The following is a 288,358-nucleotide window of genomic DNA, read 5'->3' as shown; positions in this document are numbered from 1 at the left end:
ACACATTTTTTCAAGTACACATGTAATATTCTCCAGAATAGATCACATGTTAGGCCACAAAAGAAGTCCTAATGAATTTTTACAAATTTAAATCATATCATGCATCTTTTCTAACCATAGCAGTATGTAAGTAGAAATCAAACTTAAGAAAAATATCTAGAAAGGACACAAACACATGGAGATTAAATAATAAGATACTAAACAATGAATAAATCAACCAAGAAATCTCGGTGGATATCAAGAAGAAATCTAGAAATACATGGAAACCAATGAAAATTAAAACAATAGTCTAAAGTTTCTGTAATTCAGTAAAAGCTGCTCTAAGACGTAAGTTCAGAATATCTTTGTCATTTTTTATCTTTCCTTTCCACTCAAAAAGTCCTTTTAGGATTTCTTGCAGGGCTGGTTATTGGTCATGGAATCTTTTAATAGAATTGGTAGATTACATGCTAATTTATTTTTCCTTTTTTGAGGAAGCTCCATAATGTTTTCCACAATGGCTGCACCAGGTTGCATTTCCATCCACTGTGTACAAGGGTTCTTTTTTGTCCATGTCCTTACCAATACTTGTTATTTCTATTTTTTTTCTTGACTTTGATATTCTGAAAGATGTGATATCTCATGGTGATTTTGATTTGCATTTCCCAGATGATTAGTGATATTGAGCATCTTTTCATGTATCTCTTAACCACCTATATGTTTTCTTGGGGACCATATCTATTCATATACTCTGTTCATGTTTTAATCAGATTATTTGTTTTTTTGGAGTTGAGTTATATGTTTTCTATATATTTTGGATATACTCCTATTGGATACATCATTTGCAAATACCTTCTCTCATTCAGTAGTTTGGCTTTTTGTTTTATTGATTGTTTCCTTCACTGTACAATGACTCAATGTTATATCACACTAAGAAAACAAATGAAAAAAACATATGATCATTTCAATAGATGGAGAAAAAGCATTTGAAAATGCACAACATCCATTCATGTTAAAAACTCTCAACAAGGTAGATTAAGAGGGAATATACCTTGATTTAGTAGGACTATATATTTAAAATATCCACAGCTAACATCACACTTAATAGTGAATAAACTGAAAGCTTTTCCTCAGCTTATATCTTGTTTTTTTTTTAAATACAACCCACCTATATGCTGCCTACAAGAGCTCATTTTGTGCCTAAAGACACCTACAGATTGAAAATGAAGGATGGAGAAAGATTTATCATGCAAATAGACATCAAAAGACACCCAGAGTGGCAATATTTATATCACACAACCTAGATTTTATCTTTCCCCCCAATTTTTCTTTGAATTCCAGCTAGTCAACACACAGTTCAAGATTAGTTTCTGGAATAGAATTTTAGTGATTCATCACTTAGGTACCACACCCAGTGCTCATCATAACAAATGCCCTCCTTAATACCCATCACCCATTTAGCCCATCTGCCCCACATCTCCCACACAAACTAGATTTTAAACCAAAAAATGTAACAAAAGATCAAGAAGGGCACATAGTTCAATCAAACATAATAGAAAACTCAGAAATGAGCCCACAACTATATGGTTAATTAATCTTCAAGAAGACAGGAAAGATTATTCAATGGAAAAAGGCTGTGTCTTCATCAAAGGGTGTTTTGAAAACTGGACAGCAACTTACAGAAGAATGAACTGGACCACTTTCTTACACCATACACAAAAACAAATTCAAAATGGGTTAAACAGCTAAATGTGAGACAGGAATTCATCAAAATCCAGAGGAGAGCACAGATAGCAATTTCTTTGAGAAAAGCTGTGGCAACTTCTTACTAGATATGTTTCCTGAGGCAAGGGAAAGAAAAGCAAAAATAAACTATAGGGACTTGATCAAAACAAGTAGCCTCTGCACAGTGAAGGAAACAATCAACTAAACTAAAAGGCAACATATGGAATAGGAGAAGATATTTGCAAATAATGTATCTGGTAAATGTTCAGTACCCACTATATATGAAGAACTTATAAAACTCAACACCAAAACAGACAAATAATCCAGTTACAAAATGGGAAGAAGACATGAATAGACATTTTTCCAATGAACAGATTCAGATGGCTAACAGACACGTGAAAAGATGCTCAGCATTACTCATCATCAGGGAAAGACAAATCAAAACTACAATGAGGTATCACCTCACACCAGTCAGAATGGCTAAAATTAGCAACACAGGGAACAGATGTTAGCAAGGATGCAGAGATAGGGAAATCCTCTTATACTGTTGGTGGGAATGCAAACTGGTGCAGCTAATCTGGAAAACAATATGGAGGTTCCTCAAAAAGATAAAAGTAGAAATACCCTACCAACCCAGCAATTGCACTACTAGGTATTTACCTAAAGGACACAAAAGTACTGATTTGAAGATATACATGTACTGCAGTATTTATAGCAGCATTATAAAAAAAATAATCAATTTAGGGAAAGTGCCTAAATGTCCATCTACTGATGAATGGATGAAGAAGCAGCAATATATATCACTGCGCCATCAGAAAGAGTGAAATCTTGCCATGTGAAAAGTACTCAGTGAAATATGTTAGTCAGAGAAAAACAACTACCATGTGATTTCATTCATATGTAGAATTTAAGAAACAAAACAAAAAAACACAGGGGAAAAAGAGTGCAGTAAACCAAGAAACATACTTTCAACTCTAGTGAACAAACTGATGGATACTGGAGAGGAGGTGGGTGGTGTTTGGGTTGAATAGGTGATGGGTTTAAGGAGGGCACTTGTGATGAACACTGGATATTGTATGTAAATGATGAATCACCAAATTGTGCACCTAAAACTAATATTACACTGTATGTTAACTGACTGGAATTTAAATAAAATCTTGGAAAGTAAAAGAGAAAGACAAGTACTATATGATTTCACTCCTATGTGGAATTTAAGAAACAAAAGAAAAAAACAAAGAAAAAAAGAGGCAAGCAAAACAAGACTCTTGAATATACAGAACAAATTGGCGGTTGCCAAAAGGGATGTGAGTGCAGGGATGAATGAAATAGATGAATGGGATTAAGAGTACACTTATCCTGATGAGCACTGAGTAATGTATGAAAACGTTTAATCATTATATAGTTAATGTAACACTGTATGTTCATTATGCTTGAATTAAACAATGAAAATGAAAATTCAAAATTTTAAAGATAAAGATGTTATTGCTAATTGGCAATGCATCTTGTTCCCAAGTGTTCTGATCCATGTATACAATGATATTAATGTTGTTTTCATTTCCACTAACACAAAATCCATTCTGGAATCCTTAACTGAACTCACAATATTTCTGAGGTATGTCTGTAGTAAAAACAGTGGATCAATCACTTATAAAAGAAATAAGAAGGTTAAAAGCAAAAGTAGTAAGATTAACTAAAACTATAATAATTAATTATGGGATACATAAAATAAAAAGATGTGGAATTTGACATCAAAGATATAAAGTGTATAAATCTTCTGGAAGAAAATATAGGCAATAATTACTTTGACATTTGTTGTAGCAAATTTTTCTAGATATGGCTCCTCATGCAAGGAAAATAAAAGCAGAAATAAACAATCGGAACTGCCCAAACTAAAATGCTTTTGCACAGCAAAGGAAACCATCAACAAAATAAAACGTCAACCCACGGAATGGGAAAAATATTTGCAAATGACATAGACCATAAGGGGTTAATATACAAATTATATAAAAAATTATATATCTCAACACGAAAGACAAAGTAATCCAATTACAAAATGGGTGAAGAAACTGGACATTTTCTCCAAAGAAGACTTAAAATATGGCCAACAATCTATGAAAAGCCCACAGCAAATAACATTCTCAATGGGGAAAAACTGAGAGACTTTCCCCTAAGATCAGGAACATGACAGGGATATCAACTCTCACCACTGTTATTCAACATAGTACTAGAAGTCCTAGTCTCAGCAATCAGACAACAATAACAACAACAACAACAACAACAAGGCATTTAAGTTGGAAAACGAAGTCAATATCTCCCTCTTTGCAGATGACACAATAATTTATGTAGAAAACCCAAAAGACTCCACCCCAAGATTGCTAGAACTCATACGGCAATTTAGCAATGAGGCAGGATACAAAATCAATGCCCAGAAATCAGTGGCCTTGCTATACACTAACAATGAGCCTGAAGAAAGGGCAATTACGGTATCAATCCCATTTATAATTGCATCCAAAAGCATAAGATACCTAGGAATAAACCTAACCAGGGTATAGGATTTATACCCTAAAAACTACAGAACACTTCTGAAATAAATTGAGGAAGACACAAAGAGATGGAAAAATATTCCATGCTCATGGATTGAAAGAATTAATATTGTGACAATGTCAATGTACCCAGGGCAATTTACACGTTTAATGCAATCCCTATCAAAATACCATGGACTTTATTCAGAGAGTTTGAACAAATCATCTTAAGATTTGTGTGGAATCAGAAAAGACCCCGAATAGCCAGAGGAACATTGAAAAAGAAAACCAGAGCCAGGCACATCACAATGCTGGATTTCAAGTTGTACTACAAAGTTGTGATCATGGAGACAGTGTGGTACTGGAACAAAAACAGACACAGATCAATGGAACAGAACAGAGAACCCAGAAATGGACCCTCAAGTTTATGGTCAACTAATATTCGACGAAGCAGGAAAGACTATTCAGTGGAAAAAAGGACAGGCTCTTCAATAAATGGTGATGAGAAAATTGGACAGCCACATGCAGAAGAATGAAACTAGACCATTCTCTTACACCATACACAAAGATAAACTCAAAATGGATTAAAGATCTAAATGTGAGATAAGTATTCATCAAAATCCTAGAGGAGAACACAGGCAACACCCTTTTTGAACTTGGCCACAGTAACTTCTTGCAAGATACATCTATGAAGGCAAGGGAAACAAAAGCAAAAAATAACTATTGGCACTTAAGATAAAAAGTTTCTGCGCAACAAAAGAAACAGTCCACAAAACTCAAAGACAACCTACAGAATGGGAGAAGATATTTGTAAATGACCTATCAGATAAAGGGCTAGTATCCAAGATCTATAAAGAACTTATTAAATTCAACAGCAAAGAAACAAACAATCCAATCATGAAATGGGCAAAAGACATGAACAGAAATCTCACAGAGGAGGACATAGACATGGTCAACAAGTACATGAGAAAATGCTCTGCATCACTGGCTATCAGGGAAATACAAATCAAAACCACAATGAGATACCATCTCACACCAGTGAGAATGGTGAACATTAACAAGACAGGAAACAACAAATGTTGGAGAGGACGTGTAGAAACAGGAACCCTCTTGCACTGTTGGTGGGAATGTGAACTGGTACAGCCACTCTGGAAAACAGTGTGGAGGTTCCTGAAAGAGTTAAAAATAGAGCTACCCTATGACCCATCAATTGCACTACTGGGGATTTACCCCAAAGATACAGATGCAGTGAAAAGCTGAGACACCTGCACCCCAATGTTTATAGCAGCAATGTGCACAATAGCCAAACTGTGGAAGGAGCCTCAGTGTCCATGGAAAGATGATGGATAAATAAGTTGTGTTATATGTATAAAATGGGATATTACTCAGCCATTAGATATGACAAATATCCACCATTTGCTTCAACGTGGATAGAACTGGAGGGTAGTATGCTGAGTGAAGTGAGTCAGTCAGAGAAGGACAAACATTATGTGGTCTCATTCATTTGGGGAATATAAAAAATAGTGAAAGGGAATAAAGGGGAAAGGAGAGAAAATGACTTGGAAATATCAGAGAGGGTGACAGAACATGAGAGACACCTAAATCTGGGAAAGGATCAGGGGGTGGTGGAAGGGGAAGTGGGCGCGGGGTTGGGGTGACTGGGTGACAGGCACTGAGGGGGCACTTGACGGGATGAGCATTGGGTGTTTTGCTATATGTTGGCATATCGAACTGCAATAAAAAATATATACCAAAAAAATTCAAGAAAGTAAACACACACACAGAAAAGAATCAATTCTAATTTGATTGTGTATTTACATATGAAAGGTGTCACAATAAAAGTCCTTAAAACAAAAAAAAACATGAAAATCAATGTCATCCACCATATCAACTGACTAAAAGAGAATTGCTATGTGATAAGATTAATCAATGCAGGAAAAGTATTTGATGAAATCCAACACACTTTTATGATATAAATTCTCAGAAGACTAGGCATATTGGGGAATGTCCTCAATTTTCTAAAGAACACCTGCAAAATATTTACAGTTAACATATTTAATAGTGAAAGACTGACTTCTTTTCCCTAGGGCTGGAAACAAGAAAATGATATCCACCCTCAGCACTCTTATTCATCATAATATAGAAAAAAATAATAAAAATACATATTGGAATTAAAGGTAAGTCTTTATTTGCAAATAATATGATTTCTACAAAGAAAATATCAAATAATATATCAAAATAATTTTCTAAAACTAATTATTGAGTTCAGCAATGTCATAAATTAAACATATAAAATCTATTGTATTTCTATTCAGTACCAATAAACATCTGGATATTGAAATTAATAATACAATAGTGTGTAAAATCACTATGTAAAAAACCCACAAAACACTTAGGTGTGTATCTACTCATCCCAAAGTACAGGACTTTGTCGCTTACTACACAATGCTGATGAAAGAAATCAAAGAATACAAATCTAGTGACATATCATGTTGATGGACTGCAAGAATCATTATGCTAAACAAGTCAATTTTGCTCAAATTGCTGTATTCATTAATGTAATTCCTGTAAAAATTTCAGCAAGATTTTTATAGGCATAGACAAGCTTATTATAAAGTTCAAGTGGAAAAGTATATGCCTTAGAATAGCCAAAACCAACTGGTTGGGTAAGTGGTATGCAAATATTTGTTAAAATTGAAAATACGCAAGCTTTCAAACCATGAGTCTTGCATTTGGAAATGTATCATGTAAAACACTAGTACTTAGGAATATATGTAAGAATATTTATTACTGTATTGTTTATAATGGCAAAGTTTGAAAACAATTTATCATTAGAGAATTGAATCAATTGTATGTTATCCATACTATAAACTATTATACATATATTCAAACATATTTTTTTAAATAGAGAAAGGAGTAATATCTCTAGCAAAAGTATAGGGATCAACCTTTAATAGAAACAGGGGCATGTCATCCATTATAAAAGAAAGGTAGACAAAATATATAGGTAAAGATATCAGTAAGTTGATCATTTTGGTGGAGGAAAGACAATGAAATTTCCTTTTAGTTGCAAATATTTTCTAAATGACAAATGAGATGCAGTCATGAGCTTGCTGTGTGAGAGGGGATTGGGGGGATAGTGGAGGTTTAGGGAAGGAAAAGGAATTTTAGCAAGTAGCAAAGAAAACAGAGTGGGACAACATGTTAAGGTTACTGGACAGTGTTATCTTCCAACCTGAGATTTTTAGTTCTTCAATATAAATGAGACTGATCATTAGGGATGTGTACATTTCTCCACTCACAATAGTAATATCTGAGAAATTGTGAGTTCATTACGACATATATGTCTATGTGTGTGTGCATGTTCATCTGTTTGTATCTATTTATATGTTTATCTGTGTTTCTTTTACACATTTAAATCAATGGATAATTACCACCTAAAATCATTGCAAAGACTAACTTATATTCCAAATGAAGCACTATCCTGGGAAAACTCCTACTATGCATAAATATTCCCTTTATGATATATTGCCAGAATCCCACAGACATGGTTAAGAACTCCCTTTCTCATACCTCAACAGTATCTTGTAATTAACCCTATTTACCCCTTTGAAAATATAAAATGTGTCTTAAAAATCTTCATCCCTATGACTTATCAGGATCTGGAACATGTTGGAACCCAGTATATGTTTGTTGTTTGTGGGTAAATGGTTTATACATCCATGTACTCATCAAAATTATAAAAACAGAATGCCAAAAACTAAGCTTGCTCTACAATGTCCACCAAACACCAATCTATTCCCACCTGAAAGGCAGTTGGGTCACATTTGTTATTAGGAAGAATTGTTCCCTAGAAGATTGTTGTAAATATGAAATCTTTGGCTGAAGATTAGAGTGATTCTTAGCACAAATACAACAGTCATCTAACCTACCTCAGCTCTACATGTAGGAAGGATTCAGTGTCGTATCCTGAGTCTTTGTTCATTCTCTCAACCTATACTCTGCTCCTGGGTGATTTTTCCTAGATTGATGGTTTTAAATGCAATCTGGAGAAGAACCCTCTTGCACTGCTGGTCAGAATTGAAACTGGTGCAGGCACTCTGGAAAACAGTATAGAGGTCTCTCAAAAAATTAAAAATAAAACTACTCTGTGATCCAGCAATTACACTGGTAGATATTTACCGAAAGGATACAAAAATACATATTTGAAGGGGTACATGCACCCCAATGTTATAGCAGCATTATCAACAATAGACAAACTCTGGAGAAAGCCCAAATGCCCACCAACTGATGAATTGATATAGAAGCAGTGGCATATGTATATTTATATCTATTTATATTTATATAAATGTTATTAACCCATCAAAAAATGAAATCTTTCCATTTGCAACAACATGGATAGAGCTAGAGTTGAATTCAGCAATGTCACAGCATAGCATTATGCTAAGTGAAATAAGTCAGAGAAAGACAAATACAATACAATCTCACTCATATGTGGAATTTATGAAAGAAAACAGATGGAGATATGGGAAGGGTGGAAAAAGGAGAGAAAAAACCATAAGAGACTCTTCACAATAAAGAACAAACTGGGGATTGATGGAGGGAGGTGGGTGGAGATGGCCTAAATCAGTGATGGGCATTAAAGAAGGCATTTGTTGTGATGAGCTGTGATATAAGCTGTGATGAGCTGTTACATACACCCAGTTGTATGCAAGTGATGAATCACTGAATTCTATTCCAGAAACCAATATTGAACTGTATATTAACTAACTAAAGTTTAAGTTTAAAACAAGGCAATCTCGAGTCCAGGCTTCTCTAGTCACAGGCCCAAAAGCCTATTTGACCTTATTGTTTGAATGAATAATAAGCCACTTAAAAAAAGACATGGCCAAAAAAAAAAAACCTCTTGATTTCCTCTAAGAAAACCTATTCCTTTTCTAATCTTCACCATCCCATGAAAATATATTCCTATGTGTCCAATTGCTTAATCCAGAAGTTCACTCTAAATTTCCCCCAAATTTTTATATCCCCACACATAACACATCATCAAATCTTTACAAATATTCATAATTCATATTGAAAATCTACAAGTTTCACTTATACGTGGATTTTAAGAAATGAAACAGATGGACATACGGGGGAAGAAAAGAGAGAGGGAAACCATAAAAAAGACTTTTAATAGAGAACAAATTGAGGGTTGCCAAAGGTGAGATGGGTGGAGGATGTGTTAAATGAGCGATGGGGATTAAGGAGGGTATTCATTGTGATGAGCACTGGGTGTTGTATGTAAGTGTTGAATCACTAAATTCTACACCTGAGACTAATCTTACACTGTATATTAACTAACTGGAATTTAAATGAAGAAAAGAAAAAAAAAGAAAAGTTAAAAAAAATCAACAACTATGACTTTCCCCTGAATGATAAGAAAGTCAGATCCAGAGTTGAAAGAGTAGTTTATTTATTTATTTTTAATATTTTTCTTTATTTATTTATGATAGCCACACACAGAGAGAGAGAGTCAGAGACACAGGCAGAGGGAGAAGCAGGTTCCATGCACCAGGAGCCCTATGTGGGATTCGATCCGGGGCACCAGGATCACGTCCTGGGCCAAAGGCAGGCGCCAAAACACTGCGCCACCCAGGGATCCCGAAACAGTAGTTTATTTAAACTGGTCATGTATTGAACTACTCTTTCAACTCTGGATCTGATTAAAAGTGCCGTTTTCAACAACAAAAAAAATTACAAGACATGCAAAAGAAGGGTGACTCATATACAAGAAAAAAATGTAGTCAGTGGAAACTGACTCAGTGGGGATGCAGATGTTAGATACAGCAAAGACTTCAAAGAACTTGGAGGAGGAGGGGCAAGATGGCAGAAGAGTAGGGTCCCCAAATCACCTGTCCCCACCAAATTACCTAGATAACCTTCAAATCATCCTGAAAATCTACGAATTTGGCCTGAGATTTAAAGAGAGAACAGGTGGAATGCTACAGTGAGAAGAGTTCCTGCTTCTATCAAGGTAGGAAGATGGGGAAAAAGAAAAAAAGAAACAAAAGGCCCAGGGGAGGGCCCCACGAAAAACCGGGCTGAGGCCGGGGCGAGTGTCCCCAGGACAGGAGAGCTCCATCCCGGAGAAGCAGGAGCTGCACCAATCTTCCCGGGCGGAAAGGCGCCCGCAGGGAGTTAGAGCAGGACCCAGGAGGGCGGGGATGCCCTCGGGCTCCCGGGGACACCAACAGACACCTGCACCCCCGGGAGAGTGCACCAAGCTCCCTAAGGGGCTGCAGTGCGCAAAAGGCTGGACCGGGAGCAGCTCGGCTGGACCTGGGAGCAGTTCCGAGGGGCTTGGGTGGAGGCTCCGTACGGAGGGGGATGCGTGGCCCCGGTTGCAGCTCGTAGGGGCTTAGGTGGCTCCGCGGAGAGGGGGCTGCGCAGCTGGGAGCGGGAATCCAACAGCGCAGGCCCAGGAGCACAGGGCGCCGGGGACACAGCCCAAGATCCGACCACCCCCTGAGACAGGCAGAGGCCAGGAGGGCCCAGGACAGCAAGGACGCCCCTGCCCCGAGCTGAGCAGATCAGCACCCCGCCCCCGGAGCATCCAGGCCCCTGTAGACAGAGAGCTCCTTAGTTACTGAGGGAGCTGAATCCAGGGCTCCAGAGCTGGCCTCCGCCACTGTGGTAGTTCCTCCTAGGGCCTCACGGGGTAAACAACCTCCACTGAGCCCTGCACCAGGCAGGGGGCAGAGCAGCTCCCCCAAGTGCTAACACCTGAAAATCAGCACAACAGGCCCCTACCCCAGAAGACCAACTAGGCGGACAAGTTCCAGGGGAACTGAAGGGACTTAAAGTATACAGAATCAGAAGATACTCCCCTGTGTTTTTTTGTTTGTTTGTTTTTTGCTTTTTGATTTCTGTTTGCTTCCCCCACCCTTTTTTTCCTTTCTTTCTTTTTCTTCTCTTTTTTTTCCTTTTTTTCTTCCTTTGTTCTTTTTTCTTTTTCTCTTTTCTTTCCTTCTTTCTCTCCTCTTTTTCTCCTTTTCCCAATACAACTTGTTTTTGGCCACTCTGCACTGAGCGAAATGACTAGAAGGGAAACCTCACCTCAAAAGAAAGAATCAGAAACAGTCCTCTCTCCCACAGAGTTACAAAATCTGGATTACAATTCAACGTCAGAAAGCCAATTCAGAAGCACAATTATAAAGCTACTGGTGGCTCTAGAAAAAAGCATAAAGGATTCAAGAGACTTCATGACTGCAGAATTTAGATCTAATCAGGCAGAAATTAAAAATCAATGGAATGAGATGCAATCCAAACTAGAAGTCTTAACGACAAGGGTTAATGAGGTGGAAGAACGAGTGAGTGACATAGAAGACAAGTTAATGGCAAAGAGGGAAACTGAGGAAAAAAGAGACAAACAATTAAAAGACCATGAGGATAGATTAAGGGAAATAAACGACAGCCTGAGGAAGAAAAACCTACGTTTAATTGGGGTTCCCGAGGGCACAGAAAGGGACAGAGGTCCAGAATATGTATTTGAACAAATCCTAGCTGAAAACTTTCCTAATCTTGGAAGGGAAACAGGCATTCAGATCCAGGAAATAGAGAGATCCCCCCCTAAAATCAATAAAAACCGTTCAACACCTCGACATCTAATAGTGAAGCTTGCAAATTCCAAAGATAAAGAGAAGATCCTTAAAGCAGCAAAAGACAAGAAATCCCTGACTTTTATGGGGAGGAGTATTAGGGTAACAGCAGATCTCACTACAGAGACCTGGCAAGCCAGAAAGGGCTGGCAGGATATATTCAGGGTCCTAAATGAGAAAAACATGCAACCAAGAATACTTTATCCAGCAAGGCTCTCATTCAGAATGGAAGGAGAGATAAAGAGCTTTCAAGACAGGCAGGAACTGAAAGAATATGTGACCTCCAAACCAGCACTGAAAGAAATTTTAAGGGGGACTCTTAAAATTCCCCTTTAAGAAGAATTCCAGTGGAACAATCCACATAAACAAGGACTGAATAGATATCATGATGACACTAAACTCATGTCTTTCAATAGTAACTCTGAACGTGAATGGGCTTAATGACCCCATCAAAAGGCACAGGGTGCCAAACTGGATAAAAAAAGCAGGACCCATCTATTTGCTGTCTACAAAGAGACTCATTTTAGTCAGAAGGACACCTACAACCTGAAAATAAAAGGTTGGAGAAGCATTTACCATTCAAATGGTCCTCAAAAGAAAGCAGGGGTAGCCATCCTTATATCAGATTAACTAAAATTTACCCCAAAGACTGTAGTGAGAGATGAAGAGGGACACTATATCATACTTAAAGGATCTATCCAAGAAGAGGACTTAACAATCATCAATATATATGCCCCAAATGTAGGAGCTTCCAAATATATCAATCAATTAATAACCAAAATTAAGACACACTTAGATAATAATACACTTTACACTTGGTGAATTCAATCTAGTGCTTTCTACGCTCGATATGTCTTCTAAACACATCATCTCCAAAGAAACGAGAGCTTTAAAGGATACACTGGACCAGATGGATTTCACAGATATCTATAGAACTTTACATCCAAACTCAACTGAATACACATTCTTCTCAAGTGCACATGGAACTTTCGCCAGAATAGACCACATACTGGGTCACAAATCGGGTCTGAACCGATACCAAAAGATGGGGATCGTCCCCTGCATATTCTCAGACCATAATGCCTTGATATTAGAACTAAATCACAACAAGAAGTTTGGAAGGAACTCAAACACATGGAGGTTAAGGACCATCCTTCTAAAAGATGAAAGGGTCAATCAGGAAATTAAGGAAGAATTAAAAAGTTTCATGGAAACTAATGAGAATGAAGATACAATCATTCACAATCTTTGGGATGCAGCAAAAGCAGTCCTGAGGGGGAAATACATCGCAATACAAGCATCCATTCAAAAACTGGAAAGAACTCAAATACAGAAGGTAACCTTACACATAAAGAAGCTAGAGAAAGAAACAGCAAATAGATCCTACAACCAGCAGAAGAAGAGAGTTAATAAAGATTCGAGCAGAACTCAACGAAATCGAGACCAGAAGAACTGTAGAACAGATCAACAAAACCAGGAGTTGCTTCTTTGAAAGAATTAATAAGATAGATAAACCATTAGTGAGCCTTATTAACAAGAAGAGAGAGAAGACTCAAATTAATAAAATCATGAATGAGAAAGGAGAGATCACTACCAACACCAAGGAAATACAAACGATTTTAAAAACATATTATGAACAGCTATACGCCAATAAATTAGGCAATCTAGAAGAAATGGACACATTCCTGGAAAGCCACAAACTACCAAAACTGGAACACGAAGAAATAGAAAACCTGAACAGGCCAATAACCAGGGAGGAAATTGAAGCAGTCATCAAAAACCTCCCAAGACACAAGAGTCCAGGGCCAGATGGCTTCCCAGGGGAATTCTATCAAATGTTTAAAGAAGAAACCATACCTATTCTACTAAAGCTGTTTGGAAAGATAGAAAGAGATGGAGTACTTCCAAATTCGTTCTATGAGGCCAGCATCACCTTAATTCCAAAACCAGACAAAGACCCCACCAAAAAGGAGAATTACAGACCAATATCCCTGATGAACATGATGAAAAAATTCTCAACAAGATACTAGCCAATAGGATCCAACAACACATTAAGAAAATTATTCACCATGACCAAGTCGGATTTATCCCCGGGACACAAGGCTGGTTCAACACTTGTAAAACAATCAATGTGATTCATCATATCAGCAAGAGAAAAACCAAGAACCATATGATCCTCTCATTAGATGCAGAGAAAGCATTTGACAAAATACAGTATCCATTCATGATCAAAACTCTTCAGAGTGTAGGGAGAGAGGGAACATTCCTCAACATCTTAAAAGCCATCTACGAAAAGCCCACAGCAAATATCATTCTCAATGGGGAAGCACTGAGAGCCTTTCTCCTAAGATCAGGAACAAGACAGGGATGTCCACTCTCATCACTGCTATTCAACATAGTACTGGAAGTCCTAGCCTCAGCAATCAGACAACAAAAAGACATTAAAGGCATTCAAATTGGCAAAGAAGAAGTCAAACTCTCCCTCTTCGCCGATGACATGATACTCTACATAGAAAACCCAAAAGCCTCCACCCCAAGATTACTAGAACTCATACAGCAATTTGGTAGCGTGGCAGAATACAAAATCAATTCCCAGAAATCAGTGGCATTTCTCTACACTAACAATGAGACTGAAGAAATAGAAAAAAAGGAGTCAATCCCATTGACAATTGCACCCAAAAGCATAAGATACCTAGGAATAAACCTAACCAAAGAGGTAAAGGATCTATACCCTAAAAACTATAGAACACTTCTGAAAGAAATTGAGGAAGACACAAAGAGATGGAAAAATATTCCATGCTCATGGATTGAAAGAATTAATATTGTGAAAATGTCAATGCTACCCAGGGCAATTTACACGTTTAATGCAATCCCTATCAAAATACCATGGACTTTCTTCAGAGAGTTAGAACAAATTATTTTAAGATTTGTGTGGAATCAGAAAAGACCCCGAGTAGCCAGGGGAATTTTAAAAAAGAAAACCATATCTGGGGGCATCACAATGCCAGATTTCAGGTTGTACTACAAAGCTGTGGTCATTAAGACAGTGTGGTACTGGCACAAAAACAGACACATAGATCAATGAAACAGAATAGAGAACCCAGAAGTGGACCCTGAACTTTATGGTCAACTAATATTCGATAAAGGAGGAAAGACGATCCACTGGAAGAAAGACAGTCTCTTCAGTAAATGGTGCTGGGAAAATTGGACATCCACATGCAGAAGAATGAAACTAGACCACTCTCTTGCACCATACACAAAGATAAACTCAAAATGGATGAAAGATCTAAATGTGAGACAAGATTCCATCAAAATCCTAGAGGAGAACACAGGCAACACCCTTTTTGAACTTGGCCACAGTAACTTCTTGCAAGATACATCCACGAAAGCAAAAGAAACAAAAGCAAAAATGAACTATTGGGACTTCATCAAGATAAGAAGCTTTTGCACAGCAAAGGATACAGTCAACAAAACTCAAAGACAACCTACAGAATGGGAGAAGATATTTGCAAATAACATATCAGATAAAGGGCTAGTTTCCAAAATCTATAAAGAACTTCTTAAACTCAACAGCAAAGAAACAAACAATCCAATCATGAAATGGGCAAAAGACATGAAGAGAAATCTCACAGAGGAAGACATAGACATGGCCAACATGCACATGAGAAAATGCTCTGCATCACTTCCCATCAGGGAAATACAAATCAAAACCACAATGAGATACCACCTCACACCAGTGTGAATGGGGAAAATTAACAAGGCAGGAAACCACAAATGTTGGAGAGGATGCGGAGAAAAGGGAACCCTCTTGCACTGTTGGTGGGAATGTGAACTGGTGCAGCCACTCTGGAAAACTGTGTGGAGGTTCCTCAAAGAATTAAAAATAGACCTGCCCTAGGACCCAGCAATTGCACTGATAGGGATTTACCCCAAAGATTCAGATGCAATGAAATGCCGGGACACCTGCACCCCGATGTTTCTAGCAGCCATGTCCACAATAGCCAAACTGTTGAAGGAGCCTCGGTGTCCATCGAAAGATGAATGGATAAAGAAGATGTGGTTTATGTATACAATGGAATATACTCAGCCATTAGAAACGACAAATACCCACCATTTGCTTCAACGTGGATGGAACTGGAGGGCATTATGCTGAGTGAAGTAAGTCAATCGGAGAAGGACAAACAGTGTATGTTCTCATTCATTTGGGGAATATGAATAATTGTGAAAGGGAATATAAGGGAAGGGAGAAGAAATGTGTGGGAAATATCAGAAAGGGAGACAGAACATAAAGACTCCTAACTCTGGGAAACGAACTAGGGGTGGTGTAAGGGGAGGAGGGCGGGTTGTGGGGGTGAATGGGTGACGGGCACTGAAGGGGACACTTGACGGGATGAGCACTGGGTGTTATTCTGTATGTTGGTAAATTGAACACCAATAAAATTTAATTTTAAAAAAAGGAAACTTCAACACGTCACTTAAATCAATGGATAGATAATCCAGATAGCATATCGATAAGGAAAGAGTGGCTTTGAATGAAGATGATGGACTTAACAAGGTATATAGATTATATATATATATATATATATGTATATATATATATATAGAGAGAGTATACATATATATACTCAATATATAGCCTTAAAAATAGAAAAGTTAGAGACTTAAAAATAGAAAAGATCAATCAATAGAGACTTAAAAATTAGAAAAGATCAATACACTAAACCAAGAGCTGGCTCTTTGGAAGAAAAATTGAATGAAGTTGATAAAATTTTAGCCACAGTTATCAAGACAAAAAGAGAAGATTTGGGAAGATAAAATCAGTAATGAAAGAAAAATTACAACTGATACCAGAGGTATATAAAGAATTATAAGAACATAGTAAAAAAATAATATGCCAGTAAATTTGGCAACCTAGAAGAACTGGATACATTTCAAGAAATATGCAATCTTCCAAATTGAATCAAGAAGAAATAAAAATCAAACAGACTGTTTAGGAGACATCAAATTGAATTGGTAATCAAAAAACTCTCCCCCCAAAAAATGTCCAGGATCAAATGGCTTCAAAAGTTAATTATACCAAATGCATGGAGTTAATATCTACTCTTCTCAAAAAAAGAAGAAAAGAAAGGAATGCTTTCAAAATCTATTCTATGAGGCCTGCATTACCATGACACTAAAGTCAGACAGACATTACAAAGAAAAGAAAACTGCAGATCAATATTCCTGATGAACATAGATGCAAGAAATTTCAACAAATATTAGCAAACTGAATTCAAACATACATTAGAAGGATAATTCAACATGATCAAGTGGGATTTATTGCAATAATATATATGCAAATTAATCATTGTGATAAACCACATTAACAAAATTTAGGGTAAATATACATATGGTTATTTCAAAAGATGTAGAAAAAGTATTTGGCAAAATTAAACATCTATTCTTGATAAAGTCTCTCAACAAAATGAGTATAGAAGAAACATACTTCACCATAATAAAAGTCATATATGACAAACCCACAGCTAACATAATTGTGGAAAGCCAGGGATGCCTGGGTGGCTCAGCAGTTGAGCGCATCTGCCTTCAGCTCAGGGCATGATTCTGGAGTATCGTGATGGAACCCCACATCGGGATCCCTACATGGGGGCCTGCTTCTCCCTCTGCCTATATCTCTGCCCCTCTCTTTCTGTGTCTCTAATGAATAAATAAATACAATCTTTTAAGAAATAATGACAAGTTGGGACGCCTGGGTGGCTCAGTGGTTGAGCATCTGGCTTTGGCTCAGGGTGTGGTCCCAAAGTCTCAGGATCGAGTCCCACACCCGACTTCTTGCAGGGAGCCTGCTTCTCCCTCTGCCTATGTCTCTGCATCTGTCTCTCATGAATAAATGAATAAAATCTTAAAAAAATAGTGAAAAGCCAAAATTTTTCTTTAAGATCAAGAACATGACAAAGGTGTCCATTCTCAGCACTTTTATTCAACATAGTACTGAAAGTCCTAGCCATAGCAATCATACAAGAAAAAGAAGTGAGACAAATCCAACTTGGCAAGGCAGAAGTAAAACATTTACTATTTGAAGATGACATGGTACTATAAATAGAAAACTCTAAAGACGCTAACAAATAAATGTATTAGAACTAATAAATGAGATCAGTAAAGTTTCAAGATACAAAAATCAATGTACAGAAATCTGTTTCACTTCTACACACTACCAATGAAATAGCAGAAAGTGAAATTAATAAAAAAGAATCCCATCTATAAGTGTATCAAAAAGAGTGAAATATCTAGGAATATATTTAACCAAAGATGTAAAAGACCTATACTTGAAAAACTATAGAATAATGATGAAAGAGATTAAAGGCAACACAAATATTGGAAGATATATGATTCTCATGGATTATAATAAGCATATTGTTAAAATGTCCATATCACCCAAATAATCTCCAGATTAAATGCAATCCATATCAAAACTGTAATAGAATTTTTTAAAGAACCAATACAAAAAGTCCTAAAACTGATATGGAACCACAGAAAACTGTGAAAAGCCAAAGCAACCTTGAGAAAGAAGAACAAAGATGGAAATATCAAAACAATATATATCAAACTATACTACAAAACTGTAATAATCAAAACAGTATGATACTGGCACAAAAAGAGATATATAGGTCAATGGAAGAAAATTGAAAGCCCAGAAATATACCAACTCTTATACGGACAATTAATCTGTGACAAAAGAGGCAAGAATATACATTTGGTAAAAGTCTCTTTAACAAATGGTTCTAGGAAAACTGGGCAGCTATGTGCACTAGAATAAAACTGAACTTCACCCTAACACCATACACAAAATCAAACTTAAAATGGATTAAAGACTTAAATATGAGACCTGAAACCATAAAACTTCCAGAAGAAAACATAGGCAGTAACCTCTTTGATATCAACTTTAGCAACACTTTTCTAGATATGTCTTCTAAGGCAAGAGAAACAAAAGCAAAAATAAATTATTGGAACCACATCAGAATAAAAAAGCACAGCAAAGGAAACAATCAACAAAGAAAAGGTAACCTACTGAATGGGAGAAGATGTTTTCAAATGACATATCCAATAAAGGGTTAATATCTAAAATGGGTACAACTCAACACCAAAACAAATAATCTGATTAAAAATGCACAGAGGACATGAACAGACATTTTGCCAAAGACATACAGGTAGACAAAATACATGGAAATATGCTTGACATCACTAATTGTCATGGAAATGAAAATCAAAACTATAATAAATGCAAAATAAAAACCACAATAAGGAAACACCATATGATCCAGTAATTCTACTACTGGGTATTTACCCAAAGAAAATAAATAATAATAATTTAGGAAAATATATGCATCCTTATATTTATTGCATCATTATGTACAATACCCAAGATATGGAAGTAATCCAAGTGCCCATTGATGGATAATGGAAAAAGATTATATGTATATATCTTGCCATTTATGACAATGAGTGGACATAGAGGGCATTATGTTAAGTAAGACTGAGAAAAAATAACATATGATTTTACTTATATGTATAATCTAAAAAGAAACAAAACTCTTAACTACAGAAAACAAACCAGTAGTTGCCAGGGGAAAGGTGAGTGGAGAGATGGGTAAAATAGATAAAGGGGATTAAGAGATATAGTCTTACAGTTATGGAATAAATAAGTCACAGAGATGAAAAGTGCAGCATAGGAAATATAGTCAATAATACTGTAATAACATTGTTCAGTGAGAACATCACTTGCCATCAGGGAAATACAAATCAAACCCACAATGAGATACCACTTTTTCACTAGTGAGAATGTCTAAAATTAACAAGACAGGAAACAACAAATGTTGGTGAGGATGTGGAGAAAGGGGAATGCTCTTCTACTGTTGGTGGGAATGTAAGCTGGTGCAGCCACTCTGGAAAATAGTGTGGAGGTTTCTCAAGAAGTTAAAAATAGAGCTACCCTATGACTCAGCAATTGCACTACTGGGTTTTTACCTCAAAGATAAAGACATAGTGAAATGACAGGACTCCTGCACCCAATGTTCATAGCAGCAATGTCCACTATAGCCAAACTGTGGAAGGAGCCATGATATCCTTTGACAGATGCATGGATAAAGAAGATTTGGTATATACCATCAGAAAGGATGAATACTTACCATTTACATTGACGTGGATGGAACTGGAGGGTATTATACTGAGTGAATAAGTCAATCAGAGAAAGACAGTATCATATGGTTTCAGTCATGTGGAATATAAGACACATTGCAAAGGACCATAAGGGAAAGGAAAACTGAGTGGGGAAAAAATAGAGAGGAAGACAAACCAGGAGAGACTCCTAACTCTGGGAAACAAACAAAGGGTTGCAGAAGGGAAGGTGGGTGGGGGGATGGGGTAGCTGGGTGATGGGTAATGAGGAGGGAACTTGATTAGATGAGCACTGGATGTTATACTATATGTTGGCAAATTGAATTTAAATAAAATATTTTTTTAAAAAATCATTGTATGGTGGAGATAGAGACTGCACTTATCATAGTGAGCATTGAGTAATGTATAGAATTGTTGAACCAATTTGTTGTACACTTGAAACTCATATAACTTTGTACATAATTTATACTTCAATAAAAATGATGTATGCACCCCTATGTATATTGCTGCTTTATTTACAATAGCCAAGATATAGGAGTAATTTAAGTGCTCATTGATAGATTAATGGTTAAACAAGATGTATATGTACACTATGGAATATTACTCATCCACAAAAAAAGAATGTCATTATTTATGACAACATGGATGGACCTAGAAGGTATTTTGCTAAGTAGAATAAGTCAGAAAGAGAAAGACAAATACCATATGATGTTACTGATATGTGGAATCTAAAAAACTAAACAAGCAAACAAATAAAAACAACAACAAAGAAGAACATACTCATAAATATAGAGAATGAACTACTGGTTGCCAGAGGGAATCGGTGTGGAGTAAATGCAAAATAGGTAAATGTAATTAAGAGGTATCAACTCCCACTTTTAGAGTAAATCAAGGGGCATCTGGGTGGCTCAATCGGTTAAGCATCCAACTCTTGATTTCGGCTGGGGGGCGTCATGATCTCAGGGTCATGAGATTGAGCTTTATGTTGGGCTCAGTGCTCAACAGGTAGTCTCTTCTCTCTCTCTCTCTCTCTCTCTCTCTCTCTCTCTCTCTCTCTCTCTCCCTCCTTCTCCCTCTGTTCCTCTCTTCACTCATACACTCTCTGTCTCAAATAAATAAAAAATATATTTTTTAAAGATTTTGTTTATTCATGAGAGACACACAGAGAGAGGCAGAGACATAGGCAGAGGGAGAAGCAGGGTCCCCTCAGAGAACTAAGTGTGGGACTCAATCCCAAGACACTGGATTCACGCCCTGACCTGAAGGCAGACGCTTAACCACTGAGCCACCCAGATATCCCCCAAAAATATTTTAAAATAATAAGTAAGTTATAAAAATGAAGAGTAAGTATAGGAATATAGTCAATAATATTTATAAAATAATATATGGTGACAGATGGTACTTAGAGTGTGCATTTCATAATGTATTTAATTGTTAAATCATTATGTTGTACACCTGAAACTCATAAAATATGTCAATCATACTTCAATTAAAAAGAAAACAAAGAAAACTGAAATCATATCAACCATCTTTTCTAACCACAATGGTATGAAACTAAAAATAATTTATAGGAAAGAAGACTAGGAAAAACACAAGTACGTAATTTCATTTTTTCAACTAACATCTTTTAAACATTTTTTGTATTCATTTTAGTTACTTATAGTGTATTATTACTTTCAGGGGTACAATTTAGTGATTCATCAGTTGCATATAACACCCAGTGCTCACTTCATCAAGTGCCCTCCTTAATGTCATCATCCAATTACCATTTCCCCCCATCCAAGACCCCCCCTCCAATAACCCTCAGTTTGTTTCCTATAGTTAAGAGTCTCTTATAGTTTGCCTCCCTCTCTGTTTTTATCTTATTTTTTCTTCCCCTATGTTCATCTGTTTTGTTTCTTAAATTCCACATATGAGTGAAATCATATGGCATTTGTCTTTCTCTGACATGTTTCACTTAGCATAATTCCCTCTAGTCCCATCCATGTTTTTGGAATTGGCAAGATTTAATTATTTTGATGGCTGAGTAATATTCCGCTCTCTATATATATACCACTTCTTCTTTATTCACTCATCTACCAATGAACATCTGGCCCTTTCTATATTTTGGTTATGTGGACATTGCTGCTATAAACATTGGGGTGCATGTGCCCATTCCAATTGCTATGTTTGTATCTATTAGATAAATACCTAGTAAGTAGTGCAATTGCCAGGTCATAGACTGCTTCTATTTTTAACTTTTTGAGGAAGCTTCATACTGTTTTCCAGAGTGGCTGCACTCCCACTCTGGTTTGCATTCCCACCAACAGTGGAAGAGGGTTCCCCTTTCTCCGCATCCTCACCAACATCTATTGTTCCCTGGGTTGTTAATTTTAGCCATTCTGACTGGAGAGAGGTAATATCTCATTGTGGTTTTAATTTGTGTTTTCCTGATGCCAAGTGATGTTGAGCATTTTTTCATGTGTCTGTTGGCCACTTATATGTCTTCTTTGGAGAAATGTCTGTTTGTGTCTTCTACCCATTTCTTGACCGGATTTTTTCTTTTTCTTTTTTCAATTGTGCATTTTATTTTATTTTTATTTTTTTATCTTTAATTTTTTTATTATTATTTTTTTAAAGAACATAAAGACTCTTAACTCTGGGAAATGGATTTTTTCTTTTATGGGTGTTGAGTTTGATAAATTCTTTATAGATTTTGGATGCTAGCCTTTTATCTGATGAGTGACTTGCTAATATCTTTTCCCATTCTGTAGGTTGCCTTTTAGTTTTGTTGACTGTTTCCTTTGTTGTGCAAAAGCTTTTTATCTTGATGAAGCCCCAATAGTTCATTTTTTGTTTTGTTTCCCTTGCATTTTTTTAAAGATTTTATTTATTTATTCATGAGAAACACAGAGAGAGGGAGATGGAGACATAGACAGAGGGAGAAGCAGGCTCCATGCAGAGAGCCTGATGCAGGACTCGATCTTGGGACTTCAGGATCATGCCCTGAGAGTAAGGCAACTGATCAACCGCTGAGCCACCCAGGCATCCCACTGTCTCCTTTGCATTTGAAGACATGTCTAGAAAGAGGATGCTGCAGGTGAGGTCAAAAACTTTGCTGTTTGTGTTCTCCTCTAGGATTTTCATGGATTCCTGTCTCACATTTAGGTCTTTCATCCATTTTGAATTTATTTTTGTGTATGGTGTAAGAAAGGGTACAGTTCATTCTTTTGTGTGTGACTGTCCAATTTTCCTGACACCATTTGTTGAAGTGATTGTCTTTTTTCCATTGGATATTATTTCCTTCTTTGTCAAAGATTTGACCATAGATTTGAGGGTCCATTTCTGGGTTCCCTTTATGTTCCGTTGATATATGTGTCTGTTTTGGTGCCAGTGCCATACTGTCCTGATTATCACAGCTTTATAATACGGTTTCAAGTCAGGGATTGTGATGCATCCAGCTTTGGTTTTCTTTTTCAACATTTCTTTGGCTATTTGGGGGCTTTTCTGATTTTATACAAATTTTAGGAATTTTTTTCTAGCTCTGTGGAAAGTGCTGGTGGTATTTTGACAGAGATCATATTAAAAGTGTAAATTGGCTTGGATGGTATAGACATTTTAACAATGTTTACTCTTCCACTCCATGAGCATGAAATTCTTTTATATTTCTTTGTGTCCTATTCGATTTCTTTCATAAATGCTCTATAGTTTTCAGCATACAGGTCTTTCAGCTCTTTAGTTAGGTTTATTACGAGTTATCTTATTGTTTTTGTTATAATTGCAAGTGTGATAAATGCCTTGATTTCTTTTTCTGCTGCTTCATTATTGGTGCATAGAAATGCAACTGATTTCTGCCCATTGATTTTATATCCAGCAACTTTGCTGAATTCATGTATTAGTTCTAGTAATTTTTTGTGGAGCCCTTTAGGTTTTCTACACAGAGTAAAAGATAAAGAATCTTAAAAGAAGCAAGAAAGATGCACAAAGATATCTAAAAGGGAAAGCCTATAAGACTTGTCAGCTGCTTTTTTCAGCAGAAACTTTGCAAACCAGAAGAGACTGGGATGATATATTCAAAGTGCTGAAAGGAAGAACCTAATAGCAAGAATACTCTACCCAGCAAGATTATATTTCAGATTTGAAGGAGAAATAAGAAGTTTCACAATAAAGATAGTTTATCACCACTGAACTATCTTTACAAGATATGTTAAAGCGACTTTTTTAAGTGGAAAAGAAATGGCCATAATTTGATAGAAGAAAAATATGAATGAAAAGATGTAAAATATGATAACATATTCTTAAAACATGGAGAAGGGAGTATAAAAGCAAGAGAAGGAGAAAAAGAAAAAAGAAGAAATTTTCTGTTTTTTCTTTTCCTTTAGAATGTGTTTGAACTTAAATGCCCATCAAATTAATAGAGGCCGCTATTTATTTAGGATGTTATATAGGAACCTCATCATAACCACAAACCCAAAATCTATGATAGATACACACAAAAAAGAGAAAGAAAGGCAAACAAAATACTACAGATATTCATCAAACACAGAGAAACAAAGGAAGAATAAAGGAACTAAGAAGTAGAAAAACAACCAGAAAAGAAATTTTTTAAAGTGGCAATGAGTACATACCTATCGATAATTACTTTAAATGTGAATGTCCTCAATGTTCCAATCAAAAGACATAGAGTGGTGTAATGAATAAAAGAATAAGATCCATCTATATATTGACTACAAGGGACTCATCTAAGACCTAAAGACACATACAGATTGAAAGTGAAAGGATGGAAAAATATTAACCTTGCAATGGAAGTGGAAAAAAAAGCCATCGTAGCAATACTTATATCAGAAAATTCAACTTTAAAACAAAGATTAACAAGAGATAAAGAATGGCATTACATAGTGATAAAAGTATCAATACAATAAGTGGATACAACATTTGTATATATCTAGGTACCCAACACTGAAACAAGCACCTAAATACATAAAACAAATGTTAGTTAGACATAAAAAGAGAAATTAATGTTAATACAATAATAGTATTGGATTTTGATACTACATTTATATCAATGGATAAATTGTCCAGACATAAAATCAATAAGGAAACAATGTCACTGAATGACATATTGGACTAGATGGACATAATGGATATGAAAATACTCCATCCAAAAAGTCCGGAATACACATTCTTTACAAGTGCACATGGAACATTCCCCAGAATATTTTGAAAAATATTTATTTATTTATTTATTTATTTTTATTTATTTTTTATTTATTTATTTTAATGTGAGAGAGAGCATGAGCAGGGGGAGGAACAGAGGAAAGGGTTAGGGAGAGGAAAAGAACTTTGAGCTAACTCTGCACTAGTACAGAGCCCAATGTGGGGCTCAGTCTCCTGACCCTGAGATTAGGACCTGAGCTGAAACCAAGAGTTGGACACTTAACCAACTGAGCTACCCAGTCACACCCATTCTCCAGAATGGATCACATAATTTAGCACAATAGAAGCTTCAATAGATTTAAGGAAACTTAAATGATTCTTTGCCAATCACAATGGTATAAAACTAGAAAAAAAATCACAAGGAAAAAACTCCCACAAACACATGGAGACTAAACATCATGACACTAAACAACAAATGGGTCAATGCATCAATTAAAGAAGGAATTAAAAATATATGTGGAGAGAAATTAAAAATAAAACACAGTGGTCCAAAATCTCTGGGACGCAGCAAAAGTAGTTGCAAGAGGGAATTATATAATGATATGGGCTTACCATAAAAAAAAAAAACAAGAAAAACCTCAAATAAACAATCTGACTTGACTAGAAAAAGAACAAACAAAGCTGACGGTGAGTAGAAGAAAGGAAATAATAAAGATCACGGCAGAAATAAATGATGTTAACTCTGAAAAAGAAAAGTCAACCATGAGTTGGTTCTCATGAAAAAATAGACAAATCCTTATCCAAACACATGAAGGAGAGAAAGGATCCAAATAAATAAAATAAGAAACGAGGGAGGAGAAGTAACAAATGACACCACAAAAGTACAAAGGAATATAAGAGAATACTGTGAGAAATTATATTCCAATAAACTGGATAACTTATAAGAAGTGGATAAATCCCTAGAAACAATTTCTGAAGACTACACCAGGAAAATATAGAAAATATGAACAGATCTATCACAAGAAATGAAATTGGATTGGTAATGAAAAACCTACTAAAAATAAAAGTCTGGGACCAGATGGAGTCACACGTGAATTTTACCAGACATTTAAAGAAGAGGTAATATCTATTATCATCAAACTATTCAAAAAATTAGAAGAGGAAGAAATGTTTCCAATACATTCTGCTACTTCAGCACTACTTTCCTATGAAAACCAAAGACTTCATATAAAAAGAAAACTACAAATCAGTAACACTGATGAATACAAATGTAATAATTGTCAAAAAATATTATCAAACCATATGCAACAATGCATTGAAACATCATTCACCATGATCAGGTGGAGTTTATTCCCAGGATACAAGGATGATTCAATATTTGCAAATCAATGTGATACACCACAGTAACAAAACAAAGGATAAAAATCATATGGTGTTCTCAACAGATGCAAAAAAGCACTTGACAAAATACAGCATCCATTCATGATAAAAAAAAAGTCTCAACAAAGTAGATTTATAGGAAACATACCTCAACATAATAAATACCATATATAAAAAACACACAGAAAACATCATACTCGATGGGGAAAAAAATCAGAGCTTTTCTTCTACAGTAAAGAATAAGACAAGGATGTCCACTCTTTACTACTTTTAATCAACATAGTACTGGAAGTTCTAGCCACAGCAATCAGACAAGAAGAAGGAATAAAAGGTTTCCACACTGGTAAGGAAGTACTGAAACTTTCACCATTGGCAGATGACATGATACTCTTAATATAGAAACCCTAAAGACTCCACCAAAAAACTGTAAAAGTAATAAATGCATTCAGTAAGGTCACAGGATATAAAATCAATGCACAGAAGTCCACTGCATTTCTATGCACTAATAACAAAGCAACAGAAAGAGAAATTAAGAAAGCAATCCCCAAAAAAATAAAAAAATAAAAGAAAGCAATCCCATTTACAATTATAGCTAAAATAATAAAATATCTAGTAATAAACTTAAGGTGCTGAAATATCTGTACTCTGAAAACTATAAAACATTGATGAAAGGAATTGAGGTGACACAAATAAATGGAAAGATATTCCATGCCCCCACCAAAAGAAAGATATTCCATGTTCATGGATTGGCAATAAAATATTTTTTAAATGTCCATACTACCCAAATCAATCTACAAATTTAATTCAATCCCTATCAAAATACCAACATTTTTCACAAAACTAGAACAAAGTATCCTAAAATTTGTATGGAACCATAAAAGACCAAGAATAGCCAAAACAATCTTGAAGAAGAAAAACAAATCCTACCAAGCTGTAGTAATCAAAACAGTATAGTACTTGCACAAATATAGACAAATAGAACAATAGAACAGAATAGAAAGCCCCAAAACATACCCACAATTCTTTTTTTTAGAATGACATAGATTTTTTTTTCATTTTTTAAATAGTAAATTTATTTTTATTGGTGTTCAATTTGCCAACATACAGAATAACACCCAGTGCTCACCCTGTCAAGTGCCCCCCTCAGTGCCCGTCACCCATTCACCCCCACCGCCCACCCTCCTCCCCTTCTACCACCCTAGTTTGTTTCCTAGAGTTAGGAGTCTTTATGTTTTGTCTCCCTTTCTGATATTTCCTACCCATTTCTTCTCCCTTCCCTTCTATTCCCTTTCACTATTATTTATATTCCCCAAATGAATGAGAACATATAATGTTTGTCCTTCTCCGATTGACTTATTTCACTCAGCATAATACCCTCCAGTTCCATCCTTGTTGAAGCAAATGGTGGGTATTTGTCGTTTCTAATGGCTGAGTAATATTCCATTGTATACATAAACCACATCTTCTTTATCCATTCATCTTTCAATGGACACCGAGGCTCCTTCCACAGTTTGGCTATTGTGGACATTGCTGCTATAAACATCGCATACCCACAATTCTATTGTCAATTAATCTTTGACAAAAGAGGCAAGAATATATAAAGGGATAAAACAGTCTCTTCGGGATCCCTGGGTGGCGCAGCGGTTTGGCGCCTGCCTTTGGCCCAGGGCGCGATCCTGGAGACCCAGGATCGAATCCCACGTCAGGCTTCCGGTGCATGGAGCCTGCTTCTCCCTCTGCCTGTGTCTCTGCCTCTCTCTCTCTCTCTCTGTGACTATCATGAATAAATAAATAAAAAAAAACAAAAAAAAGTCTCTTCAATAAATGGTTCTGGAAAAACAGGACAGGTATATGAAAAAGAAAGGAACTGGATCACTTCCTTATACAATACACAAAAATAAAGCCAAAATGGATTAAAGATCTAAAGATTAGATCTGAAACCATAAAAATCCTAGAAGAGAGCACAGGCAGTAATTTCTCTGACATTGGGAGTAGCAACATTTTCCTCAATATGTCTCCTGAGGCAAGGGAAATAAAAGCAAAAATAAACCATTGGGACTATAGCAAAATGAAAAGCTTCTGCACAGCAAAGGAAGCAATCAACAAAACTAAAAGACAACCTACTGAACAAGAGGAGATATTTGCAAAAGACATATCTGATAAAGGGCTTTTTTTTTATAAAAGGTTATTATCCAAAATATATAAAGAGGGCAGCCCGGATGGCTCAGCAGTTTCACGCTGCCTTCAGCCCAGGGTGTGATTCTGGAGACCCGGAATCAAGTCCCACATCAGGCTCCCTCCGTGGAGCCTGCTTCTCTCCCTGCCTGTGTCTCTGCCTCTCTCTCTCTCTCTCTGTTTCTCATGAATAAATAAATAAAATCTTAATATATATATATTGAACATGAATATATATATATTTATAAAGAACTTCTATTACTCAATCCCCCCAAAAAAACAAATAATCCAATTTAAAAGTGGGCAGAATCCCTATCAAAATACAACGGACTGTCTTCAGAGAGTTGGAACAAATCATCTTAAGACTTGTGTGGAATCAGAAAAGACCCCAAAGAGCCAGGGGAATATTGAAAAATAAAACCAGAGCCTGGGGCATCACAATGCCAGATTTCATGTTGTACTACAAGGCTGTGATCATCAAGACAGTGTGGTACTGGCACAAAAACAGACACATAGATCAATAGAACAGAATAGAGAACCCAGAAATGGGCCCTCAACTCTATGGTCAACTAATATTTGACGTAGCTAGAAAGACTATCCACTGGAAAATGAACAGTCTCTTCAATTAGTGGTGCTCGGGAAATTGGGCAGCCACGTGCAGAAGAATGAAACTAGACCATTCTCTTACACAGTACACATAGATAAACTCAGAATGGATGAAAGATCTAAATGTGAGACAAGATTCCATCAAAACCCTAGAGGAGCACACAGGCAACACCCTTTTTGAACTTAACCACAGCAGCTTCTTGCAAGATACATCTATGAAGGCAAGGGAAACAAAAGCAAAAATGAACTATTGGGACTTCATCAATATAAAAAGCTTCTGCACAGCATAAGAAACAGTCAACAAAACTCAAAGTCAACCTACAAAATGGGAGAAGATATTTGCAAATGACCTATCAGATAAAGGGCTAGTATCCAAGATCTATAAAGAACTTATTAAACTCAACAGCAAAGAAACAAACAATCCAATCATGAGATGGGCAAAAGACAAGAACAGAAATTTCACAGAGGAAGACATAGTCATGACCAAGAAGCACATGAGAAAATGCTCTGCATCACTGGCTATCAGGGAAATACAAATCAAAAGCACAATGAGATACCACCTCACACCAGTGAGAATGGGGAAAATTAACAAGACAGGAAAGAACACATGTTGGAAAGGATGCAGAGAAATGGGAACCCTCTGCACTGTTGGTGGAAATGTGAACTGGTACAGCCACTCTGGAAAACTGTGTGGAGGTTCCTCAGAGAGTTAAAAATAGAACTGCCCCACGACCCAGCAACTGCGCGGCTGGGGATTTACCCCAAAGATACAGATGCAGTGAAAAGCCAAGACACCTGCACCCGAATGTTTATAGCAGCAATGTCCTCAATAGCCAAACTGTGGAAGGAGCCTCGGTGTCCATCAAAAGATGAATGGATAAAGATGTGGTCTCTATAAACAATGGAATATTACTCAGCCATTAGAAACAATGAATACCCACCATTTGCTTCAACGTGGATGGAACTGGAGGGTATTATGCTGAGTGAAGTAAGTCAATCGGAGAAGGACAAACATTATATGGTTTCACTCTTATGGGGAATATAAAGAACAGTGAAAGGGATTATAGGGAAAAGGAGAGTGAATGAGTGGGAAAAATTAGAGAGAATAACAAAACATGAAAGACCCCTAACTCTGGGAAACGAACAAGGGGTAGTGGAAGGGGCGGTAGGCGGGGAGATGGGGTGACTGGGTGCCAGGCTCTGAAGGGGACACTTGATGGGATGAGCACTGGGTGTTAGGCTATATGTTTGCAAATCAAACTCCAAAAAAATAATTTTTAAATTTTTATTTATTTATGATAGTCACAGAGGAGAGAGAGAGGCAGAGACACAGGCAGAGGGAGAAGCAGGCTCCATGCACCGGGAGCCCGACGTGGGATTCGATGCCGGGTTTCCAGTATCGCGCCCTGGGCCAAAGGCAGGCGCCAAACCGCTGCACCACCCAGGGATCCCCGAAAAAAAAAGATTTAAAAAAAATAAAAATAAACAAAAATTTAAAAAATAAATGAAAAAATAAAAACAAAAAAATAAAATAAAAGTGGGCAGAGGATATACATACATTTCTCTAGACATCCAGATGGCTAACACACACATGAAAAGATTCTCATCATCAGTTACTATCCGGAAATGCAAATCAAAACTACAATGAGATATATTACATTTGTCAGAATGGCTAAAATAAAAAACTCAAGGAGCAGGTGTTGGCAAAGATGTGGAGAAAAAAGAACACTCATACACTGTTGGTGGGACTGCAAACTGGTGTGGCCACTATGGAAAACAGTATGGAATTTCCTCAAAAAGTTAAAAGTAGAATTACCTCATGATGTAGCAATAGCACTACTAGCTATTTATCTAAAGAATACAAGAACACTAATTTAAAGGGCTACATGTACCCCTATGTTTATAGCAGCATTATTTACAATAGCCAAATTTTATTATTTACTATAGCCAAAAAGCTATGTTTATAGCAGCATTATTTACAATAGCCAAATTTACAATAGCCAGATTACAATAGCTGAATATTATTCAGGTATAAAAAGGAATGAAATTGCTATTTGCAAACATATGGATGGAGCTAGAGGGTATTATGCTAAGCAAAATAAGTCAGTCAGAGAAAGACAAATACCATATAATTTTACTCATATGTGGAACTTGAGAAACAAAACAAATGAGGAAAGGGAAAAAACAAAAGATAGAGACAAATGAAGAAACAGACTCTTAACTACAGAGAACAAATTGATGCTTACCAGGGGGTGGGGGATAGGGGAATGGGGTTTAAGGAGTGCACTTGTTATTATTAACACCAGGTGATGTATAGAATTGTGGAATCACTATACTGTATACCTGATACTAATATAACACTGTATGATAACTAACGAATTAAAATAAAAATAAACACAAGAAACAACAAATGCTGAGGATGTGGAGAAAAAGGAATTTGTGCACTAATGGTGGGAATGCAAACTACTGTATACACTGTTTAAAACAGTTTGGAGGTTCCTCAAAAAGTTAAAAAAAATAGGTTCCTATGATCCAGTAATTGCACTACTGAGTACCCAATGAATACAAGACACTAATTCAAAAGGATATATATATTCCTTTATTTTTTGCAGCTTTATTTATAATAGCCAAATTATTGAAGCATTCCAATTGTCTATCAATAGATGAATGGATAAAGAAGATGTGGCACACACACACACACAATGGATTGTTACTCAGCCATAAAAAGAATGAAATCTTGCCATTTGCAACGATATGTTGGAGGTAGAGAGTATAATGCTAAACAAAAAAAGTCAGTCAGAAAAAGGCAAATACCCTATGATTTCACTCATATGTGGAATTTAAGATATTCATAGTTTTAAATTGCAAAAAGGATGTCAGAAAGCATCACTAGAAGCCCAAAATGGTGAGTATGGCTTCATCTTTTTCATTCACACTTAGAGTGCAAAATATACCATATATCATATTCACAGTCACAACTCCTTAATTTTCCATTTAGCAAGAACTAGAACTATTTCAGAGACCAGTAGACTATAAATGACTGAGACGAAATGCTGAGACACCTGCACCCTGATGTTTATAGCAGCAATGTCCACAATAGCCAAACTGTGGAAGAAGCCTTGGTGTCCATCAAAAGATGAATGTATAAAGAAGATGTGGTATATGTATACAATGGAATATTACTCAGCCATTAGAAACGACAAATACCCACCATTTGCTTCAACGTGGATGGAACTGGAGGGTATTGTGCTGAGTGAAATAAGTCAATCAGAAAAGGACAAACATTATATGGTCTCATTCATTTGGAGAATATAAAAATTAGTGAAAGGGAATAAAGGGAAAGGAGAGAAAATGAGTGAAAATATCAGTGAGAGACACCTAACTCTAGGAAATGAACAAGGGGTAGTGGAAAGGGAGGTGGGTGCGGGGTTCGGGTGACTGGGTAATGGGCACGGAGGGGGGCACTTGATGGGATGAGCACTGGGTGTTATACTAAATGTTGGCAAATTGAACTCCAATAAAAGAATTTAAAAAATAATAAATAAAACTGAGACCAGGAATGTAGCACTGTGTAACCTGGGAGTAGACTTCATGAATGGATTCTGGTGGATAAAAACGAAGATGGAAACCCAGGTAGGGAACAATTTGTGAAGGACTTGAAATCTGTGGAATTAGATTAGGATGTTATTTCAGAAGTAAAATGCTACCATTTGATGTTTTTTTGTTACTAGATGGAGGGTTAATAGAAGTTTCAACTCATGACAAAAATGTGAGCTGGGTTTCAGAAAAATATATATCTTTTTTTGTGACTGGGAATAAAAATCCTCTTTGAATCTACACCTTGGTAGCACCTGTCTAGACAAAGAACATGGAGTTCTTTTTTTAAAAACTAAATTTGTTTTTTATTGGTGTTCAATTTACCAACATACAGAATAACACCCAGTGCTCATCCCATCAAGTGCCCCCCTCAGTGCCCATCACCCATTCACCCCCACCCCCCACCCTCCTCCCCTTCCACCAACCCTAGTTCGTTTCCCAGAGTTAGGAGTCTTTAAGAACATGGAGTTCTTGTGGGGAAATGGAAAGACCACACTGAGGGATGCCACCAGATCTGATCTCAGTTACACCTTTTTTGCAGCTCAAAGTTGGTGCTGCTTTCCATATGATTCCTCTGAGATAACCAGCACACAAACCATACACTTCTCTCTTGTAAAGCATGCATATTCATTTGTATAAACATTGTTCTCTGTAGTCCAGTTTGGCAAGATCCAGGATCCCGAACTGCCTGCTTTGCTACTGTAAGAGAGCACCCCCTATCCTCCTCCCCTTTCACCACCCCTACTTTGTTTCCCAGAGTTAGGAGTCTTTATGTTCTGTCTCCCTTTCTGATATTTCCCACACATTTCTTCTCTCTTCCCTTCTATTCCCTTTCACTATTATTTATATTCCCCAAACGAATGAGAACATATAATGTTTGTCCTTCTCTGATTGACTTATTTCACTCAGCATAATACCCTCCAGTTCCATGCACGTTGAAGCAAATGGTGGGTATTTGTCATTTCTAATGGCTGAGTAATACTCCATTGTATACATAAACCACATCTTCTTTATCCATTCATCTTTCGATGGACACCGAGGCTCCTTCCACAGTTTGACTGTTGTGGACATTGCTGCTAGAAACATCGGGGTGCAGGTGTCCCAGCGTTTCATTGCATGCATATGGCAATCTTATGTAAATTTTTTCTCCTTCCCCAATATTTAACCACGTATCTTGATGTGAGAGCTAGGATTTAGCCCAATTATTTTGGTAGCACTCCCTAAAAATAAAACAGCTGATCTTTCTTCCTGGTCAGAGTGCTTGGATTATGCTTCCGCAAACACATAACCAACCTCTAAATAACCAGGCCCTATTCTGGTTCTGCCATTCCCATTTTGTGGGGTCCCAACCAATTCTGTTATGCTGCTAAATTAGAAAACAGGAAATCCAATCATTCCTGGCTTACCATCTGCATCCTCATTTCCCACCCACCCTGGTACACTTTGGTTTTAGCCACTTTGGGTAACCAGATGTAATGCAACTTATGTTGTACTTTCACATCTCTGGGACTTTTCTGATGCTGATCCTTCAGCCTGGAATTCCCTTATAGATCCCTTCCATTCAATTCCTCCTTGAGGCATGTGCCCCCATTCCAAGATTTCTCAAATTAAGCTGTAATTCATGGCTTGCTCCTTCTGAGTGTATACTATATGTTAATTGACCCTACATTACAGCAACTATTTCCATCTACTTTATAGGTCATTTTTAATGAACAGGGTTAAACAAACTCTTTGAATGGCAGATGGTGTCATAGAGAGTACTTATGCTTGAGACTCTGACAGAACTGGGTTCAAATCCTGTTCTCTTCCATTTATTGCTCCCTGGTTTTGAACAAGTAAATCCACTTCTCTGACCCAGTTCCCTCATCCGCAAAATGAAGACCATTAAGAGTAGCCACGTCATATCTAGCATTAAATGTTTTAATATGGGACAAATGGAAGTACCAGAAACTTCCTGGTACATAGTAAATGCTTCATAACGGTAGGCTCTCATTATTATCACCACTGTTTGAACTTACCTCAGAATGTAAACTCTACAGAAAAAAGATTGTCCTCTGATGTGACCCTAGTACCCAGCACTGTGCCTGGCATGAAGTACGTACTCAAGAAATGTCTGTTGAGTTTGTGGATAAATTAATGAATCCATAAAACAATTCTCATTCTTAGCATCCTCCTTTTCTTCTTTGACTCTTCTACTATCTATTAACGTGGTGCTTCATACCTCACAGAAAAACTATTAAGTAGAGGGTCACTGAACATTCCCCATCCCTTGTTCATTTTGCTTTACCTCCACTTGTTGCTCCCTTTCTTGAATTCTCTGCTCTAACAAGTTTGAATTCAGCAGTGACCACTACAGCCTAGCCTTCCTGACGGAGGTAGTACGCAGGAGTGGGGGGGGGGGGGGTAGCGGGGCGTGGCCACAGTGTCGCAGAACCAGACTGCGCTTGCGTAGGCTGCGACAACGCGGAGCACCGAGAGGCCAGTGGTCATTGCTCGCTGGGTGTGTGTGTGGAAATATCACTTCTCTCACCAGCTCTCACTCCGGATCCCGGGTCTCTGGTTTAGGATTTGCCGGAGGCGCCGACATTCCTACCATCCTCTCTCTGACAGGTTGCTGAACTCCCGGTTCCTGCTCCTGACTCCTGGAACCATGTCTCTGGTAAGCCAGAATGCGCGCCGCGGCAGCGCAGAGACCACTGCAGATTACAGCGACGGCCAGGGTGAGATGCAGGCTAGTAACGCCTCCGGGTCCCCGACCTCCATGCTAGTTCCCCAGGCCCTCCAGGGCCCTCATGCGCCAATCAACCCTCAGGGTGCTAGCGCTTTCCAGGCTGCGCAGGACCCGAATGACCTCGAGGTCCTAATCGAAGAGCAGTCCCAACGTTTGGGGGCGCTCAGGGTCCAGGACCCTCTAGAAGACAGGTCTATTGCTTTGGTGAATTTCATGCGAATGAAAAGCCAAACAGAAGGTTCCATCCAGCAGGCTGAGATGCTGGAGTTCCTCAGAGAATACTCAGATCAGTTCCCTGAGATCCTCAGACGAGCCTCAGCCCACCTGGATCAGGTGTTTGGGTTGAACCTGAGGGTTCTTGATCCCCAGGCTGACATTTATAACCTAATCAGCAAACAGGGTTTCCAGACCTCTGATCAGTTAGCAGAATCCCTGGATGTGCCAAAGGCAGGTCTCCTGGCCTTGGTCTTAGGCCACATCCTCCTGAATGGTAACCGGGCAAGAGAAGCATCCATTTGGGACCTGCTGTTAAAGGTTGATTTGTTGGGTGATCCTCAGAGGATCAACAACCTTTTTGCGAACACAAGAAACCTGCTCATTACTGACTTTGTGCGCATGCGGTTCTTGGAGTACTGGCCAGTGTATGGCACCAATCCCCTTGAATTTGAGTTCTTGTGGGGCTCTAGAGCCCATAGGGAAATTACAAAGATGGAAGCCCTGAAATTTGTGGCAGAGGCCCATGATGAAGAACCCTGGAGCTGGCCAGAAGAATATAACAAGGCCCTGGAAGCTGACAAAGCCAAAGAAAGAAGACAGGCTGCTGGCTTGGAATTCTGGTCAGAGGACACTATGAATGATAAGGCCAATGATTTGGTCCAATTGGCCATTAATGTCACTGAGGAGTTGCTACCTATACATCAGGATGAGCTAGTGGCTCACACTGGCAAAGAATTTGAAGAAGTGTTCCCAAATATCCTCAGTCGAGCTACTCTAATCCTTGATCTGTTCTATGGATTCTCTCTGATTGAAGTTGATACCAGTGAGCACATCTACCTCCTTGTCCAGCAACCAGAATCAGAAGAAGAGCAAATGATGCTAGACAGCCTGGGGAGACCCACTCAAGAATATGTGATGCCAATTTTGGGTTTGATCTTCCTGATGGGAAACCGTGTCAAAGAGGCCAACATCTGGAACATGCTTCGAAGATTTGGTGTGGATGTAGGGAGAAAGCATGCCATCACCTGCAAGCTTATGAGACAGCGATACTTGGAATGCAGGCCACTCTCCTACTCTAATCCGGTTGAATATGAGCTTCTTTGGGGTCCAAGAGCTCACCTTGAAACTACCAAAATGAAAGCCTTGGAGTATATGGCCAGGCTCTATAGAAAGCGACCACAGGACTGGCCTGAGCAATATAGGGAGGCTGTTGAAGATGAGGAGTCCAGAGCCAGATCTGAGGCAACTGCCATGTTCTTCTTCAGCCCCATGTGAAGTCTGGGGAAATGTATCACTTTAGTTGTGTGGCATCAGTTAAAGGGGCCCTGGGGAAATGGGCACTGGGGCTCCAAATAAGAAGTCAGTCAGGCCTGGGGTGGAAAGTACACATTGTGCTTGATATTTGTGTTCTATTACTAATAGTATTTCCTTTCTTATAATATATCTTTGAATTAGGTTCATGATCAATGTTTATAAATGAAATTGCTCATTTGTGATCCCCGTCTTATTTTACTATAAAAGCTCAGATAACTGTGTAAAATGCATTGGTGATATTTACATCTTTCTATGATATGGAAGAGAATATAAAGTTGTTTTTAACTGTTTGAAATAATTAGTAAAATGGTTTGAAATAATTCGTAAAATGGTAATTAGCAAATGTTAAGTAACAATAGTAACAACACACACAACAAAAACAAACACAAAATCACTTATCTGTGGATGCCTTCTTTGTGTCTACTCTTGTGTAAGGAAAAAAGGCTGGTATTCACCTGTTTGCTTTGCTGTTCCAAAATGTTGTGAAAAATAAAAGTATAATGAATTAGATCCCATGCTTAAGCACTCTTTTTTATTCAACAAACATTTATTAAGCATCTGCTATGCTCCGTGCTGGGAATATAAAGGTGAAGAAGACCCAGCTGAACCCAGGGCTTAAGGGGGAGGGTCCATGGAAGTAAACCAAAAATTGTTTCATTGCTGTGGCAAGATGGTATAATGAGGATAAACTCAAGAGTTCTAGGAGAGGCCACAGGAGTAATTTCCAACTAAACTGAAGGTGCTGGGAGGGGATGGTGGAGAAGACAATGGGGCACAAGAAAGGCTAGGGGAGGGGCAGGGTGGTGTCAAGCAAAAGATTAGTAGGGGAGTGGCAGAGGAGGTGGTAGGGGATAATGAGGTGGTATGGAGGGCTCAGGACAAGTTGTCCTATAGTGACTTCTATTCTACCACCTGAGGTTGGGGTGGGGGAGGGAGGGATTGTTTATGAAGTCAGGGGCAGTATGTAAAACACCTTTTAGAGGATTCACAAAGACAATGTTCAGTTCAAGGGGAAGTGGGAGAGGGAAGCCTGGGGCAGAGATAAGGAAGACCCATATTCTCCCGAGTGGGTCTTGGGAATCAACAATGGTTCTCCCGAAGGCAGCTGGTCTTGGCTCTTGGGTCAGACAGAACAATCTACCTGGAGCTCTGTCCAGCAACCTTGGCCAGTGGAATTTATTTCTACACCTAAGCTGTTAAGGTGAGTGAGTATTTTGGCTCTCTTCATCCTGATGCTTTTTTGCAGCTTCTAACCCTCCTCACAGCTCTCCCTAAGTTTTCCCTAGAAAGCCTGCAAATAACAATTTCTATAAGGGAGTCCTGGCTCAGTAGTGGATGTTATATGGAAAGTCATCTATGACGGCAGGGGTGGGGGAGGTGCCTATGCATGGTGTAGATTTTATGTTTCCTCACCCCCCCCCGCACCCATAAGACTTCTGTCCTTTCATCCGTTTAATCAATAAGGGCTACCCTCAACTGCCACCTCCTAACAAATGAGAAAAGATGCTCCTCACATTTTCGTCAGTCTCAGGAAGAGAATGACACGACCATTTTGCCGGGGGAGGGGACAAGAAGGGAAATACACCGTTTTGGTCCCAAATACCGCAGCCTGCAGAAGTCAAATTAGAGCTGCCCGCTTGGGGAAGCCACTGCGCACGCGCACTCCGCGGTTGCCTGGGAGATACAACCCCCACCTTGTCTCCGCGATCTCCCTATCACAGCAATCCGGGGAAAACTGAACACTAAGGGCAGGATTTCCAGTCATGAGAAAATGAGTAACTAGAGAGCTAGAGCTAAAGGGGTTCTGGAAAATGGGATGGGGGTTGGAGTTATGAGGCAGGAGAGCTTCTAACTCAAAGGACGGACCTTGAAGTAGGGTCCTGCCTACATGCTGAGATCTCATTCTTTAGCCTCCTTGGATCCTTAATCTGTGCACGCTTGTGAGGCAGGGGAGGAGGGGCAAACAGATTAAGATGCCAAATTTTCCTTGCTCTCATTTTTTGGGGGGGGGGAGGGGTTGGTGCAGTATCTGGATCCTCAAGAACATCAGTTGTTCTGCGGGTACCAATAGAGAGAAACCTGCCAAGGGGTGGGTGTAGCATCTAGACCAACAATAGTGTAAAACTGCCAACTTCTTTAATACTAAATTTGTTCTAGGTACTGTGCTGGGTTCTTCACCTCCTTTAGCTCTAATCTTTCCAGCAGTTCTCTAAGAAGCATTTTAATAGCCTTATTTGGCACTGTAGGAAACTGAGGCCCACACAGCCAGTCACCGAAGGCTGGTGTTGGAGTCTAAGGCTGCCTGTGACTATGGTTCACACTCTTTCCAGTATACTACATCGCAGGCCCCTTCCAGCTTGTGCTCTGTTTTCACTCTAACTTATTGAATCTCGAGAAATACAAGGAAAGGCTGCATGACATGATGGGAGAGGCAAGATGATAGCCCTCTGGAGGCCAATGAAAGTACTGCTGAAATTTTCCAGGCTCTTCCTAGTTCCATCACTCAGGCTCCACTAGAGCTGTCTAGGTGTAGAAAGTGCGTTTTTGTCCAATCTCCTTACTCTGTCCTATGAGTCTTCCCCAATTTGCCCTCTTCCTGCAAGCTTCGAGCCTTATATGCTGGCTTTCACCCAGAGAAAGTAAAACATCACCATTTCTGGACCTCCAGAAATGTTTGGCAATGTATTTTGTGATCCTGAAAGAACACTGGCCTGATAGAGATCATGCTTTGCCAAAGGGAGCTCAGGATGCAAAAACAGAAGTGGGAGATAGCCCCTCTGTCACAGATGCCACATGTAGTTTCCTAGAAGTGACAAAGATGAGACTTGCATGGGGCACATGCCTGTGGTAAGGGAAAGGTTGTAGTCTCTCTGTGGCTACAGCCATTCCTTGGAAGGCTAGGGGAGATCTGGGTACTCTGCTTTCTACACACACCAAATTAAAATTAGCACCCCCTAGGAGAAACAGTGATGGAAGTGGGTGTCTAGTAAATAAGACTTACAAAAGATGCTGCATGAATTAATTCAATGTACAATCACCAATAGGCCTTTAAACACTGAACCAAATATTTTTCTTATCTGTGTGAATTTAGAAAAATGATAAAGTCTCAGTTCATTTGTAGACTCTTTGGGCTATCAATACCACAAGTATTGAATTTTGGCCAAGTTAGGGCTTGCAAAATGGGTGTTAGTTAGATATGAGCTCATAACCCTATATATACAATGCCATTTGGATTCCCCTTTGATCCTTCCTGGAAAGAAAATGTTGAGAATACATTCACTTTCAGTTGCTGAGACCCAGGAGTGTCCTCTTCTGGAGAAGATGGGTGGTTAGGGAAGACTTTTCCTGCCTTTTTCCCATCAGTTTCTCACTGAGCACACTCAATGAGCATTATAATTCAAGGAAAAGCTGAGCTGGACTGGCACATGTGGTCTTCAAGGCAGTTCTCCCAGCCCTAGGATTGCTGCTCCTAGGCCCTCCAATACCAACAATCTAGACCAGCCTGTAAGTACCCTTTGGGTTCAGACAAGGACCTCACAGTTGTCTTCTACCTTTCTAGTGGGGATTTCCAGACAGTGAGATTTCTCATTTTACATACTTTCTTTTTCCCCTCAATGAGTACTTGGCAATGCCCTAAGGAATTCTCTGCAGACAGGGTTTGAGGCTAGTTGTAAAGAAAGCTGGAAAAGAATGATCAGATTGGGCTCTGGCTCACTCAGACATTCCTGTTGTAGGCCTCATAGGAATACAATAAGCATATGATAAGTAGGGGGCAGTAGGTCAGAATGATTATGAACTCTGGATCTGGACAATGTTGGCTCTCACTTCCTGGTGACCTTGGGTAAGGTACTCAACATCCCTATCTAAACTACCTAAAACTATTTTCAAGAAATTGATAGAAAAGCCCAGAGTCATACACTATTCGATGATGTCAGAGAACTATATAACCTAGGCCAATTGTATGTTAGTCTAGTAATATTTCAATTCTTTACACTGCTTTTAAGATTACTTGTCAACACCTTGGTAGCTGAGTTCAAATGAATACAGATTTCTTAGAATTACTAGTATTTGGGGTTTTCCTAACAATTATTTCAGGTGAATATTAACTCCAGGTTGTTATGAATCATAAAGTTTGGCTGCATTAATAACATATTTTTTGCAAACACCCATCCACAAGACACTTTTCTAGGGGCTTCTGCATGGTCTCTTTAAGCAGGTCTCAAAGACTATTAGGAATAGACTATTAGGCTTCACATATCATTCAGGAGGATGCTTAGGTGGCTCAGTTGTTGAGTGTCTGCCTTTGGCTCAGGGCATGATCCCGGTTCTGGGATCGAGTCCCACATCCGGCTCCCTACAGGGAGCCTGCTTCTCCCTCTACCTGTGTCTCTGCCTCTCTCTCTCTCTGTCTCTCATGAATACATATCATTCAGGGAGTCCTAAACAATGAGGACTTCTCTGATAAAGGTCAGGGTTAGGAAGGGAGTTGGGAGCTCAAGCCTAATGTCTGAGCAAACTTATTTCTTATTTGAGTATTTGATACACAATGTTACATTAGTTTCAGATATGCAACTTAGTGACTTGACAAGCGTATACATTATGCTATGTTCACAAGTGTAGCTACCATCTGTTATGTTAAATCCCTATTACAATATCATTGACCGTATTCCTTAGATTGTGACTTTTACTCCCATGACATACTCATTCCAAAACTGGAGGCCCGTATCTCTCTCCCTTCACCCATTTTGTCCAATCCCTTACTCCTTTTCCTTCTAGCAACCATCAGTTTGTTCTCTATATTTATAGGTGTGATTCTTTTGTTTATTCATTTTTTTGAGATTCCACTGGTGAATATATAATTGTTAATTATATATTGTTATATATAAAATATACACAATACATAAGTTTATATTTATATAAAAACATATTTATATATAATATACTATATAATATAAAATATATAATATATAAAATTATAAATATATAATATTAATAATATTATATGTATATAACATTTCTTTATACCTTCATTTATTGATGGATGCTTAGGTTGCTTCCATATCTTGGCTCTTGTAAACAATGCTGCAATAAATATAGGAGTGATATGTCTTTTTGAATTAGTATTTTTGTTTTCTTTGGGTAAATACCCAGTAGTGAAATTATTAGATCATACAGTATTTCTATTTTTAATCTTTTGACAAGCCTCCATATTGTTTTTCTCAGTGGCTATACTAATTTACATTTCTATCAACAGTGCACAAAGGTTCCTTTTCCTCCATATCCTCACCAACACCTATTTCTTGTCATTTTGATCTTACTTTGATTTTAGCCATTCTTATTTTTGTAAGGTGATATATAATTACACATATGTTGAGCAACTTTTAAAGTGTCTGTTGGCCATCTGTCTTCTTTGGAAAAATGTCTATTCAGTTTCTCTGCCCATTCTTTAATCAGATCATTTGTTTTTTTAGGTGTCGAGTTGATAAGTTCTTTATATATTTTGGATATTAAACCCTTATTGGATAAATCATTTGTAAGTATCTTCTCCCATTCAGTAGTTTGTCTTTTTGTTTTGTTGATGGTTCCTGTCACTGTGAACATTTTTAAAAATAATCCAAATAGTTTATTTCTGCTTTTGTTTCTCTTGCCTTAGGAGACATATCTAGAAAAATGTTTCTATGGCCAATGTCAGAGAAATTATTGCCTATGCTGTCTTCTAGGATTTTTATGGTTTCAGAGTCTCATGCTTAGGTCTTTAATTCATTTTGAGTTAATTTTTGTGTATGGTGTTAGAAAGCAGTCCAGTTTCATTCTTTAACAGGTAGCTGTCCAGTTTTCCCAGTACCATTCATTGAAGAGACTATCTTTTCCCCCATTTTATTTTCTTGCCTCCTTTGTCATAGATTAATTGACTATATAATCATGGGTTTATTTCTTGAGACTCTATTCTGTTCTATTGAGTTATATGTCTGGTTTTGTGCCAGTTACCATACTGTTTTGATTACTACAGATTTGTAGTATATCTTGAAATCTGGAATTGTGATACCTCTACTTTGTTCTTTCGCAGGATTACTATTTAGGGTCTTCTGTGGTTCCATACAAATTTTAGGATTATTTGTTACAATTTTTGTGAAAATGCTGTTGGTATTTTGATAGGAATTGCATTGAATCATAGATTGCTTTGGGTAATGTGGACATTTTAACGATATTAATTCTTCCAACCCATGAGCACGGAATATCTTTCCATTTGTTTGAGTCATCTTTATTTCATAGGTCTTTTATAGTGTTCAGAGTACAGGTCTTTCTCCTCTTTGGTTAAGTTTATTCTTAAGTATTTCATTCTTTTGTGGTGAAATTTTAAATGGTATTGTTTCAAAAAAAAAAAAAAAAAAACCTCTTGTGAGTGACCTTATTTCATACTGCCTTTCTCCTTAGAGCATTTGGTTTGGCATGGGCTGGCCAGGGTAGGGTCTCTGTCCTCTAAACATCCACTTTTCTCAAAATATAGGATGGAGAAAGGGAAAACACAAGAATGGTCATTACTTCTGAAGCTGTCCTCTGTTCTCAAGCCTTAACTTGCTTGGGCCACAGCTGAGAGAAACTTCCCTGCCAGGTGACAACAGAGTGCCTTGGGATGGCCTCAGTGTTGTTTGGTCTTCTTCTGCAAGACAAAGAGGACTGCTATTCTGGAAGATGTTCATTATTCCTGACAGTGAGGGAGACCACTGAGATCTAGCTGTAGAGAAATACTTGTACACAGGACTACTCTCCTTTATCTGGATTGGGGGATAGGAGGAGTGCAAGGCCTAGGATGGAAGAAGTGAGGAGAGGGAGCTTTGGCACAACTACTAACCTTTTATATCATGTCTCCTCATACAATAATGGGCATGGGCATGCTCATAGTTCCTAACAGGGAAGAAGAACAGTAGTCAGACATGCTGAGTGAACAGAAGTCAAAGGCCAGCATTGACAGGGAACAAACTGACCCTTAAGATCAGTGGCAGCACCCAAGCCTCTTGTTTGCATGGCCTTCACTGCCAAACTTACCCACAAGGAGTAAGACCTAGTTCAGCCCAAACCAAAGGCTGTCCTGGCCTCTGAGATTCATCTATGCTGAGGGAGCCTTTGGAAATCAGGCTTGTTAAAGGGCCACTTGCCCAGTTAAGTTTTTTTTTTCATTTTTAAAAGATTTTATTTATTTATTTATTTATTTATTTATTTATTTATTTATTTGAGAAAGAGATGGAGAAAGAGCGCACAAGTGGGGGGTGGGGGAGGGCAAAGGGAAAAGAAGAAGCAGACTTCCTACTGAGCAGGTAGACTGACATGGGGCCCGATCCCAGACCCTGAGATCCTGACCTGAGTGAAAGGGAAAGGCTTAACCAGCTGAGCTACCCAGGCACCCTTGCCTAGTTCAGTTTAATAAGCAGTTGCTGAACACCTGCTATATGCTGGCCACATCATAGTAGACACTAGGGCACAGAGATGAATTAAATGTGGTCCCTACCATATCTGTGTTCTAATTCTCTATTCAGCTAATATTATTCCAATGCATAACTTTTTAATTTCTTGAATTTATAATTGTTTCTTTTTCAAATATACCTTACTTTTTCTAAATAAGGACATTGTTCTTTTCTTATGGATTCCAGTCTTTTTCATCTCTTTAAACATTTTAATCAGTCTTATTTTAAAATTCTTAAGTATCTGCCAATTTTTTTAATAAATTAATTTTTATTGGTGTTTGATTTACCTATACAGAATAACACCCAGTGCTCATCCCGTCAAGTGTCCCCCTCAGTGCCCGTCACGCATTCACCATCACCCCCTGCCCTCCACCCCCTCCACCACCCCTAGTTCATTTCCCAGAGTTAGAAGTCTTTATGTTCTGTCTCCCTGATATTTCCCACACATTTCTTCTCCCTTCCCTTATATTCCCTTTCACTATTATTCATCTTCCCCAAATGAATGAGAACATACACTGTTTGTCCTTCTCCGATTGACTTACTTCACTCAGCATAATACCCTCCAGTTCCATCCACGTTGAAGCAAATGGTGGGTATTTGTCGTTTCTAATGGCTGAGTAATATTCCATTGTATACATAAACCACATCTTCTTTATCCATTCATCTTTCGATGGACACCGAGGTTCCTTCCACAGTTTGGCTATTGAGGACATGGCTGCTAGAAACATCGGGGTGCAGGTGTCCCGGCATTTCATTGCATCTGAATCTTTGGGGTAAATCCCTATCAGTGCAATTGCTGGGTCCTAGGGCAGGTCTATTTTTAATTCTTTGAGGAACCTCCACACAGTTTTCCAGAGTGGCTGCAGCAGTTCACATTCCGACCAACAGTGGAAGAGGGTTCCCTTTTCTCCGCATCCTCTCCAACATTTGTGGTTTCCTGCCTTGTTAATTTTCCCCATTCTCACTGGTGTGAGGTGGTATCTCATTGTGGTTTGGATTTGTATTTCCCTGATGGCAAGTGATGCAGAGCATTTTCTCATGTGCATGTTGGCCATGTCTATGTCTTCCTCTGTGAGATTTCTCTTCATGTCTTTTGCCCATTTCATGATTGGATTGTTTGTTTCTTTGCTGTGGAGTTTAATAAGTTCTTTATAGATTTTCGAAACTAGCCCCTTATCTGATATGTTATTTGCAAATATCTTCTCCCATTCTGTACGTTGTCTTTGAGTTTTGTTGACTGTATCCTTTGCTGTGCAAAAGCTTCTTATCTTGATGAAGTCCCAATAGTTCATTTTTGCTTTTGTTTCTTTTGCTTTCGTGGATGTATCTTGCAAGAAGTTACTGTGGCCAAGTTCAAAAAGGGTGTTGCCTGTGTTCTCCTCTAGGATTTTGATGGAATCTTGTCTCACATTTAGATCTTTCATCCATTTTGAGTTTATCTTTGTGTATGGTGCAAGAGAGTGGTCTAGTTTCATTCTTCTGCATGTGGATGTCCAATTTTCCCAGCACCATTTATTGAAGAGACTGTTTCTTCCAATGGATCGTCTTTCCTCCTTTATCGAATATTAGTTGACCATAAAGTTCAGGGTCCACTTCTGGGTTCTCTATTCTGTTCCATTGATCTATGTGTCTGTTTTTGTGCCAGTACCACACTGTCTTGATGACCACAGCTTTGTAGTACAACCTGAAATCTGGCATTGTGATGCCCCCAGATATGGTTTTCTTTTTTAAAATTCCCTTGGCTATTCGGGGTCTTTTCTGATTCCACACAAATCTTAAAATAATTTGTTCTAAGTCTCTGAAGAAAGTCCATGGTATTTTGATAGGGATTGCATTAAACATGTAAATTGCCCTGGGTAACATTGACATTTTCACAATATTAATTCTGCCAATCCATGAGCATGGAATATTTTTCCATCTCTTTGTGTCTTCCTCAATTTCTTTCAGAAGTGTTCTATAGTTTTTAGAGTATAGATCCTTTACCTCTTTGGTTAGGTTTATTCCTAGGTATCTTATGCTTTTGGGTGCAATTGTAAATGGGATTGACTCCTTAATTTCTCTTTCTTCAGTCTCATTGTTAGTGTATAGGAATGCCATTGATTTCTGGGCATTGATTTTGTATACTGCCACGCTACCAAATTGCTGTATGAGTTCTAGCACTCTTGGGGTGGAGGCTTTTGGGTTTTCTATGTACAGTATCATGTCATCGGCGAAGAGGGAGAGTTTGACTTCTTCTTTGCCAGTTTGAATGCCTTTAATGTCTTTTTGATGTCTGATTGCTGAGGCTAGGACTTCCAATACTATGTTGAATAGCAGTGGTGAGAGTGGACATCCCTGTCTTGTTCCTGATCTTAGGGGAAACGCTCCCAGTGCTTCCCCATTGAGAATGATATTTGCTGTGGGCTTTTCGTAGATGGCTTTTAAGATGTCGAGGAAAGTTCCCTCTATCCCTACACTCTGAAGAGTTTTGATCAGGAATGGATGCTGTATTTTGTTAAATGCTTTCTCTGCATGTAATGAGAGGATCATATGGTTCTTGGTTTTTCTCTTGCTGATATGATGAATCACATTGATTGTTTTACGAGTGTTGAACCAGTCTTGTGCCCCGGGGATAAATCCGACTTGGTCATGGTGAATAATTTTCTTAATGTGTTGTTGGATCCTATTGGCTAGTATCTTGTTGAGAATTTTTGCATCCATGTTCATCAGGGATATTGGTCTGTAATTCTCCTTTTTGGTGCGGTCTTTGTCTGGTTTAGGAATTAAGGTGATGCTGGCCTCATAGAATGAATTTGGAAGTACTCCATCTCTTTCTATCTTTCCAAACAGCTTTAGTAGAATAGGTATGATTTCTTCTTTAAACGTTTGATAGAATTCCCCTGGGAAGCCATCTGGCCCTGGACTCTTGTGTCTTGGGAGGTTTTTGATGACTTCTTCAATTTCCTCCCTGGTTATTGGCCTGTTCAGGTTTTCTATTTCTTCCTGTTCCAGTTTTGGTAGTTTGTGGCTTTTCAGAAATGCGTCCATTTCTTCTAGATTGCCTAATTTATTGGCGTATAGCTGTTCATAATATGTTTTTAAAATCGTTTGTATTTCCTTGGTGTTGGTAGTGATCTCTCCTTTCTCATTCATGATTTTATTAATTTGAGTCTTCTCTCTTTCCTTTTTAATAAGGTTGGCTAATGGTTTACCTATCTTATTAATTCTTTCAAAGAACCAACTCCTGGTTCTATTGATCTGTTCCACAGTTCTTCTGGTCTCAATTTCGTTGAGTTCTGCTCGAATTTTAATTAACTCTCTTCTTCTGCTGGGCGTCGGGACGATTTGCTGCTTCTTCTCTAGCTCCTTTATGTGTAAGGTTAGCTTTTGTATTTGAGTTCTTTCCAGTTTTTGAATGGATGCTTGTATTGCGATGTATTTCCCCCTCAGGACTGCTTTTGCTGCATCCCAAAGATTTTGAACAGTTGTATCTTCATTCTCATTAGTTTCCATGAATCTTTTTAATTCTTCCTTAATTTCCTGGTTGACCCTTTTATCTTTTAGGAGGATGGTCCTTAACCTCCACGTGTTTGAGGTCCTTCCAAACTTCTTCTTGTGATTGAGTTCTAATTTCAAGGCGTTATGGTCTGAGAATATGCAGGGGACGATCCCAATCTTTTGGTATCGGTTCAGACCTGATTTGTGACCCAGTATGTGGTCTATTCTGGAGAAAGTTCCATGTGCACTTGAGAAGAATGTGTATTCAGTTGAGTTTGGATGTAAAGTTCTGTAGATATCTGTGAAATCTATCTGGTCCAGTGTATCATTTAAAGCTCTCGTTTCTTTGGAGATGTTGTGCTTAGAAGACCTATCGAGGGTAGAAAGCGCTAGATTGAAGTCACCAAATATAAGTGTATTATTATCTAAGTATTTCTTCACTTTGGTTAATAATTCGTTTAAGTATTTGTCTGCCTATTTTTTTTTGTTAATTCTGCCATTTGTTAGGTCTGCTCAGTATCTAATTAATGATGGTGGGTTTTCATGTGTGCTTTATAACTTATGTCTGTGTTTTAATCTTTAGTAGGCATTACCTCCTGAGAGACTCATGTTGTCTCTGCCTCCAATCTCTCCCTCTTGGGGAGAAAGAATGAAGTTACATGCAGTCTGGTGCAATTGTTCCACTGCAGTTTTTCAAGCACAGACACAGTGTGTTTCTGAGGTTGGAGGTTCTCTGAATCTCCTCTTACGAGAATACCTCATGCTCCATGGAAGCCCTCTCCTGTACACATATCTTTAAGATATTTACCCAAATCTTTGCTGCCTTTTATGATTCATTGCTCTTATAGTTTACTCCTCTTATAAATTTTTAGTGTCATATCAATAGGATTTTGGAAAGAAAGGGAAAAGAGGAATGTAATATCACATCTTGACCAGAACACATCATTTACTTCAGTAGGTAAAAGTTGAAGTCAACTTAAAATCTCATAGTATATACTTTAGTTTCACCTATTAATAGAATTAGTGTCCTTCCTTCCAGTTGAAAAGCGTAAAATATTTGGGAATGATGGAGTATTAAAGAGTAAGAAATGATATTCAATATGTATTATTAACTACAAAAAGCAAGTGATGAAATATTAAATAGAGTCAATATTGTCTTGTTAAGTGTATGTGCAAATATTGGAAACATATTTTTTTAAATTATGAATAGTGATGTGGTAGACAAAATAACAGTCCCTCAAAGATATCATTACATGGGTAATGATCCCTGAAACTAGTGACTTAGTTACTTTACATGGCAAAAGGGACTTTTCAGATATGATTCAACTAAGGATGTTGAGATAGGGGAAATTAGAGATTATCCTGGATAATGTAATCAAAATAGTCTTTATAAAAAGGGAGCAGGAGAATCAGGATTAGTGGTAGGGGATGTGACAAAAGAAGCAAGAGATTAAAGTGATGTGAGGAAGGGGTCATGAACCAAGAAATGCAGACAGCCTCTGCAAACTGAAAAACGTAAGGAAATAGATTCTCCCCTCGGAGACTTGGGAGAAATTAGCCTTGTTGAGACCTTGACTTTAGTCCAGTGAGACTAATGTTGGATTTCTGACCTTCAGAATTATAAAATAATAATACTACCAAGTTTGTAGTAATGTGTTACAGTAAACAAATTTAGAGTAATTTAAGCTTCTACTTTGGTTGAAAAAAAATAACATTCAAATAAATAAGATAAAATGTTTAAAGCAGCTGAATCTGTCAATAACAGTAAGACTCTGGCTGTCAGCTTATGACCAGAGAAAATAAAAGTACTGTAATATCCATGGTAGGAGAATGCAAAAGGAAAAAGAATGCATTTATTTACATGTCTCCTAGAAATATAAATTAGTAGTGGGTTATACAGGGCTACATTAAATACTACACATTTTAAAGAAATGATTACATTCCATTTATAATAATGAATTTTGAGAAATTGTTTTTGGATGTGAACTTGCATTTGGCTTGGAGGATTATTCCAGACTTACTTAAATGAGGAAAAATGCCAACGAAAACAACTAAAAACACCAACTAAATCTTCAATAACATTTGATTGGTAAGGGAGGTAAAAGTCTGTCTATGTAATAGAATGGCATACAGACAGTAGAAATGATAATGAACAGTAATAGTAACAAGTCAGTTACTTTAGGAGACAATATTAGCAGTATAACTTAATTTCTATGAAATTAAAAAGGACTATTTGTCTGGCCATATTATAATTTTATTCATCTTTTGTTAGTAGTTTTGCAGGCGCTATTTTTGCATATATTATAATACCACTTCCTTACTTTTCCACGGTGAAATTATATTTGTTTTAATAAATTGAAGAAAACACCAAAGGCATACTGTGATGACCTCTTTCTTTTGAAAAGTGAAAAAATAATTTTAATTCTTGAATGCAAATTGAGTTGAGAAAAGGTCTTATGCTGTGGGTAGGAGCATAGATACAAACAGCTCCTTTATGGAGAGTCTTTTGGCAGCAAACTAACACTTTTGAAGGTTTTCTCAGGAAATAATCCAGCAGATAAATATAGATTTGGCTATATGGAGTCCATAGAGGTATTTTTTTTATTGGAGTTCAATTTGCCAACATATAGCATAACACCCAGTGCTCATTCCATCAAGTGCCCCCCTCAGTGCCCATCACCCATTCACCCCCACCCCCCACCCACCTCCCTTTCCACCACTCCTTGTTTGTTTCCCAGAGTTAGGAGTCTCTCATGTTCTGTCTCCCTTTCTGATATTTCCCACTCATTTTTCTCCTTTCCCCTTTATTCCCTTTCACTATTTTTATATTCCCCATATGAATGAGACCATATAATGATTGTCCTTCTTCGATTGACTTATTTCACTCAGCATAATACCCTCCAGTTCCGAAGCAAATGGTGGGTATTTGTCGTTTCTAATGGCTGAGTAATATTCCATTGTATACATATACCACATCTTCTTTATCCATTCATCTTTCGATGGACAACGAGGCTCCTTCCACTGAAAGAATATGTGACCATGAAGCCAGCTCTGCAAGAAATACTAAGGGCGATTCTGTAATAGAGAAAGTCCAGGGGAACAATCCACAAAACAGGGACTGAATAGATATCACGATGACACCAAATTCATATCTTTCAATAGTAACTCTGAACATGAATGGGCTTAGTGACCCCATCAAAAGGCGCAGGGTTTCAGCCTGGATAAAAAAGCAAGACCCATCTATTTGCTGTCTACAAGAGACTCATTTTAGACATAAGGACACCTACAGCCTGAAAATGAAAGGTTGGAGAACCATTTACCATTCAAATGGCCCTCAAAAGAAAGCAGGGGTAGCCATCCTTATATCAGATAAACTAAAGTTTATCCCGAAGACAGTAGTAAGAGATGAAGAGGGACACTATATCATACTTAAAGGATCTATCCAACAAGAGGACTTAACAATCATCAATATTTATGCCCCGAATGTGGGAGCTGCCAAGTATATCAATCAATTAATAACCAAAGTTAAGACATACTTAGATAATAATACACTTATACTTGGTGACTTCAATTTAGTGCTTTCTATAACTCGATAGGTTTTCTAAGCACATCTCCAAAGAAACGAGAGCTTTAAATGATACACAGGACTAGATGGATTTCACAGATATTTACAGAACTTTACATCTAAACGCAACTGAATACACATTCTCAAGTGCACATGGAACTTTCTCCAGAATAGACCACATACTGGGTCACAAATCAGGCCTTAACGGATACAAAAAGATTGGGATTGTCCCCTGCATATTTTCAGACCATAATGCTTTGAAATTAGAACTAAATCACAAGAAGAAGTTTGGAAGGACCTCAAACACGTGGAGGTTAAAGACCATCCTGCTAAAAGATGAAAGGGTTAACCAGGAAATTAGGGAAGAATTAAAAAGATTCATGGAAACTAATGAGAATGAAGATACAACCATTCAAAATCTTTGCGATACAGCAAAAGCAGTCCTGAGGAGGAAATACATCGCAATACAAGCATCCATCCAAAAACTGGAAAGAACTCAAATACAAAAGCTAACCTTGCGCCTAAAGGAGCTGGAGAAAAAACAGCAGATAGATCCTACACCCAGCAGAAGAAGAGAGTTAATAAAGGTTCGAGCAGAACTCAATGAAATAAGAGACCAGAAGAACTGTGGAACAGATCAACAAAACCAGGAGCTGGTTCTTTGAAAGAATTAATAAGATAGATAAACCATTAGCCAACCTTATTAAAAAGAAGAGAGAAAAGACTCAAATTGATAAAAATCATGAATGAGAAAGGAGAGATCACCACCAACACCAAGGAAATACAAATGATTTAAAAAACATATTATGGAGTCCATAAAAGTATTGATTGAACAGGCTAAAACTTGAACGAACAAGGGGTGGTAGAAAGGGAGGTGGGCGGGGAGTGGGGGTAACTGGGTGCCGGGCACTGAGGGGGGCACTTGACGGGATGAGCACTGGGTGTTATGCTATATGTTGGCAAATTGAACTCCAATAAAAAGAATAAAAAAATAAAAACAAAAAAAAAACAAAACAAAAATTAATTACAGAAAATGGGATTTTTTTTCATTAAATTGAATGGAATTCTGCCTCTGACCAGGAAGAAACAGAAAAAATGTTTCAAGGTATATAAATACTGAATATGTACAATTTTATGAAAAAAGTAAATATTTGGTAAGATTATATTTTTGTAAAAATAGGCATATAAACATTAAATTTATACAATGAAATTTATACAATGAAATAGAATGCTCTCAAATTAAGCTTTGTTCATATCTATGTGTTACATGGGATTCTGGTTATTTTTATATCTTCTTATCATAGTTTATTATTTATGTACAACGAAATACTGTTCTTGTGTAACAATAGTTTTTAAAGCCTGAACAATAAGAACCAAATAGTTTTGGTAAATTAAGTGAATACAAGCCCAATGAAATTAAAGATTCACACTGGAGGCATTCATTTGGGCATTGTATCATGGGACCCTCTATTAGAGCAACTTCAATGAAAGCCATATGGCAACATTTCATTCAAAGCTCTGAAATACACAGGGCCTTAAATGCCACTTAATTTTGTGAAATCTTTGTCTCATGATTAATTTTGGCTATCAGCACAGATTTAAATGTGATGTTCTATTTACCACCACTTATTTAAATTGACAATCGGAGTGACACTGAATACTCAACAAAAATGGAAAGTGTTGGGAAGCCTAGGTGGCTCAGCAGTTGAGCAACTGCCTTTGGCTCAGGGTGTAATCCTGGAGTCCTGGGACCAAGTCCCATATCGGGCTTCCTGCATGAAGCCTGCTTCTCCCTCTATGTCTCTGCCTCCCTCTCTCTATGTCTCTTGTGAATAAATAAATAAAATCTTTTTTAAAAATGGAAAGGGTTGAGAAAGTAGGATTTGTTCATGGGAGTTTAAGGTTTTACAAACATTGCAAATGATGTCCTAGGAGAATATTTGAAAATCTGGGAAATTGCAAAATGTAGTTTTTAAACATTGTGTTTTGAAATAATTACCAATTCCCAGGAAGTCACAAAGGTAGTAGAGAGATATTCTGTGTACTCTTTACCCAATATTTTCCCATGATACTGCTATATACTACAATATCAAAACCAAGAAACTGACATTTAATGTATGTGATGTGTATAGTTCTATATCATTTTTACACATGTAACCACCACCACACACAAGATATATAACTATTCCATCCCAACAAATATTTTCTTATTGCCTTTATAATCACACCCACACTTGACCCCATACACACTCCTGCCATTCCTTACCCCCTAACAGCCACTGATTTGTTTTCCATCTCTATAATTTTGTCATCTCAAGAATGTTATATAATTGGAATCATATAGCAGGTAACTTTTTCAGATTGGCTTTTTAAACTTAAAATAATACCCTTGAGATCTATCCAAGTTGGGGCATGTATTAATAGGTTTTCCCTTTTTACTGCTGTATAGTATTCCATGGTGTGAATGTACCACAGTTTGTTTAATCATTCACCTATTAGGGTACCTTTGGGTTGTTTACAGGATTTCACTATTACAAATCAAGCTGATTTGAAAAAAAAAAACAGGAAAATTCCCTTGATAGTTAATTTTCTTAGAGTTTTTATCATGAATGGCTTTTGAATTTTGTCAAATATTTTTTTCTGCATTTGATCATAGAGTTTCCTCTTTATCCTGTTAATATGGTGGATTCCAGGGTGGCTAGGGAGCTCAGTTAAGCATCTGCCTTTAGCTCAGGTCATGATCTCAAGGTCCTGGGATCCAGCTTTGAGCTGAGCTCCCTGCTCAGCAAGGAGTCTGCTTCTTCCTCTCCCTCTGCCACTCTCTCCCCACCACTCGTGCACTCTCTCTCATATTCTCTCTCTCTCTCAAATAAATAAAATATTTTTAAAAAGATATTTATTCATGAGAGACCCATAGAGAAGAGAGAAGGCAGAGACATAGGCAGAGAGAGAAGCAGGCTCCAAGCAGAAAACCTGATGTGGGACTTGATCCCAGAACTCCAGGATCACTCCCTAAGCCAAAGGTAGACGCGCAACTGCTGAGCCACCCAGGCATCTAAAATAAAATCTTTTTAAAAATATGGTGGATTACACTGATTGATTTTCAAATATTGAACCAGCCTTACATCTATGGGATAAATTCCGCTTAGTCATGGTGTACAATATTTTTTTGCGTGTATATACAGCTTAATTCTATTTTCCAATATATTGTTAAAAATTTTGCATCTAAATTTATAAGTGATATTGGTGTGTTATATTCTCTTTTTGTAATTTGTATGTTTGTGATTAGGTGCCATGGCAATACTGACTTTGTTAGAAAGAACTGGGAAGTGGTCCCTCATATTTTTTGGAAGAGATTGTATAAAATTGGTGTAAATTCCTATTCAAATATTTGGAAAAATTCTCCAGTGTTGCATGGAGATTTTGTGGAGGAGGATCTTTTCAACAACAAATTCAACTACTTTAATACTATATGGGCGATTCAACATACCTACCTCTTATTGGATGAGTTGTAATAGTTTCTGCATTTTGTTTTTCCTAAGCGGTAAAATTTGTGTATATTGATTTGATCATGTTGCTCCTTTGTTACCTTTTGACCTCTGCAGGGTGTGTAATGATATTCCTCATTCTGTTCTTGATATTAGTCATTTGTATTTCCTGTCTTTTTTATTATTATTCATTAGTCTTGCTAGAGTTCTGTCAAATTTATTTGTTTTCTCAAAGAACCAACTATTTTTATTTTTTAATTGGATTTCAATTTGCCAATATATAGTATAATACCCAGTGTTCATCGGTCAAGTGCCTCCCTCATTGCCCATCATGCAGTCACCCTGTCACCCAGCAAACCTCGCCTTCCACTACCCCTTGTTCCTTTCCCAAGTTAGGAGTCTCTCATATTCTGTCAACCTCTCTTGATAATTCCCACTCATTTTTTCTCCTTTCCCCTATTATCCCTTTCACTACGTTTTCTATTTCCCAAATGAATGAAACCATATAATGTTTGCCCTTTTCCGACTGACTGACTTCACCCAGCATCATATGCTCCAGTTCTATCCACGTTGAAGCAAATGGTGGGTGTTTGTTGTTTCTAATGGTTGAGTAATATTCCATTGTATACATATACCACATCTTCTTTATCCATTCATCTTTTGATGGACAACGAGGCTACTTCCACAGTTTGGCTATTGTGGACATTACTGCTAAAAACTTTGGAGGTGCAGGTGTCCTTCCGTTTCACTGCATCTATATCTTTGGGGTACATCCCCAGCAGTGCAATTGCTGGGTCATAGGGTAGTTCTATTTTTAATTTTTTGAGGAACCTCCACAGTTTTCCAGAGCGGCTGTATCAGTTCACATTCCCACGAACACTGCAAGAGGATTCCCCTTTTCCAATCCTCTCCAATATTTGTTGTTTTCTGTCTTGTTTCTTTTCACCATTCTCACTACTGTGAGTTGCAAACTCTTTTTTATGAGATTTTATTTATTTAATTAGTCATGAGAGAAACACACAGAGGGAGAGAGACAGGAGCAGAGACACAGGCAGAGGGAGAAGCAGGCTCCATGCAGGGAGCCCGATGCAGGACTTGATCCCTGTACTCCAGGATTATATACCCTGAACCAAAGTCAGGCGCTAAACACTGAGCCACCCAGGGATCCCCTTTGTTTTGTGAGGTGGTATCTCATTGTGGTTTTGATTTTTATTTCCCTGATGGCAAGTGATGCGGAGCATTTTATCATGTGCCTGTTGGCCATGTCTATGTCTTCTTTGGTGAAATTTCTGTTCATACCTTCTGCCTATTTCATGACTGGATTGTTTGTTATTTGGGTGTTGAGTTTCATAAATTTCTTATAGATCTTGAATACTAGCCCTTTATCTGATATGTCATTTGCAAGTATCTTCTCCCATTCTGTAGGTTGTCTTTTAGTTTTGTTGACTGTTTCTTTTGTTGTGCAAAAGCTTTTTATCTTAAGTGCCAATAGTTCATTTTTGCTTTTGTTTCCCTTGCCTTCATAGACGTATCTTGCAAGAAGCTGCTGTGGCCAAGTTCAAAAAGGGTGTTGCCTGTGATCTCCTCTAGGATTCTGAGGGATTCTTGTCTCACATTTAGATCTTTCAACCATTTTGAGTTTATCTTTGTGTATGGTGTAAGAGAATGGTCAAATTTCATTCTTCTGCATGTGGATGTCCAATGTTCCCAGCACCATTTATTGAAGAGACTTTCGCTTTTCCAGTGGATAATCTTTCCTGCTTTGTTGAATATTAGTTGACTGTAGAGTTGAGAGCCCATTTCTGGGTTCTCTATTCTGTTCCATTGATTTATGTGTCTGTTTTTGTGCCAGTACCACACTGTCTTGATGATCACAGCTTTGTAGTACAACTTGAAATCTGGCTTTGTGATGCCCCCGGCTCTGGTTTTATTTTTCAATATTCCCCTGGCTATTTGGGGTCTTTTCTGATTCCCCACAAATCTTAAGAATACATGATCCAACTCTCTGAAGGAAGTCCATGGTATTTTGATAGGGATTGCACTGAATGTGTAAATTGCCCTGTGTAGCATTGACATTTTCAGAATATTGATTCTTCCGATCCATGAGCATGGAATATTTCCCCATCTCTGTGTCTTCCTGAATTTCTTTCAGAAGTGTTCTGTCGTTTTTAGGGTATAGATTCTTAACCTCTTTCATTAGGTTTATTCCTAGGTATTTAATGCTTATGGATAAAATTGTCAATGGGATTGACTCCATTTCTTTTTCTTCAGACTCATTGCTAGTGTATACAAATGCCACTGATTTCTGGGCATTGAATTTGTATCCTGCCACACTGTCAAATTGCTCTATGACTTCTAGCAATTGTGGGTTAGAGTCTTTTGGGTTTCCTATGTACAGTATCATGTCATCTGTGAAGAGGGAGGGTTTGACTTCTTCTTTGCCACTTTGAATGCCTTTTATTTCTTTTTGTTGTCTGATTGTCTAGTACTATGTTGAATAGCAGTGGGGAGAGTGGACATCCCTGTCATGTTCCTGATCTTAGCGGTAAGGCTCCAAGTGTTTCCCAATGAGAATGATATTTGCTGTGGGCTTTTCGTAGATGGCTTTTAAGATGCTGAGGAATGTTCCCTCTATCTCTACATTCTGAAGAGTTTTGATCAGGAATGGATGCTGTATTTTGTCAAATGCTTTCTCTGCATCAATTGAGAGAATCATATGGTTCTTGTGTTTTCTCTTGTTGATATGACCAATCACATTGATTGCTTTATGAGTGTCAAACCAGCCTTGCATCCGGGGGATAAATCCTGCTTGGTCATAGTGAATAATCTTCTTAATATACTGTTGGATCCTATTGGCTAGTATCTTGTTGAGAATTTTTGCATCTGTGTTCATCAGGCATATTGGTCTACAATTCTCCTTTTTGGTGGGGTCTTTGTCTGGTTTTGGAATTAAGGTGATGCTGGCCTCATAGAACGAGTTTGGAAGTATTCCATCTCTTTCTATCTTTCCGAACAGCTTTAGTAGAATAGGTACGGTTTCTTATTTAAACGTTTGATAGAATTCCCCTGGGAAGCCATCTGGCCCTGGATTTTCTGTGTTGGGAGGTTTTTGATGACTGCTTCAATATTCTCCCCGGTTATTGGCCTCTTCAGGTTTTCTATTTCTTCCTGTTCCAGTTTTGGTAGTTTGTGGTTTTCCAGAAATATGTCCATTTCTTCTAGATTGCCTAATTTATTGCCATATGCCTGCTTATAACATGTATTTAAAATTGTTTGTATTTCCTTGGTATTGGTGGTGATATCTCCTTTCTCATTCATGATTTTATTAATTAGAATCTTTCTTCTTGTTAATAAGGCTGGCTAATGGTTTATCTATCTTATTCATTCTTTCAAAGAACCAACTCCTGGTTTTGTTGATCTGTTGTACAGTTCTGGTCTCTATTTCATTGAGTTCTGCTTGAACCTTTATTAACTCTCTTCTGCTTGGTGTAGGTTTTATTTGCTGTTTTATCACCAGTTCCTTTAGATGCAAGGTTAGCTTGTGTATTTGAGTATTTTCCAATTTTTTTGGCATGCTTGTGTTGTGATATATTTCCCTTTTAGGACTACTTTTGCAGCATCCCAAAGATTGTGAACAGTTGTAAAGACTGTGAACAGTTGTATCTTCATTCTCATTAGTTTCCATGAATCTTTTTAATTTTTCTCTAATTTCCTGGTTGACCCTTTCATCTTTCAGCAGGATACTCTTTAACCACCGCATGTTTGAGTTTCTTTCAAAGTTCTTGTAATTGAGTTCAAGTTTCAAAGCATTATGGTCTGAAAATATGCAGGGAACAATCCCAATCTTTCAGTATCAGTTAAGACCTGATTTGTGACCCAGTATGCTGTCTATTCTGGAGAAAGTCCATGTGCATTTGAGAAGAATGTATATTTGGTTGTGTTTGGATGCAAAATTCTGTGTATATCTCTGAAATCCATCTGGTCCACTCTATCATTTAAAGCTCTTGTTTCTTTGGAGATGTTGTGCTTAGAATATCTGTCACTTGCAGAAAGCACCATGTTGAAGTCTCCTAATATTAGTGTATTATTATCTAAGTATGCCCTACTTTTGGTTATTAAATGATTGATATACTTGGCAGCTCCCACATTTGGCGCATAAATATTCATGATTGTTAGGTCCTCTTACTGGATAGACACCCTAAGTATGATATAATGTCCTTCTTCATGTCTTACTACAGTATTTGGGATAAACTTTCATTTATCTGATATGAGGATGGCTACCCCAGCTTTCTTTTAAGGACCATTTGAATCGTAGAGGATTCTCCAAACTTTTATTATCAGGCTGTAGGTGTCCTTAGATCTACAATGAGTCTTTGTAGACAGCAAAAAGATGGGTCTTGCTTTTTTTATCCAGTGTGAAACCCTGCATGTTTTGATGGGATCATGAAGCCCATTCATGTTCAGAGTTACTATTGAAAGATATGAATTTAGTGTCATCATAATACCTATTCAGTCCCTGTTTTTGTGGATTGTTTCTTTGGGTGTCCTCTTTCTTTTATAGAGTCCCCCTTAATATTTCTTGCAGAGCTGGTTTGGTGGTCACATATTCTTTCAGTTTCTGCCTATATTGGAAGCTCTTTATCTCTCCTTCTATCCTGATGAGAGCCTTGCTGGATAATGTATTCTTGGCTGCATGTTCTTCTCATTTGGGACCCTGAATATATCCTGCCAGCCCTTTCTGGCCTGCCAGGTCTCTGTGGAGAGGTCTGCTGTTAATCTAATATTTCTCTCCATATAAATTAGGAATCGCTTGTCTCTTGCTGCTTTAAGGATTTTCTCTTTATCTTTGGAATTTGCATGTTTTGCTATTAATATCAAGGTTTTGAACGTTTTTTATTGTTTTTTTTTGGGGGGGACCTCTCTATCTCCTCGATATGAATGCCTGTTTCCCTCCCCATATTAGAGAAGTTCTCAGCTATGATTTAAATACATTTCTGTCCCTCTGTCCCTCTTGGCACTCTCTGGAACCCCAATTGTACATAGATTTTTCCTTCTGAGGCTATCATTTATTTCCCTTAACCGTTCCTCAGGGTCTTTTACTAGTTTTTATTTCTCTCAGGTTCCTTCCTTGCCATCAACTTGTCTTCTGTGTCACTCACTCTTTCTTCTACCTCATTAACACTTGTCATTAGGACCTCCAGTTTGGATTGCATCTCATTTAATTGATTTTTAATTTTGGCCTAACTAGATCTAAATTCTGCAGTCATGACGTCTCTTGAATCCTTTATGCTTTTTTCCAGAGCCACCAATAGCTTTACCATTGTGTTTCTGAATTGGATTTCTGACTTCGAATTTTAATCCAAATTCTGTATCTCTGTGGCAGTGAGTACTGTTTCTGAATCTTTCTTTTGTGGGGAGTTCTTTCTAGTTATTTTGCTTAGTGGAGACTGGCTGTCTGAGCAGGCTGAGTCAAGAATATCAACCATGACCTAAGTAAATTTCACCCTAGATGATTCTGCCAAGGTCAGAGACCAGAGATTGAAAACAAAATCAGAATGAAATAAAACAAAAGGACCACTAAAGTGAAAAAGAAATTTTAAAATAAAGTAGTAAAAGATAAAAGGCCAAGAATCTCAAAGAAGAAGAGAAAAAAAGAAGAAAGCAAAATGAAAATAAAAGTAGAAGAAAAAAAGGGGGGACTGGGAGATGGTTGTGGTGACGAAGTTGTAGTGGAGGGAGAATGTAATCTACCTGAGGGGTTCTAGAGGGTGATCCTCTTGGTTCTGCATATTTTAATTTCTGTATGTTAGAAGATGCTCAGTCCCAAATGTATATAAACCAGAAATATTTGTAGAACTCCCCAACCTTGGGATCCCTGGGTGGTGCAGCGGTTTGGCGCCTGTCTTTGGCCCGGGGCGCGATCCTGGAGACCCGGGATCAAATCCCACATCGGGCTCCCGGTGCATGGAGCCTGCTTCTCCCTCTGCCTGTGTCTCTGCCTCTCTCTCTCTCTCTCTGTGACTATCATAAATTAAAAAAAAAAAAGAACTCCCCAACCTTGACCAGCAAAACATAAATGAGATAAAAGAGGGGGGCAGAATGGGAATGAGAAATGTCACAGAATGAAGCAGCACAGTATTCCACTTGGTTCTGGGTGCATTCTGGTCATGTGTTAGAAGGTATTAACTTCTGCCATTGTAGAACAAAATGAGAAAACGAAAAACACAAAACAAAACAAAACAAAAAACCCCCATATCTTTTATATCTCCCAAAATTAAGTTGAGTATGTTGAAGGGAATCTAGAAGTGGAAAATATATCTAGGACCTGTAATTGTAGAAATATGAAAGTCACAAAGGAAGAATCTTAAAAATGAAGAGGTGGTAAAATATCATAGTTAACGTGAGAAAAGAAAAAAAAATGGAAATTTACAGTCTGATATAAAAACGAGTTGTACTGTTAAAAGAAAGAAAAAAACAGGTGGGGTACCCTCTGCTTTTATATACTGCAAATCCCTCGACTTCCCCTAGAGCGTTCCAGCAGGGCTTGGTCAAGAACTTGCTCTTCATCTGTCCTTCCAGATGGTGGTAATGGGGAGGGGCCTGCTGTGCTGATTCTCAGGTGTGTGTTCCTGGGGGAGATGCCCATCCCCTGCCAGGTGTGGGGCTCAGTGGGAGTTGTTTACCCCATGAGGCCTCTGTTCCCTAGTGGCCCCACCTCTCCCAGGCACGTGGTGACCTAGGAGGAACAACAACACTGGTGGAGGCCAGGTCTCTAGCTCTGGAGTCAGTTCCCTGTAGTAACTAACCCAGTCTCCCAGTCTGCACTGGCCTAGATGCTCCCAGGGTGGCAGGGGGTGTGGGGGCGCTGATCTGCACAGCCTGGGAGAGTCTGGCAGCAGGAGAGTCTTCGCTGTCCTGTGCCCTTCCCACCTCCGCCTGTCCGTGGGGGAGCGCAGGATCCTTGGACTGTGTCTGCTTGGCGCCCTGGGATCCGAGGCCTGTGCTGTTGGAATCGTGCTCCCAGGGTCATGGCTCTCGAAGGCAGCAGGGTGCAGACACCTCTGTCTGGAGCCGCCTGCCTGACCCACTGGCTTCTCCCGGATATCCCGCCGGGTGCGTGCTCCAGCCCTTTACCAGGATCGGCCTGGGGTATGAGGTGCGCTTTCTCCCTGGCGCACTTCCTCTGTTAGTGATCCCGGGAGACTGGAGGCTTCACTGCCCCTCCTGCGCTTCTGCCCTATATCCCTGCTAAGTGCTTTTCTGTCTAGGAAGAAACCAGTGCGGATTTTTTGAAGTTCCTGCTTCTTGTGGGCTGGGCTTTCCTGCCCTGAAGGCTCTCGCTGACAGGCCTTAGCCCGGCTCCTCCAGGGGGCCCTCGCCCACTTGATTCTTTTTTATTTTATCCATCTTCCTACCTTGTTAGAAGCAAAAACCTTTCTCTTTGTAGCATTCCAGCCATTCTCTCTTTAAATCTCAGGTCAAATTCGTAGGTTTGCAGGATGGTTTTAAAGTTATCTAGGTAAGTTAGTGTGGCCAGGTGCGTTGAGGACTCCTACTCCGCATCTTTGCAACCAATCCAGTATTGTATTAAATAAAAGTGGTGAGAGTGTATGTCCTTGTATTATTCCTGATCTTAGATTAAAAGCTGTCAGGTTTTCATCATTTGAGTATGATGTTAGCTGTGGGTTTCTCATATATGACATTTATTATTTTATTTATTATTTTTATTTTTAAGATTTTACTTATTTATTTATTCATGAGAGACACACAGAAAGAGGGGCAGAGACATAGGCAGAGAGAGAAGCAGGCTCCATGAAGGGAGCCCGATGTGGGACTCAATCCGGGGACTCCAGGATCAGGCCCTAGGCGGAAGGGAGGTGCTCAACTGCTGAGTCACCCAGGAGTCCCTGACATTTATTATTTTAATGTAGGTTACCTCTAAACTCACTTTGTTGACAGTTTTTTAAATCATGAATGGATGTTGAATTTTGTCAAATGCTTTTTTGCATCTATTGGATGATCATATTTTTTTATTTTTCATTTTGTTGATATGATGCTAATTGATTGCATCCGTCATATAAAACCCACTTAATCCTGGTCAATGTTTCTTTTAATATGTTGTTGAACTCAGTTTGCTAATATTTTTGAGGGTTTTTCACTTATGTTCATGAAGGATATCACCCAGTAGTTTTCTTTTTTTTGTAGTGTCTTTGTTTAATTTTGGTATTGAGGTAATGCTAGCCTTGAAAAATGAATTTGGAAGTTTTACTTCCTCCTCTATTTTTTGAATAACTGAGAAGAATGAATGTTTACTTTCAACTATTTTTTTTTGCCCAAAGACAAACACAAGGACATAATCTGCTTTTTTTTTTTTTAAATTGAAGTTCAATTTGCCGACATATAGTATAACACCCAGTGCTCATCAAATATTTGATAGAATTTACTTGTGAAACCATTTGGTCTGGAGGTTTTTTTTTTTTTTTTTTGGTGAGAGCTTGATTGCTGATTCAATTTCATTACTAGTAATTGGTATGTTCAAATTTTCTGTTTCTTCCTAATTCAGTTGGAGTTTGATTCACTGTTTAGAACTGAGAGGTATTAAAGAATCAGAATTTTCAGGATAGCCAATCAGTGACTATTAGGGATGGCATTGGGATATGCTTTTTAAGATTTATTTATTTATTTGAGAGAGAGAGCATATGCACAAATGCATGAGCACGGGGAGGGGCAGATGGAGAGGGAGAGAGAGTATCTCCAGCTAACTCACTACTGACCATGGAGCCCAAAGTAGGGCTCGATCTCATGACCCTGAGATCATGACCTGAGCCAAAATCAAGAGTCAGATGTTCAATGGATGAGCCATACAGGTGCCGTTCTCTGTTTTTTTTTTTTTTTTAAACATTCTCTGTTCTATGTTGCTTCTGGGGTGAAGTGACATAGTCATAGAAGTGGGTAATTTCTACCTGGAGGGCAGAAAAGGAGAGTCCCAGGAAACCAGAAAGTACTAGGAAGATCACAGAGTACTTAGTTCTTGGGAAAGTGCCCCCATAAAGCTGTTTATGAACTTTTCAGATCACCTCCAACTTTCAGATGCTTAGATTTGATGATTTTATAATTAGTCTACCAAAGACATTGAGAATTTTGCTGATAGACTTCTGTCCAGGTCCCAGACTAACCACTAGGTGGTTAATGAAACAAATCCTAATAGCGCTTCAAAGGTTTAGAAAGCTGAACTGACAGTGGAACTATACCCCACAGAGGGGAGGTTGAAACCTGCAACTTGACCAAACCAAACTGACTACTTGCTAAAACAAAAATGTTAATATTGTTTATAAGATTTAACAAATCCAAAGTGTCACAACATAACACTCAGAGTAAAAATCTAATTACTTTGACATAAAAAGAACCACAGATATTTAAACTTTCATGGGAAAAGACAAACAGCTAACAACAAAGGGATGACACATATTTTGGAAATTTGTGACAAAGACATAAAGAATTTTCATGAAAATCATTTGAGAATTATAAGCATATTTGAAAAAAGTTAAATGTAGAAAGTATCAGTAAATATATAGAAATGATAATGAAAACCCAAACAGAAATGCTAGAATAAAAAAATACAATACTCTTATTAAAAACTCCCTGGAAAGACTGAATAGCAGAACTGAGATAGCAAACTTGAAGTTAAATCAATAGAAATTATTCAATCTGAAAAACAGCATAAACAGGCTGAAGAAAACAATGCCTCAAGACCTATGTGACAATGACAAAAGATCTCACATACCTATCACTGGAGTTTCATGAAAGAGGAGAGCATGACTGAAAGATTAAAGATATAATGGCACCAAAGATTTAAAGTTCCTCAAAAGGCATAAGCTTTTTATCAAAGATCAATGAACCCTAAAGAGGATAAACCCAAAAAACCCCCACACTTCCAGACATGTCACAATCAACCTGTTAAAAACTAAAGACAAAAAAAGAAATCTTGGAACAGTTAGAAAAAATGTTTTACCTCAGGTAAATAATGATTCAAATGACTGTAGATTTCTAATCACAAACCATAGAGGCCAGAAGGAAGGGGCTTACATTTTTCAACTGCTGAAAGAAAAGAAATTTCAGTCTAGAATCCTATAGACAGTGAAAATATCCTTTAGGAATAAAGAGGAAATAAAGACATTTTCAGAAGGACACTAAGAAAACTCATACACAGTAGAAAAGCATTTAAAAATCGGCAAACAGTGGGGGAGGGGCAAGATGGCGGAAGAGTAGGGTCCCCAAGTCACCTGTCCCCAACAAATTACCTAGATAACCTTCAAATCATCCTGAAAATCTACGAATTCGGCCTGAGATTTAAAGAGAGAACAGCTGGAATGCTACAGTGAGAAGAGTTCACGCTTCTATCAAGGTAGGAAGACGGGGAAAAAGAAATAAAGAAACAAAAGGCTTCCAAGGGGGAGGGGCCCCGCGAGGAGCCAGGCTAAGGCCTGGGTGAGTGTCCCCAGGACAGGAGAGCCCCGTCCCGGAGAAGCAGGAGCTGCACCAACCTTCCCGGGCGGAAAGGCACTTGCAGGAAGTTAGAGCAGGACCCCAGGAGGGGCGGGGATGCCCTCAGGCTCCCTGGGACACTAACAGAGCACCTGTGCCCCGGGGAGAGTGTGCCGAGCTCCCTAAAGGGCTGCAGCGCATGCCCAGCTGGGCCCAGGAGCAGCTCCGAGGGGCTCAGGCGGAGGTTCCGTGGAGAGGGGGCTGCGCGACCAGGAGCGCAAATCCAACAGCACAGGCCCAGGAGCACAGGGCACTGGGGACATAGCCCAGGATCCGGCCTCCCCCGGGGAAAGGCAGAGGCCAGGAGGGCACAGGAGAGCAAGGATGCTCCTGCCCCAAGCTGAGCAGATCAGCGGCCCCGCCCGCGGAGCATCCAGGCCCCTGTGCAGACTGAGAGCTCTGTAGTTACTGCAGGAGCTGAATCCAGGGCTCCAGAGCTGGCCGCCGCCACTGTGGTTGTTCCTCCTGGGGCCTCACAGAGTAAGCAAGCCCAAATGAGACTCACAGTGGCCTCACCGGATAAACAGGATAAACATCACTCACTGAGCCCTGCACCAGGCAGGGGGCAGAGCAGCTCCCCAAGTGCTAACACCTGAAAATCAGCACAGCAGGCCCCTCCCCCAGAAGACCACCTAGACGGACAAGTTCCAGGGGAAGTCAAGGGACTTAAAGTATACAGAATCAGAAGACACTCCCCCGTGTTTTTTTTTCCTTTTTGATTTCTGTTTGCTTCCCCCTCCCTTTTTTTTCCTTTCTTTCTTTTTCTTTCTCTTTTTCTTCTCTTTTTTCCTTCCTTTTTTCTTTTTTCTTTTTCTCTTTTCTTTCCTTCTTTCTCTCTCTTTTTCTCCTTTTCCCAATACAACTTGTTTTTGGGCACTCTGCACTGAGCAAAATGACTAGAAGGAAAACCTCACCTCAAAAGAAAGAATCAGAAACAGTCCTCTCTCCCACAGAGTTACAAAATCTGGATTACAATTCAATGTCAGAAATCCAATTCAGAAGCACTATTATACAGCTACTGGTGGCTCTAGAAAAAAGCATAAAGGACTCAAGAGACTCCATGACTGCAGAATTTACATCCATGAAGGCAAAAGAAACAAAAGCAAAAATGAACTACTGGGACTTCATCAAGATAAGAAGCTTTTGCACAGCAAAGGATACAGTCAACAAAACTAAAAGTCAACCTACATAATGGGAGAAGATATTTAAAATGACATATCAGATAAAGGGCTAGTTTCCAAAATCTATAAAGAACTTCTTAAACTCAACACCAAAGAAACAAACAATCCAATCATGAAATGGGCAAAAGACATGAAGAGAAATCTCACAGAGGAAGACATAGACATGGCCAACATGCACATGAGAAAATGCTCTGCATCACTTGCCATCAGGGAAATACAAATCCAAACCACAATGAGATACCACCTCACACCAGTGAGAATGGGGAAAATTAACAAGGCAGGAAACCACAAATGTTGGAGAGGATGCGGAGAAAAGGGAACCCTCTTCCACTGTTGGTGGGAATGTGAACTGGTGCAGCCACTCTGGAAAACTGTGTGGAGGTTCCTCACAGAGTTAAAAATAGACCTGCCCTACGACCCAGCAATTGCACTGTTGGGGATTTACCCCAAAGATTCAGATGCAATGAAACGCCGGGACACCTGCACCCCAATGTTTATAGCAGCAATGTCCTCAATAGCCAAACTGTGGAAGGAGCCTCGGTGTCCATCGAAAGATGAATGGATAAAGAAGATGTGGTTTATGTATACAATGGAATATTACTCAGCCATTAGAAATGACAAATACCCACCATTTGCTTCAATGTGGATGGAACTGGAGGGTATTATGCTGAGTGAAGTAAGTCAATCGGAGAAGGACAAACAGTGTATGTTCTCATTCATTTGGGGAATATAAATAATAGTGAAAGGGAATATAAGGGAAGGGAGAAGAAATGTGTGGGAAATATCAGAAAGGGAGACAGAACATAAAGACTTCTAACTCTGGGAAATGAACTAGGGGTGTTTGAAGGGGAGGAGGGCGGGGGGTAGGGGTGAATGTGTGACGGGCACTGAGGGGGGCACTTGACGGGATGAGCACTGGGTGTTATTCTGTATGTTGGCAAATTGAACAGCAATAAAAAAATAATTTTTTTAAAAAAAAAGCAAAACCACAATGAGATACCACCGCACACCAGTGAGAATGGGGAAAATTAACAAGGCAGGAAACCACAAATGTTGGAAAGGATGTAGAGAAAGGGAACCCTCCTGCACTGTTGGTGGGAATGTGAACTGGTGCAGCCACTCTGGAAAACTGTGTGGAGGTTCCTCACAGAGTTAAAAATAGACCTGCCCTACGACCCAGCAATTGCACTGCTGGGTATTTACCCCAAAGATACAGATGCAGTGAAACGCCAGGACACCTGCACCCTGATGTTTATAGCAGAAATGTCCACAATAGCCAACCTGTGGAAGGAGCCTCGGTGTCCATCGAAAGATGAATGGATAAAGAAGATGTGGTTTATGTATACAATGGAATATTACTCAGCCATTAGAAACGACAAATACCCACCATTTGCTTCAACGTGGATGGAACTGGAGGGTATTATGCTGAGTGAAGTAAGTCAATCGGAGAAGGACAAACAGTGTATGTATGTTCTCATTCATTCATTTGGGGAATATAAACAATAGTTAAAGGGAATATAGAGGAAGGGAGAAGAAATGAGTGGGAAATATCAGAAAGGGAGACAGAACATAAAGATTCCTAACTCTGGGAAACGAACCAGGGGTGGTGTAAGGGGAGGAGGGCGGGAGTTGGGGGGGAATGGGTGACGGGCACTGAGGGGGGCACTTGACGGGATGAGCCCTGGGTGTTATTCTGTATGTTGGTAAATTGAACACCAATAAAAAATAAATTTATTATTAAAAATATATAAATAAATAAAAATTGGCAAACAGTGGGGAACCTAAGATGGTCACATAGTAGGAGAGCTGTAGTCTCATAATGTCTCTCAAACACAACTAGATAACTTTCAAATCATTCTGAATATGCAAGAAATCAACCTGAGAACTGACAGAACAAACTCCACAACTAGACAGTGAGAAGAGGCTATATTGAAGAAGGTAGGAAGTGCAGAGATGTGGTTTGGGGAAGAAATGGATCATGATTGCTGTGGATGGGAGAGAGTCCTGGTCATGGAGAAAGGCTACAGAAAGGAGCACACAGGATAATGCTCAAGGTGAACATCTTCCCAGAGCCATTGGCTGGGAAAATAAGGGGCTTATTTTCAAGAGTTTTTTTGCAACCAGCAGTCTTAAGGACTGGGATTTTAAAGTTATGAGGGCTTAGCTGGTATAGAGCTCTGAGGGTCCTGCTCTACTTCTAGAAAGAAGGCTGGGAAACAACCCCGAGACAGACAGCACAATCTGAGAAACATCTGGGAAACATAGGGGGAGATTATTCACTCTTCTTAGAGAATGTCCTTGAGAGATAGACTTCATGGAGATTCTCTCCAGGACAAAGGAGCTGGTAGGTACCATCTCTCTCTTCTATCCCTTAGCATAAATGATGCAGAGACACCTCCCAACAGAAGCTCAGCCCCAGTAATGGTTACCTAGCCTGCTTGATCTGGATCCATTGCCCCTGCTTTGGCATGACTGCCCTTAGTCAAGTCTCCCTGAGTCCCAGCAAAGAAACAACCTCTCCAAGAGGAACAGTGCGGGCCCCTATTCAACGTCCCTTAAACCTGGAGTTCTGAAACTCAGCAGATTTGGCTGAGATAGACCTCTGAGGGTGCTGTCCTGCTTCTGGAGAGAAGGTAGGCAAGCAGCCTGGAAGCAGACAGCATGAAGGCAGCCATCTAGGGGGTTCCCAGGGCACACAGTGGGGAGGGGAGCTGTTGACTCTTATTAGGGTGCTTCCCTGAAAGCAGCAAGCACAGAGACCCCTTTCCAGGGCCAAAGATGCTGGCTGGTGCCATTTCTTTCCCCCAACCCTCTATATAAACACAGAACTACCTTCTGTACCACAGCACTGACACTGGCTGCATAACTTGCTCACAACAAGTCCCACACACTTGTGCTCTGCCAGTACTACCCTTCCTGTTCAGGTATGCCTTAGTCCCAGTGTGGTGGGCCCCTTTCCCAGAAGACCAGCAGAAACCTCTGCCTAAACACATCTCATAGTCACAGACTTCTGCATGGCCTCAGTTCTAGTGGAAGTAGCATCAGGTCTCATTTAACAAGCAGACCAGAGCACATCTAGTTAAAGCTTGCCACACTATGGCCAAGGACCAAACACTGCCCATTGTAGGCTAGAAGAACCTCTGCAGATGACTGGCCTGAGGAGCAGAGCAGCCAAAAATAGCAGCAGAGTGCGCACAGCACACACCAGAGACAGTCCCTGAAACACTAGGCCCTGTGGTTTATAAAGCCACTACTTTATAAAGCCATTATTACCAGAAGCAGGAAATATAACAGGCTTTTCTAACACAGAGAAGACAGAGACTTAGATAAAATGCCAAGACAAAGGAATCCATCCTAAATGAAACAATAAGATAAGGCCATGGCCAGAGATCTAAGTGAAACAAATATAAGTAACATGTCTGATGGAGAAGTTAAAACAACAATCATAAGTATACTCGTTAAGCTTGAGAAAAGAATGGAAGACTTCAGAAGGCCCTTACTGCAGAGGTAAGAGTTTAAAAAATTAGTCAGAAATGAAAAATGCAATAACTGAGAATTGCAATAGACTTGATGCAATGAATATAAGGATGGAAGAAGCAAAGGAACAAATATGTGATATAGAAGATAAAATACTGGAAAATAATAAAGCTGAACAAAAGAGAGAAAGAATAATTATGGAACAGAAGAATAGAGTTGGGGAACTCAGTGACTTCATCAAATGTAATAACATTCATATTATAGGAATTTCAGAAGAAGAGAGGATAAAAAGAGGCAAAAAAGTTATTTGAGGAAATAATTGCTGAAAATTTCCCTAATCTGAGGAAGGAAACAGACATCCAAAACAAGAAGACACAAAGAACTTCCATCAAAATCAACAAAAGCAGGCGATTTTTGTCATGTGTGGTTCCTCCTTTAAAAAGACACATTTTCTCCAGTCGGCAGAACTAAAAGACAACCTGTAGAATGGGCAAAGATATTTGCAAATGTCTTGACAGATAAAGGGCTAGTATCAAAAATCTATAAATAACTTATCAAATTCAACACCTAAAAACAAACAATTCATACATATATAATGTGCAGAAGATATGAATGGACATTTCTCCAAGGAAGACACACAAATGGCCAACAGGCACATGAAAAAATGCTCAACATTTTTTCAGCATCAGGGAAATACAAATCAAAACCACAATGAGATACCACCTCACACCAGTTAGAATGGCTAAAATTAACAACTCAGGAAACAACAGACATTGGCGAGGATATGGAAAAGGGGAAACATCTTACACTGTTGGTGGGAATGCAAACTGGTGCAGCCACTCTGGAAAATAGTATAGAGATTCCTCAAAAAGTTAAAAATAGAGCTACCCTATGACCCAGCAATTGCACTACCAGGTATTTACCCAAAGGATACAAACATAGTGATTCAAAGGGGCACATGCACCCTGGTGTTTATAGCAGCAATGTCCACCATAGCCAAAATATGGAAAAAGCCCAGATGTCCATCAACAGGTGAGTGGATAAAGAAGAGGGAGATTATATATATATGGAATATTGTTCAGCCACCAAAAATCATGAAATCTTGCCATTTGCAATGAATGGATGAAACTAGAGTGAATCACGCTAAGCAAAATAAGTAAGTCAAAGAAAGACAAATATGATTTCACTCATATGTGGAATTTAAGAAACAAAACAGATGAATATATGGGAAGGGAAGAAAAAATAAGATTAAATCAGAGAGGGAGACAAACCATGAGATTCTTAACTATAGAAAACAAACTGAAGGTTGCTGGAGGGGAGGTGGGTGAGGGCATGGAGTAACTGGGTGATGGGCATTAAGGACAGCACTTGATGGAATGAGCACTGGGTGTTACGTGCAACTGATGAATGACTTAATTCTACCACTGAAACTAATAATATAGTATATGTTAATTAAATGGAATTTAAATTTAAGAAAATTTTAAAGATGCTCCCTTAACCTCTTCCCCCATGTGAACCCCTCTTCCTATAGGCTCAGGTTTGACTACCCTCCCTGGGCCTTTTCTTTTCTTTTTTTTTTTCTGTAGATGAAGCAGATTCTCCATTAGGTGAGTCTGCAGGACAATTTCTTGCATGCCTTCTTTGGGAACAAACATATGGAATTCTTCAGATGTAATTTCTAGTTCATTCCCCTTGGATTCCTTTTCCCCGTCTTCCTATACTGCTGTGCAGGGGTTCCAGCAAAAGACATGTTTCTGAACATTATGAAAATTATGACATTAAGGCTCAAAACAAAACTATGAGGTGTGTAGTAACATTATTTCCAATTTATAGACAAGGATTTTATGGCACAAAGTGGGCATGTATCATACCAACGTCACCTACATTGGAGACAAAATTCTAATCCAGGCTGTTCAGCTCCAAAAACAACTGCATTATACAAGTGAAATGGAGAAATACTGTGTTTTTATATAGACTCAAAGGGATTGGAAATATCTAATTCTGTGCATGACAGCCAACTGATAATGAGGGATTTTATGAGCAAATTGTTAAACTGTTAGTAGCTTGAAATTGGTCATAGTGAGCATATTCACACCACAAAAATCAGCAAATACTACATGTAAGAACCTTTTTTTCCCCCTGAAGTTCCAGTTTACTAACACACCACTGCTGAGATGTGATCTTGAGGAAAGACAAGGACTAGACAGTCCCATGGAAACTTCAGGAGGCTTAAATTTGTAATCCCATTTCATAGGCTTTGCTTCTGTTGCCTTGGGAGAGATTAAATCCAAGCCTGTTTTGGGAAGGGCAATCTGAAGATATTCATAGACTAAAACACAATACTTAGCAAAGGAAATCAATGCCTCACATCTTTTGCACACTTGTCAGATATTTCCCTTCCACACATGTTATTAATCTCTATAATGTAGTGATTTCAACTTTGCTTTAAAATGTCTTTAGTATTTAAAATATTTTAAAATAGATTTATATCTGAAATAAAGATACTTAACATTTTCATATATATTTACTATTTGTGGTGCTCTTTTAAGTTTCTGCAGATATAGACTTCTATCTGATAATATTTCCCTTTATCTTAAAGAATTTCTTTGAGCATTTGTTTTAATCAGACTTGCTGGAGACAAAAATATCTCTCAATTTTCATATCTGAAAATACTTTTACTTTCCCTATTTTTGAAGTATTTTGTTTCACTTGGAATTCTAAGTTAACAAAATTTTGCTATCAACAATTTAAATATGTAAGTCCACTGTGTTCCATGTTCCATGGATTCTGCTGTAAAATCAGTGTAAACTTATCATTGTTCCCCTATATTTAAGGTATTTTTTTCCTATGGCTGCTATTTAGACTTAATTTTCAGGAATTTGACTATAATGTGTCTCTATGTTGGATCTTTTAACATATTTATTAAAACGGTATTTTCAAATTGGTCTTATAATTCCATAATTTGGACCATCTCTTGTCTGGGTATATTGATTGTTTACTTGTTTGGTTGTAAGTTACATTTGTTTGATTCTTCATATATTCAGTATTTTAAAAATGCATGTTAGGTATTTATGTAAAATGTAAGTAAAGAAATAAAAATATACTTTCACAAAAAGGCATGGCCCTTCTGTCAAGACACAGTATGAGAGGCTGGATCAACTTAATTTGTATTTTAGCTGAACCTGTACTTTTGGGAGCAACATATGGATAAAGAATATTTAAGAAACAATCTCAAGTAAGTTGATCTAACTAACATTTATAGAGCACTCCACTATACAATGCAGATTATACTTATTTTCAAGTACGTGTGGACCATTCACCAATACTGACCATATGCTAGGCATAGAATATATCTAATATATATTTAAAAGTATTTAAGACTTACAGTGTTTGTTTTCAGATAGTAATGGAATTAAATTAGAAATCAGTGGTAACGAGATACCTATACAATTCATAAATATTTAGGAATTTAGTAATATACACTGAAATCAGAAAGGGTCAAGGATGAAATGCCAAGGGAAATAAAATATTTCTCACTGAATGATAATGAAAACACAACTTATCAAAATCTGATGCCACTATAATAGCTCTTAGAGGAAAAATTATAGCTATCATGCCTATATTGGGAAAGGAGAAATGTTTAAAATCAATGAACTAAACCACAGTAACTTCTTGCAAGATACATCCATGAAGGTAAGAGAAACAAAGGCAAAAATGAACTATTGGGACTTCATCAAGATAAGAAGCTTTTGCACAGCAAAAGAAACAGTCAACAAAACTAAAGACAACCTACAGAATGGGAGAAGATATTTGTAAATGACCTATCAGATAAAGGGCTACTATCCAAGATCTATAAAGAACTTATCAAACTCAACAGCAAAGAAACAAACAATCCAATCAGGAAATGGGCAAAAGACATGAACAGAAATCTCACATAGGAAGACATAGACAAGGCCAACAAGGACATGAGAAAATGCTCCCCATCACTGGCCATCAGAGAAATACAAATCCAAACCACAGTGAGATACCACCTCACACCAGTGAGAATGGTGAACATTACCAAGGCAGGAAACAACAAATATTGGAGAGGATGTGGAGAAAGGGGAACCCTCTTGCAGTGTTGGTGGGAATGTGAACTGGTACAGCCATTCTGGAAAACTGTGTGGAGGTTCCTCACAGAGTTAAAATAGATCTGCCCTACGACCCAGCAATTGCACTGCTGGGGATTTACCCCAAAGATACGGATGCAGTGAAACGCCGGGACACCTGCACCCGGATGTTTATAGCAGCAATGTCCACAATAGCCAAACTGTGGAAGGAGCCTCGGTGTCCATCGAAAGATGAATGGATAAAGAAGATGTGGTCTATGTATACAATGGAATATTACTCAGCCATTAGAAATGACAAATACCCACCAATTGCTTTGACGTGGATGGAACTGGAGGGTATTATGCTGAGTGAAATAAGTCAATCAGAGAAGGACAAACACTATATGGTTTCATTCATTTGGGTAATATAAAAAATAGTGAAAGGGAATAAAGGGGAAAGGAGAGAAAATGAGTGGGAAATATCAGAGAGGGAGACAGAACATTCCCTCCTAACTCTGGGAAACGAACAAGGGGTGGTGGAAAGGGAGGTGAGCGTGGGGTGAGGGTGACTGGGTGACAGGCACTGAGGGGGCACTTGATGGGATGAGCACTGGGTGTTATGCTATATGTTGGCAAATTGAACTCCAATAAAAATAAATTAAAAAATAAAATAAAATCAATGAACTAGGCTTCCACCGTAAGAAGGTGGAAAAAAGAACAAATTTGTAGAATGAAAACTTAAGAGTGGAAATCACTTAAATTGAAAATAAACATTACAAAAAAATCAACAAACTCATTGAAGTAGAGAAAGTTGTCCTGATCAGGCTGTTTTTTACCTATCACAGCAACCATTAGGGCCTGAAATTTTATCTTTTTTCTTTATTTTATTCAGCAAGATTCCGTATTAGGCTGTGAGCCTATCAGCCAGCTTCTGAAACGTTAATATATATTTCAGAGGATAGCCTAGTCACACAGAATTGTCTAGTAAGCAAGGTTCAAAAACTTTTCTGGAATTGGGCTCTAGCTGCAGTAGAGGAAGGCGTAGTTCCTACAAAGAAACATAAAGAGTAACAGGCATTGAATTTTTCTTCATGTTTTCTTTTTTCTGAATTCTTTTTATTGATGGCTCCAGCATCCACCCAGGTACCTTCTTTTGCACAGGATTAAACTCCACCTCCTCAAAACTAAAACATCAGTCAAGTTCTATAAAACTCCTATCAAATAAGTAACCCTCTACTTGGCTGACCACTGTCTGATTTTACTGCTTTAATTAGACCATGCCTTTGTCATTTCCTGATGTAGAATGTCCCTATGCTTTCTGCATAAAATCCCAAACCCTCAAAAAATAATTCCAAGCTTTTAGGCCACTAATGGCTTCCTGACAAACACTGATCTATCCAAATTACCAACACTGAGGCTGCTTATTTTTCAGTTCTCTCTGAAGAACACATGATCTTCACTCCAACTTTAACACTCTCACCTCCATTTGCTTAGTATTTTTTCTTCACCCTTTAGATTTCACTTTAGATTTAATTTTCTCCAAAAAGCCTTCTTTGAATACATAAATCCATCAGATAAGTTGCCCTTTTTATGTGCTCCTACTACACCTTGTTCCATTAAAACAATATATGAATTTAGTTAGGTAGGCTACCTACCTTCTCAGTGTCTCATTGTTTTTGTAGATTCCGTGGGAATTTCTATATAAATAATGTCATCTGTTATATGATTTATATTTGCCTTTCTAATATTTTTATATTTTACTCCATTTTATTGCTCATTATATTGGTAGGACCTAGGATCCTAGGATACAAAAAAGAATAGAGAAGATACTTCTGCATTATCCTAGTTTTAGGGGAAAGATGTTCAAGTTTTCACCATGTTAGGTTTGACATTAGCTAATATCATAAATAACCCTTATTGGGTTGAGAACATTTCCTTTTACTTCCAATTTGCTGAGAGTTTTTGTTATGAATGGATACCAAATGTTGTCAGATATTTAATATGCATCAGTTGAGATAATCATAAGGTTTTCACTTTTAGTTTCTTAATACGGTGAATTATATTATTTATCTAATGTTAAACCAATCTTGAAATTCAGGGATAAACTCCGCCTAGTCAAGAAGTAATTTCCTTTTTATATATTTCTGGATAGGACTTATTAGTATTTATCAATGATTTTAGTACCTATATTATTGGGGTATAATGATGAGTACTTTTTATTGGTAACATTTTTGGTATTAGGTTGGTGCTGATCTTATAGAACAAATTAGGGAGGATTATTCTTGGAAAAATTCAAGCAGAATTTTATTTCTTCCTTAAATGTTTGATAGAAATCAGCAGCAAGGGCATCTCTGTTTTTTTTTTTTTCTGGGAAACTTACTGTTCATTAATTTTATTTTCTTTAGATGTAGGGCTTTTCAGATTATTTACTGAGTAAGCCTTGATAGTATAAGTCTTTCAGATAATTTTTCTATTTCATCTAAGTTATATAATATATTGATATAAAGTTGTTAATAATCCCTTATTATCTTTCTAATATCACCATTCTATATAGTGATGTCTCATTCTTCATTCCCATTATTGGTAACTTGTGTCTTCATCTTTTTTTTTTGTCAGTCTGTTTAGATGCTTATCAATTTTAGTGGCAATTACAATAATCTGTGTTTAGCATTAAAGGGTTTCTCTCAATGTCTCAGGTTTTTAATCTGTGAAATGGGGATGACAACAATACTATATCATATGTTTGTGAGGAGTATGAGAAAATCCATGTAAAGCACTTAGAACAGTTCCTGGCACCCTATGTAACACTTAGTAAATATTATTTAATGTTATTAGAATGTGTAAGTTACTATGTATTAAAAATGCTTTTGACTGTCTCTCTCCACAAGTTAATGTCTTTGAAATGAGAAACTGTCTTTCTTATATTCAATGACAGCATCTAACACAAAGCTTTGTGGAATTATGAATGAAATAAATATATAAATAAGAAAATAATACACTCCTCTCTTGTAGACCACCCTACATTCTCATACTCCATGTATCAGTCTTCCCAAACCACTGAATATGTAATGACAATCCGTGCCCATGCTCTCTACTCCAGCTTTCTCCTCATGGTGTCTCCAACATATGGGATGATCTTCCCCAGATTTCCCCAGAGTTTATTGTCTGGACTACTTCTCACTCTCCCTGAAGACATAACATGCCCTTCTAGTTCATAATAGACAGGACCCAGAGCACATGCAATCTAGGGGCCTGAAAGCCTGACAGAGAAATGTGTGATGGATGCAGGTGGTGGTCCAATAAATAACTGTAGACCACTGAGTCTAGAATGAAGGAGCAAGCCTCAAGAAGAAAAAAAAATACCTAATTTATACTCCTTAGGGGCCTTACCACAGAAGTTCTAGCCCATACAAAAGGAATTGTGCTGTGGACACAGACTAGGAAGTTTATAGATAATGGGGGAAATCTGAAAGAAGCTTTCAGGGAAAAAGATGAGAGAAGTAATCAGAAAAAGCAGAGAGCAGTGAAACTCCTTTAAAGTCCTTTAATTCCTTCATAAATACTTAAAGCTAGAGGAACAAAGATGGCAGTATAGTAGGAGAACCCTAAGCTCGTCTTGTCCCTCAAACACAACCAAATAACTATTAAATCATTCTGAATACTCCAGAAATCAACCTGAAAACTGACAGAACAAACACCACAACTAAAGGGAGAGAAGGAGCCACCTCAAAGAAGTAGGAAGGGAAGAAACTGCTTGGGGGAGACTCAATCATGCAGAAATAAGAACCAGCAACTTGGAGACAAGTCATTTGAAATTAGTGTGTTAAGAGAAAAATAATGACAACAAAAGAATGGAAAAGAGTGAAGAAAGCCCATAGGCCCTATATGACAATACAAGCATACAAATATTATATGCATTATAAGAATCAAAGAAAGAGAAAAGAAAAAGAAAAGGGCAAAAAAGCTTATTTAAAGAAATAATGGCTGAATGGTTCCCAAGTTTTGGGATGGATAGATATCCACATTCATGAAGCTCCAATATCCCATAATGAGATCAAACCAAAGGAGATTATCTCAAGTTATATTATAATCAAATTGTAAAAAGTCTAAGATCAACACAGAATTTTGAAGCAGCAAGAGAAAAGCAACTTGTCACATAAAAGGGATCCCCCATAAGGCTACCAGCAGAAACCTTATAGGACAGGAAGAAGTGGGATGCTATGTTCAGAGTGCTTAAGGAAAAAAGTGTCAACCAGAAATACTATATCCAGAAAAGCTGATGCTTAGAAATAGAGAGATAAATATATTCTCAGACAAATTAGAGCTGAGGAAGGTCATTACTACTAGACTAGCCTTATGAGAAATGCTAAAGGGAATTCTTCAAGTTGAAATGAAAGAAAGCTAAGAAATAATAGGAAACATATGAAAGCATAAAGGTAAATATATAGTAAAATTCAGAATACTCTAATACTGTAGTAGTGGTATGTAAATCATTAAACTCTAGGAAAATGTTAAAAGACAAAAGTATTACAAATTTGCTATAGGGGTGCCTGGGTAGCTCAGTTGGTTAAGTGCCTGACTTTTGATTTCAGCTCAGATCATGATCTCAGGGTCATGGGATTGAGGATCTCATCAAACTCCACGCTCAGTGGGAAGTCTGCTGGAGATTCTCTCTCTCCCTCTGTCCCTCCCCCAACTCATGTTTCTTCTCTCTAAAATAAATAAATAAGTAAATAAATAAATAAATAAATCTTTAAAAAATAACTATTGCTACTATAATTTGTTAATTGATAAACAATATAAAATGTTGTGAAGTGTGATATCAATAGTTTAAAATGTGGGAGAGGAATAAAACTATTAAGTTTCTTCAAGCGGTTGAAGTTCTTATTAGCTTAAAACAGAAATGTTATAATTATGTTTATGTAAGCTTCATTGTAACCACAAAATAACCTCTAGTACATACACAAATGATAAAGATTAAAAAATCAAAGCATACTGTTAGAAAAAATAAGAAATCAAAAAAGAAGACAGCAAGAGAAGGAAAAAGGAGCAAAGAAACTTAAAAATACAGTCAGAAAACAACGAACAAATTGACAATAGTAAATCTTAATCTATCAATAATTATTTTAAATACAAATCCAAAGACAGAGAATGGGTAAATGGATTGTAAAAAGTTCAAATAATATGCTGCCTCCAAGAGATTTACATTAGCTGTAAGGGCATGAGACAAAGCAGGGATGGGGCTCAAGACCCCTACTGCAGAAATTCACAGAAAAAAATTACAACCCAGTTCTCTAGCCCAACTTGTAGGTGATGCTTGATATCAAGAAGCCAGAAACCAAAAGCTCCAAACAAGCACCATGGCCCAGCTTACAACTAGTTTTGCTCCTACAAAAACTAGATCAGACCAGCCTGAGCAATAGCAGACTCCAGCACTGACCTTTCATCAACTTTTCTCTGATTATAATGCTAAAAATCATGCCTAGGGGTAGAGATTTAACATGCTCATTAGATATGCAATGTATAACAAAATATGATCTTTAAGTGTGTAAGGGATGATAAGTCCCTGCCTCTACATATTTAAATGTCATCCTTTTTTCCCACCTAAGCCTCTTTAAAACTCTCCCTACCTCTCCTCAGAGAGTCAGCCTGAGAACACTTTCCTTTGTGCTATCTCCCTTGTGCTGGAGCATAAGCCTCAGTAGCCTTGTCTGGAATTCCTGTTAGGCCTTGTCACTTTCTATTGCTTAGAGAGCCCAAGGGCCCAGTTCAGTAACAGGCAGACATTTGCTGAAAGTGAAGGGATGAAAAAAGTTATTCCATACAAATAGTAACCTAAAGATAGCAGAAGTGACTGTACTTGTATTAGGCAAAATGAGTTTTCACTCAAAATGTGCCACAATAAACAAAGAAGGTCACTATACAGTGATAAAGGAGTCAATTCATCAAAGGATATAACAATTGTAAATATAAATGCAGTACATACTGAAGCACTTAAATATATAAAAGTCATATTAACAGAAATGAAGGGAGAAATAGACAGTAATTCAATGACAGTAGGGCACTTTAATACTTCATCTCAGGGAACTAAACAAACCTAGACCAAAGTTAGAAGAAGGAAGGAAATAATGAAGATTAGAACAGATATAAATTACTAGAAACTGAATAAACAATAGAAAAGATCAACAAAACTAAGAATTGATTTTTGAAAAGATAAAGCAAAATTGACAAATTTTTAGCTACTTAATAAATAAAATTGTAAATGAAAGAGGAGATATTGCAACTGATACCAAGAAATAAAAATGATCATAAGAGATTACTATGAACAATTATATGCCAACACACTGGATGAACGAAAAGAAATGGATACATTCCTAGAAATATACAACTGACCAAGACTGAATCATGAAGAAACAGAATCTGAACAAACCATTAATGAGTAAGGATTCTGACTTAGTAATCAGTAATCAGTAATATGCCAACAAAGAAAAGTCAGGGCCAGGTGCCTCACTGGTAGATTCTAACAAGCATTTAAAAAGATCTAATTTCAACTGTTTTTCAAACTCTTCTCCAAAAACTGAACAAGAGAGAACACCTCCCACTCATTTTACAAGGCCAACATTACATTACCCTAAACCAAGGCCAAAGGAGGACACTGAAAGAAAAGAAATCTTCAGGCCAATATCCCTGATGAATTTGGATGCAAAAGTCCTTAGCAAAATACTAGCAAACCAAATTCAACAGCATATAAAAAGGATCATATACTACAATCAAGTAAGATTTATTCTTGGGATGCAAGGATGGTTCAATGTATGCAACTAATAAATGTGATACTAGGCATTAACAGAATAAAGAATAAAAATCCTATGACCATCTCAATAGACGTGGAATATACATTTGACAAAATTCAACATCTTTCATGACAAAAACTTTCAACAAATAAGGTATAGCAACAAGTCCTTCAACATAATAAAGGCCATATATGATAAGGCCACAACTAACATCATACTCAATGATAAAAATCTGAAAGCTTCTCCTTTAAGAAACAAAACAAAGATGCGTACTTTCACCACTTCTATGTAAAATAGTACTTAAAGTCCTAGCCAGAGCAACTAAGCAAGGAAATAAAAAGGCATCCAAATCATAAAGTAAAATTGTTGTTTGCAGATTACACAGTCTTTCTAGGGAAAACTAGATACACTACCAAAAACCTATTGGAACAAATTAATGAATGTAATGAATTTGCAGGATACAAAAGAAGCATCCAAAAATCGGTTGCATCTCTATACGCCAATAATAAACTATTTGAAAGGGAAGTTAAGAAAACAATCTCATTTATAATTGCTTCAGAAAGAAAAATACTTAGAAATAAATTGAACAGGAGAAATGAAAAACTGAAAGCTATAGAATATTGGTGAAATAAATTGGACAAGACACAAATAAATGATAAGATATCCAGTGGTCATGAATTGTGAGACTTACTATTGTTAAAATGTCCATACTACTCAAAGTGATCTATAGATTAGATGCAATCGCTATCAAAATTCAAGTGGTATTTTTCATAAAAATAGAAAAAATTATAAAATTCACATGAAACCACAAAAGACTGAATAGCCAAAGGAATCTTGGGCAAGGAGAACAAATTGGAAGCATCATACATCCTGGTTTTAAATTCTATTACAGAGCTCTTGTAATCAAAACAGTATGGTACTACCATAAAAACAGATACATAGTCCAATGGAACAGAATAGAGAATCCAGAAATAAACTCACACATATGCAGTCTACTAATATTTGACAAGGGATCTAAGAATACACAATGGAGAAAGGATAGTCTCTTTAATAAATCGCACTGGGAAATCTAGATATCCACATACAAAAGAATAAATTTGGAACCTATCCTACAGCACTTACAAAAATCAAATCAAAATGGATTAAAGATTTAAATGTATAATCTTAAACTGTAAAACTTAGAGAAGAAAGCATAGGGAAAATGTTCCCAGACATTGGTCTTGGTGATGATTTTCTGGATATGACACCAAAAGCAAATGTAACAAAAGCAAAAATAAACGTGGAATTTTATTCAACTAAAAATCTCTGCATAACAAAGGAAACAATCAAGAAAATGAAGCATCAACCCCCAGAATGGAAGAAAAAATACTTACAAATCATCTACCTCAAAAGGGGTTAGGCTCCAAAATATGTAAGGAACTTACACAATTAATTCAATAGCAAAAAATAGTTAAAAAATAGACAAGTGATCTAAATAGTCATTTTTTCCAAGAAAGACATGCAAATGGCCAATGGACATACTAAATGGTGCTCAACATCAAGGAAATCAATCATCAAGGAAATGTAAATTAAAACTACAGTGAGATATCATCTCATGTATGTTTCAATAGCTAATATTTAAAAAACCTAACAAGTGTTTCATTTATCTATCCCCTCCCAGCAACCACCAGTTTGTTCTCTATATTTATGAGACTATTTCTCTTTTTGTTATTGTTTGTTCTTTTGTTTTGTTTTTTAGATTCCGCATGTAAGTGAAATCATATGGTATTTGTCTTTCTATCTGACATTCCAATATTGTAATAATTTTATATGGTGACAGATGGTAACTGAAATTATCATGATGAGTACTTCATAATTTAAATAATTATCAAATCACTATGTTGTACATGCAAAATTAATAATATATGCCAACCATACTTCAATTACAAATAATGTTTTTTTTTAATTTAAAAACAGATAAATGTTGGCAAGGATGTGGAGAAAAGGGAATACTTGTGCACTGTTGTGGGAATGCAAATTAGTAGAACCATTATGGAGAACAGTATGGAGGTTGCTCAAAAAATTAACAATAGAACTAGCATGTGATCCGTCAATCACACTTTTGAGTATATATCCAAAGGAAAGGAAGTTTGAATTTCAAAGAGATATCTACGTTCGTACGTTCATCGTCATCTTACTGACAGTCTTCAATATATAGAGGCTACCTAGTGTTCATCGATGGATGAATGGATACAAAAATATAATGGGATATTTTTCAACCATGTAAATAAAAAATACTGCCATTTGCAAAAACATAGATGTACCTGTAGTACATTATACTAAGTGAAATAAGCCAGGCACAGAAAACATACTACACAATTTCACTTATATGTGGAATAAAAAAGGTGAATTTATAGAAGCAGAGAGTAGAAAGGTGGTTCCTGCTGGGGTCAGAGAGAAAGAATAACGAAATGCTGGTGAAAGGGTACAGACTTAGTATCATAAGATGAATAAGACATGGGGATTAATGTACATGACTATAATTAATAATACTGTATTGTATACTTGAAATTTACTAAGGGTATAGATTTTAAGTGTTTCTAGTACACACACACACACACACACACACACACAATGATAAATACAATGACATATCATCCTACATCTCTAAGAATGGCAACCAGCAAGAAGACAAGAGATAAGTGTTAGAAAGGATGTTAAGAAAAGGGAATATTTATGCACTGTTGGTAGTACTGTAAATTGGTTCAGCCATTAGGAAGAACAGTATAGAGGTTCTTCAAAAAATTAAAAATTACCATATACTCAGGAAATATCCCCTCGGGCAGCCCGGTGGCTCAGGGGTTTAGCGCCGCCTTCAGCCTAGGGTGTGATTCTGGAGACCAGGAATCGAGTCCCACGTCAGGCTCCCTAGATGGAGCCTGCTTCTCCCTCTGCTTGTGTCTCTGCCTCTCTCTCTCTCTCTCTCTCTGTCTCTCATAAATAAATAAATAAATAAATAAATAAATAAATAAATAAATAAATGAATAAATCTTTTAAAAAAAGAAATCCCCCTTACTTATATAAAGGAAATCAAAAGAGGTCACCAAAAGACATGTGCACACCCAAATTTATTGCAGCATTATTCAAAATAGCCAAGGTATGAAAACAACTTAAGTGTTAACAGATGCATGGATAAATGGATAAAGAAGTAAATAAGACTGGATTTTATATGTATATATATTTTACGTATGTATGTATATATATAGAGAGATAGATACAGATAGATATATACATGTACGTTTATATGAAACATTATCGAATCATGAGACAAAAGTCCTGCCATTTGTAACAAAATGGATGGAGCTTGAGGACATTATGCTAAATGAGATAAATCACACAGAAAGACAAATACTGTGTACTATCTCTTATATGTGGAATCTAAAAGAACAGAAATCATAAAAGCAGAGAATAAAATGGTAGCTACCAGAGATTGGGAGTAGGGGATGAGAGAGATGTTTAAGCATACATATTTGCAATTGATAACAAGTCTTAGAAACCTAATATACAATACAGTCATTAGAGAGGACAAAGATATATTATAAATATTAAACTTGCAAAGAGACTAGATTGTAAATGTTCCCACCACTAGAAGAATGATAACTATATGATAGGATAGAGGTATTAGCAATGGCAAACAAGTTGCAATAGCAATGTATCAAATCAATATGTTATACACCTTAGGAGTAGAGGAATATGGTGGTGGAGAAGGAGAATCCTAGTCTTGCCTCACCCTACAAAAAGAACTGGATAACTGTCAAATCATTCTAAATTCCCAAGAAGTCAACTTGAAGACTGAAAGAACAAACGATACAACTAAAGGGAGAGAAGAGGTCATATCAAAGAAGGTGGTTTAGGAAATATAGAGACATACTTTGGGGGAGAAATGAGTAATAGGTGCTCTTGAGGGGAGGTAGCTTTGATCACAGAGTAGGGCAAGAGAGAGGAGTACACAGGGCAATGCACAAGGAGAACATTTCCATAAAAGCCAATGTCTTGGAAAAGGAGAGCAGTTGAATTTGATGAGTTCTTACAAGCAGCAGGGCTTCAAGTTTGGAATTTTAAAGGTCAGCAGATTTGGCCAGGGTAGAGCCCTGAGGGAACTGTCCTGCTCCAGGAGAAAAGGTAGGCAAACACCTGGGGGCAGACAGCACAGAAACAGTGATTTGAAGAGCACCTAGTACAATCCCGGGTGGGTGGGGAGAGATTATTCACTCTTCTTGGAGTGCTTCATTGGGAGGCAGCATCCATAGAGATCTCTGGGAAGAAACAAACTGGCTGGTGCCATTTCCCTCCCCCATCCCTCAGCATAACACAGATCCACATGCAGGAAGCAAACCAGTGCCAACACTGACTGCCTAACTAGCTTACACCAAGACCCACCCTGCTGTGCTCCGGCTAGAATGCCCTTCCCAGTCCCATTGGGACTGAGGCTAGAATGCTGGCCTCAGTCCCAATGCAATAGGCATCTCCCCCAGAGGACAGCACAAACTCCTGACCCCACCACACATCCTGACCAGAGAGTTCTGCAGGGCCTCAGTCCTCATGGAAGTGGTGTCAGGTCTCATTTCACAAGCAGGCCAGAGTACCCCTAGTTAAAACCCACAACAATCAGGCTCGGGACCAAACACTACACACAGCAAGCAAGAAGAGCCTCCACAGATGACTGGCCTGAAGGATAGTGTAGACAAAAGACGATAGCACAGTGCAAACAGTACACATCAGAGACACTCCCCGAAACATCAGGCCCCAGACACTACATGACCTCTTCATAAGGCCATTACTTTCAGGAGCAGGAGACATAATTGGCTTTTCTAACACAAAGAAGGCAGAGACTTAGACAAAATGCCAAGACAGAGGAATTTATCTCAAAATAAAGAACAAGATAAGGCTATGGCCAGAGATGTAAGCAAAACAGATATAAGTAACATGTCTGATGGAGAATTTAAAGCAACAATCATAAGGATACTCACTGGTCTTCAGAAAAAAAGAAGAAGACATCAGTGAGACCCTTACCACAGAAATAAAAGAGTTAAAAAAAGAATCAGTCAGAGATGAAAACTGCAATAAGGGATCCCTGGGTGGCGCAGCGGTTTAGCGCCTGCCTTTGGCCCAGGGCGCGATCCTGGAGACCCGGGATCGAATCCCACGTCGGGCTCCCGGTGCATGGAGCCTGCTTCTCCATCTGCCTTTGTCTCTGCCTCTCTCTCTCTCTCTGTGACTATCATAAATAAATAAAAATTTAAAAAAAACATTAAAAAAAACTGCAATAAATGAGATTGGAAACTCATGCAATGAACAGCAGGCTGGGACAAGCTGAGGAATGAATTAGTGACCTAGAAGACAAAATAATGGAAAATAATAATGCTTAACAAAACAGAGAAAAAAGAATTATGCAACATGAGAATAGACCTAGCGAACTAAGTGACTCCATCAAATGTAATAACAGTTGCATTATAGGAGTCCCAGAAGAAGAAAAGAGAGAAAAGGGGGCAGAAAATTCATTTGAAGAACTAATAGTTGAAAGCTTCCCTAATCTGGGGAAGAAAACAGACGCGCATTCAGGAGACACAGAGAACTCCCATCAAAATCAACAAATGCAGGCCAACACTAAGGCATATTATAATTACATTTGCAAAATATAGTGATAAAGAAAACATCTTAAAAGCAGCAAGACACAAGAAGTCCTTAATTTACAAGGGGAGACCCAAAAGGCTAGCTGGAGATTTCTCAACAGAAACTTGGCAAGTCAGAAGGGAGTGGGACGATATATTCAAAGTGCCAAATGGAAAAAATCTGCGGCCAAGAATACTCTATCCATCAAGAGGAGAGATAAAGAGTTTCCCAGACAAACAAAAACTAAAGGAGTCTGTGACCACTAAACCAGCCCTGCAAGAAATATATTTTTTTAAAGATTTACATATTTATTCATGAGAGACACACACAGAGAGAGGCAGAGACAGGCAGAGGGAGAAGCACTCTTGCAAGGAGCCTGATGTGGGACTAGATCCCAGATCCTGGGATCACGCCCTGAGCTGAAGGCAGATGCTCAATCGCTGAGCCACCCAGGCATCCCCCTGCAAGAAATACTAACAGCGTCTCTTTGAGGGCCAAGGAGAGACCAAAAGTGACAAAGACAAGAAAGGATCAGAGAAGAGTCTCCAGAAATTATGGCAAAACAAGTAATGACATGGAAATAAGTACATATTTACTAATAATTACTTTACATGTAAATAGATCAAACACTCCAATCAAAAGACATAGGGTGTCAGAATGGATAAAAAGCAAGACCCACCTATATGCTGACTACAAAAGACTCACTATAGACTTTAAGACACCTGCAGATTGAAGGGTGGGAGGAGAAACATTTATCACACAGAAGATTGTCAAAAGAAAGCCAGAAGCAGTATTATATTGGACAAATTAGACTGTAAATCAAAGACTGTAAAAAAGAGACAAAAAGGGCACCATATATTCATAAAAGGAAAATCCAAGAAGATATAAAAATTATAAATATTTATATATTCCACATGGAAGTGCCCAAATATATAAAACTTTTAATAACAAACATAAAGGAATTCATTCATAATAATATGATAATAGTAGGGGGAATATAACACCCCACTTAGATTAACATACAGATTATCTACACAGAAAATTGAGAAGAAATAAATGGCTTTCAATGGCACCGTGGGCTGGATGGACTTAACAAATATGTTCAGAACACTCCACACTAAAATGGGAGAATACTCATTCTTTCAAATGCACATGGAACATGCTCCAAAATAGGTCACATATTAGGTCACAAAACAGGCCTCAACAAATACAATAAGATTGAAGTCATATATGCATCTTATCTGACCACAACACCATGAAACTAGATGTCAAACACAAGAAAAAAATGTGGAAAGATCACAAATACATGGAGGTTAAACAACATGCTACTAAAGATGGGTGGGTAAACCAGGAAATAAAGAAGAAACAACAACAACAACAACAACAAAATACATGGAAACAAATGAAAATGAAAGCACAGCTGTCCAAACTTTTGGGATTCAGCAAAAGCAATCCTAAGAGGGAAATATATAGCAATGCAGGCCTAATTCAAGAAGTAAGAAAAATCTCAAATAAACAAACTAAATTTTAACCTAAAGGAGCCAGAAAAAGGATGAAAAACAAAGCTTAAAGCCAGTGGAAGGAAATAATGCTTAGAGTAGAAGTAAAAAATACAGAAACTAAACAAAACAACAATAACAAAAAAATACAACAGATCAGTGAATCCAGGTGCTGATTCTTTGAAATTAATAAAACTGATAAACCTCGGGATGCCTGGATGGCTCAGTGGTTGAGCGGCTGCCTTTGGCTCAGGGTGTGAGATCCCAGGTCTAGTCCCATATCAGGGTCCCTGTGGGGAGCCTGCTTCTCCCTCTGCCTATACGTCTCTCTCTGAGTGTCTCTCATGAATAAAAAAATAAAAAAACTTTAAAAAAACCTGATAAACCTCTAGTCAGATTTATCAAAAAGAAGACAGGACCCAAATGAATAAAATAACAAATGAGAAAGGAGAAAGAACACCTAACACCACAGAGATACAAACTATTATAAAAGAATATTATCAAAATCCATATGCCAACTAACTGGAAAAGATGAAAGAAATAGATAAATTCCTAGAAACATATAAACTACCAAAACTAAAGAAATAGTAAACAGGAAGAAATAGAAAACTTGAACAGACTGATAATTAGCAAACAATTCAGTAATCACAAAACTCCCTAGAAACAAAAGGGCAACACAAGATGGCTTTACTGGCAAATTCTACCAAACATTTAAAGAAGAGTTAATACGTATTCTTCTTCTCAAACTAATTAAAAAAAAATAGAAAAGTAAGGAAAAGATTTCTTTCTATGAGGCCAGCGTTGCTCTAATACCAAAACCAATGGAGACATCACTAAACAAAAAAACTACAGGCCAATATCCCTGATGAACATGAATGCAAACATTCTCAATAAAATATTAGCAGACTGAATCCAACAAAGCATTTAAAAAATCATTCACCATGATCAAGTGGGATTTGTTCCTGGGGTACAAGGGTGGCTCAATACTTGCAAATCGTAATATACCACATCAATAAAAGAAAGGACAATAACCACATGATTATTTTATGGATGCATCAAAAGCATTTTCTAAAATACAACATCCATTCATGATAAAAGCACTCAACAATGTAGGTTTAGAGGGAATATATCTCAACATACTAACGACCATCTATGAAAAACTCACAGCTAACATCATACTCAGTGGAGAAAAACTGAGAGCTTTTCCTCTACAATCAGGAAGAATACAGGGATGTGTACTCTCACCACTGTTACTTAACAGTACTGGAAGTCCCAGCACAGCAATCAGACATCAGAAAGAAATTTTAAAAAACATCCAAATCAGCAAAGAAGAAGTCAAACATTCAGTATTTGCATTAGATATGATACTCCATCCTGAAAACCCAAGAGTCCAACAATAAACTGGTAGAATTGATACAAGAATTCCGTAAAGTCACATGGTACCAAATCAACGTACAGAAATCTGTTTCATTTCTCTACAGCAATAATGAAGCAGCAGAGAGAGAAAATAAGGAATCAATCCCATTTACAATTACACCCAAAATAGTAAGATACCCAGGATTAAACCTAACCAAGAGGTGAAACACCTGTACTCTGAAAACTAGAAAACACTGATGAAAGAAACTGAAGATGACATAAAGAAATGGAAAGACATTCTATGTTCATGGATCAGAAGAACAAATATGTTAAAATGTCTATATTACCCAAACACATCTATACATTTAATGAAATCCCTATCAAAATACCACTAGCATTTTTCACAGAGCTAGAAAAAAACAATCCTAAAATTTGTATGGAATCACAAAAGACCTGAAACAGTGAAAGCAATTTTGAAGAAGAAAAAACTGGAGGTATCACTATTCCAAACTTGAAGTTATATTACAAAGCTGTACTAATCAAAATAGTATTGTACTGGCACAAAAGTAGACACATAGAACTATAAAACAGAAAACCCAGAAATATACCCACAACTATATGGTCAGCTAATTTTCAACAAAGCAGGGAAGAATATCCGTTAGATAAAAAACAGTCTCTTTAACAAAGGGTGTTTGGAAAACGGAACAACAACATGCAAAAGAATGAAATTGGACCATACTTGCTTACATTACACCAAAAGATAAATTCAAAATGCATTAAAGATCTAAATGTAAGGGGCAGTCTGGGTGGCTCAGCGGCTTAGCGCTGCCTTCAGCCCAGGGCGTGATCCTGGAGACCCGGGATCAAGTCCCACATCGGGCTACCTGCATGGAGCCTGCTTCTCCCTCTGCCTGTGTCTCTGCCTCTCTCTCTCTCTCTGTCTTTCATAAATAAATAAATAAAATATTTAAGAAAAGACCTAAATGTAGGACCTGAAACCACAAAAATCCTACAAGAGAACATAGGCAGTAACTTTTTTAACATTGTCTGTAGCAACTTCTTTCTAGATATATCTCCTGAGGGAAGGGAAGACAAAGCAAAAATAAACTATTGGGACTTATAAAAATAAAAAGTTTCCACACAGCGAAGAAAACAATCAACAAAACTAAAAGGCAACCTACAGAATGGTAGAAGACATTTGTGATGGCATGTGTGAATAAAGGGTTGGCATCCCAAATATATAAAGAACTTATGTAGCACCCAAAAAATGAATAATCCAATTAAAAATGGGCAGAAGACATAGATTTTTTTTCCAAAAAAAAGACATCCAGATGGCCAACAGACACATGAAAAGATGTTCAACACCACTTATTATAAGGAAAATGCAAGTCAAAACTACAGTGAGCTATCACCTCACGCCTGTCAGAATGGCTAAAATCAACAACACAAGAAATAACAGGTGTTTGTGAAGATGTAGAGAAAGGCTAATCCTCTTGTGCTATTGATGGGAATGCAAACTGGTATAGGCACTCTGGAAAATATTAGCACATCTTCAAAAAGTTAAAAATAGAAATACCCTAAGATCTAGCAATTACACTAGTAGTTGTTTACTAAAATAATACAAAAATACTAAGTGAGAGACATACACCCCAATGCTTTTAGCAGCATCATCCATAATAGCTAAATTATGGACACAGCCCACGTGTCCATCAACTGACGAATGAATAAAGATGTGGTGTGTGTGTGTGTGTGTGTGTGTATGTATATATATATATATACACACAATAATCTGTGTATATGTGTATATATGCATATACGTATGTGCATATACGTATATACACAATGGAATATTATTCAGCTATAAAAAATGAAATCTTGCCATTTGCAATGACATGGATGGAGCTAGAGAGTATCATGCAAGGGGAAATGAGTCCATCAGAAATTGACGCCTACTGTATGGTTTCACTCGTATGTGGAATTTAAGAAACAAAACAGAAGAGCAAAGGAAATAAAGAGAGAGAGACAGAGAGGCAAACTACAAAACAGACTCTTAACTAGAGAGAACAAACTTATGGTTACCAGAATGGAGTTGGGAGGGTGGACCGGTTAAATAGGTGATGGAGATTAAGGAGTGTACTGGTTGTGACGAACATCTGGTGTTGTATGGAGGTGCCGAATCACTATATCCGTTCACCTGAAACTAATATTACACTATATGTTAACTAACTGAAATGTAAATAAAAACTTTAAAAAATGTACAACTTAAATTTACACAATGTTGTATGTAAAATATATCTCTTGTAAAAATATCAAAAAATGGTAACTATGTGATAATAGTGCATCAATTAGCTTGATTGTCATAATTGTTTCCCAATGTATATACACCTACCAAATGATCACATTATACACCTTAAATATATACAATTTTTATCTGTCAATTATACCACAATAAACATCGGGAAAAATAATATTTAAATATAGATGTCTGAACCATAGGACTCAAATAATTAATTGGGCTATTAAAATAAATATTGCAACTGAAAGGAGTCTGTGTTTCACTACATCATTAATTTAGTAATAACCATGAAGTTAATCTGAAAAAAACAAGAAAGCTCTTATCACTTCAGGAAATTACTGCATATATAACCATAAATAAAGAATAGAGCACAACCCTGTTGAAATCCTTGTTCCCAATACAGAATGTAAATAAATAAATAAATAAATAAAAATAAAATATGGGTCTCAGCAAAAGCACAAATTTCTGCATGTCATAGACCTTTATAAATCATTAAACAGTGAGTTTTAAATCCATAAATGTCAAAATCTTACTATACTTCCATTATTATACTTGTGTCATTGAACATCTAACCCCTGATGAGGACATGAGCTTCATGGGGATAGGCCTCTTGTTTCTTCATCCTTTTTATACCAAAGTTGACCTACACAAAGCAACCATCCCAAAAACATTTGTTGAATTAAATTGCTTCCTAATTGGTCTGCTTCCAGGCCATCCTCCTCTCCCAAATCCTGCCAGTTCTTTTACAAAAATACATCTCTGCTAATGTCATTCCATTGTCCCAAACCTTTAATGGCTGTTCATAGTAATCTGTTTTAAAGGATTATGTCCACATACCCTGGCAGGGCATTTAAGGACCTTCACACTGTTCTCTCAGTCTATATATTCCCAGCCTCTCCTTTTCACACACCCTCTCAAGCCATATTAGTTGTTCCTTGAACGCTTTTGGATTTTTGTGACTCTATGCCTTTCCAAACGCTGTTTCCTCTGAATGATCCTTTCCCTGTAGTCTGCCTAGCAAACATTTACTATTAAATAAATCTCAGTTTAAATTTTACTACCTTTGTTATCTGTCCATGACTTCTCACAGAATTCACGTCCCCTTCATTTGTCTTTCTCAGCCAATAGGTTTATTCTGAAAGTGAACGAAGCTAAACTTGGGGTAAGGGAAGAGAGAAGGAAGGAGGAAACGCCTGTGAATGAACTTACCTAAGCAGTGATTGCAGCACTATGCGTTAAAGCATATTTTTCAAGCAGCAGTGGGAGGATAGGGTTGGGTAACCTTTTAGTCTTAAGAGGCTCGGGCTGTCATCTTTCGCACAGCGTGTTCGTGTGCTCTCGTGTTTATGTTGAGTGGGGAAACAGAGAGACAAAAAACAGAAAGAGAGATCAGAAAAGAGATGGGGGAAACGCAGTGCGGTAAAAGCACAATAGGCGGACCCAAATTTCTTCTGCTTCACCGTTTGCACGGGTTCAGCTCTGCATCTAGGGCTGTAGCATGGAGGTGGAAGGAGAGGAAAGGGGAGGGACTGCACTCCCTCTGAGTGTGCCCAGCCTCGGCTGCCGGGCGGATCACCTTCCGCTCCAACTGGGCCAGTTCCTCCCCGCCATGATTCATGCTTACTGTGCCGGGCCGAGCTCACTCTGCCCTGCAGCCTTACAGGTGGTTTTGGCTTGGTGAGACAGTTCCCGCCAGGCTAGGCAGTGGAGCGCCGCACAGCGCGCCTTCTGGCCTCCCAGCTGCCTGCCAGGCAGTTCCGACCCAGCGCCAGCAGGCCTGCTCGGTCGATCTTCGATCCAAAGATGCGGCGGGGCTGGAAGATGTCTCTGGCCGGGGGGCTGCGGTGCTGCCGCCGACTACTTTCCTGGGTGCCAGTGCTCGTTATTGTCCTCGTTGTGCTTTGGTCCTACTATGCCTACGTCTTTGAACTCTGCCTGGGTAAGTGGAGCTGGTCACCTAAGATGGGGATATTATGCTCCAGCGTAATTGTCTGTCCTACCCTTCACATTGGTGTCCCTCTCCCCCGCGTTTTTAGTCCTCACACTGCAGGGTTTGTTTTGTTTTCTTTCTTTGTTGGTTTGCTTGTGGGGAGGGGGTTGTTCGTTTGTTCTTAGCTCTCAGGCGACCTCCGCATCTCCAACCTCTGTCTTCTCACATATTTCTTCACAATCTTCCAGTGAGGGTCCCACAGTGTCGCCATCACTTCCCACTGAGAGTTTTTTACATTATTCCCTGGCCTTATCCACAAGAATCTCCTGGCTCTTTCCACCAGAACCCCCTTTTCTCATACAGGACAAGCTCTTGTGCCTGGTGTTCTCGTTCTGGGGGCTCCCACCCTACAGAATTGAGGAAACAACACACCCTGTATCGCTAAACTGCTTACACTGTGAATCCCATCGATGCATCCAACTAGGAGCCCCACATTTTTGCATTCCCTCCTACTAAAGAATCCCAAAATATGTCCTGTACTGTCTTACTGGTTCTCATTTTTCCAATACTGGAATTCATCCTTTTTCCATGATCCTCTCAACTGGCTGAAGTGCTTCATATCTTCTCCAACTTAGGATCCCACGGTATGTCTTGCTTTACCCCACTGAGTCACCCCTTTTCACAAAGTGAAAATGGGCCCTTTATTCTCTTTCCCTGTGGGCTTTACGATTTTGCCATCTTCTCCAATGGAATGAGAGTCCTACAATACATCTTGTCCTGTCCCCTCACATTACAGACCCTGATTTTATCATACTGGGGTTCCCTTTAGTCTTCTAGTTTCCTGCTTTGAGGATCATTCACTCCTTTCCATTAGGGTCCCCACATTATTTTCTCACATCTCATACTAGGCACCCTGCTTTTATCACAACATGGTCATACTTTGTCCACTGTCTTCTCACATTAGTGTACTCTTTACCCTCCCATAAGAGTTTGCAGAATCTCTCATATCCCTCCAGTACCACTACTTTTCTAATGATACTCCCCTCTTGTTATCTTTTTGAAAACTACTCCCACCTTCTTTCCATCTCTCTATTATTGTTAACCACACATTTTACCATCCTGTTTCTCTAGGTTTCTATTATTAGTATTATTTTATCTTACTTCCCTCTAGGGTTGTCCTTGTCCTCTGTCTTCTCAAACTAGGAAAACACCATCCTTTTCTACTGGGATTTCTAATATTTCCTTCCCAGTCCCATAGGAGCCTCATTTTTTTAAAGATTTTATTTATTTATTCATGAGAGACACAGAGACAGAGAGAGAGAGAGAGGCAGAGACATAGGCAGAGGGAGAAGCAGGCTCCCTGAGGGGATCCCGATGCAGGACTCGATCCCAGGACCCTAGGATCACACCCTGAGCCAAAGGCAGACGCTCAACTGCTGAGCCACCCAGGCGTCCCAGGAACCTCATTTCTTGTCCCATTTCATCACACCACCCCTTCTATAAATCTAGAGTCTCCTCTTATACCCTGTCCTGTCACATTATGGAGCATTCCATCCCCCCCTTATCTGTAAAATGGTTCCCACAATATTTTTTATGCTTCCAAACTCAGAATTCCACAGTATTTCCTGACACAAACTTCAACATCCTATCTTTTATGTTCCTCAATTGTATTACCCCAGTCACCTATCCTTATCACTAATGGTTTTATAGTGTTCTTGTAAATTCACAATGGAGTTTTCATATTATATCCTGTCTCCTCACAACAGATCTTCTGTTTTTATCACAGTGAAAACTCCCCTTGCCTCTGTCCTCTCACATTGAAGAATTTCAAACTCTTCTCAAAGGAGATTCACTAATAGTTATTGTCACTTCAGTATTAGAAATTACACTTCTTTTATTTATTCGTGAGACACACACACACACAGAGAGAGAGAGAGAGAGAGGCAGAGACATAGGTAGAGGGAGAAGCAAGCTCCATGCAGGGAGCCTGTTGTGGGACTCGATCCTGGGACTTCAGGATCACACCCTGAGCCGAAGGCAGATGCTTAACTGCTGAGCCACCCAGGCGTCCTGAGAAATTCTACTTCTAGAACCTTTTAAACTTTTGTCCTGCAATGATCCCCATTAATTCAGTATAAAGTTCCAGCATATTTCCAGTCCCCTTACATTAGGACTCTTATTTGTCCCATTGGTGATCCACGCACTCCCAAGTCCTTCCACGATAACTTTATTTCTTTATACTGGGTTCTTACCATCTTAAAAATTACAGTTCAGGTGCCGTTTTCTCCAACCCCAGGAGCTGACCCTTCTTACTACTTAGGAAGTTACTACTAAGGAAGTTCTTACAACTTCCTTCCTTATATATTTGACACAGCAATAGTTTATTCCAATTAGGTGGACATTAAGTAGGGAGCCAGGAGATGGCTTTGTTTTCCAATATAGAAATTTCTTCTAATTAACTATGCATGAGAGTTTGAATTATCCACGTCTCCTTAGATTTATTATGGAAAATGTAGAGAGATGTTATAAATAAATTCATTAGTTGCCTTTATAGATGCAAATTTAGGCTGTATTTCTTTTTATCTCAACCTTTATTTCAACCTTTACCTCAACAATATACCTCAGCTTTATCGATGAATATTATGTGGACTATGCAATGATTAGAAAATTTTATTATTCTCAGACTTCACCACTTTTCCCTTTTGAATGACTGATTAAAGGATTAAAAGGTCACCTCCATTATTATACTATGGATTTTGCTTCTTAGGATCAATGCCATCTTGTAAACACTACTAAGCATATTTTACAATTTTGCAGTACTGACTTATGTGAGCTTTGTCAAGCATTCAATTGAAAACTTAATAATGATAATGCCTAACACTTACATAGTGCTTAATTTGTTCTAGGCCATGTTCTAAGTACTGCAGATATATTAGTTCTCCCTATATTAAATCACTTAATCCTCACAATAACCATATAAAATAGGTACCCATTTTACAGATGTGCAAACTGAGGGATGGATCAAGTTAGAATTAGTGAAAATAATCAAAGGAAGCTTAGAGGTTTTTTTTTTTAATTTTCAGAGCACTTGCTATATGCCAGGCACTGTTTTAAGTGGCACACACACATATACACCCACATAAACATAATCCTCATAACAACCTTATAAGGTACATGTCCATTTTAAAGACAAGAAACAGGCAAAGACAGATGAAGAAGGTTGCCTAGGGTCATAGAGCTAGTAAATGGCCTACCTTGGATGCCAACCTAGGCAGTATGGTTCCATAGTCCATGCTTTAGCCACCACAATGTTGAAACTCTCTGCCTTCTATCAGCCAATAAAGAAGTAAAATCTAGTGAATAACAGGCCAAATGCAGCCTGCAGATGTATTTTATTTGGCTTGCGCAGTGTTTTCATTTTGTATCAGTTGCCATTATTTAAAAGCTGGGAGAGTAAGGTAGCCTTGACTTCCAATTCTGGCTCTGCCTTCATTCTGTCACCTTCGTTTTACAATCCTCTGAAACGTTGCTTTCAGAGGTTAAATCACATTTTCCCAAGTCACTTGTTTAGTAAATATTAGAGAATTGAGCATCGAGGCTGCCTGAAATGAAAACAACACAACCAAATGAACAGATTCAAATTTTAATATGACTCAAAAGGTAATATTAAGGACCTAACTTCTTTCTAGAAATAAACCTGGTATCTTTATATGTAATTTCATGTTAGAACTGAAGCTAAAAATGATATTGTTGTCTTATAATTCTGTCTGATAAAGCTTGAATTCTGCCACTTACTGACTAGGAGATCTGGGGCAAGTTACCTAATCTTTATCAACCAGGGTTGCCTAACATGGTGCCTTGCTTATATGGTTGTTCACTCATACCACAAATACTTGCTTAGCACCTACTATATGCCAGTTAGAACATTGTTGTTGTGAGATAATATAAAGCATATGTATGTCTTTTTTGGAAAAATGTCTATTTATATCTTTTGCCTATTTTTAACTGAATTATTTGTTTTCTGGGTGTTAAGTTTTATAAGTTCTATACATTTTGGGTACTAATCCATTATCAGATAGGTCATTTGCAACTGTCTTTACCCTTTCTGTAGGGTGTCTTTTACATTTGTTGACTTTACTTTGCGGTGCAGAAGCTTTTTATCTTGATAAAGTCCCAATAGTTTGTTTTTACTTTTGTTTCCCTTGCCTTCATAGCTGTGTCTTGCAAGAAGTTGCTATGGCCTAGTTCAAAGAGGTTATTGCCTGTCATCTCTTCTAGGATTTTGATAGAGTCTTATCTCACGCTTAGATCTTTCAACCATTTTGAGTTTATCTCTGTGTATGGTGTAACAGAATGGTCCAGTTTCATTCTTCTGTATGTGGATGTCCAATTTTCTCAACACAATTTGTTGAAGAAACTGTCTTTTTTCCCCAGTGGATATTCTTTCCTGCTTTGTTGAAGATGAGTTGACCATAGAGTTGAGGGTCCATTTCTGGGTTCTCTATTCTGTTCCATTGATCTATGTGTTTTTGTGCTAGTACCATACTGTCTTGAAGATCACAGCTTTGTTTTAGAGCTTGAGGTCAGGCATCGTGATGCATCCAGCTTTAGTTTTCGTTGTCAACATTCCTCTGGCTATTCCAGGTTTTATCTTGTTCCAAACAAATCTTAGGATTATTTGTTCCAACTCTGTGAAGAAAGTCCATGGTATTTTGATAAAGATTGCATTGAATGTGTAAATTACTCTGGGTAGCAAGACATTTTCACAATATTTATTTTTCCAATTCTAGAGGATGGAATGTTTTTCCATCCCTTAGTGTCTTCCTCAATTTCTTTCATAAGTATTCTGTAGGATTTAGAGCACAGATACTTTACCTCTTGGGTTAGGTTTATTTCTAGGTATCTTATGGAATTGGGTCCAATTGTAAAATGGATTGATTCCTTAATTTCTCTTTCTTTGGTCTCATTGTTAGTGTATAGAAATGCCACTGATTTCTGGGCTCTGATTTTGTATCCTGCCACACTGCCAAATTGCTGTATGAGTTCGAGCAATCTTGGGGTGGAGTTTTTTTTGTGTTTTCCGAATACAGTATCATGTCATCCTTGAAGAGGCAGAGTTTGACTTCTTCTTTGCCAATTTGAATGCCTTTTATTTCTTTTTGTTGCCTGATTGCTGAGGCTAGGACATCTAAAACTATGTTGAATAGCAGTGGTGAGAGTGGACATCCCTATTGTGTTCCTGATTTTAGGGGAAAGGCTCTTAGTTTTTCCTCATTGAGGATGATATTTGCTGTGGGCTTTTTTCATAGATGGCTTTTAAGATGCTGAGGAATGTTCCCTCTATCCCTACACTCTGAAGTGTTTTGATCAGGAATGGACGCTGTATTTTGTCAAATGCTTTCTCTGCATCTATTGAGAGGATTAAATGGTTCTTGTTTTTTCTCTTGTTGATATGATCTATCACGTTGATTGCTTTATGAATGTTGAACCAGCCTTGCATCCCAGGAATAAATCCTTCTTGGTCATGATGAATAATCTTCTTAATGTACTGCTGGATCCTATTGGCTAGTATCTTGTTGAGAATTTTTGCATGTGTGTTCATCAGGGATATTGGTCTATAATTCTCCTTTTTGGTGGTTTCTCTCTATGGTTTTGGGATCAGGGTGATTCTGACCTCATAGAACAAGATTGGAAGTACTCCTTCCATTTCTCTTCTTTGAAACAGTTTTAGTAGAATAGGTATTATTACTTCTTTAAGTGTTTCTTAGAATTCCCCTGGAAAGCCATCTGGCCCTGGGCTTTTGTTTCTTGGGAGGTTTTTTATGACTGCTTCAATTTCCTCACTGGTTATCGGCCTCTTCAAGTTTTCTATTTCTTCTTGTTTCAGTTTGGGTAATTTGTAGGTTTCTGGAAATGCATCCATTTCTTCTAGATTGCCTAATCTGTTGGCATATCATTGCTCATAATGTTTTTTAAATCATTTGTATTTCCTTCGTATTGGTTCTGATCTCTCCTCTTTCATTCATGATTTTATTAATTTGAGTCTTGTTTCTTTTTAATAAGTCTGGCTAACGGTTTACCTATTTTAGTAATCCTTTCAAAGAGTCATCTCCTGGTTTCTTTGATTTGTTCTACAGTTCTTCTGGTCTCTGTTTCATTGAGTTCTGCTCTAATCATTATTATCTCTCTTCTTCTGCTTGGTTTAGGCTTCTTTGTTTGTCTTTCTCCAGTTCCTTTAGGTATAAGGTTAGCCTGTGTATTTCAGATTTTTTCCAATTTTTTGAGGGAGGCTTATATTGAGATATATTTCCCTCTTAGGACCATTTTACTGTATCCCAAGGATTTTGAGCAGTTGTACTTTCATTTTCATTAGTTTTGATAAACCTTTTTAATTCTTCTCTAATATCCTGGTTGACCCATTCATCTTTTAGTAAGATGCTCTTTAACCTCCATGTGTTTGAGTTCCTTCCAAATTTTTTGTGATTGAGTTTGAGTTTCAAAGCATTGTGGTCTAAATATGCAAGAAATAATTTAAATCTTTTGGTATTGATTGAGACCTGATTGTGACCCAGTATGTGGTCTCTTCTGGAGAGAGTTCCATGTGCACTTGAGAAGAACATGTATTCAGTTGCAGTAGAATGGAATGTTCTGTATATATCTGTAAAATTCATCTGATCCACAGTGTCAATCAAGACCCTTGTTTATTTGGTGATCTTCTGCTTAGAAGATCTGTCCTTTGCTGAGAGTGGAGTTTTGAAATCTATTATTAATGTATTAATATCTATGTGTCTCTTTACTTTGGTTATTTTTTTAAAGAGTTTGTTTATTCATGAGCGACATAGAGAGAGAGAGAGAAGCAAAGACATAGACAGAGGGAGAAGCAGGCTCCATGCAGGGACTCCGACGTGGGACTCGATCCCGGGACTCCAGGATCATGGCCTGGGCCGAGGGCAGGCACTAAACCACTGAGCCACCCAAGGATCCCTACTTTGGTTATTAATTGATTGATATAATTGGCTGCTCTGACATTTGGGGCATAAATATTCATAATTGTTAGGTTTTCTTCTTGGATAGACTAAGTATGATGAAGTGTCCCTCTTAATCCCTTAGTACAGTCATTGTTTTAAATTCTAATTTTTCTGATATGAGGATTGCTACTCCAGCTTTCTTTGAAGGACAAGTTGCATGTTAAATGGTTTTCCACCCCCTCATTTTCAGGCTGAAGGTGTCCTTAGGTCTAACATGAGTCCCTTGGGCAGCCCAGGTGTCTCAGCAGTTTAGCACTGCCTTTGCCCAGGGCCTGATCCTGGAGACCCAGGATCAAGTCCCATGTCAGGCTCCCTGCATGGAGCCTGCTTCTCCCTCAGCCTGTGTCTCTGCCTCTCTCTCTCTCTCATAAATAAATAAATAAAATCTAAAATAAAATAAATAAATAAAATAAATTAATAAAATAATAAAAAATAAAATAAAAATAAAATAAAATAAAAAATAAAAAATAAAATAAAATAAAAAAAATAAAAAAATAAGTCTCTTGTAGACAGCATATAGATGGGTCTTGCTTTTTTTTTATCCAGTCTGAAGCCCTGTGTCTTTTGATGGGATCATTTAGCCCATTCATGTTCAGGATAAATATTAAAAGGTGTGAATTTAATGTCATAGTATAACCTACAGAGTCCCTGTTTCTGCAGATTATTTCTTTGGGCTCCCTTTTTTGCTTACAGGGTCCCCCTTATTATTCCTTGCAGAGCTGGTTTGGTGGTTACATAGTCTTTCAGTTTCTGCCTATCCTGGAAGCTCTTTATCTCTCCTATTCTGAATGACAGCCTGGCATAATAATATATCCTTGGCTGCATGTTTTTCTCGTTTAGTACCCTAAATATATCATGCCAGCCCTTTCTGGCCTGGCAGGTCTCTGTGGAGAGGTCTGCAGTTAATCTGATATTTCTCCCCATATAAGTTAAGAATCTCTTGCCTTGAGCTGCTTTTAGGTTTTGTTCTTTATCTTTGAGATTCGCAAGCTCCATTATTATATGTTGGGGTGTTGATTGATTTTTGTTGATTTTGCGGGGGGGGGTTTCCTCCTGGATCTGAGTGCCTGTTTCCTTCCCCAGAGTAAGGAACGTCTCGGCTATGATTTGTTTAAATATACTTTTTGGTTCTTCTCTCTCTCTCAGTCTTTCTCTCTCTCTCTCCCTCTCTCCACCCTCTGGAATCCCAAAAAGATCAACATTATTCTTTCTCAAACCTTCACTTTTTTCCCGGAGCCTCTCCTCATGGGCTCTTAATTGTTTTTCTCTTTTTTCCCTCAGCTTCCTCCCTTTCCAACTTTTCTTTTATGTGACTCTCTCTTGTGCCTCATTTCACCTATCTGTTAGAGCATCCGGTTTAGACTGCATCTCAGTTAATGTATTTTAATTTAGCTCTCAATTCTGCAGTAAGAGCATCTCTAGAGTGTTTTATGCTTTTTTTAAGAGCCACCAGTAATTCTATAGTTGTACTCCTGAATTGTACCTCTGACATGTTACTTAAATCCACATCCATTAGATCTGTGGCAGAGAATATTACCTCTGGTTCTTTCTTATGTGGTGATTTCTTCCTTCTAGTCATTTTGTGCAGTGCAGAATGCCTGTATGAGCAAGCAGAGTAAAAAATACCATCCACTGGGGGGATCCCTGTGTGTTTCAGTGCTTTAGCGCCTGCCTTCAGTCCAGGGCATGATCCTGGAGTCCCAAGATCGAGTCCCACATTGGGCTCCCTGCATGGAGCCTGCCTCTCCCTCTGCCTGTGTCTCTGCCTCTCTCTCTTTGTCTCTCATAAATAAATAAAATCTTTAAAAAATACCATCCACCACCTAAGTAAAATATACCCAAGACAATTCCAAATAGGTCAGGGACCAGAAAATAAAAAGAAAAGAAAAAAAAGACCACAAAAGTGAAAAACAAATGAAAAAAAATAGTAGAAATTTTTAAAAAGACTGGGAGGATGTGGTGGGGGAGAGATAATATAGTCCTACAGAGTGGATCAAGACGGTGGTCCTCTTGGTTCTGAGTGTATTTTGGTCTTATGTTAGAAGGTGCTAAATCTCTAATTTACATAAACAGAAAAACTTATAGAGAGAAACAACAGCAGCAACAAAAACAAGAAGTCAAAAGAAGGGGGCAGCATGGGAAGGAAGAGAAAATATCATCTCAAAGAGTGGACTAACACGGTGCTCCACTTGGTTCTGAGTTTATTTTGGTCCGTGTGTTAGAATATACTAAATTGCAAAATTATAAAACAAAACAAGACCAAAAAAATCCCATAACGTTTATCTACAAAAATTAAATTGAATATATTGAAAGAAGTGAAAAATGTAGAATATATCAATGAGATGTAATTGTAAATATATGAAAGTCAAAAAGGAAAAAAGTTTAAAAAGGAAGAGTTGATAAAATAGTTAAGACAGGAATAAAGAAATAATATTGCAAAATTTTAACCTGAAAGATAAACGTATCATAAGGAAAAAAACCTTGAGTTCTAGAGACTATTTTCCCTCAGTCCTGGAGCTTTCCAGTGCTGCTTAGTCAGTAACCTAGCTTTCCCCTGCTTTTCCAGCTGATCTTCTGGTGGAAGGGCCCGCTGAGCTGATTCTCAGGTGTTTGTGCCTGGGCGGAAATGCCCCATTCCTTGCCAGGTGGTTTGGCTCAGTTGGAACTGTTTGTCCTGTGAGGTCTTTGTTCCCTAGAGTCCATACCTCTCCATGGTGAAAGGAGAAAAAAAGTTTTCGTGGTCATATCTGTAGCCCCAGAACTTAGAGCTCTGAGCAGGTACCAAAATCCAGTCTTTTGTGCACACTGGCACAGATCCTCCTATGGGCAGGAATGGGGGCACTAGTTCCTACAAATTGAAGGGGGCCAGGTGGTGGGAAAGCTTTTGACATCTTGTGAGCTCCCCAGCTCCGCCTCTCCTGGAAGAAATGGAAGATAGTCTGCTCTGTCTGCCACCAGAACCTGGGGCGGAGAGTGTTCTGCTGCTAGACTGTGGAGCAGGTCCACCTCTCCCAGATGCCCGGAGGGTTGCTGCATTCCAGTTCTTTACTGAGACCTACGACAACATGGGTCCCATGATACCATCATTGTTGGCAGTTTATGGCACAAGGTGAGCTTTCTCCCGGGCACCCATATTCTTACTGTATCTCTAGGCATATTGAGACTTCACTGCCCCTCCTGCAATTCTGCCCTATTTCACTACTGAGGATTTTTCAAGCAGGGAAGACTCTCTCAGGAACAGATTTCTAAAGGTCTCGATTGTGTGTGGTACCACTTTCCTGTAGCAGCTTACAAAGGCTCCCCGCCTCTGCTGTTTATCTTCCGATATAACCCCCCCCCGTTTCTCTTCCCTGCACTCCTACCTTGTAACAAGCGAACACTTTTCTCTCTGTAGTATTCCAGCTGTTCTCTCTTAACTTCTCAGGTTGAATTCTTAGGTGTTCAGGATGGTTTGAAAGTTATCTAGGTAAATTTTCAGGACCAGATGAAACGAGGAGCCCTACTCTTCTGCAATCTTGCTGCCTCCTCTAATTTCCTTATATTTTAAATGTTATTGTTTTCATTGTTATTCATTTCTAGTTTAATTCCTTTGTATCAGAAAAGAAGCTTTGAATGATTTCAAACTTCTAAATTTATTTAGATTTGTTTTTTAGTCTAATATGGTGTATAATGTATAATGTTCCATGTATATTTGAGAAGAACGTATTGAGTTCTTGAGTTAATTTTGTTATTGAGTTTAGTGTTCTACATATGTCTGTTAGATGAATTGTTTTATAGTGTTGTTCATGTCCTCTGTTTTCTTTTTGTTCTAATTAAAAAAATTTTTTATTGGAGTTCAATTTGCCAACATATACCATAACACGCAGTGCTCATCCCGCAAAGTGCCCCCCTCAGTGCCCATCACCCAGTCGCCCCAACCCCCAGCCCACCTCCCCTTCCACTACCCCTTGTTCATTTCCCAGAGTCAGGTGTCCCATGTTTTGTCACCCTCAATGATATTTTCACTCCTTTACCTTTATCCCCTTTCACAAATTTTTATATTCCCCAAATGAATGAGACCATATAATATTTGTCCTTTTCCGATTGACTTATTTCACTCAGCATAATACCCCCCACCTCCCTCCACATCGAAGCAAATGGTGGGTATTTGTTGTCTCTAATGGCTGAGTAATATTCCATTGCATACATAGACCACATCTTCTTTACCTTTCGATGGACACAGAGGCTCCTTCCACAGTTTGGCTATTGTGCGCATTGCTGCTATAAACATTGGTGTGCAGGTGTCCCGGAGTTTCACTGCATCTGTATCTTTGGGGTAAATACCCAGCAGTGCAGTTGATGGGTAGTAGGGCAGTTCTATTTTTAACTCTCTGAAGAACCTCCACACAGTTTTCCAGAGTGGCTGCACCAGTTCACATTCCCACCAACACTGCAAGAGGGTTCCCCTTTCTCCACATCCTCTCCAACATTTGTTGTTTCCTGCCTTGTTAATGTTCCCCATTCTCACTGGTGTGAGGTGGTATCTCATTGTGATTTTGATTTGTATTTCCCTGATGGCTAGTGATGCAGAGCATTTTCTCATGTGCTTTTTGGCCATGTATATGTATTCCTCTGTGAAATTTCTGTTCATGTCTTCTGCCCATTTCATGATTGGATTGTTTCTTTCTTTGCTGTTGAGTTTAATAAGTTCTTTATACATCTTGGATACTAGCCCTTTATCTGATAGGTTATTTGCAAATATCTTCTCCCATTCTGTAGGTTGCCAAAAACAAGTTGTACTGGTAAAAGGAAAAAAAGAGAGAAAGAAAGGGGGGGAACAAACAGAAAACAAAAAACAAGGGGGAGTGTCCTCTGATTCTATGTACTGTAAATCCCTTGACTTCCCCTGGAACTTTCTAGCAGTGCTTGGTCAATAACTTGCTTTTCTCCTGTCCTTCCAGCTGGTCTTCTGGCGGAGGGGCCAGCTGTGCTGATTCTCAGGTGTGTGCACCTGGGGGAACTGCCCAGCCCCCTGCAAGGTGCATGGCTCAGTGGGAGCTGTTTATCCTGTGATGCCCCTGCTCAATCCCAGTTACCAGGTGACACCAGGAGGAACAACAGTGGCGGCGGCCAGCTGTCCAGCTCTGGAGTCAGCCCCACAGTAACTACTGCAGCTCCCAGTATGCAGAGTTCTGCATGCTCTGGGGGTGGGCGGGGCACCAATCTGCACAGCTCGGGGCTGCACCAGGGCAGGAGCATCCTTACTGCCCTGTGTCCTCCTGTCCCCCACAATTCCCTGGGGGAGTGCCAGATCTTGGTTTGTGTCCCCCAGCACCCTTGGCTCCAGGGCCTGCACTTCTGGAATCACGCTGCCAGGGCCATGCAGGCCCTCCACGGTGATCTGCCACCTGAGCTGCTCCTGGGGCCCTGCCCAGCGTGTGTTCCAGCCTTTTCCGGAGCTCGGCCCGTAGTGAGTGGCGCGCTCTACCCCGGGGTGCAGTTCCTCTGTTAGTGCCCCTGGGAGCCTGAGGGCATCCCTGCCCCTCCTGGAATCCTGCCAGCGGATTTCCGTCCAAGATGATTGGTAAAGTTTCTGCTTCTCTGGGCCTGTGCTTTCCTGTCCTGGGGGCACTCACCTGAACTTAGCCCCACCCCCTTGGATGCTTTCTTATTTCTTTATTTATTTTATTTTATTTCTTTATTTTTATTTTTTTTCCATCTTCCTACCTAGATAGAAGTGGGAACTCTTCGCACTGTAGCATTCCAGCTGTTTTCTCTTTAAATCTCAGGCCAAATTCGTACGTTTTCAGGATAATTTGAAAGTTATCTAGGTAAGTTGGTGGGTACAGGTGACTTGGGGACCCTACTCTTCTGCCATCTTGCCCCGCCTCCTGTCCTCTGTTTTCCTATTGATCATCTGCCCTAGTTTTTCTGTAGTCTCAACCTAACACTTTTTTCAAGTTTTTACTTAAATTCCAGTTAGTTAACATGCAGTGCAACATTAGTTTCAAGTGCACAGTATAGTGATGCAACACTTCTGAATGATACCAAGTGCTCATCATAACAAATGTGCTCCTTAATCTCCATCATCTGTTTCAGTCATCCCCCCCTCCACCTTCCCTCATCTATAATTTGTTCTCTATAGTTAAGTCTGTTTCTTGGTTAGTCTCTTTTATTTCCCCATGTTCATTATTTTGTTTCTTAAATTCCACATATAAATGAAATCATCTGATAGTTCATCTTTCTCCGACTAATGTATTTCCTTCTCTTTTTTTGTATATTTTTATTGGAGTTCGGTTTGCCAACATATTGTATAAAAGCCATGCTCATCCCGTCAAGTGCTCTCCTCAGTGCCTGTCACCCAGTCACCACTTCCCCCTGCCCACATCCCCTTCCACAACCCCTTGTTAGTTTCCCAGAGTTAGGAGTCTCTCATGTTCTGTCACCCTCTCTGATAATTCCCACTCATTTTCTCTCCTTTCCCCTCTAATCCCTTTCAATTTTTTTAATATTCTCTATATAAATGAAATCATATAATGTTTGTCCTTCTCCGATTGACTTACTTTACTCGCCATAATACCCTCCAATTCTATCCACATTCAAGCAAACAGTGGGTACTTGTTATTTCTAATAGCTGATTAATATTCCATTGTATATGTAGACCACATCTTCTTTATTCATGCATCTTTTGATGGACACCGAGGCTCTTTCCACAGTTTGGGTATTGTGGACATTGCTGCTATAAACATTGCAGCGCAGGTGTCTCAGCTTTTCACTGTATCTGTATCTTTGGGGTAAAACCACAGTAATGCAATTGCTGGGTCGTAGTGCAGTTCTTTTTTTTTAACTCTTTGAGGAACCTCCACACAGTTTTCCAGAGTGGCTGTACCAGTTCACATTCCCACCAACATTGCAAGAGGGTTCCTCTTTACCCACATCCTCTCCAATATTGTTTCCTGTCTTGTTAATTTTTCCCATTCCCGCTGGTGTGAGGTGATATCTCACTGTGGTTTTGATTTGTATTTCCTGGTATGCAAGTGATGTGGAGCATTTTCTCATGTGCTTTTTGACCATGACTATGTCTTCCTCTGTGAAATTTCTGTTCATATCGTCTGCCCATTTCAGGATTGGATTGTTTGTTTCATTGCCTTTGAGTTTAATAACTTCTTTATAGATCTTGGATAGTAGCCCTTTATCTGATATGTCATTTGCAAATATCTTCTCCTATTCTGTAGGTTGTCCTTTAGTTTTGTTGACTGTTTCTTTTGCTGTGCAGAAGCTTTTTATCTTGATTAAGTCCCAGTAGCTCATTTTTTTCTTTTGTTTTCCTTGCCTTCATAGATGTATCTTGCAATAAGTTGCTGTGGCCAAGTTCAAAAAGGGTGTTGCCTGGGTTCTCCTCTATGATTTTGAAGGATTCTTGTCTCACATTTAGATCTTTCATCCAATTTGAGTTTATCTTTGTGTATGGTGTAAGAGAATGGTCTAGTTTCATTGTTCTGCACGGGGCTGTTCAATTTTCCCAGCACCATTTTTTGAAGAGACTGTCCTTTTTCCAGTGGATAGTCTTTCCTGGTTTGTGGAATAATAGTTGACCATAAAGTTGAGGGTCCGTTTCTGGATTCTCTCTTCTGTTCCATTGATCCATGTGTCTGTTTTCGTGCTAGTACCGCACTGTATTGATGATCTCAGCTTTGTAGTACAACTTGAAATCCAGCCTTGTGATGCCCCCAGCTCTGGTTTTCTTTTTCAACGTTCCTCTGGCTATTCGGAGTCTTTTCTGATTCCACACAAGTCTTAAGATGATTTGTTCCAACTCTCTGAAGAAAGTCCATGGTACTTTGACAGGGATTGCATTGAACGTGTATATTGCCCAGGGGAGCATAGACATTTTCAGAATATTAATTCATCCAATCCATGAGCATGGAATACTTTTCCCATCTCTTTGTGTCTTCTTCAATTTCTTTCAGAAGTGTTCTGTAGTTTTTAGGGTATAGATACTTTACCTCTTTGGTTAGTTTATTCCTCGGCATCTTATGCTTCTGAGTGTAATTGTAAATGGGGTTGACTTCTTAATTTCTCTTTCTTCAGACTCATTTTTAGTGTATAGAAATGCCACTGATTTCTGGGCATTGGTTTTGTATCCTGCCACAGTGCCGCATGGCTTTATGAGTTCTAGCAATCTTGGGGTGGAGGCTTTTGGGTTTTCTATGTACAGTATCATGTCATCTGCCAGGAGGGAGAGTTTGACTTCTTCTTTGCCCATTTGAATGATTTTTATTTCTTTTTGTTTTCTGGTTGGTGAGGCTAGGACTTCTAGTACTATGTTGAATAGGAGTCGTGAGAGTGGACTTCCCTGTCATGTTCTTGTTCTTAGGGGAAAGGCTCTTAGTTTTTCCTCATTGAGGATGATATTTGCTGTGAGCTTTTCGTAGATGGATTTTAAGATGCTGAAGAATGTTCCCTCTATCCCTTCACTATCAAGAGTTTTCATTAGTAATGAATGCTGTATTTGTCAAATGATTTCTCTGAATCTATTGAGAGGATCATATGGTTTGCGGTTTTTCTCTTGTTGATATGATCTACAACGTTGATTGTTTCATGAGTGTTGAAGCAACATTGCATCCCGGGGATAAATCCTTCTTGGTCATGATGTATAATCTACTCAATGTACTATTGGATCCTATTGGCTAGTGTCTTGTTGAGAATTGTTGCATCTGTTTTCATCAGGATATTGGTCTATAATTCTCCTTTTTCTTGCGGTCTTTGTCTGGTTTTGGAATTAATGTGATGCTGGCCTCATAGAACAAGTTTGGAAGTATTCTGTCTCTTTCTATCTTTTTAAACAGTTTTAGTAGAATAGGTATGGTTTCTCCTTTAAACGTTTGATAGAATTCCCCTGGGAAGCCATCTGGCCCTGGACTTTGGTGTCTTGGGAGGTTTTTGATGGCTGCTTCAATTTCCTCCCTGGTTATTGGCTGTTCAGGTTTTCTATTTCTTCCTGCTCCAGTTTTGGTTGTTCTGCTCGAATCTTTGTTAACTCTCTTCTTTTGCTTATTGTAGTTTTTATTTGCTGTTCTTTGTGAGTTCCTTTAAATGTGAGGGTAATTTGTGTAGTTGAGTTTTTTCAATTTTTTGCAGGATTTTCAATTTTTTGCAGGATGTTAAGCTAACATTTAAATACCATCTATAGTTCCCTTCTATTCTATTAATGTTAGGTTCTTATATTTGGGGTTGTCTGTGGTTCATTTTGTGCATTTTTATAATTTTACATATTCTTTATGAGTTATTCCCTTTAGCAATTAATATCATTTGCTGCCTCTTATATTAATTTTTACATTTTTATTTAAATTCCTGTTATTTAACATATAATGTAGTATTAGTTTTAGTTGTACAATACAGTGATTCAGCACTTGCATACAACACCCAATGCTCATTACTCATGCACTCCTCATCCCAATCACCTATTTAACCCATCCTTCCACAGACACCCTTCACCTCCAGTAACTGTTAGTTTCTTCACTATAGTTAAGAGACTGTTTCTTGTTTTGTCTCTCGCTTTTATTCTTCTTTGCTCTTTGGGTGTTTTTCTTAAGTTCCACATATGAATGAAATCTTATGGTATTTCTCTTTCTCTGACTTATTTTGTATTGTGTTAATACTCTCTAGCTCAATCTATGTTATTTATAATGACAAGATTTCATTCTTTTTTATGGTTGATTAATATTTCTTTATATATATACTCATATATATATCATATATATATATATATATATATATATATATATATATCTCACATCTCCTTTATTCATTCATAAGTTGCTGGACCATCAGGATGTTTTTATAATTTTTCTATTGTAGATAATGCTGCTGTAAGCATCAATGTATATATCTCCCTTTGAATTAGTTTTTTTTTGTATTTTTGGTGTACTTAGTAGTGCAATTGTTGGCTCTTTGGGTCGTACTATTTTAACTTTTTTATTAAACCCCCTACTGCTCTCCAGAGTGGCTGTAACAGTTTGCATTCCCACCAGCAGTACAAGAGGGTTCACCTTTCTCCACATCCTTGCCATAACCTGTTGTGTAAGATGATATCTCATTGTGTTTTGATTTGCATTTTCCTGATGTTCAGTGATGTAGAGCTCTTTTCATGTGTCTGTTGGCCATCTGGATGTCTTCTTTGGAAAAATGTCTATTTGTGTCCTCCACCCATTTTTAAATGGGATAATTCAGTTTTCAGTGTTGAGTTTTATACATTTTTTTAATATATTTTGGATACTAACCCTTTGTCAGATATGTTATTTGCAAATATCTTCTCCTATACCTTCGATTGCCTTTTAGTTTGTGGATTGTTACTTTGCTATGCAGAAGTGTTTTATTTTGATGAAGTCCCAATAGTTTATTTTTGCCTTTGTTTCCCTTGCCTCAGGAGACATATCTAGAAAGAAACTTCTATGGCTAATGTTGAAGAGATTACTGCCTGTGTTCCCCTCTAGGATTTTGATTATTTCAACTCTTACATTAGATCTGTAATTCATTTTTAAAAGATTTACTTATTTATTTTAGAGAAGAGAGAGCAGCATGGAAGAGTAGAGAAAGAGAGAGTCTTAAGCAGACTCTATACTGAGCAAGTAATCTGACACAGGGCTTGATCTCATGGCCCTGTGATCATGACCTGGGGCCAAACCAGGAGTCAGATGCTTAACTGACTGCCACCCATGTGTTCCAATCTTTAATGCATTTTGAATTTTTTTTGTATATGGTGTGAGAAAGTGGTCCAGTTTCATTCTTTTGTATGTTTCTGTCCAGTTTTTCCCAACACCATTTGTTGAAAATACTTTCTTTTTCCCATTGGATATCTCTTCCTGCTTGGTCAAAGATTAACTGACCATGGATATGTGGATTCATTCCAGGTATTTTATTCTGTTCCATTGATCTATGTGTCTGTTTTTGTTAGTACCATACTTTTCTGATGACTGCAGCCTTGTTATATAACTTGAAATACAGAACTGTTATGCTTCCAGTTCTCGTTTCCTTTCTCAAGGTTGCTATGTCTATTCAGACTCTTTTGTGGTTCTCTACAAATTTTGAAATTATTTTTTCTGTCTGTGAAAAATGTCCTTGTTATTTTAATTGGGATTTCATTGAATGTGTTGATTGTTTTGGGTAGTATAGACATTTTAACAATATTTGTTCTTCCAATCTATGAAAATGGAATATCTTTCCATTTCTTTGTGTCACTTCAATTTTTTAATCAGTGTTTTCTAGCTTTCAGAGTACAGGTTTTTACCTCTTTCAATAGATTTATTCCCTATGTCTCATGATTTTTGATGCAATTATAAATGGGATTGATTCCTTCGTTTCTCTTTCTGCTGCTTCATTATTATTGCATAGAAATGAAATACATTTCTGTATGTTGATTTTGTATCCTGTAACTTTACTGTTTTCGTGTATCAGTTCTAGCAATTTTCTCATGGAGTCTTTTGGGTTTTCTATATAGGGTATATCATCTTAAAATAGTGAAAGTTTGACTGTTTCCTTGCTGCTTTGTATGCCTTTTCTTGTTGTTGTTTGATTTCTGTGGGTAGGACTTCCACTACTCTGTTAAATAGTAGTGGTGAGAATCCAAATCCCTGTCTTCTGCTTGACTGTGAAAGAAATGAGCCCAGGTATTCCCCATTGAGGAATTAGCTGTGTGTTTTTCATATATGGCCTTTATTATGTTGAGGTATGTTCCCGGTAAACCTAGTTTTGTTGGTATTTTTTTTTTATCATAAATGGATGTTGTACTTTGTCATAAGCTCTTTCTATGTCTATTGAAATGATCTTCCGGTTCTTATCCTTTCTTTTATTAACATGGTGTATCACACTGATTTGTGAATATTGAACCACTCTTGCAGCCCAGGAATAAATGCCACTTGATCATGGTTAATGACTGTTTTAATGTACTCTTGGATTTGATTTTTGCTAGAATTTTTGCATACATGTTCATCAGTGATTTTGTCCTGTAGCCCACTTTTTCAATGTAGTCTTTATCTGGTTTTGGTATAAGGGTAATTTACCTGCCCTTATGGGATGAGTTTGAAAGTATTCCTTCCTTTTCTATTTTTTTGAAATAGTGTGAGAAAAATAGATATTACCTCTTCTTTAAATATTTGGTAGAATTCCCCTGGAAGCCATCTGGCACTGGAGTTTTGTTTGTTGGGAATTTTATGATTTCTATTTTTTTGCTAGTTGTCAGTCTGTTCAAGTTTTCTGTTTCCTCCTGTTTCAGTTTTGATAGTTTATATATTTCTAGGAATTTACCCATTTCTTCCAGGTTGCCCAATTTTGTTGGGGTTTGGTTTTTCATAATATTCTCTTATAACAGTTTGTATTTATGTGGTGTTGGTTGTTCTTTCTCTTCTTTCACTTGTGATTTTATTCATTTGGGTCCTTTCTCTTTTGTTTTTCATAAGTCTCGCTAGAGGTTTATCAATTTTATTAATTTTTTTCAAAGAACCAGCTCCTTATTTCATTCATCTATTCTACTTTTTTTTTAGTTTCTGTATCATTTATTTCCATTATAATCATTACTATGTCCTTCCTTCTGCTGGATTTTGACTTTTATCTCCTTTAGGTAAAAAGTTAAGTTGTTGATTTGAGGTTTTTTGTGCTTTTTGAGGTAGGCCTGTATTGCCATATACTTCCGTCTTAAAACCACTTTTTTGCATCCCAAATTTTTTGATTGTTGTGTTTTTATTTTCATTTGTTTGCATGAACTTTTTAATTCCTTCTTTGATTTCCTGGTTTATGCATTCATTATTTAGTAGCTTGTTCTTTAACCTCCATGTACTGGTGGTCTTCCAGTTTTTCTTGTGACTGACTTCTAGTTTCATAGTGTTGTAATAATCATAAATGATTTAAATCGTTGTTTTACTTGACACATTATTTGTGATCCAGGATGTGATTTATACTGGAGAATATCCCGTGTAAATTTTATTTATTTATTTATTTTTTTATAATGGAATATGAGATATAGTGTTTATTTTCTTTAATTAATTTTTATTGGTGTTCAATTTACCAACATACAGAATACCACCCAGTGCTCATCCCGTCAAGTGTCCCCCTCCGTGCCCGTCACCCATTCACCCCCAACCCCCGCCCTCCTCCCCTTCCACCACCCCTAGTTCATTTCCCAGAGTTAGAAGTCTTTATGTTCTGTGTCCCTTTCTGATATCTCCCACACATTTCTTCTCCCTTCCCTTATATTCCCCTTCACTATTATTCATATTCCCCAAATGAGTGAGAACATACACTGTTTGTCCTTCTCCGATTGACTTACTTCACTCAGCATAATACCCTCCAGTTCCATCCACGTTGAAGCAAATGGTGGGTATTTGTCGTTTCTAATGGCTGAGTAATATTCCATTGTATACATAAACCACATCTTCTTTATCCATTCATCTTTCGATGGGCACCGAGGCTCCTTCCACAGTTTGGCTATTGTGGACATGGCTGCTAGAAACATCGGGGTGCAGGTGCCCCGGCGTTTCATTGCATCTGAATCTTCGGGGTAAATCCCTAACAGTGCAATTGCTGGGTCGTAGGGCAGGTCTATTTTTAATTCTTTGAGGAACCTCCACACAGTTTTCCAGAGTGGCTGCACCAGTTCACATTCCCACCAACAGTGTAAGAGGGTTCCCTTTTCTCCGCATCCTCTCCAACATTTGTTGTTTCCTGCCTTATTAATTTTCCCCATTCTCACTGGTGTGAGGTGGTATCTCATTGTGGTTTTGATTTGTATTTCCCTGATGGCAAGTGATGCAGAGCATTTTCTCATGTGCATGTTGGCCATGTCTATGTCTTCCTCTGTGAGATTTCTGTTCATGTCTTTTGCCCATTTCATGATTGGATTGTTTGTTTCTTTGGTGTTGAGTTTAATAAGTTCTTTATAGATTTTGGAAACTAGCCCTTTATCTGATATGTTATTTGCAAATATCTTCTCCCATTCTGTAGGTTGTCTTTGAGTTTTGTTGACTGTATCCTTTGCTGTGCAAAAGCTTCTTATCTTGATGAAGTCCCAATAGTTCATTTTTGCTTTTGTTTCTTTTGTTTTCGTGGATGTATCTTGCAAGAAGTTACTGTGGCCAAGTTCAAAAAGGGTGTTGCCTGTGTTCTCCTCTAGGATTTTGATGGAGTCTTGTCTCACATTTAAATCTTTCATCCATTTTGAGTTTATCTTTGTGTATGGTGCAAGAGAGTGGTCTAGTTTCATTCTTCTGCATGTGGATGACCAATTTTCCCAGCACCATTTATTGAAGAGACTGTCTTTCTTCCAGTGGATCGTCTTTCCTCCTTTGTCGAATATTAGTTGACCATAAAGTTCAGGGTCCATTTCTGGATTCTCTATTCTGTTCCATTGGTCTATGTGTCTGTTTTTGTGCCAGTACCACACTGTCTTGATTACCACAGCTTTGTAGTACAACCTGAAATCTGGCATTGTGATGCCCCCAGATATGGTTTTCTTTTTTAAAATTCCCCTGGCTATTCAGGGTCTTTTCTGATTCCACACAAATCTTAAAATAATTTGTTCTAATTCTCTGAAGAAAGTCCATGGTATTTTGATAGGGATTGCATTAAACGTGTAAATTGCCCTGGGTAACATTGACATTTTCACAATATTAATTCTTCCAATCCATGAGCATGGAATATTTTTCCATCTCTTTGTGTCTTCCTCAATTTCTTTCAGAAGTGCTCTATGGTTTTTAGGGTATAGATCCTTTACCTCTTTGGTTAGGTTTATTCCTAGGTATCTTATGCTTTTGGGTGCAATTGTAAATGGGATTGACTCCTTAATTTCTCTTTCTTCAGTCTCATTGTTAGTGTATAGAAATGCCATTGATTTCTGGGCATTGATTTTGTATCCTGCCACGCTACCAAATTGCTGTGTGAGTTCTAGCAATCTTGGGGTGGAGGCTTTTGGGTTTTCTATGCACAGTATCATGTCATCGGCAAAGAGGGAGAGTTTGACTTCTTCTTTGCCAATTTGAATGCCTTTAATGTCTTTTTGTTGTCTGATTGCTGAGGCTAGGACTTCCAATACTATGCTGAATAGCAGTGGTGAGAGTGGACATCCCTGTCTTGTTCCTGATCTTAGGGGAAAGGCTCCCAGTGCTTCCCCATTGAGAATGATATTTGCTGTGGGCTTTTCGTAGATGGCTTTTAAGATGTCGAGGAAAGTTCCCTCTATCCCTACACTCTGAAGAGTTTTGATCAGGAATGGATGCTGTATTTTGTCAAATGCTTTCTCTGCATCTAATGAGAGGATCATATGGTTCTTGGTTTTTCTCTTGCTGATATGATGAATCACATTGATTGTTTTACGAGTGTTGAACCAGCCTTGTGTCCCGGGGATAAATCCGACTTGGTCATGGTGAATAATTTTCTTAATGTACTGTTGGATCCTATTGGCTAGTATCTTGTTGAGAATTTTTGCATCCATGTTCATCAGGGATATTGGTCTGTAATTCTCCTTTTTGGTGGGGTCTTTGTCTGGTTTTGGAATTAAGGTGATGCTGGCCTCATAGAATGAATTTGGAAGTACTCCATCTCTTTCTATCTTTCCAAACAGCTTTAGTAGAATAGGTATGATTTCTTCTTTAAACGTTTGATAGAATTCCCCTGGGAAGCCATCTGGCCCTGGACTCTTGTGTCTTGGGAGGTTTTTGATGACTTCTTCAATTTCCTCCCTGGTTATTGGCCTGTTCAGGTTTTCTATTTCTTCCTGTTCCAGTTTTGGTAGTTTGTGGCTTTTCAGGAATGCATCCATTTCTTCTAGATTGCCTAATTTATTGGCGTAGAGCTGTTCATAATATGTTTTTAAAATCGTTTGTATTTCCTTGGTGTTGGTAGTGATCTCTCCTTTCTCATTCATGATTTTATTAATTTGAGTCTTCTCTCTCTTCTTTTTAATAAGGTTGGCTAATGGTTTATCTATCTTATTAATTCTTTCAAAGAACCAACTCCTGGTTCTATTGATCTGTTCCACAGTTCTTCTGGTCTCGATTTCGTTGAGTTCTGCTCGAATTTTAATTAACTCTCTTCTTCTGCTGGGCGTCGGGTCGATTTGCTGCTTCTTCTCTAGCTCCTTTATGTGTAAGGTTAGCTTTTGTATTTGAGTTCTTTCCAGTTTTTGAATGGATGCTCGTATTGAGATGTATTTCCCCCTCAGGACTGCTTTTGCTGCATCCCAAAGATTTTGAACAGTTGTATCTTCATTCTCATTAGTTTCCATGAATCTTTTTAATTCTTCCTTAATTTCCTGGTTGACCCTTTTATCTTTTAGCAGGATGGTCCTTAACCTGCACGTGTATGAGGTCCTTCCAATCTTATTGTTGTGATTTAGTTCTAATTTCAAGGCGTTATGGTCTGAGAATATGCAGGGGACGATCCCAATCTTTTGGTTTCGGTTCAGACCCGATTTGTGACCCAGTATGTGGTCTATTCTGGAGAAAGTTCCATGTGCACTTGAGAAGAATGTGTATTCAGTTGAGTTTGGATGTAAAGTTCTGTAGATATCTGTGAAATCTATCTGGTCCAGTGTATCATTTAAAGCTCTCATTTCTTTGGAGATGTTGTGCTTAGAAGACCTATCGAGGGTAGAAAGAGCTAGATTGAAGTCACCAAGTATAAGTGTATTATTATCTAAGTATTTCTTCACTTTGGTTAATAATTCGTTTAAGTATTTGGCAGCTCCCACATTCGGGGCATATATATTGAGGATTGTTAAGTCCTCTTGCTGGATAGATCCTTCAAGTATGATATAGTGTCCCTCTTCGTCTCTCACTACTGTCTTCGGGGTAAATTTTAGTTTATCTGATATAAGGATGGCTACCCCTGCTTTCTTTTGAGAACCGTTTGAGTGGTAAATGGTTCTCCAACCTTTTATTTTCAGGTTGTAGGTGTCCTGTCTAAAATGAGTCTCTTGTAGACAGCAAATAGATGGGTCCTGCTTTTTTATCCAGTCTGAAACCCTGAGCCTTTTGATGGGGTCATTAAGCCCGTTCACGTTCAGAGTTACTATTGACAGATATGAGTTTAGTGTCATCATGATATCTATTTAGTCCTTGTTTTTGTGGATTGTTCCACTGAACTTCTTCTTAAAGGGGAATTTTAAGAGTCCCCCTTAAAATTTCTTGCAGAGCTGGTTTGGAGGTCACGTATTCTTTCAGTTCCTGCCTGTCTTGGAAGCTCTTTATCTCTCCTTCCATTTTGAATGAGAGCCTTGTTGGATAAAGTATTCTTGGTTGCATGTTCTTCTCATTTAGGACCCTGAATATATCCTGCCAGCCCTTTCTGGCCTGCCATGTCTCTGTGGAGAGGTCTGCTGTTACCCTAATATTCCTCCCCATGAAAGTCAGGGACTTCTTGTCTCTTGCTGCTTTAAGGATCTTCTCTTTATCTTTGGAATTTGCAAGCTTCACTATTAAATGTCGAGGTGTTGAACGGTTTTTATTGATTTTAGGGGGGGATTTCTCTATTTCCTGGATCTGAATGCCTGTTTCCCTTCCCAGATTGGGAAAGTTTTCAGCTAGGATTTGTTCAAATACATATTCTGGCCCTCTGGCCCTTTCGGCACCCTCGGGAACCCCAATTAAACGTAGGTTTTTCTTCCTCAGGCTGTCATTTATTTCCCTTAATCTGTCTTCATGGTCCTTTAATTGTCTGTCTCTTATTTCCTCAGTTTCCCTATTTGTCATCAACTTGTCTTCTATGTCACTCACTCGTTCTTCCACCTCGTTAACCCTCGTCGTTAGGACTTGTAGTTTGGATTGCATCTCATTCAATTGATTTTTAATTTCTGACTGATTGGATCTAAATTCTGCAGTCATGAAGTCTCGTGAGTCCTTAATGCTTTTTTCTAGAGCCACCAGTAGCTGTATAATAGTGCTTCTGAATTGGCTTTCTGACATTGAATTGTAATCCAGGTTTTATAACTCTGTGGGAGAGAGGACTGTTTCTGATTCTTTCTTTTGAGGTGAGGTTTTCCTTCTCGTCATTTTGCTCAGTGCAGAGTGGCCAAAAACAAGTTGTATTGGGAAAAGGAGAAAAGAGAGAGAAGGAAAGAAAAGAGAAAAAGAAAAAAGAAAAAGAAGAAAAAAAAAGAAAAAAGAGAAGAAAAAGAGAAAGAAAGGTGAAAAAAAGGGGGGGTGAGGGAAGCAATCAGAAATCAAAAAGAAAAGAAAAAAAAACACGCCGGAGTATCTTCTGAATCTGTAGACTTTAAGTCCCTTGACTTCCCCTGGAACTGGTCCGTCTAGCTGGTCTTCTTGGAAGGGGCCTGTTGTGCTGATTTTCAGGTGTTAGCTCTTGGGGGAGCTGCTCTGCCCCTGCCTTGTGCAGGGCTCAGTGGGGGTTGTTTACCCAGTGAGGCCCCAGGAGGAACAGCTGCAGTTGCTATGGTAGCTCTGGAAGCCTGGATTCAGCCTCCGCAGGAACTCTGGGGCTCTCCGTCTGCAGGGCCTGGAGGCTCGGGGGCGGGGCCGCTGTTCTGCTCAGCTCGGGGCAGGAGTGTCCTTGCTGTCCTGGGCCCTCCCGGCCTCTGCCTGTCCCGGGGGAGGCCGGATCCTGGGCTGTGTCCCGGCGCCCTGTGCTCCGGGGCTTGCGCTGTTGGATTTGCGCTCCCGCCCCGCAGCTCCCTCCGTGGAGCCGCTCCCGAGTCCCTCCGAGCTGCTCCGGGCCCCGCCGTGTGCGCTGCAGCCCTTAGGGAGCTCCGCGCACTCTCCTGTGCGAGCAGGTGTCTGTTAGTGTCCCAGGGAGCCCGAGGGCATCCCCGCCCTCCTGGGGTCCTGCTCCAATTCCCTGAGAGCCCCTTTCCGCCCAGGAAGGTTGGTGCAGCTCCTGCTTCTCCGGGACGGGGCTCTCCTGTCCTGGGGACACTCACCCCTGCCTCAGCCCGGCTCCTCGTGGGGCCCCGGCTCCTCGCGGGGCTCCTCCCCCTCGGAGTCCTTTTGTTTCTTTATTTCTTTTTCCCCGTCTTCCTACCTTGATAGAAGCGCAAACTCTTCTCACTGTAGCATTCCAGCTGTTCTCTCTTTAAATCTCAGGCCGAATTCGTAGATTTTCAGGATGATTTGAAGGTTATTTAGGTAATTTGTTGGGGACAGGTGATTTGGGGACCCTACTCTTCCGCCATCTTGCCCTCCTCCCCGTGTAAATTTTAAAATAATGTGTATTTTACTAGATAAAATGTTGTGAATATATCAGTTAAGCCCATCTGTGTCATTCACAGTCATTGTTTCCTTGTTGATTTTCTGTTAAATTATCTTTCCATTGATGTATATGATTTGTTAAAGTCCCCTACTATTATTGTATTATCATCAATGAGTGTCTTTATGTTTGTTACTAATTGTTTTATATATTTAGGTGCTTCCATATTGGGTGCATAAATATTCCTCCCGGTTAGATTTTTTTTTAAGATTTTATTTATTTATTCATGAGAGATACAGAGAGAGAGGCAGAGACATAGGTAGAGAGAGAAGCAGTCTCCCTGTGGGGATTCTGACATGGGATATGATCCTAGGACCCCAGGATTAAAACCTGATCCAAAGGCAGAGGCCCAACCACTTAGACACCCAGTTGCCCCATGGTTAGATATTCTTGTTAGATTGTCCCCTTTACTTTGATATAGTACTCTTTCCTTTTTTTAAGATTTTATTTATTTATTAATGAGAGACACACAGAGAGAAAGAGAGAGATGCAGAGACACAGGCAGAGGGAGATCAGGCCCTTGGCTCAAGGTGGCACTAAACCCCTGAGCCACCTGGGCTGCCTACCCTTTCCTTTTTTGCCACTAGATGAAACACAGGGCTTTCTTATTCCCATTACGAAGGCATTACAGTCTTTGTAGGATGAGTAAGGATATTCTGATGGTGGGGAGGAGCCCCTACTTACCTGCAATGATGGTTCTGCAGGACCATAATACCTGAGTACCCAAGTAGAAACATTTTGGAGATGCAGCAGTCCTTGCTGACTTACTTGGAATTCTTGCCCTTGCTGCTCTTGAGAACTTTGGTCAACATCTCCTTGACATTTTCCACAACCATGTTGCAGGGCTTGTCCCCCGCTTTCACATTCACCAGGACCTTCTTCTTGTGCCAATTCATGAGCACATGGACAATATTCTTCACTATTGCATGAACACAGAGAGTGAACCTGTGTTAAATTCTTCTTCCTTGCACTTCTTGTACCTCCATGGTCATCTCAAGTCTTGGGGTTTTTGAGGAAGTTCATGGTGTAGAGGCTGTGCCTCCAAATCAGAGCTGACTGTTGCTTCTTCCTCTGCCTTCTGGTCTCCTGTTATAGTTTTTGTTTAAAGTGTAGTTTTTCCAATATGAGTATTGCTACTCACTTTCTTTTGACATCCATTTGCATAATAAATATTTCTCCATCCCCTCATTTTCTATCTGCAAGTGAGTAAATGAGTCTCTTGTAGGCACTGTATAGATGGGTCTTATATTTTATCCATTCTGACATCTTATGTCTTTTTAAAATATATTTATTTTACAGATAGAGAGAGGGAGTAGTGTTCAGGGGTAGAGAGAGAGAGAGAGGAGAGAGAATCCCAAGCAGACTCTGCACTAAGCATAGAGCCCGACATAGAACTTGATCTCATGACCCAGATCATGACACAAACTGAAACCAAGAGTCAGACACTCAACTGACTTTACCACCCATATACTACCCCTTGTCTTGATTGGAGTGTTTGGTGTTCTTCCATGAAAATAATTATTCATAAATATGTATTTGTTTCCATGTCATTACTTGTTTTGCCATAATTTCTAGAGACTCTTCTCAGATCCTTTCTTGTCTTTGTCACTTTTGGTCTCTCCTTGGCCCACAAAGAGACGCTGTTAGTATTTCTTGCAGGGGGATGCCTGGGTGGCTCAGCGATTGAGCATCTGCCTTCAGCTCAGGGCGTGATCCCAGGATCTGGGATCTAGTCCCACATCAGGCTCCTTGCAAGAGTGCTTCTCCCTCTGCCTGTCTCTGCCTCTCTCTGTGTGTGTCTCTCATGAATAAATATGTAAATCTTTAAAAAAATATATTTCTTGCAGGGCTGGTTTAGTGGTCACAGACTCCTTTAGTTTTTGTTTGTCTGGGAAACTCTTTATCTCTCCTCTTGATGGATAGAGTATTCTTGGCCGCAGATTTTTTCCATTTGGCACTTTGAATATATCGTCCCACTCCCTTCTGACTTGCCAAGTTTCTGTTGAGAAATCTCCAGCTAGCCTTTTGGGTCTCCCCTTGTAAATTAAGGACTTCTTGTGTCTTGCTGCTTTTAAGATGTTTTCTTTATCACTATATTTTGCAAATGTAATTATAATATGCCTTAGTGTTGGCCTGCATTTGTTGATTTTGATGGGAGTTCTCTGTGTCTCCTGAATGCGCGTCTGTTTTCTTCCCCAGATTAGGGAAGCTTTCAACTATTAGTTCTTCAAATGAATTTTCTGCCCCCTTTTCTCTCTTTTCTTCTTCTGGGACTCCTATAATGCAACTGTTATTACATTTGATGGAGTCACTTAGTTCGCTAGGTCTATTCTCATGTTGCATAATTCTTTTTTCTCTGTTTTGTTAAGCATTATTATTTTCCATTATTTTGTCTTCTAGGTCACTAATTCATTCCTCAGCTTGTCCCAGCCTGCTGTTCATTGCATGAGGCCTGTTTCCAATCTCATTTATTGCAGTTTTCATCTCTGACTGATTCTTTTTTTAACTCTTTTATTTCTGTGGTAAGGGTCTCACTGATGTCTTCTTCTTCTTTTTTTCTGAAGACCAGTGAGTATCCTTATGATTGTTGCTTTAAATTCTCCATCAGACATGTTACTTATATCTGTTTTGCTTACATCTCTGGCCATAGCCTTATCTTGTTCTTTATTTTGAGATAAATTCCTCTGTCTTGGCATTTTGTCTAAGTCTCTGCCTTCTTTGTGTTAGAAAAGCCAATTATGTCTCCTGCTTCTGAAAGTAATGGCCTTATGAAGAGGTCATGTAGTGTCTGGGGCCTGATGTTTCGGGGAGTGTCTCTGATGTGTACTGTTTGCACTGTGCTATCGTCTTTTGTCTACACTATCCTTCAGGCCAGTCATCTGTGGAGGCTCTTCTTGCTTGCTGTGTGTAGTGTTTGGTCCCGAGCCTGATTGTTGTGGGTTTTAACTAGGGGTACTCTGGCCTGCTTGTGAAATGAGACCTGACACCACTTCCATGAGGACTGAGGCCCTGCAGAACTCTCTGGTCAGGATGTGTGGTGGGGTCAGGAGTTTGTGCTGTCCTCTGGGGGAGATGCCTATTGCATTGGGACTGAGGCCAGCATTCTAGCCTCAGTCCCAATGGGACTGGGAAGGGCATTCTAGCCGGAGCACAGCAGGGTGGGTCTTGGTGTAAGCTAGTTAGGCAGTCAGTGTTGGCACTGGTTTGCTTCCTGCATGTGGATCTGTGTTATGCTGAGGGATGGGGGAGGGAAATGGCACCAGCCAGTTTGTTTCTTCCCAGAGATCTCTATGGATGCTGCCTCCCAATGAAGCACTCCAAGAAGAGTGAATAATCTCTCCCCACCCACCCGGGATTGTACTAGGTGCTCTTCAAATCACTGTTTCTGTGCTGTCTGCCCCCAGGTGTTTGCCTACCTTTTCTCCTGGAGCAGGACAGTTCCCTCAGGGCTCTACCCTGGCCAAATCTGCTGACCTTTAAAATTCCAAACTTGAAGCCCTGCTGCTTGTAAGAACTCATCAAATTCAACTGCTCTCCTTTTCCAAGACATTGGCTTTTATGGAAATGTTCTCCTTGTGCATTGCCCTGTGTGCTCTTCTTTCTCTCTCATCCTTTTCCACAACCACATCTCTATTCCCTCTGCAATATCTGCAGTTCCTTTCTCTTCTACATCACGTGTCCATATGTCCCACCTTCACTTTGGTCTCTTCTCTCCCTTTAGTTGTATAGTTTGTTCTTTCAGTCTTCAGTTTGGTTTCTGGTATGTTTAGGATGATTTGATAGTTACCTAGTTTTCTTCCTCTGATGAGACAGCCTAGAGCCATCTTATTCCACTGCCATCTTCCCTTTCTCCTCCATCTTTTATATCAATCTTTAATTTAAAATCTATTTGTCTGTTATTAGTATAGTGACCCTAGGTCTTTTTTGGTTGTTATTTACATGGATGTCTTTGAAAAACTGTCTTCCAAATTATCTTCATCATTTTGCGTTCCTACCAGCAATGAAAGAGATTTCTTGTTTCTCCACATCCTCGTCTGCATTTGGTGTTATTATTTTAGAGTTTTGCCTTTCTAATATATATGTAGTAATGGCTTATTGTTTTACTTCATTGTTATTATTTTTTCATCCTTTTTTTTTAATTGATTCTTTCTACTGCACTCATTTTAATTTATGTAATTTCATTTTCTATATTTTTTTAGTTTTTTTCATAGTGCCCAACCCTGGTAATATAATTAATATTTTAAGTTTATGATACTTAGGTTCAAATAATTATTTTGAATCAATATCAATTTAGTATAACAGTATACAAAACTCGACTCCTTTTTAGCTCCAGTCTCCACTTTATGTTGGTAACTTTCCCATATTGCATCTTCATACATTGTGTGCCTGTTAATATACATTTATCCTTATTGTCTTATGGATTTATCTTTTAAATCATATACCACATAAAACTATAAAGCAAAAATGCAATATTTATGGCTTTACATTTATATTTACCAGTAGTCTTGATTTCTTTTAATGAATTGAGTTATAATTAGCACCCTTTGGTTTTTTCCTGGACAACTCCATTATTTCTTAAAGGACACTTCTACCAATGATGAACTCCATCATATTTTGTTTAACTGTAACTGCCTTATTTTATCCTTCATTTTTTGAAGGTTATTCTTGGGGCAGCCCAGGTCGCTCAGCAGTTTAGCGCCGCGTTCAGTCCAGGGCGTGATCCTGGAGACTGGGGATCGAGACCTGTGTCAGGCTCCCTGCATGGAGCCTGTTTCTCCCTCTACCTGTGTCTCTGCCTTTCTCTCTCTCTCTCTGTCTCTCATGAATAAATAAATAATCTAAAAAAGAAGGTTATTCTTGTTAGATATCAAATTCTTGACTGACAGATATTTTTCTTTTTTCTTTCAACAGTTTAAATATCACATCTCACTGCTTTGTGCCCTCCATGGTTTCCATGGGGAAGTCATATGTGTTTTTTTTTGTTTTTTTTTTGTTTTTTTTTGGAAGTCATATGTTAATCTCATTACTTTTGTATGTGAAGTTGCTTATCCTTTCCTGCTTTCAAGATATTTTCTTTGGTATTGGTTTTGTCAGTTTGATTATAATGTGTCTGATTGTGTATATCCTTTAGTTTATCATATGTGGAGTTTATTGAACTTCCTGGATGTTTAGATTCATGTCTTTTACCAAATTTGTGGAGTTTTGTGTCATTATTTCTTCAAATATTTTTTGCTCCCCCCTTTTTTGCTCTCTTTCTAAACTCCCTTTATGCATATGATAGTATATTTGACAGTGTGCCACAAGTCTCATATGCTTTGTTCATTTTTCTTTCACTTTTTTTTTTATCATTTTGCTCTTCAGACTGGGTAATTTAAGTCAACCTGTCTTCGTATTTACTGATTCTTTCTTCTGCCTGCTCAAATCTGCTGTTGGATCCCTCTAGTAAATTTTTCATTTCATGATTGTCCTGTTCATCTCCAGGATCTCTATTTGGTTGCTTTCTCTATATTGTATCTCTTCACTTATATATTTTATTTTTATTCTTCTGATCTCTTTTGTTAATCTCTTCCTTCCTATGCTTTTTATTCTGTTAATTGCCAGTCTCAAGTGTTGTCCTTTGCCTGCATTCAATACCTGTGCCTATAAATATTTTCAGCAAAGGCGACTCAGGAAGGTGCCTCAGACCTGGGAATGCTCTGAGTCAAATAAAAGCCAGGGAAGGCTTTGTGTTACTTTTTGAAGTAGCTGTCAGACCATCAACACTCACAACTACAATTCTTTGTGAGTAAGGTCTGTATTGCTGCTACTTCTGGCATTTATAAACCTGCACCAGTCTATTCTCACAGCCTCTCCTGTTCTTGGATATGAAGAATGGTAAGCAGGAAATTTAAAATGCCACAGCATTCTCTTTTTTTTTAATAAATTAATTTTTATTGGTGTTCAGTTTACCAACATACAGAATAACACCCAGTGCTCATCCCATCAAGTGTCCCCCTCAGTACCCGTCACCCATTCACCCCCACCCCCCGCCCTCCTCCCCCTCCACCACCCCTAGTTCATTTCCCAGAGTTAGAAGTCTTTATGCTCGCCACAGCATTCTCTTACCAAAAAGTAAAAGCTTCTTTATTCACTAACTTTCCCTCTTGATTATTATACATTTTTTATTAAATAATAGAATTCTGCAAAAGTTGATTCTAACAATTATCACTTCATTTATAACTTTTTGGGAAAAGACAAAACCCAGGAATTCCCTACTCTGTTATTTTGGTGATTAACAGTGTCCATTTTGAGATTTAAAAAGGTCCAGGAAATAATTCTACTCAGAAACAAGAAATCCTTCAAAAATATTCAGAAGAAATTAACACTAATAAGAAAAAAATAACCCACACACAGAAGGAATATTTTCTGGAAACCAAGTTTCTGAATAAGCAAAAGTTACCCATTTAAGTCTATGTGAATGCCTATGTGAATCATGGTATTCTCATATCTAAAATAGTTGTGTAAGTCATCAATATGCAAAACAGTTAAATGTATCACATCTGACTACTAAGATATCAAACCAAACATCAAAAATAACTCCAGTAGTTCTTATACCTGGCTGATAATCAGAATCATCTACTGGGTTTTTTTAATTATGAATTCCTGTACCTTCACCTAGAAATTTTTTATATGAGGGAGGTCCTATAATCAGTTTTTATCAGTTCCCTCGGTGGGTATTGAAATCATCAGGTTTGAAAATGGCTGCCGAAAAAGTAAAAGAATGCCTAGTATGAGTAACTTTTTCAAAGGAGTAAATGAAATCTCGTGTGGTTAGTTTGCTCTCAGGAAGCAGAACATAATGAGAAATGTATCTAGGTTCTCCATTTTGAATTCTATTCCCTCTCCTAACCTAAAGTCTAAGACACATCTAATGGAAAAAGTAGGTATCAAATATACTCATCTTGACATTGAATACATTACTTTAAAACCATGTGAAACTTTAGGATCACTATAATAAACAATATTTTACTTTATTTATTTTTAAACAATAAATAATGTTGTTTAAAATAATACCAAATTAGATAGTAAAGCTCAAATGGACTTGTATTCCAATGAATGACAACCACTAGCCACATGTGGCTATTAAACACTTTATATATGGCATCTCAATTGAGATGTGCTGAAGCATATTGTACAGACCAGCTTTCAAAAATTTCATACAAAAAGAAGAATGTAAGTATTAATAATTTTATGTGCATAACATGATGAAATGATGATGTTTTTATTATATTGGACTAAGTAAAATATTAAAGTTAACTTCCCTTTGTATTTTTTAAATTCTTGAAATGTTCTTACTAGAAAAATAAATTACATGGCTTGCATTATATTTTTATTGGACATCACTGTTGTAGAATTTCTTCCATGTCCTTTCTAGTACATTTGTTGACCATCTCCAACTTGCCTCAAATTAGGGTTATTCTAACATTCCCGTTCTGGCAACCCTACAGTATGCATCTACTTAGAGAAATTTTGTGAGATATGCTTTGATTTTAACACTAATTGTGTGTGATGAAAAGCCCTTGCATGCACTCCACATTTCCATACCTTTTCTCCACACCTAGTTTTAAGAATCAGTAATTAGAAGAAAGAAAAAAGGAGAAACAGTGCAAAAATCTATTTGATGATAACTCCAAGTACTTAACATCCCAGTAGTGAGCTAAAATTTGAAGGAACAAAGCAGATGTATTACACATATCAGCACATCACTATACAATCATACCTGGTAAGTTACTCGTAGAATGACTAAGTGTACATTTACATATCCAAGAGATTTCTTGATAAAAGATCAATTTGGTAAAAGTTTACAATGACACCTGTAGCATTTTCATTTTATTTATTATTTTAAAACAGCTTTATTAAAGTATAAATTAGTATAAAATCCACCCATTGCAGGTATTTATGATTTTCATAAATATATGGAACTCTGCAACCATCACCTGGTATAGTTATAAAAATTTTCTGTCACCCCAAAAAGTTTCTTCATGCCCATTTGCAGCACCTCACTTTTACCTCCAGCCCTCAGCAGCCACTGATCTGCTTTCTTTTTCTAAAACTTACCTTTTCTAGACATTCATACAAACAAAATTGTACAATATATACAGTGTTTTCTATCTGACTTCTTCACTGTGCATGAAATTTTTGAGTTTCATCTGTGTTCTAGCATTCTATTAGAATTCTTCAAAGAAACAGAACTAATAGGATATATAGAGATTTATAGAAAGGGATTTAGCTTATGAGGGCTTAGTTTAGGTGATTACTGAAGTTAAGACCCATGATCTGCCTTCTTCAAGCTGGAGGCCCAGAAAAGCCAATGGTGTAGTTCCAGCACAAATCTGAAGGCGTGAGAACTGGGGGAACCAATGGTATAAATTTTAATCCAAGTCCAAAGGCCTGAGAACCAAGAATGCCAACGTCTGAATACAAGAGAAGATAGATGTTTTAAGTCAATCAGACAACAAATTTGCCTTTTCTCCACATTTTTGTTCTATTCAGACCCTCAAAGAATTGAATGATGCTCATGTCAAATTGGTGAGGGTGATCCTTACTGTTTACTGCTTTAAATGCTAATCTCTTCCAGAAATATCCTCACTGACACACCCAGAAATAATATTTTACTGGCTATCTGGGCGTTCCTTAGCCTAGTCAAGTTGACACATAAAATTAAACAGCACAAGTAATAACATTTTCATTTTAAATATGACAGACTAAATAAATAAATAAATAAATAAATAAATAAATAAATAAATACCGACATATTCTTAGTCTCTTCCTTTAATAGTGAGAAGGGCAATATTACAAAGATCACTAAAGGGCAGGCAGAACTACTAAGATAAGTGCTCCCAATGTTTTATAATAAAGGCACTTCTTTTTTTCTTCAGAAATGTGTAACTTCCAACAGGGAATTTTGCAAGAATATATTTTTCCCCTCAGGCTTATTTCATCCTTATGGATTTTAGGAATATAAGGAACTTTAACAGTCAAATGCCTAACTAATGTGGAAGTGTCCTCTGCAACATTTCCAAATGTGTGTAATGGGAAACTCAGTCCTTTCCAATGCTGCCAATCCATCATCATAGTCATCATCATCATCATCAAAATCATCACTTTTTCTTATAGTGAGCTAAAATGTGTTGACCTGCAGCTTTTACCCATTAATTCTGTTTCTATCCACATTTCTTGAGTCATATAAACCAATCCCCTTTACACCATGACAGACATAAGATTACTTAAAGACAGCTGTTTTCCCCCAGAGACTTCACTCGTTTCCACTCATTTTTCTGTGCACACATTGTCTCAGTCTGATATCTTCAAAGCACTGAATGATTGCCTTCCCTCACCCACAAGTATTACAGCAAGTGGTCAAGCAAATGGTAGTGCAGACCTCCACTTTTTGCTTACCAGTGATTATTCAGCCACAGAGGCAGAAAGAGATATACCAAACATCAATTTATCAGCCAGTCTTTATTAAGATTGGTCTCTAAGCAACTCTACTCTCTCTCACTCCATTTTAATGAGAAGTTATTAACCCAATTCAGAGCCTAGTTCAACTGATTCGGTCATGCAACATGTATGTGCAAAATCATGAATCCTAGGTTGATCCACCAAGGCTTCTTGTTTCCATTTCCATTTGTATTGTCAAAGGAGAGTATATGCCTCTTTCAATCATTCTTAACCAGAATTTTTTAACTGGAAATGAAAAAAAAGAATATCCATCTCCAGGCAGGTGTATTATAAATAAGAGGACATTACCTGGTCAGATTTTTGCACAAATAACATAGAATAGCTTTAACAAAGTTCATTCAAATGATGATTAAAAGGATAAACTTTTAAGACTCTACAAAAACAGACATGGAAATGAAGACAAATACAAAGTATAACTGATGAATGACCTGAGGAAATAGCCCCTAGAATATAGTATCATTCTCTGTTAGGATTTTTCTATGTTTTTCTGACATTAAGTATTTATCATTGTGTCTGAAAACCATGTATTTTTTAAATTATTTTTTTTCTTTTCTAAAGAGAGAGAACACATGCAAGTGGGGGGGAGGGGCAGAGGAAGAGAGAGACACTCTCAAGTAGGCTCTACACCCAGCATGGAACTCGATGCAGAACTGGATTCCACAACACTGAGATCATGACCTGAGCTGAAATCAAGAATCAGATGCTTAACCGACTGAGCCACCCAAGCGAACCTGAAAACCATCTTAATTCAATAGTTTCTCAAGATTGAAAGGCATGCCTTATAGTTTCACTTTGCATTAACACCTAATATAAATGTACACAGATGGTGGTGACTAAAGATAGGTAGGCCTCACTGTTCAAATATCATTCTGGCAAAAATTATGTATATATCACATAAGGCAGCAAAGAATGATTGGGAAAGGTAGACACAGTACATGAAAAAAGCCTTGGAGGCTAGAATCTAGTCCCAGCTCTACAAGTGACTTACTCTATGACCTTGAGCAAATCATTTGGTACTACTCTAGTTCTTTTTTTCCCAGTTATAAAATGAGACAGATAAACCAGATAATTACTAAAGTTTCTTACAGTTGTGATATTATACAAAATCATAGTTCAAATATAATAAGAAGTATTAATATTCATTATATACTTGCCTTGTGCTAGACACGATGTTAAACAGCAGTTACATGCATTAACTTGTTTGAATCTCAAGTAACCTTGGGAGGTAAGTAAGTTAGGGAAGTAAGGAACCTGCCTAAGGTCACAAAATAGTGCAACTGGGTTTTTAAAAACCAGGCAGTTTGACTTCAGAGCTATCATGCAACCTCCACTCTAAATTAACTCTAAATATATAAGAGAAACTTGATATTTAAAGATCTTTCCAGTGAATTCTTCGAGAAAATGAATAGTCATCTCCTAATTGATTGGCTTTTAAGCTCCTAGATAGCTCAACAGTTTTGATTTGGTGGGATTTTTAAAAAATCTAGTTATATATGTATTTGATAAATGAGTAGAATTTCTTAGGTTTAAGATGAAGAAGGAGCAAAGGATGTATTTAATCACCCATGCCTTCCCTCATCTTAGCAGGCTGGTTGTTTCCTAAAGTATTATTCCATTGAATAAATTGCTCAAAAATTTTGGATTAATTTGGAGTATCTGGGTGGTGTAGTGATTAAGTGTCTGACTCTTGGTTTCGGCTCAGGTCCTAATCTCAAGGTTAAGAGATCGAGCCCCACATCAGGCTCTGCACTCAGCACAAAGTCTGCTTAAGACTCACTCTCCATCTGTTCTCTCTCTCTCTCTCTCTAATAAGTAAATAAATGAATAAATCTTTAAAAAGGGAAATGAAAATGTTTTAAAATATCACTAATTTTTAACTTTCTCTTTCTTTTTACAGTAACTGTTTTGAGCCCAGCAGAAAAAGGTAAGATAGTATTGTAAATTGTATTGGTCAGAATTGTATCCTTCTTTCTATCTAAAAGTCAATTACATAAAAGCCTATAAATTGAGCAACTTTCCCAGGAATACTGAATTAAATGGAAAGTTTAGGATGGTATTTTTCAGGAAGCATACCCAGAGCTTATCCAGAGATACAGCAGAACATATCAGTGGCCCCTTTGGCTGTAGCACAGGAATTGTAAGTTACCAGAATTTATGATAGAGAAAGGCAGAAGTAACCATGCTATTGGCCATAGTGATCCCAGGCTCTTGCTTCATTACTGTTGTCCTAGGTACCTTGTCTTCCTGCACAATTCATTCCTTCTTCAAGGTATGGAGTAAGGGTACCATGAGGAAATTTAAAGGGATAAGTCCTTCACCATCACAGTTGCAATATATTTACATATTCTTCTTCACTCTTCACCCCCATCTGGCTTAATCTTCAATTTATACTACCACTGTAAAGAGATTAAGTAATTTTCCACTAAAAATGTGTAAGCTAAAGATGAGTCTTAACAAACATTTAACTTCACATTATTTTTTCAGACATAATCGTAAGTATTTATGTAGCCACTTTATATAGCCACTTTTTATTCTCACTTCATGGGATTAACAATTGTAATTAATTAATTATATAATATTTATATTACACATTTTATTAATTTTTTTATTTTAATGCCAATATACTTGACAGAGTAGTAGTATATTGGTTTCAGGTATACAATATAGTGATTCACAATTACTCAATGCTCATCATGATAAGTGTACTCGCTACTCCCCTGACCTATTTCATCCATCTGCCAAACTAACTACCCACTGGTAATCACCAATTAGTTCTCTATAGTTAGGAATCTATTTTTTTGGTTTGCCTATCTTCTTCTTTTTTTCCTGTGCTTGTTTTGTTTCTTGTTTCTTTCTTTCCTTGTTTTGTTTCTTAAATTCTACCTATGAATGAAATCATAGGGTATTTATCCTTCTCTGACCAACTTATTTCACTTAGCATTATACTCTCTACCTCTATCCATTTTGTTTGCAAATGGCAAGATTTCATTCTTTTCTGGGGCTGAATAATATTTGATTGTATATATTTACCACATCTTCATCCATCAATGCACACATAGTCTGCTTCCAATTTTGACTATTATAAATAATGCTGCAGTAAATATATGGGGACATGTATCTCTTCAATTACTGTTTTTGTATTTTTGGGGTGATCACTCAGAAGTACAATCAATGCATCATAGAGTAGTTCTATTTTTAAGTTTTTGAAGAACCCCCATAATATTTTCACAGTAGCTGCGCAAGTTTGCATTCCCACCAACACTGCAAGAGAGTCCCCCTTTCTCCACACCCATACCAACACTTGTTGTTTCTTGTATTTTTTGTTTTAGCCATTTTATAGATGTGAGGTGATATCTCATTGTGATTTTCATTTACATTTCCCTGATGATAAGAGATAATGAGTATCTTTTCTTTTTTTTTCTTTTTTTTTATAAATTAATTTTTATTGGTGTTCAATTTACCAAAATACAGAATAACACCCAGTGCTCATCCCGTCAAGTGTCCCCCTCAGTGCCCGTCACCCATTCACCCCCACCCCCCGCCCTCCTCCCCCTCCACCACCCCTAGTTCATTTCCCAGAGTTAGAAGTCTTTATGTTCTGTCTCCCTTTCTGATATTTCCCACACATTTCTTCTCCCTTCCCTTATATTCCCTTTCACTATTATTCATATTCCCCAAATGAATGAGAACATACACTGTTTGTCCTTCTCCGATTGACTTACTTCACTCAGCATAATACCCTCCAGTTCCATCCACGTTGAAGCAAATGGTGGGTATTTGTCGTTTCTAATGGCTGAGTAATATTCCATTGTATACATAAACCACATCTTCTTTATCCATTCATCTTTCGATGGACACCGAGGCTCCTTCCACAGTTTGGCTATTGTGGACATGGCTGCTAGAAACATCGGGGTGCAGGTGTCCCGGCGTTTCATTGCATCTGAATCTTTGGGGTAAATCCCTAACAGTGCAATTGCTGGGTCGTAGGGCAGGTCTATTTTTAATTCTTTTCATGTGTCTTTTGACCATGAGGATGTCTTTGGAGAAATGCCTGTGTATGCCTTCTGCCCATTTTTAATTGGATTATTTGTTTTAGGAGTTTTGAGCATTTAGGAGTATAAGTTCTTCACATATTTTAGATACTAATCCTTTATTGGATATGTCATTTGCAAATACCTTTTCCCATTCCTTAGGCTGCATTTTAGTTTTATTGATTGCTTCCTTTGAAGTACAGTAGCTTTTTATTTTTGCTAGAGTCCCCATAGTTTATTTCTCCTTTTATTTCCATTGCTTCAGGAGCTGTACCTAAAAATAGTAGATGTTATGGCTGACATCAGAGAGATTACTGCCTGTGTTCTCCTCTAGGCTTTATGGTTTCAGGTCTCACATTTCAATCTTCCATCCATTTTGAATTTACTTTTTTTGTGTTTGGTGTAAGAAAGTAGTGTAGTTTTATTCTTTTACATGTCACCGTCCAGGTTTCCCAACACCATTTGTTAAAGAGTCTGTCTTTTTCCTATTGGATATCTTTTCCTGCTTTGTTGAAGATCAATTGAACATATATTTGTGGGTTCATATCTGGGTTTTCTATTCTGTTCTTTTGATATATGTGTCTATCTTTGTGTCAGTACCATACTGCTTTGATCATTATCGCTTTGTAATATAACTTTAAGCCCAGAATTGTGATGCCTCCAGCTTTGCTTTTCTTTTTTAAGATTGCTTTGGCTATTTGAGGTCTTTTGTGGTTCCATACAAATTTTAGGATGGTTTGTTCTAGCTCTGTGAAAAATAATGGTGGTATTTTGGTAAGGATAACACTGAATGTGTAGATAGCTTTGGTTAGTATAGAAATTTTAATATTTGTTCTTCTAATCCATGAGCATGGAGTATCTTTCCATTTCTTTGTATCCTCTTCAAATTCTTTCATCAGTGTTTTCTAGTTTTCAGAGTACAGGTATTGTACCTCTTTGGTTAGGTTTATTCCTAGTTATCTTCGTATTTTGGTTGCAGTTGTAAGTGGAATTGTTTTCTGAATTTGTCTTTCTGCTCCTCCATTATTGCTGTATAGAAATACAATAGATTTCTCTATGTTGGTTTTGCTATCCTGCAACTTTACTGAATTCACATATCAGCTCTAGCAGTTTTTTGGTGGAGTCTTCTGGGTTTCCTTTTAAAAAAAAGATTTTATTTATTCATGAGAGACACACAGAGGGAAAGAGAGGCAGAGACACAGGCAGAGAGAGAAGCAGGCTCCATGCAGGGAGCCTGATGTGGGACTCAATCCCAGGACCCCAGGATCATGCCCTGGGCCGAAGGCAGGCGCTTAACTGCTTAGCCACCCAGGTGTCCCCTGGGTTTCCTATATAGCATGCAGATACTGAATCTGCAAATAGTCATCTGCAAAGAGTGAAAGATTTTCTTCTCCCTTGCCAATTTGGATGTGTTTCAATTCTTTTCATTTTCTGCTGTAGCTACACCTTACATTACTATGTTAAATAACAGTGGTGAGAGTGGACATTCCTGTTCCTGATCATAGAGAAAAAGTTCTCAGGTTTTCCCCATTGAGGATGATATTAGTTTTTGGTTTTATGATGTTGAGGGATGTTTTCTCTTAACCTAATTTGTTGAGATTTTTTTTTATCATGAATGGATGTTGTACCTTGTCAAATGCATTACCCTAATACCAAAACTAGATAAGGTATCTATAGTGCAGTAAAAGACCTGCAGTTGTCTTTTACTTTTCAATCTATAACTCCCTTATTCGCTCAGTTGAGCTCCTTAATGAGAAATTTGATATTCAATTGCTGTTTTATCTAGTGGCCAAAATTCTCTATCTTCATTTTTATATATTGTCAGTGAACTCAATCACACCAGTGTGGTGTCATTTGTAAACTCAACTCAGTTCAGAGCCTTCCTAGTAGCATCAATCCAGTTGCTGGGATTTTAGCTCTTTAGATTATGTTGCACATGTATGATTTCTTTTTCTTTTATCACCTATTTGACCAATTCTCCCCTCATACCTCCTCTCTAGTAACCATCAATTTGTTCTCTATAGTTATTAAGAGACTGTTTCTTGGTTTATCTCTCTCTTCTTTTTGACCACTCTTTCCTGCTTTTTTGAAGATTAATTGACTGTATAATTGTGGATTTAATTCTGGGCTTTCTATTCTGTTCTGTTGATCTATGTGTCTATTTTTGTGCCAGTACCATGATGATTACTACAGCTTTGTAATATAACTCGAAGTCTGGAATTGTGATACCTCCAGTTTTGTTTTTCAAGATTATTTTGTCTGTTCAGGGACTTTTGTGGTCATAATGTTTGATTGTTTGTTTAAGTTTTTATTTAAATTCCAGCAAGTTAACATACAGTGTAATATTAGTTTCAGATGTAGAATTTAGTGATTCTTCATTTATATACAAGAACCAGTGCTCATCTCAACAAGTGCCCACCTTAATACTCATGTATTTAGGTTATTTAGGGTTAAACACCTGTTTAACCCATCCCCCTGCCCACCACCCTCCAGCAACTCTCAGTTCGTTTTCTATAGTTAAGAGTCTGTCTCATGCTTTGTCTTTCTCTTTTTCCCCATGCTCATCTGTTTTGTTTTTTAAATTCCACATATGAATGAAATCATGTGGTGTTTATCTTTCTCTGGCTGACTTATTTGCTTAGCATAATACATTCTAACTCCACTATATCATTGCAAATGGCAACATTTCATTCTTTTTGATGGCTGAGTGATAGTTCATTGTAGGTATATACCACAACTTCTTTATCCATTTGGACCACTTTCTTCCACCACACACACATACACACACACACGAAACTCAAAATGGGTGAAAACCTAAATGTGAGACAGAAAACTATCAAAATCCTACAGAACGTAGGCAGCAACCTTTTTGACATTGGTCATTGCATCTAGATACAACTCCAAAAGCAAGGGAAACAAAAGCAAAAATGAACTATTAGAACTTCATCAAGATGAAAAGCTTCTGCACAGTGAAGGAAACAATCAACAGAACCAAAAGACAACCCTTGGAATAGGAGAAGATATTTGCAAATGACATACATGATAAAGGGTTAGTATCCAAAATCTATAAAGAACTTATCAAACTCAACACACAAAGAATAAATAATCCAGTTAAGAAATGAGCAGAAGACATAAATAGACATTTCTCCAAAGAAGACATACAGATGGCTGACAGACACATGAAAAGAAGCTCAACATCACTCATCATAAGGAAAATACAGTGCATGATTTTTAAGCTCCTTTGACACTAGAATTCTGATTCCAAGCACTTTTTTCCTGATGGCTCTCAGATTTATCAATATAATAAAGAATAAGATTAGATTTTGCTTCTTGGTTCTGCAGTGGGGCATAATGAGACAGAGCACGGGATTTAGGGACAGAAGGTCTGAGTTGGAGTTACAGCTCTATCATTTACTAGCTCTGTGGTCTTTGGTAAGTAACTCAACTTCTCTGAACCTCAATTTCTATAAAAGGAGATGAGTTTAGTGATGTGTTACAGATTTGTTTTAAGCTAGCAAGCATGAAATTATATGGGAGTAAAAGTATATAAGAGTAAACTGCTTTGTAAATGTTAAGTATGAACAAACTCAGTTATAACATTTTTTATGTCAGGGTTCTCAAAGACAGTGGGATTAATAAGCTGAAAGTAGATTTTATTGTAACCAGAAGTTTAAAATTTAGACTTACAAAGAACTTCTAAAGACTATCATTGGTTTCTAGGCAATGCCTTGAAATTTATTTTTCAGAAAGTATTAGACACCTAAGTATCTGGGATGAATTGGTAAGCCTTGCCTAGAAGTTGACCAATATGCCTAATGAATATCAGTAGTCCCTTATTACCCAATGAATTTGTAGGTTGTTTCAAATAAATTCAAAATGGGTGAATTTTGCACACATTGAAGTAAATACAATATGACATATTACTGCTAGTAGGTACATTATTTGGCAATGGCAAATAATATATTACTGCCAAATAAATGAAGACCTCAAATCACATAACCTTTTATTCAGTTTCTATAGCTTAAGAAAACCATAATCAAACATACCGTAAAAGTTTTTCCATATCTTTTCTGCTTAATGGTTCTTTTACTGGGTTGAAAAGCTCCCTCTAAAATTTATAACCACCAAAACCAATAAATGTTACTTTATTTAAAAATATGGTCCTTAGGGACACCTGGGTGACTTAGTGGCTCAGTGTCTGCATTCAGCTCAGGGCATGATTCCAGGGTCCTGGGATCGAGTTGCACATTGGGATTCCCACATGGAGCCTACTTCTCCCTCTGCCTATGTCTCTGCCTTTCTCATGAATAAATAAATAAAATCTTTAAAGATGATAGATAGAGATACATATAGATAGATAGATAGATATAGATATAGATATAGATATAGATAAATAAGTCAGTCCTTGGGCACCTGGATGGTTCAGTTGGTTAAGTGTCTGCCTTTGGCTCAGGTCATGATCCTAGAGTTCTGGGATCAAGCCTCATATGGGGCTCCATGCACAGTGGAGAGTCTGCTTCTCCCTCTCCCCCTACTTGTGCTCTCTCTCTTTTACTTGTTCACTCTCTCTCTCAAATAAATAAATAAAATATTTTCTTAAAAATGGTCCTTGCAATAAAGATGTATACACACACAGTGGAATACATTGTGTGTGTGTATGTGTGTTTGTGTGTTTGTATATACACATAGTGGAATATTACTCAGCCATCAAAAAGAATAAAATCTTGCCATTTGCAAGGTTGTAGATAGAACTAGAAGGTATTATGCTTTGTGAAATAAGTCAGTTACAGAAAGACAAATGCCATATGATTTCACTCATATGTGTAATCAAGAAACAAAACAGATGAACATAGGGTAAGTGAAAGAAAAATAAAATAAGATGAAAACTGAGAGGGAGACAAACCATAAAGGACACTGAACTCTAGGAAACAAACTGAGGGTTGCAGGATGGGAGGTGTGTGTGGGGAAGGGTAATTGGGTGATGGGCATTAAAGAGGGCACTTGATGTAATGAGCAGTGGGTGTTATATGCAACTGATGAATCACCAAATTCTACCTTTGAAACTAATAAAATTTAAAAAATATGGTCCTTACAGATGTAATCAAGTTGAGATCATACTGCCCTGGGGTAGGCCCTATGACAGATGTACTTATAAAGGAAGGGAAATTTAGATACACAGAGAGAGAGATGGTCATGCAAAGACAAAATAAGAATGAATTATGTTGCCACAAACCAAAAAACACCAAGTATTGCCAAGGAACACCAGAAGCTAGGATGAGGCAAGGAAGGATTTTCTCCTAGAAACTTAGAGAATATGTATGACCTTGCCTAAACCTTAATTTCAGACTTCTAGTCTCCAGAACTATGAGAGAATAAATTCTGTTCTTTAAGCGACCCAGTTTGTGGAACTTCTTATGACAAACCTGAGGAATTAACACAATTACTGATTAATCCCAATCTCTAACGCACTAAGAGCATTGTAACAGTAGCAAATAAGCACAGACTTTGGTGTCAGATATACCCAGGATCAAATCTTGCCTTTCCACTTAATATATATATTACCTTTGGACTAAATTTCACTTTCTTCATCTGTAAGATTGTTATAAAAGTAGCTATCTTAAATCATGTGTAGAGCATTAAATAAGATGATATATGTAAGTCTCATGGCATAGTGCCTAGCATATGATAAGCACAAAATAAATAGTAGTAGATACTATTATTGTTATTGTTATTAACATTAATTGGAAAGGACCTAAAAGATCTTTTTTCTAAGAAGCATAATATATTTTAGGACTATAATTATTTATATACATATATATTTTATTTATAAAAATATTTTTATATTTATTATATTTATAATATATATTTGTCAAATATATAAGGATATATATTTTAGGGCTATACCTTTGTAAATATATATATATATTTATATATATATATAAATATAAACATAATATATTGTCAAAAGCCATGCACTCCTATCTTGTAAGTAGAACAAATGAGTTCAAAAGAAGTAACATATGTTGATCTAGTCATGTTGATTCTAGTGCACAGAAAGAACTAAAGCCCAGATTATCTGAACCATAGTCCAGAATATTATATAGTATATCATCCTTGATTCTACAAGATTCACAAATTCTTTTTTTAACAGGAGTCCAAATCTTTTTCCATAGATCATACTAGAAACAAATCCCATAATAATAATTTTGTTTTCATAAGACTCTTTTCCATAGATGATCTTATTCAGCATCATAGTATCTGTCTGTATTTTGAAGATCTTGATAGGAAGATCTGGGATGCACTTGATGTTAGAAATTTAGTAGGGTCCAAGGATAAGTGAAATAGGGGATGAATTTAGGAAAGAGATAGGCATAATCTGTCAGAAAATCCACATGTAATCAGACTAATGTATTGACCAGTTGGTTATCTTCAAAAAGGGCCATTAATCATTTTAAGTAAAAGTTTCACGCATCTTTTGAGAATTCATTTGCATACTAGTTTCATACTAAATTCTCTGGTTTCCCTTTTAAAGTTAGATATAGTTGTAGCTATTTACCTTTTTAGAAATAGATGTGATTCCTAAATACTTGAACTTCTGTGGGCTGACCTGTGTTCCCCCAACATTCATATGTTGAACTCCTAACCCCCAGTATTTCAGACTGTGACTGTATTTGGAGATAGGGTGTTTTAAAGAGGTAATTAATTTAAAATGAGGTCACTAGTGTGAGCCCTAATCATTATGACTGGTGTCCTTATAAAGAGAGGATATTAGGACACAAACGCATACGGAATGAAGACATATGAGGACACAGGAAGATGGCCATCTACAAACCAAGAAGAAAAGCCTCAGAAGAAACCAACCCTGCTAATACTTTAATATTGACTTCTAGCCTCAAGAACTGTGAGAAAGTAAATTTCTGCTGTTTAAGTCATTCAGTCTGTGGTACTTTGTTATTGCAATCTTAGCAATTAATATAAGAACTTATTTAGGTTTCCATTTGAAAACCCAGGGACGCCTGGGTGGCTCAGTGGTTAAACGCCTGTCTTCTGCTTAGGGCATGATCCTGGAGTCCCAGGATTGAGCTCCACATCGGGCTCCCTCTATGGAGCCTGCTTCTCCCTCTGCCTGTGTCTCTGCCTCTCTCTCTGTGTCTCTCATGAATAAATAAATAAAAAATTTTTAAAAATGAAAACCCAGAGCATGGAAGTATTCACTTTTTGTCTACTTGATTATATTAATCTTGATTTATTGGTCATATATTAGACACCAGGAAATTGAAAATGTACTGGGAGGGAAAAGTTTGGGCCACAGTATGATCTTTTATATTCACATTCATACTGCATAGGAAATCCTCAGCTAGGCTTTGAGCAGTTAGCTCAGTGTTCTTAATAATAGACTATTTTATACTTATTATTGTAAAATTACTATATAATGTGGATTTGGGGGACCAAATGAAGCTCTCTTTAGAGGACAACCCATTTCTAAAAGAATATTATATTGTGGCATCTGGGTGGCTCAGTCAGTTAAGCATCTGACTTTGGCTCAGGTTCTGAGATCAAGTTCAGTCCTCAGATCATGCCTGTCTTTAGACTCCCTGCTCAGTGAGGAGTCTGCTCCTCCCTCTCCTTCTCCCTCTGCCTCTCCCCAACTCATGCTCGCTTGCTCTCTTTCTCTCTAATAAATAAATAAAATATTTTTTAAAAGATGCATTCCATTGGATGTATCAAATATATTTTTAAATAATAATAATAAATAAAAGAATATTATATCAATTTCAATATAATCATAATAATAATTGTTAATAATATAATAATAATATTATATTAACAAAAGTAATGCTCATTGAAAATTTAAATAATACAAAGATATGAGATAAAAAATTAAAGCCTTCCTCATGCTGCCTCTTCCCCATCACTATTTACAGATAACTACTATATTTAGTTTGATTTGTAGCCTAGATCTTTTGCTCTATCTTTAATACAAACATATGAGTACAGATGTGTATATTTATATAGATTTGGGTTTTTTAAAAACTGGATGATACTGTGCATATTATTCTATTGCTTACTTATCTCAATAATATATATATTTTTCCATGTTAGCATATAAAAATGTATTTCATTTTTTAATGATCTCAGGGTATTAAATAGTATGCATATACCATGATTTATTTAACCTTACCCAATGATAAAATTAAAAAATAAACTTTATTATTTTTCTTAATTATGAGAAATAAAACCACACAAAATGTAAGTAGTATAGAAATGTATAAAGTAGAAAGTCTTTTGTAATTATTGCAGAGGTTAAGGATAGAGCAAGATTCATTGATGTTTCACTCCTGAGACATAAAGACACATACAAACTAAAGTGGAGAGATAGAAAAATATTTACCATGCAATTGGAAGTGAAGAACAAAGCCTGGATAGCAATACTTTTATCATGCAAAATAGACTGTAAAACAAAGACTATATAACAAGAGACAAAGAAGGGCATTACCTAATGATAAAGGGGACAATCCAACAAGAGTATATAGCAATTATAAATATTTATACATCCAACATTGGAGCACCTAATTACATAAAGCAAATATTTTCATACATAAAGAGAGAAATATATAATAGGAGACTTTAACACCCCACTTACATCAATGGATAGATCATCCAGACAGAAATTCAATAAGGAAACAGTGTTATTGAATGACACATTAGGCCAGATGGACATAACAGATATATGAAGAACATTCCATCCAGAAGCAACAGAATGCACATTGTTTCAAGTGCACATGGAACATTTTCCAGAATAGATCACATGTTATGCCAAAACCCAAGTCTTGGTAAATTTAATAAAATTGAAATCATACAATGCATTTTTTCCAACCACTGCAGTATAAAAAATTAGAAATTAGTCACAAGAAAAAACTGGAAAAACCACAAACACATGAAAGCTAAATGACATTGTACTAAGCAACCAATGGATCAATGAAGAAATCAAAATAAAAAACACAAAAATATGGAGACACATAAAACTGATAACACAATGGTCCAAAATCTTTGAGACACTGTAAAAACAATTATAAAGAAGGAAATATATAGCGACAGAGGCCTACCTCATGAAACAAGGAAAAGCTCAAATAAAAATCTAACCATATACCTAAAGGAATTAGAAAAAAGAAGAACAAAGCGCAAAGCTAGTAGAATGAAGGAAATAATAAAGATTAGAGCAGAAATAAATAAAACAGAAAAACCAATAGAAAAGATCAATGAAATCAAGACTGGTTCTTTGAAAAGATAAACCAATTAATAAACTATTAGCCAGACACCCCAAGAAAAGGAGAAAGGACCAAAATAAATAAAATCAGAAATGAAAGAGGAAAAGACAACTGACACCACATAAGTATAAAGGATTATAAGAGAATATTATGAAAAATTATGTGTCAACAAAGTGGACAATCTAGAAGAAATGAATAAATTCCTAAAACATACAGTCTTCCAAAACTGAATTAGAAAGAAACAGAAAATCTCAACAGATCAATTACTAGTAACAAAATTGAATTGGTAATCAAAAAACTACCAAAAATTAAAAGTACAGGATCAGGTCAATTCACAGGTGAATTCTACCAAACATTTAAAGAAGAATTAATATTTATTCTCCTCAAACTTTTCCAAAAAATAGAAGAGGAAGGAAAACTTTCAAATACATTCTATGAGATCAGCATTACCCTGATATTAAAACCAAAGATACCACAAAAACAAAACTGTAGGCCAATATACCTGATAAACATAGATGCAAAATTCCTCAACAAAATATTATCAAACTGCATTCAGCAATACATTGACCAGAAAATACATTAACAGATCATTCACCATTGTCAAGTTGAATCTATTCTGGGGACATAAGGATGGTTCATTATTTGCAAATCAATCATTGTGATGCATTACATCAACAAAAGGGTACAAATCATATGATAATCCCAACAGATGCAGAAAATGCATTTGACAATATCAACATCCGTTCATAATGGAAAGTCTCAACAAAGTGGACTAAGAGGGAACATACCTCAACATAGTGAAGGCTATATATGAAATACCCACAGCTAACATCATACTCAATGGTGAAAAATTGAGAGCTTTTCATCTAAAATCAGGAACTAAATAAAGATGTCCACTCTTGCCACTTGTATTCAACATAGTACTGGAAGTCCTAGCCACGGCAATCTGGCAAAAAAAAAAAAAATAGATATAAGAAGGATCCATATTGGCAAGGTAGAAGTTAAATTGGCATTATTTGCAGATGACATGATACAATATATAGAAAACCCTAAAGACTCCACCAAGAACTACCAGAAATAATAAGTGAATTCAATAAAGTCACAGGATACAAAATTAATACCAAGAAATTGATAGCATTTCTGTGCACTAACAAAGTGGCAGAGAAATATAATAATTCCATTTACAATTGCACCTAAAAAATACCAATAAAAAACTTAACCAAGAAGGTGAGAGTCCTATACTCTGAAAACTATAAAACATTGATGAAAGAAATTGAAAATGATACAAACAACTGGAAAAATATTTCATGCTCATGGATTGGAAAAATTAATATTGTTAAAATGTCTATACTACCCAAAGGAATTTACAGATTCAATGTCTTCTTTATCAAAAAATACCAACAGCATTTTTCACAGAACGAGAACAAATAATCCTGAAGTTTGCATGGAACCACAAAAGACCCTCAAACACCAAGAACAATCTTGACAAAGAAGAGCAAAGCTGGAAGTATCAGAATTCCAGATTTCAAGTACTCCAATGTTTAAGATATGCTACACAGCTATAGTAATCAAAACAGTATGGTACTGGCACAAAAATAGACAACAGGAATGAATAGACAATGGTACTGACACAAAAATAGATCAGCCGAATTGAAGAGACCCCAGAAACAAACCCAAAATCATATGGTCAGTTAATTTATGAGAAAAAAAGCGAGAATATACAGTAAGGAAAAGACAGTCTTCATTAAATGGTGCTGGGAAAACTGGACAGCTACATGCAAAAGAATAAAACTGGACTACTTTTTTTACACCATAAACAAAAATAAACTCAAATTGGATTTAAGAACTAAATATGATACCTGAAACTGTAGAATTCCTAAAAAAGAACACAGGCAGCAATTTCTCTGGCATCATTCTTAGTAACATGTTTCTAGGTATGTATCCCAAAGCAAGGGAAATGAAAGCAAAAATATACTATTGGGACTATATCAATATAAAAAAGCTTTTGCACAGTGAAGGAAACCATCAACAAAACAAAAAGGCAACCTACTGAATGAGAGAGGATATTTTCAAATGATATATCTAATAAGGGGTTAATATCCAAAAGAGCTTAAATATATCAACATCAGAAAATGTTTTGGAATGTCAATCCAATTTAAAAATGAGCAGAGGATCTGAATAGACATTTTTCCAAAGAAAACATACAGATGGCTCACAGACATGAAAAGATGCTCAACATCACTCATCATCAGAGAAATGTAAATCAAAAATGCAAGGTATCACCTTAAGTCTGTCAGAATGGCTAAAATCAAAACCACAAGACATAACAAGTGTTGGCAAGGATATGGAGAAAAAAGAACACTCATGAACTGTTTGTGGGAATGTAAATTGTTATAGCCACTGTGGAAAACAGTATGGAGGTTTTTCTTTAAAAAAAAACAGATAATTTTACTAATTGGTATGGAAGCAATCTAAGTGTCCATCAATTTACAAATGGATAATAAAAATACTATGTGTATACACAATGGAAAATTATGCAGCCATAAGGAAAGAATGAGATCTTGCTATTTGCTGCCACATGGAGCACCCACAGAGTATTATGCTAAGTGAAATAAATCAGACTGTGAAAGACAAATACCATATGATTTCACTCATATGTGGAATCTAAATACAAATTAATAAACAAAAAAGAAGACATAAATACAGAGAACAAACTGATGGTTGCTGGAGGGAAGGGGGTTCAGGGATAGGCAAAATGGGTGAAGGGGAGTGGGAAGACTTTCAGATGGAATGAATAAATCACAGGGATAAAAAGTAAAGCATAGGGAATATAGTAAATGATAAATAGCACTGTATAGGGACAAATTGTAGCTACACATTTGGTGAGCATATCATGATGTATAGAGAAGTTGAATCACTCTGTTGTATACATGAAAGTAATGTGTATATATGCTAAAATGAAAAAAAAATAAAAATCCAGTGGTGTTTATTGTGTACTTGGTAAAAAATTTTAAAAAGGAATTTTGCTCCTATACATTGTGACAAGTCTCTTTTGATATAGAAATGTACTTGCTTTTATCCCTCCCAATGGCCTGAGCTAGAACTTACATGCTCCTGTGTACTTACTTCCCAATATGACTCCTGCCAACACCCACTTGTATCAGTTTACTGCTTGGCGGGGGCATTTATGGAGCCAAAATAATGAAATCTATATGACTGACGAAAGATCAGCCAAAGTTCAGCCAATGCTAGGTTTCAGCATCATGATTCTGCTTCCTACCCTAGCTGCATACCATTTGGCATTGCTTTCTATCATACAGACTGGAATTCCCAACACATCTAAATATGGCTATGAGAAAAATAAAAATGTTAGGTTGGGAAGTCAGAATTAATAGCCATCTATTATGCTAAATGTTAGAAAATCTAAAATGAAAAGACATCAAAGAAAAAGGACCATTTTTGTTTATTTGTTTCGAAGTTGTTAGACTCAATTTTTTTTATTATTACCAATTAATAGATGAAGGGACTGGAGACTAAATGATAAATAAGGTTAGAGAATAATAAATACTATTTCAGGGGTGCCTGAGTGGCTCAGTCAGTTAAGCATCTAATTCTTGACTTTGGCTCAGGTCATCATCTCAGGTTTGTGGGACTGAGCCCAGTTTTGGGCTCCATGCCCAATGTGGAGTCTGCTTGAGATTTTCCTTTTCCCTCTGCCCTCCCCCATGCACTGCTCACACAGGCTCTCTCTCTAAAATAAATAAAATCTTTTAAAAAATACTATTACAAGTCCACTTACTCTGTGACAACTACTGCTCTAATATACCTTGGATGTATTGATTCATTTAATTCTCATTACAGCCCTATGAAGTATTACCATATACTCATTTATGCATGAAAAAAAACTGAGTATAGAACTGTATTAGTTTTCTAGGACTGTCATAACAAATTATGACAAACATAGGGGTGTAAAACAACTAAAATTCATTTGCAAATGTTTCTAGAGGGCAGAAGTGTAAAATTATGTTATCTACAGGCCATGCTCCCTCCAGAGGCTTAAGGGAAGATACCAAATCTTATCTCTTCCAGCTTCCAGTGACTGCCTTTGTTCCTTGGCTTGTGGCTGCATCACATCACCCCAGAAAACACCCATTTTTAGATCTCTTTGGGTTTTTTGTCATGTTTATCAAGATACTATTTACATACAATAACAATCACTCTTTATAAATATACAGATTGATAAATTTTGACAAATGTATACAGTGATGTAAACCCCACCACTATTAAGATACAGAATATTTACATTATCCTAAAAACATTCCCTCCTCCTCATTTACAAGCAGTCTTCTCACTTCCCACCTTGGCAACCAATTATCTGCTTTCTCTCCATATGGTTTTATCTTTCTCAGAATGTCCTGTAAATTGAATTATAGCCTTTTGTATCTGGCTTCTTTCACTTAGTAATATGCATTTAAGATTCATCCATGTCAGTGCATATATGAGTAGTTTGATTCTTTTTACTGCTAAGTAGTTTGCTATATTATTGATGTACCCCAACTTGCTTATTTATTCACAAGTAAATGAGCATTTAAGCTGTTTCCAGTTTGGGGCTATTGTGAATCAAGCTGATAAGAATATCCATGTACAGGCCTTTGTGGAAATGTATGTTTTTAATTCTCTTGGGTATATACCTGGCAGTGGATAGCTGGGCTATATGGTAATTGTATGTTTAACTTTATAAGGAACTGCTAAACTGTTTTGCAAAGCAGTTCTACCATTTTGCATCCCCATCAGTTATATATGAGAGTTCCAGTCATTCTATATCCTCACTGTCACTTGGTGTTGTCAGGGATTTTAAACCATTTTATTGTGTCTGATGTGGTAACTCCTTGTAGTTTTACTTTGCACTTAGGTAATGATTAATAATAAGCGCCTTTTCATGTGCTTGTTTGCCATCTCTGTATCTTCTTTTTTGAAGTGTCTCAGTCTTCTGCCTATTTTTATTGAGTCTTTGTCTTCTTATTGAGTTGTACGAAATCTTTAAATATCTAGATGCAATTCTTTCTGTTTTTAAGCAAATATGATTCCTTTCCAGGGAGCAAAATTATAATCAATGGGAGAGAATTACAAGGAGGCATGTTTCTGCCTAATACAAAGAAAACTTGTCTAACAAGCAGAGTTGTGTAACAATAGAATGGGCTGTTCCAGGAGTTGATAAGTTTCCCATAAGTTCAGGTATTCAAACAAAAGCTGGCCAATTATTAGCAATAGTGCAAAGCAGTTTTAGACATTTATACATCATGGAGACTGTTGGTCCAAATGGCATCTAAAGACATTTCCAAATCTAAAATTTTATATTAAAATAAGTCAACATTATACTAATGAGGTAGAGAATTAATTAATTGCATCAAAAAGGGAAATATATTCCGAGGGAACCAAGCTGGGGTTGAGATGACTCCAGCCACTTTCCCAGCCAGTGAAAAATTGGCTTACAAATACTTAGCTACTATGTAGAAAGTAGAGATTCCCTGTTCTGCTTTGGTGTCCAATGTTGAGTATCCCTGACAACATGGAGGCATTGGGCTATACTTAATCCAAATGATACACATAGTATAGTGGCATCTTAACTATCCACTTTATTTTTTTTTACTAAATTAATTTTTATTGGTGTTCAATTTACCAAAATAAAGAATAACACCCAGTGCTCATCCCGTCAAGTGCCCCCCTCAGTGCCCGTCACCCATTCACCCCCACCCCCCGCCCTCCTCCCCTTCACCACCCCTAGTTCGTTTCCCAGAGTTAGGAGTCTTCACATGTTCTGACTCCCTTTCTGATATTTCCCACACATTTCTTCTCCCTTCCCTTATATTCCCTTTCACTATTATTTATATTCCCCAAATGAATGAGAACATACACTGTTTGTCCTTCTCCGATTGACTTACTTCACTCAGCATAATACCCTCCAGTTCCATCCACGTTGAAGCAAATGGTGGGTATTTGTCGTTTCTAATGGCTGAGTAATATTCCATTGTATACATAAACCACATCTTCTTTATCCATTCATCTTTCGATGGACACCGAGGCTCCTTCCACAGTTTGGCTATTGTGGACATGGCTGCTAGAAACATCGGGGTGCAGGTGTCCCGGCGTTTCATTGCATCTGAATCTTTGGGATAAATCCCCAACAGTGCAATTGCTGGGTCATAGGGCAGGTCTACTTTTAACTCTTTGAGGAACCTCCACACAGTTTTCCAGAGTGGCTGCACCAGTTCACATTCCCACCAACAGTGGAAGAGGGTTCCCTTTTCTCCGCATCCTCTCCAACATTTGTGGTTTCCTGCCTTGTTAATGTTCCCCATTCACACTGGTGTGAGGTGGTATCTCATTGTGGTTTGGATTTGTATTTCCCTGATGGCAAGTGATGCAGAGCATTTTCTCATGTGCATGTTGGCCATGTCTATGCCTTCCTCTGTGAGATTTCTCTTCATGTCTTTTGCCCATTTCATGATTGGATTGTTTGTTTCTTTGGTGTTGAGTTTAAGAAGTTCTTTTTTTTAATTTTTATTTATTTATGATAGTCACAGAGAGATAGAGAGAGAGAGGCAGAGACACAGGCAAAGGGAGAAGCAGGCTCCATGCACCGGGAGCCCGACATGGGATTCGATCCCGGGTCTCCAGGATCGCGCCCTGGGCCAAAGGCAGGCGCCAAACCGCTGCGCCACCCAGGGATCCCAAGAAGTTCTTTATAGATCTTGGAAACTAGCTCTTTATCTGATATGTCATTTGCAAATATCTTCTCCCATTCTGTAGGTTGACTTTTAGTTCTGTTGACTGTATCCTTTGCTGTGCAAAAGTTTCTTATCTTGATGAAGTCCCAATAGTTCATTTTTGCTTTTGTTTCTTTTGCTTTCGTGGATGTATCTTGCAAGAAGTTACTGTGGCCAAATTCAAAAAGGGTGTTGCATGCGTTCTCCTCTAGGATTTTGATGGAATCTTGTCTGACATTTGGATATTTCATCCATTTTGAGTTTATTTTGTGTATGGTGAAAGAAAGTGGTCTAGTTTCATTCTTCTGCAGGTGGATGTCCAATTTGCCCAGCACCATTTATTGAAGAGACTGTCTTTCTTCCAATGGATAGTCCTTCCTCCTTTATCGAATATTAGTTGACCATAAAGTTCAGGGTCCACTACTGGGTTCTCTATTCTGTTCCATTGATCTATGTGTCTGTTCTGGTGCCAGTACCACACTGTCTTGATGACCACAGCTTTGTAGTACAACCTGAAATCTGACATTGTGATGCCCCCAGATATGGTTTTCTTTTTTAAAATTCCCCTGGCTATTCATGGTCTTTTCTGATTCCACACAAATCTTAAAATAATTTGTTCTAACTCTCTGAAGAAAGTCCATGGTATTTTGATAGGGATTGCATTAAACGTGTAAATTGCCCTGGGTAACATTGACATTTTCACAATATTAATTCTGCCAATCCATGAGCATGGAATATTTTTCCATCTCTTTGTGTCTTCCTCAATTTCTTTCAGAAGTGCTCTATAGTTTTTAGGGTATAGACCCTTTACCTCTTTGGTTAGGTTTATTCCTAGGTATCTTATGCTTTTGGGTGCAATTGTCAATGGGATTGACTCCTTAATTTCTTTTTCATCAGTCTCATTGTTAGTGTATAGAAATGCCATTGATTTCTGGGCATTGATTTTGTATCCTGCCACGCTACCAAATTGCTGAGGTCTAGCAATCTTTGGGTGGAGGCTTTTGGGTTTTCTATGTAGAGTATCATGTCATTGGCGAAGAGGGAGAGTTTGACTTCTTCTTTGCCAATTTGAATGCCTTTAATGTCTTTTTGTTGTCTGATTGCTGAGGCTAGGACTTCCAGTACTATGTTGAATAGCAGTGGTGAGAGTGGACATCCCTGTCTTGTTCCTGATCTTAGGGGAAAGGCTCCCAGTGCTTCCCCATTGAGAGTTATATTTGCTGTGGGCTTCTCGTAGATGGCTTTTAAGATGTCGAGGAATGTTCCTTCTATCGCTACACTCTGAAGAGTTTTGATCAGGAATGAATGCTGTATTTTGTCAAATGCTTTCTCTGCATCTAATGAGAGGATCATATGGTTCTTGGTTTTTCTCTTGCTGATATGATGAATCACATTGATTGTTTTACGAGTGTTGAACCAGCCTTGTGTCCCGGGGATAAATCCTACTTGGTCATGGTGAATAATTTTCTTAATGTACTGTTGGATCCTATTGGCTAGTATCTTGTATGAGATAGTGTCCCTCTTCATCTCTCACTACAGTCTTCGGGGTAAGTTTTAGTTTATCTGATATAAGGATGGCTACCCGTGCTTTCTTCTGAGGACCATTTGAGTGGTAAATGGTTCTCCAACATTTTATTTTCAGGCTGTAGGTGTCCTTCTGTCTAAAATGAGTCTCTTGTAGACAGCAAATAGATGGGTCCTGCTTTTTTATCCAGTCTGAAACCCTGAGCCTTTTGATGGGGTCATTAAGCCTGTTCACGTTCAGAGTTACTATTGAAAGATATGAGTTTAGTGTCATCATGATATCTGTTCAGTCCTTGTTTTTGTGGATTGTTCCACTGAACTTCTTCTTAAAGGGGAATTTTAAGAGTCCACCTTAAAATTTCTTGCAGACCTGGTTTGGAGGTCACATATTCTTTCAGTTCCTGCCTGTCTTGAAATCTCTTTATCTCTCCTTCTATTTTGAATGAGAGCCTTGGTGGATAAGGTATTCTTGGTTGCATGTTCTTCTCATTTAGGACCCTGAATATATCCTGCCAGCCCTTTCTGGCCTGCCAGGTCTCTGTGGAGAGGTCTGCTGTTTCCCTAATATTCCTCCCCATGAAAGTCAGGGATTTCTTGTCTCTTGCTGCTTTAAGGATCTTCTGTTTATCTTTGGAATTTGCAAGCTTCACTATTAGATGTCAAGGTGTTGAACGGTTTTTATTGATTTTAGGGGGGGGATCTCTCTATTTCCTGGATCTGGATGCCTGTTTCCCTTCCCAGATTAGGAGAATTTTCACTATGATTTGTTCAAATACATATTCTGGCCCTCTGGCCCTTTCAGCGCCCTCGGGAACCCCAATTAAACGTAGGTTTTTCTTCCTCAGGCTGTCGTTTATTTCCCTTAATCTATCCTCATGGTCTTTTAATTGTTTGTCTTTTTTTCCCTCAGTTTCCGTCTTTGCCATCAACTTGTCTTCTATGTCACTCACTCGTTCTTCCACCTCGTTAACCCTCGTCGTTAGGACTTCTAGTTTGGATTGCATCTCATTCAATTGATTTTTAATTTCTGCCTGATTGGATCTAAATTCTGCAGTCATGAAGTCTCGTGAGTCCTTAATGCTTTTTTCTAGAGCACCAGTAGCTGTATAATAGTGCTTCTGAATTGGCTTTCTGATTTTGAATTGTAATCCAGATTTTGTAACTCTGTGGGAGAGAGGGCTGTTTCTGATTCTTTCTTTTGAGGTGAGGTTTTCCTTCTAGTCATTTTGCTCAGTGCAGAGTGGCCAAAAACAATTTGTAGTGGGAAAAGGAGAAAAAGCGAAAGAAGGAAAGAAAAGAGAAAAAGAAAAAAGGAAGAAAAAAAAGAAAAAAGAAGAAAAAGAGAAAGAGAAAGAAAAAAAGGGGAAAAAAGGTGGGGGAAGCAAACAGAAATCAAAAAGAAAAAAAAGAAAAGAAAAAACCACAGGGGAGTATCTTCTGATTCTGTATACTTTTTTTTTTTTAATGATTCTGTATACTTTAAGTCCCTTGACTTCCCCTGGAACTTGTCCGTGCAGCTGGTCTTCTGGGGGAGGGGCCTGTTGTGCTGATTTTCAGGTGTTAGCACTTGGGGGAGCTGCTCTGCCCCCTGCCTGGTGCAGGGCTCAGTGGGGGTTGTTTACTCCGTGAAGCCCCAGGAGGGACAACCCCAGTGGCGGCGGCCAGCCCTGGAGCCCTGGATTCAGCCCCGGCAGTAAGTACAGAGCTCTCAGTCTGCAGGGCCTGGAGGCTCCGGGTGGGGCCGCTGATCTGCTCAGCTGGGGGCAGGAGCGTCCTTGCTGTCCTGGACCCTCCTGGCCTCTGCCTGTCCCGGGAGGAAGTTGCATCCTGGGCTGTGTCCCGGCGCCCTGTGCTCCCGGGCCTGAACTGTTGGATTCGCGCTTCTGGCGGTGCAGCCGCCTCCGCGGAGCCACCACCCGAGCCCCTCCGAGCTGCTCCCGGAGCCGCGCAGCCCCCTCCGCAGAGCCTCTTCCTCTGCCGGAGCCGCCTCAGAGCTGCTCCCGGCCGCGCAGCCCCCTCTGCGCGGAGCCGCCGCCCGAGCCCTTCCAAGCTGTTCCTGGAGCCACGCAGCCCTGTCCGCACAGAGCCTCTTCCTCTACCAGAGCCGCCTCCGAGCTGCTTCTGGCCGCGCAGCCCCCTCCGTGCAGAGCCGCCGCCCGAGCCCCTCCGAGCTGCTCCGGGTGCAGCCGTGCGCGCTGCAGTCTTTTAGGGTGCTCGGCCGCGGGGTATGGCACACTCTCCTGGGCGCGCAGGTGTCTGTTAGTGTCCCAGGGAGCCCGAGGGCATCCCCACCCTCCTGGGTTCCTGCTCTAACTCCCTGCGGGCGCCTTTCCGCCCGGGAAGGTTGGTGCAGCTCCTGCTTCTCCGGGACGGAGCTTTCCTGTCCTGGGGTCACTGGCCCCGGCCTTAGCCCAGCACCTCGCGGGGCCCCTCCCCCTTGGATGCCTTTTGTTTCTTTATTTCTTTTTCCCCGTCTTGCTACCTTGATAGAAGCGCGAACTCTTCTCCTGTAGCATTCCAGCTGGTCTCTCTTTAAATCTCAGGCCGAATTCGTAGATTTTCAGGATGATTTGAAGGTTATCTAGGTAATTTGGTGGGGACAGGTGATTTGGGGACCCTTCTCTTCTGCCATCTTGCCCCTCCCTCAACTATCCATTTTAAATCAGGAAAGTAACCAAAGGTTATTCCCCACGTGATGCTGCCCTGTGTACTTATTTATTTCCACAAACAATGAATCAATGAAATATTAAGTAAACATTATCAAAAAGAACACTGAAAACAAACCACTTTTCTTCTTTTGAACAAAGCCATAATGTGTCTATCCCTGAAGTCTGTAGTTTTTACCACCATATCTCAGAAAACAAATCACTAAGACTTAAGAGGAAGGAAAGGAGAGAAAGAAAACTGATGTCAATTAAGTTGTAAGAGAATGTGATATACTTTCACATTTAAGTCAATTCGTTCTCACAGCCTTGTCACGCAAAGTGGTAAGGTGGTTTTTGTGTGTGTGTGTGTGTACATATATCATGAGATCAGCAAAGTTAACCCAGCTTCTCAAGGATACATGGTTATTACTTTGCAGATCTAGAATTCAAACCCAAATCATCAGATTCCAAATCCATTGTATTTTGCTTGGCATTTCAATGCTCAAAACAGACCAAAAAGAAAGACCTCTTCAGCATGGCAAAATAAGCTGAGAGGGGCTATAATCCAAGTTTATAAAGAGATGTAGGCTATATATTTTGTTAGCTTTGTGTTGTTTTCCAAATTACATATACTGGGACTAGAAAGCTCTTTGAAAATGAAAAAAAAATAACTGAATTTAAGACAATTCAAATGAAGCCCTGCTTTGCACAGAGGCTGGCAAACCTATGAGACTCATTACCCCCAGAATTGGTATAGACTGAAGATAATCGGCTTCATAAAAGATTTATATTAAACTGATAGATGGTAGATTCCTAATGGATAATTAAGGGAATATAGGATATTTGAGAGACAACCCTAACTTTTAAAGTTGTTATCAATAAGGAAAACCGTGCTCTTTTAAAATATGATGTCATATATTGGTACTAGAATCTGATACCACCATCAGAGAGACTCCTAAGGAGTAGCCGGCTAAACCTTGAAAACAACTCTTGGGGATGCCTGGTGGCTCAGTGGTTAAGCATCTGCCTTCAGCTCAGGGCATGGTCCCAGAGTCCTGGGATCGAGTCCCACATCAGGCTCCCCTTGAGGAGCCTGCTTCTCCCTCTGCCTATGTCTCTGCCTCTCTGTGTGTGTCTCTCATGAATAAATATATAAATAAAATCTTTTAAAAAAGGAAAAAGAAAACAACTCTTGGGGTGCCTGGGTGGCTCATTCAGTTGAGCATCTGGCTCTTGGTTTTGGCTTGGGTCATGATCTTAGGGTAATGGGATGGAGCCCTACAATTGCACTCAGCACAAAGTCTCTTGAGATTTTCTCTCTACACTCCCTCTGCCGCTCCCCCTGCTCGTGCTCACTTTCCCTCCCTCTCTCTCAAATAAATAAATACAATGTTTTAAAAAAAGATAAACAACTCTTAATAAAACCTTTATTCTCCAAGGGCAGGGGGTACCTAAATAATGGAATCAACTCTTGGACAGTTCTTGTGTTCTCATGAATTATCCTTAGGTCTTTGGCTATAATCTATGGGCCTCTAACTCCATTCTCTCCAAATACTCCAAATAGCTCAGAGAGAAGGTTTAGCTCTTTGTTCACATTTTTAAGGCAATGTAAGTAAATTATGGCAGTGAACTCAAATATTAGAGTCAAAAGCTCATTGATAGATGTCTCCTACTCAAAGAGAGAGGTGACTGGGGGACAGATTTCCCCCTGGTAATAATCTGGAGATTTCTATTTTGGGCCAAAATGGGGGTTTGAGTGAGAATTCTTTCAATTGCTAAAGCTACAACTGCTGTTCCAATTTGAATCATGGTATGTAGTTGAAAGGTACACCCTTCTCCCCATTACCAAACTCAAAAGCTTTTAGTTACCAATTGATGCAGAAGGTATTACAGAAAATAGTATCCGGCACCCCGGGTGGCTCAGCGGTTTAGCGCTGCCTTTAGTCCAGGACGTGATCCCGTAGACCTGGGATTGAGTCCCACATTGGGCTGCCTGCATGGAGCCTGCTTCTCCCTCTGCCTGTGTCTCTGCCTCTCTCTCTCTCTCTCTCTCTCTCTCTCTCTCTCTCTCTCTTTCTCTCTCTGTCTCTCATGAATAAATAAAATATTTTTAAAAAAAGAAAATAGTATCTTTTTTATTGAAACATAATTTTCTTTTTTAAATTTAAATTCAATTTGCCAAATATAGTATAACACACAGTGCTCATCACATCACATGCCCTCCTTAATGTTCATCACTCAATTACCCCATCTCTCCAACCACCTCCCCTTCAGTAACCCCCAGTTTGTTTCCAAGGGTTGAGTCTCTCATGGTTTGTCTAATAGCTTTTATTTTTTTATGTTTTTAATAAATTTATTTTTTATTGGTGTTCAATTTGTCAATATACAGAATAACACCCAGTGCTCATCCCGTCAAGTCCCCACCTCAGTGCCCGCCACCCAGTCACCCCCACCCCCTGCCCACCTCGCCTTCCACCACCCCTAGCTCGATTCCCAGAGTTAGGAGTCTTTCATGTTCTGTCTCCCTTTCTGATATCTAATAGCTTTTAAAGAAAAGAGGTATGTTGGATAATTGCCACAATAACAGCCTTAGCATTTACTTGTCTAAATATATATAGTAAAACTTCATTATATTGCTATTTTCCCCATTTTGGTGCTCATCTTGCTGCATTTAGAGCAGCTTATCTGCTGCATTCATTCTTATTCACACTAGAAAGTGTGTGCATGGGCATGCACACACACAAAATCACTCATTTCCCATTAGTCCCTGGGAGCAACAGTTAGAAAGGCACCCTGCTATTGAAAGATGTTGCTAATAATAACTTTATGCTACTTCCACCATGTACTTTCAGATTCTATAATTTTTATCAAGGTGTTTATGAATTATTATGTCAAGAAAAAAGTTCAAGTAGCTTTCTCATTTCAGAAGCTATTTCCATAATGGGATATTGACATTGCAACACGGTGACTAAATTCAGAAAAACTGCATGTTTAGGTGGATTTTTCTTTGGCAGTTGGTCATGTTCCTTATGGCTGAGCTTTTCTCTTGAAAACCTTTGGACAAGTGGAAGAAAAAAAAAACATTTGAAAGGTTTTTGGCTTTTATGTAGTAATCACAGCTCCAGCAGCTTCTGACACCCCATCACTGTGATCACTACCAGATAAACAAAAGACTGCTGTGCCTGTTTGCTTTAAAAAGGTGTTTCCCCGTTTCATTTCAATGTCAATGAATAGTGGCGTTTAGGAATACTGTTCACAAGCTCTTATTTTTCTAGTGATATGGAATCTCAATAGAGCATCACACTTAAAAAACTCATTGTCCGTGCAGTTTATAAGGATAATTATTCTAGGTACTAAATAGTTAATATAAAGAAAAATGTTTCTGATTTTTTAAGGCAGAAAAAGAATGAACTTTCACACATTTGGAACCATACCTTAGGAACATTGAATATATAGGGAGAAACATAAAATGGAGAATCCTAGGTCCCATCCATAATATAATAATACTCACTCAGGATGAAATGAGGCAGAGATGTGGAAATTTCCTGCCGGGAATGTTGGAGACAAGTTTCCCTTGGGATGGTAGACTGAACAACCAAATAACCCCTAAAGCCCCACTTTCCATGGTTTATCTGTCTCAGAATCACTTGGGGGAGTTGCTAGAGTCTTGGACTCCATCTCTGACTACTGATTCACAATCCTTGGTATAGAGTTTGGGAATCTGCATTATAATAACCTCCCACGGTGATTTTGATGCACACTGAAATTTGGGAACCACTGCTCCAAAGAAAAGAGCTTTGGACTGAGAATGAGGAAGCCTGGATTCTGGTTCCATTGCTTCCATAACTTTGCTAGGTAACCTTAATCAAATCACATACCCTACCTGTGTCTCAATTAGCTAGTTCTCTATAAAATGAGGAGGTGGAACTAGATGATTTCTATGTTCTCTAAGATTTTTTTTCTTTTAAAATTGAAATACAAAAAATGGGGATCCCTGGGTGGCACAGCGGTTTGGCGCCTGCCTTTGGCCCAGGGCGTGATCCTGGAGACCTGGGATCAAATCCCACGTCGGGCTCCCGGTGCATGGAGCCTGCTTCTCCCTCTGCCTGTGTCTCTGCCTCTCTCTCTCTCTCTCCCTGTGTGACTATCATAAATAAATAAAAAATTAAAAAAACTGAAATACAAAAAATAAATAAAACTGAAATACAATTAACATATAATTTTATATTAGTTGCAGGTGTATATCCTTTAAAATTCTTATAAAATCTATAGTGTAGTTCATATTCTGCCAATCCAGTGATAGACTTTGACTTAGTTATTTAAACTCATTGTCCTTCATTTTCTATTAAAAAAATGTGCTCATAACTTCTGTGAAACATTGGGATACAGGAATGAGAGTCAGCTCTTTTAAATTTTATGATTAAACCAGTTGTTAATTTGTAAAATCATCTGGAAAAAATTTATTTTTTATTACTGTTCTGATTTTATTTTATTTTGTATATTTTTTATTGGAGTTCGATTTGCCAACATAAACATAACACCCAGTGCTCATCCCACCAAGTGCCCCCTCAGTGCCCGTCACCCAGTCACCCCATCCCCCTGCCCACCTCCCCTTCCACTATCCCTTGTCCATTTCCCAGAGTTAGGAGTGTCTCATGTTCTGTCACCCTCACTGATATTTCCCACTCATTTTCTCTCCTTTCCCCTTTAATCCCTTTCATACAGAGAATATAAAAAATAGTGGAAAAATTTTAAATCCGACACTTCCCATCTCAATCATTGCAATAAAAAATAAATAACCTTAGAACACTACCAAGTATGAGTGTAGTTTTCAACATGCAGGGGAGCCAGACTGCAGAAATTTATTACCTTTGAAGTACCCAATAAAGTTATTTTCTACTAATTTCTTTGTAACCAAAAATTCCACAATTCCATTCCATACTGAAGGACAGGATTTAGCATATATCCCTTTTAACTTAGACATGTAATAAAGTAGACATCTTCCATATATAAACTTCATAAAATCAAAGAAAACCATATCAAAACATAACACATAAAGAAATATTTTATTTTAGGGATCCCTGGGTGGCGCAGCAGTTTGGCGCTTGCCTTTGGCCCAGGGCGCGATCCTGGAGACCCGGGATCGAATCCCACGTCGGGCTCCCGGTGCATGGAGCCTGCTTCTCCCTCTGCCTATGTCTCTGCCTCTCTCTCTGTGTGACTATCATAAAATAATTAAAAATTTAAAAAAAAGAAATAATTTATTTTAAAATCAATTAAATAACGTATAGTATATTACTAATTTCAGAGGTAGAGTTTAGTGCTTTATCAGTTGCATATAACACCCAATGCTCATTACAAGTGCCCTTGTTAATGCCCATCACCCAGTTACCCCATTCCCCCAAACACCTCCCTCCAACAACCCTCCATTTGTTTCCTACAATTAAGAGTCTCTTAAAGAAACAGTTTTAAAGTATTCTAAGATCAAAAATTTGAATAACACTTCACAAGGGCTAGGCTGTAGAGAAAGTCACTATTATTCACTGGTGATGAGAATATAAACTAAGGGGAAAAAGGAAAAAAATAAACTAAGGAAAAATATTTTAAGTTTTTTAAAAAGGTTTTATTTGTTTATTTGACAGAGAGAGAGAGAGAACACAAGCAGGGAGAACAGGTAGAGCAGTAGAGGGAGAGGGAGAAGCAGGTTCTCCACTGAGCAGGGAGCCCAATGCAGGGATTTATTCCAGGACCCTGGGATCATAACTTGAGCCAAAGGCAGACACTTAACTGACTGAGCCACCCAGGCACCTCAATATTTTAAGTTTTTATTTCAATTCCAATTAGTTAACATACAGTGTGATATTATTTTTGGGTGTACAATATAGTGATTCAACACTTCCACACAACACCTGGTGCTCACCAAAACATAGGTACACCTTAATCCCCATCATCTATTGACCCACCCACCCACTCACCTCCCCTCTAGTAGCCATCAGGTTGTTTTTTATAGTTAAAAGTCTGTTTCTTGATTTGCCTCTCTCTTTTTTCTCCCTTTGCTTATTTATTTCTTTTTAATTTTAATTTAATTTTTAATTTAAATTCAAGTTAGCTAACATATACTATATTATTAGTATCAGGGGTAGAAATTAGTGATTCATCCGTTGCATTATAGCACCCAGTGCTCATTACATTAAGTGCCCTTCTTAATGCCCATCTCCCAATTACCCCATCCTCCCACCCATCTCTCCTCCAGCAACCCTCAGTTTGTTTCCTATAGTTAAGAGTCTCTTATGATTTGCCTCCCTCTCTGATTTTCTTCTTTTATTTTTTCTTCCCTTCCCCTATGTTCATCTGTTTGTTTAAATTCCACATGAGTGAAATCATATAGTATTTGTCTCTGACATTTCATTTAGCATAATACCCTCCAGTTCTTTCCATGTTGTTGCAAATGGTAAGATTTCATTCTTTTTGATGGCTGAATAATATTTCATTAAATATACATACCACTTCTTTATCCATTCATCAATTGATGAACACTAGAACGGCTTACATAATTTGGCTATTATGAATAATGATTCCATAAACATAGGGATTTATATGTTCCTTTAAATTAGTGTTTTTGTATTCTGTGAGTAAATGCCCAGTAATATAAATCCTGGGTCATAGAACAGTTCTGTTTTAAATTTGAGGATCCTCCAAACTATTTTCCACAGAGGCTGCAACAGTTTGCATTCACACTAACAGTGCAAGAGGATTTCCCTTTCTCCACATCTTCACCAACACCTATTATTTCTTGTGTTGTTAATTTTAGCCATTCTGACATATGTGAGGTGATATCTCATTATGTCTTTGATTTGCATTTCCTTGATGATAAGTGATATTGACCATCTTTTCATGTGTCTGTTGGCCATCTGAATGTCTTCTTTGGAAAAAATGTCTATTCCTATCCTCTACCCATTTTCTAATTGGACTAATCTTTTTTGTGTGTGTGTGTGTGTTGAGTTTTATAAGTTCTTTATATATTTTGTTTTTTTGTGTTTTTTTTAATTTAAATTCAATTTGCCAACATATAACATCCAGTATCTTTATGTATTTTGGATACTAACCCCTATTAATACATCATTGACAAATATCTTCTCCCCTTCTATAGGTTGCCTTTTAGTTTTGGTGCTTCCTTCACTGTGCAGAGCTTTTGATTTTGATGAAGTCCCAATAGTTTATTTTTGCTTTTGTTTCCCTTGCCTCAGAAGACATATCTAGAAAGAAGTTACTGTGGCCAGTGTCAAAGAGGTTATTGCCTATATTCTCTTCTAGGATTTTTATAGTTTCAGATGTGCATTGAGGTCTTTAATCCATTTTTTATTCTATTTTTGTGTGTAGTATAAGAACATGGTCCATTTTCATTCTTTTGCATGACGGTCTCCAGTATTCCCAGCACCATTGGTTGAAGAGACTATCTTTTCCTCATTAGACATTCTATTCTGCTTTGTTGAAGATTAATTGACTATATATTTATGGGTTCATTTATGAGTTTTCTATTCTGCTTCACGGATCTATGTGTCTATTTTTGTGTCAGTATCATATTGTTTTGATCACTATAGCTTTCCAATATAACTTGAAGTCAAATTGTGATGCCTCCAGCTTTGCTTTTCTTTGTCAAGGTTGCTTTGGCTATTCTGGGTCTTTTGTGGTTCTATACAAATTTTAGGATGGTTTGGTCCAGCTCTGTGAAAAATGCTGTGGTATTTTGGTATAGATTGCATTAAATATATAGATTGTTTTGGATAGTATACATATTTGAACAATATTTTTTCTTCCAATCCATGAGCATGGAATATCTTTCCATTTCTTTGTGTCCTCTTCAGTTTCTTTCATCAGCATTTTATAGTTTTTCAAGAACAGGTCTTCCACCTCTTTGGTTAGGTTTATTCTTAGGTATCTTATGGTTTTTGGTGCAATTGTAAATGAGAATGATTCCTTAATTTCTCTCTCTGCTGCTTCATTATTGGTGTGTGGAAATGCAACAGATTTGTGTAGGATAATTTTGTATCCTGTTACTTTACTAAAATTAAAATTACGATTGCCATCGTAAGCCATTGTTTCCTTCTTTATTTTCTGTTTAGATGATCTGTCCATTGGTGTAACTGGGAGGTTAAATCCACTACTATTTTTGCATTATTATCAACTAGCTCCTTTATGTTTGTTATTGTTTTATGCATTTGGGTGCTCCCATATGGGGACATAAATATTTACAGTTGTTAGATCTTGTTGGATTGTCCCCTTTATTGGGATATAGTGCCCTTTTTTGTCTCTTTTCCCAGTCTGTTTTATTTTTTTTGTAAAATTTTATTTATTTATTTATTCATGAGAGACTCAGAGAGAGAGGCAAACACATAGGCAGAGGGAGAAACAGGCCCAATGTGGGACTCGATCCCAGGACTCCAGGATCAAGCCCTGAGCCAAAGGCAGATGCGCAACTGCTAAGCCACCCAGGCATCCCTCCAGTCTGTTTTATTCTTTTAAGATTTAATTTTTTTATTCATGAGAGACTAAAAGAGAGAGAGGCAGAGACACAGGCAGAGGCAGGAGCAGACTCTATGCAGGAAGCTCAATGTGGGACTTGATCCCGGGACTCCAGGATCACACCCTGGGCCGAAGGCAGGCATTAAACCACTGAGCTACCCAGGCGTCCCCTTCCAGTCTGTTTTAAAGTCTGGTTTGTCTGATATACTATTTCTACTGGCTTTCTTTTGACATACAGTTGCATGATAAATGTTTCTCCATCCCTCACTTTCAATCTGCAGGTGTCTTCAGGTCCACAATGAGTCTCTTTGCAACATATAGATAGATGGGTCTTGTTTTTTCATCCACTCTGACACCCTATGTCTTTTTTATTCAGCATTTAGTTCATTTATAAAGTAATTATTGGTAGATATATATTTAGTTCCATTTTATTAGCTGTTTTGTCACTGATTCTGGTAATTTCTCGGTCCTTTCTTGTCTTTGTCCCTTTTGTTTTCTTCTTTGACCTCAAAGAGTCCCCTTTAATATTTCTTGCAGGGCAGATTTGATGTGAAAAATTCCTTTAGTTTTTCTTTGTCTGTGAAACTCTTTATCTCTCCTTCTATTCTGAATGATAACTGTGCTGTATAGAATATTCTTGGTTGCAGACTTTTCCCATTTGGCACTTTGAACATATCATCCCATTCTTTTCTGGCTTACCAAGTTTCTGTTGAGAAGTCTCCAGCTGGCCTTATGGGTCTTCCCGTGTCAGTTAAGGACTTTTTTTTTGTCTTGTTGCTTTTAAGATTTTTTTTCTTTAGTGCTATATTTTGCAAATATACACTGGCCTGCTTTTATTGATTTTGATGGGAGTTCTCAATGCCACCTGAATCTGAATATCTATTTCTTCTCCAGATTTGGGAAGATTTCAGCCATTATTTTCTCAAGTACACTTTCTGCCCCCTTTTCTCTCTCTTCTTCTTTGACTCCTATAATGTGAATGTTATTATGTTTGATGGAGTCACTGAATTCCCTGTCTATTCTCATTTTGCATAAGTTTCTCTGTCCTTTGTTCAGCTTCATTATTTCCATTATTTTGTTCTATGCTGCTAATTCATTCCTCTATTTCTTCTAGCCTGCTGCTCATTGCATCAAGCCTGTTTCCAACCTTATTTATTGCACTCTTCATTTTTATTGATTCTTTTTTAACTCTGAGATCTCTGTAGTAAGGATCTCACTGACGTCTTCTATTCCTTTCTCAAGCCCAGTGAGTATCCTTATGATCGTTACTTTAAGTTCTCCATCAGGCATGTTACTTATGTTTTACCTACATCTCTGGCCATGGCCTTTTATTGTTCTTTCATTTAGGATACAGTCATCTGTCTTGGAGTCTCTGCCTTCTTCTCTGTGTTAGAAAAATAAGTTATGTCTCCTGGTCCTAAAAGTAATGGCCTTATAAATAATAGTTCATGTATTACAAAGGGCCTGACACTTCAGGGAATGTCTCTGGTGTGTGCTGCTTGTTTTCTGCTGTTGTATTTTGCCTGCACTTCCTTCAAGCCAGTCTGTAGATACTCTCTGCCTGCTGTGTGCAGTGTTTGGCTCCTGGTCTGAATGTGGCGAGTTTTAACTAGATGTGTTCTTGTCTGCTTATGAAATGAAACCTGACACATCTTCTGCCAGGACTGAAGTCCTGCAGAACTCTCTGGTCAGGACATGTGGCATGGTCAGGAATTTGTTCTGGTCTTTTGGGGAGGGGCCCACTCTGTTGGGACTAAGGCAAACATGACTGATAAAGGCAGTCCCACCAGAGTGCAAGGGTGAGGGGCTTGGTGTAAGAACGTTAGGCAGCCAGTGTCGATTTTGCACTGCTTCCTGTATGTGGCTTTGTGTTTATGCTAAGGGGAGGAGGAGGGAAATGGCACCATCCAGCTCCTTTGTTCCTGGGGAGGAGTCTCCATGAACCCTGACGAGCAAATAATCTCCCCCTTGTGTATCCCAGGTGTTCTTCAGATCATTGTTTCCATGCTGTCTAATCCTGGTTTGTTTGCCTGCCTTCTCTCCAAAAGCAGCAGTTGTCCTTCAGGTTCTATCCTAGCCAAGCCCACTGACCTTTAAAGCTCCAGGCTCTAAGCCTTGCTGGTTGCATGAACTCACAAAATTCAGCCTCTCTCATTTTCCAAGCTAATGGCTTTGGGGAAACCTTCTCCATGTGCATCCCCCATGTGCTTTTCTCTCTCTTCTCTCTCTCTCTCTCTCTCTCTCTCTCTCTCTCTTTCTCTCTCTCTCTCTCTCTCTCTCTCTCTCTCTCTCTCTCTCTCTCTCTCCCCCCCATCCATCCCTCCCTCTCTCCCTTCTCCATGACCACATTTCTCTCCCCTCCACAGTACCCACAATCCCTTTTCCCCTAAACCATGTATCTGTACTTCCTACCTTCTTTGACATGGCTTCTTCTCTCCCTTTAGTTGTGTAGTTTGTTCTGTCAGTCTTCTTGCCTATTTCTGGGCATTTATGATGATTTAATAGTTGTGTTCATGAATTGAAATGAGCTTAGGGTCCTCCACTCAACTGCGATCTTCTCTCTTCCCCAAATGAATTTTTACTATAAAGATAAACAGACTTCCAATATGTGGGATGATATACATGGAACTTCAATATCCTTATTCTGCCATGACCTGAAACCACCAGGGAGATGACAGTGTAACAGACCCTTATAGGTACCTTACTTGATCTGTGAAAGGAGTGTTGGAGCAGGTGATGTCCAGGGTCCCTTCCAACAACAGTCTTACTATCTGTACCACTCCAGCACTGATCACAGGACTTGGCAAACCACAATTCAGTGAGTGGCCATATGGAACTTCTGGTGCCCATCCATGGAGCATGGAGGATGCATGGGAGGATGCATGGTAGAGCAGCAGCAGGAAGGAGGCAGCGGACTGGCATGTGGGAGGTCAGTAGGTTCAGTGTGAGCAAGATCCCCATGCTCCCCTCATGTGAGTGTTCCCCTCATGGTTCTGCCCTGCAATGCTTGGGCATGCCTGTCCTGAATACTACCTGAGTGGCCCTGTCCCAAATATCACCTGAGTGGCCTTATGGAACCTTATGGTTACTCTACACCAAAAAATAAACAAACAAACAAAACTTTTTTTAATGGCAATTTGACATTATCTACCAAAAGGCTTATGTTTGGGCCTAGCAATCCCACTTTAAGGAATTGACCCTATAGATTTAGTACATGTGCTAATGACATATTTACAAAGTTTTTTTTTACAGCATTCTTTGTTTTAGCAAGAAAAGAGGGAGAAACAAAATTTTCATCAGAAACACTTTGGTTAAATTAGGCCACATTGATGCAGTGAAAACACATGCAGCTTTTTTTAAAGGATTTTATTTATTCATTCATGAGAAACAGAGAGAGAGAGAGAGAGAGAGAGGCAGAGACACAGGCAGAGGGAGAAGCAGGCTCCATGCTGGGAGCCTGACGTGGGACTCGATTCCAGGTCTCCAGGATCACACCCTGGGCTGAAGGCAGCACTAAACCATTAAGCCACCCGGGCTGCCCCCCATGCATTATTTTTAAAGGAGAATGAGGAAACTTACTCTTTGCAAGTTATACTAAATAGAACGATCTCCAACTTACAGAAAATGAAATTTGTACAAAACTGTGTATATAATACTACTGTTTGTGTGAAAAAAGTTTCAGCGCTTTTATATGTATAAAATCTACAAGTGTACAGAATAAAGTCATGAAACTGAGATTTGTTGCTTCCAGGAAGGAAATTTGGTGGCTGAGGGACAGGGATGGAAAGGAAACTTTTACTGTATGCTATTTTATGCCTTCAATTTTTGAATGTTGTGAATGTATTATCTTTCAAAAGAAATACATTGAAAAAAATTTTAAATATGACAAAAATTCCATATTTGTATTGTGTTCATATATTTATATAAAGAGATAAAAATCAGAAGGTTTGGGATGATATATACCAAACAGCAAACAGGTATTAATGCCTTTAGGAGGAGGAAGTGGGAGGCTCGATGTATATGTGTGGTAGGTTTTACTTTTTACTTTAAATTTCTTGAATTTAAAAATGAGATTTCATAATTACACAAATTAGGCACTTAAAAAAGGACTTGCACCATAAAATTAGGAACATTGGACCAAGAGAGTACAGGTTTTTCAATTCAGCCATATATGTATAAAGTGCTCAGCCCTATTAACTTGTCCTTGAGTTATCATTCCCTTGGGTCTTTCTGATGGACTGAGATAATAACACCTCGCCATACAAGGACTTACAATGAAATAGTGAAATGACCATCAGTCTTATAATGGCCTCTGTAGAATAGTGAAACTTTTGATATCAAAAGTGCTATAAAAAGAGTATAAAAAGATAAGCTATGGACCAACTTCTACAACTATTGCAATGATACAACTCACAATTCGAAAGTATATAATCTGAAGATACTGTCATGTTTTATTAGTTTAACAAAGTTGAAAGTATCTGGTCTGTACATAATGACCTTAACCATGTTGATGCTGCAAGTGAAAGTTCATTGTCATCTTTATACTAAGTTTATTGGTATTTTTAATGTAAAATTAGGACTGCAGATTATTCCTCCACCAGTCTTAGTCCAGGAATGAAGCTCTAACCAGATGCAGTTATGCAGTCATGTGGAACCTTGCTTTCTAGTGCTGGAAAAGATGTCTCTCATTACTGGCTTCAATAAATATGAGTCCAGACTGCTCACAAAAAATAAATATGTAGTCTTTGAGGCTACTGAAAAGATCTTGCAGTTTATAGACAGTAATACTGTGTTTAAGACCAGATTACATTAGATAATAGGTGTATCACTTTGGATAGTCAACTTCTCCTGATGGTTAACCAACTTTCCCTATCCTATTACCTATCTCACAAAGTTATTGAAACAATAAAAATATATAATATCATGAAATCACGTTGTAAACTCTATAGTGTTGTGCAAATATTATCATTATCATCTTTTAGCAACTAAAATGGCAGAGATAATAAGTGGCTATGGGAGCTTCCCTCACATTGTTTTAAAAAAACATTTCCCCTTTATTTTTATAATCACATGGCAACTTTAAAAACATGCAACTTCCAGAAGGTCTCACTGAAAATTTAGCACTGTAACTTTTTCTATCACTGCATGGGAAAAAAGGTAAGAATTAACATTTTATAATAATACTAGAAAATACTTGGTAATAGGAAAACAAAACCAAAATTTGTTGTTTAGTGTTATGTCTTTCTGAACCCCTAGATATAAACAAAAATGATAGTATAAACAATGAATTTTTTCTCTTAAATTTCAGTTATCTACCTCATATTCTACCATGCCATCTTTGTGTTCTTTACCTGGACCTACTGGAAGTCCATATTTACACTCCCACAACAGCCAAATCAGAAGGTAAGAATACTGGTTGCTTCCTAAAGGCTAAAAAACAGGAAGGCAGAAATGCAAAAAAGCAAATAACTTTCATTTACAGGAGAGATTAGGGTAATCTTTAAGAAGGACTCTTAATGATAAAGGTAAATTAAGGGTAGGATACTCTATTGCAAATTCACTGGCCATACATACTTGAAGACTAAGAAACCACTATTTTAATTAGTGATATAATTATTTTTAAAAAATTTTACTTCAATTCAATTTAGTTAACAGATACTGTATTATTATTTTCAGGAGTACAATTTAGTGATTCATCACCCAGTAGCACATATCACCCAGTGCTCATCCCATCAAGTTCCCTTCTTAATACCAAGTACCCAGTTTATACCATCTCCCCACCCACCTCCCCCCCCAGCAACCCTCAGTTTGTTTCCTATAGTTAAGAGTCTCTTATGGTTTCTCTCCTTCTCTATTTTTATCTTCTTTTAATTTCTTCTCCCTTCCCCTCTGTTCAGCAGTTTTGTTTCTTGAATTCCACATATGAGTGAAATCATATTGTATGTGTCTTTTTCTGACTGATTTTGTTTAGCATAGTACCCTCTAGTTCCATCCACATCATTGCAAATGGTAAGATTTCATTCTTTTTGTAGGCTGAGTAATAGTCATATATATACCACATCGTCTTTATCCATTCATCTGTCAGTGGATATCTGGGCTTTTTCCATATTTTGACTACTGAAGACACTGCTGCTATAAACACTGGGGTGCATGTACCTCTTCAAATCAGTGCTTTTGTATGCTGTGGATAAATATCTAGCAGTATAATTGCTGGATTGTAGGATAGTTCTATTTTTAACTTTCTTTCTTTTTTTTTTTTTTGTTTTGTTTTGTTTGTTCCTCTTTTTCTAGTTTCTTTAGATGGAAAGTTGGTCCCTTGAGATTTTTCTTGCTTCTTGGTCTTTCCAGATTTTTTTTCTTGTTGACTTTTGGTTTCATAGCGTTATTGTCAGAAAAGATGAGCAGTGTAACTTTGATCTTTTTGAATTTGTTGATACTTGTTTTGTGGCCTAATATGTAATCTGTTCCGGAGAATGTTCAATGTGCACTTGGAAAGAATGTGTATTTTGCTGTTTGGTTTTTTTTTTTTTTTTTTTTTGCTGTTTTAGGATGGATTGCTCTGAACATATATCTGTTGAATCTCTCTGGTCTAGTGTGTCATTCAAAGACACTGTTTTCTTGTTGATTTTCTGTTTGGATGATCTGTGATCAATATCAGTGGGGTGTGAAAATCCCCTACAATTACTATCTATTACTTCCTTTATGTTTATTATTGGCTACTTTAAGTATTGAATGCTCCCTTGTTGGGTGTATAAATATTTACAATTGTTATATCTTATTGGATTCTCCCCTTGATTATTATATAATATTCTTCTTTGTCTCTTGTTACAGTCCTTATTTTAAAGTCTTTTTTTCTGATATAAGTATTGCTATCCTGGCTTTCTTTTCACATCCATTTGCCTGATAAATGCTTATCCATCCCCTCAATTTGTATCTGCATGTGTCTTTAAGTCTGAGATGAGTCTCTTATAGGCAGCATATAGATAGGTCTTTTTTTTAGATAGGTCTTTTTTTTATTTTAATTTATGATAGTCACAGAGACAGAGAGGCAGAGACACAGGCAGAGGGAGAAGCAGGCTCCATGCATCGGGAGCCCGATGTGGGATTCGATCCCGGGTCTCCAGGATCGCGCCCTGTGCCAAATGCAGGCGCCAAACCGCTGCGCCACCCAGGGATCCCCTAGATAGGTCTTTTTTAATCCATTTTGTCACCCTATGTCTTTTGATTGGATCATTTAGTCCATTTACATTCAAAGTAATTATTGATAGGTATGTATTTATTATAACCATTCTGTTACTTGTTTTATCATTTTTGTAGTTTTTTTCTGTATCCCTTTCTTACCTTGCTCTTTTCTCTTATGATTAGTTGGCTTTCTTTAGTGATAAACCTTGATTCCTTTCTCTCTATCTTTTGCATATCTATTACTGTTTTTTTAATTTTTGGTTACTATTTGGATTATATATAAGATCTTCTGTATATGGTGGTCTATACTAATTTGATGGTTGGTTAAATTTGAACCCATTCTTGACTTCTCTCCTCCTCACTTTTTAAGTATATGGTGTCACACTTTACATTCTTTTATTTTGGGAGTCCCTTTACTGATTTTTACACATATACTTACTTTTACTACTTTTGTGCTTCCTACTTTCCTTACTCTTGCTTGTGGTCTTTCCTTTCCACTCAAAGACTCACCTTTAAAATTTCTTGCAGGACTGATTTAGTCTTTATGAATTCTTTGAACTTTTGTTTGAGCAAACACTATCTCTTTATATTATGAATGATAGCCTTGCTGAATAGAGTATTCTTGGCTGCAAAATTTTCCCATTCAGCACTTGAATGTATCATGCCGCTCTCTTCTTGCCTGCAGGTTTCTGTTGAAAAATCAGCTGATAGCCTTATGAAGGTTCCCTTTTATGTAACTGTCTTCTGTTCTCTTGTAGCTTTTAAAATTCTGTTTCTCACTACTTTTTTTGCCATCTTATCTTGATGTGAACCTCCTTGGGTTGATTTTATTGTGGGATCTCTCTACCTCCTGAATCTGGATTTCTGTTTTCTTCCTCAAATTCAGGAAATTTTAGGCTATTACTGCCTCAAATAAATTTTCTTGAGTTGATCTTGATGTGAACCTCCTTGGGTTGATTTTATTGTGGGATCTCTCTACCTCCTGAATCTGGATTTCTGTTTTCTTCCTCAAATTCAGGAAATTTTAGGCTATTACTGCCTCAAATAAATTTTCTTCCCCTTTTCTCTCTTCTTCTGGGATCCATATGGGATCAAATGTTATTATACTTTATAGCACCACTGAGCTCCTTAAGTCTATTCTTGTTTTGCACATTTTTTCCTCTCGCCTACTTCAGCTTGATTACTTTATATTACTCTCTCCTCCAGATCACTGACTCATTCTTCTGCCTCATCCAGTCTACTATATATTCCATCTAATATATTTTAAATTTCATGTATTGTATTCTTCATCTCTGGTTCTTTTATGTGTGCTCTGTATCTTTCATAAGGGTCTCACTGATGTCTTCCACTCTTCTCAAGCCCAATGAGTATAATCATTTCTTTAAACTATCAGGCAAAAAAAAACTATCAGGCAAATTACTTATCTGTGTTTCACTTTGGTCTCTTACTGTAATTCTGTTATTTTTTTTGGGACATACTCCTCTGTATCCTCATTTGCCTTACTCTCTGTATCTGTTTCTCTGTGTTAGGAAAGACAGATCTGTCCCCTGCACTTGAAAGTAATAGCCTTAAGGAGAAGAGTCCTATAGTGCCCTACTGTGCACTATCCCCTGTTCAGAACCTGGCACTTCAGGGATGTCTCCTATGTGTAATTCACACACTCTGCCACTGTGACTAAGCTACCTTTTCCCCTCAGTCCTGTCATCCCTATTGGTTCTTTGCCTTTTGTCAGTAGCTCTTTCTCCCTGTGGTGCAGGGCAATATGAGGATGCCTTGAGCTTAAGTTAAGTCAGAACAGGCATTTGCCAGAGATGCAATAGCATGTAACTTCTGGGTGCTTTCCCCATGTTGTCCCTGAGAAGCCTTCACTGGTGGGCAAAGCCTGAAGTCAGACCAATAGTCTGCTTCTAGCCATCTGCTGAGACCTTAGTCCAAGTGGTGTTTGTGGTTATCTTTCCCTCTCTCCTAAGGCACACACTTTGGTGTGCTGCTAGCCATTATAGGAGCTGCTTGCACACTACCAGACCTGTGGCATCATCCTGTATGGGCTTTGGCCAAAAGCATATTGAAGAGTGCACATCTACTGGAGCACCATGGGGGAAGGAGGTATTGGTTGGTGTCACTGTGTTGACAGCAAACTTTGTGTGCCTGTGGTCCTCTGTGGGAGGGGCCCTGCAGTGACAGACTGAGATGGGGTATCTGGAGCAGTGAACTGGCAGAAGCAATGCATGGAGGATTTAAGTGGCACTGCTAGCAATTTACATAGCAAGTCCAACTCTAGTGCTGGGGAAAGAAATGGCATCTAGCTCCTTTGTTTCTGGAGTTGTTTGTTAGTTCTGTCCCTCCAGGACATGCTCTGAGATTAATAAATAACTCCCTCCCATATGTCCCAGGCACCTTTCAAACTGCTGCTTCTATACTGTATCTTCTCAGGCTGTTTATTGCGCTGTTTATTTAAGGGTAGGTACTCAGTTTCTTCTTGTCCACCAGCTCTTCCAGAGCTGAACCTGCTGATTTTTAAAAATTTCAGGTTTTAAGTCCTGAAGTTATAAGAGTTCATGAAATTTGGCCCCTCTGGTTTTTAAAGGCAAATGATATGCGGGTTTTGTATTCTCTGTGCAAACTTCCTAGTGTGGGGTTTGTTTCACTCCCCTTTTCATGCTTAAGCCTTCCTTCTCTCCCGCAGACAGTCTCAGGAGCCCCTTTAGTTCCTGACTGTGTCTCCACCCTTCCTACCCTATTTGACATGGCCTCTTCTCTGCATTTAGTTGTGGAGTTTATTCTGCCAGTCTTCAGGTCATTTTCCAGGTTATTACACTGATGTGAGTGTTATCTAGTTTATCTGCGGGAAGAAGTGAGCCTAGGGTCCTCCCACTCTGCCATCTTCCCTGAAAGCCCCTTTATCATCTATTTTTTATGCTATCTATAAGCAACTCCCTTTATAACCAAAGGTAAATAGACTGAAAGTGAAAGGATGGAAAAAGTTATTCCAAGCAAGTAGTAATTTTAAAAGACCAAGGGTAGGTATACAATATCACATGAAAAAGGGCTTTAAGCCAAAAAATATTACAAGATACAAAGAAAAAAAGACCATATTAGTGATGTCAGAAATATGGCAAAGTAGAAAAGACAGCCTTTTTCTTACCACAAAAACAAACAGACAGACAGTATGTTTGAATGAAAACAACACTGGTAGAGCTCAAGAGTCTAATTAAGAACATGCAACCACACAATAAAATAAAAAAAGGAGAATAATCTCACAGAAGGATTACTGGGGAAAGCAGCATGGCTGGGACATCTGGAAAAGACTAAGAACAAAGAAAATGGGCAAAGGTTATCAGTATCAGCCATGTGGCAGGTAACAATAAAGTTCCCAGTGTCCTGCTCAATGGAGGAACCTTGCAGTTTTTACCTCTGAGGACCTCAACACTCCCAAGGCAGCCACAAATTCCCACTTCTTTTATAGCAGAGCACTCCATAATGTTTGTTGTGTGGGACCGACCCCAGCAGCCTGCTCTGCAGATGATACTGGCAGCTTTTGCAACTGAAGTAACCAACAGCTATCACCACCACAGATTCCCTATAGAGTGAGACACTGCTGAGAACTTCATATGAAACAACCACTGTTGTGCCACACCATACCAGGTCTGCCATCCCCCTCCCTGCCAAACCTGTGCTTGCCCTAGATCCTAGAGCCATGGCCACTTCATGTGCACCTGCACAACAGACCCCAGCTTCACAACCACTGAATGCACACTCATGCTCCAGACCCTGACTCAATGGCCATTCTTCATGCACCAGCACCTCCAAAACCAGAGCCACCAACACTGCAGGGTATCCCATATCCTAGACTCTGAGACACTATCATTTCATACACACCTGTACTCTGGACCCTGGTTCCATGGCCACTCCTCAAGTACTCACAGGAATTGCAGCACTGCTGCAGCGGGTACACCAGCCCTCTAGAACTCAGGTCCACAGCTGCTCCACAAGTGCTGAAACTTAGGACACCCAAGCTACTGCCATAGCAGGCTCATCCATGCATCTCACAAGCCACTCCCTGGACCCTTGCTTTGTAACTGCTCTGTGAGTTCTTTCACAAAGGGTGATGGGGTCATTTCAACAGCAGGAGTACCTGTGCCTCAGATCTCAGAGCCTCTGTAGCTTTGTGCAAGCCTGTGCTCTGCTCCCCAGCTCCATGGCTGTTCTGCAAGGACCTTACCTCACACACCATTACCAACACTACAGTAGGGGTTCTTGTACCCCAAGCACTAATACTACCACTACCCCAGACCCCAGAGCAACCCTAGGGGCTTCATGCATGCCTCCACCCCAGATTCTGGCTCCATTGCTACTCCATGGGCACCCATGCATAAAACATCATTGACATAGCCATTGTAAGTGTGCTCACAGGCTGAATCCAGGGACTGGAAAGATCCTCTCAGCCATGACTTCCACCATGGGAGGAAAAGAGACCAGGAGGCCCCAAGCGCCTTCACCACTGAAGACCCCAACAGCCCTCACTGCCACTGCAGACACCTGTGGGCTTGACCACCAAACACCCCTTTAATGTATTCTGATTCTGATGACAGGTAACAGAGGTGCACAGGGACCATGCTACTGCATCTACTCTGGAGCTAGAACTGCCTCATCCCACCCATCAAGCACCCTTGCACCAATCTACAGGTGATGGTCTTTCTTCACTGAAACCAGTCCATATAGTCTGGAAAAGATGACAGCTCCATCAAATATGCACATAAAAGCTCAAGGAAAAATGACACCATTCAAGGAACAATATTCCAATAACTACCTGCAAAGAAATAGATACCTATTAAAAAAACTACCTCAAAATAATTGTTTTAAGGAAGCTCAGTAAACAGTAAGAGAACACAGATAAATAGCTTAACAAAATCAAGAGTACAATATATAAACAAAACAAGAAGTTAAACAAAAATAAACCATAAAAAAGAACCAAATAAAAAAAAAAGAACCAAATAGAAATTCTGGAGCTAAAGAACACAAGGAAATGAAAAACAATAGAGACAATATTGACAGCATTCTTAATCAAGCAGAAGAAAGAATCTACAAACACAAAGACAGGTCCTTTGAAATTACCCAGTTAAGGGAACTGAAAGAAAAACAAATGAAATAGTAAAGACAGCTCATGGAACCTGTAAGACACTATCAGGCATAAGAATATATGCATTATGGGAATAAAAGAAGGAGAAGAAAGGGGAAGAAAGCTTATTTAAAAAAATAATGGTTGAAAACTTCCCAAATTTGATGAGACATATGGACATTCAGATATATGAAGGCCAAAAGTCCCCAAATAGGTTAAACCAAAAGAAGAATTCACCAAGACACATTATTTTTTTAGAGAGGAGACAGAGCATGCACAAGTTAGGGAGAGAGGGGTAGAGGGAGAGAGAGAATCATAAGTAGGATCCATGCCCAGCACAGAGCCCAACATGGGGTTCATCTCACAACCCTGAGTTCATGACCTAAGCTGAAATCAAGACTTGGATGCTTAACTGACTAAGCCACCCAGGTGCCCCCACCAAGACACGTTATAATCAAACTTTAAAAAATCAAAGACAGGGTGCCTAGGTGGCTCAGTTTGTTAAGCATCTGCCTTCACCTTGGGTCATGATCCCAAGGTCCTGAGATTGAGCCCCACATCTTGCTCTCCCTCTGCCTCCTGCTCCCCCTGCTTGTGCTCTCTGCCTATCAAATACATACATATCTTTAAAAATCAAAGACAAAGAATTCTGAAAGCAGCAAGAGAAAATAGGTTAGTTATTTTCATGGGAACCCCTATAAAGCTATCAGTGGATGTCTCAGCAGAAACCTTGTATATCAAGACTTTGTAGGATGATATATTTAAACTCCTGGTAGAAAAAGAAAAAATGATGGACCAAGATTGCTTTACTTAGCAAAGCCATCCTTTAGAAATGAAGGAGAGATACTTTGCCATCGAGCAAAACCTGACAGAGTCCATCACCAGGAGAACTGTCTTACAAAAAAAGTGTTGAAGGGGGCTCCCTGGGTGGCGCAGCGGTTTACCGCCTGCCTTTGGCCCAGGGCGCGATCCTGGAGACCTGGGATCGAATCCCACGTCGGGATTCCGGTGCATGGAGCCTGCTTCTCCCTCTGCCTGTGTCTCTGCCTCTCTCTCTCTCTCTCTGTGACTATCATAAGTAAATAAAAATTTTAAAAAAAAGTGTTGAAGGGAGTTCTTCAAGCTAAAATGGAAATATTCTGATTAGTAATATGGACACATATGAAAGTAAATAAAAATCATGGGTAATGGTTACTATATAACCACTTAAAATACTACAATACTGTAATGGTAGTGAGTAAATCACTTTTAACTCTAATATAAAGGTTAAAAGACAAATCATTAAAATAGCCATAAAAATATAAAATAACCATAGCTAAAATAATTATTAATGAATATACCATGAAAAGGTGTAAATTGTGAAATCAAAACCATAAAATACCGAGGGGAAGAGATAGGGTGACATTTTTGTATGTATCCAAAGTTGCCTTCTGACTAGCTTCAGATAGAATAATACAAATGTGTTTAATGAAAGGTCAATGGTAACCACGAATTAAAAAATGAACTCAAGGGACACCTGGGTGGCTCAGTTGGTTAAGTGTCTTCCTACAGCTCAGGCCATTATCCCAGGGTTTTGGGATTGAGCCTTCACTGGGCTTCCTGCTCAGCAAGGAACCTGTTCTCCCTCTCCCTCTGCTGTTGCCCCTGCTTATGCGTGCACTCTCTTTCTGTGTCAAACAAATAAATAAAATCTTCAAAAATATAAAAATAAATTCAAGCAGATACACAAAAGATAAAGAAATAAAAGCACACCACTACACAAAACATCAAATCACAAAAGAAAATAGCAAGGAGAAAAAGAAACAAAGAAACTACAAAACAGCCAGGAAACAATTAACAAAATGGTATAGTACATCCTTACCTATCAGTCATATAACTGTGAATAGATTAAATTCTCCAACCAACAGGCATCGAGTGGATGAATGGATTTTAAAACAAAACACAACTACATGCTGCATGTAAGACAATCACTTCAGATTTATGGATACACATAGGCTGAAAGCAAAGGAATACTAAAAGATATTCCATGCAAATAAAAATCAAAAGCAATTAAGGGTGCTATACTATAGCAGACAAAAGAGACTTTAAGTCAAAAACTGTAACAGGAGAGGAGGGGCAACGTGGCGGAAGAGTAGGGGCCCCAAATCACCTGTCCCCAACAAATTCCCTAGATAACCTTCAAATCATCCTGAAAATCTACGAATTCGGCCTGAGATTTAAAGAGAGAACAGCTGGAATGCTACAGTGAGAAGAGTTCGCGCTTCTATCAAGGTAGGAAGACGGAAAAAGAAATAAAGAAACAAAAGGCCTCCGAGGGGGAGGGGCCCAGCGAGGAGCCGGGCTGAGGCCGGGGCGAGTGTCCCCAGGACAGGAGAGCCCCGTCCCGGAGAAGCAGGAGCTGCACCAACATTCCCGGGGGGGAAAGGGGCTCGCAGGGAGTTGGAACAGGACCCAGGAGGGCGAGGATGCCCTCGGATTCCCTGGGACACTAACAGACACCTGCGCGCGCAGGAGAATGCGCCGAACTCCCTAAGGGCTGCAGCGCGCACGGCGGGACCCAGAGCAGCTCGGAGGGGCTCGGGCGGCGGCTCCGCGGAGGGGGCTGCGCGGCCCGGAGCGCAAATCCAACAGCGCAGGCCGGGAGCACAGGGCGCCGGGACACAGCCCAGGATCCGGCCTCCCCCTGGGACAGGCAGAGGCCGGGAGGGCCCAGGACAGCAAGGACGATCCTGCCCCGAGCTGAGCAGATCAGCGGCCCCGCCCCGGAGCCTCCAGGCCCTGCAGACGGAGAGCCCCGTAGTTCCTGCGGAGGCTGAATCCAGGCTTCCAGAGTTGCCATAGCCAACTGCGGCTGTTCCTCCTGGGGCCTCACGGGGTAAACAACCCCCGCTGAGCCCTGCAGCAGGCAGGGGCAGAGCAGCTCCCCCAAGTGCTAACACCTGAAAATCAGCACAGCAGGCCCCTCCCCCAGAAGACCAGCTGGACGGACCAGTTCCAGGGGAAGTCAAGGGACTTAAAGTCTACAGATTCAGAAGATACTCACCCGTGTTTTTTTGTTTTTTTCTTTTTTCTTTTCTTTTTGATTTCTGATTGCTTCCCCCCCTTTTTTCACCTTTCTTTCTTTTTCTCTTTTTCTTCTTTTTTCCTTTTTTTTCTTTTTCTTTTTTCTCTTTGTCTTTTCTTCCCTTCTCTCTCTCTCTCTCCTTTTCCCAATACAACTTGTTTTTAGCCACTCTGCACTGAGCAAAATGACTACAAGGAAAACCTCACGTCAAAAGAAAGAATCAGAAACAGCCCTCTCTCCCACAGAGTTACAAAATCTGGATTACAATTCAATGTCAGAAAGCCAATTCAGAAGCACTATTATACAGCTACTGGTGGCTCTAGAAAAAAGCATTAAGGACTCACGAGACTTCATGACAGCAGAATTTAGATTCATTCAGGCAGAAATTAAAAATCAATTGAATGAGATCCAATCCAAACTAGAAGTCCTAACGACGAAGGTTAACGAGGTGGAAGAACGAGTGAGTGACATAGAAGACAAGTTGATGGCAAAGACGGAAACTGAGGAAAAAAGAGACAAACAATTAAAAGACCATGAGGATAGATTAAGGGAAATAAACGACAGCCTGAGGAAGAAAAACCTACGTTTAATTGGGGTTCCCGAGGGCGCCGAAAGGGACAGAGGGCCAGAATATGTATTTGAACAAATCCTAGCTGAAAACTTTCCTAGTCTGGGAAGGGAAACAGGCATTCAGATGCAGGAAATAGAGAGATCCCCCCTAAAATCAATAAAAAACCGTTCAACACCTCGACATCTAATAGTGAAGTTTGCAAATTCCAAAGATGAAGAGAAGATCCTTAAAGCAGCAAGAGACAAGAAGTCCCTGACTTTCATGGGGAGGAATATTAGGGTAACAGCAGACCTCTCCACAGAGACGTGGCAGGCCAGAAAGGGCTGGCAGGATGTATTCAGGGTCCTAAATGAGAAGAACATGCAACCAAGAATACTTTATCCAGCAAGGCTCTCATTCAGAATGGAAGGAGAGATAAAGAGCTTCCAAGACAGGCAGGAACTGAAAGAATATGTGACCTCCAAACCAGGTCTGCAAGAAATTTTAAGGGGGACTCTTAAAACTCCCCTTTAAGAAGAAGTTCAGTGGAACAATCCACAAAAACAAGGACTAAATAGATATCATGATGACACTAAACTCATATCTGTCAATAGTAACTCTGAACGTGAATGGGCTTAATGACCCCATCAAAAGGCGCAGGGTTTCAGACTGGATAAAAAAGCAGGACCCATCTATTTGCTGTCTACAAGAGACTCATATTAGACACAAGGACATCTACGGCCTGAAAATAAAAGGTTGGAGAACAATTTACCATTCAAATGGTCCTCAAAAGAAAGCAGGGGTAGCCATCCTTATATCAGATAAACTAAAACTTACCCCGAAGACTGTAGTGAGAGACGAAGAGGGACACTATATCATACTTAAAGGATCTATGCAGCAAGAGGAATTAACAATCCTCAATATATATGCCCCGAATGTGGGAGCTGCCAAATACTTAAACCAATTAATAGCCAAAGTGAAGAAATACTTAGATAATAATGCACTTATACTTGGTGACTTCAATCTAGCTCTTTCTACCCTCGATAGGTCTTCTAAGCACAACATCTCCAAAGAAATGAGAGCTTTAAAGGATACACTGGACCAGATAGATTTCACAGATATCTACAGAACTTTACATCCAAACTCAACTGAATACACATTCTTCTCAAGTGCACATGGAACTTTCTCCAAAATAGACCACATACTGGGTCACAAATTGGGTCTGAACCTATACCAAAAGATTGGGATCTTCCCCTGCATATTCTCAGATCATAACGCCTTGAAATTAGACCTCAATCACAAGAAGAAGTTTGGAAGGACCTCATACACGTGCAGGTTAAGGACCATCCTGCTAAAAGATAAAAGGGTCAACCAGGAAATTAAGGAAGAATTAAAAAGATTCATGGAAACTAATGAGAATGAAGATACAACTATTCAAAATCTTTGGAATGCAGCAAAAGCAGTCCTGAGGGGGAAATACATCTCAATACAAGCATCCATTCAAAAACTGGAAAGAACTCAAATACAAAAGCTAACCTTACACATAAAGGAGCTAGAGAAGAAGCAGCAAATCGACCCGACGCCCAGCAGAAGAAGAGAGTTAATTAAAATTCGAGCAGAACTCAACGAAATTGAGACCAGAAGAACTGTGGAACAGATCAATAGAACCGGGAGCTGGTTCTTTGAAAGAATTAATAAGATAGATAAACAAGTAGCCAACCTTATTAAAAAGAAGAGAGAGAAGACTCAAATTAATAAAATCATGAATGAGAAAGGAGAGATCACTACCAACACCAAGGAAATACAAACGATTTTAAAAACATATTATGAAAAGCTCTACGCCAATAAATTAGGCAATCTAGAAGAAATGGACGCATTCCTGGAAAGCCACAAACTACCAAAACTGGAGCAGGAAGAAATAGAAAACCTGAACAGGCCAATAACCAGGGAGGAAATTGAAGAAGTCATCAAAAACCTCCCAAGACACAACAGTCCAGGGCCAGATGGCTTCCCAGGGGAATTCTATCAAACGTTTAAAGAAGAAATCATACCTATTCTACTAAAGCTGTTTGGAAAGATAGAAAGAGATGGAGTACTTCCAAATTCATTCTATGAGGCCAGCATCACCTTAATTCCAAAACCAGACAAAGACCCCACCAAAAAGGAGAATTACAGACCAATATCCCTGATGAACATGGATGCAAAAATTCTCAACAAGATACTAGCCAATAGGATCCAACAGTACATTAAGAAAATTATTCACCATGACCAAGTAGGATTTATCCCCGGGACACTAGGCTGGTCCAACACTCATAAAACAATCAATGTGTGATTCATCATATCAGCAAGAGAAAAACCAAGAACCATATGATCCTCTCATTAGATGCAGAGAAAGCATTTGACAAAATACAGCATCCATTCCTGATCAAAACTCTTCAGAGTGTAGGGATACAGGGAACTTTCCTCGACATCTTAAAAGCCATCTACGAAAAGCCCACAGCAAATATCATTCTCAATGGGGACGCACTGGGAGCGTTTCCCCTAAGATCAGGAACAAGACAGGGATGTCCACTCTCACCACTGCTATTCAACATAGTATTGGTAGTCCTAGCCTCAGCAATCAGACAACTAAAAGACATTAAAGGCATTCAAATTGGCAAAGAAGAAGTCAAACTCTCCCTCTTTGCCGATGACATGATACTGTACATAGAAAACCCAAAAGCCTCCACCCCAAGATTGCTAGAACTCATACAGCAATTTGGTAGCGTGGCAGGATACAAAATCAATGCCCAGAAATCAATGGCATTCCTATACACTAACAATGAGACTGAAGAAAGAGAAATTAAGGAGTCAATCCCATTGACAATTGCACCCAAAAGCATAAGATACCTAGGAATAAACCTAACCAAAGAGGTAAAGGATGTATACCCTAAAAACCATAGAACACTTCTGAAAGAAATTGAGGAAGACACAAAGAGATGGAAAAATATTCCATGCTCATGGATTGGCAGAATTAATATTGTGAAAATGTCAATGTTACCCACGGCAATTTACACGTTTAATGCAATCCCTATCAAAATACCATGGACTTTCTTCAGAGAGTTAGAACAAATTATTTTAAGATTTGTGTGGAATCAGAAAAGACCCCGAATAGCCAGGGGAATTTTAAAAAAGAAAACCACATCTGGGGGCATCACAATGCCAGATTTCAGGTTGTACTACAAAGCTGTGGTCATCAAGACAGTGTGGTACTGGCACAAAAACAGATGCATAGATCAATGGAACAGAATAGAGAACCCAGAAGTGGACCCTGAACTTTATGGTCAACTAATATTCGATAAAGGAGGAAAGACTGTCCACTGGAAGAAAGACAGTCTCTTCAATAAATGGTGCTGGGAAAATTGGACATCCACATGCAGAAGAATGAAACTAGACCACTCTCTTACACCATACACAAAGATAAACTCAAAATGGATGAAAGATCTAAATGTGAGACAAGATTCCATCAAAATCCTAGAGGAGAACACAGGCTACCCCCTTTTTGAACTTGGCCACAGTAACTTCTTGCAAGATACATCCACGAAGGCAAAAGAAACAAAGGCAAAAATGAACTATTGGGACTTCATCAAGATAGGAAGCTTTTGCACAGCAAAGGATACAGTCAACAAAACTCAAAGACAACCTACAGAATGGGAGAAGATATTTGCAAATAACATATCAGATAAAGGGCTAGTTTCCAAAATCTATAAAGAACTTATTAAACTCAACAGCAAAGAAACAAACAATCCAATCATGAAATGGGCAAAAGGCATGAAGAGAAATCTCACAGAGGAAGACATAGACATGGCCAACATGCACATGAGAAAATGCTCTGCATCACTTGCCATCAGGGAAATACAAATCAAAACCACAATGAGATACCACCTCACACCAGTGAGAATGGGGAAAATTAACAAGGCAGGAAACCACAAATGTTGGAGAGGATGCGGAGAAAAGGGAACCCTCTTCCACTGTTGTTGGGAATGTGAACTGGTGCAGCCACTCTGGAAAACTGTGTGGAGTTTCCTCAAAGAGTTAAAAATATACCTGCCCTACGACCTAGCAATTGCGCTGTTAGGGATTTACCCCAAAGATTCAGATGCAATGAAACGCCGGGACACCTGCACCCTGATGTTTCTAGCAGCAATGCCCACAATAGCCAAACTGTGGAAGGAGCCTCGGTGTCCATCGAAAGATGAATGGATAAAGAAGATGTGGTTTATGTATACAATGGAATATTACTCAGCCATTAGAAACGACAAATACCCACCATTTGCTTCAACGTTGATGGAACTGGAGGGTATTATGCTGAGTGAAGTAAGTCAATCGGAGAAGGACAAACAGTGTATGTTCTCATTCATTTGGGGAATATGAATAATAGTGAAAGGGAATATAAGGGAAAGGAGAAGTAATGTGTGGGAAATATCAGAAAGGGAGACAGAACATAAAGACTTCTAACTCTGGGAAATGAACTAGGGGTGGTGGAGGGGGAGGAGGGCGGGGGGTGGGGGTGAATGGGTGATGGGCACTGAGGGGGACACTTGACGGGATGAGCACTGGGTGTTATTCTGTATGTTGTTAAATTGAACACCAATAAAAATTAATTTATTAAAAAAAAACTGTGACAGGAGAGAAAGAAGATAATTATATAATGATACAGGGTTAAATTCATCAGAAGGGTATAAAATTGTAAATATATATGTACCCAACACTGGAGCATCTAAACATACAAAGATTGGCATAACCAAGGTGAGAAATTGACAGCAATACAGTAATAGGGGACCTCAGCACCCCATTTTTATCAATGCATAGATCATCCAGACAGAAAATTAATAAGGAAAAAGCAAATTTGTATAACACTATAAACCAAATGGACCAAAAAATATATACAAAACTTTCTACTAGCAACAGAATAATATGTTTTTTCCTCTTCACACACAGAACATTATCTAGACTAGATTATCTACTTGACAAAAAAACAAATACTAAATTTAAGAAAATTGAAATCATATTAAGGATAATTTCTGATCATAACTTCATGAAACTAGAAATCAATAACAGGATGAAAACTGGAAAATTTATATGTATCGGGAGAAGACAGTACATTTCACAACTCATTTTACAAGGATGGCATTATCATGATAACAAAGCCAGTCAAAGCCATTACAAGAAAAGAAAACTACAGGCCAATATCCTTGGTGAACATAGATGTAAAATCCTTAACAAAATACGAGGAAACCAAGTTCAACAGCATATTAAAAAGATCATTCATCATGGCCAAGTGGGATTCATACTCAGGATACAAGGATGGTTTGACATATATAAATCAATAAATGTGATACACCATATTTACAAAATGAAGGATAAAAATCATATGATGGTCTCAATAGATACAGAAAAAGCCTTTGACCAATTTTAACATCATTTCATTATTTAAAAAAAAAAAACTCGGGAAGCTGAGAAGATGGCGGAGGAATAGAGGTCCTCAACTCACCTGGCCCCACCAACTTACCTAGATTACTTTCAAACCATCCTGAAAACCTACAAATTCGACCTGAGATTTAAAGAGAGAACAGCTGGAACACTACAGAGAGAAGGGTTTTCACTTCTAACAAGGTAGGAGGGTGGAAAAAAAATTTTTTTAAAGTCAAGTGGGGCAGCGGCCTCGTGAGGAGCCGGGCTAAAGCCCAGCGGCCAAAGCTTCCGGACAGGAAAGCCTAGTTCCAGAGAAGCAGGAACTTTAAAAAATCCCCACTGGATTCTTCCAGGATGGAAAGGTGCTTAGCAGGGAAATTAAGCCGAATAGCAGGAGGGGCAGTGGAGCCTTCGGTTTCCCAGAGTCACTAATACAGGAAGTGCACCCAAGGGGAGAGAGCGCTACAGACTGTGGGCCAAACTCGGTAAAGGGCTGGAGCGCGCACCCGGCGGGACCTCGGGAGGAGCCCGTCAGTCAGGCTGGGACTCCGGGTGGAGGGGGCTGTGCCCTGCTGCCTTCAGGAGCTGTGCCTCCGAAGCACGATTCCAGCAGCACAGGCCTGGGATTCCAGCACGCCCTGTGGACACAGCCAACGATCTTGCACTCCCCCGGGAAAGGTGGAGGCGGGGAGGGCACAGGACAGCAAGGACTCTCCTGCGCTGGGCGCCCCCAAGCTGTGAAGATCACCACACCTGCAACGTCCTGGGAGCATCTAAGCAGGTGCAGACTGAGAGACTGGTAGTTACTGCCGGGAGCTGACTCCAAAGCTGGAGACCTGGCCACTGCCATTGTTGTTGTTCCCCCTTGTTTCACTGTGTGCCTGGGAGGAGCGGAGACACCAGGGGACAGACACCTCATGGGGTAAACAGCTCCCACTGAGCCCAGCACCAGGCAGGGGGTGGAGCATCTCCCCCAACTGCACACGCATGAGAATCAGCACAGCAGGCCCCTCCCCCAGAAGACCAGCTGGAAGAACAGGGGAAGAGCAAGTTCTTGACCAAGCAGCACTAGAAAGCTCCAGAGGAAGTCGAGAGATTTACAATATATACAACCAGAGGGTACCCCTCCTATTTTTTTCCTTTTCTTCTTTTTTCCAGTAAAACTCATTTTTATATCGCACTGTAAATTTCCAACTTTTTTTTCCCTTTTCCTACCTTAACTACGATATTTTACCACCTCTTCATTTTTAAGATTCTTCCTTTGTGACTTTCATATTTCTACAATTACAGGTCCTAGATATATTTTCCACTTCTAGATTCCCTTCACCATACTCAATGTAATTTTGGGAGATATACAAGATATGGGTTTTTTGTTTTCTCTGCCTCATTTTGTTATACAATGGTGGAAGTTAATACCTTCTAAAACATAACCGCATGCACCCAGAACCAACTGGTATATGGTGCTCGTTCATTCTGTGAAATTCATCATTCCCATTCTGCTCCACTCTTTTACCTAGGTTTTGGTGGTCAATGTTGGGGCCTTCTATAAGTATTTCTGGTTTATATAAACTCAGGACAGAGCATCTTCTAACATCTTCTAACGTACAGAACTTAATATACTCAGAAACAAGGGGATCACCCTCTAGAACCCCTCAGGTAAACTACATTCTCCCTCCACTACAACTTCCTCACCACCACCGTCTCCCAGCTCCCCCTTTTTCTTTTCTTTTCCCTTTTTCTTTCTCTTCTTTTTTGGGATTCTTGGCCTTTTATTTTATAACACCTTGTTTTAAAATATGTTTTTCACTTTAGAGATCCTTTTGTTTTATAACATTCTTTGTTTTCAATTTCTGGTCTCTGACCTCATCAGAATCATCTAGGGTGAAATTTACTTAGGCCATGATTGATGTTCTTGACTCAGTCTGCTTATACAGCCAATCTGCACTGAGCAAAATGACTAGAAAGAAGAACTATCCACAAAAGAAAGAATCAGAAACCATACTCTCTCCCACAGAGTTACAGAATTTGGATTACAACTCGATGTCAGAAACCCAAATCAGAAGCACAATTATAAAGCTACTTGTAGCTCTGGAAAAAATCATAAAGGATTCAAAAGACTTCATGACTGCAGAATTTAGATCTAATCAGGCCAAACTTAAAAATCAATTAAATAAGATGCAATCCAAACTGGAGGTCCTAACAACGAGGGTTAATGAGGTAGGAGAACCAGTGAGTGACACAGAAGACAAGTTGATGGCAAGGAAGGAAGCTGAGGAAAAAAGAGAAAAACAATTAAAACACCGTGAAGGAAGATTAAGGGAAATAAATGATAGCCTCAGAAGGAAAAAACTAGGTATAATTGGGGTTCCAGAGAGCGCCAAGAAGTCCAGAGGGCCAGAAAGCATATATGAACAAATCATAAGTGATAATTTCCCTAACTGGTGGAAGAAAACAGGCATTCAGATCCAGAGGATAGAGAGATCCCCCCGAATCAATAAAAACCCTTCAACAGGTTGACATTTAATAGTGAAACTTGCAAATTCCAAAGATAAAATCTTTAAAGCAGCAAGAGACAATTGATCCCTAACTTCAATGGGGAGAAATGTTAGATGAACAGCAGACCTCTCCACAGCGACCTGGCAGGCCAGAAAGAGCTGGCAGGATATATTCAGGGTCCTAAGTGAGAAGAACCTGCAGCCAAGAATACTTTATCCAGAAAGGCTCTCATTCAGAATAGAAGGAGACATAAAGAGCTTCCAAGATAGGCAGAAACTGAAAGAATATGTGACCACCAAACCAACTCTGCAAGAAATATTAAGGGGGACTCTGTAAAAGAAATAGGAAGCCCAAAGAAATAATCCACAAAAACAGGGACTGAATAGGTATCATGATGACACTAAATTCATATATTTCAATAGTAACTCTGAATGTGAATGCACTCACTAAATTCATATATTTCAATAGTAACTCTGAATGTGAATGCACTAAATGATCCCATAAAAAGATGCAGGGTTTCAGACTGCATAAAAAAGCAAGACCCATCTATTTGCTGTCTACAAGAGACGCATTTTAGACCTAAGGACACCGCCAGCCTGAAAATGAAAGGTTGGAAAACCATTTACAATTCAAATGGCCCGGGATCCCTGGGTGGTGCAGCGGTTTGGTGCCTGCCTTTGGCCCAGGGCACGATCCTGGAGACCCGGGATCGAATCCCACATCGGGCTCCCGGTGCGTGGAGCCTGCTTCTCCCTCTGCCTGTGTCTCTGCCTCTCTCTCTCTCTCTGTGTGACTATCATAAATAAATTAAAAAATATTTAAAAAAAAAACAATTCAAATGGCCCTCAAGAGAAAGCTTGGGTAGCAATCCTCATATCAAATAAAGTATATCCCAAAGACTGTAGTAAGACATGAAGAGGGACACTGTATTGTACTTAAAGGATCTGTCCAACAAGTGGACCTAACAATCGTGAATATTTATGCCCGGAATGCGGGAGCTGCCAAGTATATCAATCAATTAATAACCAAAGTAAAGACACTTAGATAATAATACATGTATAGTAGGAGACTTCAACACGGTATTTTCTGCAAATGACAGATATTCCAAGCACAACATCTACAAGGAAACAAGAGCTTTCAAGGATATACTGGACCAGATGGATTTCAGAGATATATACAGAACTTTGCATCGGAACGCAACTGAATACACATTCTTCTCAAGTGCACATGGAACTTTCTCCAGAATAGATCACATACTGGGTCACAAATCAGGTCTCACTGATACCAAAAGACTGGGATTCTCCCTTGCATATTTTCAGACCAAAATGCTTTGAGCCTTGAACTCAATCACAATAAGAAATTTGAAAGAAACTCAAAAACGTGGTTAAAGAGCATCCTGCTAAAAGATGAAAGGTTCAACCAGGAAATTAGAGAAGAATTAAAAAGATTCATGGAAACTAATGACAATGAAAATACAACTGTTCAAAATCTTTGGGATACAGCAAAAGCAGTCCTAAGAGGGAAATATATCTCAATACAAGCATCCATCAAAAAATTGGAAAAAACTCAAATACACAAGCTAATCTTGCACCTAAAGGAACTGGAGAAAGAACAGCAAATAAAACCTACACCAAGCAGAAGAGAGTTAATAAAGATTTGAACAGAAATCAATGAAATAGATTCCAGAGGAACTGTAGAACAGATCAACAAAACCAGGAGTTTGGTTCTTTGAAAGAATTAATAAGATAGATAAACTATTAGCCAGCCTTATAAAAACAAAAGAGAAAAGACTCAATAAAATCACGAATGAGAAGGAGTGATCACCACCAATACCAAGGAAATACAAATGATTTTAGAAATGTATTATGAGCAGTTATATACCAATAAAGTAGGCAATCTAGAAGAAATGGATGCATTTCTGGAAAACCACAAACTACCAAAAGTGGAACAGGAAGAAAAAGAAAACCTGAACAGGCCAAAAACCAGGGAGAAAATTGAAGCAGTCATCAAAAACCTCCCAAGACACAGAAGTCCAAGGCCAGATGGCTTCCCAGGGGAATTCTATCAAACATTAAAGAAGAAACCATACCTATTTTACTAAAGCTGTTTGGAAAGATAGAGACAGAATACTTCCAAACTCGTTCTATGAGGCCAGCATCACCTTAATTCCAAAACCAAAGACCGCAAGAAAAAGGAGAATTATAGACCAATATCCTGATGAACACAGATACAAAAATTCTCAACAAGACACTAGCCAATAGGATCCAAAAGTACATTGAGTATATTATTCATCATGACCAAGAGGGATTTATCCCAGGGATGCAAGGTTGGTTCAACACTCATGAAACAATCAATGTGATAGATCATATCAGCAAGAGAAAACACAAGAACCATATGATCCTCTCAATAGATGCAGAAAAGGCATTTGACAAAATCAGCATCCATTCCTGATCAAAACTCTTCAGAGTGTAGGGATAGAGGGAACATTCATCAGAATCTTAAAATCCATCTGGGAAAAGCCCACAGCAAATATCATCCTCAATGGGGAAAAACGAAGAGCCTTTCCCCTAAGAACAGGAACATGACAGGGAAGTCCACTCTCACGACTCCTATTCAACATAGTACTAGAAGTCCTAGCCTCACCAACCAGAAAACAAAAAGAAATAAAAGGCATTCCAATTGGCAAAGAAGAAGTCAAACTCTCCCTCCTCCCAGATGACATGATACTGTACATAGAAAACCTAAAAGACTCCACCCCATGATTGATAGAACTCATAAAGCCATGCAGCACTGTGGCAGGATACAAAACCAATGCCCAGAAATCAGTGGCATTTCTATACACTAACAATGAGATTGAAGAAAGAGAAACTAAAGAGTTAATCCTATTTATAATTACACTCAAAAGCATAAGATGCCGAGGAATAATCCTAACCAAAGAGGTAAAGGGTCTATACCCTAAAAACTACAGAACACTTCTGAAACAAATTGAAGAAGACACAAAGAGATGGGGAAATATTCCATGCTCATGGATTAGAAGAATTAATATTCTGAAAATGTCTATGCTCCCCTGGGCAATATACACGTTCAATGCAATCCCTGTCAAAGTACCATGGACTTTCTTCAGAGAGTTGGAACAAATCATCTTAAGATTTGTGTGGAATCAGAAAAGACCCCAAATGGCCAGGGGAATATTGAAAAGAAAACCAGAGCTGGGGGCATCACCAGGCCGGATTTCAAGTTGTACTACAAAGCCCTGATCATCAAGACAGTGTGTACTGCCAAAAAAAAAAAAAAAAACAAAACAACAACAACAACAAAAAAAACCAAAACCAAAAACAAAAAAAAAAAGAGAGACACATAGATCAAAGGAACAGAACAAATAACCCAGAAGTGGGCTCTCAACTCTGGTCAACAAATATTCGACAAAGCAGGAAAGACTATCCACTGGGAAAAGGACAGTCTCTTCAATAAATGGTGCAGGAAAATTGGACAGCTACATGCAGAAGAATGAAACTAGACCATTTCCTTACAGCATACACAAAGATAAACTCAGAATGATGAAAGATAGAAATGTGGGACACGAATCCATCAAATTCCTAGGCAACACAAGAGAACAGAGGCAACACCCTTTTTGAACTTGGCCACAGCAACTTCTTGCAAGATACATCTATGAAGACAAGGGAAACAAAGCAAAACTGAACATTGGACTTAAATCAAGATAAAAATCTTTTGCACAGCAAAAGAAAGTGTCAAGAAAACTAAAAGACTACCTACAGAATGGGAGAAGATAATTGCAAATGATATATCAGATAAAGGGCTAGTATCCAAGATCTATAATTAACTGATTAAACTCAACAGCAAAGAAACAAACAATCCAATCACGAAATGGGCGAAAGACATGAACAGGAATTTCACCAAAGAAGACATAGACATGGCCAACAAGCACATGAGAAAATGCTCCGCATCACTGGCCATCAGGGAAATACAAATCAAAACCACATTGAGATACCACCTCACACCGGTACGAATGGCGAAAATTAACAAGACAGGAAACCACAAATGTTGGAGAGTATGTGGAGAAATGGGAACCCTCTTGCATTGTTGGTGGGAATGTGAACTGCTGCAGCCACTCTAGAAAGCTGTGTGGAGGTTCCTCAAAGAGTTAAAAATAGAGATACCCTTTGACCCAGCAATTGCACTGCTGGAGATTTACCCCCAAGATACAAATGCAGTGAAAAGCTGAGACACCTGCACCCCAATGTTTATAGCAGCAATGTGCACAATATCCAAACTGTGGAAGGAGCTTCGGTGTCCATTGAAAGATGAATGGATAAAGAAGATATGGTCTATATATACAATGGAATATTACTCAGCCATTAGAAACAATAAATACCCATCATTTGCTTCAACGTGTATAGAACTGGAGGGTATTTGCTTAGTGAAATAAGTCAATTGGAGAAGGAGAAACATATGGTTTCATTCATTTGGAGAATATAAAAAAGAGGGATTAAAGGGGAAAGGAGATAAAATGAGTGGGAAATATCAGAGAGTGTGACAGAACATGAAAGACTCCTAACTCTGGGAAACGAACAAGGGGTAGCGGAAAGGGAGGTGGGCAGGTGGATGGGGTGACTGGGTGATGGGCACTGAGTGGGGCACTTCACCAGATGAGCACTGGGTGTTATACTATATGTTGGCAAATCGAACTCCAATTTAAAAATATACAAAAATAAACTCTCATCAAATTAAAGGGAACATACCTCAACAGCATAAGGCCATATATGATAAAACCACAGCTAATATCATATTCAACCATGAAAATCTGAAAACTTTTTCTCTAAGATCAGGAACAAGACAAGCATGCCCACTCTTGCCACTTCTATTCAACATAGTACTGAAAGTGCTAGGTAGAGCAATTAGGAAAGAGAAAGAAATAAAGGCACACAAATCAAAAAGGGAACGGTTTTTTGTTTTTAGATGACATGATCTTACTTATGGAAAACGCTAAAAAATACACAAGAAAAACCTTTTAAATTTTTTTTTATTTATGACAGGCACACAGTGAGAGAGAGGCAGAGACACAGGCAGAGGGAGAAGCAGGCTCCATGCACCGGGAGCCCGATGTGGGATTCGATCCCGGGTCTCCAGGATCGCGCCCTGGGCCAAAGGCAGGCGGTAAACCGCTGCGCCACCCAGGGATCCCCAGAAAAACCTTTTAGAATTAATAAATAAATTCAATAATGTTGCAAGGAAAAGAGAAAAGGACATAGATCAGTTGTATTTCTATACCATAAATACAAACTATCCAAAAAAAAGTTAAAACAATTGCATTACAATAGCATCAGAAAGGATAAAATACTTAGGAATAAATTTAACCAAAGTTTTGACGGGACTATACAAGATAAACTACAAACAATGATGAAAGAAATTGAATAAGGCAATTAAATGGAAAGATTTCTTATGTTCATGAATTGGAAGAATTAACATTGTAAAAAAGTCCACACACCCACAGCTATCTACAGATTCAGAGCAATACCTCTCAAGATTCCAATGCCATTTTTTACAGAAATATGAAAAACAATCCTAAAATTCATTTGAAATCATTAGAGATCCTAAATAATTAAGGCAATTTTGAACAAGAAAAATAAAGCTGGAGGCGCTACACTTCCTGATTTCAAATTACATTATAAATTTATAGCAATCAAAACAGTATCATACGGTCATAAAAAGAGACACATAGACCACTAGGAGAGAGCTCAAAATAAGCCTATGCATATGCAATTAATCTTTAACAAAGTTGCCTAGAATACCCAATCGGAAAATGATAATCTCTTTAATAAATGTGCTGGGAAACTTGGATATTCACATGCAAAAGAAAAATTGGATCTTTATCTCAGAAAAATTCATTTAAAATGAATTAATGACTTGGGCAGCCCAGATGGCTTAGTGGTTTAGCCCTGCCTTCAGCCCAGGGTGTGATCCTGGAGACCCGGGATTGAGTCCCATGTTGGCTCCCTGCGTGGAGCCTGTGTCTCCCTCTGCCTGTGTCTGTACCTCTGTGTGTGTGTGTGTGTGTGTGTGTGTTCCATGAATAAATAAATAAAATCTTTAAAAAATAAAATAAGATGAATTAATGACTTAAACAAAACACCTTAAACCATAATAATCCTAAAAAAAGAAAGAGGAAAATTCTTTGACAATGGTCTTAGTGTAATATTTTGGATTTGACACCAAAGCTACACATTACAAAGGCAAAAATAAACAAGTTGGACTACATCAAACTAAAAAGTTTCTGCATAGCAAAAGTAACAACAAATACAATAGTAAGGCAATCTATGGAATGGGAGGAAATATTTGTAACTATTTGATAAGCAGTTATTATATAAAATATATGTGTAACTCATACAACTCAATAACAGTAGTAGTTACTGTTAATAATAATAATAGTAATAGCCTTATTAAGAATGGTCAAAGACCTATATAGATGTTTTTAAGAAGAATGTACAAATGGCACACAGGTACATGAAAAGGTACCCAACCTCACTAATCATCAGAAAAATGTAAACCAAAACCAAATCCTCACAACTATCAGGATTGCTATTATCAAAAAGTCTAGGCATAAACAAGTGTTGGTGAGGATGTGGAAGAAAGGGAATCCTTTTTCACTGTTTGACAGAATGTAAATTGCTACCGCCGTTATGGGAAACAATATCAAAGTTCCTCAGAAATTAGCAATAGAACGGTGTAACATATGATCAAACAATCCCACTTCTAGTTATATATCCAAAAGATATGAAAACAGGTTGCTGAAGAGACATATGCACTCCCATGTTTAATGCAGCATTGTTTACAGTCATAAATATATAGAAACAACCTATTTGTTCATCAACAGATGAGTGTATAGAGAAAATATGGGATATATGTTTAATTGAATATTATTCAGTCTTTAAAAATAAAGAAATCCTTCCATTTGCAACAACATGGATATACCTGGAGGACATTATGCTAAGTGAAATAAGCCAGACACAGACAACTAATGCATTATCTCACTTATATGTGAATCTTTAAAAAAAAAAAAAAAGGTCAAACTCATTGTAATAAAGCAGAATGGTGGTTATCAGGAACTTGGAGGTGGGGCTTAGGGGAAATATTGGCAAAAATATACAAAATTATAGCTATAAAATGAATGTTATGGAGACCTAATGTATAGAATGGCAACTATAATTAATAATTAGTAATATTGTATAATTAAAGTACTAAGAGAATAATTTCAAGTGTTGTACCACAACAAAAATCTTAACTCTGTGAGGTGACAGATGTTCATCAGCTTGATGTGGTAAGCATTTCATAATTTATATGTATATTAAAACATCACATGACATACCTTAAATATATCCAATTTTTATCCACCAGCCATATCTCAATAAAGCTGGAAAAAATAAAATGAATAAAATATTTAACTCAAAGAAAAAGAGAGGTGGACATTACATACTGATAAGATAGTCAATTCAGCAAGAACATGCAGCAGTTATAAACATAGAGTGTGACCCAAAATACAGGAAGTAAAAACACCCAGAATTGAAGAAAAAAATATACAGTTCTACAATAATTGGAGATTTCAATAACCCATTTCCAATAATGGATAAAACACCTAGATAGAAGACCAATAAGGAAATGGAGGATTTCATAACACTGTAAACCAACTAGATGTAACACACATGTATAGAATACTCCACCCCAAAATAGAACATACACTCTTCTCATGAGCAAACAGGACATCCTCCAGTATAGACCCTACGTTAGGATGCAAAACAAGTCTCAATAAATTTAAAGATAGTGATCATATAAAGGATTTTCTCTGACTTTAGTGGAGTGAAACTAGAAATCAATAACTTAAGGAAAACTATAAATTTACAAATTTGTGAAATTAACTAAAAAATCATAAGGGAAATTTAAAAAATACTTTGAGGTTCAATGAGAAACAACATACCAAAAATTTTAGGATGCAATAAAGCGGGGTTCAGAGGAAAATTTATATCTATAAATACTTATATTATAAAAGGAGTAATATGTCAATTCAATATTCTTTACACCTTAAAGAATCAGAAAATGAAGAGCAATCTAACCCCAAAGTTAGCAGCAGTAAATAGTGAGGAATGGAGCAGAGATAAAACCAAATATAGAATAGAAAACAATAGAAATAGTAAAAACAAAATTAGGAATTTGAGACGATTGACAAAATTAAGAAACTTTTAGCTAGACTGAACAAAGAGAGATAGGACACAAACTACTAATATCAGAAATTAAAGTGGGACATTACTACAGACCTAACAGAAACAAAGAATAATAATAGTACGAGGGATTGTGCACCAACAAATTAGAAACCTAGATGAAATGGAAAAACTCCTAGAAATACACAAACTACCAAAACTGACTCAAGAAGAAAATATTTTTTAAACTTGTATATACATAAAATATGTAAAGAGATTAATCAAAAAATAATCAACAAAGAAAAGCTCAGGACCAGATGGTTTCACAGGTAAATTCAATCAGAAGAATTAACATGAGTCCTTCTTAGAATCTTCCTAAAAGAGAGACAGACAGACAGGCAGGCAGACAGACAGAAAGAGAAGTGAGGAACACTTTCTCTAACCAATCCAAGTAGGCAAGAAAAAAAAAATAAAGGCATCCAAATTGGACAGAAAAAAGGTAACATTACCTCTGTTCACAGATAGTATGGTCTTACATGTAGAAAACTCTAAAGATTCCCCAAAAAAACCTATTGGAAGTGATAAATTAACTCAGCAAAATTGCAGGATACAAAATCAACACACAACAATTAGTTACATTTCTATATACTAACAATGAATAATAAGAAAACAGTTACATTTACAATATTATGAAAAAGAAAAATACTTAGTAATAAACTTCATCAAGGAGGTGAAAATCTTCTACACTGAAAGCTATAAAAACTGTTGCTAAAAACAACTAGATACAAATAAATGGAAATACAGCTCATGTTCATGGATTAGAAAAGTTAATATTAAGAATGTCATTACTATCCAAAGTAGTCTACAGATTTGATGCAAGCTCTATCAAAAGCACAATGATTTTTTTTGCATAAATAGAAAATTCCATCTTAAAATTCATATGAAATCTTAAGGGACCCCCAAATAGCCAAAATAATATTGAAAAAGAACAAAGTTGTAGGTGTCACTTACTTGTTTCTAACCTTACTACAAATAATCATTTGATTACATTTGATTACTACAGTAATCAAAACAGGATGTTACAGACACAAAGGCTAATGGAATAGAAGAGCCTACTAATAAATTCTTACATATATGGCAGATGATTTTTGAAAAGGATGTCAAGACCATTCAATGGAGAAAATATGGTCTTTTCGACAAATGGTAGTGGCAAAATTGGACATGCACATGCAAAATAATGAAGTTGGACTCAGACCTTACAACATATAAAAAAATTAGCTCAAATGGATTAAGTACCTACACCTAAAAAGCTATGAAACCTTTAGAAAAAAAACATGGGTGGGTTGCCTGGGTGGCTCAGTTGGTTTAGCATCTGCCTTCAACACAGGTCATGGTCCCAAGGACCCTGGGATGGAGCCCTGAGTTGGGCTCCCTGCTCAAGGGGGCATCTGCTTCTCCCTCTCCCTCTGCTCCCACCCCATTCATGCCCTCTCTCATGTGTGCTCTCTCATAAATAAATAAATAAATAAATAATCTTTAGAAAAAAACATAGGGAATAAGTTTCATGACATTGGAGCTGGAAATGATTTCTTGGATATAACATCAAAAGCAGAGGAAACAAAAGTAAAAGTAAATTGGGCTACATTAAAGTTTAAACTTCTGGACATTAAAAAACACAACCAACAGGGTGAAAAGACAACCTATGGAATGGGAGAAAATGTTCACAAATTATATACTCAATAAATGTCGTTTATCCAGAATATTTAAAGATTCTTCCCACTCAACAACAAAAAGACAACCCAACTAATAAATGGGCAAATGATTTGACTAGACATTTCTCTGAAGAATCTATGTGAATGGCCAACAAACACATGAAAAGATGACTGACATCATTAGTCAATAAAGAAATGTAAACTGATTACAAGAAATACCACTTCACATCCACTAAGAAGTCCAAAATGTACGTACATACAGAAAAGAGAGAAAAGGAAGGAAGGAATGGAACAGCTGTTAATGTGGATGTGAGAAACTCTGAATACTCATACATTGCTATTGTGAATGTAAAATGGTACAGCTGGTATAGAAAACAATTTTTCAGTTTCTTACAAAGCTAAACATAAAGTTGTCTTGTGACCTAGCAACTCTATTACTAGGTATATGCTCAAGTTGAAAACGTGTTCAAAAGTTATACACAGGGATCTCTGGGTGGTGCAGCGGTTTGGCGCCTGCCTTTGGCCCAGGGCGCGATCCTGGAGACCCAGGATCGAATCCCACATCGGGCTCCCAGTGCATGGAGCCTGCTTGTCCCTCTGCCTGTGTCTCTGCCTCTCTCTCCCTCTCTCTCTCTCCCTCTCTCTCTCTCTCTGTGACTATCATAAATAAATAAAAACTTTTTAAAAAGTTATATACAATTGTCCATAGGGCACTATTACCTATAGCCAAAAGATGCAATATCCATCAACAGATGAATGGATAAACCAAGGATGGTATGTCCATAAATGGAGTATTATCCAGCCAATAACAAAAAGTGCATCACTGATACATGCCACAGACAGCATGGATGAACCTTGAAAACATTATGCTAATTGAAAAACACCAGACACTAAAGACCACATATTTTTTGATACCATTTGTATGCAATATCCAGAAAGGAAAGAAACCTAATGAGGTGGAAAGTAGATTAATGGTTGCCAGAATCTGGGGATGAGGGAAGTAAGAAATTACTGCTTAATACATATGGGGTGTCCTTTTCGAGGTGATGAAAATATTCTGGAACTAGATAGTAGTGATGGCTGCCCAACACTGTGAATGTACTAAATACCACTGAATTGTACGCTATGAAATGTATACTTTAAAATGAAATTTTAGGGCACCTAGGTGGCTCAGTCATTTGAGCATCTGCCTTCAGCTCAGGTCATGATTCCAGGGTTCTGGAATGGAGCCCTACATTGGGGGGGGGGAGCAGTCCCTGCTCAGCAGGAAGTATGCTTCTCCCTCTACCCTTCCTGCCTGCTTGTGATCTCTCTTTCTTTCATGCTTTATCTCAAATAAATAAATAAATAAAAATCTTAAAAAAATAAAATGGAATTTTATGTTATGTGGATTTTATCTCAGTATAAATAACTGTCTCCTTCACACTATTTAGAAAGCTTGTAGGCCAACAGAAAGGCTGAATGGTTGGGAGTTTTGTAGGACTAAACTGGGTGGAATGATAGTAAGATTTAAATAAGAATTGCAAATTTCTAACACCTAAGACTACATCTTCATCATTTTTAATTGGTAAAAAAAAAAGGTGAGTCTTTGGGGCCTATTTCATAGCCATGATATTTATTTCCCTAATACCAAATACATCCCAATCTATCACCAATTGCCCACCCAAAATGTGTTTACTGGTTAATTGCATTCTAATCCTCAAAATGACATGTTTAGTACCAGATAGGGCATCCAGAGATGACATCTTATTCCAATCCAAAGCTTACTTGTTGAATAACCACAAGGTTTTCATCATATACTAGCAGTAACAACTCTGCCTCTGCTTTTCAAGCAGGTGCAGTATGCCACACAAAAGTTATATTCCCAAGGTCAGCCCCCAAATTAAAGTGCTTCCCCAATTTTTATTTATCAAAATAAAAAATAATTGTTTAGGGGCACCTAGGTGGCTCAGTGGTTGAGCCTTGGCTCAACCTTGCCTTTGGCTCAGGTGGTGATCCCAGGGTCCTGGGATTGAATCCCATATTGGGCTCCCTGCAGGGAGCCTGCTTCTCCCTCTGCCTATGTCTCTGCCTCTCTCTCTCTGACTCTCATGAATAAATAAATAAAATCTTCAAAATAATAATTGTTTAAACTTTATACTACTAACTAGAATAGTTAAATCTAAAATTCTAGTATCAAATCTTTTAAATGATTTAAGAAATTGGACTTGTAAAAGAAACTTTTAATTACTCATTATCCAGTACTTTTATATCAATCTTATAAAGTAGGTATTATTTCCTCTATTTCACAGAGGAAGAAACTTGGGTTAAGAGTGTCTGGTTTTTCAAAGTGGTTTTTTTAACTATTAAGTGGAAGAGATGAGGTTTAAATCCCAAAAATCTGATCACAGACCTTTCTCTTTTTCACCTCTGCCTACCTTTTGGCCCAGAGAGAAGAAAGTTTTCAAGTCTATGTTACTCTGGAAAATTGTTGGCATATCTTTTGCAAGATTAGCAAAGTGTGGTGCCAATGTTGGCAATAAGCTTCGTATCAGACTAAAAATTTCTGAAATAGTGAGACTACCCAAATTTCTACTCATTTGCAAAATTAGAATATACTGTCACAAGCAGTCTCATCCATCTTCCCTAAGAGTGCAACCTCTGAAAAATAAGTACAACTTAATAACAATCATCGTTAATCATCAACAGGGCCTGGCAGCAAAACATCACACATCTGTATATAACATCATATTATGGTATAATGGAGTAGAAAAGGCACAAATCTTGGAGCCCAGTGAACTGGGTTTGGAGCTTAGTTTTGCTACATACTAGTTAAGTGAGTATAACCATGGACAAAGTACTTAATCTTGCTAAATTTTCTTTTCTTTATTTATAAAACAATACTACCTATCACATGGACTTATGAAAATTAATATAAAAGCCAGATTACAATAATTAAGATAATTATGCCAAGAAAGTTATGAGCCAAATTGGTACCTGGACTCCAAGGCTAAATAACAAATATTTTCATCTAAATAGTTATTGTTTAAATGTTAAAATGTTTTTAACATATTCTGCAAACCTTGGAAAATAAAGTCTGGCCTCTCACTTCTGGTTCTAGTTCCACTTGTCCTATTCAGACAAGGAACGCTATGAAAATGAAGAGAGACCTGAGGTCCAGAAGCAGATGCTCGTCGATATGGCCAAAAAGCTACCGGTTTACACAAGAACTGGGAGTGGAGGTCAGTTCATCCAAAGTCACCTAGAGAAGCAGCAAGTCCTTTTGAGACTAGCAAGGATCTGAAAAAGTCTAAGTCATATATATCCACAGGCTCATCTGTATACTTAGCACTGGAGTCTACCACTAACATTTTACTATGTTACTTTATCACATATCTGTCTACAAACCCATTCCTCTATCCATCATCCATAAAGTCATCTTATTTATTCATACATTTCAAATTAAGCAGCAGATATCAGTACACATCTACCTTAATATTTTATCATTCTTTTCAGGGTGAAATTTGCATACAAAGACATATACAAATCTTAAGCGTGCCATTCAGTATTTTGACAAATGTACACATCTGTGTTACCAAAACTTCTATAAATATTACCACACTCCCAGAAAGGTCTCTCATGCTCCTTCCCAGTCAATCCCATCAACTACCACCAAGACAACTACTATTCTGATAGTTTTCCATCATAGATTAGTTTTACCTGCTCTAGAATTTTATATAATTGTAATCATACAGTATGTACTATTGTATATGGCTTCTTTTACTTAGCATGATATTTTTTGGGATTCATTCACATTGCTGTGTATTTTACTCCTTTTATTGCTAAGTAATATTTCATTGTGTGAATATAGCATAGTTTGTTTATCCATTCACCAGCTGATGCACATTTGGTGTTTCCAGTGCTTAGCTATCATGAGTAAATTTGCTATTAATATTCTTGTGCAAGTATTTGTGCAGAGATATGTCATCTTTCTTGGGTAAATATCCACTATGGAGTTTGACTATTAGTTTAAATCGATATTACTAGCTGAACCAATTCTCCGCCTTTCGAAATTTGAAAATCAAACCTCTTTTGACAAGTCATTATAATGCTTCTAATAAGGAAGATTGTGTCTCGAGGCTTTGAGAATTATACTGTTAGACATTTATGTTCATCTGTTTGTCATTTATTTATTCAGTAATCATTTGTTAAGATCCAATGTGGCAATTGGGGGAATTTTAATATGGTCTGGGTATTAGTTATTAGGGACTTTTTATTAATTTTGTTAAAGCATTGATGTCATGGTGGTCATGATTTTTTAATAGTCTTCATACATACTGAAATATGGTGAAAAGTAGACATGAAATATTTTCATGTAATTTCTCACAGTAGTAATTTCTTACAGTAGTAAACAGAATGATATGATAGAACAGATTGGTTACAAACTAAAGATATATGGGATGAATTGGACCCGAGATAAATTTTGTTTGATCTCTAAAGTATCTTTTAAAACTTTGCATTTGTTACTGATTTTTAACAATTAGAATATTTCCACATGAAATTCTATATTTCTGGCTTCTCTTGAAAATTCGGACTATGGCAGCATTCAATCTGCATTTTCACATGGCAAAAGTTTAGTTAGCTAAAGCTGAGTAGGATCCACTCTCTTTAAATAAGGCCTACATTCTCAAGTTCTCTCACAGTCTCCAACTGGCTGCTTCACTCATTTCTCATTATTCTCTGGACCCTTGAATCATTTGTTTGCAGCCCTATGATATAGAGAAGGATCCTATGAGGAAATATCATTTGATTTGAGACCTGAATAATAAAAAGTAACTAGCAGGAAGTAAAGAGCAGAGGGACTAACATCCCAGGCAGAAGGAACTGCAAGTACAATAGTCCCTTATACCGGAACAAGCTTGCAGTATTAGAATAGACAGATAGCCATGGAACTGGAGGATAAAAACTGGAGAGTGATACCAATTAAAACTGAAGAGAAAAGCAGAGGCCAGGTGATGCAGACCTTGGTAAGGAATTTGGATTTTAATCTAATGGCATTAGAAGTCCATTGAAGGTTTTAAGTAAAAATGATATAATCTGATTTACATTTTAACAGATCATCTGGCTATTCTGTAGAGAACATATTATGCGGAACATGAATGAAAGCAGAGTAAATAATAAGGCATCTATTGCAGCCATCCAAATGAGAGATAATGGTGGCTTAAACTGGGCAATGGCATTACTGTATCTTTAAAAACATCTGAATGAATTAAGCATGAATGTCCTTCTCCCTTTTTCCTTGACTCATCTATAACCATACTTTTGTCATCCTCCCCATTGCTAGACATAAACACAAACTGCTGAATTAGTGGTCCATTATGCTGAATCAGTTATGTGTGCTTAATATACACTTCAGATGAATTATTATGTTAGCTCAAAATATACATATTTTAGTTGTTTCACTTAATAATAATTACATTAAACAGTCATACTCATCAATGAACAGAGAAAAAATGAGAAGAAAAAGAAAATGCCTTTCATCTAAGGGAAATAAAGAAAAAAGGAAGGAGAGAAGGAAGAGGGAGAAATGTTATATATATATTATATGTATGAAATATATATATGTGCATACTGAAATATAGTGAAAAGTAGACAGAATGATATGATGGAACAGAGATTGGTTATAAACCAAAGGTATATGGTATGAATTGGAGACTTACAGAGTGAAGAGAACCCTGAATCAACTAAGGAATCAGGAAAACCATAGTGGTCACTGTCCTGCCGTTTACTTGCTATGTGATCTTGTGAAGTCACTTGATATGGCTCAAGTCTTTACTTCCTTTATTTGTGAAATGGTCAATTGAATTGATTATTTTCATATAGGAAAGTTGGAGTAAACAGAATTTAAATTATTTTCCCATAATTTTCCCAATTGTCAAGCAGTTGACAGTATAGTTTGTTTTATAATGCCAAATCTTATTATCAGATATCCAGATATGAAAACTTTCCCCTTTACCTTCATCCCCTAAAAGATGCCATCAAGACTAATCTAACAGGAGAAAAAAATACATACCACAATTCTCTTCTGTGAAATGCCTTTTTCTTGGTAATTTGAGATGACTTTGACTACTTGTAATCAGTGTATAACAAGTCATCCAGATAGGCTAACAAGATACATAGTGTCATACTGAGCCCTAACCAATGCTAACCATTTTATTTCTCCTATAGCTGTTAGATTCTGTGACAGGTGCCATTTGATCAAGCCGGATCGCTGCCACCACTGCTCTGTCTGTGCCATGTAAGTGACATCCATATTTCCCCTGGGCTGAACTTGGACAACAAAGTGATTGATCCTACCATGTGACCATGCCTAGATAAGAGCATTTCTTTTCAATCATAATGAGCACATGCCATACACCCTCTTGGAATGATGGTGATTCAAAGTATTCTAAAGATAGGAAAGGGATATAAAACCCCATTTTAAAAATAAATATTCAAGATACCCGAGTGGTTCAGTCAGTTGAGGATTTAAATCTTGATTTCAGCTCAGGTCATGATCTCAGGGTCCTGGGATGGAGCCAAACATCAGATTCCATGCTCAGAGGGGAGTCTACTTCTCCCCCCTTCCTTCTCCATTCCCTCTGCTTGTGTTCTCTCTTTCATATTCTCTCTTTCTCAAATAAATAAAGAAAATCTTTAAAAATAATAAAGTAATTAAAATAAAACTTTATTTTAGAAGTTTTAGATTTATAGAATTATTGTGATGATAGTTCTCATATGTTCTACATCCAGTTTCCCCTATTGTCAACATGTTGCATTAATATGATACATTTGTTACAGTTAATGAACCAACATCAATTCATTATTTTTAATTGAAGCCGATACTCTATTTAGATTTCCTCAGTTTTATTTAGTATTCTTTATCTTTTCCAAGATCCCATTCAGGATATCATATTACATTTCGTTGGCATGTCTTCTTAGGCTCTTTTAGCTCTGACAGTTTCTCAGACTTTACTTGTTTTTGATAACCATGACAGTTTTTAGGATTTTAGGACTAATGATCAGCTATTTTGTAGAATATCCCTCAGTTGGGATTTGTCTGACATTTTTCTCATGATTATACTTGGGTACTATGTTTTGGGTAGGAAGAGCTTAGAGGTAAAGTACCATTATTGTATCAATAGCACATACTATGAACATGACTTATCACTCCAATATTAACGTTGATCATCTAGCTGAGGTAGTGTTTGTCAGACTTCTGTAATGTAAATTTACTGTTCCTCCTCTGCTTCCTTTACTCTTTGGAAGGAAGTCACTATGTATAGCCCAAACTAAAGGAATGGAGGAAGCTATACTCCCCCTCCTTGAAGGCAGAGTATCTACATAAATTGTTTGGAATTCTTCTGCATGGGAGTTTATCTCTTCTCCTTTGTTTGCTTGTTTATTTGTTGATTATTCATATAACTATATAGGCATGGATATTCCTTTATACTGTGGGTTATACCTCAATATCACTTTATTTTCTTACTCGAATTACTCTAGCTTTGTAAAGTCACATCTTTATGTTAATAAATATAATCATCATGTTCTTCTTGGGTGTGTGTTCCACCCATATTTCTCTTACTCTTGATTCAGACGGATCTGTCAAAAGTTCAGAAATACCCAATGTGAAACAAATCACCAGAATAGTGATTAGTAGATTTTCTTGTTTTTTTTAAAGGTTTTATTATTATTTGAGAGAAAGAGAGCCAGAGAGAAAGAGCACAAGCAGAGGAGGAGCAGAGGGCAAGGCAGAAGAAGACTCCTGACTGAGCAGGGAGCCCAATGCAGGGCTCGATCCCAGGACTCCAGGATCATGACCTGAGCCGAAGGCAGACACTTGACTGACTGAGCCACCCAGGTGCCCATAATTAGCAAAATTTTATTGTGTACACACAAAAAAGACAGTTTGCAAACCAGGAGCACTCAAACCAAAGCATAAAATGAGGCTTGAGGTATATTGATATAAAATAGCTTATATAGTGAGAAAACAAGGGCTTTTTATTCTTCACAGTGATTAGTTAGAATATTTAGAATTTTCTTAAATGATAGAAACTTGGTCAGTGATTATATAAACCTTGGAAAACAGTTTAAATTTTACTAATGATTTCCAGAGTCATAAGCAAGAAATGACCCAGGTCAAGTCAGTCTTACAAAGTAAGCTAAATTAAGCTTTGTTTGTATGACTAAACTGGTTTTGTATGCTTGGGAAATTTTCAAAGGTGTTCTCCATTTGTTTTTTTTATTTTAAAAGATTGTAGCTATGTGTTGTTTTCTGTACTTTTATTAATCTGTATATTGAGCAAAATGGGGGAGATATCTTGACTTCTAGGCATGTAACTTGCTGCCAGCATAATCCTGTAAAGTGTTGTGATTGGCTTATCCTAGAAATAACTGAAGACAAAATAGTTTTGCAGTAGCTCATAGTGGAAATCTAGGAATGCGTGTGCTGGTACCATGTAAAAATACTGAGATTTGAGTTCAGTTATGAAGTGTTACTTCATTTCCGTAGCTCCACTTACCACATTGTATTTTGTTTATTTTGTAGGTGTGTATTAAAAATGGACCATCACTGCCCTTGGTATGTCCTTCTGATTCATTTCTTTACTCTGAAAGGGTCAAAATTGCTCAAAATACCTACCTTCCTAAGCATAGTTGTAATGTGTGTGTTTCTACAACTATAAATCACTGGGTTTTGTATGTACATGGGGGACAGGGGAGGCATAACATTTTAAAGCAAAAATAAATATACCACCAAAGGTATGGTAGTGAATTCTTGGGCTCTCAAACTTAGCTGGGTGTAGTAATGAAATCAAGCACAAATAGTTTTCTTCTTTGACATTATAAAATTCAGTTCTATTTTTAGTTGTCTTGATGCTTGAAATATTCTAGATTGTTAATTTCAGGAATTCTTCTCCAAATTCCATAGGTCTGACTTAGGGAATCCATCTGAAACCATGTAACTACAAAGAGAACATGCCACACTATACTAAGTATAGCTGTTGAAATTGTAATAGATTTTCAGCATCCAAGATTCAGGTTTCCTTGGGTGGGTCAGAAACCAGTCCAGAACTATTAAGTAGGCCAGGTGTCTCTATGCCTGTAAATGAAAGGAAAAACAAGTGAGACATGAACTTGTTCTTCCAATCTGTTCCTATTAAGGGACTTCTATTTCTTTTGAGTTTCTACACAACACATAATGAAGTAGCAGGAGTAACATACTTCATTGCTTTGTTCACTTATGTATCAGTGTGTTTTCAATCAATGGATCTTGATTTCAAATTAGTTTTCCTTTTTTTTCTTTTTTTAGGGTTAATAATTGCATTGGATTTTCCAACTACAAATTCTTTCTTCAGTTCTTAGCTTATTCTGTTCTCTACTGCCTGTATATTGCTACAACAGTCTTCAACTATTTCATCAAATACTGGAGAGTAAGTCATCACCAGAACAAATACATACCTACTCCAATCTGTGATATTTTTCAACTTTTTTTTTTTACATTTTGAAATAGCTAATACTAAAGTAACCAGAAAGGAAGGCACCAAAAACAAATTTCCCATATTGACTATTCTGAGATTTAGGAATTTGTTATTTAAGGATTCCACTTAAACAAATTTATGTCATACATGAGAATCTTGTTAAGACCCTTAAGAACCTAGTCTCTTGACTCTTAGTGATTCTTTATAATGTACTTATCTAGTCAAGTTTAAAAATCCACTTCTTTCCAATTATAGATTTCTAAAATGTTGAAAGTAATTTTGAATCTCTAGTTTCCTAAGAAAAATGCTAGCAAAAGACTTTCTCATTTCCTGTTCAAAAGAGAAATGCAAATTTTCTACTGAACACAAAGATTAATTGACTCATCTTCGCATATGACCAAAATGAAATGAGTCTTATTGAACTTTGTATGACAAACACTGGGTTGAGAATTAGGAAACCTAAGTTCTAATGCTGGCTCTGTTACCTGCTTCACTGACTCACTGCCAAGATCAGATAAAACATATGTTAAAAGTATTTTACCTTTCAACATACGATTTTGATGATTATAGTGAAATCTAAAAAATAATTTCATATTTCTTCTACTTGAAGATTTCAACTATACCCTATTTCCAAAAGAGTTGAAGGCAGATTTTTACTTTACATATGTGTATGGAGTCTGGCAGCAGTATAGTAATTTTTTTATTTCATACAAATGGACTTCAGAAGATATCCCTTCCCACAATTCCAGTACAGTAGTTAAAATATCATAATCTTCCATGATGAGGGTTCCAAACTGAAAATAAGTGGCAAAAGACAGATATGGGCAGAGCTATTAGTTATTACTGTAGGAATTATATAAGAGCCCATATAACAGGAATATCTCACCTCAGGTGAAAAGGTAAAGCAGCAGGGAAAGAATGTGAATCCTGTGACCAAAATAAAGATTATAATAAACTGGAGAACAAAGAAGAAAGACAGGCAGTGAGAACCTAAATACCTGAGAGTAGTTAAATTATTTAGTGCTTTTATCCCTACTAGTGTAGAAAATACAGTATAGAAAATTATAGTGATGTGCTTTCCATTCCCCCAACTTGCTTAATTGATTCAGATATTTAATAACTTTAAGAATCAGGAATTATATAATGTATACCAAAATATCAACTCAGAGATACAAAAGTATAAGCAGAAATAAAATTTTCTCTTAAATTTTCCCCAAATACAAAATGTTTCATTATCTTCCATCTCTTCTATGACTCCTTTCCACATCACAGGATCTCTTATCTATTGCTCAGGTTTTTATGACCTGTTTGGCATCCCATTCACATACTGAGCTACTACCTGAATATAAAGAAAATCTATTACATCCAATTCAACAGGGAAAGTGTCAGCCTTGGTCTTCACTACAGATCTTACTTGGTCTTCACTACAGACCTTACTTGGTCTTCAATACATAGGCTGCTGCTATTTAAGAACTCTTTATGGAGTAAACAATGTTGCATTTTACACATTTTGCCTTGGCCCTCTAAGTCAGTCAAAGCATCAACTACCACAATGCTATCCAGGTTCTGTATGCACTTTTTATTATTGAAAGATTATATTTGGATATGAATTAATTACTAGAAATATGCCAGTATTCACAAGCACAAGAATATAGCCTCGTACTTTTTCTATACCCTCATTTTTTCTCTACAATAGACTAGCTCATGCCTGACAGATGGGACATAAGAAAACCTATCTTGGCTTGCCTTCATAATGAAAAGGACATTGACTATTCAGAGAAGTGCTTCTTTGCAGTCTCTCTAACCTGAAAGCACTTTGGGGTGGTTTAGAGAAGGCTTTCTCAGTTTAAATTGAGTCTCACCTTAAAATAAAAAGTAAATACTGCCATGTATTTTAAAAACCATGTGTCAAGGAGACTAGTGGTTCTCCTAAGAACAGCAACCCCCATTTACCATTTTCAAAGTACTTTCATATCTATTATCTCATCTTCTCACCATAGCCTTATAAAGTACACAGAACAGGAGGAATTGTTAGTCTCATTTAAAAATTATAAAGTTGAGGCCCACTGGAAGCTGTCTGACCCTAAACCCAGAGATCTTAAACACTATGCCATACCCTATTGCTATTATGGTCCTGCTATGGAAAAGCTATAGCTCCTTTGAAATAAAGAATTCAGAAAACTATCATCAAAGAATGTTTTTTCTCTATATATTAGCTTAAAGAGTAGCATCTTCGATAGGAAATTTATCTTTGCCTTATTAAAAAAAGTAGTAATATACCCCTTCCGCACTGGGGCATGAATCTCCCCACAGACACTGTGAATTATTTTAGAGCCAAAATAGTAGTATTATTCTACCAAATTCCCCTGAACTGTTTCTGGTGATTATTGCTTTGAGTAATTTAGCTTAGTTATCTCCTGGGAAGGTAATTTTGAACATAGGGCTGTCAACCTCTTCTAACAAGAAAGGACTTTATCAAGGGATATCCTTTGGCATATAAAAGATAGTTCTGCAAGAGTAATTAAGGGAGGAAAAGACTTCCAGCTTAACTACCCAGAGTGTGAACTTTCTATCAGTCCCTCTTGCCCAGACATTTCCTATTGCCCACTTAAACATGAAAAGTAAGAAGTAAAATAAATGTAAGCTTTAAAAGCTTTAACAAACATACTCAAAGAGTAGAGATTATGAAAGCAAAAACCTAGTTGGGCTAAAACCACTACAAAACAATGTATAAAATATTTCCTATAAACTCAGAACAAAACAAACATAAACTAATCAAATTCAGTTTGGGTGCTTAGGCCAAGATTTTGTGGAGGGATCATTTCAGAAAGGAGCTTCAGATAAAGGTTTCTGAAGGTTGAAGTCCCTGAGGTAACTATTTCCTGGGGCGCTCTGCCCCCATGCAAACTTTACCCAGACCACCCCTCAGCTGAAAACATCTGACTGACTGATTTCCCTTTATCTTCATCCTTCAAACATATATACTCTGAAAGATCCCCAATATTTCCTTACATCAAAATAAATAAAAATCTTCTTAAAAAAGAAATCTGTGCTATTTGAATTTTCCAAGTGTTTTCAAGTCTTAATTTTTTCCTTCCAAATTGAAGTAGAACAAGATACTAATGTTAAGGTCCACTTCAATCAAGAATCACTTTTAATTTTATTACTCAAGAGTATTTGGAAATACTTTAATACAATTCATTATGCCAAAACAATTATCAGCACAGGAAAGGGGGAAATAAAAAAACTTCTCTCAACTGCTTACTCCAGAATTGAAATTGTTTTCTAATGTTCTCTTCAGAAGATAAAATGTTACACATTGTGCATGCTGTTTTAAGGCTGCATGTAAAAAAGAAAGCTGATTCCACATGGAAAATAAGATGTCCCAGATAATTATAAAAGTCTTTAGCTACCTACTTTTACAATTGCCTGTCAAATCCTGCTTGAATTTACTGTCCAATGAGCTATTTTTCACAGGATGTGATATACCAGGACATTCTACTTCAACTATAAAAAACAACCACACAAAATTTTCAGTAGCTTTAACGTCAGGTTATAACTTATAGGTAGAGCATTTTAAAAATCTACCTGTGTGTTTTAACTTCCTACATGTATCATTGTGATGTTTTCAACACATATATGTCCAAGGAATAATGATATATAAAGTATTTCAGAAAAACCAACTTGAGACAGGAGGATGAACCATATGACCTCAAGATCACCTTTGGCCAGTGATTCATAATTTGCAAACTAAATGGAGTAGCTTTAAGAGGTCACATACCAATTATGGCCTGAATATACCCTTTTTACACTACCCTTTTCTAATTGCTGCAGTATATACTCGATTTTACACTGAACTTAATCAGGGATCCATTTTAGGCTTTGTAGGCTGAAAATATATCCATAATGAGGTATGGTCATCAACAGAACTGTTTTTTAAAACTTCTATAAAATTTATATTTTAATTATAGCTATACATTTTATACATGTGAGAAAAATGATAACATATAGAAAAACTAGCCAATCCTTATCACTTTATTTCCTTATCCTTTCCTTATCCTTATCCTTTGTTTCTATTTGTTTATTATTTCTTTTCTAGGGGGAATTGCCCAGTGTCCGCTCAAAGTTCCATGTTCTTTTCCTCCTCTTTGTGGCCTGCATGTTTTTTGTCAGCCTTGTGATTCTCTTTGGTTACCATTGTTGGCTTGTCAGCAGAAACAAAACCACCTTAGGTAAGAATGGCTGTTAAGACTAGGGAAAAACACATTAATGTATATCATAGTGACCTATGGATTATTCCCAAGGAAGAGAAAAAGTTCCAGTGAAGCATTTTATTTGTAGTGACATTCCTTTGCCTCCAAACTGAGACAGGTATAAACGCATTTAACCAAACTGGGAGAGCCATAGTGAATGAAGAAAGCATTATTGAATGAAACCTCACACAAAACCAAAATGGACCATTGCTCTTTATAGCTCACATTGGATAATAGGTCCCCAAACTTATGGCTTGAAAAATTTCTTAATGTGTTCACATGAGGAAGTGAAGGTAAAAATCACTACAGAAGGGAATATCAGAAGGTGGAGGTGAAGGTTAATAAAGATAGAAGAATTGAAATTATTGAGGGCATCCAAAGACAGAGTGCTGAGAATCTAAACCAACAAATCATTGGATATCTACAATCATCAAATACCTGTGGAGGGCCTGGGAGCATGATAAATACACTGAATAAGCAAGTTTCTAGAAAATGAGTACAAGTGAACATTTTTTCTGTTACTCTATACTCCAGGCTATTATTTGGAGAATTATATTTCTGATTAATTCAAGTGCAACAATTTTATTTCATATTTCACTATAGATGTATATTTCACTATAGTATACAAATAAATGCATAAGGAATGAGGAGAAAGTGTCCAAGTGTTGAATGTTTAGCTAAGATAGATTGAGGAAAGTTTAGTACAAAAGCCACTATACATTTGGAACACATTTACTTATAATGCTAATATCTAAAAAAGTATTTACACTCCTTTTCTAAACCAAATATCTGTAGTACTTAGTTGCTAGGGTGGTAGATCACCACATTTGGCTTAGACATAACTGCAAAGTAGAGAAGCACGAAAAACTTCACAATAATGGAATCTGAAAACAAAGAAAAAAATGGGAAATGGCCAGATGCAGCTGGCCCAACAGTGAAAGTGTTTGCTTAATGGGATAAATATGTGCCTAAAAATAAGGTGTACTCAGATGGTCCAATTCCTCAGCCTTTGGGGTGATTATAGTTCATCTGTTGACATTTTTTTCTGGAGTAAAACTCTATTTCTTACATTGCAGGTTTCAGTGCAAACATCTTCATTTCTGAAATGTTTCAAAACCACATCAATGTCATAACCATCTCTTCATCATTACTTTAGTCTCAACTCTAAAGATCGAGACCATTTGGCTGCTATTGCCACTTACATTCAAATAAAGCACTGTTAAATTTGTTCTTTTACTCCTTACATGCAGCACAAAATATAATTCCCTCATGGCTGCTTAATTATTTCTGCCACTATGTGCTTCTTCTGCCTTTAAAAAAAGAGTACCAATTCTTTGCATTAATAACAAAATTACTTTATATTAAGTGATTAGACTGTTTTTTACTAAGTAACAATATCTAAGGATGAGAAGCCTATGCTACCACAACAAAAATATACTATAACATCAAGTCACATTCATGGAGAACTATAAAATCATGATAGTCCTGAAATTTGTTCCTTTTCCCTCTTTTCTTCAACTCCCCTATTCTGCCCTAGAGGCCTTCTGTACTCCAGTGTTTACAAGTGGCCCAGAGAAAAATGGGTTCAACCTTGGCTTCATCAAAAATATCCAGCAGGTGTTTGGAGATAACAAGAAGTTCTGGTTAATACCTATTGGTTCCAGGTAGGTAATTATTACCACTGAAAGACGTTGATGCCAGACCATGACTTGAAGTAGCAAATTCAATTTTAATTGTTTGTAACAAGTAACAGTCCAATGAAAAACTCTATTTCCCAAGTTTTTTTATTTCTAGGTTAATAAAGACAAATTAGACATGAGGGTATGATAAATGGACATTCTCATGCTTTATGGCAATGTAAACTGGTACCACTCTTTTACAAATGAATTTGGTAATATGTATCAAAAATTGTAAGAATCCGCATGTCCATTGTTTAGAATTCCACTTCTAAAAATCTATCCTAAAGACAAACTAGGCACAGAAATGTGCATTACAAGATAATTGCCCCCAGAATCTGCACTCCTAGAGATACCTCACTCTGGCTGTTTTGCACAGTTCCCAATAACCTTTCTGCCATTCAAGCCAAATAACAGAGCATCCAGACATTAATATCTATCACCAATTCATAGCAACTTATCTCCAATATATCAGTGATTATTTTTGTTGAAAACAATCTGAATCTGCTAATTTTTGTTGAAAATTTAGAACCAAAGCAATAAAATAATTGTATATAAATTAAGATGATCATCAGTAAATAATATTTATGAAGCCTACCATGTGTGCATATTACCATAATGGGCACTATGGGAAACAAGTTAAAGAGTTGCTTACAAACCAGAACAGTTGACACTGATGCAGATATAGACACTGAGAGCAATACAGCAACTAAATGATGCTATTGTAAAATCTTATTCCACCATGGCTTTAGTGAATAAGCTAAATGGTTTAAATCTTTCTAAGAACCCCCTCCTATTTCTAAGAGGGCTATTACCTTCATAAAAAGTCTATGTCCGCTGCAAGAGCTCACTGCCTTCCTTTACCCAACAGCCCTGGTGATGGACACTCCTTCCCTATGAGGTCTATGAATGAGTCACAGAACCCACTGCTAGCAAATGAAGAGCCTTGGGAAGACAATGAAGATGAAAACCGAGGTAAGAAGGCTCAAAAGGAAGTCTGCTCTCCACCCAGCAGAGCAAGCACTAATAAAGACCATGTTAATACAACCGATGTAGTGTAGTGAGAAAATAGTGTCCAGAAAGATTATATAATCATGTCAACCTCCTAAGTGCCCTTTGAATAGAGAAGGGCAAGTATGGCCAGATTTGTGTAGCAAATATCGGTGGCTTAGGTTGGATTAGATGGCAACTTGGAAGGTTGCTTACGAAATTTGTGATACCATGATTTATAATTAGTCAGATAAGTCAGGACACATAATAAACTACTGTTTATATTTGTAAATAATCCAGCCAGTTGGCCATTCATGGTGCTTTGTTTGAGTTAATTTAATCAGTGGGCAGTAGCTCACCTTTCTCTACCCTAATTTATTAATGTTGGTTAAATTTTCTTTAAAATCCCATTCCCATTCTCTTTTAAAATGGTTTAAATACACAAAGAAATATAGTATGTGTAGGCAAGCCTACACCTGCATGTAGTCTACTTTTCTAAAAGGCAGAGCAGCAAAGGAAAAATGAGGAAGCAGAACTTTGTCCTTCCACCGTTCTCCCACTAGATTTTTGGATTATAATGAGATTTGTGGTGTGTGCGTGTGTGTGTGTGAAAAGGTGAAAGTTAAGTTCTCATGTCACATACCCCTACCATCACCTGTTCTTTGTCTCCACGTGACGTTATGCTTACAAGTGTGCCTCCACCATTTGTTTATGTTTCTAATACCAGGCATCAGAGTGTAATTTTTACCAACTGATCCCAATAATACAATAGCTGATAAAAATTTTGAGTGAGAAATTGTAGTGCTTGTCAAAAACTACCTAGAGTGAATAAGGCTGATGAGGACATTAAAAAAAGCATTGAGATGAGGAACACAGATGGGAAACATAGCTTTATAAATGTTTACCCAGTTAGATTATCTAGGCCTAGCATTTCTATTTGGAAGTCCAGTTTTAGAGTAAGATGGGTTGTTAGGACTAAGCAAGATAAAACCTTCCAAAATTCAGTTACAAAGGGAAAGAGTTCTTGCCCAGGTGACTGAGCACCTCCCTATTGACTCCTGCTGACCCTTTATTGAAAAACTGTATTTTGACCTACTTTCCATCAGCTATCACTCTTTCAATTTTTTTCTTTTTCAAGTTTTTATTTAAATTCTGATTAGTTAATATACAGTGTAATATTAATTTCAGGTATAAAATTTAGTGATTTAACACTTAATAAAACTCAGGGCGCTACCACAACATGTGTGCACCTTAATCTCCATCACCTAATTAACCCATCCCCAAACACCTCCCCTCTGATAACCATCAGTTTGTTCCCAGATAGTGAAAAGTTGATTTCTTGGTTTTCTTCTCTTTTTCCCCATGTTTGTTTTGTTTCTTAAATTCTACATATAAGGAAAATCATATGGTATCTGTCTTTCTCTGACTTATTTCATTTAGTATAGTACTGTCTAGCTCCATCCATGTCCTTGCAAATGGCAAGATTTCATTCCTTTATATGGCTATTATTCCATTGTATATACATACCACATCTTCTTTATCCAATCATCAGTCAATGGGCATTGGGGCTCTTTCCATAATTTGACTCCTGTAGATAATGCTGCTATAAACATCAGGGTGTATTTATCCCTTCAAATTAGTATTTTTAAATCCTTTGGGTTATTACCTAGTAGTGCAATTGCTGGACTGTAGGGTAGTTCTATTCTTAATTTTTTGAGGAACGTCCATACTGTTTTCCAGAGTGGGTGCACCAGTTTGCATTCTCACCAACAGTATAAAAGAGTTCCATTCTCTACATCCTCACGAACATCTGTTGTTTCCTGTGTTGTTCATTTTGGCCATTCTGACAGGTATGAGGTGATAATCTCATGTAGTCTTGATTTTTATTTCCCTAATGGTCAGTGATGTTGGGAATCTTTTCCTATGTCTGTTAGCCATCTTTTTTTTTAATTATTTTTTATTTATGATAGTCACACAGAGAGAGAGAGAGGCAGAGACACAGGCAGAGGGAGAAGCAGGCTCCATGCACCGGAAGCCCGACGTGGGATTCGATCCCGGGTCTCCAGGATCGCGCCCTGGCCAAAGGCAGGCGCCAAACCGCTGCGCCACCCAGGGATCCCCCATCTGTCTTTTTGAAAAAATGTCTATGCATGTCTTCTGCCCATTTATTTTATTTTTTTATTTTTATTTTTTATTGGTGTTCAATTTGCCAACATACAGAATAACACCCAGTGCTCATCCCATCAAGTGCCCCCCTCAGTGCCCGTGACCATTTCTTAACTGGATTATTTGTTCTTTGGGTGTTGAGTTTGATAAGTTCTTCATATATTTTAGATACTAACCCTTTATCAAGTATATTGTTTGCAAATATATTTTCCATCTCATAGATTGCCTTTTAATTTTGAGGATTGTTCCCTTCAATGTGCAGAAGTATTTTATTTTGATAAAGTCCTAATAGCTGATTTTTGCTTTTGTTTCCCTTCCCTCAGGAGACATATCTAGAAAGAAGTTGCTTCAGCTGATGTCAAAGAGGTTACTGCCTATGTTCTCCTCTAGGATTTTAATGGTTTCCTGTCTCACATTTAGGTCATTAATCCATTTTGAATTTATTTTTGTGTATGGTGTAAGAAAGTGATCCACTTTCATTCTTTTGCATGTTGCTGTCCCATTTTTCCAACACTCTTTGTTGAAGAGACTATCTTTCCCATTGGATATTCTTTCCTGCTTTGTCGAAGATTAGTTGACTATATAGTTATAGGTTCATTTCTGGATTTTCTATTCTGTTCCATTGATCTATGTGTCTATTTTTAAAAGATTTAATTTATTCATTCACAAGAGACAGAGAGAGAGCAGAGACACAGGCAGAGAGAGAGAAGTAGGCTCCTCACAGGGACCCGATGTGGGACTTGATCCTGGACTCTGGGATCACACCCTGGGCCAAGGACAGACACTCAACCGCTGAGACAACCAGGCATCCCTATGTGTCTATTTTTTGTGCCAGTAATATACTATTTTGATCACTACACCTTTGTAATGTAACTTGAAGTCCAGAATTATGATGCTTCCTGCTTTTCTTTGCTTTTTCAGTTTTGTGTTGGCTATTCAGTGTCTTTTGTGATTCCATACAAATTGTAGGATTGCTTCTTCTAGCTCTGTGAAAACTGCTGCTGGTGTAATTTTGCATTAAATGTGTAGATTGCTTTGCATAATAGAGACAATTTAACAATATTTGTTTTTCCAATCCATAATCATGGAATGTTTTTCCATTTCTTTGTGTCATCTTCAATTTCTTTCATCAGTGTTTCCTAGTTTTCAGAGTACAGGTCTTTCATCTCTTTGGATAGATTTATTCCTAGGTATCTTATGGATTTTGGTATAATTATAAATGAGATCAATTCCTTGATTTCTCTTTCTGCAGCTTCATTATTAATGTATGGAAATGCAACAGATTTCTCTACATTGATTTTGTATCCTGTGACTTTATGGAATTTGTGTATCAGTCCTAGAAATTTTTTGGTGGAGTTTCTCAGATTTTCTGTAGAGTAGCATTTCTTTTCATTTCTGTGGTATTTGTTTGTTATTTCTCCTCTCTCACTTGTGGTTTTATCTACTTGAGTCCTTCCTCTTCTTTTTGATAAGTCTAGGTAAGCGTTAATCAATTTTATTAATTATTTCAAAGAACCAAATCCTAGTTTCATTGATCTGTTCTATTGTTTTTTTAGTTTCTATATCATTTATTCTTTTTTTAAAGATTTTATTTATTTACTCATGTGAGACTCACAGAGAGAGTGAGGCAGAGACATAGGCAGAGGGAGAAGCAAGCTAACTGTGGGGAGCCTGTAGGCTCCCTCAATCCCAGGGCTGTAGGATCATGCCCTGAGCCAAAGGCAGACACTAACTGCTGAGCCACCGCTCTAATCTTTATCATTTCCCTTCTGCTGGCTTTAGGTTTCATTTGTTGTTATTTTTCTAGGTCCTTTAGGTGTAAGGTTAATTTATTGCTTTGAGATTTTTCTTGCTTCTTAAGGCAGGCCTGTATTGCTATATAGTTCCCTTTTAGGACCACTTTTGTTTCATCCCAAAGGTCTTGTTTCATTTATTATGTTGAGATATAGTCCCTCTAAGTCTACATTTTTGAAGGTTTTTTTTAACATGAACGGATGTTGTGCTTTTTTAAAAAAAAGATTTTATTTATTTATTCATGAGAGAGAAAGAGAGAGGCAGAGATACAGGCAGAGGGAGAAGCAGTCTCCATGCAGGGAGCCTGATGTGAGACTCGATCCCGGGACTCCAGGATCACGCCCTGGGCTGAAGGCAGGCACTAAACCACCGAGCCACCCAGGGATTCCCAATGTTGTGCTTTTTAAAGTGCCTTTTCTGCATCTTTTGAAATGATCATATGGTTTTTATCCTTTCTTTTATTAATGTGATGTGTCATGTTGATTGGTTTTCCAATAATGAACCAACCTTGCAGCTCAGTAGTAAATTCCACTTAAATGATTCTTTTAATATACTGTTGGTTCTGATTTCCTAGTATTTTATTGAGAATTTTTGCATCCATGTTCATCAGGGATATCAGCCTTTAGTTCTCTTTTTTTAGTGAAGTCTTTCTCTGGTGTGGGTATCAGGGTAATACAACTCCATGTATTTGTGGTCTTTCCAAATTTTTTCTTGTGATTGACTTCAAGTTTCATACTGTTGTGGTCAGAAAAGAAAGATGCATGGTGTTATCTCAATCTTTTTGTATTTGTTGAGGCCTCATTTGTGATATAATATGTGATCTATTCTGGAGAATTCCCATGTGCACTTTAAAGATTGATTGATTGATTGATTGATTGATTATGAGAGAAAGTGAGTACAGGGGTGAGGGAAGGCCAGAGGGAGTGTAGAGAGAGAATCTCAAGCAGACTCCTCACTGAGCACAAAGCCTAATGCGGGGCTTGATCTCATGACTCTGAGATAATGACCTGAGCTAAAATCAAGAGTTGGACACTTGACTGAATGAGCTACCCATGTGCCCCTCTCCCATGTGCACTTTAAAAGAATGTGCATTCCACTGCTTTAAGATGGAATGTTATGAATATACCTGGTCCAGTGTCATTCAAAACCATTGCTTCTTGGTTGATTTTCTACTTAGATGATCTGTCCATTGCTGTAGGTCCATTGCTATAACCTGTCCATTGCTGTAAGTTGCTGCAACATCAGTTAGTTCCTTTATGTTTGTTATCAAAATTTTTAGACATTTGAGTGGTCCCGTGTTGGGTGTATAAATATTTACAGTTGTTGTATGTTCTTATTAAACTGTCCCATTTGCCCTTTTTCATCTCTTGTTACAGTCTTTGTTTTAAAGTCTACTTTGTTTGATATAAGTATTGCTACTCTGGCTTTCTTTGACATCCATTTGCAAGATGCTTGTTTTTCCATCCCCTCACTTTCAATCTGCAAGTGTCTTTGGGTCTAAAATGAGTCTCTGGTGGGAAGAATATAGATGGATCTAGGTTTTTTTATTTATTCTGACACCATAACTTTTGATTGGAACACTTAATCCATTTACATTCAGGGTAAGTATTGACAGTTATGTATTTAGTGTCATTTTATTACTTACTTTGTCATTGTTTCTGGAGATTTTCTCTGTTCCTTTCTTGTCTTTGTCACTTTTGTTCTTTTCTTTCCACACAAGGAGTCCCCTTTTGTATTTCTTACAGGGCTGTTTTAGTGATCACAGATTCCTTTGGTTTTCTTTGTCTGGTAAGCTCTTTAGTTTCCCTTCTATTTTGAATGATAGGCTTACTGGATAGAGTATTCTTGGTGGCAGGTTTTTCCTCTACAGCATGTTGTGTATATATATCATGCCACTCTCTTCTGGCTTGCCAAATTTCTGTTGAGAAATTTCCAGCTATCTAATTTTCTTTTGTAAGTTAGGCACTTATTTTGTCTTGTTGCTTTTAAGAATTTTTTTTCTTCATCACTATATTTTGCAATTTTAATGACAGGATTTGTTGGTGATGGCCTGCTTTTGTTGATTTTGATGGAAGTTCTCTGTGCCTCCTGGATCTTGGTATCATTTTCCTTCCCCAAATCAGGGAAGTTTTCAGCTAATATTTGCTAAAAAAAATTTTTCTGCTCACTTTTCTCTCTTGTTCTTCTGGGATTCCTATAATATGACTGTTACTATATTTGGTGGAGTCACTTAGTTCCCTAAGTCTATTCTCATGTTGCATAAGACTTCTTTCTCTCTTTTTTCCAGCTTCATTATTTCCCATTGTTGTATCTTCCTAATCACTTAATCATTCCTCTGCTTCTTCATTCCATGTGTCCATTGCATCAAGTATGTTTCGAATTTTAATTATTTCGTTCTTCATTTCGTACTGATTGTTTTTTAACTCTTTTATTTCTGCATTAAGGGCCTCTCGAAGTCCTCCATTCTTTTCTCAAGCTTGGTGTCTATCTTTATTATTGTTGCTTTAAATTTTCCACCAGGCATGTTACACTTATCTGTGTTGCTTAGATCTCTGTTAATGACCTTATTTCTTATATTCTTTATTTTAGGATGAATTTTTCCATCTTTGCATTTTGCTAAATCTCTGTCTTCTTCTCTGTGTTAGAAAAGCTATCATTCTTTATCCTGAGAGTAATGGCTTTATGAAGAAGAGGCCTTGTACTTAGTGCTCAGGGCCTGGCACTTCAGAGAGTGTCTAGTGTATGCTGGGTGCACTCTGTTGTTATGTTTTGGCTGCTCTATCCTTCAAGCCAGTCATCTGCAGAGTTTCTTCTTGCCTGTGGTGGGCAGTGTTTGGTTCTTGGCTAGAATGTGGTGAATTTTAAGTAGGTATGCTCTGCTCTGCTTGTAAAATGAGGCCTGATCCTACTTTCACTGGAACTGAAGCCCTACAGAACTCTCTTGTTGGAAGACATGCTGTCGGTAAGGACTTCCACTGGTGTTCTGGAGAAAAGGCCCACCATATTGGGACTAAGGCCAATGTGACCAAGTAGGTCAGTACTGCTTGAGCACAGGTAATGGAACTTGGAATAAGCCGGTTAGGCAGCTAGTGTTGGTGCTGTGCTGTTTACCATACGTGGCTCTGTGTTCATGCTAAGGGGCAGGGAAGGGAAATGGTGCCCACAGGTTCCTTTGTCCTGGAGAGGCATATGTGTGAATCTACCTCTCAGGGATGCTCCAAGAAGAGTGAACAATGTCCCCCTGTGTGCCTGAGGCATTCTTCAGATCACTATTTCCATACCATCTGCCTTCTCTCCAGGAGCAGGGCAGTGCCCTGAAGCCTCTATCCATCCAAGCCTGCCAACCTTTAAAACTCCAGTCTCTAAACTTTCTCTCCAGGAGCAGGGGAGTGCCCTGAAGCCTCTATACATCCAAGCCTGCCAACCTTTAGAACTCCAGTCTCTAAACCTTGTTGGTTGCAAGAACTCACAAATACTAGCCCCTCTCATTTTCCTAGCCAATGGCTTTAGGGAAGTGTTCTCTTTGTGCATTCCTGTGTGCTTGTCTCTCTCACCTTTTTCCATGACCACTGCTCCCTCCCCTCTGCAGCAGCCATGATCCATTTTTCCCCCAAACTACATTTCTGTACTTCCTTCCTTCCTTATGTGGCTTTTTCTCTCCCTTTAGTTGTGCAGTTTGTTTCTTCAGTTTTTGGGTTCATTTGTGGGGTATTTAAAATGATTTCATAGCTATCTAATTATGTTCCAAGAACAAGACCAGCTTAGGGTCCTCCTACTATGCCACTGTTTTAGCTCCAGCTATCACTCTTTCTGAGCCAACTTTTAGTTATAGCAGTTACAAGTGATAAGAATTTTAGTTTAGTTTTGTTTTTTAAAGCAAGCTCTAATAAAAATCAGAGAAATATAGGGTGTTAATAACCTGCTTTGAAATATTTCCACAATGGAAAAAGCTATTCACATCTGAGTCTTGTATTGGTAAGGAAAATACTTTAACTATAAATGTAGCACTACATTATAAAAAGGGTTTTATTTTAAGTCAAACACATTTACTGACACCTCACTGCCTACTAAATAAAATCTAAGATCATTGGGGCAAATTATCTTAGCCAGATTTTCCTCCTTGACATTATCTCCCATCTTTATGGGCCTCAAGCTGCCCTTTTCAGCACCTCCACTTCCTCTTGGGATTTTTCTACCTCAATTCTCACAGTGATTATCACAATGGGCCACTAAGAATAGTCTTCCTCCATCAAAGGTATGGAAGCAGCAGATTCTATTCAAAAAGATAATTACTAGGGCACCTGGGTGTCTCAATTGGTTAAGCATCTGCCTTCGGCTCAGGTCTTGATCCCAGGGTCCTGGGATTGAGTCCTGCATCAGGCTCCCTGCTCCACGGGGAGCTTGCTTTTCCTCTGTCTCTTTCTCCTTCTCTTTCTCTCTGTCTCTCAAGAATAAATAAATAAAATCTTTAGAAAAAAACTGAAACCTAAGGAAAATGTAAGATGGAATGAAAACAGTCAAGTTTTGGGGCACCTGGATGGCTCAGTCAGTTAAGCATCTGCCTTTGGCTCGGGTCATGATCCCAGTGTTCTGGATTGAGCCCTGACTTGGGCTCTCTGCTCAGTGTTATGTCTCTCTCTCATAAATAAATAAATAAATAAATAAATAAATAAATAAATAAATAAATAAAATCTTTAAAAAATAAAAAGAAAATAGTTAAGTTTCTGAAATTGAGGTTTTTGCATTAACAGATCTAATAAATAGAGATGAGCTTTCACTGACAAATAACTATATTTTAGCCCCAGGTAAGCTGGTAAACGTTATAGATACATTACTTAGTTTCTTAGCGTCATCGGAACTTGCAGGTACCATGTCTTGTTGTTTTTCTGGATAAACTAAATTGTCAGACCCAAAGTTTGAGACATTCTAAAAAGTTCAACAGTATGACATTCAGAATACCACCAATTTCTTGGATTGGAGCACATGCAATTAAGAATTCTGCTATCTGGGGATCCCTGGGTGGCTCAGTGGTTTAGCACCTGCCTTTGGCCCAGGGCATGATCCTGGAGTCCCAGGATCGAGTCCCACATCGGGCTCCCTGCATGGAGCCTGCTTCTCCCTCTGCCTATGTCTCTGCCTCTCTGTGTGTGTCTCTCATGAATAAATAAATAAAATCTTAAAAAAAATTCTTCTGTTTATATCTGAAAAAGCAAGAATTATAATTCATAAGGTAATTATTAGCTCCTGTGAATAAATGCTCATAAAAATTAACTGATATCAACTATCTTTTATATAAAAATTTCAGGTATCTGTAAATTTTTCATGGCCTCTCTTCATTTATAAATACCATTAGATAATACCAATTCATAATCATATGTCTTTACTAGTTGTTCCTTTCTCTTCAATATGCAGTTTTTCTTAAATGATATGCCTGGTCTCTGTTTTCATTTTGCTTGCCTCCAGAATCTCTACAACCTAGTGATATGGTTCTGTTGGTCTGCCTAGGGACAGGATAGAGGAGTAAAGGAATAACTACTTTCCAGTAGCTGGCCCAGGACCTCTCAAGAGTTGATGATGATGATGATTAAAGTATAATTGACATACAATATTATATTAGTTTCAAGTGTACAAAATATTAATTTGACAAGTCTATATATTACTCAATGCTCACCACAATACGTAAAGTCACCATAGCACATTATTACAGTACTATTGACTATATTCCTTATGATTTACTTTTTATCTTCGTAATTATTTATTTTATAATTGAAAGTCTGAAACTCTTAATCTCCTCTACCTATTTTGTTCATTCTCCCACCCACTACCTTCTGGCAACCACCAGTTTACTCTCTGTATTTAGGAGTCTGAATTTTTTGTCTTGTTTTTTAGATTCCATCATGTAAGGAAAATTGTATGATATTTGTCTTTCCCTGTATGATTTATTTTATTTAGCATAATACTCTGTAGGTCTATCCATATTGTCATTTATTTTTTTGTGTGGCTGAATTATATATATATATATATGTGTATATATATATATACACACATATATATATATAGTCACATGTTCTGTATTCATTTATCAATGGATAGTTAGGTTGTCCATATTTTGGCTATTGTAAATAATGCTGCAATAAACATAGGATTGTATATATCTTTTCAAATAATTGTTTTTGTTTTCTTTAGATAAATACCGAGTAGTAGAATTACTAGATCATATGATATCTCTATTTAAAAATGTTTAAAAAAAAAAAGGGATCCCTGGGTGGCGCAGCGGTTTGGCGCCTGCCTTTGGCCCAGGGCGCGATCCTGGAGACCTGGGATCGAATCCCACGTCGGGCTCCCGGTGCATGGAGCCTGCTTCTCCCTCTGCCTGTGTCTCTGCCTCTCTCTCTCTCTCTCTCTCTGTGACTATCATAAATAAATAAAAATTAAAAAAATAAATAAAAAATAAAGATAAAAATGTTTGAGGGGAGGAGGGGCAAGATGGCGGAAGAGTAGGGTCTCCAAATCACCTGTCCCCACCAAATTACCTAGATAACCTTCAAATCATCCTGAAAACCTACGAATTCGGCCTGAGATTTAAAGAGAGAACAGCTGGAATGCTACAGTGAGAGGAGTTCACGCTTCTATCAAGGTAGGAAGACGGGAAAAGAAATAAACAAAAGGCCTCCAAGGGGGAGGGGCCCCGCGAGGAGCCAGGCTAAGGCCGGGGCGAGTGTCCCCAGGACAGGAGAGCTCCATCCAGGAGTAGCAGAAGCTTCACCAACCTTTCCGGGTGGAAAGGCGCCCGCAGGGAGTTAGAGCAGGACCCCAGGAGGGCGGTGATGCCCTCCGGCTCCCTGGGACAGTAACAGAGCAACCGCACCCCACAGGAAGAGTGCGCTGAGCTCCCTGAAGGGCTGCAGTGCCCGCGGCTGGACCCGGGAGCAGCTGGGGGGGGGTGTCGGGCAGAGGAAGAGGCTAAGCGCGGAGCTGGCTGCACGGCTCCGGGAACAACTCGGAAGGGCTCGGGCGGCAGCTCGGTGGAGGGGGCTGTGCGGCCAGGAGCGCGAATCCAACAGTGCAGGCCCCGGAGCACAGGGCGCCGGGACACAGCCCAGGATCCGGCCTCCCCTCGGACAGGCAGAGGCTGGGAGGGCCCAGGACGGCAAGGATGCTCCCGCCCCGAGCTGAGCAGATCAGCGGCCCCGCCCCGGAGCATGCAGGCCCCTGCAGGCTGAGAGCTACGTAGTGACTGCCGGAGCTGAATCCAGGGCTCCAGAGCTGGCCTCCGCCACTGGGGTTGTTCCTCCTGGGGCCTCAGGGGGTAAACAACCCCCACTGAGCCCTGCAGCAGGCAGGGGGCAGAGCAGCTCCCCCAAGTGCTAACACCTGAAAATCAGCACAGCAGGCCCCTCCCCCAGAAGACCAGCTACACAGACAAGTTCCAGGGGAAGTCAAGGGACTTAAAGTATACAGAAACGGAAGATACTCCCCTGTGTTTTTTTTGTTTTTGTTTTGTTTTCTTTTGTTTTGCCTTTTGATTTGTTTGCTTCCCCCACCCCTTTTTTTCCTTTCTTTCTTTTACTTTTTCTTTTTCTTCTCTTTTTTATTTTTTCTTCCGTTTTTCTTTTTTCTTTTTCTCTTTTCTTTCCTTCTTTCTCTCCTCTCATTTTCTCCTTTTCCCAATACAACTTGTTTTTGGCCACTCTGCACTGAGCAAAATGACTAGAAGGAAAACCTCACCTCAAAAGAAACCATCAGAAACAGTCCTCTCTCCCACAGAGTTACAAAATCTGGATTACAATTCAATGTCAGAAAGCCAATTCAGAAGCACTATTATACAGCTACTGGTGGCTCTAGAAAAAAGCATAAAGGACTCAAGAGACTTCATGACTGCAGAATTTAGATTCATTCAGGCAGAAATTAAAAATCAATTGAATGAGATGCAATCCAAACTAGAAGTCCTAACGACGAGGGTTAACGAGGTGGAAGAACGAGTGAGTGACATAGAAGACAAGTTGATGGCAAAGACGGAAACTGAGGAAAAAAGAGACAAACAATTAAAAGACCATGAAGATAGATTAAGGGAAATAAACGACACCATGAAGAAGAAAAACCTACGTTTAATTGGTGTGCCCGAGGGCGCTGAAAGGGACAGAGGGCCAGAATATGTATTTGAACAAATCACAGCTGAAAACTTTCCTAGTCTGGGAAGGGAAACAGGCATTCAGATCCAGGAAATAGAGAGATTCCCCCCCTAAAATCAATAAAAACCGTTCAACACCTCGACATTGAATAGTGAAGCTTGCAAATTCCAAAGATAAAGAGAAGATCCTTAAAGCAACAAGAGACAAGAAATCCCTGACTTTTATGGGGAGGAGTATTAGGGTAACAGCAGACCTCTCCACAGAGACCTGGCAGGCCAGAAAGACTGGCAGGATATATTCAGGGTCCTAAATGAGAAAAAAACATGCAACCAAGAATACTTTATCCAGCAAGGCTCTCATTCAGAATGGAAGGAGAGATAAAGAGCTTCCAAGACAGGCAGGAACTGAAAGAATATGTGACCTCCAAACCAGCTCTGCAAGAAATTTTAAGGGGGACTCTTAAAATTTCCCTTTAAGAAGTTCAGTGGAACAATCCACAAAAACAAGGACTGAATAGATATCATGATGACACAATGACCCCATCAAAAGGCGCAGGGTTTCAGAATGGATAAAAAAGCAGGACCCATCTATTTGCTGTCTACAAGAGACTCATTTTAGACAGAAGGACACCTACAGCTTGAAAATAAAAGGTTGGAGAACCATTTACCACTCAAATGGTCCTCAAAAGAAAGCAGGGGTAGCCATCCTTATATCAGATAAACTAAAATTTACCCCGAAGACTGTAGTGAAAGATGAAGAGGGACACTATATCATACTTAAAGGATCTATCCAACAAGAGGACTTAACAATCCTCAATATATATGCCCCGAATGTGGGAGCTGCCAAGTGTATCAATCAATTAATAACCAAAGTGAAGAAATACTTAGATAATAATACACTTATACTTGGTGACTTCAATCTAGCTCTTTCTACCCTCGATAGGTCTTCTAAGCACAACATCTCCAAAGAAACGAGAGCTTTAAATGATACACAGGACTAGATGGATTTCACAGATATTTATAAAACTTTACATCCAAACTCAACTGAATACACATTCTTCTCAAGTGCACATGGAACTTTCTCCAGAATAGACCACATACTGGGTCACAAATCGGGTCTGAACTGATATCAAAAGACTGGGATCGTCCCCTGCATATTCTCAGACCATAACGCCTTGAAATTAGAACTAAATCACAACAAGAAGATTGGAAGGACCTCAAACACATGGAGGTTAAGGACCATCATGCTAAAAGATGAAAGGGTCAACCAGGAAATTAAGGAAGAATTAAAAAGATTCATGGAAACTAATGAGAATGAAGATAAAACCGTTCAAAATCTTTGGGATGCCACAAAAGCAGTCCTAAGGGGGAAATACATCACAATACAAGCATCCATTCAAAAACTGGAAAGAACTCAAATACAAAAGCTAACCTTGCACCTAAAGGAGCTAGAGAAAAAATAGCAGATAGATCCTACACCCAGCAGAAGAAGAGAGTTAATAAAGATTCGAGCAGAACTCAATGAAATCGAGACCAGAAGAACTGTGGAACAGATCAACAAAACCAGTTGTTGGTTCTTTGAAAGAATTAATAAGATAGATAAACCATTAGCCAGCCTTATTAAAAAGAAGAGAGAGAAGACTCAAATTAATAAAATCATGAATGAGAAAGGAGAGATCACTACCAACACCAAGGAAATACAAACGATTTTAATAACATATTATGAACAGCTATATGCCAATAAATAAGGCAATCTAGAAGAAATGCATGCATTCCTGGAAAGCCACAAAATACCAAAACTGGAATAGGAAGAAATAGAAAACCTGAAGAGGCCAATAACCAGGGAGGAAATTGAAGCAGTCATCAAAAACCTCCCAAGATACAAAAGTCCAGGGCCAGATGGCTTCCAAGGGGAATTTTATCAAACGTTTAAAGAAGAAACCATACCTATTCTACTAAAGCTGTTTGGAAAGATAGAAAGAGATGGAGTACTTCCAAATTCGTTCTATGAGGCCAGCATCACCTTAATTCCAAAACCAGACAAAGACCCCACCAAAAAGGAGAATTACAGACCAATATCCCTGATGAATATGGATGCAAAAATTCTCAACAAGATACTAGCCAATAGAATCCAACAGTACATTAAGAAAATTATTCACCATGCCAAGCAGAATTTATCCCAGGGACACAAGGCTGGTTCAACACTCGTAAAACAATCAATGTGATTCATCATATCAGCAAGAGAAAAACCAAGAACCACATGATCCTCTCATTAGATGCAGAGAAAGCATTTGACAAAATACAGCATCCATTCCTGATCAAAACTCTTCAGAGTGTAGGGATAGAGGGAACATTCTTCAACATCTTAAAAGCCATCTACGAAAAGCCCACAGCAAATATCATTCTCAATGGGGAAGCACTGGGAGCCTTTCTCCTAAGATCAGGAACAAGACATGGATGTCCACTCTCACCACTGCTATTCAACATAGTACTGGATGTCCTAGCCTCAGCAATCAGACAACAAAAAGACATTAAAGGCATTCAAATTGGCAAAGAAGAAGTCAAACTCTCCCTCTTCGCCGATGACATGATACTCTACATAGAAAACCCAAAAGCCTCCACCCCAAGATTGCTAGAACTCATACAGCAATTTGGTAGCGTGGTAGGATACAAAATCAATGCCCAGAAATCAATGGCATTTCTATACACTAACAATGAGACTGAAGAAAGAGAAATTAAGGAATCAATCCCATTTACAATTGCACCGAAAAGCATAAGATACCTAGGAATAAACCTAACCAAAGAGGTAAAGGATCTATACCCTGAATACTATAGAACACTTCTGAAAGAAATTGAGGAAGACACAAAGAGATGGAAAAATTTCCATGCTCATGGATTGGCAGAATTATTATTGTGAAAATGTCAATGTTACCCAGGGTAATTTACATGTTTAATGCAATCCCTATCAAAATACCATGGACTTTCTTCAGAGACTTAGAACAAATTATTTTAAGATTTGTGTGGAATCAGAAAAGACCCCGAATAGCCAGGGGAATTTTAAAAAAGAAAACCATAGCTGGGGGCATCACAATGCCAGATTTCAGGTTGTACTACAAAGCTGTGGTAATCAAGACAGTGTGTTACTGGCACAAAAACAGACACATAGATCAATGGAACAGAATAGAGAACCCATAAGTGGGTCCTCAACTTTATGGTCAACTAATGTTCGATAAAGGAGGAAAGACTATCCATTGGAAGAAAGACAGTCTCTTCAGTAAATGGTGCTGGGAAAATTGGACATCCACATGCAGAAGAATGAAACTAGACCACTCTCTTACACCATACACAAAGATAAACTCAAAATGGAGGAAAGATCTAAATGTGAGACAAGATTCCATCAAAATCCTAGAGGAGAACATAGGCAACACCCTTTTTGAACTCAGCCACAGTAACTTCTTGCAAGATACATCCATGAAAGCAAAAGAAACAAAAGCAAAATTAACTATTGGGACTTCATCAAGTTAAGAAGCCTTTGCACAGCAAAGAAGCCAACAGCAAAGTTTTGTTTAGTTGTCAACAAAACTAAAAGACAACCTACAGAATGGGAGAAGATATTTGCAAATAACATATCAGATAAAGGGTTAGTTTCCAAGATCTATAAATAACTTATTAAACTCAACAGCAAAGAAACAAACAATCCAATCATGAAATGGGCAAAAGACATGAAGAGAAATCTCATAGAAGAAGACATAGACATGGCCTACATGCACATGAGAAAATGCTCTGCATCACTTGCCATCAGGGAAATACAAATCAAAACCACAATGAGATACCACCTCACACCAGTGAGAATGGTGAAAATTAACAAGGCAGGAAACCACAAATGTTGGAGAGGATGCAGAGAAAAGGGAACCCTCTTACACTGTTGGTGGGAATGTGAACTGGTGCAGCCACTCTGGAAAACTGTGTGGAGGTTCCTCAAAGAGTTAAAAAGAGACTGCCCTACGACCCAGCAATTGCACTGTTGTGGATTTACCCCACAGATGCAGATGCAATGAAATGCCAGGACACCCGCACCCCGATGTTTCTAGCAGCAATGTCCACAGTAGCCAAACTGTGGAATGAGCCTCGGTGTACATCGAAAGATGCATGGATAAAGAAGATGTGGTTTATGTATACAATGGAATATTACTCAGCCATTAGAAACGACAAATACCATTTGCTTCAACGTGGATGGAGGAGGGTATTATGCTGAGTGAAGTAAGTCAATCGGAGAAAGACAAACAGTGTATGTTCTCATTCATTTGGGGAATATGAATAATAGTGAAAGGGAATATAAGGGAAGGGAGAATAAATGTGCAAGAAATATCAGAAAGGGAGACAGAACATAAAGACTTCTAACTCTGGAAAATGAACTAGGGGTGGTGGATGTGGAGAAGGGCGGGGGGTGGGGGTGAATGGGTGACGGGCACTGGGGGGGGCACTTGACGGGATGAGCACTGGGTGTTATTCTGTATGTTGCTAAATTGAACGGCAATAAAAAATATATTTTTTAAGAAAATAAAATAAAATAAAAATGTTTGAGGGGGCAGCCCCGGTGGCTCATCGGTTTAGCACTGCCTTCAGTCCAGGGCGTGATCCGCGAGCCTCGGGATCGAGTCCCCGGTCGGGCTTCCTCTGCCTGTGTCTCTGCCTCTTTCTCTCTCTGTGTCTCTCATGGATAAATAAATAAAATATTTTTTAATTTAAAAAAATAATAAAAAATAAAAATGTTTGAGGAACCCCCATAATATTTTCCAAGTGGTTGTGCCAATTTATATTCCCAACAACAGTGCATGAGGGTTCCCTTTTCTCCACATCCTTGCCAGACTTGTTATTTTTTGTCCTTTAATACTAGCCACCCTAAAAGATTTAAGGTGATATATCATTGTGGTTTTTATTGAGTATCTTTTCATATATTCGTTGGTCATTTGTTTATCTTCTTCAGAAAAATACTTATTCGGGTCCTATGCCCATTTTTCAATCAGATTGTTTGTGGGATTTTTTTGGTGTTCACCTATATGTTTTTAACCTATTTTTTAATATTAACCCCTTATAAGATATCATTTGCAAATATTTACTATCATTTAGTAGGCTGCCTTTTTGTTTTGTTGATAGTTTCCTTTGCTATGCAAAAATCTTTCATTTTGATGTAGTCCAAATACTTTACTTTTACTTTTGTTCGCATTGCCTGTCTACATTTTCTTTTAGGATTTTTGTATTGCAGGTCACACAGTTCGGATTTTAATCCATTTTGAGTTTACTTTTGTGTATGGTGTAAGAAAGTGGTCCAGTTTCATTCTTTTGCATATAATTGTCTAGTTTGCACAACACCATTAGTTGAAAAGATTGTCTTTTTCCCATTGCATATTCTTGCCTCCTTTGTCATAGATTAATCGATCATATGTGTGTGGACTTATTTCTGGGGCCTCTATCCCGTTCAACTGATCTGTTTCTGTTTTTATCCAGTACCATACTGTTTTACTACAACTTTGTAGTATATCTTGAAATCTGAGGTGGTGATACCACAAGCTTTGTTCTGTCTCTAGATTATTTTGGCCATTCAGGGTCCTTTTTAGCTCCATACAAATTTTAGGATTATTTCTTCTAGTTCTAGTTCTATTACATGTTGATAGGCACTGCATTGAATCTATAGATTGCTTTGAATAGTATGGACATTTTAACAATGTTAATCCCTCCAATCCATAAGCATTGTATATATTTCCATTTGTTTATGTTATCTTCAGTTTCTTTCACTGATGTCTTAGAGTTTTCAGGTATACAACCAACTTTCTTGGTTAAATTCATTCCTATCCATTGTATTCTTTTTGATGCAATTTTAAATGGGATTGTTTTCTTAATTTCTCTTTCTGCTACTTTGTTATTAGTGTATAGAAATGCAACAGATGTCTGTATGTTAATTTTGTATCCTGTGACCTTACTGAATTTATTTATCAGTTCTAATTTTTTGGTGGAATCTTTAAGGATTTCTATATGAAGTATCATGTCAACTGTAAATAGTGACCATTTAACTTCTCCCTTACCAATTTGGATGCCTTTTATTCAATTTTTTTGTCTGATTGTTGCAGCTAGGGCTCCCCATACTATATTGATTATAAGTGGTTAAGAGTGGATATCTTTGTCTTGTTCCTGATCTTAGAGGAAACATTTTTAGTCTTTCACCATTGAGTATGATGTTAGTTGTGGGTTTCTCATATATCACCCATATGTTGAGGTATGTTTCCTCTGAACTCACTGTGTTGAGAGATTTTCATCATGAAAGTATGTTGTCTTTGCTTTCTCTCTATTGAGATGATCATATACTTTTTAATCTTACTTTTGCTAATGTGATATATCATATTAATTGATTTGCCAATATCAAACCACCCTTGCACCCCTGGAATGAATCCCACTTGATCATAGTGAATGATCCTTTAAAGTATTGATGAATTCAGTTTGCTAATATTTTGTGAAGATTTTGCATCAGTGTTCATCAGAAATATTGGCATGTAGTTTTCTTCCTATTCTCTCTCTCTCTCTCTCTCTCTCTCTCTCTCTCTCTCTCTCTCTTATAGTGTCTTCAGTTTTGGTATCAGGGTTACATTGGCCTCATAGAATATATATATGGAAGCTTTCCTTCCTTTTCCATTTTTTTGGAATAGTTTGAGAAGAGGTATTAACTCTTCCTTAAATATTTGGTTGAATTCACCTGTGAAGCCATCCAGTCCTAGACTTTAATTTACTGGTAATTTTTTGACTACTGATTCAATTTCATTACTAGTAATTGGTCTTTTCAGATTTTCTATTTCTTATTCAGTTTTAGAGGATTGTATGTTGCCAGTAATTTATCTAATTTCTTCTAGTTGTCCAATTTGTTGGCATATAATTTTTCATAATATTCTCATATAATTGTTTATATTTCTATGGTGTTGGTTGTTATCTCTCCTCCTTCATTTCAGATTTTATTTATTTGAGTCCTCTTTTTTTCTTAATGGTTCTGGCTAAGGGTTTATCAATTTTATTTATCTATCAAGAACTAGTTCTTGATTTCATTGATCTTTTCTATTGTTTTATAGTCTCTGTTCTTTCTTTCTGATACCTTTAGCTATATAATTAGGTTGTTTATTTGAAGTTTTTCTTTTTCTTTTCTTTTTTTTCTTTTTCTTTCTTTTTTTTTTTTTGAGGTAGAGGTGTATTGCTATAATCTTCCCTCAAAGAACTGCTTAGTGTCCCAAGGATTTTGAACTATTGCATTTTCATTTGTCTCCATGTATTCTCTATTTTTGTGGTTGTTGTTGATTCAGTGCTTGTGTAGTAACATGTTTCTTAGCCCCCGTGTGGTTTTGTTCTTTCTAATTTTTTCTTGTAATTGATTTCTAGTTTCATTGTTTTGTTTGAAAAAGATGATTTACATGATTTCAAGCTTCTTAAATATATTGAGGAATGTTTTGTGGCCTAACAAGCAATCTACCTTGGAGAATGTTTCATGCATACTTTAGAAGAATGTGTATTCTGCTGTTTTTAGATGGAGTGCTCTGTATATATCAGTTAGGTCCATTTGGTCTAATGTGTCATTCAAAGCTACTATTTCCTTGTTGATTTTCTGTCTGGATGATCTATCCAGTCATGTAAGTGGGGAGCTAGAGTCCCCTACATTTATTTTATTACTGTCAATTTCTACCTTATGTCTATTAATATTTTCTTTATGCAGTACTTCTAGTTGGGTCTATAAATATTTATAATTATTATATCTCTTGTTAGATTGATCCTTTTATCATTATGTAGTGTACTTCTTTTTCTTTTTTTTTACTTTAGTTGACACACAAAGTTACATTAGTTTCAGATGTACAACTTAGTGATTTTCAAGTTTATATTTTATACTATGTTCATCACAAGTATAGCTATCATTTGCCCTGTTACATCACTATTACAATATCATTACGGTATTCTTTATGCTGCACATTTTATTCCCATGACTTATTCATTCCATAACTCGGAGCTTTTATCTCTCTCTCCCTTTCACCCATTTTGCCCATCCCCTCACTTCCTTCCCTTCTGGCAATCATCAGTTCTTCTTTGTATTTAGAGTCGGATTCTACTTTGTTTGTTTATCCTTTTTTTTTTTACAGATTCCACTTACGAATAGAATCATATGGTATTTGTCTTTCTCAGTCTGACTTATCTCACTTAGCATAGTACCCTCTAGGTCCCCCCATGTTTTTTCAAATGATACAGTCTCATCCTTTTGTGGCTGTGTAATATTCCACTTTGTATATTTAGGTTGCTTCCATATCTTGACTATTGTAAAGAATGTTACAATAAACATAGAAGTTCATATATCTTTTTGAATTAGTATTTTCATTTGGGGGGGTCAATACCCAGTAGTGTAATTATTGGATCATATGGTAGTTCTACTTTTAATTTTTTGAGGAAACTCCATACTGTTTTCCACAGTGGCTATCCCAATTTACATTCCCACCAATGGTGCATGCGGGTTCCTTATTATCCACATCCACACCAATACTTGTTATTTATTGTCATTTTGATTTTAGTCATTCTAACTAGTGTAAGGGAGATATGTCAGTGTAGTTTTGATTTATATTTCCCTGATGATTGTGATGTTGAATATCTTTCCATGCTCCTGTTAGCCACCTGTACGTCTTCTTTGGAAAAATGTCTATTCAGGTCCTCTCTCCATTTTTTATCGGTTTTTTTATTGTTGAGTTCTTTATGTATTTTGAATATTAACCCCTAATTGGATATATGACTTGCAAATATCTTTTCCCACTCAGTTGGTTGCCTTTTTGTTTTGATGATGATTCTTTAGCTGTGCAGAACCTTTTAGTTTGTGTAGTCCCATTTGATTATTTTGCTTTTTGTTTCCCTTGCATTTGGCATCAATATACAAACACATCAGTGACACTGATGTCAAAGACCTTACTACCTATGTTTTTTTCTACAAATTTAAAGTTTTCAGGTCTTATGTTCAAGTCTTAAATCTATTTTGTGTTGTTTTTTGTGTATGGTGTAAGGTAGTGGTCTAATTTCATTTCTTTGCATGTGCCTGTGTGGTTTTCCCAGCACCACTTATTGAGGAGACTATTCTCTCTCCATTGTGCATACTTATTTCCTTTGTAATATATTAATTGCCTATAAGTGTGTGGGTCTGGGCTCTCAATTCTCTTCCATTGATCTGTGTGTATTTTTAAAAAGAGTTTATTTAATTATTTATTTATTTATGAGAGAGAAAGAGAGAGAGAGGCAGAGACACAGACAGAGGGAGAAGCAGGCTTCATGCAGGGAGCCTGACATGGGACCCGATCTTGGGTCTCCAGGATCAGGCCCTGGGCTCAAGGCAGCGCTAAACCGCTGAGCCACCCGGGCTGCCCTGTGTGTGTGTTTTTATGCGAATACCAGAATGCTTTGCTTACCATAGCTTTGTGGTATAGTTTTTAACCAGGGAACAAATCGAACTTCAATAAAAACAAAACCAAAATAACCAGGGAGCTTGATACTTCCACCTTTATTCTTTCTCAAGATTACCTTGGTTATTCGGGATCTTTTGTAATTTCATGAAAATTTTAAAAACATTTTTCTATTTCTTTGAAAAACGCACTTGGAATTTTGATAGGGATTGCATTGAATCTATATATTGCTTTGGGTAATATGGACATATTAACAATATTGATGTTTACAATCCTTGAGCAAGGAGTATCTTTCCATTTTTTGTGTGTCTTCAATTTATTTCATCAGTGTCTTATAGTTTTTAGTGTACACGTGTTTTGTCCCTTTGGTTAAATTTATTTCTAGGTATTTTATTCTTTATGATGTAATTATAAATGGGAATATTTTCTTTGTTTCTCTTTCTGATATTTTATTATTATATAGATATATACACATTTCTGTATATTGATTTTGTATCTTACAAATTTACTGAATTTATTAGTTCTAACAGTCTTTGGTGAAGACGTTAGACTTTTCTACATATGATTTCATGTCATCTGAAATAAAGATCTTGGTACATCTTCCTTTCCAATTTGGATGCCTTTTTTTCTTGCCTTAAGGATTTCCAATCCTATATTTAATAAAAGTGGTGATAAATAAATAAAGCCTTGTTCCTAATATTAGAGTAAAAGCTATCAGTTTTTCACCATTAAGCATGATATAGCTGTGGGTTTTTCATATATGGCTTTTATTGTGTTGGGGTATTTTCCCTCCATACCCACTTAGTTAAGAGTTGTTATGAATGTATGTTGAATATTGTCACATGCTTTTCTGCATCTACTGAGATGATCATAGGATTTTCATCTTTCACTTTGATAATGTGGTATATCATGTTGATTGATTTGTGAATGTTGAAACATCCGTACAAAAAAAAAATATCCTTACATCCCTGAAATAAATCCCCCTTATTTATGCTGTATGATCTTTTTAATGTATTGTTGAATTCGGTTTGTTAATATTTTCTTGAGGATTTTTGCAACTATGTTTATTAAGGATATTAGCCCACAATTATATATTATTGTTGTGTTCTTATCTGGTTTTGATATCAGGGTAATCCTGGTCTTGTAATGTGAATTTAGAAGCATTCCTTCCTCTTCTACTTTTTGGAAGTTTGAGGATAGGTATTACATTTTCTTTGAGTGTTTCATAGAACGCACCAGTGAAACTGTCTGGTCCTGGACAGTTGTTTGCTGGAAGGTTTTTGATTACTTATTCAATTGACTTCCTAGTAATTGTTCTATTCAGATTTTCTATTTCTTCGTGATTTACTTTTAGAAGATAGTGGTTGTAAGAAATTTATCAATTTCCTCTTGTTCAATTTGTGTACAGTTGTTCATACTAGTTTCTTATGACTCGTTCTACATCTTATGGTATCAGTTGTAATTTTTCCTCTTTTATTTCTGCTTTTATTTACTTGATCCCTCTCTTTTTTTCTTAGAGAATCTAGCTAAAAATTTGTCATGTTTGCTTATCTTTTCAAAGAAGCACCTCCTAGATTCGTTGGTATTTTGTTTAGCTTTTTTGTCTCTGTTTGTGCTTTGATCTTGGTTACTTCCTTCCTTCTACTAACTTAAGGCTTCATTCGTTCTTTTTCTAGTTTCTTTAGGTGTAAAGTTAGATTTTTTTGAGATTTTTCTTGTTTCTTGATGTAAGCCTGTATTGCAAAAGCTTCCCTCTTAGAAATGCTTTTCTTTTTGATAAGTCTGGTGAGAGGTATATCAGTTTTATTATTTTTTTCAAACAACCAGTTCCTGGTTTCATTGATCTGTTCTATTGCTTTTTAGTTTCTATATTATTTATTTCTGCTCTAATCTTTATTATTCCCTTCCTTCTGTTGGCTTTTTTATTCGTTGTTCTTTTTCTAGTTTCTTTAGTTATAAGTTTAGGTGGTTGATTTGAGATTTTTCTTGCTTCTCTACATAGGCTTGTATTGCTATATACTTCCCTTTTAGGAACACTTTTGTTGCATCCCAAAGGTTTTGGAATGTCTTGTTTTCATTTTCATTTGTTTACATCTATTTTTTGTATTTCTTCTTTGATTTCCTGGTTAACCCATTCATTGTTTACTAACATGTTATTTAACCTCCATGTACTTTCCAGATCTTTTTTTGTGGTTGACCTCTACTTTCATTGTGTTGTGGTCAGTAAAGCTGTATAGTATGACTTAAATCTTTTTGTATTTTTTGAGACCTATTTTGTTACCTAATACGTGATCTATTATGGAGAATGTTCCATGTGTACTTGAAAAGAATGTGTATGCAGCTGCTTTAGAATGGAATGTTCTGAATATAAGTCCACCTGGTCCAGTGTGTCATTCAAAGCCATTTCCTTGTTTATTTTCTATATAGACCATCTGTCCATTGATGTAAGTGGGGTGTTTAAGTACCCTACTATTAACATATTATCCATTAGTTCCTTTATATTTTTATTAACTGTTTTATACAGTTGGGTGCATAAGTATTTATAATTTTTAGATCTTCTTGTTGGATCTTCCCCTTTATTATGATACAGTGCCCTTCTTCATTTCTTGTTATAATATTTGTTTTAAAATCTAGTTTGTCGGGATCCCTGGGTGGCGCAGCAGTTTGGTGCCTGCCTTTGGCCCAGGGCGTGATCCTGGAGACCCGGGATCGAATCCCACGTCGGGCTCCCGGTGCATGGAGCCTGCTTCTCCCTCTGCCTATGTCTCTGCCTCTCTCTCTCTGTGTGTGTGTGTGTGTGACTATAATAAATCAATCAATCAATCAATCAATAAATAAATAAATAAAATCTAGTTTGTCCTTGCTAAGCAAAATAAGTCAGTCAGAGAAAGACAAATATCATGATTTCACTCATATGTGTGACTTAAGAAACAAAACAGATGAACATAGGAGAAGGTAAGGAAAAATAAAATAAGACTAAATCAGAGAAGAAGACAAACCATAAAAGACTCTTAACTATAAGAAACAAACCGAAGGTTGCTGGAGAGGAGGTGTGTTGGGGGATGGGAAAACTGGGTGATGGTCATTAAAGAGGGCACTAGATGGAATGAACACTGGGTGTTATATACAACTAATATAATCACTAAATTCTACTTCCGAAACTAATAATACACTATATTAATTAAATTGAATTTATATAAGAATTTTTTTAAAAAATCTAGTTTGTCTGATATAAGTATAGTTACTCCAGCTTTCTTTTGAAATCTATTTCTGTGATAAATGTTTTTCCATGCCCTCACTTTCTATCCATAAGTGTCTTTAGGTCTAAAATGAGTCTTTTATAGGCAGCATATTGATAGGTCTTTGTCTTTACTGGAGCATTTAGTCCATTTACATTCAAAGTAAGTACTGATATATATGCATTTAGTGCCATTTTATTGCTTGTTTTGTCATTGTTTCTGGAGATTTTCTTTGATCCTCTCTTGTCTTTGTCACTTTTCGTCTTCCTTTCCACTCAAAGAGACCTCTTTAATATTTCTTGCAAGGCTCGTTTAGTAGTCATGAACTCCTTTAGTTTTTCTTTATCTGGGACATTCTTTACCTTTCCTTCAATTCTGAATGATAGCCTTGCTGGATAGAATATTCTTTGCTACAGATTTTTCCCATTCAGCATGTTGAATATATCATGCCACACTCCCTTCTGGCTTTCTAAGTTACTGTTGAGAAATCTCCAGCTAGCTTTATGGGTCTTCCCTTATAAGTTAAGGATTTCTTTTAACTTGCTTCTTTTAAGATTTTTTTCTTTATCACTATATTTTGTAATTTTAATTATGAAATGTCTTGGTGTTGGCCTTCTCTTTTGATTTTAATGGGAGCTTTCTGTTCCTCCTGGATCTGGATGTCTCTTTCCTTCCCCAGATTAGGGAAGTTTTCAGCTATTATTTTCTCAAATAAATTTTCTGCCCCACTTTGTTCCTCTTCTTCTGAGACTCCTGTAATATGAATGTTATGTTTGATGGAGTCACTGAGTTCTCTAAGCCTATTCTCATGTTGCATAAGTCTTCTTTCTCTCTTTTGTTCACCTTAATTTTCCATTTTTTTCTTCTATATCACTAATTCATTCCTATGTTTCTTGCAACCTGATGTTCATTTCATCAAGCTATTTCCAATCTTATTTATTGCATTCTCCATTTCTGATTGATTCTTTTTTAACTCTTTTATCTCTGTGGCAAGGGTCTCCCTGATGTCTTCCATTCTTTTCTCAAGACTGGTAAGTATCCTTGTGATCATTGCTTTAAATTCTCCACCTAGCATGCCCATCTCTGTCCATGGCCTTATCTTGTTCTTTCATTTGGGAAGAATTCCTCTGTCTTAGCCTTTTGTCTGTCTCTGCCTTTGTCTGTATGTTAGAAAAGACAATTGTGTCTCCTGCTCCTGAAAGTAATGGCTTTATGAAGAAGACACCATATAGTGTCCAGGGCCTGGTACTTCAAGGAGCATCTCTGGTGTGTGCTACATGCGCTCTGCTATTATGTTTTGGGTGCTCAATCCTTCAAGCTAGTCGTCTACAGAGACTGTCCTTCCCTATGGTGTGCAGTGTTTGGTCCTTGACCAGAATGTAGTGAGTTTTAAGAAGGTGAACTCTGGTCTGCTTATGTAGAGAATGAGACCTAATACTGCTTCGTCTAGAACTGAAGCCCTGCAGAACTCTCTGTTGGGAGACATGGTTTGTACAGGGGTTTCTGCAGGTCTTCTGGAGGAGGGGCCCACTCCACTGAGACTGAAGCAAGCTTGACTGAGAAGGGCAATCTCACCAGAGTGTAGGGGTGTGGGACTTGGTATAAGCAAGGTAGGGAACCAGTATCACTGCTGCACACTGCTTACTGCAAGTGGTTCTGTGTTTATGCTGTGAGGCAAGGGAGGGAAATGGGGCCAATTAGCAACCTTGTCCCTGGAGAGACATCCTTGTGAATATGGCCTGTTAGGGAAGCACTCTGAGAACAGTGAATATTCTCCCCGTTGTGTGTCCCAGGTGTTTTTCAGATCACTATTTCAATGCTGTCTGCCTCTGGGTTTTTTGCCACCTTCTCTCCAGGAGCAATGTAGTGCTCTCTGGGTGCTATCCCATCTAAACCCTCTGCCCTTTAAAACTCTAGGCTTTAAGCCCCTCTAGTTGCAAGAACTCATGAAAATCAGCCACTCATTTTATCAGCCAATAGCTTTGGGGAAATGTTTTCTTTGTGTGTTCCCCTGTGTGTTTTACTCTCTCTCATCCTTCTCTGCAACCACAGATCCCTCCCCTCTGTAGCACTCAAGACCCATTTCTCCCCTAAACCATGTCTCCACAATTCCTCCCTTCTTCATTATGGCTTCTTCTCTACCTTTAGCTGTGGACTTTGTTCTGTCAGTCTTTAGGGTGGTTTCTGCGGTATTTAGAAATATTTTATTATTATCTACCTTTTTCTTAATACATTTATTTTTTATTGGTGTTCAATTTACCAACATACAGAATAACACCCAGTGCTCATCCCGTCAAGTGCCCCCCCAGTGCCCGTCACCCATTCACCCCCACCCCCTGCCCTCCTCCACTTCCACCACCCCTAGTTCGTTTCCCAGAGTTAGGAGTCTTTATGTTCTGTCTCCCTTTCTGATATTTCCCACACATTTCTTCTCCCTTCCCTTATATTCCCTTTCACTACTATTTATATTCCCCAAATGAATGAGGACATATAATGTTTGTCCTTCTCTGTTTGACTTACTTCACTCAGCATAATATCCTCCAGTTCCATCCACGTTGAAGCAAATGGTGGGTATTTGTCATTTCTAATGGCTGAGTAATATTCCATTGTATACATAAACCACATCTTCTTTATCCATTCATCTTTCGATGGACACTGAGGCTCCTTCCACAGTTTGGCTATTGTGGCCATTGCTGCTATAAACATCGGGGTGCAGGTGTCCTGGCGTTTCATTGCATCTGTATCTTTGGGGTAAATCCCCAACAGTGCAATTGCTGGGTTGTAGGGCAGTCTATTTTTAACTCTTTGAGGAACCTCCACACAGTTTTCCAGAGTGGCTGCACCAGTTCACATTCCCACCAACAGTGGAAGAGGGTTCCCTTTTCTCCACATCCTCTCCAACATTTGTTGTTTCCTGCCTTGTTAATTTTCCCCATTCTCACTGGTGTGAGGTGGTATCTCATTGTGGTTTTGATTTGTATTTCCCTGATGGCAAGTGATGCAGAGCATTTTCTCATGTGCATGTTGGCCATGTCTATGTCTTCCTCTGTGAGGTTTCTCTTCATGTATTTTGCCCATTTCATGATTGGATTGTTTGTTTCTTTGCTGTTGAGTTTAATAAGTTCTTTATAGATCTTGGAAACTAGCCCTTTATCTGATATGTATTATCTACCTATCTTTGAGGGATGATACAAGCCTAGGGTCCACCTACTCCCCTGCCATCTTCCACCCAAATCCCTATTTTAATAATTTTAATATAGTATGTCCCAGAAGGGATTTTTTTGTCAAGAAAAAAAATCTCCTTAATACAAAAACAAATATTTGCTTTAACTTGCTAATTCAGTCTTCTAGTGTTCATGATAACCAGGGCTCAGAAAAATTAGTCTTATCAAATGCTGGACACTTATCCAGAAAAACATTGAATTAGACTGTAGTATATTATGTGCTTTATTTTATTTTATTTTATTTTATTTTATTTTTTTGCTGTGTATTCCTGAGGTTTTTTTTAAATAAATTTATTTTTTATTGGTGTTCAATTTGTCAACATACAGAATAACACCCAGTGGTCATCCCGTCAAGTGCCCCCCTCAGTGCCCGTCACCCAGTCACCCCCACCCCCCGCCCACCTCCCCTTCTACCACCCCTAGTTCGTTTCCCAGAGTTAGAGTCTTTCATGTTCTGTCTCCCTTTCTGACATTTCCCACTTATTTTTTCTCCTTTCCCCTTTATGTGTTTTATATATGGCAATTTCCTACTATTTTGTTTGGATAAAACTTTTGTGTTTGAAACAATTAGTGACTTTTCAAGGTAGAAGAGGCTTCTGATTTATTTTCAGTCTTGTAGTCCCTGCTGCCATAATAAATAATCCATTAGGAAGAATAACAGAATAAATAAGCTAGTATTTGTTGAGAACGTGCTAAGGTTATGACATTAGAATCATAAGAGACATTATGCATTATTGTCTGTGCACTGAAGGGTTTTGTATTTATTTGGGGGAAATAAGACACACATATATGAAAAGTTGCCTAACAAAGTACAATATATGTTATTGACCAAATAAATAGAACCATGAAGTTTATGCTACAGGAATTCAAAGGAGAGAATGAGTTCTGTGGCCAGTCAGGAAATGCTTTACAGAACAAGTAGAATTTTGGTCTTAAGATTAGATAGGATTTGAATTAGTGGCAAAGAATAAAAATACGGATGATACTAGGAAAGCCACAGGCTATGCATAGAACCCCAAGCTAAGTGAGGGGGACTTGAAGAAAGTAGCCTACTTCCAGCTAAGAGTTTGAATGGTGGGGGAGTGGATGAGAATTCCTTAAAGTCAGAGACCTAGTCACCTTGATTTCAGTATTTTATGCAAACTTTGCAAAATAGTGTTGCATATAGAAGATGATTATGAGATTAAGTTAGCAAGTAAATTGGTGTCAGGTTGGTTGGGACCTTTGATATAAGACTAAGAACTTTATTATATGGGTGATGGGGAACTACTGATGCTTTTTGTGCAGGTTTTTGTGCATGTGAGGAAAATACTGTTTTAGGAAGATAATGAAGTGATACTCCTATCAAAGCACACTTCCATTCTATGTCAGAGATTGCTCTAATTTCTGGACCTTCTGAGAGAATTGGTAAGAGCCCTTCTCTTCATCAGAACTCAAACTCTTCATGTACATCCTGTATATAAGAGCTCTGATTCTGAGACAAGGGACCTTTCATATCAAGAACTATATTGCTTAGAAACATCTATGGATGATATTCTGTGCAATCACCTACAAGTCAGAGACAGCCATTGAATCTTGCTTAAAGAAAAAAATTACCCTATCACATAGTTCTTTGAGCCTAACCAGACTTCCGTGATCATCCATAAAGAACTTGAAGATACTACCACAGTACTTAGGCAAGGCCCTAAGTTAAATTCATGTTTTCTACCTCACAGAATATATTCCTTCGGGGTACTAAATTGTCCTTATTTATTCCCATGCAGAGTAACAATAGGTAGGGCCAACTATGGAAGTATCCATAATCCAAGTCAATTCTTTACCAGCTTTCTATATAGGAATTCAAGATACATAGGCCTATACTAACATGTTACCAACCTGATCTTCCAATGAATTATACTTATGAATACACATTTGGGATGATTAATTGAGTGACTTTTCCTAAAGGCTATTTTCCATTATTCAGAATGTTTACAGGAGTTAGTTCCATTTTGGGGGAGAATGTCTGGTTGATTGACCAAGGATATTTAGGTAAAGGACAGGGGAGAGGGAGAAACTAACATTTGTTAAATTTATTTGAGGAGATAAGACACATACATGAAAAATTGCTTAACAAAACAGAATATAGGATATAATATTGACCAAATGAGTAGAACCATAAAGTTATTTATATATATATTCAAAGAGGAGTGATTCCTATGAGCTGGACTGGTCAGAAAAGATTAGATAGAACTTAGATTGGTGGCAAGGAAGGAAGAGGTAGAAGGTACACATAAGTCACAAGTAATGCATGAGACCCCAAGCTAAGTGATGAAGATAGTAGCCTGGTTCCAACAAAGAATTTGGATGGTAAGGGACTGGATGGGAATTCCTTGATTCGAGAAACATTGTCACCTTTATTTCATTATTCTCTGAAGCCCTAGCAAACTATGGTTGCATGTAGATAACTGCTTGATTCTAAGGGTATAACTAACATTTGTTGAATGGCTATTTTATGCAAAGTAATTTATAGACATTGTCACATTTAAGAGTCATAAACATTTTATGAACTGTAAATATTAAATAACCCCATTTTACAAATGAGGAAACTCAAATGTAGAGAAGCCCAAAGTCACATAGCTAATAAGTGACAATCTGGCTCCAAAGTCCAAACCCTTAATCACTGTGTCTCTTCTTTGCTATTTACTTTTAAGTTTATAGACCTTTTTAAGGACCATTTTAAAAATTATCTCAGTTCCTATGCCTTTTTCATCAGAAATAGAATGATGAAAAAACATGGATAAAGCCCTGGCATGGGAATCATTTCCCAGCTTTGCCTCTAGGTTCAATGAATGAGTTTTAGAAAGTCCCTTCTCTTCTCTGGACCTCAGTTTCAATTGCATGATCTCTAAGCTATCCTCAGCTCTAAGGTGTGATGTCCTGTGATCCCATCTGATACTGAGGAATTAGAAGTCAAACTGAATAACCACAACTAGATATATTTCACAAAATGGCTCTTTTTCTTTTTTGAAGAAATATTATACTTGAGCAGCCACTGTAAATTCACATTATAAATATGCCTCCCTTACTCTGGAATAAAATATCTTTAATCAAATATTCTCCTAAGTACACCCAGTTGTTACCTCTTATCACATCCACCTAGCATTTTGACCACTGGGCTGTAAACAAACTATTCTCACATTCATCATTTAACTTTACTTGAGAGTAGAAATTCTAGGTCTCATCCCTGAAAGTATCAAACATAATACACTAAGGTATGGAGGGACTACCCTTTAGGTAACTAGGCATTTTCCAAGTGACTTCTTCCCTAGTTTCTAGGTAAGAAGAAAGTGACCATACCTACAGCTTCTGAAAAACTTACCTCATGTAATAATATCATGAATGTTCATTTTACCAATTTACTTGCAGTGTCCAACACTCAGTTCTGAATTGGTACATTTCCCTGAAATACTGAAGGTCTCCAATCAATCAGTTTAATTCAGAAAACATTTCCTGAAGGTACACCTCAGACAAGGTACTGTGGAAGGATACAAAGATAAATAATAGGTGACCTCTGCCCCCAAGTAATTTGCAATTGTAAGGAAGGATAGGAAAAGCACACAAGTCTAACACAAGCCTTAATGTGCACATTGCCATAAAAGTGATGATAGCAATTGCATAACTAATGTAGGCTTAGACCCATGCTAAGTACTTTGTGGCACACATGGTAAGTGTGTGTGATGCTTAAACACTGATCATATTAATAAAGGGCTATAGTAGTGAAACTTATGAGGAAGAGACAGTACTTAAACTATATGTTATTTGGATGGGTAACATCTGAATAGATGCTAGAAATAAGGAAACAACATTGCAGGTAAGAAGTATGACATGAATGTGGCAAGATCACTGAGGAAACCATCCATTCCTATAAAGGTTGGCATTGTGGGTTGTGGGAAGTAATCTTAGAAATGTAAGATATGAACAGATGGTAGAGGGCTTTTTAGACTTGATACAAAAAGAAATCGCTATTAACTTTGGTATTGAGTAATATTGATATAAAGAAACATAAATTTTATAAAGATAACTTAGTTACTAGTATGCAGGATGGATTGAAATTTGGAGATACAAAAAACAGAAAAAGCAATAGATAGTTGGGCATATGTCACAATGGCTTCATGAGTGGTGGTAACATTAGAAATGAAGAAGAATCAAAGTCAGGAGACATTTTAATTAACTGGAAATAGTCCCATTGGCTAGAGAGATCTGGGATTCATTCATATAGAGATGGCAGTTAAACCTATGAGAAATGTAGATCATCAAGGGAGAAAATAAAGCTAGCAAAAGGAGATAAATGTGAAATTTAGAATCACCTAAGCAATATGAGATGCATGTATAAGGATAAGGAAATGAATGGAAAAAGAGAAATATAGAGTGTAAATGACAGAGCCTTAGAGGATACTCATAATTTGGGTGAAAGCATCATAAAAATACTGTAGATGAGAGAGTATTTCTCTGTTTTACAGATGAAAAAGCTGAGGCTGAAGAGATAAGGTGACTTATATAAGGCCATGAAGCAGTTTCAACTCACTAGGTTCTTCCAGATTCCACACTGTGTCCATTTCCCTACACTTCCCCATCTCTGAAAACCAATGACTAGAAAGAAGTATACACATACTGTTATGGTCATTTCCCATGGTATCCAGGGTTTATGTAGGAATATAGAATTTTATTTTTTTTTATAAATTAATTTTTATTGGTGTTCAATTTACCAACATACAGAATAACACCCAGTGCTCATCCCGTCAAGTGTACCCCTCAGTGCCCGTCACCCATTCACCCCCACCCCCCGCCCTCCTCCCCCTCCACCACCCCTAGTTCATTTCCCAGAGTTAGAAGTCTTTATGTTCTGTCTCCCTTTCTGATATTTCTCACACATTTCTTCTCCCTTCCCTTATATTCCCTTTCACTATTATTCATGTTCCCCAAATGAATGAGAACATACACTGTTTGTCCTTCTCCGGTTACTGTGGCCAAGTTCAAAAAGGGTGTTGCCTGAGTTCTCCTCTGGGATTTTGATGGAATCTTGTCTCACATTTAGATCTTTCATCTATTTTGAGTTTATCTTTGTGTATGGTGCAAGAGAGTGGTCCAGTTTCATTCTTCTGCATGTGGATGTCCAATTTTCCCAGCACCATTTATTGAAGAGACTGTCTTTCTTCCAGTGGATCGTCTTTCCTCCTTTATCGTATATTAGTTGACCATAAAGTTCAAGGTCCACTTCTGGGTTCTCTGTTCTGTTCCATTGATCTATATGTCTGTTTTTGTGCCAATACCACACTGTCTTGATGAACACAGCTTTGTAGTACAACCTGAAATCTGGCATTGTGATGCCCCCAGATATGGTTTTCTTTTTTTAAAATTCCCCTGGCTGTTTGGGGTCTTTTCTGATTCCACACAAATCTTAAAATAATTTGTTCTAAGTCTCTGAAGAAAGTCCATGGTATTTTGATAGGGATTGCATTATACGTGTAAATTGCCCTGGGTAACATTGACATTTTCACAATATTAATTCTGCCAATCCATGAGCCTGGAATATTTTTCCATCTCTTTGTGTCTTCCTCAATTTCTTTCAGAAGTGTTCTGTAGTTTTTAGGGTATATTTTGAGAACCATTTGAATGGTAAATGGTTCTCCAACATTTTATTTTCAGGTTGTAGGTGTCCTTCTGTCTAAAATGAGTCTCTTGTAGACAGCAAATAGATGGGTCCTGCTTTTTTATCCAGTCTGAAACCCTGCGCCTTTTGATGGGGTCATTAAGCCCATTCACGTTCAGAGTTACTTTTGACAGATATGAGTTTAGTGTCATCATGATATCTATTTAGTCCTTGTTTTTGTGGATTGTTCCACTGAACTTCTTCTTAAAGGGGAGTTTTAAGAGTCCCCCTTAAAATTTCTTGCAGAGCTGGTTTGGAGGTCACATATTCTTTCAGTTCCTGCCTGTCTTGGAAGCTCTTTATCTCTCCTTCCATTCTGAATGAGAGCCTTGCTGGATAAAGTATTCTTGGTTGCATGTTCTTCTCATTTAGGACCCTGAATATATCCTGCCAGCCCTTTCTGGCCTGCCACGTCTCTGTGGAGAGGTCTGCTGTTACCCTAATATTCCTCCCCATGAAAGTCAGGGACTTCTTGTCTCTTGCTGCTTTAAGGATCTTCTCTTTATCTTTGGAATTTGCAAGCTTCACTATTAGATGTCGAGGTGTTGAACGGTTTTTATTGATTTTAGGGGGGGATCTCTCTATTTCCTGGATCTGAATGCCTGTTTCCCTTCCCAGATTGGGAAAGTTTTCAGCTAGGATTTGTTCAAATACATATTCTGGCCCTCTGTCCCTTTCGGCGCCCTCGGGAACCCCAATTAAACGTAGGTTTTTCTTCCTAAGACTGTCATTTATTTCCCTTAATCTGTCTTCACGGTCCCTTAATTGATTGGCTCTTTTTTCCTCAGTTTCCCTGTTTGCCATTAACTTGTCTTCTATGTCACTCACTCGTTCTTCCACCTCGTTAACCCTCGTCGTTAGGACTTCTAGTTTGGATTGCATCTCATTCAATTGATTTTTAATTTCTGCCTGATTGGATGTAAATTCTGCAGTCATGAAGTCTTGTGAGTCCTTAATGCTTTTTTCTAGAGCCACCAGTAGCTGTAGAATAGTGCTTCTGAATTGGCTTTCTGACATTGAAGTGTAATCCAGATTTTGTAACTCTGTGGGAGAGAGGGCTGTTTCTGATTCTTTCTTTTGAGGTGAGGTTTTCCTTCTAGTCATTTTGCTCAGTGCCGAGTGGCCAAAAACAAGTTGTATTGGAACACGGGGGAGTATCACTGGTCTGTCTAGCTGGTCTTCTGGGGGAGGGGCCTGCTGTGCTGATTTTCAGGTGTTAGCACTTGGGGGAGCTGCTCTGCCCCTGCCTGCTGCCGGGCTCAGCGGGGGTTGTTTACCCCGTGGGGCCCCAGGAGGAACAGCAGCAGTTGCTATGGCAACTCTGGAAGCCTGGATTTAGCCTCCGCAGGAACTACGGGGCTCGGGCTCTCGGTTCTCCGTCTGCAGGGCCTGGAGGCTCCGGGGCGAGGCCGCTGATCTGCTCAGCTCGGGGCAGGAGCGTCCTTGCTGTCCTGGGCCCTCCCGGCCTCTGCCTGTCCCAGGGGGAGGCCGGATCCCGGGCTGTGTCCCGGCGCCCTGTGCTCCGGGGCCTGCGCTGTTGGATTCGCGCTCCCGCCCCGCAGCCCCCTCCCTGGAGCCGCTCCCGAGCCCCTCCGAGCTGCTCCGGTCCCGCCGCCGTGCGCGCTGCAGCCCTTAGGGAGCTCGGAGCACTCTCCTGCGCTCGCAGGTGTCTGTTAGTGACCCAGGGAGCCTGAGGGCATCCCTGCTCTCCTGGGTCCTGCTCTAACTCCCTGCGAGCCCCTTTCCGCCCGCCCGGGAAGGTTGGTGCAGCTCCTGCTTCTCCGGGACGGGGCTCTCCTGTCCTGGGGACACTCGCCCCGGCCTCAGCCCGGCTCCTCGCGGGGCCCCTCCCCCTCGGAGGCCTTTTGTTCCTTTATTTCTTTTTCCCCGTCTTCCTACCTTGATAGAAGCGCGGACTCTTCTCACTGTAGCATTCCAGCTGGTCTCTCTTTACATCTCAGGCCGAATTCGTAAATTTTCAGGATGGTTTGAAGGTTATCTAGGTAATTTGGTGGGGACAGGTGATTTGGGGACCCTGCTCTTCCGCCATCTTGCCCTTCCCTGGAATATAGAATTTTAAAGCAAAGGAGGAGATCTAGAATGATACAGAAAGAGAATGAATACTGAGCATACACTAATACTAAAATTACATCATTCTTGGTTTAAGTAGATGTATATTGAATAAATGTTGAAATCACTACAACACAGGCATCAAGAGCAGGTAGGAGTGGGGAAAGCAGTATAGGTACAGATAGTAGAAGTCAAATTGACTTCCCAAATTCTTCATTTGTCTTCTATTACGCATAGCATGACTTTTTGAAGTATCTGCATTTTTTTTTTCAATTTAGTCCTCACCACATGATGACTCTACCTTTGCTGCCTTAGCTGGATCAATGCTAGGAGTGATACCATGAAGTTGATAATCCAGTTTTTCAGCTCAGGCTTCAATGTCTGCAAGCCTGATCAATTAATGGCTGGGAGGAAGCATTCTGTGCCAAATAAGAGTGTGCATTGCAGTGGTAAAAAGCTAATGAAACCCATTTAGCAGAATACTAAGTCAATTTCTGAAAAAGTGTATTGTCAAATCATACCTACCAAATTCTGAAATACCAACCATCAGCAAGGAGCAGAAAGGCAGATAGCCCATTGCACTTCCAGAATTGCCTTTCACACTTTATCAATCACCTTTTTGGTAGAAATATATAGGTGAGAATGACATGTATGCTTAAGCATTTACTGCCTATTTTTCTCTTCAAGATGTTTGACAAACATGAGTTATTTTCTATATATCCTTCACTGAAGAGCTGGATCAATACAGTTGCTTTCTGTTCAGACTTAAGGGAAAGAACACCCTAAACCTGGGATTCCAGATAGAATGTTGTGCCCACCATGGAGCTGTGATTCCAAAGACAGACATTCTCAAAGCTACTTTTACTTTTCTATTCTTTATGGAACAAAGCAACCTTGGCTCTGGAATCTGTCTGTTTAACACAGTGGCATGAAAGTTTTCCAGCCTCCTGGTGGCTACATCCTGACTGGCAGCTATACTCTGGGATCTAAATCTCACAGTTATGGAAGTACTCTGAATGGCACATTGATTTCATAAAGGAGAATGTACTAACCAAAAACTATAAGGGACAATCACTGCTACCTTTTTATTCATTCATTCATTCATTCATTCATTCAAAGTTTTTAATTAAATTTCAGTTAGTGAACATACAGTATAATATTAGTTTCAGGCGTACAATATAGTGATTCAACAATTCTATATATCACCCTGTGCTCATAACAAGTGCACACCTTAATCCTCATCACCTATGTAATCCATTCTCCCATCCACCTGCATTTTGGTAAGATAAGTTTCTTCTCTATACTTAAGCACCTATTTTCATGGTTTGCCTCTTTCTCTCTCTTTTTTTTCCCCTTTGCTCATTTGTTTTGTTTCTTAAATTCCACATGAGTGAAATCATACGATATTTCCCTTTCTCTGACAAACTTATTTTACTTACTATAATACTCTCTAGCCCCATCCATGTCTTTGCAAATGGCAAGATTTCATTATTTTTTATGACTAACATTCCATTGTATACACACACACACACACACACACACACCACATCTTCTTTCTGCAGTCATCTATTGATGAACACATGGGCTATTTCCATAATTTAGCTATTGTAGATAATGCTGCTATTAACATCAGGATGTATGTATCCCTTTGAATTCCTATTTTTGTATTCTTTGGGTGAATACCTAAGATTGCGATTGCTAGATTGTAGGTTTTTTCTATTTTTTAACTTTTTGAGGAACCTGAATACTGTTTTCCAGAGCAGCTTGCAGCAGTTTGCATTCCCACCAACAGTGCAAGAGGGTTCCCCTTTCTCCGCCACCACATCTCCACCAACACTGGCTGTTTCTTGTGTGGTTGATTTTAGCCATTCTGACAGATGTGAGGTGATATCTTTTTGCGGTTTTGATTTGCATTTCCCTGATGATCAGTGATATTGACCATTTTTCATGTGTCTATTGGCCATCTGGGCATCTTCTTTGGAAAAATATCTACTCATGCCTTCTTCCCATTTTTAACTGGATTCTTTGTTTTTTGGGTGTTGTATTTTATAAGTTCTTTGTATATTTTGGATATTAATCCTTTATAAGATATGTCATTTTGCATATATCTTCTCCTATTCCATAGATTGCCTTTTAGTTTTGTTGACTGTTGCCTTCATTGTGCAAAAGCTTATTTTGATGAAGTCCCTATAGTTTGTTGTTGTTGTTGTTGTTGTTTTTGCTTTTCTTTCCCTTGCCTCAGGAGACATATCCAGAAAGAATTTGCTATGGCCTGTATTCTCTTCTAGGATTTTTAAAGTTTCAGGTCTCAGGGTTTAGTTCTTTAATCTACTTTGAATTTATTTTCGCCTTTGGTGTAAAAAAGTGGTCCGATTTCATTATTTTGTATGTTGCTGTCTAGTTTTCCCAACATCATTTGTTGAAGACTCTGTCTTTTTTCCATTGGATATTCTTTCTTGCTTTGTCAAAGATTAATTGACCTTATAGTTATGGGTTCATTTCTGTTTTTTTAATTTTTTAAAATTTATTTATGATAGTCACAGAGAGAGGGAGGCAGAGACACAGGCAGAGGGAGAAGCAGGCTCCATGCACCGGGAGCCCGACGTGGGATTCGATCCCGGGTCTCCAGGATCGCACCCTGGGCCAAAGGCAGGCGCCAAACCACTGCGCCACCCAGGGATCCCCCATTTCTGGGTTTTATATTCTGTTCCATTCATCCATTCGTCTATGTGTTTGTGCCAATATCATACTGTTTGGATTATTACAGCTTTGTAATATAACCTGAAGTCCAGAATTGTGATGCCTCCAGCTTTAGTTTTCTTTTTAGATTTCTTTGTCTATTCAGGGTCTTTTGTGATTCTATACAAATATTAGGATAGTTTGTTCTAGCTCTGTGAAAAATGCTGATGGTATTTTGATAGGAATTGCATTAAACTCAGAGATTGCTTTGGGTAGTATAGACATTTTAACAATATTTGTTCTTCCAATATCCATGAGCATGGAATGTCTATTTCTTTGTGTCATCTTCAATTTCTTTTATCAGTATTTTCTAGTTTTCAGAATGCAGGTCTTTCACCTCTTTGGTTAGGTTTACTCCTAGGTAGGTTATGGGTTTTGATGCAATTGTAAATGGGATTGATTCCTTGATTTCTCTTTCTGCTACTTCATTATTGATGTGTGGAAAAGCAATATATTTCTATATGTTGATTTTGTATCCTGTGACTTTACTAGATTTGTGTACCAGTTCTAGCAATTTTTTTATAGTCTTTCAGGTTTTCTATTCAAAGTATTATGTCATCTGTGAATACTGAACATTTTACTTATTCCTTGCTGATTTGGATACCTTTTAATTCTTTTTGTTGTCTGATTGTGGTGGCTAAGATTTCCAGCACTATGTTAAATTATAGTGGTGAGTGTGGACATCTCTGTCTTGTTCCTTTCCATAGAAGTAAAACTCTCAGTAATTCTCCATTGAATATGATGTCAGCTGTGGGTTTTTCATCTATGGCCTTTATTATGTTGAGGTATGTTCCCTCTACACCTACTTTGTTGAGGCTTTTTACCATGAGTGGATGTGGAACTTTGTCATATGCGTTTTCTGCATTTCTTCAAATGATCATATGATTCTTATCCTTTCATTTATTGTGGTGTATCACATTGATTTGTTTGCAAATATTGAACCATCCTTGCAACCCAGAAGTGAATCCAAACATTGTGAATTATTTGGTTTTTTTGAAGTATTGTTGGGTTTGGTTTGCTAGTGTTTTATTGACAATTTTAACCTTCTTGTTCATCAGGGATATTGGCCCCTGATTCTCTTTTTCAGTGGTGTCTCCCTCTGGTTTTGGTATCAGGGTAATGCTGGTCTCATAGAATGAATTTGGAAGATTTTCTTCCTTTTCTATTTTTTTAATAGGTTGAGAAGAATAAGTATCAATTCTTCTTTAAATGTTCGATAGTATTCACCTGTGAAACCATCTGGTCCTTGAATTTGTTTGTTAGGAGATTTTTTTATTACTGATTCAGTTTGATTTCTCTGCTTGTTATAGGTATATTCAAGTCTTCTATTTCTTCCTGTTTCAGTTTCAATAGTGTATAAGTTTCTAGGAATTTATCCATTTCTTCCAGATTACCCAGTTTGTTGGAATAATTTTTTTTATAATATTCTCTTATAATTGTTTGGATTTTTGTCATGTTGATTGTTTTTTATCCTCTCTCATCTGTGATTGTTTTTTATCCGCTCTCATCTGTGATTGTATTTATTTGGGTCCTTTCTTTTTCTTTTTAAGCCTGGCTAGGAGGTTGACAATTTTATTAATGTTTTCAAAGAGCTACCCCCTGGGGGATCCCTGGGTGGCGCAGCAGTTTGGCGCCTGCCTTTGGCCCAGGGCGCGATTCTGGCGACCCGGGATCGAATCCCACATCAGGCTCCCGGTGCATGGAGCCTGCTTCTCCCTCTGCCTGTGTCTCTGCCTCTCTCTCTCTCTCTCTCTCTCTCTCTCTCTCTCTCTCTCTCTCACTATCATAAAAAAATAAAAAAAAATTTTAAAAAAAGAACTACCCCCTGGTTTCATTGATCTGTTCTATTATTTTCTTGGTTTCTATTTCATTTATTTGTGCTCTAATTTTTATTATTTCCTTCCTTCTGCTGGCTTTAGGCTTCATTTGTTCTTTTCCTAGCTCCTTTAGTTGTAAGATTAGGTTGTTGATTTGAGACTTTTCTTGCTTCTTGAATAAGGCCTTTATTGGTATATATGTCCCTCTTGCATTTGCTTTTCCTGCTTCCCAAAGGTTTTGGACCATCGTGTTTTCATTGTCATTTGTTTCCATGTATTTTCTAATTTCCTCTTTAATTTCCTAGTTGACCCATTCATTGTTGAGTAGCATGTTGTTTAACTTTGCATGTATTTTTCCAAACTTTTTCTTGTGGCTGATTTCTAATTTCATAGCATTGTGATCAGTAAGGTTGCATGGTATGATTTCAGTCTCTCTGTATTTTTTGAGGCCTGATTTGTGACCTAGTATGTTATCTATTCTGGAGAATGTCCCATGTGCACTTGAAAAAAATGTGTATGCCACTGTTTTAGGATAGAATGTCTGAATATATCTGTTAAGTCCATCTGATCCGGTGTGTCATTCAAAGCCATTGTTTCCTGGTTTATTTTCCTGTATAGATAATCTGTCCATTGATGTAAGTGGGGTGTTAAAGTCTCCTAATATTGTATTTGTATCTATTAGTTCCTTTCTGTTTGTTATTGACTGTTTTTACAAATTTGGGTGTTCCCATGTTGGGTGCATAAATACTTAGAATTTTTGGATCTTCCTGTTGGATTGTCCCCTTTATGATTATATAGGCCCTTCTTCATCTTTTGTTATAGGCTTTGTTTTAAAGTGTAATTTGTCTGGTGGTGCTAGATGGCTCAGTCAGTTAAGCATCTAACTCTTGACTTCAGCTCAGCTCATCATTTCAGAGTCCTAGGATCTAGTCCTGCACCAGGCTCCTGGTTCAGTGGAGAGTCTGCTTGGTATTCTCTCCTTCTTCCTCTGCCTCTCCCACCCTGCCCATGCTCTCTCTAAAATAAACAAATCAATCTTTAAAAAAATAAAGTCTAGTTGGTCTGATATAAGTACTTCTCTTGGGGCATCTGGGTAGCTCAGTTGGTCAAGCATCTGACTCTTGATTTCAGCTGGGGTCATGATCTCAGGGTCATAAGATCAAACTCCACATAAGGCTCCATACTCAATGGGGAGGGAGTCTACTTGAGATTCTTTCCCTTTGCCCCTCCCACTTGCGTGCACTCTCTCTCTCTCTATCTATCTATCTAAAATAAATAAATAAATCCTTTAAAAAAGTATTTCTCTCCAGCTTTCTTTTGACATCCATTTGTGACGTAAATTTTTCTTCATCTCCTCACTTTCAATCTGCAGGTGTCTTTAGGTCTAAAGTGAGTCTCTTATAGCCAGCATGTAGATGAGTCTTGTTTTTTATCCATCTGACATCCTATGTCTTTTGATTAGAGTGTTCAGTGCATTTACATTCAGATTAATTATTGATAGTTATGTATTTAGTACTAGTTTGTTACTTGTTTTTTTCATTGTGTCTAGAGATTTTCTCTGATCTTTGTCTTTTTTTAAGATTGATTGATTGATTAATTGATTTTAGAGAGAGTGCAGAAGGGAGAGACACAGGAAGAATCTTAAGCAGACTCTACTCTGCGCATGGAGCCTGACACAGGGCTCCATCTCACAATCCTGAGATCACAACCTGAGCCAAAACCAAGAGTCAGATGCTCAACTGACTGTGCCACCCAGGCACCCCTCCTTTCTTGTCTTTGTTACTTTTGTTTTTTTCCTTTCTACTCAGAGTCCTTCTTAATATTTCTTTCAGGACTTGTTTTATGGTCATGAACTCCTTTAGTGTTGGTCTGGGAAACTATCTCTCCTTCTATTCTGAATGATAGCCTTCCTGGATAGAGTATTCTTGGCTGCCAGTTTCTCCTGTTCAGCACTTTTTATTTTTTTATTTTTTATTTTTATTTATTTATGATAGTCACACACACAGAGAGAGAGGCAGAGACATAGGCAGAGGGAGAAGCAGGCTCCATGCACCGGGAGCCCGATGTGGGATTCGATCCCGGGTCTCCAGGATTGCGCCCTGGGCCAAAGGCAGGCGCTAAACCGCTGCGCCACCCAGGGATCCCCCGTTCAGCACTTTTAATACAACATGCCACTCTCTGTCGCTTGCCAAGTTTCTGTTGAGACATCCCCAACTAGCCTTATGGTTTTTCCCTTGTAAATTAAGGACTGCTTTTGTCTTGATGCTTTTAAGATTTTCTTCCTTATCACTATATTTTGCAAATTTAATTATGAAATGTCTACGTGTTTATCTGATTTTGTTGATTTTGATGGGAATCCTCTGTGCCTCCTGAATCTGGATATGTTTCTTTCCCCAGGTTAGAAATACTTTCAGCTATTCTTTCTTCAAATAAATTTTCTGCCCCTTTTCTCTCTTTTCTTCTGGGACTCCAATAATACGAATATTATTATGTTTGATGAAGTACTGGGTTCCCTAAGTCTATTTTTGTGTTGCATAATTCTTTCTCTCTTTTGTTCACCTTCGTTACTTTCCATTCTTTTGTCTTCTAGGTCACTGATCCATTCCTCTGCTTCTTGCAGCCTGCTATTCATTGCCTTAAGCCTGTCTCCAATCTTATTTATTGCATTCTTCATTTCTGATTTTTTAATTCTTTTATCTCTGTGGTAAGGGATTCCTTGATGTCTTCCATTCTTTTCTCAAGCCTAGTAATTATTCTGATTGTTGCTTCAAATTTTCTATCAGTCATCTTACTTACATCTATTTTGTTTACATCTCTGGCCATGGCCTTATCTTGTCATTTATGATAAATTCTTCTGTCTTCATGTTTTGTCTAAGTCTCTACCTTCATCTCTGTGTTAGAAAAGCCAGTTATGTCTCCTATGTCTCCTGAATGTAATGGCTTTATGACAAAGGGGTTATGGAGTGCCCAGGGATTAGCCCTTCAGGAAGTGTCTCTGATGTGTGCTTTGTGTACTCTGCTATTGTGTTTAGGCTTCTCTATCCTTCAGGCCAGTTGTCTGCAGTCTCTCCTTAGTGTTTGGTTCCTGTCCTGAATGATGAGAGTTTGAACTAGGTGTGCTCTGGTCTTCTTGTGGAATGAGATCTGACACCACCTTTACCACAACTGAAGCCCTGCAGAACTCTCTGGTTGGGAAACATGGTCTGGTCATGGGTTTGTGCCAGTCTTCTGGGGGAGGGGCTCACCACACTGGGACTGAGGCAAGTGTGACTGAAAAGGGCAGTCCTACCAGTGTGCAGGGGTGTGGGGCTTCATATAAGCAAGTTAGACAGCCAGGGTAGGCACTGCTGTGTTTCCAACAGGTGACTCTGTATTTATGCTGATGGGTGGGGGAGGGAAATGATGCAGGCCAACTCCTTTTTTCCTGGAGAGACATCTCTGTGAATGCTCTTCTCTCCAGGAGCAGCAAAGTGCCCTCCAGGCTCTGTCACAGTCAAGTTTACTGACCTTTAAAACTTAAGGGAAGGGAGAAGAAATGTGTGGGAAATATCAGAAATGGAGACAGAACATAAAGACTCCTAACTCTGGAAAACGAACTAGGGGTGGTGGAAGGGGAGGAGGGCGGGGTGTGGGGGTGAATGGGTGACGGGCACTGAGGGGGGCACTTGACGGGATGAGCACTGGGTGTTATTCTGTATGTTGGTAAATTGAACACCAATAAAAAATAAATTTATTTAAAAAATTAAAAAAAATAAAACTCCAGGCTTTAAGCTCTGCTTTTTGCAAGAATTCATGAAATTCAGCTCCTCCCCTTTTCCAAGCCAATGGCTTTGGGGAAGCATTCTTGTGCATTCCCCTGTGTGTGTGTCTCTCTCTCTTGCGTGTGCATGCACGTGTGCACAAGTATGCTTCTCTCTACAAATATGGCTCCCTCCCCTCTGCAGCACCTGTGATCCATTTCTCCCACAGCCATGTCTCCCCACTTCCTACCTTTTTTGATGTGACCTCTTCTCTTCCTTTATTTGTGGAGTTTGTTCTGTCAGTCTTCAGTTCTACTTCTGGGGTATTTAGAATGATTTGATGGTTATCTCATTGTGTTCATGGAACAAGACATGCCCAGAGTCTCCCTATTCCACCACCACTTTTCTTTCCCCATCAGCTTGTTTTTTTAAATCTCAAACTGCCAAGTATAATATTATGCAAGGAGTATAAAGAAAGTGATTATCAGTACATTAAGCAAGCGGATTCAAAAGTACTTTACTCCTCCAAAATGCTCATATTAGAAACAAAAACATGTGTACCATAAATGATGTTGTTTGTTAATTCTAAAGCCTCTTGCTTTCTGGATGCCTTAGTCCTTTTTAGAAACACAGCAACAGCAAAAGTACTTTAATAGCTATTTCAATATGTCCAGTAGAAAAACATGAAATAGGATAATTTTTTGAGTAGCAAGACCCAAAGCATCCCATTAAAGCCAGATGATGTTGAGTTGTTATCACAGCTGTCTAAGTCTAATACCTGCCATTATTATAGATCAGATAATGCTTATAAATAAAATAATCTTCTTTTACGGTACATCAACCTGACTACTTTTGGAATATGAAAATCTCAACTGGTTACAAATGCTTTGGGATAGCACACCAGTCTTTAGAGATCTGCAGATATCTAGTGTCTCCAGGGATTGAAAAAAATGAAATATACCAGTGAAATAATACCCGCCCATAAAATAAAAAGGGTCATTTGATCACCTTCACTTTTCAACCTTTCAGATTATCCAGAAGCTTCATCATCTCTCACCATGGAAACAGAAACATAGTAGTTTACACATTTCCTGCATCTCTCAGGTCAGTATTCTGAGGGAGGCATATAGATTTGTTGCCTGGACTGCTAAGGGGCAGACTAGAAAAGAATTAAGTTCTTGCTCTGGTGAATAAGATATTAAATTTTTCACCCTCATATTATTCACATAAGTAGAAGTTCTATATATAATTTATACAACTTGACTAATAGCCCTTATAATGTGTTTCCATTTCTGTAGACCTTATATAGAATTCATGTCCATAACACGCCATAGAATTCATGTGCATAATGCTCCATCTCCCCAATATTGTTTAAATTAAATGACCATTTATTTACAATTTGAAATTAACAATTGCTGACATATTTTTAAATTTGCTTAAAATGTTTGTAGGTAAAAAAAGACATTATTGCCCTAATTTTTATATAAAAAGCACTAATTATAAATATTTCCTTCAATATGAAAAGACTAGAAACATTTGCAAAATATGTAACACTCAAAATTTAACACCCTTAATTTACAAAGATATTGCCAATCAGAAAGGAAAAAAAATACAACCATTAGAAAATGAGTAAACAATGCAAACAATCAACAAATAAAATTTAAAATGAAGAATAAACATGAAAATTATTCAAATTCACTACAAAGAAATGCAAATTAAAATAACCCAAAATATCACTTTTTGTTTACCATAATAGCCAATTTTTATAAATTATAGTACTTAGTATTGGTAAGGATGTAAACAGGTGCTGTTTGAAACAGGTGCTGTTATAAATTTAAATTCATACATCGTTTTTATGAAATTTAGTAACATATAAAAACCCATAAAATGTTCATATAATTTTTTCTGATAACCAAATTTTAGGGATGTACTTTAATGAAATAATCAGAGATCTGCACAACTGGTTTTTTATTTTATTATTTTTTAAGATTTTATTTATTTATTCATGAGAAACACACAGAGAGAGGCAGAGACATAGGCAGAGGGGGAATCAGGCTCCTCACAGGGAGCCTGATGCAGGACTCAATCCCAGGACCTTGGGTTGGGATCAAGCCGCAAGCCGATGGCAGACACTCAACCGCTGAGCCACCCAGGCGTCCCTGCACAACTATTTATTATCAATTTATCATAACACCAGAAAAGTAGAAACAAAGCTAAATATCTAACAATAGAGGAATGGTGAAATAAATTCCTTCATTATTATGATGAAATATTTTATACCAATAAAAGTATTTTGAAGAACAATTAATAGAGTTATGTTAAAAAGCTGTATTAATGCAGTGTAATTTTAAAGGTATATTTGCATCAGCTTATATTGTGATATAATTCACAATACCATATAACTTGACCACTTAAAATGTACAATTCAGTGATTTTTAAGATATTCACAAAGCTACACAACCATCACCACAATTAATTTGGAATATTTAGAAATACCATACTCTGGGATCCCTGGGTGGCGCAGCAGTTTGGCGCCTGCCTTTGGCCCAGGGCGCGATCCTGGAGACACGGGATCGAATCCCACATCAGGCTCCCGGTGCATGGAGCCTGCTTCTCCCTCTGCCTATGTCTCTGCCTCTCTCTCTCTCTCAGTGACTATCATAAATAAATAAAAAATTTTTTAAAAAGGTTTAGAAATACCATACTCTTTAGCAGTCACTTTCAATTCCTCCATCCCACTTCTTGGTAACCACTAATCTACCTTTCTGTCTGTATAGATTTGCCTATTCTGGACATTCCACATAATTCATGATCCCATGGAATTATATATGTGGCCTTTGATGAGAAAATATTTGCAAATCAAATATCTGATAAGAAACTTGTGTGCAGGATATATAAAGAACTTTTACAATTCTATAATAAAAAGAAAATCCAATTAAAAAAAATGACAAAGTATCTGACTAGATATTTCTCCATGGGTATATGGTCAACAAGCACATGAAAAGATGCTTAACATTATTAGCTATTGGAAGAATGCAAATCAAAACTACAAAATACCACTTAATATCCACTAGTATCCAAAAGACAGAAAATAACAAGTGTTGACAATGATGTGGAAAAATCAGAAACCTCACACATTGCTGATTAGAGTGTTAAATGATTCAATCACTTTGGAAAACAGTTTGACAGTCTTTCAAAATGTTAAACATAGAAATACCACATGACCCAGAAATTCTAGTCCTTGTATATAATGAAGAGAAATGAAAATATATGTCCACACAAAAACTTGTGCATGAATGTTTACAACAGCATTATTCATAATGGCCAAAATGTGGAAACAACTCTAATGTCTATCTGCTGATAAATAAATAAATAAATGTGGCATATCCATACAAGTGAATACTATTTGGCAACCAAAAGAATATATGTTAAAACATGGATAAACCTTGAAAGGATTCTAAAATTACATTTTAAATTTTAATTTAAAACTTTTAAGTATTAAAATATAGCTGTCTATGTAGAAAAACACTGAAAGAAAATGCAACAAAAACATAAGTGAAAATTAAATTTTTACATGGTTACTCCCAGCTTTGACTGGAGAGAGCCTTCAGTTTCTCTCTTGCCAATATATTTTTTGAAGCATAATAAAGTAGTGTTAATTAGTTTCAGATGTACAGTGTGGTTCAATTGAATACATTACTTAATGCTCATCAAGGTTAAGTTGTGCTCTTGTTTCCCTTTATGTATTTCACCCCTCCCTCACAACCTTCCCTCAGGCAACCTCTTGTTTGTTCTCTGTATTTAAGAGTCCAGGGTTTTTTGTTTTCTTTGTTCATTTGTTTTGTTTCTAAATGTCCAAAAATGAGTGAAATCATATGATATTGGTCTTTCTCTGACTGACTTATTTCACTTAGCATCATACTTTCTAGGTCTATCCATGTTGTTGCAAATGGCATTTCTTGCCAATATTTTTATCTCCCTAACTCCATTGCCTCAGCCAGAAAAAAAAATCCAGATTCAATCCATTTGCCTTCTCCATTCCTATACCAAGGCTGCTGAGAACTACTACAAAAATAACACAACAGATTATAAATACTGATTGCAACTTATTACAAATAACACAATTGAGATTACACATTTGTTATCTTCAGCCTAAATTGGCTTGAAAAATCGTCATTACTTAACCTTCTTACCAGTAATTTTTCTATTAACCACAACTTCTCATATCACTCCTATCACATATCATAATGAAATCCTAACACATGCAATAGTGCTAGAAAAAAATATAAAGGCATTCTGGAAAAAAATAGAACTATCTTGATTTGCAGATGACATGATTGTCTACATAGATAATTCAAAGAATTTACAAAAACTCTTTGAACTAATAAGTGAGTTTAGCTAGTTTACAACACACAAGATAAACACACAAGCATCTATTGTGTTTCTATACATTTGCAATGCAGTTGGGAAACCAAAATTTAAAAAAAAAGTACCACCTACAATATTTGCCAAAACAATAATTCCAAAAATTAAATAGCTAGATATAAATCTAACAAACTATATATAAGGTCTGTATGCTGAAATCTGCAAAACACTGATGAAAAAGATCAAAGAAGTCCTAAATAAATGAAGAGACGTCAGAAGACTCAATATAGTTAAGATTTCAATGCTCCCCAAATTGGTATACAGGTTTAATGCAATCCCAATTAAAATTGTAGCAGGCTTGGGGCACCTCGGTGGCTTAGTCAGTTAAGCGGCTGCCTTCAGCTAAGGTATGATCTCAGGCTTCTGGGCTCTCTGCGCAGTGGGGAGTCTGCTTCTCCCTCTCCCTCTGTGCTCTCTTGCTCTTGCTCTCTCACTCTTGCTCTCTCTCAAGTAAATAAATAAAATCTTTTAAAAAGTTGTAGCAAGATTTTTGTAGATATAAGCTGATTCTAAAATTTATATGGAAAAATGAGGCAACTACAATAGCCAGAAAAATCCTGAAAAAGAAAATCAAAGTCAGAAGACAGTATCTGTCCAATATTAAGACATACTATAATTCCACAGTAGTCAATACAATGTGGTAGCAGCAAAAAGACCCAATGGAACAGAAAAAAATCAAATACAAAAATACACCCACATAGGGATCCCTGGGTGGCGCAGCGGTTTAGCACCTGCCTTTGGCCCAGGGCGCGATCCTGAAGACCCGAGATCGAATCCCACGTCGGGCTCCCGGAGCATGGAGCCTGCTTCTCCCTCTGCCTCTCTCTCTCTCTCTGTGTGTGACTATCATAAATAAATAAAAATTTTTGAAAAATAGACCCACATAAAGATGATCTATGGGTTTTTACACAAAGATATAATGGTAATTCACTGGTAAAAATGACAATCTCTTCAACAAATGGTGCTAGAACAACTAGACATCACTGCAACATGTACACTTCACAACATAAATTCAAAATGGATCATATATGTAAATGTAAAATTCAAGACTATAAAACTCTTAAAATGTAGGAGAAAACCTATGTCACTTTGACTTAGGCAAAGTTCTTAGATATGACATCAAAAGTAAAATACATAAAAGGAAAATTTTACAAATTAGACTTGAACAAAATTTAAAATGTTTTCTCAAAAGAACACTGTTAAGAAAATAAAAAGACGAGCCACTGACTGAGAAGAAATATTTGCAAAACACGTATCTGATAAAGGACTTGTATTCAGAATATGCAAGTGTTCTAAAAGCTGAAAAATAAGAAAACAAACACCATGATAAAAAAAAATGGGCAAAAGGTGGAAAAAAAAGCACAAGAAAAAATGCTCAACATCACTAGCCATTAGGAAAATGCAAATTAAAACTTCAAGGAGAATCATTTACACTCATACTGAAATGGATAAATTTTAAAAAGATAGTGATAATTCCAAGTGTTGACAGAATAATTTGAATTCTCCTACATTTTTGGTGGGAATGCACAATAGCACAGGTACTCTGGAAAACAGTTTGATAGTTTGTTTAAAAGTTTCTTGTAAAGTTGAACCATATGACCCAGTAATTCCACTCTTGTATATTTTCCCTAGAATAAAAACCTATATGTTTATACAAAATTTGTATATGAGGGATGCCTGGGTGGCTCAGCGGTTGAGCGTGAGCCTTTGGCTCAGGACGTGATTCCGGAGTCCTGGGCTTCCTATGTGGAGCCTGGTTCTCCCTCTGCCTGTGTCTCTGCCTCTCTCTCTCTCTCTCTCTCTCTCTCTCTCTCTCTCTCATTCTCTCTGTGTGTGTGTGTGTGTGTGTGTGTTTCTCTCATGAAAAAATAAATAAAATCTTTAAAATAAAAAGAATTGTATATGAAAATAACAGCTGTATGCTGAGATGGTGGTTATGAGATTCTACGCATGTTTAAAACCTCATAATACCAAACAAAAGTTAATTTTACCTTATTTATATTTAAAAATTAAACAATAAAGCAAAAAAGTTAAGTTCTGTCATGTTTCTCTGAAACTTTCTACAATTTCTTTCCCTCCCACCCCACCATCAGAGATCTCCTCCTTAAAATAATATCTTCCCAAACTTTACCAAGTTTTTTTCTTGATCATCACATTAATCTACTTAGTCCTTAAGAAATCTATCCATTCCTTGGCTAAAGAGTGTGTGTATATGTATGTAATATATAATTAATGTATATAATATATGCAATATATACACATTGTGCACACACACACACACTAACAACTACTGAATATGTTTCTCCAACCCAGGACTCTTTCCTGAACTCTAGACCTGAATAACCAAATGCCTTTCAACTTCACTCATCCAAAACCTTTTTCCTGTTTTGTTCCCACTCCTTCATCTCCCACCCACATCCAGTTAATCACCAAGGTGTGTTGACTGTGTTTCCTAAATATCTCTGGAAGCTGTGCACTTTTCTCTATATTAATTACCATGACCCCAGATCATGTGTCCCCTCTATTGCTGCAGTAGCCTCTTAGCTGGCTTCCCTGCCTCAATCTTGCCCCTCATCCAATCCATTCACCATATTGCAACTAGAATGGTGTTAAAAACTCAAATCTGTGTAATGACTTTCATTGGCCTCAGCATAGTCTGAACACATTAACATGGTTTACAAGTCCTTTCATGATCTGGCTCCTGCTCATCTCTCCAGGTTCATCTCCCAGAATTCTGAACTTTGAAGCTTCCTCTCCACTAGTTTTATTTCCACACCCTATGCTTGAGCCACACTCTACTGCTTTCGGTCCCTCAAACATAAACCCCCCTGTTTTCCATGATTGGCATGCTTTCTCAGCACTGTCCTACCTCCTCCATACCAGTCTCCTTCATCTAGCTATATAATATTTATTTTCCAGTTTTCAGCTTCCATATCGTTTACTCAGGTACATCACTGGCTGACCTACATAGCTGAGGTCTATGTCCCTTTTGGATGCTACCATAATAACATTATGAGAACACTTTTATTCTGTGTTATAATTATTTACTTCTCTGCCTCCCTCACTAGATTGTAAGCTCCCTGAGAGCAGGGACTATGTCTTGTTCACATTTTAGTGCCAGTCCCTAAACAGTGCCTGGCATGTGTTAAGTATGCAATAAATATTTGTTGAATGAATGATGAGGAGAGAGAATGAAAAACAGTCTATGAGGTTATAGGTCATTATTTTTCTTTATTCCTTTCTATATTTTTCAGTTATTCTGTGATGAAGATGAATTGCTTTTATAATAAACACATTAGACTTAATTTTAAAGGTATATCAAGCATAACAAAAAGAAAAAACTATGAAGAAAATTAAAATCACCTATTCCACCACCTAAAGATAACTGATGTTAAATCTTTTCTATGAATATTCCAATATTTTCTATGAATATATTTTTAATCATTGAGCTCATATTGCATTGTTTTGAATTCTGCATTTCTCATTAACACCGATAGTAATTTCACATTATATCAAGGTACTGTTGTTTATTTAATCAATTTTTTAACTTTCCAACCTTAAGATTTTATCCAATTTTTCACTATTATGAATAAGGCTATCAATAATATCATTGAATATTAATCTGTTTTCTCATTTATAATCATTTTTTAGGATAGAATCCTAGAAGCAAAATTACTGGTATGAACTTAAAGACTCTTAAAATATATGGCTGAATTGTTTTCCAGAAAGTTTATATTAATAATAGCTACTTCAGTGCCTACTATATGGCAGATGTTGTTTCAGGTAGATTTTATTGTGCTTATGTTACAGATGAAGAAACTAAGATCCATTGATGTTATATGTCCAGAGTCACAGAGATAAACAAGTATAGCAAAGCTAGAATTCAAATTCAGAATTGCCCACTTTCAAAGCTCATGTTATTTTCGTGTGAACTTCAAAAATAAGTATTTTGTGCTATCAAATGATTATTTATTTACTTGAGAAAATATGGAAAGCATAAGTAGAATGTAAAGAAGATAAAAATAAATTATCCATGAACCCACCACTTCGAACAATTTAGTATATTCCTTGTTTTTGTTTCAGATACAATTTCTGGGTTAAAAATAATGATAACAGTGTATGTATAATTTTTTATCCTACTCTTTTCACTTAGCATTTTCCAGTGCTGAGTCATACTATTAATAAATATAATTTTAATGGTTGCATATTATTGTCAATGGATGTTAATGTGTGGATATTTACAGTTGTTCAGCTCACCTGTGAATTTCTTTTTTTCCATTCCCAGGGCCTTCCATCTCCCATGAGGCTTACAGAGTTCAATGTTGGGAACCATTTTAATCTTCAAAATAAGTCACCATGGTGGATTGAAAGCTTCCATCAAACTTGCTGCGCAGATAGATGTTTCAGGACAAGTTATTTGTTTACTAACTGAAGTCATCAATCTAGTAGCAATTAATTCAAACCAGTCTTCCTCTCTTTCTTCATTTTACCTCTCCAATCTGTAAAAACCTAAATGTAACATATATACCTTTCCAGAGGCTCTTTTTATTCCTCTTCTCAGGTAAAGAGGAATTCAAGGGATCCCTGGGTGGCGCAGCGGTTTGGCGCCTGTCTTTGGCCCAGGGCACCATCCTGGAGCCTGCTTCTCCCTCTGCCTGTGTCTCTGCCTCTCTCTTTCTCTCTCTGTGTGACTATCATAAATAAATTTAAAAAAAAAGAGGAATTCAAAAAGACTTCCATGGAGTCTCTAACTCCCCTGGAAAGACTATTAATTATATTTATAAGATCTTTGTGGTATTGAGGGGAAAAAGACTGTGTTTGCTACTTGTGTGCCTGTGCATTTATAAGCATGCATATGTGCAGCATATTTACACAAAATTCTGCAGTGGTGTTGTGAAAATCAAGGTTAAAAAAAAACAAGGTTTTTATTCAATCCTACTGTCTTCCCTAAATAGCAATATAAATATTTGCTGGGCTGTGAATACCATCCCTATATCAGATATCTAAAATTCAAAAGGCAGAATCAACATACCATAATCAAGGTCCTCAAACTGGGAATTGAACAACAATGCAAAGCCTATTCTTTGTCATAAATGTATGATGTTCCTGAAAACACCACAACTAACTGAGAAGATCAGATTTCCACTTTATTAAACATAAGTATTGGTGTTTTAAAGACTTTTAATGTAGGCTATAGTAAAATTCTCCAGTTACTTTTATTATTTTCTCTGCTACCTAGATTTATTTTTGTCTATATGAATTGTTCTTATGATAAAAAAAAAACTATACTCCGAAGTCATGCACCATAGATTTTGTTAAGGGGCTTAAGGGTAGTTTTCAAGTTTAATTACAATACTGTTCATAGGGTAAAGTTTCAAAGTTGAAATTAGCCTAATGATTAGCACTCAAGATCTGTGGTTTCACAACAGGCGGTTAATGTACAGATAATGATAACCTAATAGTAATATGCCAATACTTTCTTTTTCTTTTTTTCTAGATTCAGTGGTAATTTAGCCATTAAGGTAGTTTACATTCATTTCTGCATTTATTTATAATCAGCCTTTCTTTTAGTCCTAGTGCCTGAATTAATGAGTATGAACACTAATGCTGAATCTTTATAATAACAATACCTAAGAGCATTGATGTTATTCATTTCTCAGTCAGTGTTCTAGTGCCCAGCTGCCAGCAGTAGAAGTCCCAACTCTTACAGAGATTAGTGAGAGTTAGAGGCATCTTACAGATATTAAGGAGTTGAGCTCTAGAAGGATATTAGGTTTACTAAGTAATCCCCCACTAAAACCTTTTTGAGTAAAAGAAAATTTACCTACCACAAACTATTTGGTGTTCAGGCTTCAGTAGAGCTGAGAAAGTGAAAAATTCAGCTACTTAAAGAAATAAAAAACCTGTCCATTTGTATCTCCTAGGTGATTTGGGGCCAGGTAAGACTTTTAGCATAAATTAAATGGATTGTGTCAGTGTTTCATTTGAGAGAATACTAGACGTGACAAAATCTATTAGGGCCAGGGACTGTTTCTCAAACTCAGATGCTAAGAAGCAACTTAGAAGAATATACACAATAGGTTTCACAAGTGAAATAGTGTATGCTCAGGTGGGAAGATTTTCCCTCTTCCTCTCTCTGTCTCCAAAACACTCTCTTGTTTAGGTTTTTCTTGAAAGCTAATTTAGCCATTCACATGGTCTTAAAATGGACAAACCTTGCCTTTTACTCATATAGTAATGCACCTTTCTCCAAAGATATGGCCATTACTTAACTCCACAGCCAGTGGGACTCAGAGAAATCTTTTCCTTTCCCATCTATCATTTTCTGCCAATGGTAGTTTCTAACTATGATTCAAAGTCAGGAAGGAATCAATAACTGCCTTGAATGCATAGAGCGTATCAGCATTGAGCAATGATATAAATCACGTCATTAGAGACAGTGTCAAGAAACTACAGGGAAGCACTGAAAGGGTAAAGCTCAGGAGAACTATAATGCAAAGCTGATTGTTTAATGTCTTACAGACTTAACACCATCTTCAAAGGGCCAAATAAATGAGTTTTAAGTGGGGTCTTGAAGAAATAAACCCTATTCCTATCTCAGCACCTTTATTCCGCTAATTTGTAAATTCTGATAATACCCCTATCCATAGATTATTCAGTATTGACTACTGTACATAGACACCCCCCCAATTGATTGACTATTGTTTGACAGTGTCATTTAATAATTAGTGTATCCTGATCTGGCTCTATTGCCTGTTTCCTTGAGGCCCTATCAAATTACCTCTGTGGGATCTCATTCTCCAATTTTTGGTACCCATATTCCCCATTTGCAAAGTGTAGACACTTTTGTTGGGATCCTACAACTGAAAGGTGCTATATAACTCTCTAGTGCTTTTAAAAGTCTTTCATTGAAGGACTGGAATGAAAACTTGAACCATAACAGTGTTTCTAGGCATACCAGTGTGCTCCATTCTTTCTTTCATGCTCTCATTGCTGACCTGTTATTTCAGAGTTTATATTACTTAAGTTCCTCAATTCATTACAACAATGTCCTTGCATAGAAACCTTTTTCCCATGGCACATCTGGAAAAAATTAAGAGCAAAAAAAAATGAAGTAGCCTCCAAAAGCACATAGCTGTCCAGAATACACCTCAGTTATCATGTCCAGTGCACTGTTAGACTGACTTGGCTTCCCAGTACTGGAATTATCAGGGAACAGCTTAGAACATTGAGAGCAGTTTGGGCAGGATCACATTTCAGAAAAGCTCCACTTCATCCAAAATCTAAAAGTATGCAATTAAACAACTGTTATTTTCTATGTGATATAAATGTAATATGTGTCTCTTTCCCACACTGGTCCCATGTAACACATATTTCACACTACATGACATCAGCCAGTGTCAGTATCTCCTCTGGTACTCATAGAGCCCAATCTCAGGCTGTCTTTGCCAGGGAAAAGAATGTGCTTCCCCATATTTATGCCAAATTGCACAAAGTGTAGTCATTGAGGTTAATGGAGATTAAGCACAATCCGAAGCAGGTGTGTTTTAAGAATACTGAATGTACATTATTGTGACATTCACCTGAAATTTAACATGGCCGAAATTCATAGAAATTTAACAGTTATGCAAAGCCTATCCCTTTTACCCCTCATCACACATATATATCTACATACATGTGTGCCTACACATATGTACACTACACACTGCTCCCAAAGCAGGCTGCTTAGTCATCAGGAGCAAATACTTTAAATAATGATTTTTTTGTCCTCTCCTTTTAGAAAAAAGTCCAACACTCATTGCAAGTGAAGAACACTCCATTTATTCATTCTAAAACCTCTAATCCCAGAGTAGCTATGGCACTCATTTGGTGCAAAAAAAGATTGTTAAACCCTTTCACAAGACCTATGTTCTTATAAAATTTATGATTTCCATCTAATCAGTAGAAAATGGTTTATGGGGTATGGTACATCTGCATTTCTTTAACTTTAGCTATAATGTACCATATTAAGTTGTAGTCTTTTGAATGCAATGTAATATAATAATGAATAGGTGGCTCCTAATAGCATGCAACCAACAGCTGTTTGTTTCCCCAGAAGGGCTAGGGTTGTGTCCTGCACAGGGTTTAAAACTACTAAATTTGTTCTTTGTAGTAGGCTGGTATGTGGCCATCAGCAGAATGAGTTAAAATGGACAATGAATGAAATATACTAGGAAACAATTTTAGTAGGGAATGGCATGGAAAGAAAAAAAAGCAATATGGTAAGATGCATTCAAGGAATAATTGCTGTCACCCTCCTGGTCAAATCAGCAGACACAGGAGGAAAGCTGGTACTTAGCCTTGATAATATATGAAATGTATTGGAGAGCCAGAAAAAGAAAGGCACTGTGGCCTTCAGCAGGTGAGCTGAACTTGTCAATTTGCTATAAATCTTTTTTTCCACCAATCTACTCAAAATTATTGTATATGGTATTCTTAAAATCCTGTGTCTTTACAGAAACACCCACAAATACTAACAAGCTTTATCTTACTATGTCCTTTATTAAAACGATATGCAGGGGATCCCTGGGTGGCGCAGCGGTTTGGCGCCTGCCTTTGGCCCAGGGCGCGATCCTGGAGACGCGGGATCGAATCCCACATCGGGCTCCCGGTGCATGGAGTCTGCTTCTCCCTCTGCCTGTGTCTCTGCCGATCTCTCTCTCTCTCTCTCTCTCTCTCTCTGTGACTATCATAAATAAATAAAAAAATTTTTAAAAATGATATGCATAAAATTTTTTCTTTTGTATATTATAGTTTTGTTAAACAATGTTGGCAAAGCTTAAAATTTCAGACCATTTTGATGTAAGTTTCCATACACTTGATTTCACAGGGTTACAGTACAGTTTATCCTCTGCCAGGGTGACTGGGACTTTTCTGTAACATACATACAGTTTAAGTATGTAGACTCTTATGTAACATACCTACTGAACACACCCCTTCCCTGTGCTCAGTCTTTCTTATATTCCTACATGGATATGAGTTGGGAAATTAGCAGTAATGGCTTCTAGATAGAAAGCTGACTAGTCTAATGGCACATGATCATGTTTGGTCTCTGCTCAGCCTTGTGTCTTTTGCCTTTCCCTCTGATGATGCGGTAAGTAAAAAGAAAAAGAAAGAGCTTATCGTATGTGACTAAGGGTGGTATGAACTCTGGTTTATTTTTTTCTTACACTGAACACTAAGTTTATTATCTCCAGAGGCATGTCACCTGAAAAAAAGAATACAATCATCCTGAGAAAAGAACACAATGGTGCACTTGCTTCTAAATTATACATTACCCTCAGAGAAATATTTGAAGAGACCCTCATTAGTTCCAAGTGAAGTTTCCCTCAATAGATGCACCATCTGCACAAAAAGACCTTTTCAGACAGAATGAAAAAAAGCCTCCCAATAAGCCTAAAAGAAGGCATGTCATTAAAAATGCAAAGCATTGAAAGTTGAAGTTTGACTCATATCTGTCAATAGTAACTCTGAACGTGAATGGGTTTAATGACCCCATCAAAAGGCGCAGGGTTTCAGACTGGATAAAAAAGCAGGACCCATCTATTTGCTGTCTACAAGAGACTCATTTTATTTTTTTAATAAATTAATTTTTATTGGTGTTCAATTTACCAACATTCAGAATAACACCCAGTGCTCATCCCGTCAAGTGTCCCCCTCAGTGCCCGTCACCCATTCACCCCCACCCCCCGCCCTCCTCCCCCTCCACCACCCCTAGTTCGTTTCCCAGAGTTAGGAGTCTTTATGTTCTGTCTCCCTTTCTGATATTTCCCACACATTTCTTCTCCCTTCCCTTATATTCCCTTTCACTATTATTCATATTCCCCAAATGAATGAGCACATACACTGTTTGTCTTTCTCCGATTGACTTACTTCACTCAGCATAATACCCTCCAGTTCCATCCACGTTGAAGCAAATGGTGGGTATTTGTCGTTTCTAATGGCTGAGTAATATTCCATTGTTTTTTTTTTTATTTTATAAATTAATTTTTATTGGTGTTCAATTTACCAACATACAGAATAACACCCAGTGCTCATCCCGTCAAGTGTCCCCCTCCGTGCCCGTCACCCATTCACCCCCACCCCCCGCCCTCCTCCCCTTCCACCACCCCTAGTTCGTTTCCCAGAGTTAGGAGTCTTTATGTTCTGTGTCCCTTTCTGATATCTCCCACACATTTCTTCTCCCTTCCCTTATATTCCCCTTCACTATTATTCATATTCCCCAAATGAGTGAGAACATACACTGTTTGTCCTTCTCCGATTGACTTACTTCACTCAGCATAATACCCTCCAGTTCCATCCACGTTGAAGCAAATGGTGGGTATTTGTTGTTTCTAATGGCTGAGTAATATTCCATTGTATACATAAACCACATCTTCTTTATCCATTCATCTTTCGATGGACACCGAGGCTCCTTCCACAGTTTGGCTATTGTGGACATGGCTGCTAGAAACATCGGGGTGCAGGTGTCCCGGTGTTTCATTGCATCTCAATCTTTGGGGTAAATCCCTATCAGTGCAATTGCTGGGTCCTAGAGCAGGCCTATTTTTAACTCTTTGAGGAACCTCCACACAGTTTTCCAGAGTGGCTGCACCAGTTCACATTCCGACCAACAGTGGAAGAGGGTTCCCTTTTCTCTGCATCCTCTCCAACATTTGTGGTTTCCTGCCTTGTTAATTTTCCCCATTCTCACTGGTGTGAGGTGGTATCTCATTGTGGTTTTGATTTGTATTTCCCTGATGGCAAGTGATGCAGAGCATTTTCTCATGTGCATGTTGGCCATGTCTATGTCTTCCTCTGTGAGATTTCTCTTCATGTCTTTTGCCCATTTCATGATTGGATTGTTTGTTTCTTTGCTGTTGAGTTTAATAAGTTCTTTATAGATTTTGGAAACTAGCCCTTTATCTGATACGTCATTTGCAAATATCTTCTCCCATTCTGTAGGTTGTCTTTTAGTTTTGTTGACTGTATCCTTTGCTGTGCAAAAGCTTCTTATCTTGACGAAGTCCCAATAGTTCATTTTTGCTTTTGTTTCTTTTGCTTTCGTGGATGTATCTTGCAAGAAGTTACTGTGGCCAAGTTCAAAAAGGGTGTTGCCTGTGTTCTCCTCTAGGATTTTGATGGAATCTTGTCTCACATTTAGATCTTTCCTCCATTTTGAGTTTATCTTTGTGTATGGTGCAAGAGAGTGGTCTAGTTTCATTCTTCTGCATGTGGATGTCCAATTTTCCCAGCACCATTTATTGAAGATACTGTCTTTCTTCCAGTGGATAGTCTTTCCTCCTTTATCGAATATTAGTTGACCATAAAGTTCAGGGTCCACTTCTGGGTTCTCTATTCTGTTCCATTGATCTATGTGTCTGTTTTTGTGCCAGTACCACACTGTCTTGATGACCACAGCTTTGTAGTACAACCTGAAATCTGGCATTGTGATGCCCCCACCTATGGTTTTCTTTTTTAAAATTCCCCTGGCTATTCGGGGTCTTTTCTGATTCCACACAAATCTTAAAATAATTTGTTCTAAGTCTCTGAAGAAAGTCCATGGTATTTTGATAGGGATTGCATTAAACGTGCAAATTTCCCTGGGTAACATTGATATTTTCACAATATTAATTCTGCCAATCCATGAGCCTGGAATATTTTTCCATCTCTTTGTGTCTTCCTCAATTTCTTTCAGAAGTGTTCTATAGTTTTTAGGGTATAGATCCTTTACCTCTTTGGTTAGGTTTATTCCTAGGTATCTTATGCTTTTGGGTGCAATTGTCAATGGGATTGACTCCTTAATTTCTCTTTCTTCAGTCTCATTGTTAGTGTATAGAAATGCCATTGATTTCTGGGCATTGATTTTGTATCCTGCCACGCTACCAAATTGCTGTATGAGTTCTAGCAATCTTGGGGTGGAGGCTTTTGGGTTTTCTATGTAGAGTATCATGTCATCGGCGAAGAGGGAGAGTTGGACTTCTTCTTTGCCAATTTGAATGCCTTTAATGTCTTTTTGTTGTCTGATTGCTGAGGCTAGGACTACCAATACTATGTTGAATAGCAGTGGTGAGAGTGGACATCCCTGTCTTGTTCCTGATCTTAGGGGAAAGGCTCCCAGTGCTTCCCCATTGAGAATGATATTTGCTGTGGGCTTTTAGTAGATGGCTTTTAAGATGTCGAGGAAAGTTCCCTCTATCCCTACACTCTGAAGAGTTTTGATCAGGAATGAATGCTGTATTTTGTCAAATGCTTTCTCTGCATCTAATGAGAGGATCATATGGTTCTTGGTTTTTCTCTTGCTGATATGATGAATCACATTGATTGTTTTACGAGTGTTGGACCAGCCTTGTGTCCCGGGGATAAATCCTACTTGGTCATGGTGAATAATTTTCTTAATGTGTTGTTGGATCCTATTGGCTAGTATCTTGCTGAGAATTTTTGCATCCATGTTCATCAGGGATATTGGTCTATAATTCTCCTTTTTGGTGGGGTTTTTGTCTGGTTTTGGAATTAAGGTGATGCTGGCCTCATAGAATGAATTTGGAAGTACTCCATCTCTTTCTATCTTTCCAAACAGCTTTAGTAGAATAGGTATGATTTCTTCTTTAAACGTTTGATAGAATTCCCCTGGGAAGCCATCTGGCCCTGGACTCTTGTGTCTTGGGAGGTTTTGGATGACTTCTTCAATTTCCTCCCTGGTTATTGGCCTGTTCAGGTTTTCTATTTCTTCCTGTTCCAGTTTTGGTAGTTTGTGGCTTTCCAGGAATGCGTCCATTTCTTCTAGATTGCCTAATTTATTGGCGTAGAGCTGTTCGTAATATGTTTTTAAAATCGTTTGTATTCAGGGTCCTAAATGAGAAGAACATGCAGTCAAGAATACTATGTCCAGCAAGGTTCTCATTCAGAATAGAAGCAGAGATAAAGAGCTTCCAAGATAGGCAGAAACTTAAAGAATATGTGGCCACCAAACCAGATCTGCAAGAAATATGAAGGGGGAACCCTGTCAAATAGGAAGTCTGAAGAAATAATCCACAAAAACAAGGACTGAACAGGTATTATGATGACACTAAATTCATATCTTTCAATAATTACTCTGAATGTGAATGGGCTAAATGATCCCATCAAAAGACACAGGATTTCAGACTGGATAAAAAAGCAAGACCCATCTATTTGCTGTCTACAAGAGACTCATTATAGACCTAAGGACACTGCTAGCCTGAAAATGAAAGGTTGGAAAATCATTTACCATTCAAATGCTCCTTAAAATAAAGCTAGGGTAGCAATCCTTATGTCAGATAAACTAAAGTTTATCCCAAAGACTGTAGTAAGACATGAAGAGGGTCACTATATCATACTTAAAGTGTCTATCAAACAAAAAGACCTAACAATAATGAATATTTATGCCCCTAATGTGGGAGCTGTCAAGTATATCAATCAATTAATAACCAAACTAAAGAGATACTTCAATGATAATACACTAATAGTAGGAGACTTCAACACAGACTTCTGCAAATGACATATATTCTAAGCACAACACAACCAAAGAAACAAGAGATTTAAATGATACACTGCACCAGATGGATTTCACAGATATATACAGAACTTTACATCCAAACGCAACTGAATACACATTCTTCTCAAGTGCACATGGAACTTTCTCCAGAATAGACCACATACTGGGTCACAAATCAGGTCTCAACCGAAAGCACAAGGTTGGGATAGTCCCCTACATATTTTCAGATCACAATGCTTTGAAACTAGAACTCAATCACAAGAAGAGATTTGTAAGAAACTCAAAAACGTAGAGGCTAAAGAGCATCCTACTAAAAGATCAATGGGTCTACCAGGAAATTAGAAAAGAATTAAAAAGATTCATGGAAACTAATGAAAGTGAAGATACAATCATTCAAAATCTTTGGGACACAGCAAAAGCAGTCCTAAGAGGGACTACAATTAAATACAAGCATCCCTCAAAGAGTTGGAAAAAACTCAAAAACACAAGCTAACTTTGCACCTAAAGGAACTGAAGAGAGAACAGCAAATAAAACCTACACCAAGCAGAAGAAGGGAGTTAATAAAGATTTGCCCAGAAATCAATGAAATAGAGACCAGAAGAACTGTAGAAATATCAAGAAAAACCAGGAGTTGGTTCTTTGAAAATCTTAATAAGACAGATAAACCATTAGCCAGCCTTATTAAAAAGAAAAGAGGGATCCCTGGGTGGGGCAGCGGTTTGGCGCCTGCCTTTGGCCCAGGGCGCGATCCTGGAGACTCGGGATCGAATCCCACATCGGGCTCCCGGTCCATGGAGCCTGCTTCTCCCTCTGCTTATGTCTCTGCCTCTCTCTCTCTCTCTCTCTCTCTTTCTCTCTCTCTCTGTGACTATCATAAATAAATAAAATTTAAAAAAAGAAAAAGAAAAGAGAAAAGACTCAAATTAATAAAATCATGAATGAAGATCACAACCAATACCAAGGAAATACAAATGATTTTAAAAACTTATTATGAACAGCTCTACGCCAATAAATTAGGCAATCTAGAAGAAATGGATGCATTTCTGAAAAAACACAAACTACCAAAACTGGAACAAGAAGAAATAGAAAACCTGAACAGGCCGATAACCAGGGAGGAAACGGAAGCAGTCATCAAAAACCACCCAAGACACAAAAGTCCAGGGCCAGATGGCATCCTAGGGGAATTCTATCAAATGTTTAAAGAAGAAATAATACCCATTCTACTAAAGCTGTTCCAAAGGATAGAAAGGAATGGAATACTTCCAAACTCGTTTTATGAGGCCAGCATCACCTTAATTCCAAAACCAAACAAAGACGCCACCAAAAACAAGAATTATAGGCCAATGTCCCTGAGGAACACATAGGCAAAAGTTCTAACAAGATACTAGCCAATAGGATCCAACAGTACATTAAGAAGATTATTCACAGGGACGCCCAGGTGGCTAAGTGGTTGAGTGTCTGCCTTCGGCTCAGGGCCTGATCCCAGGTTCAAGAACCAAGTCCCACATCAGGCTCCTTGCACAGGTCCTGCTTCTCCCTCTGCCTGCATCTCTGCCTCTCTCTCTCTCTCTCTCTCTCTCTCTCTCTCTCTCTCTTTGTGTGTGTGGGTGTCTTTCATGAATAAGTAAATCTTTAAAAAAAAAAGATTATTCACCATGACCAAGTAGAATTTATCCCTGGGATGCAAGGTTGGTTCAACACTCGTAAAACAATCAACATAATGGATCACATCAACAAGAGAAAAAACAGGAACCATATGAGATCTGGTCAATAGATGCAGAGAAAGCGTTTGACAAAATACAGCATCCATTCCTGATCAAAACTCTTCAGAGTGTAGGGATACAGGGAACATTCCTCAGCATCTTAAAAGCCATCTACGAAAAGCCCATAGCCATTATCATTCTCAATGTGGAAACACTGGGAGCCTTCCCCTAAGATCAGGAACAAGACAGGGATGTCTACTCTCACCACTGCTACTCAACATAGTACTAGAAGTCCTAGAAGCAGCAATCAGAAAAGAAAAGAAACAAAAACCATTCAAATTGGCAAAGAGTCAAACTCACCCTATTCGCAGATGACATTATACTGTATATAGAAAACCCAAAGACTCCACTCCAAAAATTGCTAGAACTCATACAACAATTTGGCAGTGTGGCAGGATACAAAATCAATGCCCAGAAGTCAGAGGCATTTCTATACACTAACAATGAGACTGAAGAAAGAGAATTTAAGGAGTCAATCCCATTTACAATTGCACCCAAAAGCATAAGAAACTTAGGAATAAACCTAACCAAAGAGGTAAAGGATCTATACCCTAAAAACTACAGAACACTTCTGAATGAAATTGAGGAAGACACAAAGAGATAGAAAAATATTCCATGCTCATGGATTTGAATAATTAATATTCTGAAAATGCCTATGCTCCCCAAGGTAATTTACACATTCGATCCAATCCCTCTCAAAATACCATGGACTTTCTTCAGAGAGTTGGAACAAATCATCTTAAGATTTGTGTGGAATCAGAAAAGACCTTGAATAGGCAGGGGAATATTGAAAAAGAAAACCAGAGCCAGAGGCATCACAAGGCCAGATTTCAAGTTGTGCTACAAAGTTGTGGTCATCAAGACAGTGTGGTACTGGAACAAAACAGACACATAGATCAATGGAACAGAATAGAGAACCCAGAAATGGACCCTCAACTCCGTGGTCAACTAATATTCGACAAAGCCGGAAAGACTATGCACTGGGAAAAGGACAGCCTATTCAATAAATGGTGCTGGGAAAATTGGACATCCACATGCAGAAAAAAGAAACTGGACCATTCTCTTACACCACAGACAAAGACCAACTCAAAATGGATGAAAGATCTAAATGTGAGATAGGAATCCCTCAAAGTCCTAGAGTAGAACATAGGCAACACCCTTTTTGAACATGGCCACAGCAGATTCTTGCAAGATACATCCATGAAGGCAAGAGAAACAAAAGCAAAAATGAACTACTGGCACTTAATCAAGATAAAAAGCTTCTGCACAGCAAAAGAAACACTCAACAATACTAAAAGACAACCTACAGAATGGGAGAAGATATTTTCAAATAACATATCAGATAAAGGGCTAGTATCCAAGGTCTATAAAGAACTTATTAAACTCAACAGCAAAGAAAAAATCCAATAATGAAATGGGCAAAAGACATGAACAGAAATTTCACCAAAGAAGGCATACACATGGCCAACAAGCACATGAGAAAATGCTCCACATCACTTGTCATCAGGGAAATACAAATCAAAACTACAATGAGATGCCACCTCACACCAGTGAGAATGGGGAAAATTAACAAGACAGGAAACAACAAATGTTGGAGAGGATGTGGAGAAAGGGGAACCCTCTTGCACTGTTGGTGGGAATGTGAACTGGTACAGCCACTCTGGAAAACAGCGTGGAAGTTCCTGAAAGAGTTAAAAATAGAGCTACCCTATGACCCAGCAATTGCATTGCTGGGGATTTACCCCAAAGATACAGATGCAGTGAAGTGGCAGGAAACCTGCACCCCAATGTTTATAGCAGCAATGTCTACAATAGCCAAACTGTGGAAGGAGTCTTGGTGTCCACCGAAAGATGAATGGATAAAGATGTGGTCTATATATATAATGAAATATTATTCAGCCATTAGAAACAACAAATACCCAACTTTTGCTTCATCATGGATAGAACTGGAGGGTATGATGCTGAGTGAAGTAAGTCAATCGGAGAAGGTCAAACATGGTTTCATTCATATGGGGAATATAAAAAACAGTGAAATTGATTATAGGGGAAAGTAGAGAAAATGAGTGAGAAAATCAGAGAGGGTGACAGAACATGAGAGGCTCCTAACTCTGGGAAATGAACAAGGGGTAGTGGAAGGGAGGTGGGTAGATGGGGTGACTGGGTGATGGGTACTGAGGGCGGCACTTGACAGGATGAGCACTGGGTGTTATACTATATGTTGGCAAGTCGAACTGCAATAAAAAATTATACAAAAGAACAATAATAGCACAAAGGCTGAAGTATATTGTTTCAATTCTTATAAGTGAAATGGACTGTTGTAAGTTAAAGGTATATATTATAAGGCATAAGGAACCAGTAAAAACCAAATAAACAAATGGGACTAACAGCAAATATTAAGATGGTAGATTTAAAACTAGTCATACTGTTCAGAAAGAAGCAAGATTTCAACATAATGATTTGAGAGAAATTCATCTGGATACTTTATATTTTGCTACAAATGTATTGTCATAGAGTTGCATTTAATCCTTATAATCTTTGATCTCCCTTGTGAGAAGTTCTATCTCCTTTCTCATTACTATTCTTAAGTGTTTTTTTCTTTATTAGTCTCACAAGGAGTTTTCCTATATTATAGGACTTCTCAAAAAAAGGGAAATGTGAAATGTTCTTTTCATTGCCTTCTAGATGATTTTTTCTCTTTCCTTTTCTTCTTTAATCCAACAGGTGTGTATTCTTTACACCAACAATCCAACCACGAATCAGTGAAACAACTCTGATCCCATTTTTTTAAGAAAAGAATACACACCTAGTCATTAGAATTTTGTGTTTGATTTTTGTTATTTACAATTTTATTTTATTATGATAAGAAAATACGACCTGTAATTCTCTATTTATGTAGAGTTTGGCAGCCAATCACTTGATCCGTGCTATAAATATTAACCAAAAATACAAATTCTTTTTGGGAGAGATATGTAATTAAATATATATATACACACAGGTGTACATACATACATATAATCAAGTTTATTTAATGTATTATTCAAATCTGTGAAATAATTATATTGTCACCTATATTAAATCAATTCTATATAAATATTTGTAAGCATGCTCTGCCCATATATATAGGATTTTTTATATGCTTAGTTTCTGTGTTGTTTATGGCTGATAATCTTTATAAATTGTGAATGTTATTAAAAAAACAAAAACAAAAAACTAGTCATATCAATAATCCCATTAAATGAACATGGTCCACATTCCCCAATTAAAAAGTAGAAACTGTTGAATTGGATAAGAAAGCAAGACCCAACTCCAAGCTACCTACAAGAAACTCAAATTAAATATAAAAACACAAATAGGTTAAAAGCCAAAGAATGGAAAAAGATATACCATACTAATATATCAACAGCAAACTGAAATGTTTATATTAATGTCAGACAAAGCAGATTTCATAAGAAAGGACATTACCAGGAGTAAAAGGACACATTTTATAATGATAAAGTTTCAATTTATGAAGAGGACATTGGATGCCTTTGTGGCTCAGCGATTGAGCATCTGCTTTGGCTCAGGGCATGATCCCAGGATCCAGGATGGAGTCCCACATTGGGCTCCTTGCAGAGCCTGCTTCTCTCCCTCTCCCTGTGTCTCTACCTCTCTCTGTGTTTCACATGAATAAATAAATAAAATCTTAAAAAAAACAGAAGTGAGAATGTATTTTGCCCAAAATGAAAACACAACATATCAAAATTTTTGAGGTATAGCTAAATCGGTATTTTTTAAAGATTTTATTTATTTATTCATGAGACACAGAGAGAGAGAGAGAGAGAGAGAGAGAGAGAGAGAGGCAGAGACACAGGCAGAGGGAGAAGCAGGCTCCATGCAGGGAGCCTGACATGGGATTTGATCCCAGGTCTCCAGGATCAGGCCCTGGGCTGAATACGGCAGTAAACTGCTAAGCCAGCTGGGCTGCCCTAAATCAGTATTTATAAGGAAATTTATATCATGAAAGTCTGGTATTATAAAAGCAGTACCTGAAATCAAAGTATGGCTACCAGAACAGCAACATTAGCATTACTTGGGAACTTAGAAACTAAAGTCCTCAGGCCCTACTCCAGACCCTACCAAATCAGAAACTCTAATGGTGAGGTCCAGGTGATTCTGATGCACATTAACTTTTGAGAAACACTATTGTATACTATTTGAGTATCATTTTTGTGGTGTTAAGGATTCTTTCTTCAATAAGGAATCTACACAGTTTAAACTGCTCTGAAGCTCACATCATTAAAAACAATCTTATATTATATAGACTGTTAATTTTATATCATTTAGAAAATTTCCCAGGCCCTGGTTGTATAAGTAACCAACCTTACAAACAATCCCTCACTTGGTAAAAACGTCCAAATTTCAGGGACACTTGGGTGGTTCAGTGGCTCTGCCTTTGGCTTGGGTCATGATCCTGGGGTCCTGGGATCGAGTCCTATATCAGGCTCCCCACAGGGTGCCTGCTTCTCCCTCGGCCTATGTCTCTGCCTCTATTTGTGTCTCTCATGAATAAATAAATAAAATCTTTTAAAAAGTCCAAATTTCAGAAGACATGGTTACAATTTTTCTTAAGATCTGAAGTGGAGTAGAGGAAAAAGACTACTGGGAAATATGATTCCACCGAATAATTGCTATTATTTACAGTAGGAATTCCCTCCATATGGGAACCAAATATAATCGAATCTCAATCATGTTCAGTGATGAAAAAATAAGACACATTAAATCTAAATGGCTGATGATATAAAAATAATTTGCTTTCAATATCATTTTATACTTGCACTTGAGTATGAACTTGTCTGATGTTCAGTTACTTCAAAATATTGAAACCCTAACATAAGTACTAACTCAGAAGCACTGACTCCTATAATGGTAGACATCACCTTTCCAACTAATTCAATGCATCTATCTACGCCAAACCTGGTTGCTATCTAAATTTTCTGCTCACATTTTTCCTAGGACAGTGAGTTAAATATTTGGGCTTTACTGGACTTCAGTTACAGCTTCTGCTAATCAGGAATAAACAAATTCCAAATTGTATCAAAATACTTAACTAATAAGTATAAATGATAATTGCAGTAAGAACATGAGAGCAACATTTGCCATGAAAGAATTATAAAATAGGTAATCTATCGATTAATCTCAGTTTTCAATATTATAACAGTTTTAAAAAATAAAGGGAGATAGGGTAGAGCTAAGCTGATGGCATACTAGGAGGACTCAAGGCTCATCTTGTTCCTCAACTACAACTATATAACTAACAAACCATTTTAAATGCCCCAGAAATCAACCTGAAGACTTATGGAACAAACTCCACATCTAAATGGGGGAAAAGAAGCCACATCAAAGATAGGAAGTATAGAGTGTGGTTAAGGGAAGAAACAGATCGAGGGTACTACAGAGGGTTAGGAGCTGTGGTCATGGAGAAAGCTAAAGGAGAAAGAAGCACACAGTAGAATGCACAAGGAGACCATTTCCCCAAAGCCATTGACTAGGAAAATGAGAGGGGCTGATTTTCATGAGTTCTTGCAACCCAGGGGCAGATGGCACGGAAATAGTAATATAAAAAATTCTTGGGGCACATGGGAGGAGATTATTTGGCTCTTCTTGGAGTGAGTCCCTGAGAAGCAAAGTTCAGGGAGATGCCTCTCTAGTGACAAGAGAGTTGGCTGGGGCCAGTTCCATCCCTAGCCCCTCAGCATAAACACAGAGCCATCTGCATAAAGCAACACCAGTAGGCTAAGTTGCTTACGCTGGATCCCAAATCCCTGGGTTCTGACAACACAGTCCTTCCTGGTGAAGCCTGCCTCAGTCCCCGGGTGACAGGCCCCTCTCCAGAAGATCAGCAGAAAGCCCTGCAACACCATGTCTCCTGACCAGAGAGGTCTCTAGCTCTAGTGGACATAGTATCAGGTCTTATTTAACAAGCATAACAGAGTAAACCTAGTTAAAACTCACCACATTTTGGCCAAAGACCAAACAGTGTCCACTGCAGGTAAGGAGAGCCTTTGCAGATAACTGGCCTGAAGGATAGACCAGCCCAAACAAAACAGCAGAGTATACAAGCACACACCAGACATAATCCCTAAAGTGCCAGGCCCTGGACCCTGTATGATCCCTTCTTCATAAAGTTATTACTCTCAGGAAAAGGAAACATAACTGCCTTTTTTTAACACAGAGAAGTTAGAGACATGGACAAAATGCCAAGAAGGAGGAATTCATCCCAAATGAAAGAACAAGGTAAGGTCGCAGCCAGATATCTAAGTAGAACAGATATAAGAGTAACATGCCTGAGGGAGAATTTCAAGCAACAATCATAAGGATACATGCTGGGCTTGAGAAAAGAAAGGACCTAACCTTACACCTAAAGGATCTACAAAAAGAACAAAAAATGTTACCTAAAGCCATCAGAAGGAGGGAAATAATAAGATTCAAAATAGAAATAATATAGCAATGAAAAAACAATAGCATGGAGCAATGCAACCAGGAGCTGCTTCATAAAAGAAAATAAAAATTGATAAACCCCTTAGGCAGATTTACCAAAAAGAAAAAAGACCCAAACTAATAAAATCACAAATGAGAGAGGAGAAATCACAACCAACACCACAGAAATATAAACAATTGCAACATCATATCATGAAAAAATATATGGCAAAGGGGCACCTGGGTGGTTCAGTGGTTGAGCATATGCCTTCAGCTCAGCTCGTGATCCCGGGGTCCTAGGATCGAATCCCGCATGAAGCTCCCTGCAAAGGGTCTGCTTTTCCCTCTGCCTATCTCTGCCTCTCTCTGTGTGTCTCTTATGAATCAATAAATATATAATATATATATCTATTATATTATATATTATGTATATTCTACCAAACATTTGAAGAACAGTTAATACCTATTCTTCTCGAGAACACAGGCAACACTCTTTTTGAACTTGGCCACAGTAACTTCTTGCAAGATTCATCCATGAAGGCAAGAGAAACAAAAGCAAAAATGAACTACTGGCACTTCGTCAAGATAAGAAGCTTTTGCACAGCAAAAGAGACAGTCAACATAACTCAAAGACAACCTACAGAATGGGAGAAGATATTTGCAAATGACGTATCAGATGAAGGGCTAGTTTCCAAGATGTATAAAAAACTTATTAAACTCAACAGCAAAGAAACAAACAATCCAATCATGAAATGGGCAAAAGACATGAACAGAAATCTCACAGAGGAAGACATAGACATGGCCAACAAGCACACAAGAAAATGTTCCGCATCACTTGCCATCAGGGAAATACAAATCAAAATCACAATGAGATACCTCCTCACACCAGTGAGAATGGGGAAAATTAACAAGGCAGGAAACAACTAATGTTGGAGAGGATGAGGAGAAAAGGGAACCGTCTTACACTGTTGGTGGGAATGTGAACTGGTGCAGCCACTCTGGAAAACTGTGTGGAGGTTCCTCAAAGAGTTAAAAATAGACCTGCCCTACGATCCAGCAATTTCACTGCTGGGGATTTACCCCAAAGATACAGATGCAATGAAACAGCGGGACACCTGCACCCCGATGTTTATAGCAGCAATGTCTACAATAGCCAAACTGTGGAAGGAGCCTCGGTGTCCATCGAAAGATGAAGGGATAAAGAAGATATGGTATATGTATACAATGGAATATTACTCAGTCATCAGAAACAACAAATACAAAAAAAAAAAGAAACGACAAATACCTACCATTTGCTTTGACATGGATGGAACTGGAAGGTATTATGCTGACTGAAATAAGTCAATCGGAGAAGGACAAACATTATATGGTCTCATTCATTTGGGGAATATAAAAAATAGTGAAAGGGAATAAAGGGGAAAGAAGAAAAAAAATGAGTGGGAAATATCAGAAAGGGAGACAGAACATGAAAGACTCCTAACTCAGGGAAATGAACTGGGGGTGCTGGAAGGGGAGGTGGGCGGGGGGTGGGGGTGACTGGGTGACGGCTACTGAGGTGGGCACTTGATGGGATGAGGACTGGGTGTTATTCTATATGTTGGCAAATTGAACACCAATAAAAAATAAATTTATAAAAATAAAATAAAAATAAAAATACCTATTCTTCTCAAACTATTTCAAAAAACAGAATTGGAAGGAAAACTTCTAAACTCATTCTTGAGGCCAGCATTACCCTGATACCAAAACCAGATAAAGACCACAGTAAAAAAAAGAAAATTACAGGCCAAAATCCTTAATGAACATGGATGCAAAAATTCTCAATAAAATACTAGGAAATATAGAGGCACCTGGATAGCTCAGGTCATGATCTCTGGGTCCTGGGACTGAGCCCATCAGACTCCCTCCTCAGTGGGGAGTCTGCTTCTTCCTCTCTTCTTCTGCACCTCTCCGCCTGCTTGTGTACACTCTTTCTCCCTCTCAAATAAAATCTTTTTTTTAATTTAAGAAGATTTATTTATTTTTTAAGATTTTATTTATTTATTCATAGAGACACAGAGAGAGAGAGAGGCAGAGACACAGGCAGAGGGAGAAGCAGGCACCCTGAAGAGCCTGACATGGGACTCGATCCAGGGTCTCCAGGATCACGCCCTGGGCTGCAGGCGGCGCTAAACCGCTGCGCCACCAGGGCTGCCCTCAAATAAAATCTTAAAAAAAAATACTAGGAAATCAAATCCAACTGAACATTAAAAGAATCATTCATCACTATCAAATGTAGTTTATTCCTAAGTTGTAAGGATGTTTCAGTATTCTCAAACCAATCAAGATGATACACCACACTAATAAAAGAAAGGATAAGAACCATATGATCTCTCAGTAGATGCAGAAAAATCATTTGACAAAATACAGTGTTCATTTTTTATAAAAACCCTCAACAAACTAGAGACTGAGGGAACATACCTCAACATAATAAAGGCCATATACAAAAAAGCTGACAGTTAATATCATCCTCAATGAGAAATAACTGACAGTTTTTCCTCTATGATCAGGAACAAGATAGGGATGTCCGTTCTCACCACTATTATTTAAGATAGTACTGGAAATTGTAGCCTCAGCAAACAGACAAGAAAAAGAAACAAAAAGCATCCAAATCAGCAAGGAAGAAGTCAAGCTTGCACTGTTTTCAGACAACTTGATGCTCTACATAGAAAACCCAAGACTCTACAAAAAAATTGCTAGATAACAAAATAAACAAATTCAGTCAAGCCGCAGGACACAAAATAAACATATAGAAATCTTTTGCATTTCTATACACCAATAATGAAGCAGCAGAAAGACAAATCAAGGACTCAATCCTATTTACAACTATACCAAGAAGCATAAGATACCTAGGAATACACCTAACCAAAGAGGTAAAATCTGTACTCGGAGAAGTATAAAACACTGACGAAAGAAACTGAAGATGAGGGATCCCTGGGTGGCGCAGCGGTTTGGTGCCTGCCTTTGGCCCAGGGCGCAATCCTGGAGACCCTGGATCGAATCCCACATCGGGCTCCCAGTGCATGGAGCCTGCTTCTCCCTCTGCCTATGTCTCTGCCTCTCTCTCTCTCTCTCTCTCTCTCTCTCTCTATCATAAATAAATAAAAATTTAAAAAAAGAGTTTAAAAAAAAAGAAACTGAAGATGCCACAAAGAAACAGACAGTCCATGCTCATGGAACAAAAGAACAAATATTGCTGAAATGTCTATACTGTCCAAAGCAAACTACATGTTTAATGCATCCCTATCAAAATACTACTCCGCATCACTGGCCATCAGGGAAATACAAATCAAAACCACAATGAGATACCACCTCACACCAGTGAGAATGAGGAAAATTAACAAGGCAGGAAACAACAAATGTTGGAGAGGATGTGGAGAAAGGGGAACCCTCCTGCACTGTTGGTGGGAATGTGAACTGGTGCAGCCACTCTGGAAAACTGTGTGGAGGTTCCTCAAAGAGTCAAAAATAGATCTGCCCTATGACCCAGCAATTGCACTGCTGGGGATTTACCCCAAAGATACAGATGCAGTGAAACGCCGGGACACCTGTACCCCAATGTTTATAGCAGCAATGTCCACAATAGCCAAACTGTGGAAGGAGCCTCGGTGTCCATCGAAAGATGAATGGATAAAGAAGATGTGGTCTATGTATACAGTGGAATATCACTCAGTCATCAGAAACGACAAATACCCACCATTTGCTTTGACATGGATGGACCTGGAGGGTATTATGCTGAGTGAAATAAGTCAACAGGAAAAGGACAAACATTATATGGTCTCATTCATTTGGGGAATATAAAAATTAGTGAAAGGAAATAAAGGGAAAGGAGAGAAAATGAGTGAAAATATCAGTGAGGGTGACAAAACATGAGAGACACCTAACTCTGGGAAATGAACAAGGGGCAGTGGAAGGGGAGGTGGGCGGGGGGTTGGGGTGACTCAGTGATGGGCACTGAAGGGGGGCACTTGATGGGATGAGCACTGGGTGTTATGCTATATGTTGGCAAATTGAACTCCAATAAAAAAATTTTAAAAAATACTACCAGCATTTTTCACAGAGCTAGAACAAACCATTCTAAAATTTGTATGGAACCACAAAAGATCCCAAATAGCCAAAGCAACTTTGAAAAAGAAAAGAAAAGCTGGAGGCATCACAATTCCAGACTTCAAGTTATATTACAAAGCTGTAGTGACTGAGGTAGTATGGTAGTGGTACAAAAGTAGACACATAGATCAATAGAACAGAATAGAAGACTCAGAAATGGACCCATAACTATATGGTGAACTAATCTTCAATGAAGCAGGAAAGAATATCCAACAGAAAAAAGACAGTCTAACTGTTGGGAAAATTGGACAGCAACATGTGAAAGAATAAAACTGGAGCACGTTCTTACATCATACACAAAAAATGAATTCAAAATGCATTAAAGACCTAAATAAACCAAAATGCATTAAAGACCTAAATGAGACAATAAACCATTAAAATCCTAAAGAACATAGGCAGTAACCTCTTTGACATCAGCTGAAGGAACTTCTTTCTAGATATGTCTCCTGAGGCAAGGGAAACAAAGGCAAAAATAAACTATTGGTACTTCACAAAAATAAAAAGCTTTTCTGCACAGTGAAAGAAACAATCAACAATACTAAAAGGCAACCTACAGTATAGGAGAAGAAATTTGCAAATTACTATTTGATAAAGGGTTAGTATTCAATATGTATAAAGAACTTAGCAAACTCAACACCCCAAAAAACAAATAATCCAGTTAAGAAATGGGCAGGAGACATGAATAGATATTTTTCCAAAGAAGAACTACGGATGCCTAATAGACATGAAAAGATGCTCAACATCACTCACCATCAGGGAAATACCAATCATAACTACAATAAGGTATCACCCCACATCTCTCAGAATGGCTAAAATCAACAACACAAGAAACAAAAGGTGTTGGTGAGGATGTGGAGGAAAAAGGAAGCCTCATGCACCATTGGTGGGGATGCAAACTGGTACAACCACTGTGGAAAACAGTGTGGAGGTTCCTTAAAATGTTAATAATAGAACTACACTAAGACCCAGGAATTAGCCTCCTAGGTATTTACCCAAAGGATATAAAAATACAGATTCAAAGGGATACATGTACCTTGATGTTTACAGCAACATTATCAACAATAGCCAAATTATTTGAAAACCCCCAATCTCCATGGACTGATGATTAGATAAAGTTGTGGAATATATTTGTATAATGGAATATTACTCAGTCATAAAAATAATGAAATATTGCCATTTGAAATGATATGGACAGAGCTAGAGAGTATTATGCCAAATGAAATAAGTCAGAGAAAGA

At 37.9% G+C, this 288,358-nt stretch overlaps 2 protein-coding genes across 3 annotated transcripts; both read left to right on the top strand.

The window, feature by feature from the left end:
• The first annotated feature begins 35,450 nt into the window (after positions 1-35,450).
• MAGEE2 (MAGE family member E2) lies at positions 35,451-37,591 on the top strand. Its single transcript, XM_055338667.1, has one exon. It carries the CDS (start codon positions 35,586-35,588, stop codon positions 37,155-37,157), a length of 1,572 nt encoding a protein of 523 aa, XP_055194642.1. The 5' UTR covers positions 35,451-35,585; the 3' UTR covers positions 37,158-37,591.
• A 56,105-nt stretch (positions 37,592-93,696) lies between these two features.
• Positions 93,697-267,227, top strand: ZDHHC15 (zinc finger DHHC-type palmitoyltransferase 15). Of its 2 annotated transcripts, XM_055338669.1 has the most exons (12): positions 93,697-94,014; positions 131,662-131,688; positions 167,832-167,926; positions 199,411-199,531; positions 202,518-202,587; positions 204,877-204,909; positions 205,639-205,759; positions 209,907-210,039; positions 211,598-211,724; positions 212,608-212,711; positions 257,829-257,903; positions 265,510-267,225. In XM_055338669.1, exons 1-11 carry the CDS (start codon positions 93,879-93,881, stop codon positions 257,873-257,875), a joined length of 1,014 nt encoding a protein of 337 aa, XP_055194644.1. In that variant the 5' UTR covers positions 93,697-93,878; the 3' UTR covers positions 257,876-257,903; positions 265,510-267,225. The 2 variants fall into 2 exon arrangements, with proteins under 2 accessions (XP_055194644.1, XP_055194643.1); XM_055338668.1 differs by lacking the exon at positions 257,829-257,903 and having other exon boundaries at positions 265,510-267,227.
• The last annotated feature ends 21,131 nt before the right edge of the window (positions 267,228-288,358 follow it).

The sequence above is a fragment of the Nyctereutes procyonoides genome, unplaced genomic scaffold (genome assembly GCF_905146905.1).
Source record: "Nyctereutes procyonoides isolate TBG_1078 unplaced genomic scaffold, NYPRO_anot_genome, whole genome shotgun sequence".
Classification (NCBI taxonomy): domain Eukaryota; kingdom Metazoa; phylum Chordata; class Mammalia; order Carnivora; family Canidae; genus Nyctereutes; species Nyctereutes procyonoides.
This window is presented reverse-complemented; position numbering and strand designations above follow the sequence as displayed.

Bases quoted from the DNA above. Each gene is read 5' to 3' on its own strand.
- MAGEE2 (XM_055338667.1), top strand. From the start codon at position 35,586: ATGTCTCTGGTAAGCCAGAATGCGCGCCGCGGCAGCGCAGAGACCACT.
- ZDHHC15 (XM_055338668.1), top strand. From the start codon at position 93,879: ATGCGGCGGGGCTGGAAGATGTCTCTGGCCGGGGGGCTGCGGTGCTGC. The intron at 199,532-202,517 runs GTCAGTTCATCC...TTTCTCCTATAG, and splicing joins CACAAGAACTGGGAGTGGAG to CTGTTAGATTCTGTGACAGG. The intron at 212,712-265,509 runs GTAAGAAGGCTC...TTCCATTCCCAG, and splicing joins CAATGAAGATGAAAACCGAG to GGCCTTCCATCTCCCATGAG.